Genomic DNA, 288,358 nt, shown 5'->3' on the forward strand with positions numbered 1-288,358 from the left:
TGAGCTACCCGTAACACTGTACGTTACTGCGAACAGAATCTGGTGCACATCGGCCCATTTCCCTTCTGCAGTAACCTATCGGGGGCTCCATTTTAATTTTATGATTCTATCTTTACGTTAATAACGTTCAACAATATATTCTGATTCCTTTTCTGTGCCTGTTCAGGTTTTTCCTGCACCGTTACATCAAACAGGGGGTCAGTTCATTGAGCATCAACCCATTTGTCTTTTTCGTTCGTTTTTCCTTCCTGCTGTAACTTATGACAGTGGGATCTTGTCACTGCGCAGTCTGGAAAAATTCCTGGTTAATTTTCTTTTAACTCACCAATTCTCTAGTCTTCCTTTGGCTGCTCCACCACAAGGGGTGCCTATCGCACCTCGCCTCCTGCTAACTCGTTCCCAAGATTAAACTGTATTCCTGGAATTGACACTCTGTTACTCACTTTACTGTTACTTCCCTTATCTTGATTTGGCATCCCATCCTGTTCTTATGCAAGGGAATGATTAATTTCTGTCCACATTCCACAAATTAACATGCTCTTGATTAACATGTCGGAAAGAGTGAAAAAAACTTTCATTTCTTACTATTAGAGGGTGAGAGAAAGTGAGGGCTGCAGATGCTGGAGATGAGAGTTGAAAAGTGTAGGGCTGGAAAAGCACAGCACGTCGGCAGCATCCCAGGTGCAGGGGCGTTGACGTTTTAGGCATAAATGCTTTTCATCAGGTAAGTGGGAGGTAATGGAGGGGGAAGGAGTTTGAGAAATAAATAGGAGGGTGGGGGTGGAGATAGGTGGAAGGGAGCTTGGAAGACGATAGGTAGATGCAAGCGGGGTATGATGGTGGTAGGTCGGACAGGAGGGTGATAGGACTCCTATTGGTGGTAGGACAGCTGGAATATTCAAACTGTACAGCATCAACGTTGACTTCACCAAATTCCAAATCTCCCCTCCACCAACCTTTCCCAGATCCAACTGTTCAAACTAGCACTGCCCTCTTGGACTACCCTAACTAGCCATCTTCCTTTCCATTTATCGACTCCACCCTACCCTCCGACACATCACTATCACTCCCACCTACATCTTCTTATTGCCTTCCCACTGACCCTCCCACCAGCTCAGCTACTACCCTTGTATTTATCTTTCAGCCCCCTTGTCCCCCCACCATGTTCCTAACGATGGGTTTCTGCCTGATATTCGATTGTCCTGCTGTTCGGATGCTGCCTGGTCTGTTGTGCTTTTCCGGCACCTCACTTCTCAACTATTAGAGACTGAGCATATCCCGAATCTCACAAAATTGTAACTTCTTGTCCAACTCCCCCATTTTTCTGTGTAAACTTTATCTACAGAGGTGAATTCTTTAGAGAGATCAGGCACTGCCTCCATACCCAGCCCTTGCCAAGGCTGTGCAATTTCCTGCAGCTCATCGGCTCCACTTGGCTTCTCCTTTACCAGTTTCACTAATGCCACTGGGCTTAGCCTCTTCTACCACATCTTTCCCCAAAGTATTTTCCTTTAACGCCCAGCACGGAGTGTCCCAGCTTACTGCAGTGAAAACAACTTTTTCCCTGTGCCCTTTTTAAACCACCAGCACTGTAAGTTTATGTGTTCCACTCCCTTATAGTGAGAGCAGCAGAGGCCTTTCACCACCTTTCAACCCTCTTGGGCTTCTTTCTTCACCTGTGGTAAACTATTGTGAGCTACTGTTCGCTTTGTAGTGTGTGATCGTCCATTCTCCCAATGTCTGTCCCTCACAGGATGAAATTCCTGCCAGAAGCTAAATTTCATCACATGCCACAATACATATTTACCTGCCATTTCTGCCGTGCTTCTCACTTCGTCAACTTTCTATTCATTCACATGAATTCTTACTATCTCTAGAAGTGAGTCTTTTAACTTCTCCAGCAGAATAATCTCCCTTCAAGCCTCACAGGTCTTATCCATTTTTAAGGCCAGTAGCCACCTGTCAAAATGACTGGTTAATTCTTTCAAAGTCAATATAAGTCTGACCTGGTTCCTTCACTATTTTTCTGAACTTCTGTCTATATGCTTCTTGTACCAATCCATAACCAATCAAAATAGCCAGTTTGACATCTTGATAATCTCTTGATCCCTCATCTGACAGTGCTGCACATATCTCACCAGCTGTGCCCACCAGATTAGTCTGAACTAGCATTACCCGCAAGTTCACTGGGCACGTCATCTGCCGAGCCATTTTTTCAAATGAAATAAAAAAGCTGTTGACATTTTCCTCACCGAAATATGGCAAGTTACTAACCTAGTTGTATTCATCCCTACGTTCTCCCTTCACTTCCATCCTGTTAATTTAAATTTCTTGTCTAATTCCGAACTTCTGAATTTTAAATCCCCTCTCTCTTTTTTTTCCCTCTCTTTCACTTTCGTCTCTCTCTGTTTCCGTCCCTTTATTTACCTTCTAACTCCAGTTGCCACATTTGCAATTTAAGTTTTTATAACTCTACCGCAGTTGCCTATTTCTCTGATACATCAAAGTGCTTGACCAACTCCATTACAATTTCAACTTCTCTTTCATCTCTGCTTAAAAACAATTCCAACCTATTTGCTAATTCTAAAAAATGTCCTCCTTCTGTCTCTCTAAACTTCCTTGGAAAATTTGGGAACCTCTTTAGTAATGTTTAAAGCCATTTCCCTCACTTTTCATTTAACCAACCACAAGTAACAAAATAAAACAAATTTTCCCACTGGTTTTATTTGAAGATCAAAGTCACTAATTGCAATGAGTTGGAATTATCTGGGGCCTGTTGTATCTCAAATCTGTTCACGTTGGTCCAAGTGCCAAATGACAAGGCCCCAAACAGTTATGACATCAATGTCGAACCCCTCTGTAAATTAAAACCACACGCCTAGAAAAGCTCACATCATAATCTGTCAAAACGTGAGAGACAGAGAACTCATAAATTCCACTAATAAACAAAAAATAACAATTTATATGTGTGCACGTTAGCTTGCTGAGCTTCAAGGTTTGTTTTCAGAAGCTTCGTACACATGACTAGGTAACATCATCAGTGAGAGTATCTGCTGAATCTCTGATGGTATGTGCCGCCTTTCTATTTATAGGTCTTGGTTTCTTAAAGTGGGTGATGTCATTTCCGGTTACTTGAACAAGAGAATGCAGACAGGATCTAAATTGATGCGTTTATTGATGGACTTCTGGTTAGAATACCATTCCTCTAAGACGGTCCTTGCATGTCTTAGTATGTGTGTGTGCTTTGTCCCAGTCAAAGTGGTGACCTTTCTTTGTCTGTATTTATGGAACATAGTGATAGTGCGTTATGTCTTTTGGTGGCTTGTTGGTGTTCATATATCCTCGTAACACGATAACAGGACAGTTTCAATGGTGGAAAAATGATTTTATATACAGTGTTTAATCAGTGTTTGTGCAGGTAAGTCGCATTTTTCATATGTGCACAACACATTGGCAATGAACAACAGAGGCACAGTTAACGAAAAATGATGCATATGATGTATAAAATTGATAAAATATTAAAACATGATTTGATCCTCTCAACGTTCCCTCCTTTTCTGGGATTCCCAATTCTAGTCTCTCATTCTTTCCAGGAAATGTGCTCCAAATTCTTGATTCTGGTGTCCCAACTTATTTCAGTTAATCCCCTTTCTTCTGGGATTTCAATATGTTGGCCTGCTGTGTTCTTTCCAAAGCTAGTGTCTATCATATTATTGGAGATAAATATTCTGGCATCAGACCCAGCATTTGAACATATTATTCTGTTGTACATGCACTGTACAAAGAACCACAGCACACAGGCATCGCCAAAGCATTGGGGGATGTTCATCTACTTCTTTCGATAATGTCGTTTTCTCATTTTCCACATCTCCATATCTATATCCTCTCTCTCGTTGTCCCTTTGTATCTAGTTAAGAAATCCACGATTTATTCTTCGTGTCCCATCTCCCAAAACTCCTTCTTTCAGTTTATATCTAATGCTCTCTTCAAGATGTAATGTGGTTATAATTAAGCAATGTAACTACAAAGACATGCGGGTGGAGCTGGCCAGAGTTAATTGGAAGGGGAGCTGAGCAGGAAAGACCATGGAGCAGCAATGAGAGGAGGTTCGGGGGATAATTCGGAAGATAATACAAGAAATTGAAACATACTCATGGGAGAACAAGGCAGCGATGAGTGATAAGGCATCAAACCAAACGAGAAAATATACAATGTGGTGAAGATGCTTGGGAATCCAGAGAATTTATTGGCTCTGCAACTAAATAATGCTGGCATCACTGACACTACAAAGCTCTTAATCATGGTCAGGGAAAGAAACAGAGGATAAACATTGACTTTAAACACAGAAGATGGTATTTCTTAAGGAAAAAGATTCAGGTGAATTAAACATTTGAATTAAGATCAGTTACATGCTTTGGATTGTGTCACTTTGGAAGCATGACCCGGGGAGACAGATCCTCAGCAGAATGAGAGTATGAAAATGGAACTATTTCCAAATCAGAAACCAGGTTAGGTCACTGACTGCAGGGCTGATGGGTGAATCTGTGTCATGAGAATTGGGGAACCGACAGCAGAATTGCATTGCAGGTATTGCAGCTCGAAACTGCGTATTCATGTAGTGCTGTAGACCACAGCAGCAGGAGAGGCAGACCTGCATTCAACCACAACCTGTAACCTTTTGCCCAGGATAACACCTCAGTCTGTCATTACCATCAACACCATCTATGGCTCAGTGACGAGTGTGGGTGAACATGTCAGAGTCAGAATCACATGAACCTTAATTTGATGCTAATTCAATGTTTGAGTGAAGATTTGTTCAAAATCCTAGGCAAGGACTGCACAAAACACTATATAGGACAAACAGGAAGACTGCTAATGATCCGCCTCCATGAACATCAACTAGCCATGAAACGACACGACCAGCTATCCTTAGTAGCCACACACGCAGACGACAAGCAACATGAATTCTACTGGGACAACACTACCATTATAGGGCAAGCCAAACAAAGAACAGCCAGGGAATTCCTAGAAGCATGGCACTCATCCACAAACTCCATCAACAAACACATCGACCTGGACCCAATATACCGGCCACTACAGCGGACAGCTGAAACTGACAACCAGAAGCGGCAGGAGCAGGCCACTATAAATGCCGGAGGAAACACCACAGAAGCGGTTCACAGGAGGCTCCCGAGCACTGAGGATGTCACCAAGACAGGGGACGAAACGTATGCAACAAAAACTTCCAGCTCGGCGAACAGAACCACAACAACTGATGCTAACTCATTAAAGCTACCAGACATGACCAACAGATCTGATCGAAGCCCTGCAGTTCTGCCACATTCAGTCATAAATGGTGATGGACGATTAAACAAATGACTGGAGGAGAGGGCTCCACAAACATCCCCATCCTAAATAATAGAACAGACCTGCACATCAGTGTAAAAGAGAAGGATGTTTTATCTGCACCATCTTCTGCCAGAAGTGTTGAGTCGATGATACACCTCACCCTCATCATGATGCCCACAAAATCACAGATGCCAGTCTTCAACCAATTTAATTCGCTGCCCGTGACATGAAGAAACAGCTGAACACAGTAGATACGACACAGACAATGGGTCCTGACTCTATTCCTGCAATGGGACTGCAGACGTGTGCTGCACAACAAGCCGTGTCCCTGGGGAAGCAGTTCCATTCCAGCTCGAACTCTGACATCTCCCTGCCAATGTGAAAAATTACTCAGCTATGTCCCGTTCCTTAAGATGGGAATAATTACAATCTGACCAATTACCACCTCCTCATTCCCATCATGACACTCAAATTGGTGGGAGTTCTTTTTGACAGAGCTGGCAAGCAACACAGAAATAACCTGCTCAGTGTGATTTTTGACAGGTCCCCATGTGGAGATGGTGCTGTGGAAATGCCACTGGATTACTGATCCACACCAGGCTAATGCTCTGGCAGCGGCAGGAAGTTAAACACAATTAATAAAATATCGAGATCTAAAATCTGGGGTCAGTAACAGAGACCTTGAAGCCAATATGGATTATAAACAGAATTTCCTTCTATAATGTACTTTTAGGAAGTGAATCTCCCGTGATTTCCTGGGCTGGCCTAATAGTGACTCTAAAGACCCTGACATGTGATAAACATTTCAATGGTCTCAAGCAAGGGCACCCATTTGTATCAATCTACTCCGAGGTCTGAATGGATGAAACTGGACAGAACACCTGGCCTAAAGAATCAATTTCGGAAAAGGGAATGGGAACACAATCCTGTCGACCCTGCAGAAGCCTCATTCCTAACATCTGAGAGCTTGTGACAACATTTACAGAGCTTTCCCACAGACTGCACAGAAACATCGGGAATGGAAAACACATTTAGTCTCCCCATTCTAGTTCATGGAAAAAATCTTCTGATTACACTTACCCCACAGATATACATATCCGTTAATGTTAGTAACCTTAGGAACCTTTAAAATAGACAGTGCAGTCGTACGTTTGGTCCATCGAGTTTGCTAACCAATTCAAACTAATGATGGTTTATGCAGAAGGAAAGAACAAAAAGGAGCATACGTCCCTTTGTAGATCAACATGTTTCAACCAATCCCTTTCAAATGGTAGGCTGCCAATTTATCGTTTCCACCAAAGAGCACACCGTCACCTCTACCTACATTGTCCTCCACCTGTCACGTATTTACCCATTCACTCCACTTGTCTTAATCTTCTCGGTGCTTTTTACATCCTCCTCACCCACTCACCCTCCCACATCCGTTAGTGCTATCAGCAGGCTGGGATATATTGTGTCTGATTCCAGCAACCGAATGTTTAAAGGGCATTTTGAGCAGCTGGGCCCCAAGCACCGATCCCTGCGACACCACAGCAACCCTCCTCTGTTAATTTATATTTATTTATTCCGTGAATCTCGGAGTCACTGGTTGGGCCAGCATTTATTGCTTGTCCCTAGTTGCCCTTGAGAAGGTGGTGGCCAGCTGCCTTGTTGAACATTGCAGTCCACCTGCAGTGGTTGACCTCCAATGCCATGAGGTAGGGAATCCTAGGATTCTGACCCAGCGATTGTGAAGGAGCGGTGATAAATGTCCAAGTCAGGATGGTGAATGGCTTGGAGGGAACCTGAAGATGATGGTATTCCCATACATCTGTAGTCCTTGTCCTTCTAGATAGACATGGTCGTGAGTTGGGAAGATGGTATCTAAGGTTCTCTGGTGAATCATTTCATTGCAGCATGTAGATAGTAAAACACTGCTGCTGCTGAGCGTTGAAGGTGGAGCATTGTGGATGAAGGGACAGTCAAACTGGCTGCTTTGTCCTGACGGTATAAAGCTTCTTGAGTGTTGTTGGGGCTGCACTCATCAAAGCAAATTGGGAGTCTCCTATTACACTTCTGATTTATGAATTGGAGATGATGGACTGACGTTTGGAAGTCAGGATGTGAGTTACTCGCCGCAATATTCCTAGCTTCGGACCTGTTCTTATAGTTACTGTGTTTATGTGGCGAGACCAGTGGGTTTCTGAGCAATGATTACCCACCAGGACTTTGATACTGGGGGATTCACTGATAGTAACACCATTGAATACCAAGGGGCAGGTTAGATTGTATTTTATTGGTGAAGATCATGGTCTAGCATTTGTGTGGCCTGAATATTACTTGCCATTTGTCAGCCTGGATACTGTCCAGATCTTGTGATATTTGAACATGGACTACTTCAGTATCTGAGGAGCCACAAATGTTTCAGAACATTGTACAATCATTGGCGAACATCCCCACTTCTGACCTTAAAATGGAGGGAAGGTCATTGATGAAGCAGCCCTGAAGAATTTTTCGGGCACTGCTCGAGGGACTCCTACAGACTTGGAGGTGAGTTGACTGATCTTCATCAACCATGACCATCTTCCTCCGTGTCAGGTATGAATCTAACCAGCGGGGAGTTTGCCTCTGATTCACATTGATTCCAGTTTTGTTAAGGTCCCTTGATACCACACTTGCTAGAAGGCAGCCTCGTTTTAAAGGGCTGTCACTCTCACCCTACCTCTGGAATTCAGCTCTTTTGTCCATGTTTGAACCACGGTACTGAGGTCAGGAGCCGAGTGGCCGTGCTGGAGCCCAAACTGTGCGTCATTGACCAGGTTATTGCTGAGCAGGTTGCTGCTTAAGAGCACCGAGACCTTCCATCACTTTACTAATGATCGACAGTAGACTGATGGGATGGTAATTGGCCAGATTGGAGTTGTTCTGCTTTTTATATACAGGAGATACTTGGGGTAATTTTCCACATAATCAGGAAAAGCCATTGTTGCAACTGTATTGAACCAGTTTGGCTCGGGGAGTGGCAAGTTATGGAGCACAAGTTTTCAGTACTATTGCCAGAATATTGTCAGATTATGGACGCTATGGAGTATCCAGTATCTCCAACCGTTTAGGGATATCGCGTGGACTGAATCAAATTGGTTGATGACTGGTAACTCAATTGCTGGGGACCACTGGAGGAGGCTGAGATGGATCACCCACTCAGCACTTCTGACTGAAGATTGTTGCAAATGCATCAGCCTTTTCTTATACATTGAAGTGCTGGGCTCTTCCATCATGAAGGAAGGGGTCATTTGTGGAATATCTTCCTCCACTGAGTTGTTTAATTATCCCCAACATTTCTCGACTAGATGTGGAAGGAAGTGCAGAGCTTAGATCAGAACCGTTGCTTGTGGGATCAGTTAGCTCTTCCTGCTTATGCTGTTTGGTGCACAAGTAGTCTATTTTGTTGGCTTCACCAGGCTGAGACCGCATTGCCAGGTATGCCTGGTGCTACTCCTGCCCGCCTGCACACTCCATTGAACCAATGTTGATCCTCTGGATTGATGGCAATTGTTGCGAGGGGGATATGCCAGGCCACGAGGTTATGCAGGAGTACAATTCCGCTGCTATTGATAACCGACAACACCTTATGGACACCCAGATTTGAGCTGCGAGATCTGTTCGAAGTCTGTTCTATTTAGCACCGTGATAGTACCACCCAAAATGATGGAGGGTATTCTCAATATGCAGGTGTGACTTTGTCTCCACAATGACTATGCGGCAGTCACTCTTACCGATACTGTCATGGACAGACACTTCTGCAACTGGCAGATTAGTAAGGCTGTGGTCAAGTATGTATTTTCCTCTTGTTTGTTCCTTCACCACCTGCAGCCAGTTATATCCTTTAGGAACCGGCTAGCTCGATCTGTAATGCTGTAGCTGAGATACTGTTGGTGGTGAACATTGAAATCCCCCACCCAGAGTACATCTTGCGTACGTGCTACCCTCAGTACTTCCTCCAAGTGTTGGTCAGCATGGAGGAGTACTGAGTCATCAGTTGAGAGAGGCTGGTACATGGAAATCAGCAGGACGTTTCCTTTCCCATGTACAAACTGATGCCATGAGACTTCATGGGATACGGAGTCACTGTTGAGGACTCCAAGAGCAATTCCCTTCGAACTGTATCCAACTGTACTGCCATTCCTGCTGTGTGCGCCCTGCTGATGAGACAGGAGATACCTGGGGAAGGTAATGGGGAGTCTGGGACATAGTCATACTCACCGAATCACAGCTTTCAGAAAATGTCAGGCGATTACTTGTTGAGTCTGTTTCTTTCAATTCACTGTTTCCTGCCAGCTGTCCCATTCTAGTAACATGTCCATATATTAGCCCCAATCCACTTAGATTTGATTCTGCAAATTGGGCTTTGAGCTTTACCAACATTTTTCTAAAAATCAAAATGTTTTACACCCATTGCTTCTCTTTCATTTGTCTCCCAGTTTGTTTCTCATTCCCATTTCCTAAATCTATGTTGGCGATGTCTATGACCATTACTTTCAGCAACAATAATTTCTGCTAAACCATTTACTTACTATGTTTATTGTTCCATGTACTCTATCATTTTCCCACACCAGACTCGATTTTCCTTGTATTGTTAGAAAGTTCTGTGAAGACAGAACTGAAGTAGTGGCTTCATAGTTCTGCTACTTCCCTGTTCCCCATTCTCCATTCTCTGGTTTCAAGCTGTAAGGAAACTGCACTTGTTTCCTCATATTTCTCACATTGATATAATTTAACAGGCTAATACAGTTCATTCTGATAACCCTTATGAAATCCATCAATTCCTGCCTTAAACTGCTCAATAATTGACACATTATATACTCACAGGGGCATAGATTCTGTGCCAACAGAAATACAGCACGATCTATACTAGTCCCACTTTCCTACACCAGGCCCACAGCCTGGAATGTTATGACACTTCCAAGTGTTCGTCCAAGTACTTTTTAACGATTGTGAGGTGATCATTCCCCTCTCCGGAAGTAATCCCCGAACCCCAGACCTCGAGGTGGAAAAATGTTCAAATCATCTCTGAATATCAAACTCTTCACGGGGAGAATGTGCAAACTCCACACAGTTAGTCGCCTGAGGCGGGAATTGAACCCGGGTCACTGGCGCTGTGAGGCTGCAGTGCTAACCACTGTGCCACCGTGTCGCCCCCACTGTAAAAGTGTGCTCCTTTGTACTTGGCCCTCTGACTAAAATGAACAGTTGCTGCCTATCCACCCTGTCCATGTCGCTTATAAACTTATCCCTCTGAATCACTGACTCCTCAGTTTTCGCTGCTCCAGAGTAAACAACCAGAGCTTATCGAGCCTCTCCCCATAGCTGATATGATCCATTCCAGGGAACATCCTGGTGAATCACCTCTGCACCCTCTCCAGTACAATCACATCCTTCCTGGAATGTGGTTCCCGGAGCTCCATGCAGTCCTCCATTTTTGCCGAACCAAAGCCCTGTATTGCTCTTGTAATCTACACCCTGATTAGGAAACGCTACACCCAAGTTCCAATTCATAACTAGCCCTTAAACCTGTCCAGGAGAAAGTGAGGAATGCAGATGCTGGAGATCAGAGCTTAAAAAATGTGTTGCTGGAAAAGTGCAGCAGGTCAGGCAGCATCAAAGGAGCAGCAGAATCAACGTTTCCGGCATAAGCCTTCTTCAGGAATCTGCCCGAAACATCGATTTTTATGTTTTTTTTATGCTGCCTGACCTACTGCGCTTTTCCAGCAACACATTTTGTAAGCATTAACCTGTCCAGTCACATTCAGGGATGTGTGGAGAAGCACAATCTGAGCTTCCCAGTGTGCTGCCATTCATTGAGTCCTCCCCTGCCTGGTTCCATCTCCCAAAGTGCATCACCTAATATTTATCAGGATTACATTCCATCTGCCATTGATCTGCCCATCTGATCATTCCATCTGCATTTTCCTGTAAACTTAAGGCGTTCCCCCTCACTGCTAACCACCAAGCTAATGTTTATGTCAAACATACACTTACTTATTACACCTTCCCCACTCTCCACCTAGCCCCCTCCACATTCGGATCTATATTTTGTTATGAATAACATAAACAATAAGGGACACAGCACTGATCTCTGTGGTACACCAAGGGACACTGGTCTCCAGTCACACAAACAGCCTTCTCCCACCACCCTCTGTCGCCTGCTACTAAGACAATTTTCGTTGTAACTTGCCAAGTTATCCTTCATATTGTGAGATTTTACTTTATTTTTCAGTTTCCCAGGTGGAAATGTGTCAAAGGCCTTCCTACAAAACTAAATAATCTACCTCCTCAAACTAATTCAATCAAATCCATTGGATGTGACTTCCTTCTGATAAAGTCATGATGATTATCCCTGATCAAACCTTGCGTCTCTGATTGGAGTTCGATTTTCTCCTTACCTATTTTATCCAGTAGTTTCCTTAACAGTGATCTAATACTCGCTCGTCTATAGTTCCCTGGTCTATCTCTCCCACCTTTACAGTGAAGTGGAATTGTATTAGCAGTTCTCTAGTTCTCTGGTACCTCACCTATGGTCAGATTCTAATTAAAATATTCAGTCAGTATCTTTCCTCCTTTGACCCCAACAACCGCCTGTAATACAACTCATTCAGACATGGAGATTGGTCCAAATTTGTACAGAACAAAACCTCAAATCCCTGATCGTATTTTATATCAATCTGTTCAAGAGCTTCCTAATCCATCTTCTTGAATTCTATACCTGCCTCCTTCTTCTCCCAAGTAAAATAGATGAGAAGGTCTCATGGAACAATCCATCAATGTTCTCCAGCTTGACACACAGATTGCCCCTTTGGTTTCTAACGGATACTAGCTGTTTGCTGATTATTCTGTTCTACTTGTCCGTGTAGAATATCGTGGGATTCTTCCTGATCTCGCCTACTTGTACTTCTCCATGTCCCTCTGTTATTCAGTCCTTTCGATGTTTCTCAGAGACACTACAATCAACTCTCATGTTTTGAAACTCGAGATCACAGGCTGAGGTTCCCCAGCAGACAATCTTGCCATTTTACGGATTAATCTGGATAATACCTTTTGCAATTCCTCTGTAGTCAATATATTCTTTTTGATATTGGGACTCCGAACGATACACAATATTCTATGTTTTGTCTCACCAACGCTCGATGCAACTGGTGCACGACATCCTCTATCTTCCAGTTACATTCACATGAATGTAAACTGAATTTTTACTTTCCCAGTGGCATATGTTCGTTCCAATACCTCTCGCTTTAATGTTTCTTATGAACTTACAGTATGAGTTCTTTAGAAAAAGCTCATGAATATCCAACTATACATTATCCAATGGTTCATCATTGCCTATGTCCACAAGAATCATCTTCAAACCATTCCAAAAATATGTTTGCCAGTTCTGGTTTTCCTTTCATCGGTACATTCTCACTCTCCCCAGTTATGTTATTACCTTCTAAATATCTAGTAGCATGTTCTTTGTTATCGAGTCCAACAGATACTTGACTGCGGATGACAAGATAACTGGTCTGTAGGTCACCACTCTCCAAATTCAACATTTCTTAAACCGTTGGATAATATTTATAACCTTTGCCTTATCCAGATTGGCTAAATGCCTTTCGGGAATGTGTCGGAAAATAAAGTGTAAATCCTCGATGCAATCAATATATCTATTGCTGCTTCCTCTGAAATTCGCTAGTCTGTCAGATTTAGAAATATTCGATCCAGCTTTCTTTACAAAGATAAGAATGATCTTAGACTTTACTTACACAAGTCCTGTGGTCACTTGGTATTTCTGGAAGATTTTGTGGACATTCTTCCATGAAGATAGACGCAAAGAAACTGTTTCTTTTCCCTGCGATTTCTCTGTTCTCTGCAATAAATTATCCGGAACGCACACCAACTGTTCCACATTTGACCTTGTTTTTATTTTTTTTCAAGCATTGTAGACGCTTTTTAGCAGTCTTTATGTTTTTCTTTCGTTTGCACGCTTTTTCTCATTTTGATTTTTTCTCAGATTTTTGGTCATCCTTTGCTGGGTCCTACATTTCTCTGAATCCACTGGCTCACTGCAACACTTGGCATTTTTCTAAGCTGCCTCCTTTTATCTAATCGGAAGATGAAGGTGGGGTTGAAAGTGATAGTCGGAGAGGAGGGTGAACCAGATTGATAGGGAGGAAGGTGGACACATAGGAACATTCAAAAGAGCGGTGCTAACTTGGAAGTTTGGAGTAGGATAAAGTGGGATTAGAGGAAACGGAGAAATCCACTATGAGCCCTTGTGTTTGGATGGTCCCAAGACAGAAGATGAGGCTTTCTTCCTCCAGGCTTCTGGTGGCTTGGGTTTGGCGATAGAGCCGGCCCAGTGCCCTTATGTCCTTGGCAGAGTGGGAAGGGGATTTAAAGTGCTCAGCCAAAAGGCGATGGAGCTGTTCAGTCTGGCTGTCCCAGAGATGTTCGCTGAAATGATCCACAAGTTGATCTCCTGTGTCGCCAATGTAGAGAAGACCACATTGAGTTTAATGGTTGCAGCAGATGAGGCGTTCTGTCTCCCTTAATCACCTATCACTTTCAACCTGACCTTCATCTACCTATCGTAATCCCAGCTACCTCCCCCGTCGCACCCCCTTTGGACAATGATCTTCCAACAATGCTCTGTATTCCCCCAGAGAGCTGAGACATCTCTGAGCTGGGTGGGAACCTTAAAGCAGGCTGGTAAAGTATTGCTGCTGCTGTACAAGTTCTTAGTGAGATCACATCTGGAGTGGTGTGTACAGATTTAATCTCTTCAATGAAGAAAGGTTGTTTTAAATTGGACGCAGCTCAGAGATGGTTCCCTCAACTGATTCCTGCAATGAAGGTGCTAGCTTTTAATGAAAGGATGATCAGGTTGACCCAGTAGCCATTGGAGTTAACAAAAAATGAAGATGATCTTATTTGAACATAGATGATAGAAGGATTCAACATGTGAAGTGAATTACACAGATAGTGGAGTAATCCATTCCGTTCTCCAGCCTGTTACACAAGAACAACAGAAGGATATTCAGGCCTTCAAACCTGTTACACCAAAACAGGACGAGGCTATTCAGCTCCTGGAGCCTGATATACACTTACCGAAGGAGGCCAATCAGCCACTCGAGCCTATGCTGCACCAGTATCCTGTTAAACAGCAACAGGACCAGTCCATTCAGCCTCCTCATGTCTGTAACATAGGAACTGGAAGAGGTCACACATGGACTGGAGATTGTTACACTGGGATAACAGGAGGACATTCAGACCCACCGAGCCTATTGCAAGGGAATTGGATAAGGATAAAAACTATCTGAGACTTCTTTCATGAGAAAGGAAGCGGTAATTTAGACACGTAATTGTTGTATGGGAAGAAGAGAAGACCAATCAATCCCTCGGTCCCATCTTCAGGATACATGAGGAGACCGTTCAGTATATCCACCTGTGATGGCGAAATATGAGAAGACCCATCAGCCCTTTAAAATGTTACACAGCAACAGGAAGGTTCCATAATCTCCCAATCCTCTAAAGCATCAATAGGAGGAGGTATTATGGCCTTGGGGATGGCAACATGGGAACACCAGAAAGACGTCAGCCCATCGATATTGTACACCAGTAGGATGATGACGCCATTCAGTCACACATGTATCTTACACAGCAATTGGGGCAGATGTCTTAAAGCCTTGTGCACATTAAACAGGAATTCAAAGAAAATGTAAAGGTTTTCGAAAGGGAAGAACTTGTAATAATGGCATACATTAGGGACTAAAGAGTAACAATTAACTGTTGCAATTTAAGGCAAATTATTGGAATCCATTGTTCAAAACATTTGCAAACTTAAACCACAATCCATCAGAGTCAACATGGTTTTATGAAGGCTAAATCGTGTTTCGATTATTTGGTTGAGTTATTTGAAGATGTCACAAACATCTCCAGGATTGTGTGAATCCTGGAGATGGAACATATCTCGGCTTGCTGAAGGCATCGGATATGTTGCTTCTCCAAAGAGTAAGTGGTAAGATGAGACAACATGGGTTTAGGAGTAATGTATTAGCTTGGATGGAGGATTGGTTATCCAACAAAATGGAGTCAGATGGGAATAAATGTGTCATATTCTTTTGCCAAATGCAATTTGTGGGGTGCCATTGATTTCAGTTCTCATGCCTCAACCATTTGCGATTGATGTTATTACTGTAGTCGGTTGATGGGATAGAAGATACAATGCCACATTTTCAGATGACACTAACATGGGAAATTACTTCAGAATGATGATGTAAGAGATTTTAATACTATATGGATAGGTTGGGTGAACGGGCCAACATTTGGCAAGGAAAATTAAAGTGAATAAATATGGCGCTATTCAAGTTGGCCAGTATAATAGAAAGACAAATTATTATCTAAATGGAGAGAAAGGATACAGTAGAAAGGTAGGGAGTGTTGGTGTAGCTACGCAAGGCATTAGTGAGGCTGCAACGGAGTACAGTTTGGGTGTCCTGCAGAATGAGCTATTTCCATTGGAGGCAATTTGGAGGAGCTTCATTAGATTGATTCCATATTTGAAGTGTTTGTCTTATGAAGAGAAATTGAACAGAGATACAGGTGCTGAGTTTGGTGATGTCGCTGTGGTAAGCAAGAGATGAAATTACCAAGAGAGGGTGGAAAGTCTGCAAGTAGATTCAGAGGGGTAAAGATAATAGATAATAGTGTGGCAGGTGGAATTTAACATGATATAACCTGTCATTTCATTTACAGGAATAATGGAAAGCAATATGTTACTAAAATGGAGAGAGATTACAGGACTTAATGATACTGCGTCCTGGGGGGTCCACTCAGATCCGTTCAGACAAGGGAGGTTTTGCTCCATCCGTAATCGTCAGCTCCCAGACACTCCAAGTGACACCATTGCTCTCCGAACACATGGAATACTTTGATGTGGTTGATTGATGGTGGTGATGGTGTTTTGAAACGTGCATCAAGGGGACAGCCTTTATCCAAGATATATTCATTTCTTTCTACGTGAAGACCCAATGGCGATGGGAATGGCTGACTGCTTCTGAATGAAGAGGCCATGACTGCTGCCACGACAGTGGGTATTCACCAATATAATGCACTGTGATGGGCACACTGTAACATTAATAGAAAGAGAACTCCTTCAGTTCCTCTACCTCTCCCCATTGACATGGATACCCTGCAGATGCAATTTACTCCATCGGCAAACCCAATATACTGAATACACTTGGCAGCTCCCTGCTGAGGGAGAAACATTCTATATACCTCATCCACCATATATATGCTCCTTCACCGAATGGTGACATTGATGTTGAGATACTGGGAGATGATGGATATGCCACCTCGTCCTGCCTGGAAAGTTCTGGATTATAGAAGCTGAATGAAACAGTGACCCTAATAGCCACTGGCAGCAACAGCCTCCCCCTGGTGTGAAGCTGCAGGTCGTGTTGAAGGAGGGGACACCATTCTGTGACCAGCTCCTTGTTCAGTCAGTGTTCCCTCACACTCTGCTCCTGAGTCAAGTGCAGTTTGGGAAGCTGTTCCTGGAAAACCCGGGGTGAATATAGCAGATCGCTTTCCCCGCACATACACTGACGCCGTGGTTTCAGAGCTTCCCCTCTCTGCAGCCTCTGCTCCATTTGTTGTTCATGTTGCAGACCCAGATGCTGTAACTACAGTCCCCATGCTCCATCCAGAGTTGGGTCGCCAAATCCTCAGGTCTCCCTGAATGTCAGAAACAGCTCACAGCACAACCTCCAGCAAACCATCCCCAGCTGCTGGACTAACTTTTCAATTTCAGGAGCTAGTCAGAAACCACTTGGTACAAGTGTTGTGGACCAGTCCATATCCCCGCAAAATATTGAAAGAAGGCCGCTTAGACCCAAACCTTTCCTTATTTTGAATATAGATGTGAAGTGTGCCTTACAGATATGTTGCAACTGGTCAAACCACTCGACATTAAGCAAAATATAATCTATTCAAATGCTTTAGTTAAAATACAATCAAAGAAAAGAAAATTTCTGGATAGCTTACATGTTAGAACACTTGCACAAACAATAGATACCATACCTACTTGGTTTACACCGCTTGGCAAAAAGATATATTCAAATACAGATCCTTACAGCAGTTTTCCAATCCAGGAGGAAACAGCATCAACAGAGATCTCAGAATGAAAAGCAGCGGGGATCACGTATTGAAACTTCCAACCCTTCTAGAATCCCCAACAGCTTCTGAATGCTGCAGCTAAAAACAAAATGAGGAAAGCTGGTCTGGGAGTGCTGGCCACTGCCCTTCCATTGTTACCACCGCTTTAATGAAACCCGAAGGCTTTCTCAGTTATTTGCTTTAACTGTTTTCAGACAGCAGTTCTGCACCTGTGCATTTAAAGCCTCTATTTTAAAAAAATCCAAGAGAAAATAACCTTTTTACAGTGATAGTATCCTCACGACACCAACTTTAATAAAATAATCGATCAATATACAAGTATGGATTCATTTTAGACCTGCTAGACTTCCTTATATATATATTTTTATATATATATATATAATTGACTCTGACCATATAAATGTCCACAACTAGATTAGATTTCAATCTATTTACTCCTGCAACAGAATGCCTTTGTCTTTCTTCATCCAAGTCTCCACAACATGTCAAAAGTTAGGTTTCCTCGCCCTGTCACCTGTATAATTTCAAATTGAATGGCAGCAATAATAAGCTCAATCGAAACAGACTGGTCTTTCCTTCCCTAAACTTCTCCAAAAATTTAAGGGTTCACGATCAGTTTTAAAGATTTGGCTCATGTATGTTATTCGCAATTTAAATGCTGAAACGTTGTAACGCCAACAAAAAGCTCAAGATCTCCTTCCCCATTGTGGAATAAATCTATTGATGTTTCCAACGGACACTCCAACCACACGTTACATAATGGAGCACTTCTCATCTCTCCAACAGTCCTTCTGAATGACATAGCTCCTCATGTCTCAGCATAAAAGAGTTACATGCTTCTGTACCTCTTAATGCTGTAACCTCTTTCCCTGCTACTTCTGTCGTATGCCAGTAAAGCTAACTTTCACAGGTATATATTTTAAGATGTCGCACATTCTTCCCCATGCCTCACAGAAATCAAACTTTGATTTCTGAACTAAATCATCATCAGCAGCCATTTCAGCTTCTAAACTGCTCTTCCACACGAGTTCTCACGACTGCAGGAATTGAATTGTTGAACTGCTCCAACATAACAGTGTCATAGCTTTGCTCTGTTTTTAATACCCTTATCCACTATTTAAAATTACTTTGTTTTATTCTTTCAAACTCAATGTGAGTTTAAACAGGGACCGTTTTTTAGGTTCCTGAAACGCTGACTGTCGGCTTCTAGCACAAGCTCATATGCACTTTAGTTGTTTGGATCAACTAAATCCACATTGTCACTGGCCACTGCATTAGTTTAGCCACTTTCTCAAATGAAATTCAAAAGGCTTCCCCATCCTTCTCATCAAATTTAGATAATGCATGGGTGCATTTAAACAGAACCTCAGTAGGCCATTGGCTACTACAGGGTTGCTCAACCTCACAATCCTCGTCATCCAGCCTACCATCTACCTTGATCTCCACCTTCTTTGTCAACTTTCCTCTCTAATTGCTAACTGTTTAAGTTGAAACTCTGCTTTTCTTCTCTCCCTTTCTCTTTTCCTTCTTCGTTTCCTTTTCTTTTATTTCTACTTTTCATCATAATTCAAACTGGTTCAATTCCTTCTCATGTTCAAAGTGCCTCATTTGAAATTGAATGCTAGCCATTTCGAAAGCGTCTGATGGCGGTTCCGTCCAATGTAATTCCGGAACTATATGTATAATTATCTCTCATTTTCGCACAGACAAAAGCAAACCAAACTCAAGCTTATCTGTCAATTCCTACAGCTTTGCCTTCATTACCTTTTGTAAAAACACCAAGTTTACTTCTTCCACACCCAGAGAACTCTTAGTGACTGAAAGAATCTTCATACACAAAACACTGTTTAAACCAGCCAAATCCAACATCCGAAACAAAAGACACTAACAACTACCATATGCGAACTTTGAACCGAATAATTTCCCGGTGCATAATCTCCAGTGTCTGCATGAGCTTATTCTGGATTCTCTGGTTTCCTCCCACAGTCCAAAGATGTGCATGTCAGGTGAATTGGCCATGCTAAATTGCCCGTAGTGTTAGGTAAGGGATAAATGTAGGGGTATGGGTTGATTGCGCTTCGGCGGTGCAGTGTGGACTTGTTGCGCCGAAGGGCCTGTTCCCACACTGTAAGTAATCTAATCTAATCTAATCTAATCTTCATACAATACTCCAGGTATCGCCTCACCATCACTCTGTACAGCTACAAAATATCTTACCTGCTTTTAAATCAAATTCCTTCAGCAATGAAGGACAACATACCATTTGCCTTCCTCAGTACTTGCTGTATCTGCAGACCAAACTTGTGTGTTTCATGAACATGGATTCGCATGTCCCTCTGCAGAGCAGCATACTGCAACGTTTTACCATTCAAGTAATAATCCTTTTTACTGGTACTCCTAACAAATAGATGAAATCACATTTATTTACATTGTATTCCATCTGCCAGACGTTTGCCTACTCACACAAAATATCTGTGTTCCTCTAAAAGGTTTCACAGATCTTTGCACACTTCACTCTGCCACTCATCTTCGTGTCATCTGCAAACTTTGACAAACTCTGGAGCTCCCAACACCATATCATCTCTATTAATTGTGAATAATTGCAGCCCCAACATTGATCCCTGAAGCACGCCACTAGTCACTGATTTCCAGATATGAATAGCACTCATTTAGGTCCACCCTTTGCTTCCTGTTAGTCAACCAATCTTCTATCCATACTATTACTTTACTCATAACGCCTTTATCTTATGCAGCAGCCTATTGTGTGGCACCTGTCGAACACCTTTTCGAAATCTAGATGTATCACATCCACTGAAGCCTCACTGTCTACCTTGCTCACAATGTCTTCATAAATTTCCAAAAGACTTGTTAAGCATGACCTGCCCTTCAGGGACTCATGCTGTGTCTGCGCAATGGGCCGATTTCTATCAACATGTCTTGCTATTTCTCCCTTGATAAAACACTCAAGCATCTTACCCACTGTACAAATTAAACTAACTGGTCTGTAGTCCCCCATCTTTTATCTACCAGCCTTTTTAAACAGTGGTGTCTCATTTGCTGTTTTCCAATCAGCTGGAACTGCCCCAAAATTCAGCAAATATTTAGAAAATTACCACAATTGAACTTGATATTACCTCCGCTATCTTTTTAGTTCCCTGGAATGCATTTCATCAGGGTTTTGTCTGCCTTTAGATTCATTAGCTTACCCAACATACCTCCACCGTAATAATGATTGTAAACATGTCCTTACCTACCCTCATCTCTTTGTCAATTAATGGCATGTTATTAGTGTCCTCCATTAGGATAATCGATACAAATTACCTGCTCAACGCCTCGGCCATTTCATCCTATTTTATAACTAAATTCTCTATCTCATCCTCCAAAGGACCAACATTTACGTTAGCCACTCATTTTCATTTTATGTATTTAGGGAATCATCTGCTACCTCTTTTCATATTCTGTGCTATTTTTGTCTTGTGTTATATCCTACATTTCTTTACAGCTCTTTTCGTGGCTTTCTGTTGAGTATTAATGATTTTCCAATCTTCTCGGTTCCTGCTTTTCTTGGTCACTTTGCATGCCTTCTCATTAAACGTGGTAGCCTCGCTTATTGCTTAGACACTCGATGCAGATTATCCCTTTTCTTAGAGTCTTTCCTTTCCACTGAATGTACTTTTTCTAAGGACTCTGAAAAATTCCATTGAAATCCTCCACTGCTCGTAAACTCTCACCATAAAGTATTTGTTACTAGTCAACTTTAGCCTAGTCCTCGCTCATTCTGTTGTAGTCTCCCTCGTTTAAGTACAGGACCCTGGTATTGAATTTTATCTTCACACTCTCCATCTGTATTTTAAATTCAACCTGTGATCATTCCTTTCAAGTTGATTTCTAACTATGAGGTCATTAATTATTCCTGTCTCATTACACAGGACCAGATCTAGCGTAGCTTGCTCCTTATTGTACGTGCTTTTATTTTAGAGCAGTCAAACCCAGACATTTCGGATTCACTGCTTTTAGGACACGTTTGAAAAAAAAACAAGGACAGCATGGCCTTGTTGAAGGTGTAACATTTTCACAACATTAGACTTGGGACATCATCAAAAAGTTTTTGACAATCCAAATTCACTGCATCTATTGCTTCGCCATAATTTATTTCCCAATCGATTTCTCAAATATGATTCACATTTAATTATTTGCCATTGCCTTTTTCCATGTCCATTACTTTCAAATTAATTTACTTTTCAAAGTTCCCTGGCAAAGCATTCATTCTAATACACTGTTGTATTGTCCTTATTGCTTCTTTGGTGCTAAGCAGACTGTAAATCCCTGCTTTATCCATGCCTCCTCTCGAAACATTGGGGTTATATTTGCTGCTCTCAAACTTGTCAGATTCATCAGGAATTTGGAAGACAGCACGCTAAATTTCCATTTTTCCCATGGCCACCTCCTTTAGGAATCAGAGATAAAGATTATCAGGCCATGGGGATTTATCAGATTTCAGTCCAAATATTTTCTCCAAAACTGTTTATTTATTGATTTGACTGTATTTCCTGTTTTTTTCTCAGTAGACCAAGAATTGCTTGGAAGATTTTAATTTTTTTCCTTCATGAAGGCCGAACTGAAGTAGTTACTTCATAGTCTGCCATTTTCCTGTTCTCCATTCACTGGATGTGGACTGTAAGGAAGCTACAATTATCTTCTCCAACATTTTATCTTGATATATTGCATTTTGAGAAGCTTTTACATTTCACGCTTGTTTAATGTGCTCTTCCGAAACCTATTACTTCCTGTCTTAAGCTGTTCAACGATTGACCTTCCACAGCCATACAATCACAGAAGCATAGTCTGTGTAGCATCAAAATAACAGCACGATCTATATTATTCCAACTTTACTATATCAGTCCCATAACCATGAATGGTTTGACACTTCAACTGCTCGCCCAGATACTTCTTAATGACTGTGAGATAACCCGTGATAGCTCCCCACACCCCCACCCCCGCAGGAGGTGCAATCCGGACCCCATCATCCTCTGGGTGAAAAACAATCCATGAATCCTCTCTAAACCTCAAATCCTTCCTTTGAAACGTGTGCTCCCCTCTTCTTAGCCCTTTGACTAAAAGGAACAGCTGCTATCTATCCAACCTGTCCATGCCCGTCGTAATCTTTTCCTTCTGAATCACGTCCCTCTCAGCCTTCTCTGCTCCAAAATAAACAAATGGAGCTTATGAAACCTCTCCCCATAGCTGATATGCTCCATCCTTGGGGACATCCTGGTGAATCTTTGTACCCCTTCAGAATAATCACATACTTCCTTTAATGTAGCTCCCAGATCCCCCAAACTTTATTCCAACTTGGCCTAACCAAAGTGCTACATAGCTCTTGTAATCTCTGCCTCGATGAGTAATCTCTATGCCGACTGTTTCCAATGATTTCTGACGTAACCTTTTATTCTTCCCTGTTACATTCACGAATGTGTGGAGAAGCACCTCTGAGCTTTCTGGTGTGCTGCCATTCATTGTGTACTCTCCTGTCTGGTTCCTTCCTCCAATGTGCATCACCTCATATTTATCAGGATTATATCCTATCTGCCATTGATCCACCCATCTGATCATTCCATCTGTATCTTCTTGAAACATAAGAACTTCCTCCTCACTGCCAAACACGCAGTCAATATTTGTGTCAAACACAGACTTACTTATCACGCTGCCACTCCCCCTCCACATTCACACCTACATCATTTATAAATACCACAAATAATAAGGGAGACAGTGCTGATCATTGTGGTACATCAGGTGACACGGTTCTCCAGTCACACAAACAGCCTTCTACCACCACCTATGTTTTGCAAAATTTTCTCTAACACTGATCTGAAAAACCCTGGTCTATAGTTCCCTGCTCTTGCTCTACAACCCTTCCTATAAAGGATGTTCTCCAGTCTTCCGGCACCTCACCTGTGACCAGATTTTATTTAAACATTATCATCAGCGCCTTTCATCCCTTGACTCCAACAACAGCCTCAGATGCAACTGATCTCGACCTGGGGATTGGTCCCGTTTTATACCAGCCAAAATCATCAATCCCTGCTCACATCTTACATCAATGTGTTCAAGAGCTTCCCAGTCCATCTTCTTGAATTCTTAACCTACCTCATCCTTTTCCCAAGTAAATAGACGTGAAGTTCTCATACAACAATCAATCAGCTTTCTCCAGTTTCAATCACAGATTCCCGCCTTGATCCCAGACCAAGTCTCCTCGGCAGACCATTGTACCATGTGAGAGATTAATCAGGAGAATGCCCATTCATTATATGTGATCATTATATTTTACTTAGATCAAGACATCAAAAATTGTACAGGTACAGTCCAGGTACAGTCTCCCCAACTCTCTGTGTTACTAGTGCAGAATGTCTTTACTTCTAGTAGGAGCAAATCACAGCCGAATCTGAATCAGTACTGAACCCAACATATGCTAGAGATCACAGTTAGTCAGACAGCACCGTAAAGAGAGAGCAACTGACTCTTTGAGTCTAACTGATTCTTCATCGTCTGTATTCGGATTCCCTTTAAAGGAAGGCGTTTAAAAGGACACAGCACTGAAACCTGTGGCACACCAGCGTACACCGGTCTGCAGTCACACAAACAACCTTCTACCACCACCTATGTTCTCCAATAGTTTCTCTAATGCTGACCTTCCCCTGTTTGTATATGTTCCTCCCAATACACTTTGCTTTAATGTTTTCTGATAATTTACTGTGTGCGCTGATAAAACCTCCTCCTGAATACCTGACTGTACCACATTCACTGATTCGCCATTGTTTATATCTACAAGAGATATCTTCAAGAAAAAAATAGTATTTTTTAACTTCCCTTTCATTAATGCAGAAAAACTCTCTTTAAATTTGCTATTACTTACTCAGTGTCCAATAAGATATTCCTTACAATAGGGTACAACAGATTCCCTACTGTGGATAACAACTAACTGGCCTGTAGTCCTCCACTCTCCCACTTCTTCTCTTCGTAAATCATTTTAATGCATTTATAGCTGAAACTTTATTGCTGGAACAGCACAGCAGGTCAGGCAGCATCCAGGGAACAGAAGATTCGACGTTTCGGGCACAGGCCATTCCTGAAGAACGGCCTGTGCCCGAAACGTCGAATCTCCTGTTCCCTGGATGCTGACTGACCTGCTGTGCTTCTCCAGCAATAAAGTTTCAGCTTTGATCTCCAGCATCTGCAGACCTCACTTTCTTCTCCTTAATGCATTTATAACCTTCCGAAGTGAATACAAAGAAATACAGTGGCCCCTATTGCAATCAACATGTATATTGCTGTTTTCTCTGAAATTTCAGTTTGAATTACATCTGGTCTATCAGACGTATCAATCCTCATCCCAGTTCTGTTTCCAAATACTACCTCGTAACTGTATATGAATGCTTTTAGTCTTTAGTTACAAAGGTCCCGTGGTGACTTGGTATTTCTGGGAGATTTTCTGGATCTTCCTCTTTGAAGACAGATGCAATTTAACTGTTTCGTCTCCTTGTCATTTATTTGTTCTCGACAATAAATTCCCGTATCCACACATTCGCTGTGCCACATTTGATCTTGGGTTTCATTTTCCTTTCAAGTATCAACACACGCTTTTCGCTAGTCGTTACAGATAACAAAGAAAATCACAGCACAGGAACAGGCCCGTCAGACCTCCAAGCCTAGATCCTCTATCTTTACCTGTCGCGTATTTTCTAAGGTTCTGTCTCTCTCTGCTCCCTGCCCATTCACGTATCTATCTGGATACGTATTAAAATACGCTTTCGTCCCCATCTCTACCACCTCCACTGGCAACGCATCCCAGCACCAATAACCCTCTGTGCAAATAACTTTTCGAGCATATCCCCAATAAATTGTTCCCCTTTCATCATGAATTCTTTAGCCCTAGTAACTGACTTTCCCACTATGGGAATAAGCTTCTTGCTATCCATCCTTTTTTCACCTCTCATGATTTTGTGAACCTCAATCAAGGCCACGCTCAACCTCCGTCTTTCTAATGAAAATAATCCTAATCTATCAAACCTCTCTTTATACATCGTTCCCTCCACGCTAGACAACCTCCTGGTGAAATACCTCTGCCCTCCTTCCAAAGCATCCAGATCCTTTCAGCAATTGGGCAACCAGAACTGTCCGGAATATTCAGGATGAAGCCGAACCAAAGTCCTGTACAACTGTAATATGGCCTGCCTACTCTTGTACGCAATACATTCCAACAGATTCCCTCCTGTGGTTGACGAATTAACTGGTCTGTGGTTCTCCACTTCTTAAATTGTTGGAATGCAGGAAGGAAAGTATGCTTCATGCCTTCTTGATCATTCTAATACCTGCCACTTTCAGCGTACAATGGACCTGAACACCCAGATCTCTCTGTATATCAATTTTCCCCAGGGCTTTTTCTAGTTACTGTATAATTCCCTCTCGAATTGGATCTTCCAAACTCCATTACCTCACATCTGCCCGTTCTCCACCCAACTCTCCAATCTATCTACATTCAGCTGTGTTCTCTGATAGTCCCCTCAAATTTCTGCTACTCTACCAATCTTAGTGTCATCTGCAAACTTGCTAATCAGACCACCTATACCTTCCTTCAGATCATGTAAGTATATCATAACAAACAGTGGTCCTAGCAAGGATCCCTGTGAAACACCACACAGAACGGTTGTCCATTTTGTGAAACTCCCTTCCATTACTACTCTCTGCCTCCTGTTGCCCAACCAGTTCTCTAATCCATCTAGCTAGTACACCATGGACCCCTGCGACTTCACCTTCTCCATCCGTCTATCTCATCAAACACCTGACTGAAGTCCATGTATATGACATCTACAGACCTTTCTCCACTATCAACTTTGTCATTCACTAAATAATTCTACTATGTTTGCTAAGATGTGACCTTCTCTGCACAAATCATGGAAGGTCTTCTGTGGAGTCCGACTTGTTTTACCCTGGAGTCATACTGTTTTATTTCCAAAGCCATATTTTAAAAAAATGCCACAATGATTGGCTGCGTACAAATTTAATGTTGTTTTGAACAATATACAATCTATCCACAAACATAAATCTGCAAACGCAAATTACCCCCCAGATTTATAGGTGTGTCTGAGCGAGAGATGCGGAGTGTGTGTGTGTGTGTGTGTGTGTGTTTGGGGTGGTGGGGGGGGTGGCGTGCGAGTGAGAGAGATAGGATGTATATGTTTGTTTCCATGTGTGTGCGCAAAAGAGGGTGTATGTATGTTTAAGGATGAGAGTGAGAGACTGTGCTCACGTTAATACACAGACAGATTTTGCAGATCCCTTTGCCCACACACACCCAGTCTGTGGTTTCAGAGTTTCCATGCTCTGCACCCTCTGCTCCATTTGTTGTTCATGTTACAGACACTGATGCTGTAACTACAGTCCCCATGCTCCATCCAGAGTTGGGCCACCAATTCCTCTGGACTCCCTGAATGTCTGAGGTTGCTCACGGCACAACCTCCAGCAAACCATCCCCAGCCCCTCCACTAACTTTTCAATAACAGGAGACAATCAGACTTCCCTCCACTAAAAGTAAGATATCTACTCCATTATAATTATACTTCATAGTCCTCCTCGTGTTTCTGACCACGCGATAAGCTGTGAGGGACAAACACAGGCGTTCAGTGGACAGCCACAGACCAGGTTTTAAAGACAGGTGTCAAAGATGCTGAAACTCCCTGTCCAACATGGAACATCACTTGGGGCACACCGGGAACTGAACAACAGCCCGAAACACAATCCCCTGTCCATGGAGCACAACATGGGATGCACCAGCAACAGTCCAGCACACACACCGCTGTCCAACATGGAGCACGACGTGGGACACACCGGGAAGTTAACAACTGCCCTGCACACACACACACCTCTTCATGAAGTCCTTCAAGGGACACACCAGGAAGTGAACAACAGCCCGTCACACACCATTACATTATTTTGAACTTGATAATTCCAGTATTCGATACACAACCAAAGCCAAAGGCCAGAGATTGATAGAAATGGACAGAGATATTCACATTAAAGTTGAAACAGACAATTTATACAGAAACAGAGCATGTTGTTGAAATTTGAGATAAAAGAAAACAAGGGAGTGGGTCTATATGGAGCGGTGAGACCTTGACGGTTCAGGTCACAGGAATGAGAACATTGAATAAAGGCATTGCCAGATAAGCTGACCAAATTTGTTCCACTAAATTCTGAATTTGCCTCACAGAACAAACGCAGAAATTATACATTCGGACAAGTAGACAACCCAGCATGGAGAGCAGCGCAGCGCATGCCAGTATTTTGTTCAGTAAACCGGACTATCTGCCCAGCATGGAGAGTTGTGCAGACTATGCCAATGTATTGCTCAGTACACTGGACTATCTGCCCAGCATGGAGAGTTGTGCAGACTATGCCAATGTATTGCTCAGTACACTGGACTATCTGCCCAGCATGGAGAGTTGTGCAGACTATGCCAATGTATTGCTCAGTACACTGGACTATCTGCCCAGCGTGGGGAGCTGTAAAGGGACATTGCAAAGTGATTCTACAACTACATTAAGGTCAAAAGAGTAACTAGAGAGAGATCAGGACCCCTTAGAGATCAGCAAAGTGACCTATGTGTGGAACTACACGAGATCGGTGAGATAATAAATATTTTGCATCAGTATTTACTGTGGAGTAGGCTATGGAAGGTGGAGAACTTGGGGAAATGAATAGTGATATCTTGAAACTTGTCCATATTACAGAAGATGAGGATCTGGATATTTTAAAATACATTAAGATGGATAATCCCCTCTGACCTTTTAAGTGACTCTTGGTTAGGCACATGGATTTTAGTGCAATGAAGGACATGAAGGTTACTCTGACCTTTGAGTAGGATAAACTGCCGGCATAACATCAACAGTTCAATGGCCTGTACGTGCTGCACTGTTCTTTGAATCATGAACTAATCAGATGTACCCAAGTCACAGGTAAGGTTGTGCCATTGTTTAAGAACAGTTGGTAAGGAAAAGCCAGGAAACTGTAGACAAGAGGAACTGATGTCATAGGTGGGTCAGTAGTTAGAGGGGATTCTGAAGGACAGCATTTACTTTTGTTTAGAAATGCAAATATCGATTAGCGATAGTCAACATGAATCTGTGTGTGGGAAATCGTGTCCCATTAATTTGATTTAGCGTTTTAAAAAAGTGTCGAATGAGATTGACGAAGGCACAGAAATAGACCTGTGGAATAGAATATAGACTTTAGTAAAGCATTCAAAAAGGATCCGTATGGTAAACTGGTGAGTTCACATGGAATACAGGGAGAGTTGGAGGTAATTGGCTCGAAGGAAATAGACGAAGTAAATGTTTGTGAACTGTTATTCTTTTTGGACTGGAGGCCTGTGACCAGCAGTGCACCAAAAGGATCGAAAGGATTTTGACATTTCATATAAATGATTTGGATGTGAATACAATAAAAATGGTTAGTGAGTTCGCAGATAACACCAAAATGTGTGAGGTAGTGGACAGTGAAGATGGTTTACTCAGAGTAAAACGGGACGCTGATCAGATATGCTAAAGGGCCGAGGAGTGGCTGATGGAATTCATCTTAGACAAACGGAAGGTGTAACATTTTGTTGATGCAATTTGTGTTAGCACTTGAAGGTAGGATCCTGGGAAGTGTTCTCAAACACAGGCAGCCACATAGAAATTATTGAAGCCCTGCAGTGTGGAACCAGGCCATTTGGGCAACCGAGTCCACACCGACCCTCCAGATAACATCCCGACCACCAAACTCAAACGTTACCCCTGTAACTCTACATTTCCCGTAGACAATCCAATGAACCTGCACATACCTGGATACTGTGGAACAATTTAGCGAGGTCACTGAACCTATCCTGGACATTTTTGGCTGTGAGAGGAAAACCAAACTATCAGAGGAAACTCACGCAAATACAAGGAAAGTGTGCAAACACCGCACAGAATATCACCAAAGGGTGGAATCGAACCCAGGTTATTGGTGCTGTAAGGCAGTATTGCTAGCCACTGTGACACTCAATGAAAAGCTGCGCGAGAAACTGCATCCTCCCACTTTCTCTGGATCTGTCACATCTGTTCAAATGATGCCGAATTCCAATGTGGTGCTTCCAACAAGCCTTTCTTTACCTCCACAGGGCTTTAAGCTGTGAATGACACATTGCCTGCTCTTTTCCCTCACCCCTTTCCCTCTTCCCAGATCAAGTTGTCCATTAATACTGCAGCATGCAAGATAATTGCTGATCTAAAATAAAACAAAGAGCTGCATATACTGAAGATCGAAAACAAAAGCTGTTCTGATGAAGAAATCCCAAATTAAAAATGTTGACCCACTCTCTTCCTACAGAGGATTAGCAAAAAGTGAATTCTGAAGTGAATTCCTGATGAAGGGCTTATGACCGAAACATAGACTTTCCTGCTCCTTGGATGCATCTTAACCTGCTGTGCTATTCGAGGGCCAAACTTTCGACTTTCTTCCTTCAAATGGTACCAGACCCGTCGGGTTTTGCCTGCAAACGTTTGTATATCTAATTTCCTCTTTAGAACGTACACATTTTTCCCTGCAGTATTGACTTCCATACACATCTCCCACCAGTGTTTGCTTGTACTTCTTGTTTATAACCTCCAGTCAAATTGTTTCTGTGTAATCTGATTGCTAGGATGAGATGGATGGTACATTCAGAGAGATCTTTCCTGAGGCCTTCCTTGTTGTCACAAAACCTCTCTGCACTTTGTTGGAACAATATATGAATTGGAAAGGCAGAGAATGATTTCGGCAAAGTGCAGGGAATTGGGGTTAATGTGGACGGACGGACGCCGTGCATGACTGTAAATGAAAGTGGTTTTGGGTCTAGACAGAGAGGGTGAGATTGAGCAACAATATCATGAAAGGATGTGCTCACAGGTTTCAGAATGCTGAGATATAGACATTTCGATAGCATCAGGCAAAATAAGCCAGTATTACCAGGAATGATGGTGAACAGAATATAGGTGTGAGTTCAGATGATGGAGAGTTGCGGATGAGGATTTGTTCTGCAGCTCTGTAACTGTGAATAGGGTTAGCGGAGTCTTCAACTCATCCGTCTGGTTCTAACAATAATTTATCTTTGAGTGATTTTCATTGAGTGTGACGGGGGATTCTCTGCACGAGGCCGAGCTAGTTTCCTGGTGCTATCATATCGAACTCACCTCATTAACTACCCACACTATCCCATGGTGTTACTCTCATTCAATATTAAACCAATTCTCCCACCCACTTTGGCAGGAGGTACCCACCATCGCCCAGATGCCGCTGGTCATTCCATTATCCATGGCACTGGTGCCATCTTTAGAAGGACAATGGACACTCGATTGAGCTTTCCTCAGTTTGGAGCTGCCATGTACGTTTTACCCAAGGCATAGCAGATAAGGTTCAATCACGTCATGGTTTGTCAACAGGGTCACAGATATCTTGGCGGATGGGTTAATACATCTCTTCCCAGAGTGGGCCACACCACCAGACCCACCGAGCATGATCTGAGCTCACCACCCAGCTCAGTGCAGTATCTGCGATCAGTAGCAATGTCCAGCAATAACATCGATAACATTCCCAACTCTGTGAGGATAAGGGTCATCCTATGTTGTCTGGTCCCTCACACTGAATGTAAGTCTGTTCCAGCATCGAGACCCGAACAAGGCTCATGCTCCACCACTCTCAATCCTGCATGCAGTACCCACCCCTCTCTCTCTCTCTGGGTCTCTTGCCTTTGTAATATCTCCACAAATTGTAGAATGCTCCGGAGAATGTTGATTATGGAATGTTCCAGATAATATTCCAAATAATTCCCAGTTTCAAGAAAATGACAGTGCCCCAGTGTGTAAAACATTAGGTGAAGGAACAGAGCGTTTTTTTTAAATCATATGCAATTAAAATCCATAATGAGTCAATTTAGCCCTTCAAATGTGCTGTATTGTTTAATAAGATCGGGGTGATCTGACTCTCTCCTGAGCTTCACGTTGCAGGAACTTTTAACCATTCAGCCCCCAGGTTTCATGTCACAAACCAGACGACACTCACGCACTTTCTACCCTGGGATTCTTCAAGCATTATGTTTGGGAGGCATTTCCATGGGGACCAACCCACCAAAAAATATGTTCCATCAGCTTTTTACTTTCATACAATGGTTAGCATGCTTCACACAGACCAATCAAAAATGTAGTCACATTGTATAGTTATCGACAGCTAATCACAATTAGTAATTCTGCTTATTTCGCTTGGGTCAATTTATTCAACCAAAGATAGCATCCAATCAACTCTCTCGTTATAACCTACAATTTCCAGCCGAGATTTTTTTTCTCCTCAGCCATTATCTTGACCATTATCTGAATTGTACCTTTTTTTCCTTCTTATCAAAGTTTATATTTTACTTTGACTTTGGCTATTTCTATTTATAGTAGTTACACAGTCTCGCAGTCTGTTGGCTGGATGCCTGGCTTGTGATGCAGAGGAAAGCCAACAGCGCATGTTCAATTCTCCACACAGACAGAGGTTGCCACGAAGGGCACACCCTCTCAACATCGTCCTGTCACCCGTGGTGTGATGACCCTCAATATAAGGCATAATTTGTGGTCTCACTAATGAGAAAGTGGTCCTTTGGGATTCTATTCTATCCATGTTAATATTTTAATGTTTTCAAAAATACTTTTTCCAGAGAAAATCTTTTTAATGCTTCAATGAATCAATAAGTACCCAGCTCAAAAAACAATTCAAATTGAACACAATTACACCCATGTGCATGTACATAAATAAACAAGGTAAATCAACAGACCAAAGAAAAATAGAAAAAAATAAAAAACGAATACTAGAACTCAGTGTAACAAAACTTAGCTCTCAAACTTCAAGAGCATTAACTAATACACGTTCATTTGTTCATAATTCTTCCTCTCTGGGCTTTAGATTCATGAGTCAAGTTCGTCATACCTATATAAATGTCCTTTTTAAAGTGGCAGATCATCCTGTACCTTGGTAATTCAAAAAGGGCTGCCATGTCTAATAAAAATCCTCTATTTTATGGTGCAACATACCTTTAAAAAAGTCCAAAGATCTATACTCCATGACGAGGTTACGACAAACCAATAGACCCAGGGGGTTCACAGACACCCAACACAACAGAACTTTTGTTTTTTTTCTGAACTCAGAGAGTGAGGGTATTGAAGTTTTTTTTTCCCTATGCACATCTAAGTAAGGTAGAGTGGGCAGCCCCAGGAAAAGGGAAACCTGACCCATCTCCAATTCTGTCTACAAGATCCTCTCTCTCCCAGCGAACACACCGCTCCAATAGGGCCTGTGGAAGGTCAACAAGCAATGAGTAAGCGTGTCTATAGTCATTTTGTATTTAAGACATACTCCCACCTTGAATATTGAGAGAGTATCTGGTTTTGATGGACTCTATGGAGAATCTTCAACTTCAGGGCAAGAGTCTTCTTACAAATCGAAATACTTCTTGCTTTTTCACAAATATCCTCCCCTTTGTCTGAAGAGATTTGGATCCCCAAAACTCTTTGCAGACCTCAGAAAGGCATAAAGTCTTGTCTAACGGTCAACTCTGCAACAAATGATAAAGAGTACTGACAGAGAGTGTGTTCTTAGCCATAAGCACCCTCTTCTCTGTATCGGATGTGTTCGGGTCTGTTAAAAGCGTGGTTCTTTTCTGAATAACATCTCTGATCTGATAAAAATAAAACAGAATGATCTATACTCGGTAGTATATAGTTACGACTTATTTGATCAAAGGACATCCTTGTTTCTCCCTCAGATAAATCATCAAACCAAGATAAACCCACGAGTTGTCCATAGTTTAAATATGGAATCCAGTATTCCCCGACGGAAACATGGTACACCACGTTTTGGGGTAAGAAATGAGGTTTGGCTATGTTGCCCTCGATTGGACACATTGCCCTCCCTACTTTAAAATTATTGATATTTATTGGGAAATGGTAATACTTCGTAACTGTCCTCATTTTGTCTATGAATAACAGACTAATAAGGGAGCACTTTCCCCGAGAAGATTCAATATCTAACCATATTGACGCCGAGGCCTCACTAACATCGGGTGAAGAAGAGCTTAATTGATAGCTTTTAATATCCAGGACATCTACTCCCCACAGACTGTCTTCTAAATGTCTGTCTAGGAAACATCAAAGAAAGCATTCACACGGGGTATAGCGAACAAGGGAGGGAATTCATGTTAATAAGAGCTATCTGACCCAGCCAGGATATTGGAAGTGTCTCCCATCTTCGAAGGTCATGTATAATTTTGTCAAACAAATGGACAAATCCCACGTTAAATATAAGTTCAAAGATAGGATTAATGAATATACATAAATAGGGAACATCCCCATTTCCCCCTGGGACCATTGAAAAGGAAATCAGGATTTTCCCACTGCATCAGGTATTTCCCTGAGTTTGCCCAGAGGCATGGCCTCCGACTTTGTTAAATCAATGGTTCAGTCGGAAAAGGCACCAAACAAACTGATGCATTGCATGAGGTGAGGTACCAAAACTGTGGGATTTAACAAAAATTTAAGACCATCATCTGCAGACAATGTAATCTTACGTGACTTCTATCCCACTTCTGGGGCAGATATTTTGGGGTCTCTGCAGATGGCCTTAGCCAGTGGCTCAATCACCATCGTAAACAACACTGGCGTCAACAACCTTGTCTATTGCCTCTAGAAATATTAATTTTACAGGATCGTACACAGAGGGTCACTTGATGAAAACTTTGCCAATGTCAAACCATTCTAACGTATAGAAGAGATACAGCTACTCAACCGAAGCAAATGCTTTCTCTGCATCTAAAGCGATTATTAATACATGTATAATTTGTTGCTGGCAGCGCTTGGATCATATTGAGTAATCTCCTAACATTGTTTGAATATCTGCAGCCCTTTATAAGCCGGTTTGGTATACTTTGACAATTGAAGGATAAATAGTTTCCATCCTTAATGTAAGGGACTCAGACAGAATTTTGAAATCAACATTTAGAAGTGAGATGGGCCGATAGGAAACCCAATATTTCGGTGTCTTCCTTTTCTTACGATAAGGAGAGATATGAGCCTCTCTTAAGGATGGTGGGATGCAGTCGTGACTGTGTGAGTGACGAACATAGTAAGCATCGGCTCTAACAACAGGTTTATAAATTCCTCATAAAACTCACGTGAACATCCGTCAGGACAGGGCGCCTTTCCACTTGGAAGCTGCTTTACACCCTCCAGCACTGACAATGGTGCATTAAAGCAAGACACTTATTTGGGGCTTATCCCTGGAAGGTACAAGTTCTTGAAGAAAGATTCCATCTTAATCCATCGATCCTCATAATGCTCAGTCTGACATAATTCAGAGTAAAATCTCCGAAATGCTGCTTTAATCTTAATGGGATCGCAGGAAAGGGTCCCAGTACCTTCCCTAATTGAGGTAATGGCTTTGGGGCTCTTTCTTTCATCGCAAGATAGGTTAATTACTTGCCCGGTTTATCACCATGCTCAAACAGCCTTTGTTTTGCAAAAGTACAAAAGTAAGTTCCTCCTTGGCTGTCTGTGTAAGCATGGAATTCACTGCAGACCGAAGCGTTGTATCCTCTGCAGCCTACTGCAGTATGCCCTCTCGTGTGCCTTCAACCATGTCTGGAACAAGAGTTCCTGTTCCAGCTTCTGCCACATCCTAAGGAATTATTCCTTTGGCATAAGCCTCAGCAATTTTCCATAGAATGGATGTGTTACTGGTTGAATCTGAATTAATGGCAAAGAAGATCTGAATTCATTACAGAAATACTCAATGTATTTACTATCCTTAAGAATAAAGGGATTCGCAAGTGTCTCGAATCTGCTATATTGCCCTTAATCTTAACCAGTAAGTGTGCTGCTGCATGGCCAGAATTGGCAATATTCCTAATTGTACAGAAACCACTGAATCGAAGATTGCTGCAAGGGGAGGAAGAGATCAACACTAGTGTTATATTTCTGCGGGTTAAAGAAGAAAGTAAAATCCCTATTTATGAGGTAGATCTGCCTCCATACATCCACCAGCCCCAGTTCCACACAGAAATTTACGAATTGCTTATATTGGAAAGATGGTGCTGGGAGCCTTTGGGCATTCTGTTCACCGTGGGTGCAAAAGACAATTGAAATCTCCTCCAACAATAAAGTGCTACGAATAAAGATTACTTAATTTGAAAAATGCATCTAAATGGAATTTAAGGCAGTGAGCTGGGGGCAATGTACATTCAAACTACTGCTTTCTTCACCATATATCTTTAAGAGTTATGATCCTCCCATGGGTGTGTAATACAATCTGCTAATTTAAATGAAAGATTCTTCCTCACCAGTATGGTTTCTCTCCTATTCCTAGTGTAAAAAGACGAGAAATAAACCCGATCAAACCCACCTTGCTGTAATGTCAAATGTTCCTTGTCATCAAAGTGCATCTCTACAATACGACAATATCCACCCTCTCCTTTTTCTTAACTGGCGAATGGCTCCCCTTAATGTTCCAGATACACCATTTAAGCACGACATTAGCCATTACACACTGAAACAATATTTGAAATCCAGAGAGGAAGAACTCGAATTATAAATCGCTGAGCACCAATGAAAAAAGAATCATAGAGCTTAAAATCATACAAACTAAAGCTACTACAACTAACAAGCTCTCAAAACGTTCCAAAAATAACTACATACAAATAAAAAAAGATACAAAGTGCCAATTGCACTCAGGAGGGGCATTCACCCCCGTCGTCTGTCGGCATTTGCACGTCACAAATCTCTATCTTGCTGCATTATCAATACTGCATCTACGGCAATTAATCACAAACATCGGGATTGAATTGCCCTTCGGTAGGCATTCAGTCATCACGATCACCTTCATAACTCCCTCCAACGTGAGCCGAACCCGAACACAAACTAAGCAAGAGAAAAACGAGTAGTAATACTAATGAAGAAGTTAAAAGTATGTACTCTACCCATCCCCGACTGTAATTTAACACTGCTTAATACCAGAAACGTTCAACAAACTTTCTTTTAAAAAAGAGAAACAAGGTTATCGCTTTCCATTAACGCATCCAGCCTACTTTAAAGTGTCCACAAAGTTTTCGCATCCTCTGGAGAGTCACTGGATCTATTGAAAGATCCACTAGTGCATACGGAGCACCGCTGGTTCATTGAGGAATACTGAATCTCAAGTTCCTTTAATCTTCTCTTGATATCATCAAAAGATTTTCTTTTCTGAATCACTGCCGCTGATAAGACCTGGAAGAACATAATCATGGAGCCCTCTTCGGGTCTCTTCCCTGTGTTCTGGAAGCTTCCCTAAGTCTTTGTTTGTCCCTGCAACAATGTAATCGCACAAGGACAGGGTGAGGGCGTTGGTCTGAGCCTGACCTGCGCACCGTAATCCGATGAACTGTCTCACTCTTCACTCTTCAGCTTCAAAGTGAAGGAATATCTGCAGCCAGTTCTCGCAAAACAACTCACTGACTGATCACCTTATGTCCGGTCCAGCAGACCGATGATATGAACATTCTTCATCCTGCCCCTGTTCTCGAGGTCGTCACGTTGTTCAGTTAAGATATGGATCTATTTTTCAAGGGTGAGGATCCGTTACTTACAGGAATCGATCACAGTCTCTGCCCCTACAGTTTGACTCTCGACCTCATCCGTTCTGTTTCCAAGGCTTTCAAGTTGCTGTTCGTGTTTTTGGAGCACGGCTGAGAGTTGTTCTATCCTCCTGCTGATTTTTTCTTCAATCATGGTTTCAATCATTTCCGTAAGTTGGTGAACTCGGTGCCCAAGGCCTGGTCAGTAACTCGATCCATAGAACGAGCAGAGGGTGTTACAGGTGCAGCCACAGGCATACTGACAGCTTCTGACGGGTGCGCTGCGTGTTGGGACTTACTCGATCCTTTCCCTTGTTTTGTCATTTCCACTTGACAAAATGGCATTAATAAGGATTCTATATCTCTTTTAGTGTTCATTTGTAAGTAAATGACTGTGGTGGGGTGGGATAGAGCATTACTGTGATGCAGAGATCAGCAAAGCTGACCTTTCCGATCGCTGCCATCTTGGTTCCCTTTAAACCTTTATCGATGTTATCATTTCGTTTAATTCCTGGATATTCTGGAGCCGTGTCATTCAGTATCACTGTCTACAGTTTCCCCAACACTGTACATTGCTGGCCACTCCTCGATAATCATTTACTCATCTGTTATTCGTGAACCTTGCCTAAAAAATATTCAATATCTCTGCCTCGAATGGTCTGCAGGGAAGTGTTCCAAAGAAAACACCCTAAGAAAACAAAACTAAACAGACTCATCGGTGTGTGAGATTAGTTTTAGTTTTGCATTCTTATCTGAGAAAGGATATAATAACACTGGAAGCAATTCAGAGGTGTTTCATTTAATTTATTCCATGCATGAAGGGTTGATATCATGGGGACTTTAACAGGTTATCCTTGGAGTGAGAGCTGATCGTATTGAAATATACAAAGCCTTGAGGTGAATGAACCAGATATATACTGAATGGGTGTTTGTAGAACCCAAACTTAATGCTGTTGTCATTGAACCCCTACAATGTGGAAGCAGGACATTCGACCCATCGAGTCCATACCAACCTACCGAACAGTAGACCTGTCCTGTCCCCCTACCCTATCCATGTAACTCTGCATTTCCACTTAACCTTCACATCCCTGGTCACTCTGGGTAATTTAGCATGGCCAATCAAACAAAGCTGCACATCTTTGAACTGTGGGAGGAGACTGGAGCACTGGGAATAAACTCACACAGACACTTGAAGAATGTTCAAACTCTACATAGAGTATTGGACGAGGTTGGAATTGAGCTCAGCTCCTTGTTGACATGAGGTAGCAGTGTTAACCAAAAATCTACCATGCTGCTCCATTAGCCCTATTAGTTACCTGCGGCCGACGAAAGAAATCTGCCTGACTTGTTCCTATCACTGAACCTGAACCCGTCTGAGACTTTTGTCATCGGTCATACCAACAACCCAGTTACAATTAAAATTTGTTGTGAGTAGTGAAGGAGTGGGACGAGAAAAGGAAACAGGGACACCCTCCAACCTCAGTCAGAACCGGAGTAGGAAAAATTCACAAAGTCGGATTTCACTCAAGTGGGAATTCCCTTCCCCAGAAGTTTGGGATAGAACATAGAACATAGAACAATACAGCACAGAACAGGCCCTTCAACCCACGACGTTGTGCCGAACATTTGTCCTAGCTTAAGCACTCATCCATGTACCTATCCAATTGCCGCTTAAAGGGCACCAAAGATCCTGACTCTACCACTCCCACAGGCAGCGCATTCCATGCTCCCACCACTCTCTGGGTAAAGAACCCACCCCTGACACCTCCCCTATACCTTCCACCCTTCACCTTAAATTTATGTCCCCTTGTAACACTTTGTTGTGCCGGGGGAAGAAGTTTGGCTGAATTTTTTATTGTATAGAGACTGGCTTTGATTGATTTTCCATAGACAGGTGAATCAGGGATAATGGTGCATGGAGAGAAAAGTGCAGCTGGGACCACAATGAGATGAGCCATGATCTTATTTACTGGTGGAGTAGTGTCAAAGGGCCGTTTAGCCCACTCGTGTCCCTCAGCCCTGTGTTCTAATGTTCTATTCAGGCCTTTGGACCTGCTACAAACAGGCACAACGAAGCCACGGCGATGGTCAGGTGTAGTTTCGGAAATGTACTTGGAAATTCCAGGCTCGGGAATTCCAGCCACTATCCCTTTTTCCATGCTTCCCCATTCTCTAACTTCTGCTTCTGGAATTGCTTTGAATCCCATCCAGGGTTAACTCAGGCAAATTTTCTCCTCTCCCGAATGCAACATTGTACAACACGACCTCCAGGAAATTAACCAATTACTTTCCAAAAGCAAGACACAAAGAACTAAGAAGTAGGAACACGAGACGGCTATTCGGCCCCTCAAGACTGAACTTTTATTCAATAAGAACATGGCTGATCTACTTCCAGGCTCAACTCCACTTTCCTACCCAATTTCCTGCATCTCTCCACAACTCTCTGGGTTAGGGAATTCCAGACATTCACGACCTTCTGAGAGAATGCATCATTTTTCACCTCAGATTCAAATCGATGTTTCTTATTCGGTATCTGCCACCTCGAGTTCGAGACTCAGGGGAAACACCTTCTCAGCATTTACCTTGTCAAACCCCCTCTGTATCTTGTACATTTCAGTAATATCACCCTCATTCATTTCAACCATCATAAATAATCTCCTCACCATTTTAAATGTATTCAATAATTTTACCCTTCCATCCCAGGAAACCGCCTCATGAACCAACCAATTACTTGCTGCATCAGCATGCTGACGTTACGCTTCATACTCAGGAACAATCCAATCCCTTTGTACTACTCCTTTTTTGGGAATCCTCTTCATTAAATAGCAGTCTGCATTTTGGTTCTCAAAGTGATCCACTAACTCCAATGTATATTGTACACAGCTCCCGCCGTCAGGCTATCAGTATAGATTGTAAATAACTGATGCCATCGGCCTGATATGTGTGGTAATCCAGTCGATCTGTCTTTATCATAAAGATCCATTAATCCTGACTCTCCGATTTCTATGTGTTAAGCAACGATTATCCCTTGCAAATATATTATTCATCATACTACAAGCCTCTGTCTTGTGTCAGAACATTTATTTTGTGATACCTTGTGAAAACTTTCTGGAAAGCCTCATGTTGACCAGTTTCCTTTATCAAATCTGCTTGTCACTTTCTCAGGAATTCCTGATGAACGGCTCCTGCCCGAAACATTGATTTCCCTTCTCCTTGGATGCTGCCTGACATGCTGTGCTTTTCCAGCATGATTCTATTCTTAAAATTCTCAAGGATCTCCAAAAAATAATTTCTATGATTTTCAGAGCAAAAATAGATTCCCCTTCACAAAACAATGTCAACTCTGCATTAAGCTTTTCTAAGTGCCGTGCAACTCCTTCCTTAATAAGAGGCTCTAGCAGATTCGTCAGCAATAATGGTTAGGCTAAATTGTTCCTGCGTTCTGTCTCATTCCTTTCTTGAAGACAGGCGCCACATTGGAGGTTTTCCAGTTTCACTGGAACACTCCTGTAATCCAGAGCTATGGAATATTTCACACAATGCCCCTAGTCACTCTGTGACCACTTCCTTTAAAATTAACTATAAATTACTGCTGACCTGCCTACACTTATTCTTATCTGTTCGGTAAAAACCTTGTTCCTCTTGTTCGAGACAGTTCAATAACTTCCTTCCTGTTACCACTTTGTTTATACCGTTGACATGCTTACACTACTTTCCCCATGAGGAGTAATTTAAAATACTAGTGTAAATTATCTGCCTGTTCCCTGTGGCCAGTTCTCCAGTCACACCCTCCTAATGGCCTCAATGTACTTTCCTCACTTCACTTCTGCCTCAGCTCACACACACATCTTCAAGCTTTTTTTATGTTGAAAGAAAAGCTCATGATGCTTGTTCTTATATTTCTTACCAATTTATTACAACATATCTTTTCGTACATCTTCCTCAATTTCGACATTCATACAGTCATATCGTGCACAAACAGACCCTTTGGTTCAACTTGTCCATGCTGACCAGGTTTTTAAAATTAAACTAATCTTATCTGCTTGCAATTGGCCCATCTGCCTCTAAACGTTTTCCTATTCATATGTTGGTCCAAATGTCTTTGAAATATTGTAGCTGTACTTGCATCTCCCACTGTTCCTCTGGCAGCTCATTCCATACATACATCACGCTCTTGTGCAAAAAACGTTGCCCCTTCATCCGTTTCAAGTTTCCCCACTTTCACCTTAAAACTATGCATCTGTGCTTGAAGTCCCCGATCCTGCAGAAAAGACCTTCGATATTCACTCTATCCATGCCTCCTATGATGTTATAAACTTTTAGAATGCCACCCCTCAACCTCGCACACTCCATCTGATACTAACTTCAAGATCAAACTTTTAACGATAAACACTGCAAATTTGAAAGAATATTAAAAATGACAGGTGTAGAAAACAGCCCAAACTTCATGCTATTAGTTTTGTTCTATGTTACAAAACTAAGGCAGCATGAAACTCTTACTAGTGCCAATAAGAGGTCAAGCATCTGAATTCCATAATGTGAAGGCAGTGATGATGTATACTGTGAAAACGTATAGATCTAGATCGATATAATACCACATTGTCAACATTCTCTCTCCTGTTCTCCCTATGGCCCTGTGTGGTTGTGTCTTCTTTATCTTTTGACTCAGTTAGAGAGAACCCCTTTCCCCCATTCACACCTTAATTTAAACCCATTTTGCATCATCTTCTCGTTCACAAGTGCTAATAGCCCGTTTATCTTTTGTCACACCCTCTTTTCCAAGTCACCCATCCCCAATCTCCGGCAAGGGATTAAAAAGCCCAGTGTCCAACCAGTTTCAGTTCAGAACAAGTCACATTGGACTTGCTACGCTAACTCTGTTTCTCTGTCTCTGCAGATTATGCCAGACCTGCTGAGGCTCTTCAGAAACAAATATGCACAGCACAAATTTTCAATGAAACAAATAACTATGGATACTGGAAATAAATACAAAATAAATACAAAAACTACTGAAGAAACTGCGGGCTTTGTAGAGGGCCATTGGACTCGAAGGATTAACTCTACATTCACTGCAGAAGATGCCGCCAGAACTGCTTTGTTTCTTCAGCAATTTGTGTTTTTGAACAAGTTCCAATGACGTGTTTGAAAGCTGCTCAAACGCACTGTCCAACACGGAGTGTGGAACTGAAGTGCACACATTCATTGGCTCAGAAACTGCATAAGGCTGGCATCACTGACCTCACAGAGCTCTTAATCATGGTCAGGGGGAAAACCAGAGGGAAACCCATTTAATTCAAACGCAGATAGCACGACGAGCAAGGAGAAGATTCAGATTAATATGATAAAGGGTTTGAATAACGTAACAAATTGGAAGCATGACACCAAGGAGAACCCTCAGCAGAATGAGAATATTAAAATGGAAGTATCAAGGCATCAGAAACCAGGTGAGGTCACTGAATACGTGGCTTATCGGTGACTGGGTCTCGATGTGAACTGGGGAGAGTCAGTAGAATTGAATTGCAGATATTGGAGCTCAAACTGGGCTTTCACGTGATGTTGTAGACTACAGCAGCAACAGAAGCAGGATTGTATTCAAACATAATCTGTAACATTTTCTCCAGGATATTCCATCAGTCTACCATTACCAACAAGCCGAGTGATGGCTCAGTGACGAGAGTGGGTGAACATGCCAAGGTCAGAACCGTGTGTACCTAAAGCTGATGACAAACCGTTACAGCTACGGCGCTTGAGTGGTTTCATTCCAAACAGCAGATCTAACATCTGATAGAGAGGACGAAATGATCCATAGACCAACAGATCAGATCTAAGCGCTGCCGTCCTGCCACATCCAGACATAAATATCGGTGTACTATTAAAAATCTTACTGGAGGAGAGGCCACCAGAAATATCCCCATCTTAAATAATGGAACAGCCCTGTACATCAGTGTAAAAGACAAGGATGTAGCATCTGTACCATCCTCAGCCAGAGGTGTTGAGTTGATGATCCACCTCATCCTCGTCATGATATCCACAGATTCACAGATGGCAGTGTTCAACCAATTCGCTGCATGTGACATGAAGAAACCGCTGAACATAGTTGTTACGACAAAGACAATGGACCCTGACACCATTCCTGCATTTGGACTGAAGCCTTATGCTGCACAACAAGCTGTGTCCCTGAGGAAGCTGTTTCATTCCAGCTCCAACTCTGACAACTCCCTGGCAATGTGGAAGATTACTCAACTCTGTCCAGTCCCCTAATAGGTGAATAATTACATTCTGCCCATATAACACCCCCTCAGTCCCTTCACGATAATCAAATTGGTGGGAATTCTTTTTGACAGATCTGTCAAGCAGACCAGAAATAACCAGCTCAGTGTGGTTTCCGGTCCGTTCCTATGTGGAGATGGCGCTGTTGTGGAAATGTCACTGGATTACTAATCCAGGATAATGCGCTGGCAGCTGTGGAAATTAAAACCAATTAATAAATTATCACGATCTAGAATCTGATGATGGTAACAGTGACCTTGCATCCAATGTTGATTTTAAAATTCAATCTCCTTCCCCAACGTACTTTCAGGAAGTGAATCTCCTGTGCTTTCCTTGTATGGCCTAAAAGTGACTCCAGACACACAGACATGTGATAAACTCTTCAATGGTCCCTGAACTGGCCAAGCAAGACACTCAATTGTATCACATTGCTCCAAGGTCTTCAAGGAAAAAAACAGACAGAATACCCGGCACCAGCCTTAATATCAGAAAAGAGAACGGCAATCACAGTCCTGTTGATCCTGCAGAGACATCCTTCCTAACATCTGACAGCTTGTGACAATATTTGCAGTGCTTTCCCACAGACTGCACAGAAACATCGGGAAAGGAGTAGGCCATTCAACACATTGAGACTTCCCCATTCTAATTCATGGAGTAAATCTCCTCAATGCAGTATTCGCGACACATTGTTCATATCCATTAATACGTTTAAACATTGTGAAATATAAAATAAGAACTGTTGTAGTCCCTACAGTCCATCAATCTTGCTCCTCGATTCAAGATACAGGCAGTTCTCTGATAACGCGTGTTTATTAAACGTGATTTGACTGCAATGCGATTCGTGAATTGCACACCTTTTTTCTATGAAGTGAACTCCCGTTTACTGTGACGCTGAACAACAAAACCCAGCTTCAGGATCCTCTGCCTGCAAAATGCACCCTCTGAGTGTTCAGCTAAAATAGGAATGCAATCCGCTCTGCAAGCATTGAACCTGGACCTGAAACGGGGAATTGTTCTCTCCAATTAGAAGGAACGTTATTTCAAACTGGGGCAGAATCTTCAGGAGAACTGAAATTCCATGTTGGCATCACGTGATTAGTCAGCCCTGCGCGCTTTCTGGTGAAGAGCTTGGTGAAAGTTACAGGGATGTAAACAGTGACTGAATTGTCATTATGAGCACTATTTCATTACAATATATGATTTAAATATTTAATTAGACTGTGCTAGTGTGTGTTAGACTAACTTTATTTTTTGTTTTTTACTGATATTTTGCGGTTCGCCCATTATCCTCTTTTCCCGATAGAGCACATCATTAATATTGCATGATTTTCTGCAACACAGTGTTGCACAGGAACACAGCTATCACGTTATTGGAGAACATTCAGTAATGATATCTGATCCTCTATCTTTATACCATACCCTGCCTCTCCCTATCCCTTTAGTTTCCAGAAATCCTTACTTGCATTCAGTGCCTTGGTTTCCACAGCCTGATCTGGGAGAAAATACTCTAGGTTCACCAGTCTCTGAGTGCAGACATTTATTCTCATCTCAATGCAGAGTGGCCTGTCTGTACCTAATACTGTGGCCCCTTGTTTTGATGTCCCAGCCAGGGGAATTGTCACCCCTGTTTCCAATCTGTCCTGCCCTAGCAGAGTTTTATATATTTCACTGAGATCTCCACTCATTTTCCTAAAGCCCATGGAATACAGGCACAACCGCCCCAAACTCTGCTCCCACAACAAGCCTGTCATCCCAGAGATTAGTCTGGTTATCCTTTACTGCTATCCCTCAATGTCAGGTTTCTCCTTTATTAGTTAAGGAGACCAAAACTACACACAATACTGCGCAATATTCGAGATGAGGTCTCACCAAGGCCCTGCTCAGCTGCAGTAAAACACCCTTACTCCTGGATTCAAATCCCCCTGAAATGGAGGTGAATACACGATCTGTCTGCTTTTCTGTTTTCTGCTCCTGCAAAATTGCTTTTAGTGACCGGTGCACAGGGAGATCCAGATCCTTTTCAATGTTACAGCTCCCCACTTGTTGGATCTGTGTACAATGGTCAGCGTCCCAATGCCATTCCCAGTATTGTCTTTTGGATTCAGATCTCACTGCCCTACACTGACCTCGGAGGGCTGCACAGAAGGAAACAAAAATGCCGCTTAAGTTCATTTATAGATCAACATTTTTCAAAAAATTCCATTTTCAAATGATAGGCTCCCGTTCTGTTTTTCCCATCAAAGGTCAGAACATCACATATCCCACACCTCCCCTCCCCATTGCTCTCCATCTGCCATGTATTTTCCCAGACACTCCACTTGTCTCAATCACCTTGGAGCTTTTGACATCCGGCTCACCCACTCACAATCCGATATTGTTCAGTGCCATCAGCAAACTTGGAGATTTTGAATTTGATCCACTCAATCAAATATATGATGTGTATTGGGAATAGCTGGGGCCCAAACCCCGATTCCTGCTATATCCTCCAAACCTTCCTTTCAAAAAACATTTTGTTTTATCCCTACTCACTGCTTCCAGCCAGCTGTCCCATTCTAAAACCATATTAGTCCCAGTCCCAGAGGATTTCAATTTGCATAATAGTCTTAGGGCTTTGTCAAAAATCTTTCTGAAAATGCATTCATTTTGCGTAATTGCTTCTCCATAATTATGCTAAACGTCACTTTCTCAAATATGATTCCCATTTGATCAATCTCTGTTGAAATTGTCTGTGCCTATTACTTTCAGTTCAAATACTTCATCTAAAACTGTTTGGTTGATAATTTCATTCTATTCCCTTTTTCTCAACAGACTAATGTTAACTAGTATTGTTGGGAAGTTTTCTTTTTTGTTTTGTTTTCATCTGTGAAGACATGACTAAAGTATTTGCTCTTTTACCCTGTCCTGAATTCTCTGGTATCAGACTGTAAGAAAGCTGCACCTTTTTTTCCCTTAATTTTGCCATTGACATATTTTCAGAAGATATTACAAGTGCAATCTTAAAACCCTTGTTAATATACTCTTCCGAAACCTAACAATTCCTATCTTCAGCTGCTCAATGATTGACCTTCCACAACCATACAAACACAGAAATACAGACTTTGTCCCATCAACAATACAGCACGGTCTACATTAGTCCCGCTTTCCGACACAAGACCCATAGCCGTGAACCTTATGGCATTTCAAGTGCACAGAGTGTATTTTCTAATGGTTTTGAAATTACCATGACAACTCCTCTTTCAGGACGGGCATTTCTGACCACAACACCCTCTGGGTGAAAAACAAACCTCAATTCCCTCCAAATGTCAAACTCTTCACTTTAAAATGTGTTGCATTGTTCTAAAGGCCCTTTGACTAATAAGAACAGCTGTTGTCTATCTACCCTGTCCATGTCCCTCGGAATCCTATCCATCTGAATCACGGCCCCCTCAGCCTTCCCTGCTCCAAACTAAACAACCCGAGCTTATTCAGCCTTTCTCCATAGCTGATATGCTCCATCCCTGGGAACATCCTGGTGAATCTCCTCTGAGCCCCCTTCACTACAATCAGATCTTTCCTGTAATGTGGTTCCCAGAAGTACACACAGTATTCCACCTTGGCAAAACCAAAGTTCCGCATTGCTCTTATAATCTTTGCCTTGATGAATAAAGATTATGTTTACAGTCCCTTATGCTTTCTCAAAATTGTGCATTAACATATTTAGTCACATTCAGGGAAGTGTGGAGAAACACCCTATGAGCTTCCTCGTGTGCTGCCATTCATTGAGTAGTCCCTGTCCAGTTCCTTCATCCAAAGTGTATCACATCATATTTATCAAGGTAACAATACATCTGCCATTGCTCTGCCCATCTGACCATTCCATCCGGTTTATTCGGAGGCACTAACTTCGAAGCGCTGTTTCTTCATTAGGTGGTTGTGCGCGTTAAAAGCTCCTGCCCGAGTCCAACACCAGCACCTCCGAATCACAGCACTGATCCCTGTGATACACGATTGGACATCGGTCTCGAGTCAGAATAACAGCCTTCAACCACTACCCTCTGTCTCCTAATATTAAGTTGATTTGGATGCAACTTGGCAAGTCATTAATGACTCGTACTGTTCCCTTGCTATTCATTTCTGCTTGACACACTTGCAGAATATCTGAAGATTTTCCTTAATCTTACCCTGCTAGCAGGTTTCTATGACCCTGTTTTTGGCAGTTCTCACCGAGTGATGTATTTTCTCAAAATTACGGACTTAATTGGCTAATCCCTTATCTTGCCAATATTTGCCTTGAATTTTGATTGGGCAACCAGGGAAATTTCCAATTTGTCATATTTTTTGTAAATTTTGTAAATTTCAGTGTGACCCACCTCTCATTCTTTGAAATTCTAGAGAACTTAGGTGAGGTTCCGCATCAGACAATCTCGCCATCTGTGGGATTACTTTGGAGAACGTCCATTGCACTTTCATTGTGGTCAGTATATTCTTTCTCAGATTGGGTCACCAACACTGTACACAATGGATGCAGGTTTGCTCGCTGAGGTGGCAGGTTCATTTCCCGACGTTTCCTTACCTTACTAGGTAATATCTTCAGTGGACCTCTGGCGAAGCGATGCTACACATTCCTGCTTTCTTTTTAAGGGTTTCTTTGGGTTGTTGATGTCATTTCCTGTGGCGAAGTCACTTTCTGTTCCTTTTCTCAGGGGGTGGTAGATGGGGTCTAACAACTAATAGCACATCGAGTTAGACATCTGCCACAAATACATGTGAATTCCCTCCATTGATCCTATTAATTTCTAAATATCCAATATCACATGCTGCATAATAGATTCCAACAGTTTCCCTGCAGATGTCAAGTTAATTGGTCGGCAGTTCTTCAAACTATGTCTTCTTCCTTTTATAGATGTTTGGATCCCTTCCATTAATCTATAGTGCTTGGACCACATTTTCTAACTTCCATTTATCCGGAATGGCTTCCGGCCTCTGCAGAATACACAGGAAAATAAAACACTGTCATCGGCAGTGCAATTAATGCTTCTATTGCTGATTTATGTCTGACATTTTAGTATGAAGTACGTCAGGTTTGTCAGACTTAGCAATGCTCAATCCAGTTACACTTTCAAATATTACCTTGTTACTGATATAAATTGACTTTTTGTCTTCAGTTACACAAGCGCTACATGATCACTTGGTATTACTGGGTGATTTTATGGATCTTCCTTCATGAAGACAGATGCAAAGCAACTGATTATTTTCTTGGCCATTTCCCTGTTCTTCACAATAAAATCACCTCTCCCAATTAGCAATTTCCATATTTGACCTTGTTTTTTTTCTCTGCTTCCTTTGAAATACACAATGTAGATTTATGCAGTGTTTTTCTTCCTGTTTGTTAGCATTTATGTTCTGTTTTTGATTTCCTGATCAGTTTCATGGCCCTTGTTTCTGGATCGCGAATATCTGAGAATTCTCAGGTTTCCACAATGACTGAAATTCTTCTGAAGCCATTTTCTAGGATTAATACATTTTCGAATTTGTTATGTTAAACACCATTGTGTCACTTTGCTTTTCTTTGGTGTTTGTACCTGAAATAAAAAAAAAACTTTGCAATATTTCTATAAATTTCCTGGTCCTGACCAGATATTTTCAGGAGCACTGCAGGAGGACATAGAAGGAATTGCCGCAGCCCGAGCTGATATTTTTGCATCATCGCTGGCTAACGGGCGAAATCACGAAGGACTGGAGGACAGCGAATGATGTGTCCTTAATCAAGAAGGGCTACAAAGAAAAACCTGGGAACTATAGACCAGTAAAAGTAAAATCTGTTGTAGGTAACTTACTTGAACAGATTCTGAGAGATAAGATATATATGCATTTGGAAAGACAGGGTGTGATTAGGAACAAGATTAGGATGGTGCTAGAAAAGCACAGCAGGTCAAGCAGCATCCGAGGAACAGGAAAATCAACGTTTTGGGAAAAAGCCCATCATCAAACTCGGCACAGCTTTGTGCATGGGAGATCATGGCTCACAAATTTGTTCGAATTCTTTGATTAAGTGACGAGCAATGTTAACGAGGGCAGGATGGTGTATGTAGTCTTTATGGATTCCAGTAAGGTCTTCAATAAGGTTCCATAAAGTACTCTGCTCTGGAAGGTTAGATCGCATGAAGTTGAGGAGGAGCTGCCAAATTAAATACAAAATTGTCTTGATGGTGGGAAGCAGAGGGTAATAGTGGAAGGATGCTTGTCAGACTGGAGGCCTGTGATTAATGGAAAGCCTCACAGGTTAGTGCTGGGTCCACTACATATTACATATATCTATAATTTAGATGAGAATGAATAGGCATGATTTGTAAGTTTGAAGACAACACTCAAATAGGCAGCATCATGGAGAATGGGGAAGGTTATCGGAAATTTCAGAAAATACAGCAGCACCTTGATCACCTGGAGAGTGGCTGAGAAATGGCAAATGGATTTTAATATAGATCAGTGTAAGTTCTTGCATTTTAGAAAGTCGAGTCAAAGTTGGGTTTTCACGGTCAATGGTTGGGTCCTAAGGAGTGTAGTGGAGCAGAGGGACCTTGGAATTCAGGTGCATGCTTCTCTGATATTTGTTTCCGAGGTAAACAGGGCAGTGAAGAAAGCTTTTGGCACACTGGCCTTCATCAGTGTATATCACTGAGTATGTAAATTAGGGAGTTACGTTACAATTATACAGGATGCTGGTGAGGCCAGACTGGGAGCGTTATGTTCAGTTGTGTTCATATTGCTATGGGAAGGATGGTATTAAACTGGAAAGAGTGCAGAAGAAATTCACAAGAATGTTGCAAAGGACTCAATGGTCTGAGTTATTGGGAGAGGTTGGACAAGTTAGGACTTTTTACTTTAGATGTATGAGGCTGAGGGGGAATCTGAGAGAAGTGTATAAGATCATGGGAAGGACGGACAGAGTGAATGCACTCAGTTTTTTTTCCAGGTTTAAGTAATCACGGACAAGAGGGCATCAGTTTAAGGTCAGAGGGGAAACAATAAAAGGGATCCTGAGGACCAACTGCTTTTCACACAGGGGTGATACGCATATGGAATGATGTGCCAGCGGAAGAGGTTGAGGCAGGAACATTCGCAACATTTAAAAGGCATTTGTACAAATACATGGACAGGAAAGGATTATAAAGATACAGTGCAATGCCAGGGAAATGGGGTCAGCATGCATGGACATTTTGGTCGGAATGGACGTGTTTGGGCTGAAGGGCCTGTCTCCGTGTTGTCTGACTCTATGACTCCAACAAACATTGCTTGCCTCCCACTGAATGTTATATTGTACTTTCCCAATTCACTGGAGGGAACTTGACCCTCTAGCCTCCAGGCTACCATGATGTTTAACCAGAACGTTCAAGCATTCTATATTCATGCAGACACCGACACCGTGTAAAGTGCTCCGTATTAATGTCTCTATTCCTTAAAAGCTGATTCAGATCAAGGTTATTAATTCTTCCTTCCGATCACACAACACCAAACCCAAAATATATTGCTCTCTAGTTTGCTTCACAACATACTCTTCAACCCACCTCACATACACGTACACAATTTATTTTGCACAGCATAAGCAGACACTTAGTTAATGCAGTTTAGATGCAACTTGAGAACATCCAATAAAACTGCAGTATCTAATTTCCAGAGCATATGATGCTCAGATTTTCTGCAACCAATATATAACACACCAATATTTGCTGCGCCTTGCTATTTCTAAGTTCTACATAAACTGATTCTGTAGAATCTGAGGGACAGGTCTGTGTCATTATTAGTGCTAGCCATGGACAGGACATTTGGGGAGGCTCACCTCGATGCTGAGATGATCTGAAGATATCTCCATCAATACAGGAAAGGATCAATATCCTCCCCGCTCTGTCAGGATAATGGTCACCGAATTCTCTCTGCTACTTCACCCTCTCTGCATATCTGTTATAGCACCTACCCCCAGAAAATCCTCATGCTCTAACTCCAAATAAGGCTCAGGCACTACCACTCTCACTATTGAATTCAGCAACTTCCTTCCCAGACTTTCTCTGTCACCTACGCAATACGGCCACACACTAATAAAACTACATGGATTCAGAACTATCGACTGCCTCATTCTGGATACCTCACAATTCCTCCCAGATCCACCTCCCCCAGCACTAAGAGCAAGGCCATCCACTCCTGCCCTCACTCCTTCCATCCCTTTCTCCTATTCCAAGATAAACAGTCTGGAATAGGACAGAAATGGCCAAGCCGGGTGGAGGAGTGCCCAATACCCATTCCTTCACCTTCCTCCCTACACCAGCCATGTGGGGAGGAACCTAATACAAGATGAAGAGGACTGGGAAGCCTCGCGTGAAATTTCTGAAACATCCATGCCCCACTGACCGATTAAGGAGCAGTGCTGAGTGAAAGACAATTCTCACTGTAAACACACTAGCATTTCGAACGACACTCCTTTAACTCTCCACCCCCAACCCCCAAATACAGTTACCTCACTGCACAGAGATGCAGACACAGAAATACACAGAATTATTGGTAACTACCCCAAAATACGAACAAACACAATACATATAAGGAAATAGGCATACACATGCAGACATAGAGTCACACACAAATAGACACAAGCATAGATAGAAACACATAGGCTGATACACAGAAAGACAAACGTAGATGCACAAATACACAGATGACAAGCAGATGGACAAACATTCGCACACGTAGACATAGATACAAATTGATAGTTTTTTTTTTGTTTTATAACGGGATCAAGGATTCTTGGGGGAAGGCAGGATAATGAGGTTGAGGAACATATAAGAAATTATTGAATGGCATATCAGACTCGATGGGCCGAATGGCCTCATTCTACTCCTTTTTTCATGTAGTGCTATGCTAACAGGTATTCCCTTCCTGAGACAGCAGCAGAGGCTGAGTTTGTTACATATTCGATTGGAAAGGTTCAGTGGGAATGTTGGACAGGTTCGGAGTCCGGAATGGTTTATGTTTATTCCGAATTATTCTGTCCTTATATCTACAAAGAGGTGGTGATTTGATGTTCAGTTAACAAAGTTTTAAAATAACAGGTGCTACAAAGAAATAAGGACGTACCTTTCACTTTAGTGTTGAACTACCTGTGGTGTCCTCATCCGCAGGGAGCAGTGAAGACTCGTTTATAGAGTCATAGAGATGTACAGCATGGAAACAGACCTTTCAGTCCAACCCGTCCATGCCGACCAGATATCTCAACCCAATCTAGTCCCGCCCGCTGGCCACTAGCCCATATACCTCCAAACCCTTCCAATTCATATACCCATCCCGAATGCCGCTCAAATGTTGCAATTGTACCAGCCTCCACCACTTCGTCTGGCAGCTCATTCCATACAAGTACACCATCTGGGTAAAAAAACATTGTCCCTTACATCTCTTTTGTATCTTTGCCCTCTCACCCTAAACCTACACCCTCTAGTTCTGGGCTCCCGGCACCAGGGAAATGATTTTGCATATTTACACTATCCATGCCCCTCATAATTTTGTAAACCTCTATAAGGTCACCCCTCAGCCTCCGATGCTCCAGGTAAAACAGTCCTAACCTGTTCAGCCTCTCCCTGTTGCTCAAATCCTCTAACCCTGGTAAAATCTTTGTAAATCTATTCTGAACTCGTTCAAGCCTCACAACATCTTTCCGATAGGAGCGAGACCAGAATTGTACGCAATGTTCCAACAGTGGCCTAACCAATGTCCTGTACAGCAGCAACATGACCTCCCAACTCCTGTACTCAATACTCTGACCAATAAAGAAAAGCATACCAAACGTCTTCTTCACTATCCTATCTACCTGCGACTCAACTTTCAAAGAGCTGTGAACCTACACTCCAAGGTCTCTTTATTCAGTTACACTCCCTCGGACCTTGCCATTAAGTGTATAAATCTGCACTTGACTGACCTTTGTTGGACTGGAGAGTCAAGGTTTATTGGGAACAGACAGGAGACGGATGAACAGACACACTCGGATCAGACATGAGAATTCTGAATGATGCAGCCAAATGACCAACTGTTGCCCCTACCCCGTATATTGTTTCCTCAATCCACCATCGAGGCTATTACATGGTAGGGAACTACCCCATTCAATCCGACAGGATCGATACAATGAGACAGGAGGATACCATTCTATCCCTCTAAGGATTGGCACAGCAATATAGATTGAAGTAATTCAGCTCGTTGAGTATATTACACAGCCCAGTAGCAGGCCATTCAACCCGCCTGAACGGCTACCCAGGAGCAGGGAACATTGACTCACTGTCCAGCAAAGATCAGTCGCTAATAGGAAATCGAGAGTAGAGACAAATGTTTATTTTCAGGCTGCAAAGCTGTAACTGATGAAGTGCCTCAGAGATCACTGTGGGGTCATCAATGATCAACAATTTGTATCCAAGATCTAAAAGAAGGGGAGGGAATTGCTTGGTGCTCAATTAGCGCGCACACCAAGATGGTCATTTAATGTGTCATCAAATGAAGGTAGTGAGTCTGCAATATGATACAGGCAAGGAAGGTTAGTGAGCAAACCTTCAGCAGAAATAACATAAGGTAGGTTGTCTATTTTGGCATGAAGAATAAAACAATGATAAACAATGTAAATGCAGAGAGATTGCAGAACTCTGTGATACAGACGGTTTCCATGTTCCTGGGACATGAATTATATGAAGTCAGTCTGCAGATGCAGCAAGTGATTTAGAAGGTAAATGGAATGATGTTGTTTTTGGCAAAAGGTATCAGGTTTAATTGCAGGAATGTTTAACTGCATCTGTACAGGGCATTCATGAGACCACACCTGATGCACTTTGTGCAGTTTTGATCCTCGAAATTAAAATGAAAAGATTTTCAAAGAGGTTTCCCTTTACTTATCCCTGGAATTCCGGCCTTTTGTTATGGGGGATTATCAGTTTCGATCTCAGCTGAGAAATAGTATTGAACTATCCATGACTTTCTGAAGAGTCTACCAACTGGATGCAAATTATCTCTTGTCAGGGAGACTAAAGCTAGAGAATAAATTTTAAGAAAAAGATGTATTGATATTAACACACATACTATGAAGACACCTACCAATATTTACAACCTACACAGACACATGAAAGCATGTCATCAAATTATAAAGTGGGAACATTTTTTGGGGATTGAAACGAATGCACTTGCGTATAATCTATAATCGGGTTTTCCAAAGAATGTTCCAGAAGAGCACACATGGTCCAGTTTGGTGTTCAGTTGACATTATCGTATGTTTCAACACAGAGAGGGAGGAAAATGTCCCCTGCCTGAGAAGGAGCAGCCTATTGATCTCTCTCTCTTATGTTGTTCCATCGATAGCAAAGTGTGAGACCAGAAAATCCCTGTGTTATCTTTACCACTTGTGAAGGATTTCTGGTGAGAATTCACTGGAATCTCTCCACTGCCTGAAAAAAAGGGACTTCAACCAAATTCAACTGTTCCAGAGTAAAATCCCACCACCAGTAGCTTGTGTGAGCAGAATAACTTCAAAGACAGAATAACGTTTGGGGCACTCTATCATTTTACCATTTGTTATGAGTTCAACTTTCTGTTTCTCACACCTTTCTAGAAAATGGCATATTCCGAGACCTAGATCATTGGTCACATCAAAAACTGGTTGCATTAAAGATTGGTGTAACCAGTGGAGGAGTGGGACTGTAAAAGGACGAAGGACGTAGTAACCTTCCAACATTGGTTGAAACACAAATGAGAAATTTTCAAAGGGCTGTTCAAGAGGAAATTCCCTTTCCCAGAAGGTTGTGGTGCCTGGATGCTTGCATTTATTCAAAATTATATTTGGTGACATTTGACAGACAAGTAAATTTAGGAAAATCGTATACAGACAGAAAAGTGCTGCTGAGACCACAATCACATCACCCATGGAATTTGTGAGTGGTGTAGCGGTGACAAAGTGTCTAATAGCCCACTCCTGCTGCTCAGTCCTATGTCCCCATGTTCTATTCAGCTCCTCACAGCTCCTGATATGAGCAGATGGAGGCCACCTGCTCCAAATACCTGGCCCACTGTAACACAGGATATCATTCAATCCCTCAAGACGGTCACACACGGTTTGGTGTGGGTTGGAAAATGTTATTTGGAAAACCAGGTTGGTTTCGAAATACACATCTGGTCTCTTTACAGAGTGTCTCCTCTCTGCAACTTGTGTTTCATTTGTTGGTCATGTTGGAGACTCAGATTCACTATGAATACAGCCCCCATACCTCACCCTGAGATGACTCGCAAAATACTTTATTCTCTGTGACTGCAACATTCAATAACAGAACGTTCAGGAAAATTACAATTATTAACTTTGTAATTACAGAATATGAGAACATAAGAAGCAAGATTAGGTGATCGGACGATCAACCCATTGTATACCATCATGAATGACCTACTGTTAGCAATAAGTGGTCTTTAATGTCCAATTCATCCCTTTAGCTCTGACAGGCCAAAAATTCATGTGCCACCTCTTTGAATACTTTCAGTGATGTACCTCCCCTCACTATCTAGTCCAGATACTTCCTGGCATTGATTACCCTCTATGAGAGGAAAACACTCCCTACACATACACCATCATCTATTGAAATGAACAAGAGGTGAACACAGTGGCTCAGGAAAGAGTGAATGGCCTTGATAACAAGGTAGCATTTGACTGTGGATGGCATCAGGACCACCTACTTATTTAAGCTTAATGGCAATCAAGTGTACCCACCCCACTGATTGGGGTCTTTTACAGCACAAAGGAATATGTTTGTGGTCGGTTACCGACAATCCTCTCAGTCCTGGGACATCTCTGCAGGAGAACCTCAGGGTAGCTCCCTCAAAACAAACATCTTCAGCTGGTTCATCATTGTCTTTCCTCATCATAGGATCAGAAACGGGGATGGTCACTGAAGATCACGCAATGTTCAGAACAATGTGTCGCACCTCAGCTCCTTGACTAGTCTGTGTCCATGTGCAGTACGTCCTGGGCAGCATTCAGGTTTGTCCTGTTGAATGTCGGTAACATTCATGTAACAGCAAGGCCAGACACTCTACATTTCCACAGTTAAATGAAGAGCTCATTCAGCATCTCAGGCACATTTGAAACGGATATGTGGAAGCCATTCAGCCCATCGAAAGTACTGAACAAAGAGAGGAGTAGCCGATTCAATACTCCTGCCTGTTCCACAGGAAGAGAAGGGGTCTGATTATCACATCAAGCTGTTAAACAGAAACAGGCAGGGCCAAGTCAGGCCCATGAACCTGTTCCATGGGACCTGGGGGTGGCCATTCAGCACGTCGAGACACTTATACGGGAACAGGAGGGTGTCATTGATGCTCCAACCTGACAAATCAATGGAGCAGAGAATGCACTCAGAGACACATCCACGATATTCTTCATGGCTCCATTACCTGTGGGACACATGACAGTTTAACGTGGTTTGCTGGCAGTGAGGAAGGTAGCCAGATGCTTTGTCTTAAGCCTCCGAGAGGCATCATCCATCTCTGAGAAGACAGACCCATGTCCTCAATGGACGTCAGAAGCTGGTGGGGATAGTTAACTGTTTTATAATGAAGGTATTGTGGCTGATATCGGGATTGTGAATAGCATGACGTTTAATGCAGGATAACACACTAAATGGACTGTATTAATGTTGTAGAATTTATTCAACGACTGATCCCCTGTCTCTCTCAATCAACATATGGAGTGGGGGTGGGCTGAGGGGAACGTCCTCGGAGGCTGTTAACCTATTGAGAATCATTTAACCCGAGTTAATCAAAACCATGGAATTTATCATCGTATCAGTGGCTGTTTTGAACATCACGAGTGACTGTCCATCCCCCTTAAGGTTCAATACAATCATCTCTTATTCTCTAACAGACATTCACTCACTGCTCATGGTGCCATCATCCCAGGGATTAGTCTGGTGAAACTTGAGAGAAAGTCTATCCACAGTACCCCAAATACTGCCTCAATAACACTCTCAGGGATGATTGCAATAATCCTTTTCTCTCACTTAGACATCGCCTTTTTTTCCTGTGTCTCAAAAAGCCATTCCTTCTCTATGCATTACGACTGACATGGAATTTATAAGTTCCTTACATCTGTACGTCAGCATTAATAAAGCCAACACCAGAGATGCTTATGGAGATGTGCATCACTCTTGGGGAGAATTTCAATGAGATTGAAAATAGGGGATGATCACCTACCTGAATAGAAATGAGCTATAGGAATACGGGAAACAGGCAGAGGAAGGGAGATATCATTACTTCTGTTCTTCTCTCACAGGATGTATGCAGCCCTGGTCAGGGCAGCATGTTATGCCGATCTTGAACTGAGTATTTGGTTCAGCTGTTCCACAGGACAGTAAAGAGAAAAGCACATTCCTGTGGGATTGTAGTGTTACAACACAAGATACATTCCCCTGCTTAATGTAAAAACAGCAACAGGGAAAAGATTTATCCACTGCAGTAATCCATGATAATTCTAGAGTCCAAAAGTATTTGAAGTAAAAATTAACAACTTTATTTCTTAAAGTATAACAGGGAATAATAGACGAACGAATATTTACAGCTTCTTCCTCTAAGCTATATTTTATCTCCCCCCCGCCCCCCCCCCCCCCAACTATACTAGTCCGATTAGACTCCTAATTGAGATTTACAAAACAAAACTCCTTATCTCAAAACCAAGAAGCGTTCGGTTCTTCTCCATATTCCTGTCTTCTTTTCTTCTTGGGGATTCTGCTTTACCAGTTACTAATCAATAAAAGTACTGAGAGGAGAGCTATTTTTCAGGCAGTCTTTGCATGCTGGTAACCTGGCAGTTCTCCTCTCAACTGTCAATTTCCCGCGGTCTTGTACCCCCCCCCCCCCCCCCCCCCCACCACTCCCCAACCATTGGATTGTATAATTCCCTTTTAAAGATTATCAATGCAATAAATTCAAACTTGATTGGAGGTGGGCATTTTGGGTTATAATTTAAAGTGTTTGGCTGAATTTGTTTTTGTCTTGAGAAAATAAGCTAATCGAGACGTTCAACCAAATGTTACATGAAATCTATTTTTCAGAAGACTTGGTGCTGTCAGGCAGTTATTGCTGGCTTTTAATTCTGTTAAAGGTGCAGAACACCCACATGTTCATTACAGAAGTCACACTGAAACCTGACTAGGGAAGAATGACAGATTGACGTCGCTTTAGGACTTGGGGCAAGCAGATGGGTTTTATGGCAAATGAAAATAGTTGCTTTTAATTTCCCTCAAGAGCAATCAACAGACTATTATTCTGTGGCTCTAGAGTATGAGTATTGACCAACATAAACTGTCATCCCGTTTGTACAGAGAACAAGTTAAACATCCTCAAGAGCAATTTTTTAGTGACGGACATGTGGTTAGAAGGAACTTGAAACTGTTGCATCCGGATTAAACAAAGGCACAAATTATGGTTTATTCAGAAGTTGCAATGAGACTGAGACGAGACTGGGATATCACGACGTTGGTTTTGGACAGGACTGGTGAGTGGGGACGAGATGGAGATGTAAATCTGTGAAGAACAAAATGGATTATGGAATTTGAGAACAGTCTGGTTCCTTCTTGCACATGACTGAGTAATTTAGAAATAGAAGTTTGATACTGATTAATATAAGGAAAGGAGATTTTGTTTGTAACTGAAGACATTGTCTTGCCTTTCCAAATTTTATATATCATGAGCAGAAATTCAGTTCAACCCAGTTGAGTAGTCAAATAAAATAACTTACTAGGAGCACCAAATATAGCGAGGATAGGATAGTAACCACCTTGAATAATCCAAAGGATATCCTGGATCCGTGATGCTAATGCTATCCAAGGCTGAGAATGATAGTAAAGACCCCAGGATAATCTCCTGACTGTTATTGTAATATTCCAGTCTAATACTCTCAGATTCTGATCGATTGTTGAACCATTCCAGTCTAATGATCTCAGATTCTGATCGATTGTTGAACCATTCCAGTCTCATGATCTCAGATTCTGATCCATTGTTGTACCATTCCAGTTTCCTGATCTTAGATTCTGAGTCACTGTTAGAACATTCCATCCAAGGTCCTCACATTCTGAACCATTATTGTAACGTTCCAGTCTAATGTTCTCAGATTCTGATCTCCACTCCCCCTCTCTCTCGAGCTGATGATCCCTGTTAGTACTGTCAGCGATGCTCGTACTCATACTATGGGCTAACACACTGAAAAAGCCCACTTATCATTCAATCATGGAAAATCTCCACTGGGATAACTAGGGTCCACGGAGATTGACATTAATCACAGTCACTGAACAAATAGCTCCAGTTAACCCCTTTCAATTTAGTATTGATTTTATTAAAATTCAAAAGAACGTTTAAAATTTATACATTTGGCATGGGATATGTGGGAGTGACTGAGGGACGGAATATTGGAGATGGTAGGTTGAATGCGTGTAATCATTCAATCTGCCTTGGATATGGAAGGAATGACAAAGGATTGTCAGAACATAAACAAGTTTTTCCGTTTATAAATGGAAACAAACAGTCTGTAACTACTGATCAGTCATTATGATTTCAGTGAGAGAACGTTTCTCGTCCAGAATCTGACAGGAAAATGTGCCTACGACATTAGTGATAACGGACAAATGACATGGATATGTTAACAGAGAATATGACGTGACGCACAATTCAGATAGTTATTCGAGAATCAGAGAGGGCAGGTGAGTGCCATGCTGTTAATGTTATCGATGTCAATCAACTGTGATTAAGTACCATTGTGTTTCAATTGCAGTGTGATTATGATGTTGGCGACATGGCTGCTGAGACTGGAGTGAGGGAACATTATATTTCCCAGTCATCAGAAGTGAAACGTTACTCTTTGTAAATCATTTGAAGATCAAATTCAAGGATACAACTCCAATGAGGAATGAGGAGAGCCAATATTAACCATACAACAAGAAGACATTGGGGCAGAAATTTGGCCTTCAGCCCATTGAGCCTGCTCCACCATTCAATGATGGCTGTTAAGCTTCTCGACCCCATTCTCCCGCTTTCTACCTGTAACCCTTGATTCCCTTTACAGTCAAGAACCTATCTGTCTCACACTTAAATATAATCAATGATCTGGACTCGATAGTCCTCTGTGGCAGTGAATTCCATAGATACACCGCTCTCTGGCTGAAGAGGTTTCTCTTTGGCTCTGTTTGAAAAGGTCTTCTCTTTACTCTGTCCCTTCGGGTACTAGTTTCTCCGACCATTGGATAGATCTTCCCAAAGTCCACTCTGTCCCAGGACATATAGTATTCTGTAAGTTTCAATTAGACCTCCTAACATCTTTCTGAACTCTATCAAATACAGACCCAGAGCCCTCAAATATTCTTCATATGTTCAGCCTTTCATTCGTGGCACCATTCTCGTGAATCTCGTCTGAAAACGCTCTAAGACCAGTACATTTTCCTGAGATGTGGGACCCAACACTGCGCACAATAATCAAAATGTAGCATAACCAAAGCCTTGTAGAGCCTCAGAAGTACATCCCTGCTTTTATATTTAAGCCCTCTTGAAATAAATGCCACCATTGTATTTGCCTGCCTAACTACTGACAACCTTCAACTTTCAAGACTCCTGGACTAGAACGCCCTAGTTTTTTTGCACCTCAGATTTCTGAATTTGCTTGCTATTTATAAAATGGTCTATGCCTCTATTCATCCTGGCAAAATGCTTTTCCACACTTTTCCACATTGTACTACATCTGCCACTTCTTTGCTCACTCTCCTAACCTGTACAAATCCTTCAGCAGGTGAAAGTGAGGACCGCAGATGTTGGAGATCAGAGTCAAAACGTGTAGTCATAGAAAAGTACAGCCTGTCAGGCAGCATCCGAGGAGCAGGAGATTTGACGTTTCAGGCAGAAAGGCTTCATCAGGAATGTGGGGTAGGCGGAAGGGGCCAGAGAGATAAATGAGAGGGGCTGGTGCTGGGAGGAAGGTAACTTGGAAGGCGACAGCTAGATGAAGGTGGGTGGTGGTAGTGATAGGTCTGAGTGGAAGGTGAAGTGGATAGATGGTAAGGAATATGGACTGGTAGGACAGTTCAAGACGGCGGTTCTGAGTTGGAGGGTTTGATCTGGGATACGGTGGAGGGAGGGGAGATGAGGAAACAGGTAAAATCGTTCTTGATACCGTGTGTTTGGAAGGTCCAAAGGCAGAAGTTGATGCGTTCTTCCTTCAGACGTCAGGTGGCTAGAATTTGGCAGTGGATGAGGCCACAATCCTGCAATGCCTTGACGGAGTCTGAGGGGGAGTTGAATTATTCAGCCACAGGGCAGTGGGGTTGTTGGGTGTGTGTGTGTCTGAGAGTGTTCCCTGAACCGTTCTGCAATTTGACGTCCTGTCTCGCCAATGTAGTGGAGACTAGGGGCAATGGACAGACGAGAAGAGGTGTTTGGATGCACAGGAAGAATCCTTTGGGGCCTTGGGTGGAGGTGAGGAGGGAGGTATTGTCACAGGTTTCATACCTGTTGTAGTGGCAAAGGGAAATTGTCGGGAGTGGAAGGTAGCTTGTTGGGGTTGCGTGGACCTGACGAAGGAGCTGTGAGGGAATGGTCTCAGCAGTATGATGATAGGGAGGGAAGTATATCTCCGTTGTGGAGTCTGACTATTGGTGGCAGAAATGGCAGAGGATTATGCGTTGCATCCTTAAGATGGAAAACAAGCATCAGAGAGGTTCTAACTTGTTGTAGTTGGAAGGATGAAGTCCAACGGCGGAGTTTTGGGAAGTTGGGGAGATGTGCTAGAGCACACTCCTGCAGCCGAACCACCTTTTCAATGCTAAATGTCCCTCTATCTATCTTTGCACTGTTTGAAAGTTTAGCCAGAATGCCCTCAGTTCCTTCATATCGATAATGAATGCACAAAGTGAAAAGTTGTGGTCCCAAAACTGAGGCTTGTGGAACACCACTTGTCACTGGCTGCCACCCTGAGAAGGACACTTTAATCCACCCTCTCTGCTTTCTGTCAGACAGCCAAACTTCAACTTCCACCTTGCCTCTAAGACCATGGGCCCATATCGTTCTCAATAGCGTTATGCATGGCACCTTGTCAAAGGACAGGCAAAATCGATGTTTCGGGCAAAAGCCCTTCGAAGGGCTTTTGCCCGAAACGTCGATATTGCCTGTCCTCGGATGCTGCCTGAATTGCTGCGCTCTTCCAGAATCTGGTTTCCAGCATCTGCAGTCATTGTTTTTACCTTGTCAAAGGATTCTTGAGGTGCAGATGGATGACATCTATCGGTTCTCCTTGATCAAATCTGCTCATTACTCCCTCAATGTATTCTAGCCAGTTTGTCAGGCATGACCTCCCCTTGATGGGACCATGCTGACTCTGCCCTATTTCACCAAAGACCTCCAAGTATTCAGAAATCCCATTCTTCACGATGGATTCCATAATGTTACCCACAACCAAAGTTAGGCTAATCAGTCTGCAGTTTTCCATCTTCTGCCTAACTCCCATATTAAACAGGGTATCATGTTAGCTATTATACAGCTACTTGGCCCTTTCCTGATTTTAGTCATTCCTGAAAGATTACCACTTACACTTGCACTAACTCTTCAGCGATCTCCCTTAAAAGGTTGGGGTGTAGTCCATCTGGTCCGCTTCTACCTTTACTGCCGTACCAACCAGTACCTATCCACTGACACCCTCTTTCGACTGACTGAACTGATCCTCATCCTGAACAATTTCTCTTTCCAATCCTCCCACTTCCTCCAAAGCAAATGAGTAGCCATGGACACCCGCATGGGCCCCAGCTATGCCTGCCTCTTCGTAGGACATGTGGAACAGTCCATCTTCCGCAGCTACACTGGCACCATCCCCCACCTTTCCCTTTGCTACATCGATGACTGCATCGGCGCTGCGTCGTGCTCCCAGGAGGAGGTGGAACAGTTCATCCACTTTACCAACACCTTTCACCCGACCTCAAATTCACCTGAACCGTCTCAGACTCCTCCTTTCCCTTCCTAGACCTTCCCATTTCCATGATGGAAATGTGCTGCTGGAAAAGCGCAGCAGGTCAGGCAGCATCTAGGGAACAGGAGAATCGACGTTTCGGGCATTAGCCCTTCTTCAGGAAAGGGCTAATGCCCGAAACGTCGATTCTCCTGTTCCCTAGATGCTGTCTGACCTGCTGCGCTTTTCCAGCAACACATTTCCATCTCTGATCTCCAGCATCTGCAGATCTCACTTTCTCCTTCCCATTTCTATCTCGGGCGACCGAATCAACACGGACATTTACTATAAACCGACCGACTCCCACAGCTATCTAGACTACATCTCCTCCCATCCTGCCCCCTGTAAAAACACCATCCCATATTCCCAATTCCTTCGTCTCCGCCGCATCTGCTCCCAGGAGGACCAGTTCCAATACGGAACAACCCAGATGGCCTCCTTCTTCAAAGATCACAATTTCCCCCCAGACGTGATCAACAATGCCCTCCACCGCATCTCCTCCACTTCCCGCTCCTCCGACCTTGAGCCCCGCCCCGCAATCGCCACCAGGACAGAACCCACTGGTCCTCACCTACCACCCCACCAACCTCCATATACACCGTATCATCCGTCCTCATTTCCGCCAAAAACAAACGGACCCCACCACCAGGGAAATATTTCGCTCCCCTCCCCTATCAGCGTTCCGAAAGTCCACTCCATCCATGACTTCCTCGTCAGGTCCACACCCCCCCCCAACCCAACCTCCACTCCCAGCACCTTCCCCTGCAACTGCAAGAAATGCAAAACCTGTACCACTCCTCCCCCCCTTACTTCCCTCCAAGAGCCCAAGGGATCCTGCCATATCGGCCACAAATTTACCTGCACCTCCACACACATCATTTATTGCAACAGCTGCACCCGATGCGGCCTCCTCTATATTGGGGAGACAGGCTGCCGACTTGCAGAACGTTTCAGAGAACACCTCTGGGATATCCGGACCACCCAACCCAACCACCCCGTGGCTCAACACTTCAACTCCCCCTCCCACTCCACCAATGACATGAACATAGCAACACGACAGTTGGAGGAAGAGCGCCTCATCTTCCGTCTCGGAACCTTCCAACCACAAGGGATGAACTCAGATTTCGCCAGTTTCCTCATTTCCCCTCCTCCCACCTTTTCTCAGTCAAATCCCTCGAACTCAGCACTGCCTTCCTAACCTGCAATCTTCTTCCTGCCCCCACTCCGGCTCATCACCCTCACTTTGTCCTCCTTCCACCTATCGCATTTCCAACGCTCCTCTCCCAAGTCCCTCCTCCCTACCTTTTATCTTACACTGCTGGACACACTTTCCTCATTCCTGAAGAAGGGCTAATGCCCAAAACGTCGATTCGCCTGCTCCTTGGATGCTGCCTGACATGCTGCGCTTTTCCAGCAATACATTTTCAACTCTGATCTCCAGCATCTACAGTCCTCGCGTTCTCTCCGGTCAATTCTACCCGGCTTCTCCCTTATGCCTCTCCAGTTGCCTTTATTCAGCTGAAATACTGTTAACTCTGATTCTATGTTCTCTCTCAAATTGCAGAATAGATTCAACCATGTTCTGATCACTGCTTCTGAAGTTTTCCTTCACCTTACGCTCCCTTGTCGAGCCTGCGTCATTAAATCCACTGTCACCTATTCCCGAGTGGGCTCCACCACATGATGCTCCAAAAAGCCATCCCGTAGACATTCTTCAAATTCCATTTCTTGCAATTCACTACCAACCTGGTTTCCCATTGCACTTGCATATTGAAATCCCCCATGATCACTGCAACGTTGCATTTTCTACAGATATTTTCTATCTCCTGGTGTATCTTGTGCCCCAGCTCCTGACTACTCTTTGGAGGCCTGTGGAAGTCTCCAACTGTGGTTGTCTTACCTTTGTGGTTCCTCCGTTCCACCCTTGCAGATTCTACATATTCTGACCTTACTTCCTTTCTTATTGTTGATTTAATTCCATTTCTTATTATTAATGTAAACCCATGCCCTCTATATTTTCCATAGGATATATGTCCTTGAATATCCTGATCCTCTTGCAGCCACTTCTCTGTGATGCCCATCACATCATACCTACCAATTTCAATCTATGCCACAAGCTCATTTACCCTATTCCTTCTACTTCACACATTCAGATATAACCCTACAATTTTGTATTAACGGTCCCTCTTCTATTCCCATTTGTTTGTCCAGTATGCTTGAAGTTTGATTGCTTAGCCTTTCCATACACTCTGTCCTATTTGCGTATATGCTGGAGATTTTAATAACCTCACCTGAGCTCTGTACTCTTACCTCCTCTTTTCTAATTAAACCCTATAACAGAACCCCCACCCCGCATACTCATCAGTTTAAAGCTCTGTCTACATCCTTGGTTAGGATTCACGCGGACTCTGGTCCAAGCACGGTTCAGACAAAGACTTTTCCTTCGGAACATGTCCTTTCTTCCTCAGTAATAAAAACGTGTTTAAAGTTTTTGAGAAGATTTGTAGCTCGGGTGCTCGTTGTTGTGGTTCTGTTCGCCGACCTGGGAATTTGTGTTGCAGATGTTTCGTCCCCTGTCTAGGTGCCATCCTCAGGGCTTGGGAGCCTCCTGTGAAGCGCTTCTGTGATCTTTCCTCCGGCAACTATAGTGATTTGCATCTGCCGCTTCCAGTTGTCAGTTCCAGCTGTCCATTGCAGTGTTTGGTATATTGTCCAGATCGATGAGCTCATTGATTGAATCTGTGGATGAGTGCCATGCCTCCAGTAATTCTCTGTCGTTCTCTGTTTGGCTTGTACTATAATAGTAGTGTTGTCCCAGTCGAACACATGTTGCTGTCATCTGCCTGTGTGGCTACTAATGTTAGCTGGTTGTGTCGTTTTGTCGCTAGTTGGTGTTCATGGATGTGGATCTTTAGCTGTCTTCCTGTTTGTCCTAGGTAGTGTTTTTGCAGTCCTTACATGGTATTTTGTACACTACATTGGTTTTGCCCATGCTGGGTATCGGGTCTTTCGTTCTGGTGATTTGTTGTCTGAGAGTGGCTGTTGGTTTGTGTGTTGCTATGAGTCCTAGTGGTCGCAGTAGTCTGGCTGTCAGTTCGGAAATGCTCTTGATGTTTGGTAGTGTGGCTAGTCGTTTGGGTTGCGGCATGTCCTCATTCCGTTTTCTTTTCTATAGGCATCTGTTGATGCGCGTGTATCCCTTTTTGGCGAATACATTGCATAGGTGTTCTTCTTCCTCTTTTTGCAGTTCAGGTGTACTGCAGTGTGTTGTGGCCCTTTTGAACAGTGTCTTGATGCAACTTCTTTTGTGTGTATTGGGGTGGTTGCTTTCGTAGTTTAGGACTTGGTCTGTGTGTATGGCTTTCCTGTATACCTTTATGGTGAATTCTCCGTTCGGTGTTCTCTGTAATATCACGTCTAGGAATGGAAGTTGGTTGTCCTTTTCTTCCTCTCTCGTGAATCGGATTCCTGTGAGTGTGGCGTTGATGATCCGGGGACGAAACGTCTGCAACACAAATTCCCAGCTCAGCAAACAGAACCACAACAATAAATGTGTTTACTCAACACAAAATACTGGGACAGGAAACAAGCATTTCTTCATATGCCAAAACATGGAAACTACAAAGAGACAAGTCTGTTAAAATACACTTCCGATGGGGAGCTATATGAATAGAAATGTGAATTACAAAACCATGGGCGAGTTGTTTAAGCTTTATCAGTCATTATTTGACCCACAGCTGAGATGCTGATTTCCCCCCAGTCAGTGAGATTCTCTCGCCCTGTCTCTCACACATTGTCGAGAGGGACTACAAGTCCCCTGTTGACCAAGAATATTTAAATTAATTCACCTTCTTCCTGGAACCAATCTATAGTAATTTTGGACATTGTTCAGCAGTCAGCGACCCGGCTCTGTGAAATTATTGGCGATAAATGATCTGGGATGACGGCATAGTGCTCACAGGGTACGGCACCAGAGAAAAGGCTTGGAGTCTGTGGGAGATTCTAAATAACATTTCAGTGTATTTCTCCTCGTGCTGTCTTCTGATCTAACTTCACACTCATTTGACACCCCTTGCTCTCACTCATTCTGTCGCTCCGTTTTCTCTCCATTCCTTTTATCTCTCTTCACTTCCCTTTTCACTGTTAATTCTCTCTCTCTCTCTCTCTCTCTCTCTCTCTCTCTCTCTCTCTCACACACACACACACGCACAAACACACTGCTCTCTCTGTTTTCAAGTTGTGATGTTGGAGAGCTCATCGTTGTACAATGGTCTAAACAGCCTCGTTCAGTTCTCTATTAATTCTGAAGCTCTCTGAACCACAATAAAGACTTCAGCACAATAAAGACATCAGCACAATAAAGACACTGCCAGTTTGTTGTTGGTCTTAGCTGGGATTAGTTCCAACTACTCTTCAGTCACTGTGCTTGTGGACGTACTGATTTGGGTCTTCCTCCCTTCCCCCCACCGCCACATGAGCTTAAACCCTCCTGAGTGACAATAGCAAATCTGCCTGCCAGGAGATTGCTGCCGGTTCACATCCATCCCATCATTTTTGTGCACTTCATACTGACTCAGGAATCCCAATGACCCACATATCGGAGATTGCTGCCAGTTCCGATGCATCCCGTCCTTCTTGTGTATATCCTACCCACCCAGGAATCCCAATGATCCACATATTGCAAGTGCTGCCTACCCTACTAGTTCTTTGGCCATTTTTTAAAACTATACTGCCTTCCTATTCCTAACCTCACTGGCACGCGGCATAATCTAGTCTCTCCAACATTCAAATATTCTTTCAGCACAACTCTGGCAAGATCTTTACTTTGAAATGGATAGACTTGACAATAAAAATTTAGTGTGATTTCATTAACCAGGAAAGTGGAGCCCAATGAATCAATCACAATGATATGATATCTATCACTTCCACCAAACCTGTGTGACAAGGTATACATATGGAGCATCTATTTGTAGATGGACGAGGATAAACAGAATTAGTCCAAAAGACCAGAAAATGTCAGAACAGATAGCTGCCATTCAGCCTGTTTACGCTGCTTTCTTGTTCAATTGGATTTTAGCTATTCTGTTCCTTTTAATGGCAGAGTCTTTGCCCCGCATCCCAAGCGGGTCAGAAAGTGCCCAGTGTCATTGTGCGTTCCTTGCGTCGGGAGCATTCAGTGTCAGGCGATGGGGTGTGGGGGATCCTGGGGTGGCTCGATGAAAGGCTGCATGCAGTGACGGTTGGACTCAGGGATTGAGAGAGACAGAGCAGGTAATCAGAGACATGCACTCACATAAGTAGCTCGGCAAGATTCCCAAGTGCTAGGGGAGCCCGAGCACCAGTGCTACTTTTACAATAAATCCGTCATATTTGCACAATTCTCCATCAATTACAAGTAAATATACTGCAGATGGCAGAAACCTGAAACAAACATAGAAACATACTGTGGCGAGAGAAAAGAGTTAATTCTCCCAATGCAGATACGAGGAGATTGCAAAAAACTCCACAAAGACAGGGTCCAGAGATTGGAATTATTCTTATTTGAATGAAACTCGTCTTATCAGTGATCGGCAACATGGTTTTGTTCAGAGAAGGTCATGTCTTACCAAATCAATGGAGATCTTTGCGGAAGTGACAAAGTTGATTGATGAGGGAGGCACTGTAGATGTCATGTACGTGGACTTCAGGAAGGCGTTTGGTATGTTTCCCCATGGTCGGGGCATGGCGAAAGTGAAGTTACATGGTGGGCGAGCTAGGTGGATATAGAACTGGCTGGGCAACAGGAGGCAGAGAATAGTAGGGGGAGGGAGTTTGTCAAAATCGAAAACTGTGACCAGTGGTTTATTTTAAGATGTTTCTGGAAAGATACATGAATGATCAGGGAACAAATAGATACAGATCCTTAGAAAATTGGCGACAGGCTTAGATAGAGGATTTGGATCAGCACATGCTTGTACCACCGAATGGCCTGTTTCTGTGTTGGAATGTTATTTGTCATAATATTATCAATGACCCATCAGACCCCAGTAATGTTTTCCTATAACCTCTTCCATCAGGCTAAAAGATACAGAAGCTTGAAAACACCGAGCAGCTGGTTCAGGAACAGCTCCTTCCTGACTGTTATTAGACTGATGAGTGTATTCTCTAATCTCAGATAATGCTGATCTTGTTCCTGTTGATCTCGCCTCGCCCATGCCCTGTGCAGCGTAACCTGCATGGCTCACCAACATATTTTATAGCCATTGTTCTGTACATCAATGTTTACTATGCTTTGCCTGTATATCTTCATACCGGACAAAGTAAATCCTCACCTCCCTTCCCCCAGTTCCCCCAGTGCTCACTCCCAGCTGTCTCTGGTCCTCACCCCCAGAACCTCCCATTCCCCACCCCCAGCACACTGTGACCCCATCCCCAGCTCCCTTTCTATCTCACTATTTCTCTCACACTGTCTGTTTCCGTGTTTTCCTTTTCTCTGTCTTCTGTTTCTTTCCCAAAACTTACTATCTCCCCTTCTCCCTGTCCATGTGACTGTTTGTTTCTTATTTTGTTTCTGTTCTCTGTATTACTGACTGTCCTTCTGTTTGCCTCGCTGTGTTCTCTCTCTCCTTCTACGTGTCAGTCTCTTTCTCTCTCGTTATGATGGTGGTGGCTTCTCTATTCTTTTGAAGCATGTAATGGCTCTTTGGTTGGATATTGGCAATACAATAAACTCAATTATGTTTTGGTATCTTAAACACAATTTAAATTTATTGGTTAAATTTCAATTGTTGTTAAAACAGCAACCAGAATGTAGATATCCATTTAACAACCAATTGTTACATATCAATATTTTGGAACTGCCTTCTCTCAGTGCTCTGCATACTGGCAACTGAAAGAATTCCATTCACGTGCATAATAGTGTGACGGTAACTGTTCTTCCCAGGACCATAAGAAATTACAGACGATTTGTACACAGCCCATACTATCATGGAAGACAACCTTCCATCCATTTATGCTTCTCATTGTCAGTGAAAGGCTGGCAACATCAAATATCTCTCCCAAACTGGTAGTGATCTTCTACGACCTCTTCCATAAAGGAGGAGATACAGAGACTTGAAAACATGGAGCAGCATGCTCAGGAACACCTTCTTCCCTACCGTAATTACACTGATGAATTGACATCTCTAAATTTTCAAATAATATTAATCTTGCTTATGTCGATCTTGAATGGCACTGCTCCTGTGCAGCTGTCACCTTGTATGCCTCCCTCTGTCTAAGTGCCCTGTGAGGTTCAACGTCTTCTCAACGGCAATCTAAAAAGTGAACTAATGCTGGCCCAGCTAGCGATACCAATATCCCATTAATAAATATAAGAACATGACGACACTCAGGGAACACAAATCGCTTTAAATATGATCTTAGATAGATAGAGATTTCCCGCGGTATCTGAAAGTAGAGTGTTTCTACAAAGCCTTTCTTAAGCTGGTACGGCAGAAAGTGAAGTAGCGTTAATTTTTGTGGGAAAAATTTCCTTTTCTTGTTAAAAGTGAAAATCCTCTTCGGATTTCTTTTGGTTAGTGAAAACAGGACGCAATGGAGGTTTTTCAGAAAGGGAAGTGGCAAAAAGCGATTTTTTGAAAAGCGGGGTATACATGTACCGGAATGGGCATGATATCCAGGAAAATGGGAAAAGTTAAAAATAAATGAGGAGGATCTCACATTTTATTTCCATCCCAACTGATCATCATTCCCTTTGTTTGCTCTTTTTCTTCTATCTCTCTCTTTCTCTATCGATTCAACTCACTCCTCCGGCCTTTGAAAGCTGACTTCCCTGTCACCAGCATTGTTCAAACTATTTTCCAGCTGCTTTCAGTTCGGAAAAGCTTCCCAGCACTTTCTGATCTTTTCTTCCATTATTTATGCAATTTCAGATCTTCAGCATCTTTCTTTATTTGGATTAATCTTCAAATTTGTTATTCCATGGGAAGTCGGCATCTCTGCCAAGGGCAGCATTTGTTAATCATCACTAATTGCCCTGACTGCGAGGCCATTCCACAAACCAAAATAAAGTCTGATATGGGTCTGAAGTCACACATAATCCAGATCGGGTAATAACGTTAGATTTCTGTACCGAAGGTCATCAGTTAAACAGGATTTTTTTCAGACAAACGTGGGTTTTATAGTTGTTTTTCATGAAATTCATTTTTATTCCAATTCTTATCATTTTTATTTAAGTTCTGCCATCAGCTGTGGTAAAACATGAAACAAATCGCTTGAAACAATGTCTTTCGTTTAATAAGCTTTGCTCCTGAATTACATCCAAAAACATCCCTACTCTGATACATTGTCCTAATCATGAAGTAACGTCAGAGACAAGAACAATTTTGTGATTGAAATACATGTAACTGGAAAAGTGGCCAGAAGAGAGCTTGAAACATAAAGTGTGAATTTTACCAAAGTGCAGACAATGGTTTGTTCAGCCACAGCACTGACGCAGAGATGGAGACTGGGGATATTATGAACTGGTAGTGGACAGTGTTCGTGACAGAGAGTACAAGAGACAGAAATCAGTTCAGGGCAAAAATGGATCTCGAGGTTGTGCACAGTTTTGTTCTGAGATGTTTGTAAAGGAGTGGTCTGCAATTCAGATAAATGGAAATTGCAATTGAAATTGAAGATAAAAGTTTCTTTCATTGGCAAATACAGATAACACAAATTGCAATGAAGTTCAAAATTGTTTATGCGATTAATGAATGGACAGAAGTAGAGAACACCAACAATAGCGAGAATAGGTTATTATTTGGAGATGCCGGTGTTGGACCGGGGTTTTACAAAGTTAAAAATCACCCAACGCCAGGTTATAGTTCAACAGGTTTAATTGGAAGCACACCAGCTTTCGGACAGTCGCTCCTCTACCGTAGGTTAGTGACACACTCTCCACCCCGCCCAATCAGTACCACTAATATCCGATAAGGTAGAAATTTGCAACAGATCAAAATGTTGAAAAGACACAAGGAAATTTCCTCTCCATTTGTGTAATTATCCAGTCCATTATTCGCAGATTCAGACCTGTCCTCTCCACGTCTGTGCAGCTGCTGATCTCTGTTACTGTTGGAGCTGATGCATCGGCTCCTAGGCTGGGATAGCGCACTGAGTGAAGCCCCTCACAAATAGGACACAGTTACAATGTATGGAGACTGACATCAATCTCAGTCAATGAGCAAACAGCTCTAGCTTTCAATACAGCACATTCAGTTCACAATATATCTGGACCGGACTGCACTTGATGCTGATATTACTGGCTATTGGTCACATCTCCCATCACCAATTCCTCTGTTGAAGTCAGTTGTGAGGGATAATGATGGACGTTTTCTTATCGCAGGCTCTATGACTCTGCGCTGTTGTACGCTTGCAATGCTGTCACCAACTTACCCCGAATCCCCGTCCCTCCCCAAAAAGAAGAAACACAATCAGGATGTTGTCACTGTGCTCTTCTCTCCTTCACGGGAACAAACCCCAGCCAACAGACTGTCACTGGGCACAATTGCCCTGAACACAGAAAGGAAGTGTGGACTTCTCTGAATCGTCCTCTCACTGCTCTAATAAAGAAGCATTGGACCTTCTATATAGAATATGCTTCAGTAATTAATTTATACAAATTGACAAATATCTTAATGCAGTTTTATTTGCTGTAAAGCAATAATTTTTCACTTCTTTTCCCTTCTGTTCAAAACCAAAAGTGAACTTATTCATTAACACTTATGAATTAATAAGTCAGGTTTAGCTAGTAGATAGGGCGGAATAGGGGTAATTGTTGTGGAGACTGCATGGGGAGTACAATGATATTCCCCAGTCATCATCACTCTTAACGTCAGATGGAATTAAATATAGTTCACAACAAGAAACGAGCCAACGTTTGGGAGATGCAATGCTGAATGACAATGTGAACTGAACAGGATAATTTTAAATGTGATAAAATGAACCATATTGTGTATACACACCATTTAATCATTGGGAATACAGATTGCGTAGTGTCACCGCATCTAAAGCATTAATTTTGATGTCTCTTCACAGATACAGCCAGACCTGCTGAGCTTTCCCTCCAGCATCTGTTTTTGCTTGAGATTGATCATGTTGTTCAGATCTGGCAGGATGCTTACAATTAGAAGCAGTTGCTAATAACAAAATGTACAGGGGTATGAGGACAATACAGGAGAATGATAGTAGAAATATCGCTCATTCCAAACTGGAAGAGACAATGGGCTACATTTTCACCACTTTTGCTGTAATAATTCTATGCTATGCATTGAAAACTTTTAGAGATTGGGGAGACAAGCTAGTTTAATGAAGCACACGCAGTGTTCCCTCACCAAAAAGCTATCCCTATTGTTTCATGAAGTTCAGCTGCCTCTAAAATGTATTTTCAAACAAAGTAGATTTCCAGAGATTTACAAGATGTTCAGATTTTCTTTTTACTTTCTATCTTAAAGAAGATTTCGGCTGGAATTCAGGTGTCACAGACACACCAAGTGTAAGAGAAACATGAAAGTACCACATTGTCCAAATATTACCAAGATCAATATATAGACCTGTCAAGAAACATGAAATATAGAGATAATGGAAACATGAAATGCAAACAGAAAATGCTGGAAAAACGAAAAAGGTGAGGAAGTGTCTGCGGAGAGCAATATAATTAACATATGTCATATGATGTGACACTGATCTGAAAAGTCCTATTAGAACCAAAGGTTAATTTTTTGCACCTCTGCTCAGATGTTGCCAGATCGACTGAGGTTCGCTCCAGCTCTTTTTATTCCTTTCTTCTTTCTGATCTGTGACAAACTGTCTGATCTGAATGATAGCAGCAAAGCTGTTATCTCAGTTGAATCTCGAGTGATTTGTTATGGACATTACATGAGAAATTACAAAGTTCCTCTGTTTGACAGGGCTCTAAATATCGATGACGTATTGCATTGTGAGAACTTGCGATGAAAACGTTGAAACAAAACAGAAGTTGCTGTAATCACTCAGCAGGTCTGGCAGCATCTGTGCAAAGAAATCAGAGTTAACGTTTTAGGTCCAGTGCCCCTTCCTCAGAACTGATAGTAACACGGAAAATGTTGGTTTATATGCAGAAGAGACTGGATAGCTCTTAATGGAGACTATTAGTAGCTAAGAATAGGGTGTGAGTATTTGGAAGGCTATGAGACAACTCGGCCTGGTGTATGGATAGCGGGCTAGGACATTGGGGAGTTCAGGCCCCAAAATTATTGAACTTGACTTTGAGTTTAAAAGGCTGCAGAGTCCACACATGAAAAATGAGGTGTAGTTCTTTCAGCTTGCACTGAATTTCCCTGGAACACTGCAGCAAGCCTGACACAGAGATATTGGTCAAGGATTAGAATGGGCTGTTAAACTGCCAGGCAACTGAAAGCTCAGAGTCATTTGCAGCGGTACAATTTGGATGTTCTGTGAAGCGGTCACCCAGTCTACCCTCCATTTCCCCAATGTAGAGGAAACCACATTGTGAGCAGCGCATGTAGTAGACCAGATTGTGGGAATTGTTGGTAAGGTGCTGCTTCAGCTCGAAGATATAGTTGGGCCCTTCGATACTGATGAGGAGGGGGGTAAATGGGAATGTGTCACTCCTCCGGCAGGGGAAGTAGAAGTGGACCTGTGGTGGGAGTGAATAAAGAGTAGACCATTGTGTCCTGGGGAATCATTCCTCTAGAAGGTGGACAAGGGAAGAGAGGTGAATATGTGCAGGTGGGGACATCTCGCTGGATGTGGGTTGCTGATCCTGTGCATGTTAATGCTGCTGGGATAGTAGGCAAGGACAAGGGAAACTCCGTTGCTAGAGGGAAGGGGAGAGGTAGGCTAGAAGTGCAGGAGATGGTTTAGACTCGGTTGAGGACCCTGTTGAGGAAAGTAAGGAAGGAGCCAGAGATCGACCAGGTAAAAGTGATGGAGGGGTTCAAATTCCAAGCGAAATTGGTGAACTTTTCCAATTCCGGACAAGAGAGAGATGCAGCATCTATGTATCGGACAAAGAGTTGTGGATGGGTGCTGAAATAGAACTGGAACAGGGAATAGTCGACGTACCCCAAGAAGAAACAGGCATAACTGGAGCCCAAGTGTGTATCCATGCACTTCCTCTGTGTGGCAGGAGCAGGCTGAAATCAATGGGTCTGCACAGGCAGTTCTGTTTGTGATTTTTTTTGGGGGGGAGATAGAAGCGAGTTCCGTTATCAGATGACCATCAACTGGGGGCAGTTGGGGGGAGGGATGAGTGGGTCAGGAATCTCCAGATGAAATATGGTCAGTTATAATAATTGATACAATGGCCTGATGTGCCATAGTAGGATCATGGTGTCGGGGGAGATTAGAGGAGGTATCTGAGAGTGGGCGTTCAACCTCTGCAATTTCGAAATCAGTCCACCGGACTCATCGGGTCAGGTTGAGTAACACAGTCAGGGTTGTATTTAAGCCCATGCAGTGTAGGCTGTTCGGACAGTGACAGGTTGGATTTGGTGAGGGGCGTGCAGAGAAATTAAGACAACCAATATCATGTGCAGATTTCTCAATGAACCGATTTAGTTCAGGTAAAGGCCAGAGGGAGGGGTCCACGTGGAGGAAGAGTGTTGCAGCTGGGTAACTGGTATATGGGACAGGGAAAGAAATCTTGCCGAACGAAATGGGCACTGAGGCGAAGACAGCAGAAGAGCTCAACTTCATGTCATGCCTAAAAATCATTAAAGTGGGGGCAAAGAGAGGTAAAGTGGAGATATTTGCGAAGTACAGAACATTCAGCATCAGAGAGTGGAATTTAAGGAGGGGTGGTGAATAAACGACAGAAGGTGGTGTTTGGGGAGGGCATGGAATCAGAGGGCAGGTATGGGGGAGGAGGAAGTTTTCAGAGGGTCAAGGGCATCTCCACGTTGTTGCAAATTGTGTGTCCAGTACATCTGGTTAGCACGACGAATAAACCCGTGAATAAATTAGAATTGTGGAGTGGTGCAGCTTTGAGACAATATGATGCGATGCTTCTGGACGCAGAAAACGTTGATTTCAGTGGTACTGATATCGCACGATCAGTCCTCAGAAAGTAACTGACTGAAAATAATTGGGAAGGAAATCTTATTGCAACTTCCTGATTTCACTGGATTGACACTCAAGCAGCAAGGTCTTACTTTTTGGAGACTTTAGATCAATCTGAAAACATAACATACCTTGATGTTATTAACAGGACAAATGTATCCATGGTTTTTGAAGGCACTAGCAAGGGCAGAGTTTATTTGTCATTCCCAAAAGCTCTGGGGAAAGTGTCATTGTTCAGTGAGGAAATTACCAGAGCAGAATTTCCTGCGATTCTCATTGACTACAGTTTACTCAGGATCCCTGATGTCACATGAGTCAAATACTACTTTGATGCAACGGAAGTTACTCTGACCTCACCTCCCCTGACATTGGATAATCAGTTAAATGAATAAAGAACAAAAGGATAGTACACGGCCTGTTTCAACAATGTGCTCACTCTCCTCACAATGTTTAAGGGAAAAATGATGCAGGAATTTCTGATTCTGAGGAGAGGTTTGTCCTATTTGTTAGGAGGCTGTTTGGTTAAATGCTGTGACAGAGAGACAGAAAGACACTCCACTTTGTACCATGAGGAATAAAACCAGCCTGTTCACGGTGCATCAGACAATGACAGAATAACACTATTGTCTGTTCCTATTGGACATTGATCATCTCGAACTCATCATTCACCGATGACCAATAGCAGCCCAGAAGCCAGCGGCTCCCATCATCCCACTTGGAAAGCAATGAGGGGAAGGGATGGCAAGAGAAATTGGGAGTAGTTGGGAATGGGTGTAACTTACAGTGGGAGTGGCAGAAGAAGAGTGTGAAGGGAGATCATCAGTTGAAGAGAATGTAGCAGCAGAAGGCGTAGTGCAAGGGGAGTAGGAGTGTAAGAAAAGAGTAGGACGGAGGAGGAAAACCGGCAGATGAAGTTTTAGTGATAGGGAAAAACTTGTTTTTGAGGAAGTGAGATTGGATGAGAAAACATCACTGTACAAGAAAATCGGGATCTGGATTCCATTCAAAATGTAGAAAGGATTCCTTGTACTTTCTCTTCTATCACTTGATTCTTGTTCAGGTTGGACATGTACAATATATTTCTATATTTCCATCAAGTGCAGACGACATGTTTCTTTCTCCCCTACTGTGGTGATTCAATATTTTTGATTATTTCACAGTATATATTTGCTTCCCATTCAAGGTGGATATGAGAATATGATTTGATCTTCTGCAGTTTGTCCCTAACATAGAACTTCATTGAATATTTATCCTCATCAGTCTCGCTGATTTAAATGTTTGTCCATGTCCATCCTGCAGATGAAAACATTCTTCAGCTATGGCTATTGCAGGGAATGTTACAAAGAACAGTGCCACACAAAATGCTAATGTTCCATTGCAAGGTGCCAAACCCTAGATTATCCTAAATTATTTACAATGCCTATAAATAAAACATGTGGAGAAGCACAGTGTAAAAGGGGAATACAACTCTGTGTCGAAAATACTATTTGGGGTTCCCTCATAAAATGTGTTAACTACATCACGCAAATTCACCAAACTAGGAAAATCAAGAGACTGGAATTGTCAAGTCATCCTCTGACTAACATCTGGAGAACAGGAAGGAAATCACGGTTTGTTTGTGATATTCAGAAATGCCGATTGTGAGAATGTGGAAGTTGGGGAGCAGTGGAATGATGACCAATGTTGTGGATGACACAAAAATGAGCTGGTTGGGTCTCAGTCAGGAGGAAAGTGTTAGGCTACAGAAGGATTGAAACAAATTATTCAGAAATCCAGATCAATGGCCTGATGAAATTTAACACCGATAAATTGGGAAGATGAAAGTCAGAAGTAGCAAGATAAGTGAGTCCTCAAAAGTGAGTATGAAAGAGGAGGGCTAAATTTGCTCGTTTTTCCTTTGCAGCGGGGAAGGTGGACGAGGGAACCTGGTACAGGTGTACAAGAGCAAAAGGGGTATGGAGAGGATTGACAGACAGCAGCTGTTTTCCTTAGTCAAAGGATCAAAAACAAAGGGACACACTTTTAAAGTGAAAGTCAAGGGATTAAGAGAGGATTTGTGGAATGTGTTTAGAACTGAAAAGATGGTATGAATCTAGAATGCGTTGTCTAGGTGTGTCGTTGAGGCAGGTAAACTCACAAACGTTCAAAATGTCTTCGGATATGCACTTGCTGGCACAGACGTGATACTGTGAAATCATTGCATGATTCTCTGCAGTGGCAACCATGAACATTCTGGTGTATTCTGAAACAATAAACAATGGCAGTTGCTGCTTTGTTCCTTTGACTGTACTCAGTAAGTGGATATATTACAAACCAGCATCATCTCATGCAACTCCAGCACTCACTCAACCAAAGGCAGTCCAGCCATCTCTGTGAACATCCAGTGTAATTAATATGCTCGGTGAAAGCATTGTCCAACAACAGCACTGACACTATTCTAGCTGTTTGCCACCATTATTAAAGCTACAGCAATCATATGAACACAGACTTTCCTCCATTATAACACAGAACTCTAGCAATAAGTGTGAATTTATCTGAAGGATAAACAATTCTTTCCCAGGTATTCACTTTGACAAACAGCAAGTTTTCCCATGTTTTGCTGCCAGTTGTTTATCACAGAATTCCCAAGCCCAACTTCTTTCCCCTTTAACATTTTCTTGTGCACTGTCTCCCTGATCTCACACACCTCACTCGCTCACATCCCCCACACTCTCCACCCTTACTTGATAATCTCTGAAAAACCTGCGCCTCATCTCGATAATTTATTCCAATTCCCAACTCACTGATTCCTTCTCTCGGCATAGTCATTAGACTGGCCGTGCCTGATGTCTTAGTCACCTCTACCTTCTCCTCACTTCCTGATCTTCTGCTTTGGGTCTCACTCTCCTGGTTTATTCAAATCCATCTGACTTAGACTAGTACACCTCCCCACAAGGATGTCGGTGCTTGTCCAGTTAAGGTATAACCTCTATTCTTTGTACAGGTCCCCGTCTGTCCTGGAAGAGATCCCAATGATTCAAAAATCTGGAACCCTCACCTCTGAACTAGATTTTTAACAAAATGTTAAGCTTTGCTGTCTTCCTCATCCTTCCCTCTTTTCCACATGGCACGGGGAGTAATCCAGAGATTACAGGGGATGATTCTCTCTCTCTCTCTCTCTATCTCTCTCTCTCTCTCACACACACTCTCTTTCAAACATGCAGACACATTCAAACACACACAGAAAGACATTATATTACTTTACAGAAGAATACAAATAACGTTAAAGTAATCGGAATGACAAGTGGAATGGAGTATTTAGTTAAAGAGAGGATGAGAGAAATTGCACTTCTTCTGGATGTCAGTTTGCTCGCTGAGCTGCAGGGTTCATTTTCAGATGGTACATCACTGTACGAGGGAACATTATCAGTGAGTCTCTGGTGAAGTGCTGGTGTTATGTCATGGTTGTTATTTATGTGTTTAGGTTTCTTTGAGTCAGTGATGTAATTTCCAGTATTGATGATTTTATGTCCGGTACTTTTTGTCAGAAAGTATTAGAAGGAATCAAAATCGATGTGTTTGTTGATAGAGTTCAGGTTGGAATGCTATTCTTCTAGGAATTCTCGCGCGTGTCCCTATATGGCTTCTTCTAGATGGATGTGCAGACCCAGTCTAAATTCCCATTCCTAGACGTGATGGTACAGAAAATACCGAACGGAGAATTCAGCACAAAGGTTTACAGGAAAGCCACACACACAGATCAAGTCCTGAACTACGAAAGCAACCGCCCCAACAGACACAAAAGAAGTTGCATCAAGACACTATTGAAAAGGCTACAACACACTGCAGTACACCAGAACTGAAAAAACAGGAAGAAGAACACCTATACAATATATTCGCCAAAAACGTATACCCCGCAATTTCATCAACAGATGCCGAAGAGAAAGACAATGGAACGAGTACATGCCACAACCCAAAGGACTAGCCACACTACCATGCATCAAGAGCATTTCCGAACTGACAGCCAGACTACTGCGACCACTAGGACTCATAACAGCACACAAACCAACAGCCACTCTCAGACAACAACTCACCAGAAAGAAGGACTTGATACCCAACATGAGCAAAACCAATGTAGTGTACAAAATCTCATGCAAGGACCGCAGAAAACACTACATAGGACAAACAGGAAGACAGCTAACGATCCACATCCATGAACACCAACTAGCAACGAAAGAACACGACTAGCTATCCTTAGTAGCCTCTCACGCAGATGACAAGCAACATGATTTAGACTGGGAGAACACTGCTATTATAGGACTAGCCAAACAGAGAACAGCCAGGGAATTCCAAGAAGCATGGCACTCATCCACAGATTCAATCAATAAGCACATCGACCTGGACCCAATATACCGATCAGTGCAACGGGCAGCTGGAACTGACAACCGGAAGCGGCAGATTCAAACCACTATAAATGCCGGAGGAAACATCACAGAAGAGATTCACAGGAGGCTCCTAAGCCCTGAGGATGTCACCTAGACAGGGGGCGAAACGTCTGCAACACAAATTCCCAGCTCGGCGAACAGAACCACAACAACGAGCACCCGAGCTACAAATCGTCTCACAAACATTGACCAGTCTAAACCTTATACTTCCTCATCTGTATGTAAGATACTACTGATAGTGGGTCATGTCTTTTTTTCTGGTTAACTGTTGTTCATGTATCCAGGTGGCTAGTTTTCTGCCTGTTTTTCTGATGTAGTGCCTGCTACAGTTCTTGCAAGGCTTATTCTTCCTTGCGCAGAACAGACAAAGATGTGAACTAATTGCGGTGCTCAAACGTCTAAAAAAATGTTATAGAGTAAAACAGGAATACTCTGTTTCCGTTAGTTGGCATTACACATCAAGGAGTTCTAATTTCAAGTTTTCCAGCAAAATAGCTAGGAATGAGATAAGGAGAAACTTCTTTATTGAGACAGTTATTAGGATTTGGAATGGACTGCCTGGGAAGGTTGCGGTTGAACATTAAACAAAAGAACTGGACATGTATTTGGAAATATGAAATTAACAGGCTGCCGAGATAGGGCTGACAAATGGGAGGGGCTTGGGAGACATTCCTGGAGCTGATGCACACACAGTGGCCAATGGCCTCCACCTGTACTTTAAGTTTTGCACTCTATCATGTGTCTGATGTGAATAAAAGTCAGTATCCGATTATTTCCCATTGTAAATGCTCACGAATATCTGACTGTTTAGTGCAGCATAAGCATTTAAAATGCAAGTATTGCAAGGCCAGCTTCACTATATTGTCAGAATATGAATATTTTAAATGTTGTATTCCAATTACTCAAACAAGTCTGTCATTGCTTTGGCACAAATCTCTTTGAAAAGGTTTGATTTTTCACTCATACATTAATATGTTCATCGTTTTCTTCACTGTCTACATTTCAAATTAAATAAACTTCTTTCTAAAAGTTAAACGTTTCAAATTACTGTTCACTAAAATTTGATAGCACAAATCATTTCTTTAGTTTAATATTCACAGAGCATGTCGAACTGTAGCCATTTCTAATTCACTGACAAATAGCTGAAGCTTGTACATTTCAGTGAGAAATTAAACAGATTGGTTATTTATAAATGTATAAGAACGCTAATTCAATTTGATTGTTCAATTATTTGCTCATTCTGAATATGTAGTTATTCAGAAGTCAACCATTTTCAAAATGTTGGAGTGACAATGCATCGTTTTGAATCCTGACATTGTGTGTGTAATTCTGATCGCCAAAAGAGTTACATCCATGTTCTTTGTTCGATAGAAAATAAAATGTGCATTCTTTATTTCTGTGTTGTAAAATCTTGACAAGAGTTTATATTATAGTTCCATAAATATAGAATCGACCTAATTGTTTTCAGAGATTATAGTTCAGTTGAATAATCATAGTTGATGTCTTATCTTTTACCCAATTCATGCAACTTAGCAAACATCTAATCAAGATGTGGGTCACTCAACAGAGTGTACCTGAAGAAAACAGCAGCAAATGACAAGTCAAGAATCACGTTAATAACTGAACTTGGCGGAGACTGCCTGGTATAGGACATCACACATACTGTAATGGCATTCAGGTGAATGTAACAATGAACAACATAACTTGAAGATCTGGGCTAACGGCCCTCCCTAGCTTCCTGATCTCACATACATCACTCCCTCACATTCAACAACTGATAAGAATGCACAGGCTGGGTTAAACAAGAAAACACAGAACAGTACAGCACATTGCAGAGCCTTCGACCCTTGACTTCCTGTCTAACTTTTATCCTACTCGAAGATCAGTAGCATGTCCTTCATTGTACTATCATTCATGCACTTATCCAATGGTCACTTCAATATACCTAATGCAGCTAACTCTACTACAGCTGGCAGTGCATTCCAAGCACTCTGAGTAAAAAAAACTACTTTTGATATCTCCCCAAACCTTCTTCCAATCACCTTAAAATCAAGCCCCCTCGAGATAGCCATTTCGACTCTGCGAGAAAGTCTCTGATTACCATTCCTATGCATGCCTCTCATCATCTTGTACACCTCTATCAAGTCACATCCCATTCTTCATTGTTCCAACGAGCAAAGCCCTAGCTCTCTCAACTTTACTTTGTAAGTCGTCCCCTCCAGTTTAGGCAGCATCTTGGTAAATCTCCTCAGAACCCTTTTCGAAACGTCAACTTCTTTCCAGTAATGAGGCGACTAGAACAGAACACAATATTCTAAGTGTAGTCCCATCAGAGCCTTTTGGCGCTGCAGCATAACCTTGCGACTCTTAAACTCAATATCAGGCTATTGGAAACACCATACATCTTAATAACCTTATCAACTTGGGTGACAACTGTGAGCGTCCTATGTCATAGACCACACGACCCCTATGGTCCTCCACACTGCCAATAATCCTCAATTTAACCCTGTATTCTGCATTCAAATTCGACCATCCAAAATGAATCACTTCACACATATCCAGGTTGAAATCCATCTGTCATGTACCAGCCCAGTTCTGCATCCTGTCAATGTCCAATTGCAACTTACAACAGCCCTCCACACCACGTATAACTCTAACAATCTTTGTTACATTGTGTAATTTACTAAGGCACCCTTTCACTTTATCATCCAAGTCATTTAAAATATCACAAAGCACAGCAGGCCCAGACGCCATTCCTACAGAACGCCACTGGTCACCGAGCTCCAGGCTGAATACTTTCCATGTTCTACCACCATCAGTCTTCTTTGGGTCAGACAATTCTGTATCCACACAGACAGATTTCCCTGTTTCCCTACATCCCACGTCGCCTTATTTTCTGAATGAGCCGATCTTAGGGTATCTCATCAACCACCTTGCTAAAATCCATATACATCACATCCACTGCTGTAACTTCATCAATGTGTTTGATCCCATCCTGAATGAATTCAATAAGATGTGTGTGGCATGACATGCCCTTCAAAAGCCATGTTGACTATCTCTCATCAAACTATGATTTTTCAAGTAATCATAAATTCTGTCTCTCAGAATCCTTTCCAATACTTTGCCCAAGACAGAAGTAAGACTGATTGGCCTGTATTTCGCAGGATTATCCCTATTGTCTTTCCTGAACAAGGAAATAACTTTTGCAACCCTGTAATCATCAGGCAATACTTCAGTGGCCAGTGGGGACGCAAAGATCATCTAGAAAGGCGCAGCAATCTCTTCCACCACTTCCTCTCGTAACCTCGGGTGCTTCCAGTCTAGTCCAGGGGACTTATCTATCCTTATGTTTGTACTTCAATCAGTCTGTACTTCACTTAACTTTGTCTCCTCCCTGTCTAAACAACTGATTGACTGCTTTCCATTTCAGGGTTATATACACTGCTGCCTTCTCGAAGAAACACAGTTCCAAATACCCTGTGAATCATGGAATGGAAAAAAAAAGTGTGACCACACCAATGTTTTCCTGATGAAGGGCTTATGTTCAAAGCTTTCACTCTCCCACTCCTCGGATGCTGCCTGACCCGTTGTGACCTACCAGCACCACACTTATCGACTCTGATCTCCAGCATCTGCAGTCCTCACTTTCTCCATTACTGTGGGCTGACTCCTCTGCGCACCGAGCAGGGAATTAATCAGCAGAAGTTCATTGTATGTGGAGCTAACTGGAACATTGAATGTGATTAATTAAAAAGAAATTACAACTCAACAATTATTCATTCCGTCCCAGAGTTGCAGTTCTTGTTCATGGAAATTCAGCTTAATAACAAAACGTAAATGACAGAACAACTCTGGGGTACAGAGTATTCCAGTGCTATATTCCAGACTGGATGTCCTTTACCGTAGTGCAGGGAATAATATCGGACCGACTGATGTGAAAATGGTGACATAGAGAAATGGACAGTTTTGCCATCACATAGATGTGTTTGAGGGATGTCAAGGATGACAACTCTATATTCTGTGGTACAAGAACAATAGGCAGCACAGGGGAGGGGTAAAAGAGACGGTGGTGTTGCATTGTTCGTTATGGAGTCAATGAGTGCAGTAAGGACGGATGATATCTTGGAAGGGTACTTAAATGACGCCTTCTAGGTTGAGGTTAGGATCAAAACAATTGCAGACACACTGCTGCGGAGATATTATAGACCCCCAGATAAAAGGAAATACAGGAACAGATATATAACCAATTATATTCAGGATCATTGTAGTCAGGCATTTCAATTCCAAACATTCATTCGGGCAGTGATAATTTTTAAAGAGGGGCAGATGTCTTGATATTTATTCCAGAGAGCCTCTAATATCAACATGTAGCTGATACAACAATGGGCGGGGCTGTGCCGGGCCTCACTGTGGGGAACGAAGACAGTCATTTGTTGCAAGCATAATTGGGAGAACATTGACGGATCAGTGACCGTGACTCATCTACTTTAGCTTGTTAAAGAAAAGATCAAAAAGAAAATGTTTGAAAAATAAGAATAAATTGGATGAAGGAGGCAGATTTTATCAAAACAAATACAAGATCTGGCTAAAGGACAGTTACTTCTGGGTGAAACTGTAGCAGAACAGCGTGGGGGCTGGGGTGGAGGGGTGTCACATGCTCAAAATGGAATTGATGAGAATATCACCGCAACATGTTACGCCGAAGATGAAATTTAGGTATACCAGCCCAGTGAAGCTTGGATGTCTACAAATATTCAGAACGGAATTAACAATGAAAGAGAAGGTTAAAGGAGAAATAAAGTGAGCAGGTCAATGGAGGTCCCAGAAGAGTAGTTGACCATGTGGGGAAAACTCAAGAAAGTAAGTAGAAGAGCAAAAAGCGGGGAGGGGCTTGATAAAAGCATTAGTGGGCGATATTTTCAAGAATTCAAAGACATTTTATCGGTTTATTAAGGGTAAGAAAGTAACATGAGAAAGAATAGAGAGTATTAGGGATCGAGGATGCAACCTGTGCATAGAGCCAGATAATATGTCAAACACGTACTATATATTGGTCTTCAATTTGGAGAAGCTGTTGCTGGATTCGCTGTCTGTTCCTGCCAGAGTAACCTGAAATGCATTGACACAGAAGCTGAGGAAGGATTGATGGTTGATGCAGGATACAAAGTGGGCAAATCCATTGATCTCGATGAACTGTATGTGGAAGATGAGGGAGGAGATTACAGGTACTTATTCTTAGTATTGTTTATTGTTTTGTCTCTGGCAAAAGAGGTGGTGTGATCGAACAGGAATCGAACATCTAATGCAGGTTCAACTTCCACACAGTGTGCTAGAAATAAAAGCCATGGGATTAAAGACCACTAAGTCTCACATCAGTGGGAGGGAACAATTGTAGAAAATTGTGAAGGTTTTTGAAGCTGGATCACTAAATATCTTTAACGCTGAGATGGACAGAATTTTAAACAATGGTTATGTGGAAAATGCAGGAATGTGGAATGGAAGGTTATCAGAATATATATATATATATATATATATATATATATATATATATATATATATACACGCTAACTGAAAGGATAAGCAGACTCAGCGAGCGGATGGGTATGCTGTCGCCAATATGTCTAATGGCAAACTTTTTGTAATAGCTTGTGTTCACTGGACAATCAACCTCTCTCCCTCCAGAGTGAGACACAGTTTGGAATGCAATCGATAGATTCAAGGAATTCATAAATGCAGTACTAATAGACAGAAAATACCCGAGGACTGCGACAATACGTATTAGCTGTCGAGGCGAATATTTGCATGAGCGCAGTCACCACTACTGGAAGGAAGACCTCAGCAAGACACCTCCCATGTCCACGTATGGGTCTGATGTCAAAGGATGCATAAGGCCCAAATGTTAAATTAGTCTAGTGTCTCCCTCCTTCCCTAACCCAAACTAAACGTGGACTGGTCTGTTGACATTCTGTTAGTAGCAGAGTAGGTAGTAAAGCTTTGGTCCGAGAGGGTTCATTACACAAGAGAATGCGCTAGAAAAGCTAAAAGGTCTTAAAATTGATAAATCTCCTGGCCCAGATGGGCTACATCCTAGAGTTCTGAGGGAGTTGGCTGATGAAATAGCGGAGATGTTGGTTGAGATCTTTCAAAAGTCACTGGAGTCCGGATGATTTGAAGATCGCTGTTGTAACCCCCTTGTTCAAAAAAAGGATCAAGACAAAAGATGGAAAATTATAGGCCAATTAGTCTAAACTCGGTTGTTGGTAAAATTCTAGAATCCATCATTAAGGATGACGTTTCTAAATTCTTGGAAGAGCAGGGTCAGATTAGAACAAGTCAACATGGATTGAGTAAGGGAGGTCGTGCCTGACAATTTTGTTGGAATTCTTTGAAGAGGTGACAAGTAGGTTAGACTAGGGAAACCCAGTGGATGTGGTCTAGCTCGACTTCCAAAAGGCCTTTGATAAGGTACCACACGGGAGGCTGCTGAACAAGGTGAGGGCCCATGGTGTTCGAGGTGAGCTACTGGTATGTATTGAGGATTGGCTGTCTGACAGAAGGCAGAGAGTAGGGACAAAAGGTTCTTTTTTGGAATGGCAGCCGGTGACAAGTGGTGTCCCGCAGGGTTCAGTGTTGGGGCCGCAGCTGTTCACTTTATATATTAATGATCTGGATGAAGGGACTGGGGGCATTCTAGCGAAGTTTGCCGATGATACGAAGTTAGGTGGACAGGCAGGTAGTATTGAGGAAGTGGGGAGGCTGCAGAAGGATCTAGACAGTTTGGAAGAGTGGTCCAGGAAATGGCAGATGGAATTCAATGTGAGCAAATGCGAGGTCTTGCGCTTTGGAAAAAAGAATACAAGCATGGACTACTTTCTAAACGGTGAGAAAATTCGTAAAGCCAAAGTACAAAGGGATCTGAGAGTGCTCGTTGAGGATTCTCTAAATGTAAACATGCAGGTTAGGTCCGTGATTAAGAAAGCGAATGCAATGTTGTCAATTATCTCAAGAGGGTTGGAATATAAAAGCACCGTTGTGCTACTGAGACTTTATAAAGCCCAGGTTAGGCCCCACTACTGTGTCTAGTTTTGTTCCCCACACCTCATGAAGGACATACTGGCACTGGAGCGTGTCCAGCAGAGATTCACATGGATGATCCCTGGAATGGTAGGTCTAACATTGAGGAATGGCTGAGGATCTTGGGATTGTATGCATTGGAGTTTAGAAGATTAAGTGGAGATCTAATAGAAACTTACAAGATAATACATGGCTTGGAAAGGGTGGACGCTAGGAAATTGTTTCCGTCAGGCGAGGAGACTAGATCCCGTGGACACAGCCTTAGAATTTGAGGGAGTCAATTCAGAACAGACATTTATAGACATTTCTTCAGCCAGAGAGTGGTGGGCCTGTGGAATGCATTGCCGCAGAGTGCAGTGGAGACCGGGACGCTCAATGTCTTCAAGGCAGAGATTGATAAATTATTGATGTCACAAGGAATTAAGGGCTACGGGGAGAATGCGTGTAAGTGGAGTTGAAATGCCCATCTGCTATGCTTGAATGGCGGAGCGGACTCGATGGGCCGAATGGCCTTACTTCCGCTTCTATGTCTTATGGTCTTATGGTCTTATGGTTCACTGAGCAGCAGCTCACCACAAAATGCAGGTAAGCTCAGGTAAAATCCTTTTAATGCTAGTCTAGCAACAGTTGAGCTGGCAGTTAGGGCAGTTGCACATTCCTCCTGCAGAATATGGAAGTTCAGGGAGATTTCCACGGTCCCTGATGACTACAAGTATGGGCAGTACAACCAGTTGCAGCTCCTGGAGGACCATGTTCGGGACCTGGACCTGGCTGCTTTCCGGATCACCCAGATACAGAGCACTTCAAAGATAAGAGCTTTAGCGAGGTGGCCACACCTACGTCCCTTCCTTAGCCAAGTTTCTGTTAAGACTATAATATCCCAGTCCCATGTAAAGCTCCACGCGCTGAGTTCATCAGCCTGACCTGTCAGCCCCGTTTGATTTAAATAAACGCAATTTAATCCAACAGGCGTACCTTGCTTCCTGTCGTGTTCCAGGCAGAGAGTAGCTGGGCGAACACCAGGAATGGCGAAGGGAGTAGGCAGGGAGTGCAGGAATCCCCTGTGGCCATTCCTCTCGAAAACAAGTATATCATTTTGGATATTGATTTTGTTTGTGTTGGGAGATGGGGGATGGGTGTCAGGCAATGACTGTTCAGGGGAAAGCACCAATAGCCAGGTTGGTTGCACTATGATTGGCTCTGGGGAGCAGCAGGAAAGGATAAAGTTAAACATAGTCTGAGGTATAGGTGATTCGATTGTTATGGGGACAGATCGGAGATTCTGTATCCTCAAACGGGAAACCAGGATGGTGTGTCGTCTTTCAGGTGTCAGGCTCCAGGATGTCTCCAATCGGCTGCAGAATATTATCGAAGGGGAGGGTGATCAGCCAGAAGTGCACGTTGGCACAAATGACACAAGTAGATATAGCAATGAGGTCCTACAGAGTGATTACTGAGAGCTTAGAGAAAAGTTAAAAACCAGGACCTTGACAGTGGTAATCTCCAGATTGTTTCCAGTGTCTTGAACTCGTGAATGTAAGAATAGGAGGACATGGCAGATAAACATGTGACTAACGAGTCGATGCAATGAGGAGGCATTCAGAGTTTTAGATCATTGTGATCTTTTCTGTGACAGAGTTGACCTCTTCAAGAGGGACAGATGGCACATACATTGGATGTGGGACCAACAACTTGGCAGCCAGTTTTAACTGTGCTATACGGGTGGGTTGGTGGGGGGGGGGGGGGGGGGGCGTGAGTTATTCTCAAGATCATGGAGGAAAGTGCAAGGCTGGAAGGATACAGAAATCAGAAACAGTAAGCTGGAGACACAGTTCAGGATGGAACACGATAGGGATCAAGGAATGATTGCTGGATTAAATTACATTTATTTTAATACAAAAGAGCTGACCGATTAGGCCAGTGAACTCAGGGCATGGATAGGTAGGTGGGGCTGGGATATTTTACCCATTACAGAATAATGGCTAAAGGAGGGACAGGAGTAACAGTTTAATATACCAGGGTAATGTGCGTTAGGAGGAACAGAGGTGGTGGAAGGAGGGGAGTGGGCGTGCATTTCGGATTAAGGTGAATATCACAGCAGTGATCAGAAATAATATATATAAAGGATCTACCAGTGAGGGTTTGTGGGTGGAGCTAAGAAATAAGAAGGGAATGGTGACATTATTCGGTTTGTACTATAGGTCCCCAAATAGTCAATGGTAATTAGAGGAACAAATATGCAGGGTGGGAGGGGAGACTCGCAAGAACAATAGCGTTGTAATAATAGGGGTTTTAATAGGGCTGACTGGGACTGCCAGAGCGTTAAGTGATTTGATGGAATGGAATCCATTAAGTGTGTCAGGAAAGTTTCTTCAAGCATTTTTATAGAGGGTCCTGTTCGAGAACTGACAACATTTGACCTACTCTTAAGAAATAGGGCAGGACAGGTGACGGAGGTGACAGTGGGTGAGCATTTTGCGCCAAATAGCTATAGTTCTATTAATTTTCAAATGGTTATGGAGAGTGAAGATGAAACTGCTCCACACGGTCAAGTTCTAAATTGTGGCAAAATTAACTTTGAAGAATTAATGCAGGAGATTGTAGGGTTGATTGGAGTAGTTTGTTTGCAGGCAAAGGAAACTTTGGCAAATAGGAGACAGCTAGAGTTCAAAATCTGCAGTACATGTTCCTGTGAGCGTGAAAGGAAAGTTGTCAGGAATGGGGAACCCTGAATGATAAGACTTCTTGAGGCTTTGACATGAAAAAATGTGGAGGTGTGGCTCAAGTCCAGGCAGGTGCGATCAAGGGAACTCCTGGAGGTATATAAGGGATACAGGACTTTACTGAAGATGGAAATCAGGACAGCAATAAAGGGCTATGAGATAGCCTTGGCTGAGAAGATCAGGGTGAATTCAAAGAGGTATTTTAAGTATATTAAAGGAAAAACAGTAACTATTGAGAGAATAGGACCACTCAAAGACCAAAGTGAACACGTATGTGTGTAAACATAAGAGATGTGCGATGTCCTCAACAAATATTTCTTCTCCGTGTTTAACGTGGAGAAAGACATGAATATTTGAGAATTTGAGGAAGTTGAATATGATATCTTACGGACAGTCCATATCACAGTAGAGTAGATACAGAATGTACTGGAATTTTGAAGTTGCATAAATCTCATCGTCCTGACGGGATATATTCAAGAACACTGCAAAGGGCTAGAGAAGAATTTGCGGTGGCTCTGGCTGATAATTTTGATCATCATTTACCAAAAGTGAGATCCCAGAAGACTGGGGAATTGCAAATGTTGTACCCTTACTCAAGAAGAACTGACAAATAAAGCCAGGGAACTATAGACCAGTAAGTTTAACATTTATGGAAGGTAAATTACTTGAGAAGATTCTGAGGGATAAAATGCATTTGGAAAACAGGGTTTGATTAGGAATAGTGAGCATGAGTGGAAGCTCACGTCTGATGAATTTGTTAAAGTTCTTTGATGACATGATCAGGAATTTTGACTCGGGCGGGCCGGTAGACGTCGAAACGTGTGGTGCTGGAAAAGCGCAGCAGGTCAGGAGGCATCGGAGGGGCAGGAGAATCGATGTTTCGGGCGTAATACCATCATCAGTAATGTCCAAAACATCGATTCTCCTGCTTATCGGATATTGCCTGACCTGCCGTTCTTTTCCAGTGTCCTACCTTTGGACTCTGATCTCCAGCCTCTGCAGTGCTCACTTTTTCCATTGGTGGTAGAGTTGTATTATATAGATTTCAGTTACACCGGAACAAGATGAACCTTTCAGCCCATGGACCCTGATATACAGTAAGAGAAGAAGACTTATCAGTCCCTCAAGTCGATAGAACTAGACCCAGTTTAGATCATGCAGCGACAGTATCAGTCTATTCAGCTACTTCAAGTCAGTAACATAGGAAATGAAAGAGGCCATAAAATGACTGGATTATGGGGTATACTGGAATAACACCAGACCATATAGCCCCTCAGGCCTGCCCTTCAATTCAGTGAGGTACATTAAAGGGGCTAAAGATAAGGGATGGGGCGAGAGAGGAGGAGGCAGGTTGGTGAGGTGGGGATAGGTGAACGCACGTAAAGGGATACCACTAACTTGGACGATGGGAGGACTGAATCTGGGTGGTAGCTGGAAAAAAAGGTTGATCACACGAAAGTAGAGGGAGGGGGGCTGGGAAGGGAATTAGTGGATTAGAAGAAAGGTTTCCTGAAATTGGAGAACAGGGTGTTGTGTGGCTTTCTGTGTTCTTCCAGGCCCCTGCCTGTCTGCTATTACAGTGGAAGATAAGCAGTCTTGTCAGTACATCTCATTGGTAAGCGGAAAGCAAGGGTGGCCCAGTAATGTCCATGAATCTTTTCCCCGGGACCAGGAGGAGGACATTCAGCCCCATGAAACACTAATTCATGAATAGAAGAGGCCATTCAACCCCTCCAGTCTCTAACACAAAGGAGGATGTCATTGATGCTCCAACATGACAAATCAATTAAGCATAGACTGCGCAGACAGACTGCTCCATGGTGTTCTTCCTGGCTCCATTGCTAATGGTAGAAACGTGTTACATTTACAATACCATGGTTTGCTGACAGTGAGGAGGGACAGTGGATGGTTTGTGCTAAGTCTGAAGGAGGCATCTCCCATCGCAGAGAAGACAGGCTAGGGTTCCGCATGGAGGTCAGAAGCTAGTGGTAATGGTAAACTCTATCAGAGTGTGGATGCTTACAAATTATTGAATAACATGACGTCAGGACAGGATCACACACCAGATGCACGTTGAGGCAGTGAGAGTTCATTTAGAACCTGGAGCTCTCGTTTAACGAATATGAGGTCCCACTCAGATAAATGTAGTATCATAGAGTCCACAGAATGGAGACAGGCTATTGAGCCCAAACTGGTCCATGTTGGCCAAAATGTCCGTCCATGCTTACCCCATTTCCCTAAACTTTTCCCGTATCCGTCTAATCGTTTCCTTTCTATATATATACCCAATTGTGAAAACATGTATTACGGAAAAAAACACATCTTTTGGATAACGCTATCAGTGTTCTGTTTTGAAATTAATGACTGTTGATCCATAACCCTCAAGTTTTAATACAAAGACATTTTTTGGTAGATTATTTCCTGCACAGTCTCCTCATGATACCATCACCACACGGTTTAGTCCAGTGAAAATCCTTTACACTGAATCTCTGTGGCAAGTGATCATTCATTATAAAGGAGAGATAATCTGCACATAGTTCCCCAAGTACCTTTTGAACAACACTTTTCGATGGCAGGAATGTGCCTTCAAGGCTATACTTGGTTCATTTTGCAATGAAGGACAGTATGCAATTTACTGTGATGACTACTTGCTGCCTGGTATGGAATCTGTTCGTGACTCATGATGAAAGACACCCAGTTCATTTTCGCCAAGGGCTCTTCCGATCCTCTAATCTTCTAATAAACACAACATTAAGAAGGATGGTATGTTTTGCAAAATCATTCCTTAGCCCCTGTGCTTCAATCACAGCCACACCACATCAACATCACTATTGCCAGTGGCGATGGCTGGAATGCTGGGAAGGTGATGTTTGTGTGGTATTATTTCCAGTTTATTAATCCAGGGACCCAAGCGCTGATGCCCACCCCGGAATCGAAACCCACCACGGCAAATGGTGGAAGTTGAATTCAATAAAGTTACATGAAGCTATGAAACCATTGTCAATTGCCAGAAATTTCCTACCAAGCATTCTAATGTCCTTCAGGGAATGAAATTTATCACCTTCAGCTGGTCGGGCTTACATGTGACTCCAGGAATGCATTTGACTCTCAATTGCCCTTTGAAATGGATATGCCAGCCATGCAGTTATATCACTCACTACAAAGCCTCAAACAAATGAAAGCACACGGTCCTAAGCACTGACTATTTACAGCCCACGGACTGCAGTGGGTCGGAAAGGCAGCTCACCAACACCATCTCATGGACAATGAGGAAAGGAAAATTAATACGGGCCCAGCATCCCATTAATGAATAAATGAAGATAATGAATACACACAGGGAAGAGAGACAAAGAGACATACCTCACTTTAAACAGTGACTTTGGTGTTTACCCAGCGTGGGTATGATTTTCAATAATATGAGAACAAAATAAAAATAAATAAGATTAATCTCGTTTTTATTTCCATTCCAACTGATCATCAACAATCCCTTTGTTTGAACATAGAACATAACATGCAGTACAGGCCCTTCGGCCTCGATTTTGCGCCGACCTGATATACCAATCTGAAGCCCATTTAGCCCTACACTATTCCATGTACGTCCATATGCTTGTCCAATGACGACTTAAATGTATTTAAACTTGGCGAATCTACTACGATTGCAGGCAAAGCATTCCATACATACCATTATTACTCTCTGAGTAAAGAAGCTACCTCTGATATCTGTCCTACTATTTCTCACCCCTCAATTTAAAGCTACGCCCCCTCGTGCTTGCCCTCACCATTCTTGGAAAAAAGTTCTCCCTGTCCACCCTATCTAACCCTCTGATTACCTTATATGTTTCTATTAATTCACCTCTCCACCTTCTCCTCTTTAACGAAAACAGCCTCAATTCCCTTAGCCTTTCCTCGTAAGTCCTTCCCTCAATACCAAGCAGCATCCTATTAAATGATCTCGGCACCCTTTCCAAAGCTTCCACTTCCTTTATATAATTCAGTGACCAGAACTGTACACAATACTCCAAGTGCGGCGGAACAAGAGTTTTTTTTTTACAGCTGTAGCATAACCTCATGGTTCTGGAACTCGATCCCTGTATTAATAAAAACTAAAACACTGTATGTCTTCTTAACAACACAGTCAACCTGGGTGGAAGCTTTCGAGGATCTGTGTACCTGGACGCCGAGATCTCTCGGCTCATCTACACTAGTTCAGTACTTTGCATTCCGATTGCTCCGACCAAAGTGAATCACCTCACAATTGTCTGCATTAAGCTCCATTTGCCACCTCTCAGCCCAGCTCTGCAGCTTATCTATGTCTCTCTGTGACCTGCAACATTTTTCGTCACTATCCACAACTCCACCGACCTTAGTGTCGTCTGCAAATTCACTAATCCACCCTTCTACGCCCTCATCCAGGTCGTTTATAAAAATGACGAACAGCAGTGGACCGAACACCGACCCTTCCGGTACACCACTAGGAATTGGACTCCAGTATGAACAACTCCCATCAACCACCACCCTCTGTCTTCTATCAGCAAGCCAATCACTGATTGAAACTGCTATATCTCCGACAATCCCATTCCTCGGCATTTTGTACAATAGCCTACTGTGGACAACCTTATCGAACGCCTTGCTGAAATCAATATACACCACATCAACTGGTTTACTCTCATCTTTCTGTTTGATCACCTTCTCAAAGAATGTTTGCTTCTATTCTCTCTCCCTCTCTTTATCTATTCAACTCACTCCTTCTCCCCTATACAACAGATGTTCTTTTATCTTTCTATTTATCTATCTATTCAAATTTCTCCTTCTCCCCTTCATAATAGACATCACTGTCACCAACATCAATCACAATATTTTCAAGCTGTGTTCAGTTATGATGTATGGGCAGTGGGCTCGAAATGTCAATTCTATTTTTCCCTCGACCCAAGGGTGCAAAATCTGCTCATTTTCTGTAGCAGTTTTTCGAATTTGTTTTTTTTTTCTGATCTCTTGCATCATCCCTTATTTTATTTAAATTTCCATATTGTTATGACATTGGAAGCTGCATCGCTGTTAAGGGCAGCAGTTGATGACCTCACTAAATGCTCTTTACTGTGAGGTCATTCCTTCAGGCAGCAAAGTGTCAAGCTCATTGCTGTGGGTCTGACATCTGTCTGAAGCCAGACCAGGTAATAATGTTTGATTTCTTTACCAAAGAACATCAGTGAAATAGACAAACTTATTGACAAAACGCTGTGCTATTATTATTGATATTAACGAAATTAGCTTTAACTTCCAATTCTTGTCATTTGAATTTAAGTTCTGACATCTTCTGCGGTAGGATTTGAAACAGTGTATTTTGTGTAGTCACCTGGGCCTCTGAGTTACATGTCCAGCGACATTGGATCTCTCACACACTGTCTCTTTCATGAACTTACATTAGAGACAAGAACAAGGCTCTGATGGACATATTTGTAACAAACGGAATGCTGAGAAGAGAACTGGAAACCTAAAATCTGAATTTTACTAAAGCATAGATAATGGTTTATTTAGGGCCCGCACTGACGTCAAGGTGGGGACTGTGAATATTATGGAGCTGGTAGTGGGGATATTTGGTATTGGAGAGAATGCCGGGAAATAACTGATTTCAAGGCAAAAGATAATTTGTGATGGTGAACAGTCCAGTTCTCAGTTAAAAATCACACAACACCAGGTTATAGTCCAACAGGTTTAATTGGAAGCACACTAGCTTTCAGAGCGACACTCCTTCATCAGGTGATAGTCACTATCGCTTGGTGAAGGAGCGTGGCTCCGAAAGCTGGTGTGCTTCCAATTAAACCTGTTGGACTATAACCTGGTGTTGTATGATTTTTAACTTTGTACACCCCAGTCCAACACCGGCATCTGCAAATCAAGTCTAGTTCTCAGATGTTTGTGAGGACTGGGGTGTTGGGTGGTTCGGACGTTTATTGTAATGAATGGAATTTGTATTGAAAACTGAAGACAGTACTTTCTGTCTTTGTCAAATATAGTTAACAGAAATAGCAATGAAGGTCAGCACAGTTTATGGGATGAACAAATGGATAGAGATGGAGAGACTTACCAGGAACACCAACAATAGCGAGCATGGGATAGTAACCCGCCTGAATAATCAACAGTACGCCTTCGATCCGATCTGCTAATGATAACCAATACGACGAAAGAGACAAAAGACCATCGGATAAACTTCTGTCCATTGTTGCAGCATTCCAGTCTAATGTTCTCAGATTCTGATCCACTGGTGTAACAATCCAAAATATTCTCAGATGTTTATCACTCCTCTTCCCGTCTCTGCAGCTGCTGATCCCCGTTAGTGTTGGAGGTGATGCATCTACTGTACAATGGGACAAAGTATTGCAAGAAGCCACTTACTAATACAAGAGGGAAACCATCCAGTAACACAATTGGAATCCATGGAGACTGTAATCAATCACAGTCACTGAACAAACAGATCAGTTAGCTCCTTTCAGTGTGGTATATTCAGATCACAATAACAACTGGACTGGATTGAATGCTGGAATTGCAGGATATTGGTCACTTCTCCCATCACCAATTGCTCAAATGAAGTTAGTTATGAGGGAGAATGATGGATCTTTTCTTATCGCAGGCTAGATGATTCTGTTGTGTTGTTCATTTGCAATGGTGTAACCACCTGAACCTCCCACCATCACCTCCAAAAACACAATCTCGATGTTGGGATTAGCGTGCTCCCCTCCACTAGAACTGGCCCCAAGCAATTTATTTGCAGTGAGCAGAAAGTGTGGATTTGCCTGGGCATTCCACTAATTGCTCTCATAAAGCAAATTCGTATCTTCAACGCACATTGCTATTCACCTTAATACACTTTATTGACTTCAAAACAGTAGGACTTACACTTATTGAATTCAGTCCATCGTGAAATGTGGCATGTTGGCACAAAGCTGGTCCCTTTCCAATTTTATGTTGTTCGTGATTCTTTTTAAAGAGGTTCTAAATGACCAATATATCTGAAGTCTAAAAGGTTTATTGGCGTCCTTTTGTTTATACATCGCAATAATGCCGTAGGCAAACTACTTTTACATCTTTAAAAGCAAGTTTGTATAATCAAGAAGACGTGGCTGCTCTCTAGTTGGACAGATTGGTTCAGTCTGGGATTAGTTGAGTGAGCTGAAAAATGTTGCTGGAAAAGCGCAGCAGGTCAGGCAGCATCCAAGGAGCATTAGATTCGACGTTTCGGGCATGAGCCCTTCTTCAGGAATGCCCGAAACGTCGATTTTGTTTATTCACGTTTATTCACAGGTAAAGAAAATGCGATATTAAGGGACACAGGATCCTCTGTGATGCTGAAAGATGAGGAGATATGTACTCCGGAAGGAATATTTCCAGAAAAGGTACTGCTAAAGGAAACTCATGGTGAGACTGAAAGCCACAAAATTACGTAAAGCAAGTGCAGAATGTCAAGAAGAGTGTGGAGGAATTGTGGTAGGAGTGGTGGACACACTGTCAGCTCCAGGAATACAAATTGTCTTTGCGAAGTATATAGCTGATTTACCTGTAGAAATACTACCTACTCTGATTGAAAAGACAGCAGAGACAATGGCAACTGAAGCTTTGCAGGAGTCTTATCCTGTAATCTTTCCAGATTGTAGCGTAACAAGGTCTCACTGTCACCAGTTGAAACCAGCGAGATCAAAAGTGTAAAGAGAAGGAAGCAGAAGTGGCATTAGCAGACACTTTATTCCATCAGTTAGTTGAGACAAAACAGGAGCAAACAGGGTCTCATGCAATATTTTTTAGCTCAGCTAAACTAATTAAGTTACAGCAGAACGATGAAAATCTAAAGCTGTTATAACAAAAACGTTTGTACATTAGGTATTCTGAATGCATCACTGTTTGTTATTACCTTACAAATTATGTCCTTATGAGGAAATAGAGACTATCACATAACCAAGGAGAGGAGAAATGGGCATTAATGCATCAAATTGTATTGGTAATGCAGTATAGAATGGTGGTGTTGTGAGTGGCGCACGAGCGACCACCTAGAGGTAATTTATGAGTGATGAATACCCAGGCTGAAATACAAAGACGTTTTTACACACCTGGACTGCACCAGCATGTCGTTGAAGCTTGCCAGGTGTGGCATAGATGTCACGAAATTGGAAAATCACAGGTGGTAAAAAAAACTTGCATCTTTAATAACTATTCCTACATTTGAGGAACCTTTTACAAGAGTCTTAATTGACTGGTTAGGTCGCCAATCTCAAACAATAAAGTGGAAATCAGTACTTCTGAATATTAATGGATGTATCAATTAGATTTCCAGAGGCCATTCCCAGATGCAATATCACAGCTAAAAGGATTGTAGAGGAATTACTCTTTTAAAAAGAGATATGGTCTACCAATAGAGATACAGTGAGATCAAATTTCAAACTTCACATCCAAACTATTCAAAGATAAGGGCCGCTTAGGAATAAAGGAATTCAAATCTACTGCGTCCCATGCAAAATCGCAGGGAGTACTGGAAAGGTGCCATCAAACACTAAAGACCATGTTGAGGGCTTATGCTGAGGATTATCCTGATGATTCGGGTAAGGGAATTCTCTTTGTACTTTTTGCGATCAGAGGTGCATCAAATGAATGCACCAAATTTAGTCCATTGGAATGAGTTTTTGTGAACCAAGTGAGAGGACCGTTAAAATTGGTGAAGAAGAAATTAGTAAATCAGAATTCAAAGACCACATATTTGGAATAGGTCTCAAATTTTAATGAATGGATAATAGCGCTGGGGAGTTGACTCGTCAGAATTTAAAAGTATTGCAGCATGTAATGAAACAGGAAGCGGAAAGGAAATCAAAAATGTGCAATTTTGCTATTGGGGATAATGTATTAGTGTTACTTCCAGCAATAGGTGAACATTGAAATGCAAGGTTTAGTGGACCTTATCAAATGCAAAGGAAATTGAGTGAGGGTAATTTGATAGGAACTCCAGACAGAAAGAAATCTCACAGAGTGTGTCATGTGAATATGCTCAAAATTTATTTTGACAGAGAAGGAAAGCAAGAGGAGAAGGTGTTAATGATAACAACAAAGAAGGAAGAACAAATTCAGAGGATTCATCCCAACACCATCTACCTCCTACTGTCAAGCTAATTTTGTAACTGCATTGGCTTTGCGATAGTCCACACATAACCGTTGGGCGCTTTCTGGCTTTGGCACCATGGCTCGGGGTGAGTTCCAGTCACTGTAACTCACTTCGATTCTGCCATCTTGGAGCATATGTTCAAACTCCTTCTGACCTGTGCCAACTTTAGAGGGTTACGCCTATAAGGATGTTTCTTATTCGTAACAGCCTCTCCTATATCTATGCACAATTAGGTAAGTACGTCCAAGTTAATTTCCACATATCTCCCCGTGTAATAGTCATAACTCGTTCATTTCGATTTTTCTCAGGAAGGTAACACAATAATGTATCTCAATTTTAGACTAATTCCTTATTGTCCAATTGAACTTGAGTAATATCCAATGAGATCTTGAGCAACTGGGAAAATGGGCTGAGGATTGGCAGATAGAGCTTAATGCAAATAAATGTGAGATGTTGCATTTTGTTAGACAAACTAGGGCAGGATTTATACCGTTAACTGTAGGGCATTGGGGAGTATAATCAAACAGAGAGACCCAGGGTGCAGTACATAGTTCCTTGAAAGTGGAGTCGCAGTTAGACAGTGCAGTGAAGAAGGCATTAGGCATGTTTGCCTTCATCGGTCAGAGCATTGAGTACAGAAATTGGGACGTGATTTTGTAGCTGTTCAAGAGAATGTTAAAGTATTTAAAATGATGTGACGGAGATGGGAGGTTTTGGGATAGATGGAGAGGATGGGATTTTGTTCCTTTTGCATAGGAGACTGAGGGGTGACCTTACAGAGGTTCATAAAATCGAGAGTGGCATGGAGAGGATGAATAGCAAAGGTCTTTTTCCCAGGGTGGGCGTGTCCAAATCCAGGCAAGATAAGGTTAAGGTGAAAGGGAACAGATTTAAAAGAGATCTAAGGGCAGCTGTTTCTCAGAGAGAGCGCTACAGATACATGTAGCGAGATGTCAGAGAAACTGGCATTGGTGAGTGCAATTACAACAATTGAAAGACAATCTGATGTGTACATGAAAAGGAAAGGTTTGGAGGGGTATGTGCCAACAGCAGAAAAATAGAACTCGTACATTTTAGGAAACCTGGTGATCATGGATGAGGTGGGCCGAAGGGTCTGTTTGCACACTGTATGACTAAGAGTCTATGACTTGCAAACTCCTCTTTCAGCACTAATTCCTCATTGCACTCAATTCATTTCCAATTCAAACCTCTTTGTAAATACCTTCAATGATATAACTTTGTGAACATTCTTAAATACAGAATTCCTGACATTGATGCAGGAATTCAAACCGGGGCTCAGGCGCTGTGAGGCAGCAGTGCTAACCACTGTGCCACCGTGCCGCCCACTATGCGACTCTCTGTGTGGAGTTTGCACATTCTCCCCGTGTCTGCGTGGGTTTCCTCTGGGTGCTCCGGTTTCCTCCCACAATCCAAAAATGTGCAGGTTAGGTGAATTGAACATGCTAAATTGCTAAATTGTCCGTAGTGTTAGGTGAAGCGTTAAGTGTAGGAGTATGGGTCTGGGTGGTGTATGCTTCGGCGGGTCGGTGTGGACTTGTTGGGCTGAAGGGCCTGTTTCCACACTGTAAGTAATCTAATATAATCTAAATATTTCGGAAGAGAGACACAGCCTGTTCCAGTACCTGAGGATTTTAAAATGGTGCTGAAGAATGGGTTTGAGTTCAATGGGGACACTGGTGTTTTCCTACCCACTCAAAGTAGCTTCTATCAAAAACTAACATCCTGTTCGGAATCACACGTTCAAGACACACAAACATGGAAGTGAATCAACAAAACAGTTAGCAAAACCATCGGACCATGCATGTTGGGTTGGGGTGGGGTGGTGAATGCTGTGATGAACAACTGGCAGGAAATCATTGGAAAACTTGCTGTTTGTCAAAGGGAATACCTGTGAAGGAACCTATTATGCTTCAGAGAAATAAGACCATTATAGATGGAAATCTGCATTATAATGAAGGAAAAGCTGTATCCATCTTATTGGTGCAGTAATAATGGTGGCACTCGGCTGGAATATTGTCAGTAGTCTTCCTTTCTTCTTTAAACTTACACTGAATGGAACAGCTATTCATCTTGTCCCTACTCCTTATGGCCTTATACACCTCTTCAACATTCCCTTTTGCAAAGAAATACCGAGCAAATTTATCCCCCCTTCATAGATTGAGTACTCTCTTGTCTTGTTACTTCTGACGTGCATCACTTCACATTTATCTGTGTTACACTTTATTGGGCATTGTTCTTGCCAGCTGAATAATCTGTTTATACCCTCCTGCAAACTAACCCTTTCTTCCTCACTGTGAGCCACCCAAATACTCTTTGTGCCTTCCACAAAATTGTTTATCATTCCACTGCCAGCATCTTCCATATTCCCACCAACATCACTGATGAATATCACATACAAACCTTGATTTTCTTTCCTGTTATCCAGATGATATTCCCAGATGAAGAATTACGAATTCTGGTCTCTTCCTATTTTAGTTAATTTACAGAGCGATGTAGTTAAGGTCTTTTATGAGGGAGCCAGAAATAGCATCTTGAACACAGAGTTGAACCCTCCTTTAATGTACGCTCTGCCACCTCTGCATGTATTATTCATCAACTTGTAAACAAGTTAGGATGGATTAGGATTTGGTACCTTGCACTGGAACATTCGTATTTTCCGTGACACTGAATTATGTCCTTTGTAACATCCCCAGCAATAGTCAGTGCTGAAATAAAAATCTACAGAATTTACAGACTAATTCATTGTTTGTTTAAAAGAGTGAGTGTGATGAGGATAAAGATTCGATTAAATTGCACCTAATGGACACACTGCCGGAGTTCAAACCATATTCTCACGTCTTCCTTGAATTGGAAGTAAATTATTAGAACAAACGCCCACTGTTGCACATAGTGTAAAAAAAAATAAGAAATGTTGAGGCGCCACACTAGGCGAGAAAAAACATGTCGTCTGCACTTGATGGAGATACGGAAATTCAGAATAGCTGTACAACCTGAATAAGAATCAAGTGAGAGAAAAAACATTGAACAAAGTTTTTCTTAGACCCCCACCATGGCACATCAGGCCACACAGATTCCCCATCATCTGACCCTATTTAATTTCTCACTATTGGTTTAGTTTTATTTCTTACTAGTAAGGCACTCCCACCTCCTCCGCCCACCTGCCTATCTTTTCAATAAGATGTATATCCTTGAATATTCAGCTCCCAATCCTGATTCCCTTGCAGCCATGTCTCCGTGATGCTCGCCAAGGCATACCTGCCAATGTCGATCTGTGCCACAAGTTCGTTTACCCTATTCCTTGTATTGCATACATCCAGTTCTGTATTAACCTTTCCTCTTCACATTGTCATTCGTTTCCTCAGTGTGCTTGAAGTTTCATTGCAAACACTCTCCATATGCTCTGTCATATTTTTGTCTGTCCTGGAGATTTTAATAACTTCTCCTGAGTTCTTCACTCTTACCTCCTCCTTTAATTCTGTTTTTCTAATTTCGCCAATATCTGACCTTCCCCATACTCGCCCTATTAAGTTTAAAGCCTTGTCTACTTCTCTGGATGTGCGATCCCCTAGTACTCTGGTCCAAGCACGGTTCGGATGAAGACCACCTCATTGGTACCAGTCTTTGCTTCTCCGGTACTGGTGCAAATGTCCTATGACTTCAAATTCATTTCTCCCACACTAATCGTTGAGCCACGCATCTACCAGCTTAATCTTGTTGACCTTGTGCTAATTAGCACCTAGCTAAAGCAATAATCCAGAGATCATTACCTTTTTGGCTTTGCTTTTTTAAAAAAAATGTTCCGTGCTCTTAATAGCACTGAGCAGAAGGTGTGCCATAGTTTTATCCATGTGGTTGGTCCATACATGGGCCACGACCACTGAACCTTTACACTCCCACTGAAACTTCCTCTGCAGCCCAGGTAAGATACTTCAAAATTAGTGTGGTGCTGGAAATGCACAGCGGGTCAGGCAGCATCCGAGGATTAGCAAAACAGGTGTTTCAGGCAAAAGCCCTTCATCAGCATGAGGATCGGAGCCTTGAGCGTGGCGAGATAAATGCGAGTGGGGTGGGTTTGCGGAGAATGTAGCAGAGAATATAGTAGGTGGATGGAGGTGGGTATCCCAAACACGAGCACCCGCCATCGTTATTGCATTTAGCTACTGCTGAATGTGTTTTTTTTTAATTATTTTTTAACTGTTTTTATATCTCTGCTTAAGCAACTTGTAACCAATAGATGAACAAAATTCAATTTAAGGCAGATTCATATTTCGCAGAGTCCCAATTAACCAATCAAATCACATCCTTCCTTTGTCAAACTTGCACATTATCAGCTCAAATAATTCTGACAGACGTGTCAGCGGTACCTCTCCTTGACAAAGTCATGCTGACTCAGCCCTCCTTCACTATGCACCTCCAAGTACTTCATTACAAGGGCCCAGTTCTTCAGGGAAATATCCCAGGCCAAGCCATCTCCAGCTGCTTCATCAATATCCTTCCCGCCATTATAAGCTCAAAAGTAGGAATGTTCAAGGACAAATGTGCATTTAATACCACCCAAAACTCCTCAGTTGAAATTTAACATAACACTATCAATTAGAGATTGGGTTACTTTAGATTTTGTACTATGCAATGAGAAAGTTTAATTAATAACGTTGTAATATTGGACTCCGTGAGATTTGATTGTAGCGTGGTTCATTCTGAAACTAGAGACTGAAATTTCAGCAAAGGAAGCTAAGAGGGTATGAGTGACAAGTTGTCTGAATTGGCATGTTGGTGGCTTGGGCAAATCACAAAACGCTTTGCCAGTAGACAGGCAATAGCTAGTATTTAAAAAGATACATCATTTATAACAGTAGCAGAAAGCATAATGGACTGTCAGAGGATATGGAAAGATATAGATAGAATGGAGAGTTGTGTGGAAAAGTGGCAGATGGCTGTCAATCCAGACAAATATGAGGTGATGCATTTAGGCAAGTCTAATTCTAGAGCGAACTATGTGAGGACTAGTGGGGTTCTGTCTGGAGGTTGGTGGGGTCACTAGTCTTCACCTACAACCCCACCAACCTCCAGATACGTCGGATCATCCTTCATCATTTCCGCCACCTCCAAACGGACCCCACCACCAAGGACATATTTCCTTCCTCACCCCTATCAGCATTCTGGAAAGACCACACCCTCCGCGACTCCCTTGTCAGATCCACACCCCCCACCAACCCAACCTCCACTCCCAGCACCTTTCCTGCAACCGCAAGAAATGCAAACCTTTCGCCCACACCTCACTCCGCACTTCCCTACAAGGCCCCAAGGGATCCTTCAATATCCATCAAAATTCACCTGCACATCCAGACACATCATTTACTGCATCCGCTGCACCCGATGTGGCCTCCTATACATTGGGGAGACAGGCCGCCTACTTGCAGAACGTTTCAGAGAACACCTCTGGGACACCCGGACCAAACAACACAACCGCACCGTGGCTGAACACTTTAACTCCCCCTCCCAGTCCGCCAAGGACATGCAGGTCCTTGGCCTCCTCCATCGCCAGACCATGGCAACACGATGCCTGGAGGAAGAGCGCCTCATCTCTGCCTAGAAACCCTCCAACAACAATGGATGAATGCAGATTTCTCCAGATTTCTCATTTCTCCTCTCCTCGCCTTATCTCAGTCCCAACCCTCAGACTCAGCAACACCTTCTTGACCTGAAATCTTCTTCCCGACCTCTCCGCCCCCACCCCCTCTTCGGCCTATCAACCTCACCTTAATTTCCTTCCACCTATCGCATTCCCAACGCCCATCTCCCAAGTCCCTCCTCCCTACCTTTTACATTAGCCTGCTTGGCACACCCTCCTCATTCCTGAAGAAGGGCTTATGCCAGAAACGTCGATTCTACTGCTCGTTTGATGCAGCCTGACCTGCTGCGCTTTTTCAGCAACACATTTTTAAGGTCTGATCCCCAGCATCTGCAGTCCTCACTTTCTCCTTCTTAAGTACTTATTGTCAAGTCTGTCCATTTAAAGAAATAAAGTCTTTCCAGAATTTCGCTGAAATTATATTTAAATTTTGGTGCGACAAGACTATTCCATGTGCCAGTGAGGTTAGGAATAGGAAGGTAGTACAGTTAAATATATGGGCAAAGAGCTGGTCGAGGCGGCAGCACTTCTGATATGTGGATCATTGGGATTCCCAAGACGATAACATATCCACAAGAAGGACGGGATGGACCTGAACTGGCAGCAATCTCCTGGCAGGCAGGTTTGCTGTTGTCACTCAGGAGGGTTTAAACTAGTGTGGCCCTTGGGGGGAGGGGGGCACAGTGGGAACCAGAGCGGTAGGTCCACAAGTACACGACGGAGGAAGGGTTGGCGACTTATTCCAGTACAGCTAAGACCAACAACAAACAGAAGAGGACATATGGGACACTGCTACGCCTTATAACTTTAATTCATAATTCTTAGACGATAAACTGTCAACTATGTCTTAAGAATATTCAATGTCTTACTCTCTGGGAGGAGAGTTCCCACAGACGCAGAACCCTTTCAGATGGTTAAAACAATCACCAACTCCTTCACTGCGGTATTCTCCAGTTTCCAGCAGTCCATCCATTTCTGGAAATCTCTCGCAGAAATTGAAATATTGTTTCAGCATTCAATTTGAATGGGTTTAAACGGGGTCAGGTGTCATTTGCCCAAACTCCAACTGATCCAAGGCCAATCTGACAATGTTTCCTCCAGAGATAAATGCTCCTCACTGGAATCAGTTGAGTGAATCTTCTCTGGACTGCTTTTCATGTCATTGTGCCCTCAGCTCTCCTGAAGTGGTCTCACCCTACCCTGCAAAACTGTAGAAAATCTTCCCTATTCCTGATTGTATTCTTTTTCAAAAGGTTTGAAATTTTATATTGCCTCCCTATGATGTATACGCAATGTGTTTGTTTGTGATCCAGGTGCCTGGTTCCTCTGTGCCTCAGCTTTGCAATCTCTCCATTGGATAATACACTGTTTTTTCTATTCAAACCACCATCTATTCAAACACAGACACATTTTTCCTGCTATGCCGCATATACCAATATATCATTCACTTGACCCACCTCGAACTCTCTATGATATTATGAAGTGGATGTCAACATCCATCTGATAATTAAAAGCAATGCACCCAGCGAAGATTTCCTCGCCTTATAATATGGTAAGGGAGTGTGACAAGTGATGTAACCCACCTGCTTTTCGACACCCAGTTAGTTATAAAGGAGTGGTTCAATGAAATGTTTGTGTAGAGAAGCACCATCTCAGTTTCTCGGAGTGCTGCCATTCATTGAGTCTACCCCTGACTGGTTTCTTCTTCCAAAATGCATCACCTCATATTTATCAGAGTTGCATTCTATCTGCTATTGATCTGCCCATCTGACCAATCCATCTCTATCTTCCTGTAAGATAAGGCCTTCCTCCTCACTGCAAATCACCTGGTCAATCTTTGTGTCGAACATACACTTATTTATCACACTTTACCTCCCCCCTACACATTCACATCTACTTCATTAATGAATGCCACAAACAATAAGGGATACAGCACTGGGGTACACCAGGGGTAACAGATCTCCAGTCGCACAAAGACCCTTTTCCCATCATCCTCTGTCTCCTGCCGAGAAGAAAAATTGCATGTCATTTACCAGGTTCCCCTTGATACCATGGAATTGTACTTTCTTGATCAGTTTTCCATGTGAGGTTTATCAAATGCGTTGCTGAAAAAAAGCATATAAACAACCTCCTTGAAAAAAAATCAATAAAATTCGTTCGACATGACCACCCTCTGATAAGTTCATGCTGACTATCCCTGATCAAAAATTCCCTGGTAATTCTGTTCTGCTTTATGTCCTTCTGAAATGCCTTGGGATTCTCGGTACTCTTGCTCTCACTTGTGAATGCCCCTGTGTTCATCACCCCTCTCTGTGTGAGATTTTTAAAAATGATTCATTTCGATCACCTCTCATTCTCTGAAACTTTCTGTAACACGGGCGGAGTTCCTTCATCAGACAATCTTGCTACCTGAGGGATTAATCTCGAGAATGTCCTTACAGACCTCAAAATGTTTGTATAAATAACAGCCATTGTCTGTCTTTCATTAAATCATTTTAATATACTTTTCAAATTCACTGAAACCAATTTTTTCCTCGTATCTTAATGGCGTGCATGACTCAGGTATACACCAGTAATATAAGGAAAAAAAAACTGCTTTGTATTCAGATGTCATTTAAATTCAAAATATTAAGCTTACTATTCCCAAAAGCTCCTTTACAGTAAAGTTTTTAATTACCTCTTCTGATCACACAGCAGCAATTCCAAAACAGCCTGACATCTAGCTCGGTGGTCAACATATTGTCAAAACAACCCATCTCATACACGGTCATGAAATCCATTTTCTCAGCATTAACATTCACTTGGGTTAACTTGTTCAGAAGTAGCTTAAAGCTGTCCATTATTACTACAGTACCCACAAATTTGTATATCTAATTTCCTGTTTTATAAGATACCCAACATTTGTATCACAATTTGATTTTGATATATAACTCTCATCAATGTTTGCTGTTTCAAAGCTCCACCTTACCAGCTTCCGTGGAATCTGAGTGACGTGGGCTCTGGGGAGATTAACGGTAGATTCAGGCGAGATGTTTGACAAGGCATATCTCAACATTGATATCATCTCAACACACCTGACATGTTCTTCTCAAGTGTCATTGTGACATTATCACCAGATCTCCCGTAATGCTTGTGGAGTTAAGAAGGGCAATGATCTTTCAGCAATGCTATGTATTCCCCAGAGAGCTGAGACTGCTCTAAACTGGGTGGGAACCTTACAGTAGGCTGGCAAAGTGCTGCTGCTACTGTATAGGGTCTCAGTGAGATCACATCTGGAGTAATGTGAACAGAGTTAATTTCCTCACTGAGGAAAGGTTATTGGAATTAACTCGAGGATTGTTCCCTCAATCGATTTCTGCAAGAATCTCTACAGTGTGGAAGTAGTCCATTTGACCCATCGACAACACACTGATCCTCCAAAGACCATCCCATCCAAACTCCACCACCCACCCCACCTAATTTTTATAACCTGGCATTTTCCATGATGCACCTAGCCTCACATCCCCGGACATTATGGGTAATTTAGCGTGGCTAATCTACCTTACCTACTTATCTTGGGACTGTGGGAGGAAATGGGAGACAGTATTTGAACATGAATCTCTGGTGCAGTGAGGCAGCAGTGTTAACCACTGGGCTACCCAATGTGAGCAACACAATTGCCTGCATATTTCAGCTCTTGAAAAGTGACAGTTGAGTAGGGAGATTCCATAAGTCCCCAAACCTGTTGTTGAGCGACAGGAGGAGGGAATTGAGATCTTGAACGGCTTGGTCAGGAACAGGAACAGGAACAGGAGTAGAACATACAAACCATCGAGACTATAATATAGGGACAGCAGTAGGACATTAAGCCTACTAAGAGTGTAAAGCAAGAACAAAATGAGTCCAATCAGCCACTCATGCTTTTTACACAGCAATTGGAGCAGATCTTTTACAGTCTTGTGCTTGTCATATGGGAATTGTGAAAGGAAACGTAGAGGTTATGGAAAGCAAAGAACTTAGAATAACCAGCTTCTCTAGGGAATGAAAAGTAATGAAAAAATTATTGGTAATGAAGGCAAATTGTTAGAATCCGTTATGAAGGAATTAATAGCATGATGTTTTCAAAGTCAAGACACAATCCAGCACAGTCAACTTAGCTTTATAAAGGAGAAATCATGTTTGAATGATTTGACTAACTTTCTTAAAAATTGACAAACAAGGTGGATAAAGGGGATCACATAGATGTATTATATTTGGATTTCCAGATAGCAGTGTGTAACGTGCTTCACAAAACATTAATATGCACGAGAAGATCACATGGGGAAAGGAAAGATTTATTTGCTAAGAGAGATGATTGGCTAAACAATAAAAAGGCTATGATATGGAGCCACTGGGACTGGGTCAGACAAGGTCAAAATTCACATGACAGTAGGTTTTAGTGCAACGGGTTTATTTGAAAACACAAGCTACCATAGCGCTGCTCCTTCATTAAGTATTAGAGAGAGAGGACTACCTTAAAAAGAGAAGTTATAAGGATTGTACAACTCATGCGCTTGAAAGGTACGCACCTAGGATGGCTGTTAAATCATTAATCACTTAGAATTGAGGTTCATGTCTTGATTGTTTAAATGCAAATCGCAGAATTTATTTCAGGTCACTGCCTGGAGATACCTTCAGGCATTATTGATGTAAAAGAGGTGACCCCTCCAGCCAGACAATATATTTCTGGCGAGAGGTCTTGTTTGGAGTCTGTGTGTGTCTTCGCCTGGAGGCAGATTGGGCTTGTTCCCAAAGTACGAGCTCATAAAATACAGCATTGACTGACTGCCTCCAAATTGTATGTTTTTGGAACAAAATAAAGTGTATCTGCAAATGCAAACGTGCTCATGCAATTTCACCCCACAAATTTATACGTGTATGCATATATGTGTGAAGGAGGGTGTCTGTGTGAAGGGCAGAGAAACAATGTGTATAATTGAGAGAGACGAAGGAAGTATGTGTATGTGAGTACAGGAGGGAAACAGAGTGAATGTGGTCATGGGTGTGACAGAGCAGAGTGTGCGTGTGCATATGTGAGACAGGAGGATTATGAATGTGCGTGTGTGTGGAGCGGAAAGGGAGAGTGTGCATCAGTGTATGTAAAGGCGAGAGTGAGAATGTATGCTTGCCCAGACTAAGACACAGACAAATTTGACAGATCCATTTCCCCACACACTCACTCCGTGGTTTCAGAGCTTCCCTTCTGCTACATTGTTATTCATGTTGCAGATCCAGATGCTGTAACTACAGTCCTCATGCTCCATCGAGAGTTGGGTCACCAATTCCTCCCTGAATGTCTGAGGTCGCTCACAGCACAATCTCCGCAAACCATCCCCAGCAGGTCCACTAACATTTCAATAACAGGAGACAGTCAGAAGCCCCTGCGCTACAAGTTCGATGCCTGCTCATTTACAATAATATTCGAGGGGCTTCCTCGTGTAACTGACCGCACGATCAGCTGACAGGGACAAACACAGGTGTTCAGTGGACAGGCACAGACCAAGTTTCAAAGGCGTGAGTCAAAGCTACTGGAATTCCATGCCCGACATGGAACATGGGACACAGCGGAAAGTGAACATCAACCCGACGCACAACATTTCAATGTTTTTTGAGCTTCATAATGCCAGCACCCGATACACGAGGTAGCCAAAAACCAAATCCAGGGAAAGATACAAAAAGAAGAAAAAAAACAAATAATTAATAAACTGATAACTTCGAGAAAATATGATTAAGGAGGCATGGGAATGGACGTATGCGGAGAAGGGAGAAAGCGATGGGACAACTCACAAGAATGCAAACATTGAATAAAGACATTGCCAGATCAGCTGGAAGTTCCATTGCCTCAAAGTCTGAATCTACCGCACAGAACCAGCCCTGACACCATTAACTGGGACAAGGTAACAGCCAGGATGGAGAGCTGTGCAGACCGTGCTCAGGGATTACTCTCTAAATTGGACTATCTGCCCAGCATTGCAAACATTTGCTAGTAAATTTCAACCCTCCACCACTACCGTCTGTCTCCTACCTTTGAAAAAAATTTATATCCATATGTATAGTTCTCCATAGAATCATATGAACCAACCGTGTTAACCAGATGCTCATGCACAACATTATTAATCGCCTTAGCAAAGTCTAAATTGACAATGTACACCTTTCGGCCGCAATTAATCCTCTTAGTCGCTTCTTCAAAAAAACTCAGACAAATTAGTGAGACACAATATCGCTTGCACAAAACCATGTTGAAGATCCCGAATCAGTTATTACCTTTCAAAATACGTGCAGATCCAATGCCTCATAATCCCCCCCAACAAATTACCCACTGCTGACATCAGGCTCACTGGCTTTTCCCTATAACCCTTAAATCTTAAATCATTTAAGTAATGGCATCATATTAGGCAACCTCTAGTGTGGGATATAGGTAAAGTAGTGTTACTTCTGCAATTATAATTACTTATGCAAGGTAAATGAACTCACACCAGTGTGTAATTGTTTCAACCAAGAGCTGAGTCAGCAAGAATGGAAACTATGTGAAGGAAATACACAATTGTTTTTTAAGAGCTGAAATGTGCCTGTAAAGAATGATAGATGCTGCAGACAAATAGATAAGATGCTGTGAGGGGAGGGGGTTAAGCCAGATATGCTTGCACAAACAGTAGTTATAACCATCTGTTTCCCACTCGTACAGAAACACAGGAACAAACCCCAATTAAAAGGTCATAAGGATCAGTATGGTTGGGGAAAGCACAGATGGAGGGAGTAGATAATAGTGAAGAAAGGCTATACCTCACATTGGGCCACAGCGGGATGTGGTCAAACGGCCTTTTGAGGCCAGAAATAATCATTTTGGCAGAGACAAGGCCGGAGAAGGCAAGAGATAATCAGGTGAAATGGGGGTCGGTCTTAGAGAAGTGGAAGATGTAAACGGGGAGGATCAATGGGTTAAAAAAAGGAACCAAATTACATAAATATCGAGTATTAGTTGAATTCATTAGTGTGATGTAGACAGTGGACATCACACCCTCTTGCAAGAGTAAAACAAATGACACGACTGATGCAGGTTTTGCTTCGGACTGAAATTATTGAAGTGAGTGAGCTGTGTTTCTCACAATTGGGGGCTGTCCGGGATGTTTTTCCATCGCCGGGGGCAGTGGCTGGCCCTGGACAGTGGAAAGAAGCGTCCCGTTCCCAATTAAGGAGTGGTCTCGTGTCCAGGTTTGGTCCGCTCCCTTGGGCGATTGGTATGAATCCCACAAGAGAGACATCTGAATCAGATAGTGACAGGAGGTCGATAGAAAATACGGTGAAAGGGGCCAGGCAACTCTGTGCACAGACCAAGGTAAGAAACATGGCTTTTAAGTATTGCCTTCGTGGCCGGGAAAAGGGGTATGTAATCGCTGAGTGACAGGCGAGGGCCCGGTAAATGGGGGGTAGGCAGTGTAACTGTCACGGAGGAAAGGAAGAAAAAGTCCCTGGAAACATTCCTCCTGAAAGTCCGTTGGGGAGGATGTTACATGAATGAACAAGCAATAATTGTAGAAGGGCAAAAAATAAAATGAAAATGATTAAATATTTTTGTTTATTATAGACCAAAGAACCAATTCTTTGTCCGGCTGTCTTCTGGCCAAAATATGGTTCCGACGAGGATTGGGTCTGTCAGTATTTAGATTTCTATGTGAATAAAAAATAACCTTTTATTCAAGAGGAGGCGGACTATGCGTTCTGTTGGCAGGGCAGTTTGGGAATGATGGTAGTAAAGATAACAGATTCACCCTCTGCCCCACCCCACCCCGTGGGATCCTATTGGCTGCTTCCCCATCCCCACCTCCCACACACACACTCCATAAAATCAGATTAGGTGAAAACGGGGGAGGAGGAGAGACAGACACACAGGGACAGCGAACGGATGACTTACAAGAGGAGGACGAAGGGGCGGTGGACTGGGATGTTGTTGTTCCCTACCCTCAATCCTCAACAAAAGAAAGGAAAGATAAAGTAGACGTAGAGGAGGCCTCTGGAGTATCTAAACCAAAGCCTAAGGGGGAAAAACAAAAGCAGAAAAAAAGGGGAAAAACGTAACGAATTATCCCCTTCAGGAGATATCAATAGGGGACAAAGAGATTGGGTTTGTAAGTGCCACTCTCACCAGTGGGGAGGTCAGAAAATTCAAAAAGGAGATGAAGGTCCTGGTTGAGGATCCGGTAGGGTTGTCTGAACAAATTGATCAATTTTGGGGGCACAATCTGCATACGTGGGCTGAGTTAATGTCTACTTTGTATATACCATTTACTGGAGAAGAAAGAGGACTTATACGAGGAGCAGCCATTAAAATATGGGACAGGGAACACCCCATTGGAGATGGCGATGCTGGACAGGGAGAGATGAAGTTTCCCCTCAGAGACCCTCAGTGGGAAAATCAAAACCCAGAGCATCGAGAAGAAATGAGGGAATTGAAAGACGTGATTCTAAAAGGAATAAGAGAGGCAGTTCCAAAGTCGCAGAATTTGACTAAAGCCTTTGAAATTAGACAGGAGAAAGATGAGACTCCCTCAGCTTTCTTGCAAAGATTAAGGGACTCAATGCGGAAATACTCGAGAATGAACCCTGATGACCCAGTGGCACAGAGTCTTTAAAAAGTACATTGTGCGACAAAGGCATAGCCAGACATACAGAGAAAGATACAGAAGATATAAGGGTGGAGCGAAAAACCATAAGATGAATTGTTAAGAGTGGCATAGAAAGTGCTTGTAAAGAGAGAGGATGGGGGACAAAAAACAGAAGGTAAAAATGGTGGTAGCGACGGTTGATGAGGTAGTTAAGAAAAGAATGTAACCAATCGTGAGCAACCGGAGCGGTGGGTGGCAGCATGTAGGACAGAGAGGGAGAGGGAGAGGGAGAGGGCAAGGGGGAGCATTTGATAGAGGGTTCGGGCGACAGGGGCAGAGATGGAAGTCTCCACAGGCAGGATGCTGTTATTGCAGAAACTCGGGCATTTTAAGCGGGAGTGTCCTGATCTATACAGGAAAGAAAGAGCAATTCGGCTTATGAATTTTAATGAAGAATAGGGGTGTTAGGGGTTCCTGCCCCCGGGGAGCCACCAGAAACTCTTGATAAACTTGAAGGTGGGACCCTGTAATGAAGAGGTAGTCTTCCTAGTAGACACGGTGGAAGTACGGTCATCGCTGGATTTTAAACCAAAGAAGGTAGAAATGTCGACACAGTCAATTACTGTTTCAGGGGTAAAAGGGGAAGGATTTACTGTTCCAGTATTTGAACCTATGATGACAGAATGTCCTAAGGATAGGGTCACAGGGGAACAGTTGTATATCCCTGATATAGGAAGTAACTTACTAGGGAGAGATTTAATTATCCTCTTCGGACTGGAGATTTGAATTCAGGAAAAAGAATTAGTTGTACAAATGGCAATGTTGACAGAAGATGTGTAGAGAAAGGGAGACCCAATTATATGGGCTAGAGAAGGGATTCGTGGAAAAGTACAAATCCGTCCCCTAGAAATAAGTTCAAAAAGGAAAGTGGTCGTTGTTTATGAGGAACAATATCCCATTTCCATAGAAGGTAAACGAAGACTGCAGCTAGAAATTGAGGTTCTAGAGATGGAGTGTTGGAGCCATGTATGTCTCCTTACAATATCCTAATTCTACCAGTGCGGAGATCTGATGGAAAGTATCGATTGGTGCAGGATTTGAGAACATTGAATCGAATAGAACAGGTCAGGTACCCAGTGGTACCGAACCCCTACGTTATTAAGTAAGATCCCTCATAACCACAAATGGTTTAGTGTGAGAGATTTAAAGGATGCCTTTTGGGCTTGTCCCTTTAGCGGAGGAAAGTAGGAATTTTTTTGCCTTTGAGTGGGAAGATCTCAAGACAGGACGGAAACAGCAATACCGGTGGACTGCGCTCCCCCAGGGCTTTACGCAATCTCTGAATTTATTTGGACAGATGTTAGAACAAATAGTGAAGAAATTTAACAGCCCCAATGGAACTGTTGCAGTATGTAAACGACCTCTTAGTAACAGGAAAGAGAAGAGAAAGAGTAGTAGAAGCCACTAAAAAAAAATTGAATTTCCTGGGTCAGCAGGGACTGCGAGTATAAAAAACAAAATACAATATGTGGAGCGAGAAGTGAAATACTTGGGACATTTAGTGAGGGAAAGCGAAAGATAAGTTTGGAACGGTTAGAGGGATTTCACTGCCCAGGCCTAAATGTGAATTACGTACTTTTTTGGGTTTAATGGGATATTGATTGTGGATTGATTCTTATGCTCAACAGACTAAGAAATTATATCTCAAACTTTTAGAGGAGGAAACAAAGTGTCTGAGTTGTGAAGAAGAGGAAAAATAACTATTTAAGAATTCAAAAGAGATCTGAATCATGCACCATGTTAGCCTTACCTTCTCTAGATAAATCTTTCCAGCTCTTTGCTAACGTAGATAAGGGAGCGGCTATGAGAGTATTAATCCAGAGGTGGGGAGGAATGAAACAGCCAGTAGCATATCTTTCGAATCTATTGGATCCAGTATCCCGGGGGTGGCCTGAGTGTGTGCAGGTGTGGCTGCCACTGCACTGTTGGTGGAGGAAAGCAGGAAACTTACATTTGGGGGAGGCCTAATAGTAAGCACCCCACACCAAGTGAGAACGATCCTAAACCAAAAGGTTAGGCGATGGTTGACAGACTCGCGAGTTCTGAAATATGAGGCAATATTAATAGAAAAGGATTATCTAGTGTTGGTCACAGACACTTGTTTAAATCCAGCTGCTTTTCTTTGGAAAGTGGAAGGAGAATCTCCTCAGAATCAAGGGCACAACTGCCTTGACGATATAGAATACCAAACTAAGGTCTGCATGGACCTGAGAGATGTTCCACTTCATGCAGGGGCCTGACTGAGTATGCAGTTGTAGACGGGACGAAAGGTAGGGTGGTAGAGGCAGGAAGGTTGCCAAATGGGTGGTCAGCTCAGACCTGCGAACTCTTCGCATTGGAAAGAGCCTTTCGGGTGTTTGAAAATAAAGAGGGAGCAGCATACACTGACTCTAAATATACTTTTGTGTTGTGCACACTTTTGGAAAGATATGAGAGGAAAGAGGTGTGATAAATAGCCGGGGGAAGGAATTAGCACATGAGGAGCTGATTAAACGGGTCTTGGAGTCCCTATTACTCCAAGCGGTAGTGCATGTAAATTGTCATCAGAAAGGAAATGAACCAGAAGTTAGGGGGAATAGATTAGCCGATAAAGTGGCTAAGGAAGCAGGTCTAGACCCAGAAGGAGTGCTGATTCATTCCCTAATACCTGCTGTCCCTGATCCCCGAAAGCTCCTAAATTTACAGAAAGAGAAGAAAAAGAAATGAAAGATTTAGGGGCTACAAAAAAACAGCAGACGGGCAATGGATGTTATCTGATGGAAGGGAAATGTTAAACAAAATGATGATACGAGAAATTATGGCTGTCCTACACAAAGGCAGCCATTGGGGAGTACAACCATCGTGTGATTTAGTTCTTAGGGAATATTGATGTAAAGGAATACATACAAATGCTAAACAAATATGTGAGGGATGTATAATATGCACAAAGGTAAATAAGGAAGTCTTGAGAAAACAGATCCCGGGAGGAAGAGTCCCGGGATTGAGAACCTTCCAGAGTATACAAGTAGATTATACTGAACTATCCAGAGTAGGAAGACTAAAATATATGCTGGTCATAGTAGATCATCTATCTGGTTCGGTTGAGGCACAACCCCTAGCTACTGCCATTGCGAGTGGGGTGTCTGAAACAATACTAGAGCATTAATTCTCCGATATGGGCTAGTTTACCGTATAGATTCCAACCAAGGAACTCATTTTACCCCAAAATTGTTACAGGAGATAATGAAAGGGTTGGGAATTTCCTGGGAGTTACATGCTCCCTACCACCCACCATCATCAGGAAGGTTTGAGAGAATGAACCAAACACTCAAACGACAGCTCTCTAAATTGATAATAGAAACCAAATGTTTACCTCCAACTCTCTTGTGAGTACGAACAGCCCCAAGGAAAGATTTGGGACTAAACCTATGAAATCATATTTGGATTACCTGATCTGGGAATGAACGGAGAATTGACAATTCCCAAAACTAAAGATTTGTTCTAAAGAAATATATACTGGGCTTGTCCGCCTCTTTGTCTCTCCTCAGGAAACAGAGTTTATTGGCACAAACTCCGCCCCTTGAATTCACCGTTTATCCCATGCGGCCAGGAGAGTGGGTCTTAGCAAAATCATGCACAGAGACTAAATTGTTGCCGGACTGAGATGGGCTGTATCAGGATCCTTTGATTACTGAAACGACAATAAGGACAGCGGAGAAAGGCTGGACTGACTACACTCGGATCAAAGGACCAGTGAAATCTCCAGTTGAGGAAGAAGTCTGGACAGCCGAATCAACGCAAGACCCGCTGAAACTCAGACTGAAGAGACTTAGAGTAACTAATTATACAGTGGCGACGCGAGCGTGGGATTATTTCTGTAGGATTGTGTATTAAGTTTTTTTTGTGCTTCAGCACAATTTTTAGAATGCTGGGGATGCTTAGATTTATGATGCTAGCTCTCTTAATATTGGGATTTTGACAAAAATATATTTTTCATATGTGTTATTAACGGTCCCTAGGTCTGATAATCCGCAAGTAATAGACCTGATGCGTGTAGCTTAGTAAATTGTGGGGATGTAGATAATCAGAGACAGTACCGCTGCTCAGAGATACATCTTAAGTCCTTTGGGGATGGTACTTGGTATAATAGTCTTGTCATAATACACAGGGCCACCTTCTGATCACCTCTTGATCGTCCCGATAAAGAGTGTAACCCAATATACCTAATGATAAAGAAAACCACATGGCACAAAGCAATTCTCGGGGTCAGGGTGGGTCACCTATGAGATACAATTAGATGAAATATTTGGGACAGAAATGTAAGCAAACTGGAATTATTTCTTGGGCTGTTGTTTTCAAATTAGCGTAGGAAAGGGAAAACGACCAGAACTACTGGAAAATAACATACAACCTTTCACCCTTCCCAATGATCCGAAACTAGTAAAAATTATTGAGACAAAGGACTTGAAACAGACTATCGAAATAGAAACTGGGTACGGGGATGCAAACGCCTGGATTGAATGGGTAAAGTATACTGTAAAAAGTCTGAACAAGAACAATTGCTATGCATGTGCCTCCAGTTGGCCAGTGGCCCAGGTGCTTCCCTTTCCACTCGGATGTAAGCGAGACAGGAAGGGCATGAAATGTATAATAGCCCTGTAACAGGATAAGACTGCATGGAATGATAGGAATTGTACCTCCTTATCTCTGATGTTCGCACCCTTGGAGAATAAAGATCGAAAAGCCCCCCGCCCCGGACGTTTTCAGCTGCAGTCGGAAATCACACGATGTGTGTGCATAGACGAGGTACAAGTCAGTCTAGATATTTGGGAGAGCTAAAAGTGTGTACAGAGATTAAGAATGTCACCGAAACGGACAAGGGAGGGAACTACTCAGCACCAAAGGCTCCCCGAACGGATCTGTGGTGGTACAGTGGAGGCAAAATATTGAGACCCACTCTACCACCGGATTGGAGAGGAATATGTGCAATTGTACAATTGGTAATTCCTTTTACCCTGGCATTTGAGAAGGAAAAGGTAGTCGGGAAAAAGGGAAAGAGCAAGAGATCACTGTTAGACACTGCACAATAAAAGCAATATCACAGGATTTATCCCGATTGTATAGGAGTCCCTAGGAGGGGCCCTGATGAGTTCAAGGCTGGTCATCAGATTGCATCAGGCTTTGAGTCAGCTCTCCTTTGGTAGGCAACAATTAATAAAAATGTACATCGGATAAATTACATTTTCTATAATCAACAGCGATTTATAAATTATACAAGAGATGTGGTTAAAGGAATACCAGAACAGCTTGATGCGACAAGTAGGATGGCATCGGAAAACAGAATGGCCCTTGATATGATTTTAGCGGAAAAAAATGTGTGTGTGAGTGTGTGTATGAGAGAGATATTCGGAGGAAGCTGTTGCACCTTTATTCCTAATAACACTGCACCTGATGGTTCAATTACTCGGGCTTTAAGGTAATTGACTACCTTAGTAGAGGAACTGGCTGAGAATTCAGGAGAAGACACATCTCTCACGGGATGGCGTGAGTCATGTTTTGGAAAATGGAAGGGGGTGGTGGTTTCTATCCTTACTTCCCTGATAGCAGTAGCCAGGGTGTTGGTAGCAATTGGCTGTTGTATCATGCCCTGTATACGAGGACTCACTCAAAGACTGATTGAGACAACCTTAATAAAACAGATACCCCTAAAATAGAATCAGGCAGAGGAACATTGTCGATTAAATAATGAGGGGATGAGTGAGACCAAGATGGATGAAATCTCCAGAATGATGCTTGCGAATTTTGGGGGCAATGCTTAACAGACAAATGTAGAAGATAACAAATGATAATTAAAGAAAAAAGGGGAAATTTTGGGATATAGGTAAAGTAGTGTCACTTCTGCAATCATAATTATTTATGTAATGTAAATGCACTCACACCAGTGTGTAATTGTTTCAACCAAGAGCTGAGTCAACAAGAATGAAAACTATGTGAAGGAAATATATAATTGTTTTTGCATTAGCTAACATGTGCATACAAGAATGAAACATGCCGGCAACCAATGGTAGATGTTACAGACAACGAGATAAGGTGCCGTGAGGATGTAGGTTACCCAGATATGCTTGTACAAGCAATAGTTATAAGCATCTATTTCCCACTTTTGCAAAAAAACAAAAACAAACCTCAATTAAAAGGTCATTAGAATCAATATGGTTGGGGAAAGGGAAGAAATGTCACAAGTGGGGGATTTAGATAGCAGTGATGGAGGATATACATAACAATGGACCACAGCAGGATGTGGTGAAATGGACAAGTAAAACTTGTAATTTGTTAAGCACAAGGCCGGATAAGGCAAGCGAGAAACAATAGTAATGGGCTCCGGGTTTGGTGTAATGAGTCCTATATAAGATATGTATTTGCTGAACTCTGTGTGCCTTATTCCAGGAACCACACTTCTAAGCGTCTAATAAACAAACTGATTGCTTCAGATCTTGTCTTGGGCTGAAATTATTGAAGTGAGTGAGCTTTGTTTCTCACAGACTGTCATTCAAATTTACTGTGCTTTCTATTCTCTCAAGTTCTTATATTAATTGTTCCTCGTTTTCTTCTTACCTTTGAGACAAGTCTCAAAATTCCGGGCACAATAAAAGCAATATGAATTATAAATTAGTATCTGGACAAAAGAACCAATGAACAACTACATAGACCTCTTGAACATGGGGAATGGGCATTGAGAACAGAGGATCAAAGGTTAGCACTCGTGTCTAACAGTGTTATGCACTTGTGTTTGATTCCATCCTCGGCCACATGTTTGTGTGGAGTTTGCATGTTCTGGTTTTCTCTCACAATCCAAAGATGTGCAGGTTAGATAAATTGGCCATGCTAAGATGCACGCTCTGTTCAGGGATGTGTAGGTTATGTGCATTAGTCAGGGGTAAATTTCCAGTAATCTGAGAGCAGATGGTGCTGATTGGATTATTCTTTGGAACGTCAGTGTAGACTTGTTGGGCCAAATGGCCTGTTTCCACACAGTAGGGATTCCACAAACTTAGAATTGTGTTTCGCTAAACAAAACTGACATTTATTTTAAAAATGTTGCATTTAAAACTTATCTTTAACTGTCAATTGTCAATCTTGTAAAATATCTCAATGTTACTGAAATCAATGTTCAAGCAAAACACTGCACATAAAGCCACACAAAGATCTTCATGACCATCTAATTACTATTCAGTGGAATAATCACAGTAAATATCTTATTGTTCCTGAGATCAATCCCCACTATCACAGGAAGGATCTGGTTATCATTCCCTTAAAAAAATGCGATCCTTGTCCCTCTGATATTTCAGTTCAGTCGTTATACACCATATTGGTTGTTCAAAGCATAGTTATTCTTTATTATGAATGGCCAAGAGTTCTAACGGCAAGAGATGTTGTTCGATCTGATTTGTTGCCTGTTCGAAAACAAGTTTTCACTATAAATATTGCAAAAAATGTGTTAATTTGGTCTTGTTCAACTGCTGATGCGAACATTTTCAGTTCGTGTTCATTAAACATATTTGGAGAAAGTGAGGAAAGCTGTAGCATTGGAAAAGGGCAGGCACATCCAAAGAGCAGGAGTAGCAACCTGTCGGGCATTAGGCCATCATCGGAAAAGATTCCTGACGAAGGCCTTATGCCCAAAACGTCGATTCTGCTTCTCTTCGAATGCTGCCTGACCTGCTATGCTTTTCCAGCACCTCGCTCTTTTGACATTAGAAATATTTGACTGAATATCCAGAGACAATACTAAACGTTACCTCTGTCAATTTAGTTTACCGTGCTTTCTATTCACTGAAGTTTTCATGTTAATTGCTCCTCTTTTTCTGCTTATATCTGATACAAATTTCAAAATACAGAACACATTAAAATTCACATGAATTATAAATTTGCATTCTCGACAAGAATACCAATGGAAGGCAATATAGAATTCTTGAACAGCCTACACACTTGAATGAAAAAGCCAATTCCTGTTAAAAAAATGTTTCCACGTCTGTATCTTTTTCTCAATTCAATAATCCTGCATGTAGTTTATAATTGTCAGTTGATCTCTCTGAATGAGTACCTAATCAATGTCAATGTAACAGCTGAAACATTAACAACAGATTGATACCTGTTTGAAGCCAACAAATGTTTGGAATTTACTAGAATTCCAACATAAAACATTCTTGAATCATAATATAAGAAGTGAGATATGTGAGAGATGCGCAAACCTTATTTTTACATGAATAAACTCCAATATTTTCAAAGCATTTCAATCTTACGGCCAAAATGAACAGGTGAATGGAAAATAAAAACAAGTTTCTGACAATTCATAAACTGAACAACAATCACAAAATCACTTTGATCAAAGGACAGAGTAATATTTAGATGAATCACAACATTTGGTTACAAAGTATGTAATCAGCTGACTGACAAGTAATAGGTGGGAGCATTTGTTAGTTTACTGAAGAAGAAATCAACTTTATTTCAAATATATAGAACGAGAGAATAATATTTAATGAGTTTCAATTTTTAGGACTTGCCCCTTTGCAACAAAAAAAAGATCAATCTCATTACTTAGACATCGTAATCTTTAATTCTGCAACATTTTCAAATATTCTCCAGGAACATATAAGCGACAGAATTAGATACAGGTATACCCACTATCCGAAATTAGAGCGTTATTATGAAACCTTACATAAACTGAAAAAGGCATGGATCGAAGAAGCATTAACTTATATGGGAACTACCTCCCCTTTTTTCGTAAAAGTAAAAATCCTCTTTAGATTTCTTTCAGTTAGAGAAAACAGGGACAGATGTAAGTCTTTTGTAAAAGCAAAGTGACTAAAGCGAATTTTCCAACACATATTTCTTGGTAACCTGACACAAATAAGTATCAGATTTTGTGATTATTGATATAATAGATAAAAGCACATCAAATGTTGGATTGGAAAACAGTTCAGTCTGTGCTTAGGTACTCTGTAATCACCATTCAGATAGCTCTTGATATATTTCAGGTGAAGGTGGGATTCGAATCCTTCTCTCGGGTCTAGTAATAGAGACACTGCCACAGCTCCACAGGCTCCTTTCATAATGTTCCCACTCAGGACGGCCGTACTGCAATATTATGTTAAAAGTGGTTACACAAATGAAAACTAATCAGCTGTTTATTATAGTAATTCGAATGCGAATTAATTAGATAGTTTCTGTGTGTAATGGACTAGAAATTAAGCAATATTTTACAATAACAATAGAATAAATGAATAATAGTCTTAAATAAAGAGGAATCTCATGACAATTCTTTGAAAGACAAATTGGCAAAACTGCATGATCATTGTGCTTTAATTTTAAAAATGCATCCGTCATTCAATGTGAATATTCAGCCGAAGACAAGTTCCCTTCCTTTCAACAATGTACAACTTCCACAATTTCAAAATGAACAGTCATCGATAAAGGCAGGAACAAGCAGATGTTAATTCTATTTTCTTCACATAAACGTGCGATTAATTTAAGTAAGTTTCATATCTGTAAAAAGGAAACTCGTATTGTGGTTCGAAATACAATAAACGTTTGAATGAAGTGAAATATAATCAAATCAATTCAACCGTGTTTTCTCAGTTAAAATACAGTTCAATATTCAAAGTAGTCGAGTAATTGTACACTGCAATATATTTACATTAATTCAGTGCTGAGACATAATTCCACATTTATACCCCTTACAGTGAAGCAAACTTTTGCCAGGAGTCTGAGCGATAGGGGATGTTTTTAATGAGTACTTCGCTTCAGTATTCACGAGTGAGTGGGACCTTGTTCCTTGTGAGGACAACGTGAAAAAGGCTGATATGGTCGAACTGGTCGATGTTAAGATAGAGACTGTGCTGAAAATATTTAAAAATCATGGGGATAGATAAGTCCCCTGGGCCAGAAAGGATATAACTTAGGTTGTTATGAGAAGGGAGGCAAGGGAATACTGTGTTTTGGCAATGATCTTTGCATCCTCACTGTTCACTGAAGTCATACCAGATGATTGGAGGGTGGCAAACGTTATTCCCTTATTCAAGAAAGGCATTTAAGATTATCCTGGGAATCATCGATGAGTCAGTCTTACATCAGTTGTGGGCAAATTATTGGAGAGGATTCTGAGAGACAGGATTTATGATTATTTGGAAAAGCATAGATTGATTTGAGATGGTCAGCATGGCTTTGTGAGCGGCAGGTTATGCCTCACAATCCTCATTGAATTATTTGAAGTTGTGGCAAACACATTGGTGCGGACTGTGTAGTGGATGTGGTGTATAAGGATTGTAGCAAGGTGTTTGATAATGTTCCCCATGGTAGGCTCATTTTGAAAGTAATGAGGCATGGGATATAGGGAAACATGCCTGGTTAGATAATAAATTGGCTGACCCCATAGAAGACAGGGTGTGATTAAATAGATAGTTTTCAGCTTGGAGCTCGGTGACGAATGGTGTTCTGAAGGGATTAGTTCTGGTAGCTCTGCTCTTTGTGATTTTTACACATGACATGGCTGAGGAAGTGGAAGGGTGAGTTAGGAAGTTTGCCAATGACACGAGGGTTGGTGGAGTTGTGGAGAGTGTGGAGGGCTTTTGTAGGTTGCTAGAGGACATTGACATAATGCAGAGCTGGGCTGAGAAGTGGCAGATGGAGTTCAACCTGGGAAAATGTGAAGTTATTCATTTTGGAATTTCAAATTTGAATGCATATTTTCAGATTAAATGCAGGATTCTTGACAATGTGGAGCAACAGAGGGATCGTGGGGTGCACGTCCACACATCCCTCATAGCTGACATCCAAGGTGATATGGTTATTAAGACGGTGCGTAGTGTGTTAGCTTTCATTAGCAGGGACATTGAGTTTAAGAGCCATGAGGTTATGCTGCACCTCTATGGATCCCTGATGAGACTACACTTGGAATATTGTGTTGTGTCCTGTTCACCTCATTAGACATAGGATACAGAAGCTTTAGAGAAGGTGCAGATGAGATTTATCAAGATGATGCCTGGACTGGAAGGCATGTCTTCTGAATAAAGGTTGACGGAGCTGGGGCTTTGGTCATTGCAGTGAAAGAGGATGATAGTTTACTTGATAGTTTTGTGTAAGATGATGAGAGGCATAGATAGAGTGGATAATGAAAGACTTTTCCCCACAAAGTGGCATAATTTTAAGATGCATGTGGGAAGTTTTGGGGAGATGTCAGAGATAGTTTCTTTATAGATAGTGGTGAGTGTGTGGAATGCACTGCCAGTGTGGTAGTAGATTCAGATCCATCAGGGACATCTAAGCATCTCTTGGAGAGGCACATGGATGATAGTAAATGAAGGGCATGTTGGTTAGTTTGATTTTAGAGTACGATAAAAGGTCGGAACAACATCGTGGCCAAAGGGCCTGTACTGTGCTGTACTGTTCTATATTCTATGGATTGAAATGAAAAATTATTATATATTAGCAACATATAGATTTTCAAAATTCTATTAGCATACTTACCAATAATGATAAATTTCATCTTGCTATTTGACTGTGCTATCTGCAAAAATGAACAGGAATTGTGGCAGGGAAAATTAATTAGGTTTTTCTAAATTTATAAGGCTGGGATTACACAGATCATTCAAATAAGCAAAAGTCATATTTTTAACAGTGCGCGTTGCATCAGAAATAATGGATTCTTTTGTAGGTGTGTTGATTGCAAATAATATGGATTTTTATATTACTGTATAAGAAGTAGGAAAGATTGGATTAAATTCAGATATAAACTTCACTGTAGTTGTTAGCAAGACTAAACTAAAGCATACTATAATTAGTGTCATGCAAATGCCTTAACAATTACTGTTAGAATCCTGAAAAAAGGATATTATGCCATTTTTCAAACAGTCAATAAATTAAATTGTGAACCTCAGTATACTTGTTACCCAAACCAATTATTATGCTATTATTGTAATGGTAATGACTTGATAACTAATGCTAAAACCTAAACAGATAAATTGGTTCAATACTTTGTCAGCATGTTGCTCTGAAATTGATTGGATATTTATTAAGATCGGTAAACTGAGGGACAAAATATAATAGCTCACTTGATAGAATTGAAGGAAAAAATGAGACAGTGTTTATTGAACAGAATTGTTTTTATTTAAAAATGCAGTTGATGCAAGAATAATATATTTTCCTCCATTGGTTTTCTTGTAGAGACATTTTTTTTTAATTGTCCTGATTCAAGGTTGAGACAGTTGTGTTAGAGTCTGCAAAGGGATGAGTGAGAGAGAATGAAATTCTAAAAAAAAGCAGAAAGGAAAGGAACTGGCTAACAGAGGAGCTCCAACTGTAGTGTTTCACCCTGCTAGCATCGTATTGCGTGAGCTGGAATGCAGTCTAGTCAATCAACAAGCTGACACAGTCATACACACAGAATCATAGCTTACAATGTCCTAGACACCATCGTCACCATCCTTGTATAATCTGTCCCACAGGCAGGACATGGATGCAACTGAAATGCTGGAACATGCAGGGTAATGGACTAAGATCTGCAGAATGTGATCAATGTGATTTATTTGACATTTCTCCAGAATATTAAACTCCAGTCCAATTTGAAAAGTTAATAGCGTAATCAGACTTGAACTACAAATGGCAGAAAACAAATGATCACAAAGTTACAGCACACTTGGCCAATCCTGGGTATGTGTTGGCTGTAATAGAACTCGAGGTAAAAACAATGACTGCAGATGCTGGAAACCAGATTCTGGATTAGTGGTGCTGGAAGAGTGCGAGCAGCAGCAGAGTTTAAAGGAAACCAAAAGGCTACAGCTAAGGTGAGACGGTTTGTTTTAAAATTACTTACCGGTAGCGGACAGCAGTGTTTTTTTTCCTTCTCTTCACAGAAAGAGCGGGTGCAGCAAGGGGAAGTGACGAAGACCAGAGGGGCTGCCGGGACCCGGAAGCAGGTATAACGTAAGCTTACCTGGGTAGGTTTTTCCCCTATAAAAGCGTGCAGGAGAATAAAATTATTTCGTTACGACTTCCCTCTGATATCTTCATGCTGATGATCCTGATCAAATATTGCATCTCTAAATGAAGATCAATTTTCTCCTTCCTATTTTCCCCAGTAGTTATCTTGACACTGATCTGATACTCACTGATCTCCAGTTACCTGGTCTACCTCCACCCCATCCTGTAAAGGCTCCAGTCCTCTAGCACCTCCCATGTGACAGGATCCTACTGACATTTGACTCAGTGCCTTTCCTCCCTTGTCTCCAACAGCAGCCTGTGAAACAACTCGTCCAGACCTGGGGACTTGTCCAATTTTATACCAGCCCAAACCATCAATCCCTGCTCGCATCTTATATCAATCTGTTTAAGAACTTCCCAGTCCATCTTGTTGAACTAAGTATCTGTCTCCTCATTCTCCCAAGTAAAACAGATGGGAAGCTCTCATGTCACAATCTATCAATGTTTTCCAGCTTCGCACACAGATTGCCCTCTTGATTTCTAATGGGCTGTGATTGTTCCCTGGTTATTCTGTTCTGCTTGATGTTCTTGTGGAATATCTTGAAATCCTCGCTAATCATGCTCACACTTTTCAATGTCCCTATGTTCGCCACTCCCCTCTGAGTGATATTTTGAAAGTTTCATTTAGATCACCTCTCATTCTCTGAAACTCTACAGCATACAGGCGGAGTTCCCTCATTGCCATCCGAGGGATTAATCTGGAAAATGTCCATTCAGTATATGAGATCAGTATGATTTACTTGGATCAGGAAATCAAAGCTGTACTCAATACTCCAGGTACAGATGAACCAACATTCTGTGTCACTGGTGCAGAACATTTTTACTCCTAGTCGGTGCAAGTTACTTCAGAAGCTGGAATCTGTAGTGAAACCAACACATGCTGGAGATCACAGTGAATCAGATATCATCCATGGAGAGAGAGAGCACAGAGCTTTTTATCGTCTAAATTCTGATTCCCTTCAAACAAAGGGAAACTTAACTTTTACCTTCCCCCATTTGCATATGTTCATCTCAATACAATTTTCTTTATTGTTTTAGGGATAACTTACTATTTGAATTCTTTAACAATCCTCCTGATATCCAACTAGACCACATCTACTGGTTGACCATTGTTTATATCGGCAAGAGACATCTTCAAGCAAAAATTTGGTAAATGTTGCCGTCCCTTTCAGAAAACTAGCATAATTCTCTAGACTATGTTATAACTTTCCAAGTGTCCAATATGACATTCTTTATAATAAATTCCGACAGATTCCCCACTGTTAACAATAAGTTAGCTGGTCTGTAGTTCATTCTCCCTCTTCTTCACTTTGTAAATCCTTAGAATGCATTTATAACTTTCCAAATTGAATACGGAAAAATATAATGATTCCCATTGCAATTATTATCTCTATTTCTACTTTCTCTGAAATTCTGGTATGAAGTACATTTGGTCCGTCAGACTTATCAATAGAGTTATGTTTTCAAATGCTACTCGTCACTGATTTTAGTCTTTAGTTACACAAGTCCCATGGTCACTTGGTATTTCTGGGAGATATCCTGGACCCTCCTCCATGAACACAGATATAAAATAACTGTTTAGTTTCCCTATCATTTTTCTGTTCTCGCAATAAATTATTCTGTCCACATATTCACTGTTCCACATTTGACCTTGTTTTTTATTTTCCTTTCAAATATTCATAGAGGTGTTTCGTCAGTCTTTTTGTTTCTGGTTAGTTTGTATTGCTGTTCTCTTTATACTTTACTTATCAGTTTATCAGTCCTCTTTTGTTGTGCCCAAAAGTTCAATGAATGCACAATGTATGACCCTTTTCTAAGGCACTTTCTTCGATCTAATATAATTTTTAACTTCTTTTGTTCACCATCGTTGAGTCACCTTTGACTTTTGCGAATTATGCCTTGGAGGGATATATGTATATTACAGACCTTATAGTGCTTCTGTAAATAACATTTAGTCATTTTAATGTACTTTCCAAATTCACTAAAGCCAACTTTATTCTTGTATCTTAATGGCTTGCACGACTCAGGTATATGCCCGTAATATAAGACATCATGTAAAATTCAATATATTAATGTCACTATTCTCCCAACGATCCTAAGAGCAAAGTATTCGATTTGCTTTTCTGATCACACAATACCAATTCCAAAATTTCCTGATCTACAGCCCAGTACTCAACATACTACTAAAGCAACCCGGCTCATACACACTCAACATTAACATTCACTTGGGTAAACATTGGTAGATGTAACTTGAAGCTGCCCATTATTACCGCAGTACCAACAAATATGTATGTCTAACTTCCTGTTTTATAACATAGCCACCATTTGTATTGCAGCTTTCAATTTGATACGTAACTCTCATGAATGTTTGCTTCTCCTTGCTGTTTCTAAGATCACCTCAACAGATTCTGTGGAATCTGAGTGACGTGGGCTCTGGCGAGGTTAATGGTAGATTCAGGCGAGATGTTCGGCGAGGCATATCTCAACATGGATATTATCTCACCACATCTAACCCGTTCTTCTCAAGCGGCATTGTAAGATTTTCTCCAGATCACCCGTTATAGTGGTGTAGTAGAGAAGGACAATGATCTTTCAGCAATGCTGTGTATTCCCCAGAGACCTGAGACTGCTCTAACCTGGGTGGGAACCTTATAGCAGGCTGGTAAAGTGCTACTGCTGCTGTACAGGATCTTCTTGAGATCACATCTGGAGTCGTGTGTACAGATGTAATTTCCTCACTGAGGAAAGGATATTGTACATAACTCAAAGATTGTTCCCTCAACTGACTTCTGCAACAAAGGTGTTAATCATCGAATCTCTCCAGTGTGGAAGCAGACCATTTGACCCATCGACAACACACTGATACTCCGAAGATCATCCCATGTAATCCTCACCACCCACCCCACCCAATCTTTATAACCTGGCATTTTCCATGACTGATGCGCCTAGCTTCCACATCCTCGGATATTATGGGTAATTTAGCTTGGCTAATCCACCTAACCTGCATATCTTGGGACTGTGGGAGGAAACTGGAGACTGAAATTGAACTAGGATCGCTGGTGCAGTGAGACAGCAGTTCTAACCACTGAGCTACCCAGTGTGGACAACAAAACTTGCCTGCATATTTCAGCCCTTGAAAAGTAGCATTTTTGAGCAGGGAGATTCCATAAGGCCCCAAAACTGTGACTGAACGACAGGAGGAGAACATTGAGATCTTGAACGGCTTGATCAGGAACAGAACCAGGACATGCAAGTCCATTGAGACTATAATGTATGAACACCAGGAGGACATTCCGCCCAGCGAGTGTGTGAAGCAGGAACAGAATGAGTCCAATCAGCCACACATGCCTCTTACACAGCAATTGGAACAGATCTTTTACAGCCTTGTGCCTGTTACACAGGAATTGTGCAACGGAACATAATGGTTATAGAAAGGGAAGAACTTCGAATAACCAGCTTCACTCGGGAATGATAAGTGGTGAGAAACTTATTGGGATTGAAGATTGTTAGGATGCGTTACGACAGAGTTAATAACAGGAGATTTCCAAAGTCAAGCCACAATCCTGCACAGTCAACATATTATGGGTAATTTAGGAAGGATAAATCATGTTTGAATGATTTCACTAACTTTCTTTAAAAAAAACGTAACACGCAAGGTGGATAATGGGGGTTCTACAGATGTATTATATCTGGACTTCCAGACATCAGTGCGTAACGTGTCGCAAAAGATTATTATGCAAGGCAAAAACACTTGGGATTAGGAACAATTTACTTGCTAGGGGAGAGGATTAGCTAACTAGTAAAAGTCATGACATGGAGCCGTTTGATTTGGACTCGGTTGGACAATGTCAAAAATGAAATGAATCCCATTAGAGTCCAATGGGTTTATTTGTAAACACAAGGTTTCATTGTGCTGCTCCTTCATCAGGTGTAAGCGACAGGAAAATCTTAAACACAGATGATATAAGGAAAAGATCAAAAGGTTATACAACTCATGCACATGAATTGTTCATACACCTAAGATGGCTCTTAAATACTTAATCAGTTAGAATGGAGGTGCGAGTTTGATTGGTTAATATAAAAATTGCCGAATTTATTTCAAGTCACTGCCTTGAGATACCTTCAGATATTATCAATGTAAATGAAGTAACACGTGCGGTCAGACAATGTATTCTAAGCTTGACGCCTTGTTTGGACTCTGTCTGTGTCTTGACCTGGAGTTAGACTGGTTTTATTTACAAAGTACGATTTGTAAAATAACACATTGACTGAATATCTACAAATTGTATGTTTTGGAATAAAATAAAATGTATCTGCAAATACAAATGGGAAAATGTAAATTCAACCCACAGATTTATATGTGCATTCGTGTGTGTGCGTGTGCATATGTGTGAGAGAGGGGCGTGTCTGTGTGAAGGGAAGAGAGAGACATTATCTGTATGTCAGAGACAGTGAGGTGGAGTATGGGTGTGAGTGCGGGAGGGAGAGAGAGTGGTTGTGTGTGCATGTGTGTGTGACAGAATGGAGTACGTGTGTGAAATGTGAGAGAGGGTGAGTGTGAGTGTGTGCGAGGGGCAGAAAGGGAGAATGTGCATCAATGTATGTTATAGGTAGAGTGAGAGGGTGTGCTTGTCCAGGCTAAGACACAAACAGATATGGCTGATCCCTTTCCCCACGCACACTCTCTCCATGGTTTTCAGAGCTTCCCCTCTCTGCAGCCTCTGCTCCATTTGTTGTTCATGTTACAGAGCCAGATGCTGTTACTACAGTCCCATGCTATGTCCCGAGCTGGGACACTAAATCCTCCGGTCTCCTGAAATGTCTGAAGCAGCTTACAGCACAACTTCTAGCAAACAATCCCCAGTACCTCCACTAACAGGAGGAAGTCAGAGTCGCCTCAGCTACAAGTTAGATGCCTTGTCCTTTACAATTATACTCAAGGACCTTCCTTGCGTTACTGACCATACCATCAACTGAGAGGGACAAACAGAGGCATTCCATGGGAAGGCGCATACCAAGATTCAAACACGTGAATCAAAGCTCCTGGAACACCCTTGTCCATAGGGTATCACATGGGACACATTGAGAAGTGAGGAACAGCCTGACACACACTATTTCAATGTTTCTGAGCTTCACCATGCCGATACACGAGGGAATCAAAAGCCAATGCCAGGGAAAGACGCGGAAAAAAAAACCAAATAATTAATTAACAGATAACTTGGTGAAAATATGTTTAAGGAGATGGAGGGATTGTCTCAACTGGATAAGTGAGACAACGGTGGGCCCAATCACAAGAATGCAAACATTGAATAAATACATTGCTAGATCAGCTGAATTGGTCTATTGTCTCCAATTCTAAATCTGCTTCACAGAACCAGCCCAGACACCTTAAATTGGGGTAAGGTAACGGCCAAGATGGAGAGCTGTGCAGACCGTGCTAGTGGATTACTCCATAAACCGGACTATCTGCACAGCATGGGGAGCATTGCAAACCTCTGCCAGGATATTGCAACCTCCACCACCACCCTATGTCTGGACATTTGAGTCAATTTTGTATCCAAATGGCTAGTTTTCCATGTATTTCATATGAACCAACCTTGTTAAACAGATGACCATGCACAATGTTGTTCAACACCTTACTGATGTCCATCTCGCCAATGTGCAACTCTCTACCTCAGTTAATCTTTTTAGTCACTTCTTCAAAAAAATTCAGTCAAGTCAGTGAGACACAACATTGCTTGCACATTTCCATGTTGACTACCCCTAATCCGTCGTTACCTTTCGAAGTGCGTGAAAATCCTATGCCTCATTATCCCCTCCAACAACTTACCCACCACTGCCGTTATACTCACTGCTTTTCCTTATTACCTTTCTTAAATTCCTTAAGTTATGGCACCACGTTAGCCAACCTCCAGTCTTCCGGCACTATACCTGTGGCTATGGATGATAGCACGAGGCCCAGCAATCACTTTCCTAGCTTCTCACAGAGATCTAGCGTACATCTAATAAAAGTCAGAACAGTTTCCTTCCTTTGCATGTTTTGAGACCTCCAGCAGCTCCTCTGTGATACAGACACTTTCGAAGATGTCATTACTTATTTCCCAAATTATTTAGCTTCCATATCCTCCTCCACAGTAAATATTGATACAAAATATTCGTTCAGTACCTCCCCCATTTCCTGTGGTTCTGCATATGGGCAGGCTTGCTGATGTTGAAGGATGCCCTATTCTTTCCACAGTTACTGTTTTGTCCTTGACGTATTTGAAGAAGCCAAAGCTATCACATGTCCCCTTTTTTACGCGTGCAATTTCCCTCTTAAGTATACTATTGTTGCCTTCAGACTCTTCTATTGAATCACTTTAAATCAGGAATTAAGAGGCAAATGCTGACCATTCCAGTTTCGAAAAAATCCATCTGGTTCACTGATACCCTTTAAGGAAGCAAACTGCCATGCTTACCTGGTGTGGTTTACATGTGACTCCAAACCCACAGCAATGTGGTTGACTGTTAACTGCTCTCTAGGCAATTAGGGATGTGTAATAGATGTTTGCCTAGCCAGGGACGCCCTTATCCCATGAATGCATTAAGAAAAAAACCCTCAATTCCTGCTGTCTATAACTGACATATTCTTCCTTCTTATCCGTGACCAGAACCTCAATTTCTCCAATTCTCCAGCATTCCTTACACGTACCAGCCTTACCCTTCAACCTAAGCGGGACATACTGTCTCTTTACTCCTGACAACACATTTTTGAAGGCTTCTCACTTCACAACTGACCAATTTCTCTGCGAATATATATCCCAACCGACGTTAACATTTTCATTGAGTAGGACAGAGGGATTGTCTGCATGAGGCTGAGCTAAATGATGCTATCTTATCAAACTCACCTCATTAACTATCCACCCCACCCATGGAGTCCCTCTTATTCAATGCCAGCCCGACTCTACATTCATCATGGCTGGAGGTTCTCACCATCGCCCAGATGCCCCCGATACTCCGCGACTCCTGGCATTGGTGCCATCTTTAAAAGTCCAATGGTCACATGGTTGTGCTTTCTCAAGTTGGAGCTGCCCTCCATAGTTTATCCTGAACATGGCAGATACGTGGAAATTATACCACAGTTTGTCGACTGGGGCCCGCAGATCCTGGTAGATTGGCTAGTACAGAGAGGGAAATTCTCTTTCCAAAAGGCGGGCCCCACCACCAGACCCACCAATCATGGTCTGAGCTCAGAGCAGTATCTGCGGTCTGAAGAAATGTCCAGCAATACAGGACAAGCATCAATTACCTTCCCCACTCTGTCAGGATAAGATCACCGTATTTTCTATACTCCCTCACAGTCACTGTTCATCTGTTATAACACCTACCCCGGAACAAAACCTATGCCCCAACACTCTCACTGCTGCTTGCAGCACCTTCCGTTTCTCTCTTTTACCCCTCTACTATATCTCCTTCATTAATAGCACTGCATGGATACAACACTCTTGAACAACTCCCTTTGGACAAGTCACCATCTCACCCACCAATCCCCCCCCCACTTTCACCAGCACTGACAGTAGTATAACCCACTCACACCTTCACTGAATCCTTCCCCGTCTCCTATTCCAGAAGAAACAGCTCGGAATAGAATAGAAAGTGCGAATCTGGGTAGTGGAGTGGTCGATATCCACCTCCCCCCGCCCCCTATATTTGTGTGTCTGTATTTTTCTCTGTGAGTGTCTACGTGTGGTTGCAGGTCTGGCAGTCTCTGTGGAACTTAAAGTGACATAATCTCTCTCTTATCTGGCCACCACACCCTACTTCAGTGATGGTGGCAGAGGGCGATAACCTTCGATGATTCAGTCTGAGTGGGAGATAAGGCAGCAGCTCACAGCACTATTCAAACTGACAGCACCATCAACACACACACCTTCCCGCCCGCTCGAACCCGCTCCCCACCACACACACACACAAAATGCTGGTAGATGGAGAGTTGCAAATATACTTGGGGTCGTCCAAATGGAAATGCTCACCTCCGAGTGAACCATTTTGTCAGGAGATGACATCAATTGATTTCTGTTTCTGTGATTTGCAATGCTTAAAAATTACGTGGAAACGTATTGAAAATTCCCAAAAAAGGCCTGGTAGTGTTGATAATGACGCAGGGACAATATCGCTTAGTATCAGACAAAACTGCTCTGTGTTTCCAAAGATATTATTTGAAAAAAATCAAACGAACGTGTAATTTAAGAGATTCACAGCAAAGGATTTGCGATCGACTCAGAACCAAAAGCTTTGACACTGATGCAGTGGCATGGAGAGGCCAGCAGAGGGTAGTATTGGATGAATCCAATCATAAAACTGAGTGGTTCGCACACCCTCTATAAGGATTAGAGATGTTGGCCTTACAAACCTTCCGAACATTTCGTGGAAGAATAAAGGGAGTGATAGATAATTTTCGTCTCCATGAAGACGATGTTCATGAACTGGATAGATACAATTTACCTTATTGGAGTTTATATATACAGAAGTCATATTTAAAAAGCAGAGTTCATAGTGTAACTGTAAAATCTTTAGGTCACCCTCAGTGTGAGCATTGTGTGTAATCCTTGCCCTCATTCTCCACCAAAAACATGTAAAGAAGTTAAAAAGGGCACAGACGCTGTTCCCTGGATAGCAAGATATTAGAAAGCCAAGTGGCGTTGTTTACTGAGACATAAAAATATCAGATAGGATACAAAAGGTTTAATCGGGATGATAGAAAGAATGAAGGAGTTTATACACGAGATTTGGAAATCCTGGAGCAGAAACACGCAAGTTTATATGTAAACAAATGAGATTTTCACATAACGCGAGGTTTGAATGACTAAATCAGGGAAATTCCCTCTTTCGAGTGTAACAATAACTTTAGTTAGAGCTTCAAAACCATTAGTGAATGATTAAGAAAGGTTTGGATGAGAGTTTCTTCCACTCAATAAAATTATTTAAATCGTGAATGAATTTACAGAAATAAAGCGTAGAAGCTGATTTCACAGTGATTTAAAAGATACACGAGCAAACATACAAGGATGGAATTTACCATTGAGAGAAAGTCAGTGGGGTTGCGTAACAATTTCGAATTTGGTTGACTTCAGACACAAAGACATTTCATGAATACGTACAACTGAATGAGATTGAATATAAAATGTTCATGGGTTGGTAAGGTGTGACGTATTATTCAAGGTGAAACTCTGTAAATGGAGCAGATGTCCTAATATAACTGCAGACAGAGGTTACATCCTAATGAATAGGAACTGAACCGTCACTTGGAGATGCAACACCTACTTTAAAGCTTTGACCACATTCACATGATGTTATGTATATTTCGTACATTCTTAACTCCACCCAAGAAATCCACCAAGAAGACTCTGTCCTTTTGTATTGTTAAACCTCTATACTTCTCTGCAGCACGCCATTGAAGATAAAATATGCTCAGACCAAAATTCAATTCAATACAATATTCAAACGGTCATATGTAATTTATTTTTTATTATTGCAATAACCTTTGTGAGTTTGCAACAAACTGCATAACATGAAACCAGATCAACATCTATTTTCCCGGAATTTAACGCAGTGCACATGGGAAACGTTATCCATCTGCTGAAAATTCACCTTCGGCTCTTTCTCCACGCATGTCTCTACACTTTTTAAATACTTGCAGTATGTTTGTTGATCAAGGAGTCATTATCCAGAAAAGGTCGTTTCTCAATCCACAAACATGGGTATCTTCCCATAAACTTGGCTTTGCTCAATATCACCTTTTATCCGTACGCCTCAACACAGACGACAAATTGAAGCTGCTCCATGTGATGCTCAAACATAAAACTTCGGCACAGCACAGCCCACTATACTGGAACAGAGATACCGTGCACTGGTCACCTGCAGCACAGGAGCAACACATTAATGCTTACCTCCACAATCCTGGTTTTACCTTAATGTTTGGGAAACCGAATTTCTCTGATTCCATGGCTAGTAACGGGGATTGTACGACCATCTTCACCAGTAGTTCTGGCCCCGAGTGAGGAAAGTGGTGAGCTACTCATTGCAAAGATGGGTAGATTGTTGAAATATACAATTTCGACATTTGCCTTCACTATGAGCACTTCATTTCGTTTTTCATCTGTAGAAATCTTAAAATCTTCATCTTGAACAGACGCAATGACAGATTTCCATTGGATCTCTGGCATCAAATTCCAAAGTGTAAACTCCCTCTGAATTCTTCCACCGCAGTCCGCTGTGTGGGAAGTGTTCCTGTTGTGGGAAATACACTTCCCCGTGTGTCAACTGCTGGTCCCAGCATGCGCTCTCGCACTGCACTCATTTTCCATCTGACACTTGCTCACTGTTTTGCTGTGATCATACAGTGACTTGGTGTCGCACGGCCCAGGAAACTGATGCAGATCAAGGTTTTTGCATTGTTGAGTTCAATTGTCAGTTTAGCCTTATTTAGGATTTTGAAATTGTCTGTCCTAGACACAAGCGCATGTCAAACATATCTGAGTGGAAGAAAGGTGTTCCGAATAATGACATTGAGCACTATGCACTCTACTCCAGTCTGGCAAACAATTCCTCACAGGCAATTTAATAAACAATAGACAATAGGTGCAGGGACAGGCCATTCTGCCCTTCGAGCCAGCACCACCATTCAATATGATCATGACTGATCATCCTCAATCAGTATCCTGTTCCTGCCTTATCCACATAACCCTTGATTCCATTATCCTTAAGAGCTCTATCCAACTCTTTCTTGAAAGAACACCTCCTACTGTCTCGGGTTCTTCATTCCATTGACTTCAAATCTTCACAGAATTCAACAGACCTTGTTACATAGTCATTTCTTCATTTTTGTTCAGACCACTGTGAGCAGAGTGTCACAGTGCGAATGCGCTTGCCCCACAACCCAGATGACAGACAATAGTCTTGGAACCGTACTGTGCTATTTATGATTTCACCAAAACAAGGGAGAAATGTCTGCTGCTCTGCATAATTTATGCAATTCACTTATTCATAAGGATACAGGCGTATGTGACGAGGTGGCCGAGAGGTTAAGGCGATGGACTGCTAATCCATTGTGTTCTGCACGCGTGGGTTCGAGTCCCACTCTCGTCGGTGCTGTCAGTGATTTTCAATGTTGCTATTTTTGGATGATCACAACTGTCTTACTGAAATTGGAACTGCAATATCAGTTTGTATGCATCGACGCTATTATAAAATCTCAAAGAATAATTTGGTCCTGTTGCCTAAACTGCATTGAAATGTAGATTGCATTGGGATATTGAAAAAGAACGAGACTTTCTTTTACAAGTCAAGCTGCTGTGACCTTTTATCGTACGAAAGAGATCCAGGAAAGCCAAATAACAAGAGATGTGAAGGGCATGTTTATGCAGTGGGATTCTTAATGATTATTTTGTCAAATGAAATCTGGAGCAGGTTGAGTAGAAGTGGTTCATCTTGGTGAGAAGAGCACAAAATAATGGAGATATTTCAAAAGGAGCAGGGCGTGGGTGTAGGGCCATCGAGAACTAGCTGTAAATGTACAGTAGAGAATTGCCGATGTGGGTGCTGTGCATGGGCACGGAAAGACTTACACATTGGTCTCGCCCTCGCCCCTTGCTCTCGCCATTGATGAATGCTGGACATAAGGCCTAAATACAAGATGTGGGAAGCGAGTCCCTCTCGTTCTGCACACACTGGAAGCATCACATTGAACTATGAAAAACTGGAGAAGTCAGCATGTTAACTGTAGGGGCTGAACCTAAACTGTGGATCAATAACCACAGATTCATGCAGCATAAACATGAAAAATGATTTAAAGTGTCTTTATACGCATGTCATTAACAGACGTTTCGCTCTAATACCCTTGTGGTTGAAAGAATAAGGCAACACATTTCAGATGGATGACAACGTAACCAATTTTGTTTTGAAATTGAGATCTATTTGATCATTTTACACAGTGAACAAGTTTATTTTAAATAATGTAAACCACATTCCCTTACCTGGAATAAAAGTGTCATTTCACTACAAACATTGTCCTTGCTGAGTCGCAATTACTCAACATGAAAAATAGGATATAATTTTTATTGAGAATACATCAATTAGCACCATTATCTAACTTCGGATTGACTGCAATATGCATATGCTAAATAAGGTTTAAGAAAGAATGACTTTTGGAAATAATGATTCGATGGTGCCTAAAATTAATATCAGGTTCTCATGATGTGGATATACCACCAATGGCTCCAGTGGTGGAAATGCTTAGTGGGCAGTATTTCCATGATGGTATAGAGGTGTGTGATCTGCCAGGAATGGGAGCTCCCACTTCATCTGGAGCAGCGTCTGTTGACATGGACCAGGGAGCATTGTGACATCAGACTGGGAGTTCCAACCACACGTGGAGCAACTTTTATTGACATTGCGCAGCAGGGAGTATTGGAACATTAGACTGAGATCCAGCCTCACCTGGAGCAGCCTCTATTGACATGAAGCAGCAGGAAGCATTGAAACATCATACTTCGATTTCTAACCTCATTTGGAGCAGCTTCAGTTGACATGGAGCAGGGAGCTTTGCAAGATCCGTCTGGGAGCTCCACTCTCACCAGGAGCAGCTTTTAATGTCATGTAGCAGCAGGAAGCATTGGGACATCAGAGTGATAGATCCAACCTCAACTGGACCGCTTCTATTGACATGGAGCAGGGAGCATTGGGACATCAAACTGGGATCTCCAACTTCAATTAGAGCAGCTTCTATTGAATGGAGCAGCAAGAAGCATTGAAACGTCAGGTTGGGAGCTCCAACCGCACTTGGAGCAGTTGGTATTTACATGGAAGAGGAGGGAGGATTGGGACATTAGGCTGGGGAAAGGATCTTCAACTATTTTAATCTGAAGTAAAATATGATTCAACGACTCAGATGTTAATTGATTTATGATGAATCTTTCCCGGGGAAATAATTGATTCTTTAGATATTAAAGACAAGTCCTGCAAATATTCAACTCATCAAAACGCATTGGTACAGAGAGAAACGGGAGTGATGTTTCATGTCTTTGTCTTTTCTTTTCTGGCCGACTCTGCACTGGTTTACATCACCGGAAGGACGTTTTCAGTCATTTCATGTTGTTCAGTTTCCTGCAAATACGGACAGGTCATTAACGTAATCTAAAACTGAAAATTAACGGGAATATGCGATGTTATGATTAGGCTGGAGTTTACCTCAAGTTATGATGAAAAAGCAGCAAAGTAAGTTGCAATTTCCTTGATAAGCAGTGGCCTCATTGATTGGTTGATCAGATTGTGAATGGTCATTTTTTGAGGACAATTTGAAGAGAATCAATGATGGTGATTATCTTTGTTCTTTGTTCACCTTGTGACTGTTACTGTTATTGCTCATGTCCTTCTTAACACCACAGCTCTTTCGCGTGTAAAATCTCGGCTGTGCATCTGGCCAGTGGTATAACCATTCGTATAGCTGGCTACGGATCAGGCAGTTGTAAGTTCGACTTTTACTTGGCACAAGCGCATTGTGGAGATTCATCATACATACAAACTATTCATTTTTGTTCCGCTGAGGTGGATAATATTTGAAATTTTCATCTCCACGAACGAAAATTCTTTCACTGTCTTCGATGATTTAAACATTACCAAGAACAATCAGAGTTAAAATCACACAGCACCCGATTGTATCGAACAGACGTATTTGGAAGCATCAGTGTTCCATACACTGCTTCTTCATCAGGTATTTGTCAACTGTTGGAATCTAAAATGGCTTTGTGTGATTTTTAAATTTGGCCGCCCCAGTCCAACACCAACACCTCCAAGTCATGGGTATCATCGACACCACGAACGGTTTGTTAAAGTACAGATGATCTTCTAAAAGATCGCGCATATTGACAAATATGCCAAGTTTCTGCAGAAAAACACCCACCTGGTGAAGGAGCGGCTCTCTGAAAGCTAGTGCTTCCAAATACACCTGGTGGACTATGCCCTGATATTGTGTAATTTTTAACTTTGTCTACTCAACTCAAACACTGGCACTTCCATATCATAGACAACATCAGTCATTGTTGTGGTTCTGTTCTCTGAGCTGGAAGTTTTTGTTGCAAACGTTTAGTCCCCTGGCTAGGCGACATCATCAGTGCTTGGGAGCCTCCTGCGAAGCGTTTCTTTGATGTTTCCTCCGGTGTTTATAGTGGTCTGTCCCTGCCGCTTCCGGTTGTCAGTTTCAGCTGTCCGCTGCAGTGGTTGGTATATTGGGTCCAGGTCGATGTGTTTGTTGATGGAGTTTGTGGATGAATGCCATGCCTCAAGGAATTCCCTGGCTGTTCTCTGTCTGGCTTGCCCCACGATAGTAGTGTTGTCCCAGTCGAATTCATGTTGCTTGTTGTCTGCGTGTGTGGATACTAAGGATAGCTGGTCGTGTCGTTTCGTGGCTAGTTGATGTTCATGAATGAGGATTGCTAGCTGTCTTCCTGTTTGTCCTATATAGTGTTTAGTGCAGTCCTTGCATGGTATTTTGTACACTATATTCGTCTTGCTCATGTTTGGTATCGGGTCCTTCGTTCTGGTGAGTGGTTGTCTGAGCGTGGCTGTTGGTTTGTGTGCCGTTATGAGTCCTAGGGGTCTCAGTAGTCTGGCAGTCAGTTCCGAGATGCTCCTGATGTATGTTAGTGTGGCTAGTCCTCTTGGTTGTGGTATGTATGTCCGCGTTCCGTGGTCTTTCTCTTAGGCATCTGCTGATGAAGTTGCGCGGGTATCCGTTTTTGGTGAATACCTTGTGTAGGTGCTCCTCTTCTTCTTTTTGCAGTTCTGGTGCATTGCAGTGTGTTGTGGCCCTTTTGAATAGTGTCCTGATGCAGCTTCATTTGTGTGTGTTGGGGTGGTTACTTTCGTAGTTTAGGACTTGGTCTGTGTGTGTGGCTTTCCTGTATACTCTTGTAGTGAATTCTCCGTCTGGTGTTCTCTGTACCATCACGTCTAGGAATGGGAGTTGGCTATCCTTTTTTTCTTCTCTCGTGAATCGGATTCCTGTGAGTGTGGCATTAATGTGCCGCTGTGTTTTTTCAGGAACAGGAAGACAAATGGGATGAGGGACGGACGAGAGAGTTAGGGAGAGTGCGAGGGAGAGACATCTTCAAGAACTTTTGGGTTAAAATCCTGATACATGAAACGCAGAAATATCAGAGAACTAAATTCGATAGAAAACAACTCATCACCTTGGAGAATATTATGTGAAAACGATTAATTTCTTACCGTGTTTCACCAAAATGCCTTTGAGAAAACTAACCGCCATGATGTGGATTCAAGCCGAATTCGCTGCAATCACAATGCAGAATACGAACTATTGAACGGTTACAGCATTCCACAGACAACGCTTGAAAACTGCAACCAGTATGGTAGTGGAGGAAATGTCAGGAAGAATGTATAATATCAAGACTTAGCGACAGGCATGTGGGAACACAGAATGTACCGAATCTTTAACCTTAGCGTCCCCAGAGACTGTAGAGATTCCATGAATGAGAGTATTGAAGAATGGGATTAATGAGACTCTCCAAACTCTTGGGACAGTGCAGGATATTGTTGAAATGTATGCTTCAATAGCATTATAGTTTAACATCGGCTACTTCATCACTTTGCCCACACAAGGCAGTACCAACTGCTGCATGCAATCACACATACTCCCAGGTCTGGACCCGGAATCAGAGAAACTGGGTGAAGCATAGACGAAGATCCAATCGGAAATTGGGATGGAATGACGAGAGAGAGGCGCATGTATTTCCGAGGTTGGGACAGCTCCTGGTCAAAAGCGGGGCGGAAGGAAATACTTTCCCCCATTTATAATATTATGACCATGAACAGTACATGTTGCTGAGAATGCCGTTTGGCGCATCTCAAGCGTGTGGAGACTTTACCTTTGGGGTGGCAAGGTTCGAAATTTCATTTTCCTGTTTGGATCAGTGTTTTTGACATTGACAGTAGGATCTGCTTTTGTCGCATCAGCTCAGAATCAGCTTCTTGTTCCCAGTAAATACTGCAACCTGGAGAAGGTGGTGCTGTGGTTTTATAATAAACTCGTCATCCGTGGGAACTCACACACGGAACTGGTAATGTTAAAGTTCGACGAATAAAACCTGGAATGAAAGCCTGACCTCAGGAACAGAGAACATGCCTTTAATTTCCTGCAATCCATTCATGCATATCGCTTATGCAGGGGATGCCACCATCTTCACCCAATCCGGCCTACTTGTGACTCCAGGACCTGAACAGCATAGCTGACCCCTAATCCGAAAATGACGACCGTGTGGGAAAGCAGGCCATTCGGCCCTTCCCGTCGACACCATCCCTTCGAAGCGCATCTTATCAGACCCACACTCCATACCAATTCCTTTCCCCTTCATTTTCCATGGCTGATCCCAGTAACCTGTACACCTTCAGACTGTGGGAGGAAACTCACACAAGCAAAGAGAGAATGTGAAAAATGCACACAGTCACATGAGATTGGGATCGAATCCATGTCTCTCATGCAGCGAGACAGCAGCGAATCACGAAGAACAACAAATGCTGTCCTGAGCAGCGACATCCACACCCTGTGGGTATATCGGGAAGAATAAAAAAAAGGTTCACAACATGGACAACGGGACTTGTGTCTGCGTGGACATGAGTTGAACCTATCATTCTTCCTGGGTAGATACAAGGACACCGATATCACAGATAAACCAGCGCAATGCGGGATTCAATTATCTGCTGAAGTGGAAACTTATCTACTCAGTCAAACTGGGGACAGACTATTCAACATTCCCGTGTGTGGGAAGGGCTCAATGAGCAGAAGAACCTCCAAAGTAACCAGCAAGATTACATATTCCAGAAGGAGATCAATTAAACTGTCAACGCTGTTGTTAATCCCAACCAGCTGCCAGTTTAATAGTGTCAAAGTCATAGACTCACACAGCATGAAAACAGGCCTTTCACTCCTACCAACTCATACTGCACATAATGCCAAACTAAATTAGTCGCATCTGACGGCTCTTGTAACTGCTGAGGGTTAATAATGCCCTTGTGATATTATTACTGCATCGTTAATATGAATGTCCAGATATAATTCTATGGACACGGGTTCAAACCCTGGCATGGCAGATGCTGGAATTTTATTTAAATAAATACCTAGAGTCTAATGATGATGTTGAATCAGTTGTTATGGATCTGATTCACTAATTCCTGATAGGGAAGGAAACTGCCATACCTATCTGGTCTGGCTGGTATGTGACTCCAGATCCATTATATCGTAGTTTATTCTGAACTTTCCTCTGGGCAATAAATAATGTACTAGTCATGAATGAATAGCTTTTGTTAATCCCACTGAAAGTTTCCAATTCATTTATCGATCCAAATATCCTGTAACTACTGTAAATGTACTTTCATTCATCAGGAAGTGAATTGCACACATAAATCATCCTCTGTTAAACAAAAAGCCTCTCATGTCTTATTTTAAATCCCTCTTTTCATTTTAAATATTTGCCCTCTCGTCTTGAAGTGCCCCTCCTTGAAGAAATGATAGTTACAGTTAACTCTAGCTGAACTCTCAAAAATTTATAAATGTCTATCAGGTCGCCTTTCAAATTCCAGTGTTTGAGTGAAAATATTCTCAGCCTATCCAGCCTTTCGTTATAACACAAACCTTCCCCACTAGCCATACACTGGTATCCCTGTTCTAAACCTACTCCAGCTGAATATTTTCCTTGCTATTACTGGGCGACAAGAACTGGACACAATATTCCAGAACAGGCATCACCCAATGTCCTATTCAACTTCAACATAACATACCAACTCCTACTCTCAAAGGACTGAGCAACGAAGGCAAGATGACAACTTTTTTAACCATTCTGTCTATATATGAAGCAAACTAAAAAGAATTATGTACTTGCATTCCTGGCCTTCGTGTCCCACAACACGATTCAATGCCCGATCATTAATTGTATAAGGTAAAAACAGTGACTGCAGATGCTGGAAACCATATTCTGGATCAATGGTGCTGGAAGAGCACAGCAATTCAGGCAGCATCCGAGGTATAAGCCCTACTCTTATTTGATGTAGCAAAATGCAATACCTTCCATTTATCCAGATTGAACTCTATGTGACATTTTTCTGCCCAAAGACGCATTGGATTAAGAGCCTTCTGGAATCTTAGATCACCTTCTTTACAGTCTCCAATTCGGCTGTCCTCTGCAAGCTTATGAGCCATGGCTTCTACGAGTTCTATTGTTTTCTCATATAGGTCAACGATTTTTAATTATTTGTCGTGGCCATCATTTAGCAGTTTGCAAATCATGTAACAATTAGTCATGTAGTTAACCATGAGGAAGAATGCCATAGACTGCAGGGAGATTGGAAACAATTGGCAAGAAAATGTGCTGAAATGAATTCAATCCAGTTAAGTGGGTGATAATGAATTTGGGGAGGAACAATGATAAAAGTGTGACTGTTAACAGTAATAAAAGAGAAATTCGAGTAGGCATTCACGAATGTTTGAAGATGATTGGGCAAGGGATCAAGTCTCACGGAGTAAGAGATACTTTCTGTTCTTGACAGCAGGTGGGAACATAAGAGCAGGGAAATGATGCTGGAACTTTAGCAACTGCCTGTTCAGAGATGAGTCAGGGGACCGGCCAAAAGTCTGGTCATTATGTTAATCTTTTTTTTTCCGGAAGAATGATAAAATAGAAGATGGAGGGCGGAAAGAGACCATTTGGCCCATCAAGTCTGGATCAGCACTAAATCAGATCTTCGCTGACAATGCTTCAAGGCAGGCTGGCACGTTCCTTGGTGGGAAACTTGCAGATTGAGGTCATTCGATGTATAAGTCCATAAGACAATAGAGCAGAAATTAAGCCATTCAGCGCAGTGAGTCTGCTCTGCTTTCTGTCCTGCGAGCGCACCTTGCCTCCGACACCATGGGCTCTTATCTTATTCTGTGAAGGCAAATATCAAAGGCCTTCATGAAGTCCAGATACATAACATCCAATGGCTCTCCTTGGTCTACCTTCCTCGTTACTTCCTCAAAGCGGAATTCTTACAGATTTATCAAGCATGGCCTCCCCTTGTTGAAACCATGCTGACTTTGCCTTATTTTTACATACACTTCCAAGTATTCAGAAATTTCTTCCAACGCAATAGATTCCAGGACCTTACCCACAACCAAGTTTCGGTTGATTGGTCTGTAATTTGCAGCTTTTGTGTTGTTTCTTTTTAAAACGGAGAGTCACGTTTGTGATTTTTCAGCCCTTTAGCAGCCTTTCTGATTCTAGCGATTCCTGAAAGTTCTCCACTAACGCATGCACGATTTATTCAGTTGTCTACCTGGCGGGTACTCCACCTGATCCAGATGATTTATCCACCTTCAGGCCCTTCTGTGCTTCTTGCACCTTCTCAGTGATGGCACGAGACTCACTTCTGTTCCCCCATTCTCTTGTATGTTTGGGTATAACTCATGTCTTCCACTGCGAAGACAGGCACAAAATATTTTTTTCAGTTCCTCAACCCATTGTCGACTTCTTCCTCTCTTTTGCGTTTATACAAATAAAGAAACAACTGCAGTCTTCCTTTATATTCTTAGTTTTCTTATATTTAATCTTCTCCCACCTCATTTGTTTTGTTGTTGCCCTTTGTAGGTCTTTGTGAGTTTCCAATCCTCTAATTGCTCACTGCCCTTCGCCACATTATATATTTTCTCTTTTGCTTTTATGCTATTGATGACTTCCTAAGTCAGCCATTGTTGCCGCATTCTCCCTGCACCATTCCTCATTTTCCACACGATGTGTCTCTGATGTGTCTGCTGAGTTATGCTCAGACACACCTGCCATTGCATTTCCACTTTCCTGCTTTCTTGCTAGGCTCCTCACCTCACCAATTTCATCCAGCTCCTCCCTCATGCCTCTGTAATTGTCTTTATTCAACTTTAAAACCATTAACTCTGATCGTATATTCTCCCTCTCAAATTGCAGGGTAAATGTGATGATGTTATCATCACCGCCTCCTAAGGGTTCCTTTATCTTCAGCTTCCTTGTCACGTCTGCCTCGTTGCACAACTCTAAATCCAGTATTGCCTGTTCCCTACTTGGCTCCCCCACATGCTGCTCCAAAAATCCATCTCGACCACATTTCACATTTGAATTGAATTGAATTTATTGTCACGTGTTCTGAGGCACAGTGAAAAGCTTTGTCTTGCGATCAATACAAGAAGATCGCAGTGTTAAGTAGCATAGATGTATAAAGAAAATGTAAACATATAATATGTTGGCCTTTGTGATTGTCCAGGCCGAGTTCACCACTGGCTGTGTCTCCGATATTGAATGGTACAGATGCCATACCTGTTACTGAAACATCCAGACAGAATGCTCTCAATGCCGCACCAATATACATTGGCAAATGTATTCGTAGTAGTGCTTCAAGTGATCATCAAGTAAAAAAGAAACATTTCCACCAGCTTTGCGAGATGTCATCATCACACATATATCCCTCTCCCGTCCTTGCCCATCATCTACAGGGACCATTTCCTACAGGAAACCTTGTTGCACTTTGCCTTCACTCCCAACACCTCCCACAACTCGCCCCATGGAGTCTTCCCACTGCATCGCTGCTTTTGTGACACATAAATGCATAGAACCTAAAAACCCGAGCAGGTGTAGGCTGTCCGGCCCTTCAAGCCTGCTCCGCCGTTCAATGACATCATTGCTGATCTTTCTAAAGACTTAATTCCGCTTACTCGCCCTCTCACTCTATCGCTTACTTCATTTATTGTTCAAAAGAAGTATCGCTCTTATCCATAAAAAAACTTTGTTGTACCAGCATCAAGTTCTTCGCTGGGCAAGGTTTTCTAAATAGTAATATCCGTCTGAGTGGAGAAGGTCCTTCTGAACTCAGTCCTAAATCTGCTCCCTCTAATCCTGAGACTATGCCCTCCTGTCAGAATTTCACCCGCAATGTGGAAACATCCTTTCCAATGATACCTAATCTATTCCGTTCAAAGTAAGATTCCCCGCTCATTCTTCTAAATTTCAAAGAAAATAATCCTAATCTACGTAGTCTCCCTTTATAGGCCAGCCCCCTCATCTCCTGAGTCAATCTAGTGAACCTCCTCTCCACCGCCATCATGCACCCCATTCCGCCCAGTGCCAGTACATCCGTTCTCAAGTAAGGAGACCAGAAGTGCACGCAATGCACCAAGGATAGCCTCACCAGCACCTTTTACAGCTGCAACATAACATATCTGCTTGAACCTTCATGAACTTACGTTGCATCTGTCGAATTTCTATTGAGATGCCCCGCTACTTCTTCCTTGATAATAGGCTCAAACATCTTCCCAACTGCAGAAATTAAGCTAACTAATCAATAATTCCCAATCTTTTATCCACCTCCCTTTTTAAACAGTGGTGTCACACCAGCTGTATTCCAGTCTGCCACACAGTCTAGTGAATTTGAAAATTGCCACTAGAGCACTTGCTGTTTCTCCTGCCGTCTCCTTTCATACCCTGAGATGCATTCCCTCACGGCAAGGAGACTTGTCCATCCTCAGCTCCATTAGCTTGCCTAACACTACCTCTTCCGTAATAATGTTTGTTTCCAGGTCCTCACCTGCCTTTCTCTCTTTGCCACATACTGGCATGTTATTAGCATCCTCCACTGTGATGACTGACACAAAATACCTGTTCAATGCCTCGGTCATTTAATCACATCGCAAGACTAAATGTCCCTTCTCATCCTCGAAAGGACCGATCTTTACTTTAGTCACTGTTTTTTTTGTTTTATATTTTTATAGAAACGTTTGCTATCTGTCTTTGTATTCTGTACTAGTTTGTTTTTCCCCTCATGCTTATCTTTAAAGTTTTCTCTCTCTTCCAGTTTCATGCTGTTCTTGGCCACTTGGTATACCTTCTCTTTCACTCTGATAGCCTCCCTTATTTCATAAGACACGCATGGCAGATTACTCCTTTTCTTACCGTCTTTCCTTTTCACTTGAATATACTTTTGATGAGCACTTCTACAAAAACATCGTTTTAGGGAGTCCTCCACTGCTCGCTATCTGTACCACCATATAACCTTTGCTTCCAGTCTACTTTAGCCAGGTGCACTCTCGTTCTATTTTTGTGCCCCCTGTACGTGCACAGGACCCTGGTATCGGATCTTCTCTTCATACTTCTCATCTGAATTCTAAGTTCTGCCATATTGTGATCACTATGAGATCATTAATTATTCCTGTTCCTTTACACATTGCTTTCTCCCTCGTCGGTTCCACTGCATATTGTTCAAGAAGACTATCACGGGTACTCTCAACGAACTCCTCCTCAAAGGTACTGTGACCAAGCTACATGTAGATTAAACTCCCTAATGATAAAAACTGACCCACTTTTACAGGCATTGCTTATTTATTTGATTATTGCATTTATTTGATTATTGATGTTATTATTTGCTGGCCTATAGACTGCACCTGTCAGTGACTTGTTTTTCTTAGAATTTCTACTTTCCACGCAAATTAATTCAAACTCATTCTCCATAGAACATACATTCTCTCTCCACGCAGCCCTGATGTCGGCCTTGAATAACAGAGAGACACCACCTTCTTTACACTGCTGTCTGACCTTCCAAATAGTCTCGTACTCCTGGATATTTAACTCACAGTCGTGGCCTTCCTGTAACCGTGCCTCTCTAATGGCTATTAAATCATTTTCATTTATGTTGATTTGTGCCATTAACTCTTCAACCATGTTATGGATGCGACGAACATTCAGGTGAAGTGCTTTTTTGTTAGGTTTCTTGTCCTCATGATTTATCTAATAATATCACCTTTTGCTTCCTTTCCCTCCTCACCTATCCATTGACGTCCCTCCTTTGATTCCAATGGCCCAAACAGACCTTCCAGTTGAATCAACATATGAACTGCATTTTACGCAATCCACTCTACTACAATCACTGCTCGCAATGTGGCTTCCACTATCTGTGGGAAACGAAGTTTGGACTGGGTGACCACACTGCAGAACATCCATGTTCTGCCTTCAAGAAGAGTTTCAGCGAATCTCAAGGAAGAACACCACCTCAGTTTCTATTTAGGGAGTCTGCAGACCTCCAGACCACATATCAATTTCAATTTTTTTAGGGCCTGAACTCTCCCATGTCCTATTCCCCTATCGCACACGCCAGGCCTTGTTGTCACATAATCTTCGCTACTAGCAGTCACATATGGTTCGCTACTAGCAGTCTCCATTAACAACTATTCACCCTGCTAGCCAGATCATCATCCGTTCATTTGTCCAACTGTTCTTCTCTCTATTTGAACTCTATCCCTACATAACATTAACTCCTTACCCTCCGCCAACCACCACTATATCTTCTGCAGATAGACCAACATTTTCCCAGGTATCGTCAGTTCTGCAGAATGGTCACTGGACTCTAAATGTTAACTCTGATTTCTTTTTTCAGATGCTACTAGACCTGCTGAGTTTTTCCAGCACCATCTGGTTTTGTTCTAGTTAGAGTTGGATACTGTGAATGTTCGAGGAAGAATGACTGCACATGGCCTGGTAGAAGCTTGATACTGCGCTTGTGAAATGATCCCTTGCACAGAAGACAGAACTGTGTTCCTGTTGAAAAGTTCTCTTGTGGATAGTTCCCATTACAAGGTGAGCCATCGGCATCAACTACTTCGGTCAATGAAGACAGTAATAATTTCTGCCGCAGTTCTATCCTGGATGTGATGAAAAGCAGAGGGAAAAACATCCTTCATGTCAGATGTGAACGGATTGGAGTCCACGCAGAAGGTATAATCTAGTCTACTCAGATAGAGAACGCTTTCTCACGGTAACAATGTTCCATTGGGTATCAAAGCTACATGGTTTGTTGCCGCAAAGGCTAAACACAGCGTTTTCCAGTTAAAATACGTGGATGTGTTCCCTCCAGTGTGACAGTACAGTTGTGTATAGTTGTGAATAGGATAACTGGATGAATCACTTTACACATTCAGCTGGTGAACAGTCCTTTTGTGGGAAGAAATTTGTATAGAATGCAGGAAGATGCACTGAGAGGTTCTTGATCAGTTTCCTATAGGAGCTGAGACAATACTGGAGGTTTTGAGAGTCTTAAACGTGGACAAATCCCCAGCTCAGTGTGCAGTTTTATCTCACGTTGCTCTGTGCGACAAAGGAGCTATTTGAGGAGTTCTGACCAATGTTTCACTTTCCTCTTTGACCACAGGGGAGTTGGTCGAGGTCTGCACGACTACTAATGGGGTTCCACTTTTTAACAAGGCAGATAGAAACAAACTAGGGAAATACAGCCAAGTGAGTCTCACAGGAGTGGTCAGGAAAAGTTTGGGGAAACCTCTGAAGGAGAGATTTAATTGCAACTTGTCTAGGCAAGGTTTGATCAAGTAGTCAGCATGGTTTTGTCAGAGGAGGTAATGCCTAACAGATCTGTGGCCACAGACAAAGTAAGTGTCATTGTATGTTCTTAGGTGGTGGGTTTGGGTTCCTGTCTAAATATTATTGAAAATGGAATTGTAGGCAGACATGTTGTGGCCAAGTAAATGTTCTGAGGAAGTGACCAGAGGGGAGTGAAAGTGATGAAGTGTATGTGGGTTTCACTGAGATCCCACACGGGAGACTGATAACACGGTAAATACATAAGCAATACACGATCACGTGGTGTCAGAGACATTCAGCTTAATGGATCAGAGACCAGATACGATTAAACAAATTGACATCGCGGAAAAGACATTAACCAGCACGACACAGAACTGATTCTCCGCACAGATGGCCAGAATGTTCTCCCCCAAGCAGAGGGTACAGGCAGGTTTCATAGGGGTACAAAACAAAGGGGATAATTGTAAAGCAGTAACAGTACGGTGGTGAAAATTGTAAAGCGATTAAAACAAGAATAAACTGAATGGAATTTAGACAAGAGTCTGACAGCAACAATTCAACTGTAATTGACACTGGAGATTCCAGCCATCTCCCTTAATAAGTGAGAATGTCTTCTCGGGGATTCTTAACAGTATTTCCTGTCTGCACGAGTATGCGTATGTGTTCCTTCTCCTGGCATTCAGTTATGTCCATTGTGTTCCTCCTGGGAGCAAAGTCTTCCGTGGTCTCTCAGTCTGCCTCTTTATTTATGCGCCATCGTTTTATATCGGAAATGAACTTGTGCTTAGGGTATTAGGACTGAAGAGATGATCGAGGCTAGGAGCTTACTGTGAAGGCTATTTGAGAAGTGTTTTATTTGGTTTGGGAATAGCTTAGAATATCTGGATTCTCTATTCGCCTCTTTGGCCAAAACTGAGGCATTGTGGGTGTGTTCTCTGTGTGTTCGCAGGCATGATTTCTGTGTTTCCTTGACATGCTTCTGTGTTTTTTATGTGTTTATGCTGTGGGTGGAGAGTGTAGCAGATTTTCTCCCACAGTTCACACTTTTCTTGTTAAGAGCATGTTGAAAACGTACAATATAGCCCGGACCAGGTAGGCTATCAGATGGTGGGGTTTCAGTGTCAGACAGGTAGTAGTCAGTGTCTGAACCTGACCAAGCGTAGTTTGTGTCAGTGGAGGGGATTTCACTCCACTTGTTCAAGCTGGTTTGTGAGGAGAGCAGGGGTAAAAGTGCTGTACAAAACCGGCAGCAAAACATACGGAGGCCCATGACCAGGATATTGATCCTCACAACCGCAATACGGGATATTAGTTCCTCTAGTAGTTCAGTGCCCCGTGAGCCAAGCCAGGAGGTGGCCCAGGTCCACAGGTCCCAGTGGGACTCCGGTTCATTTTGAACATCAGCAGCCTGTGGCAAGTGGTGTGTCAGGTCTGTTATATTTTCGCTGGGGTCAGGGACGTAGGTACAGCAGACTGTGCCAATGAAGGTGCAAGTGCCCCAGTTTTGGCCAGCCAGTTTTCCAGGGCCATTCTATTTTGTAGGGCGACAGTGCGAATGGCGACAGCCTCTGCATTCAGCTGGGCAAGTACTTCAGCCGTGGCATGTTATCTCCTCTAGCGTGGTGGCCAGTTGATATGCCTCTATGTCAAGGTGCAGGGTTTCGTAAGTGGACATTAAACGGGGGTGGGGGGTAAACGTGTCTGGCAGTGAGGGCGCGTTTTCTGTGGGGAATAAACTTCTGGAAGGGAGACGACTGGGAGTGGTAAATGAGTGGTACCATATACCATGTGTCAGACCATGACAATGCCAGCCGGGGTATGCCTTGTGGCCGCAGACAAAATAAGTGTTATTGTATATTCTTAGGTGGTGGGTTTTGGTTCCTGTCTAATTATTATTGAAAATGGAATTGTGGGCAGACATGTTGTGGCCAAGTAAATCTATGATGCTGCACTCTGCTACAGACCAGAATGCTGTAGGTTTCAAGAGCAGTGAGTTAGTTCTCCACCTCCACCCAACCACCCATGCAGATGGCTGACTTCTCGTCAGGCAGATGGTCCTCTGCATGACACCCGTGCGGTGGTGTCAGTGATGGTTAAGGTTGGGTTTTCATTTGAGAGGTTGGGTTTTCATTTGAGACTGCGGATTTCCAGCAGTCTGAGCTATTAGCCACATGTATGGCCGGTCAGGTTAGCAGACTGAGCACTGTGTTCCCGAGGACCTGTCCAGATTCAGCCACAACTCCGCCATTCCTGCGGTGTTAAAAGGGACTGCACCGTGGGAAATGCGCCGGTGGGAATGTTCAGGTACATCGGCACAGACACAGCAGCTGGTCTCATTTACCCTCTGGGCATACCTGTGGGTCATGTCAAGGAAAATGTTCACCAACGGCTCAAGGTGGATTAAGTGCCCTGTTCTGTGTGCCCTGTTACTGATCAGTGGAGAAGTGCACGTCAGCCCAAAAGTGATGATCCCGATGGCTGCAGGGAGCAGCTGGATCCCTCTGTGGTGTCTGGAACAGTATCCTGTTCTCCTTGGTTGTCGTTCTGTGGAGGCTGAGCCCTCTTTCACTGGGTTGCATTCTGGTCTCCCTTGGAGCGTGACAGCTGTCGTGCTCGTGAGACAGACCAAGAGTGATCCTTTCCATCTACGGGAGAGAGAATCTTTTGGCAGGGACTGTCATGTTACCTAGTGCCCAGTTAAAATGGGTGAAGTGGTTCCTGCAGTGGTGTGAACACCGCAGCTTTTTATTTGTTTGTTTGTTTTTGTTTTACCCGCACACTATCGCCTAACTACGGTAGTGCTTATTTTTTTTCCCCAGTTGTGTGTGTACCAGTTTGAGACAGAGAAGGACACAAGATACGCAAATCTGTATTCAGTTCCCATCAGCAGGAAGAAAAGAAACACCCAAGTGCCCAGTATACCGCAGCTTTTAACAAATCATGGTTTAAAGTAATCCTTCTCATAAGGGCTTGAACGTAATCCAAGAGCGTTTCCTGTGTTAAGAGCAGCACCGTGTCTTTGGCTAGTTTTGGCGATCCAGAATCTGTGGGAATTGGTCGTTCCGTTCGCACTTCAAAGGGTGTGATTTCCGTTATTCGGTTTCACTGTCCTGTTACTGTATAAAACACCAGTGGCTGGCCATCTGGCCAAACTATTCCTGTGTCCTGAGTGATTTTGGGGAGGGTGGTTTTGAGGGTGCCGTTCATTCTCTCCACCATTCCTGATGACTGGGGGGTGGTACAGAATGTGGTATCTCCAGCGTATCCCGAAGGTGTAACTGTCAGCAGTAATGAACTTTGTGGTGAAATAGGCCCCACCCCCCATATGTTTCTTAGCGCCCTGGGATATAAAACCTCTTGTAATAACGTCCTGCAGGATACATTTTACCACTGCTCTGGTGGCATTTTTTTTGTTGATGTGTAATGACTCTACCCATTTTGAAAACATATCGACAATAACTAGGACATGTTTGTATTCCTCTCTCTGAGGCATATGGACAAGGTCAGTTAGAGTTTGGGTGAATGGACCCTCAGGAATTGGTACGTAATCATGTTTGACCATCGGCTTCCCTGCATTTTACAGTAGACAGATGAGGCACTGTGACAGCAGGGCTTGGGCAGCTGCAGCGAATCCCGCTGCATTCCCAGAATGGCTGACAGCATCTTTTCTGTGTGTCCGATTCCGAGTGCCGCCAAGGCCAGTGACTGCAGGTAGGCTTTCAGGTAGATGATGCAGCCATCGAGGTGGGTAAGAACCTGTAAGGATGGTGAGTGCACGGCATCAATGTGGGCCAATGCGGTCCTCTCTTCTGGTGTGGCGAATTGCTGAACTGCTCGGACTGCATTGAGAGGGTCAGGGGACTCTGGAAGTTTCACCACTCCCTTCTTAACTATCCACGCTTCGGGATAGTTAAGAAGGGAGTGTTGCATGGGCTGGTTGTGGGCCCGAGGATTCCCTGTTGCAGAGGTGATTCAATAACTGGTTTGATTCCCAATACTGTCACGGGTAATACGGGTATTGTTGTACTGATGGCAGGATTGCTCCCTGTCTGAGTGTAACTGTACGTGATAGGGCGGAAAATAGCTGGCCTGCAAAGGTCTTTGCTGTGCCCACAGTGATTTTGGGATGTCAGCTAATAAGAGTAGGCTTTCGTTGGAGGAGACGGTGCATGGGCTTTGTTTTGTAAAAGTAGATGTAGTAATGCGGGAACACAGCACACACAAAACTCGCCCTATCCAATCAGTGTCAGCTCTACTAAAGGGTCTGTGTCTTGCCTAAAGGGTGTGAAATGTATTGTTGGTTGTACAATATGCCCTATCATGGTTGTGAGATCTTTGGGGAGCCACGTGTTCTTAATTATAAAGGAATTGTGCGGGACTGCCGTTGGGTCTTTGCAGGCCAGCCTGCTCTGCGCTGAGTTGCACGTCTGCTGCAACACTCTGTGGTCTGGCAAAGTATCTGACAGTGTTGGAAAGTGGGGAGGTGAGCTCGAGATGCGAGTCCATGAGTGGAGGATATGTGGGTAGGATCTGGCGGGCACAACCAGGGGCATGAGCAATATACTAATCTCAAAATTAACAGCAGGGCTATTCCAGACTACTGTTTCAAATATCCTGGAGCCTTAGTGCACGGCCACATTCCAGAAAGTGCTGAAAAGGGAGAAAGAAAGAACACAATAAGAATGGGCAATAAAAAGCGAATTTCAGCAATTAGATTCTCGATTAGATTTCCTTTCCATTCCGCCGTGTCCAGGACAGAAAGGAAGGAAATGGGAGAAATTTCTGTTCAAATAACGGCGGATAGAGTCACGGTAGGACTATTTTTCCGAAAAAGCAATGAAATAACAGTCTCTCCTCGGGTTCAGTGAAAACTCAACTTGCCTGAAAAAAAAACAGCGGCAGTATAGTTGCTTGTGATTTTAGATGTGGGAGGCAAACACGACCATGACAGCACAGAAACTGACCCCTTTGAGAGAGACTGCACTCTTCCACACCGTCGTTAATTTTCAAACAAGCAAACCTACCAGGTCTTTTTTTTTTGCTTTGAATACGGCACTTAAACACGCTGCAGCTTTGCTGTTGACCAACAGAAATGGCAGTGGTGGGATTGGAAGCGACGCCCCCTTCGAGACTGGCCACGGTAACACCCGCGCGTGCGTACGACCTATTGTCATACATTTTCAATTGTGCTCTTGAAAAACAACAGATGAAAAAGCACAGGGAAAACATTTCGCGGTCCTTGTCCTCCTCGTATAACAGTTGGGATATGCCCGACTCTGATATCAATTTCACAGCAAATAATGATAGCCCATCAACCAACACAAAACTCAATCGAAAGCTGAATCTATCTTTTGACACTATTTTCAGCTACAAATCTATATGTGAGTGTGAGAATGCATATTCTTCATGATTTGATAAAATAAACATGAGCTGCATGACATTACTGGAATTTCGATTCTTGCTTTGGTAAATTCTTTCGATCATTGCTCGAAACAGAATGGAACACGAAACATACTGGATGACAGGGAAAATGTACAAAGCTGAGCAGGCCGTGTTCCACATCATACCATGCAGCATAGTTTCAGGTACTGCGACTGTTTTGCAGAATAAGCGTCCCAAAGAATGTTCTCCACCTGAAAAGCTGAGGTATCAGGACAATCCGAGAAGGATAGATCACATTGTGCTCAAACCTCGGTGTCAGTACGAGTTGACATTTCTTTGTCTTTCACCTTATCAATGCAACTTGCTGCAGAATGTCCAGACATGAGCAACATGGCTGCCAGCTGAGGTGGAAACCAATGTGGGAATCGATGGGAAGCGACTCAGAAAAGTTACAAAATTCCATGGTGCTTATTAGGGAAGCAGTTCTCATCAATGTAAAAGATAGTTTCTGAACATATTAGCAGAAGTCAAAAAGTGATTGTCCCACCCTCCCACCCCACAAGATGTCAAAGAGTTGCTAACTGTACGTGAGTGTTCTTTGTTCTCGATGTGAAAATCTCTCCCGCCTGAATCACCTTCACGTATCTTGTAGTTGAGTGAATTACAAAGCAGGAATTTCACCAAAGTGCAACTGCCTCACTTTGTTATGCCGCTTGCCTCCTCCCCTCCCCCTCCCTGTTTACATTTTCCTGCTTATGTGTGATATTAAGAAAACCAAATGGGAGCGATATCATTCTGTAGCCTGTCTGTTATTTCCGCAGTCTCAGTTCCAACATGGCTTAAATCTCGGTGCATACCTAAATATTAGTGACCCTATGACAGCACAAATCCAGAGGATCATCTGAGAGTGTAAATTCAGTCATTGCTGTTGCTGATGGAATGAGCTGCTAACGTGCAAAAACATGATTCAGGACTTCTGGTTCTAATTCACGCACGTTGAATAACGGCAGTCAGCTTCCAAATGAGGCCTTTCAGAGACTACTTTGGGATACTTTTGATAGAGAGACTACATTAGGAATCTGTGATGCACGGTGACCCAGCACATCAGCTTTCTTCTTGGTTTTGAACCGGGCCGCCTGTGCGAGGAATGCAAATGCCTTATTGCTTTTCATCGAAGGATCAGAACGCTGTAACTACAGTCTTCAACAGGATGGCGTATGATCAGAAGCCGGTTGGAGAAACACTTAACAACGTTTCGCCCAATACTTAAATGGAATTGCATTACTTTTCACCCTGAGAGCGGATTTGCATGAGCAAACGCCAAGCCAGGTTTGCTGATGGGAAAGCAAGCAGGAAAGATCCATTCTCGTCCATCTAAAAGGCTGCGGTTGGGGACAGGGCTGTTTCTGCCCAGTTTCAAACTGGGGACCTTTCACGTGTGAAGCGATTGTGATAACCACTACACACCAGAGACAAGTCCCGCCAGGGCCTGCGGTTGTTCAGCGGTGCCCAGCACTGTCATTTGCAGCAGTTCTCCGCTTCACCTTTCCATTTCCAATAGCCCATCATTGTCCAGCGGAATTGGCATCATCGAAAAAGTAAAAACATCATGTGAAATTGCTCACAAAATTGCAACAATGTTGTCAATGTTTCGACTGTCGGGTGAGGCTACATAAGCTGGGTCAATTTGCCTTGCAGCTAGCGGCTGGGGCATGATCTTATGGAAAGTTTGCAAACTGAGTATTTAAGTATTTTACCCAAGGTGGGGTGAGTTGAAAACTGGATAGCTTAGGTTTCAGGTGAAAAGGCTAAAAGTTAAACGGGACCTGAGGCACATTTCCTACACAGACAGGTGTGCGTGTATGGAATTGGCTACCAGAGGAAGCGGAGGAGGCTAGTACACTCAGAAAGTTTTAAAGGCAACCGGAGGTGTTTCTGGATCGGAAGGGTTCAGAGGGATAGGGGCCAAGTGCTGGGAAGTGGGACTTGTTTGATTTTGGCAATGTGGTCAGCATGGACGAGATCCACAAAGACGCTGTTTCCACGCTGTGAGCCCCAATAACGTTGTGTTACTTACACCGTCTTGAAAGGATTACTTTGAGCGGGGCTTGCCATCGCTCTCTGTGGCTGTTCACCGGAAAGATAGCATTGTGAAACACTGCAGAACCGAAAGACTTTCTTACTTTTGCCCCGACTGACCATACTCCGTGAAATATTCCCGGATCCTCAGTTGAGGATGTTTGCTCCTGGAAGTTACCTCACAAACCGTGTTATCTCGTAATGTATTGAGCGAATGGCAAAACGGTCAGCATTTAACACGGAACAGAAACAAGGATGTCAAAGCAAATGCATTTTTTCAGACACAGCGAAGCATGAACGCTAAATGTGATACAGACCGTGAGCCATATACTAATCTCACAACTAACAGCAGCGCAATTCCAAACTACGCTTTCAAACATACTGGAGCCTTAGTGCACCACCACTTCCCAGAAAGTGCTGAAAAGAGAGGAAGAAACAACACAATAAGAATGGGCCATAAAATGTGAAGTTCACCAATCACAGTCTCGATTAGATTACCTTTCTCTTCTAATGTCTGCAGGACAGAAATGAAGGAAACTTAAGACCATGTAACATCGTAACTCATTGGAAACAATTCCCTTTCGTCAGAACACCAAATAACGACGAGTAGAGTCACCGCAGGACTTTGTTTCACGACAGCGATGAAGTAACAGTCTCTTTTTAGTTCCAGTGAAAGCTCAACTTGAGTGGAACAAAATGACAGCAGTAGAGTGCAATTTACCGTGGGAAGACGACCACCGCATGGACTGTGACACCTTTGAGAGTGTTTGCACTCACCAACACTGCATTCAGCTCTCCAATACCCCTGCTTTGATCTTGGCTTTGACCAAAGCAGATTAACACGCTGCAGCAGTGGGATTGGAACTTACACCCGCCGGCCGAAAAGGAACCTGAACCCCGCGGCTTAGGCTGCTTGGCCACGGTACAGAGGCCTGCTTTTGCCCTCCTAGGGAAGTGTGCTGTTTCTGATCCGCAGGACACACTGCAGGATTTTCAGACAGCGCCATCCTCCCTGTGACATGTCCGTGCTGGATAATATTCTGTTGTGTAGATGTGCCCCGGCTTTGCCAACATCACCGTGGTCTGATTCCCTACATTCTGTTGGTCGAACTGTCATTCCACTCTGAATCACAAATGTGTCACAAACCACCTAAGGTGTGCTGGCTCTCCACAGAGATAAATGTGTTTCTCTTTTGGTATCATTCTCTTGCTTTCTTCCTGTAACGCTGCACAATTTCACTTTCAGCATAAACATCGAATTAGTTTTTAAATAACTCGCTTGAAACTGCATCTGTGAATTTCAGGCAGTGCTTTGCAGACACTAACCACTCGCTATGTGAAAACGTTTCTCCTCATGTACATTTTTCTTCTTTTACTAATGACTTTAGAACTCTGCTGAATTGTTCTCGATCCTTTCAGGCGTGGGGATCGTTCCCCCTTCCTTGTTTTCTCTGTCTATCCCAATCATGTCTTGGAAAGGTTTAACAAGGTCAGCTGTCGGCCTTCTGCTCTCCAAGAAGAACTGCCCCAACCTTACAAATCACCTTTATTGTTGACATTCCTCATACACCACACCATTGCCATTGACCTGTTCAGCGCTGTTTCCAATCATTTAATGTCCCCACTTCCTCAAGTTTCATACGCAGAACTGTGCGAACAACCAAGATGGTGGATTTTTTCAGAACGGGATTGTGAGGACGAGCATCCTGAAACACTTCGTTCGCTTTCACCACATGTGCGACTGTGCCATGTCTACTAAAATGACACTTCTTACTCCAGACTTCAACGTTATTTCAAGGGGGGCAACTTCCTGATTTAAACCTTTTTTTAATCAAACAGCTGATAGGACTACCGGGCAAAAGTGAAATCAAACGACCAAGGCTCGATGGCGACTTCAAGTAAGACATTCTCACACGCCAGTATTAACACAAGCTACTGAGCGAAGATCATGCCCCTAGACAAGTGGCATTCTTACATTTCCAACACCAAACCAGCTGAAAGTCGCTCAGATCCAACAACATTATACTTTGATCTCGGGTTTCTAAGCACCAAAGTGTTTCAAGGATATCGCCTTCTCATTCCGTCACCTTGTTCACGGGACAGTAATGTTTAACCCTTCCACTTGGACTCCATCGGCAGAGTATTCAGTTATTTCCTCTCCACCTGCAAGCAGTTTGAGGCGAGGCAAGCGCGGAAATGCTCGCATCAAGTGCTGGAAATCAGCAAGTTTTATTGTGAACTTTCTGTAAATATTATTTATCTGAGAGACTAATAAAGATGTTGAACTGTTGGGAAAGACAGAATCTACTCCGGATTCTCTACCCTCAAGTAAATTGATGTGAGGACATTTTTGTGCAGCCTGTTTGCTGTTCAGAATCCATCTTCACAGCAATCCTGCAGAAAGGCTTTTGTAACAGTGACATCGGTTTCTTTGCTGCAATCGGGCAGCAGTTAACCCTGAGCCCCAGCTGTCCTAGATGAAGAGAATGCGAATGAAACCCTCAGTCACTGAGAATCATCCCCACGGTCCTGAGCTGCGGAGCTGCAGACAGTCTAACACGGAAGGGAGGGTTAACAATGAGACATTATTTCACCATCAGCCACTCTGTGCCAGAGACTGGACGAGGGGCAGCATCAACGTGTGGCATCATTCACTCGCTGACAGAAGCTGTTCAGCACATCGTGTCCATGGCAACTCTCTGTCACTTGTATATCTCTGTGGTTATTCATAACTGGCGATCTATGCCCTAATAATGTGGAACTGTGTCAGTGTCATAATGCTGTCTCCAACAAGTTGATCCAATTGTTACTCACGTCTTTTCATTTCACAGGCAGGAAATGGCTGTGTGAAACAGCGTGGGGAATAACTGCGGGGCGTCATGCGTATAGAGCACGAAACAACGACTATATCTCAGCTTCACCAGTTTATTCCCAGCTCTGGCAAATGATTTTGCGAATCAGATCAGAGCAGACCGGCAGAGAACAGCAAAAGAGTTTCCCGAACTTCACGATTGTGTTTCCTCACCGGTGTCAATTTGGCGGGTGTATCAGAATGAAATATTCATTTCATATACATTGAGTGAAAGGAAATGGAAAGTGAAACAACATGCAATACGTAGAATGGAGCTATGTAATAGAGGAACACTGGCGGGGATAGGACACACACTGAAACGTGGCATTGTCAACAAGCAGAGGATGTTTTCAATCCATTAATTTCCGGGTTATGAGCCCAATAGGCTCCAGCTGGGCTGCTCTGTTAGCGCTGACTTTAGCATGAATTACACTGTCTTCAGCATTTCGCCTGGCGTTTGGCATGTACCTCAGAGGATGATGTTGAAAGGTCTTCACTATTATTGTGTGTGGTGCAGGTGTGTCCCGGCTGTGTCAATATAACCTGTGGGTAACTTCCACATTCTGTTGGTTTAACTGTGATTTAATTTCGAATCAGAAAATATGTCACAGTGCAAAGTGAGGCCATGCAGCCCACCTTCGCCGTGCTGGCACTAAACAATAAGGAAATGTCTGTGTGTTTCGATTGATTGACTTTATTTGATTTATTGATTGTCACATGTACCTGAGTACAGTGAAAACATTTGCTTGCGATTGTTAAAGGCAGATCACACTAATCAAGGACATGCAGATTACCGTGTGAGTAAAGCAACATTTTGGACAGATTAAGGCTTTCACGTTAATTCACATAGGACGTGCGCTCGGCAAGATCCACATTAACAGGATCAGCACAATTTTAAGTTAGAAAATCCATTTCTCAGTCTATTATCGGCCGACAAGAAGTTGCTGGTGTATGTCTTGAAGCTTTGGTATCTTGATCTGACCTTGATCTCATCGAAATCTTGCCTTCTGAGTCAAAAATAGAATTAAATGCAAAACTCCAGGGCTCATGTGTGACTTCTCACACGTACATCACCCTCCCGAGGCGACATCACACCCAAGACCAACAAGCCAGAACCGCAGCTTGTGCGTGATCTATAAATCAGGTGAGCCTCTTTGTTTAAAAATGTTTTTTTTTTCTGTTGTTTCGGAGTGAAGGCAGCATTGAGATTTAATAACAGTTCCTTGACATTCAGACTTCCGTTTTCCCGGAAGCTGTGATGGCCACTTTCCCCGCGAGCAGGCTACCACCATTGGCAGCTGGATGAACTCATCTTCCAGACTCGAGAAGAGTGCGCAGTGTTGTTTCCATTGGTCAATATCAGGATAGATAGATTGAATCACCGTCGAATGTTATTGTAGGGAGCCCTGTCGCCGAGACGTACTATTCCTTTGCACAATGGTACAAAAGCACGGACGTTTGGTGTAGAGGGGACAACTTCAAAATCGTTAATGATGCAAAATGCACAAATGGGCAAAACAACACAGCAACTACAGTAACTGGTGTTACGTGACGGGGTAAACTCCATCTGCTAATGTAAACCAGCAAAACAGAAATGAATAATCCCGTGCTGTGTTCTGTTGAAATTCAACAGTCAAAGAACTATCCCAAAATCACAATTTAAAGCTACCATTAACAATTTTATTGTCATTTTTAACATGTGACAGAGAATAATCAACTTTCTATTTCTTACAACTCCTTTCTCTAAACCTTCTGCTCTACAATACCTTCCCTCACCCCGACCCCATTAACATTTACAAAAAAAAAACAAATTTACAAAACAGCTAGTTGTTGAATCTTCTCTTAGTATCTTCCTCTGTGGATTTTTTTCTCAGGTGGATGTTGATACTTTTTTTCTATGATATCTATTTCTCCAGAGGCACCTCTTGGAGATTTTTCGAACATCCTATATCTGTTGGTCTTTGAGCTGCTCTCTTTGCTGTTCTTTGCCGCTCTGGGTAACCGTTCAAAATGGCCGATATTTGTCTCACAAAACATCGGATCGTTTCGTTGGTTTTAACATTGTAAAAATACCAAATTCAAACTTGATTGGGGCATAATTTAAAATCATTGGCCGAATTCGCATTTCATTTTTGTATCCATGTAACAAAGCTCTTAGTTGCTTTGACTAAATGTTATGTTGTTACCTTGTTCTGGACTCCTTGTGCTAGCCAGACATTTCAACACTATTAAAAGTACATTACACCCAAAACTTCAAAACACTGGCATTTGCCAAGAAAGTCTATTTCGTTCAACATCGCTCTCTGTCAATCTCATGTGCCTGAGATTTGAGCAATCTCTGGTCGATGTTACTGAAAACTGCCCTATTCTCATAACCTTAGATTTAACACACCCGGTAATGTTTGTCTTACAATATTGATTGATTCCTCACGGTGTTACTTAAGCACAGGTTAAGAAGAAATAAAAATGAGACAACAGTCACCTATGTGACTGCGATTTGACCAATGTTGCTACAGCCAACCGACTCAGCTGTAAATGAAATAGCTCACACCTTTCCTGTACCGGTAAAGAGATTGCATAACATAGTGATAAGTTTTCATGAGTTGAATTAGATCCAGCATCATTTCTAAGGACGGAATTTACTGGTATATAAAGACATGATGAAATACACGGGGGTTGGGGGGTGGAATATGGTTAGGAAGGATATGGTCAGAGTTCCCTTGATACAAAATCGTTTGAGACGACAGAAATGAGATTTACTGGGAGAAAAGGAAAGAAGGGATGAAAAGAAAAGAAGGGATTTAATGGGATGGTGGAATAGATGAGGAATCATGCGACAAAAATCAGGAATGACTGAGTTGTGTCCGAATGGAGCTTTTCCAGCGGATGTAAAATTGGTTAGGGTAAAAATGATGGAAATTACCTCGTTCAGGTGATCATATAACCAGAGGTTAGAGCTTCAAAACGAGCGAGGAACGACAAAGAAGTTTGCATCAGGTACTTTTTATTCTGAGTTTTTGAAATCGGAGATACTTTTTCAGAAAGCAAAAAACATGGTAGAAGATGATTCCAGCATTTTGACAGGCCACGTGCAGACACAAGGAGTGGATTTAACAGGGACAGGGACTCTGGGCTGCCTGGATGGGGAGGCAAAAGTGACACACTCACGAATTGTTTAGCGTTCATCGGAAAGGAATTGCATAACACCGGCAACTGAACATGTTAAGTGTAAGAAGAGCTGGTGGTGTTGAAATGTGCAGCAGCTGGTTCGACGTGCACTACTACAAACTGTTAATGTACTGAGCAGTTTGTTTTAGCTTTGCATTAAATCGAAGGCGGTAAGCTCAATCCGCTGGCTAACTGGTTTATGGTATAGAGTAAGAATAACAACGTGGGATTTATTGTCGCACTCTCTCAGGTTGACAAAAAGCTCATCATCTGCACTGCTCACGGGGTCTGTAATACAATTGTGACTCTAGTGAGCAGGAATGGACCTGTCGATGTCAACCATCATTATCATTGCCATCTGTTGCCTTGAACATTTGGTCACAATGACCAGTAACGGGACTGAGTTCGTTTATTACTCACTGATCTCCTCCCGAAAAATCCACGGACAAGATTCGTCCTTATTCCTGTTTGAACCCTCTGTTCTGCACAGCAGCAAAACTATTTGTCATGATTAACCAGATTCGCTGACAACATTCAGTCTACCCTCAGAGATAAATCTAAATCCTTTCGAACGGTTTAACGAGCTGTGTGAGTTTGCAGCAAACAGGATGATCTGAAACGAGTTTGACAGCCTTTCCAAGAATGTAATCCAGTGCAGTGTCAGAGATTTGAAAAAGGTCATCAAGCTAAAATATCACCTCTGTTTCTTGATCCACAGATGGATAATCACTTGGGGAATATGTGCAGTTTTGCGGTTAATAATTGATGCCTTTCCCAAAGACAGAACAATCCCACAAATCAGAAATTGGAATTTTAGAATCGATGCTGCTTTATTCGACATTATTCTTCAACTACGCGTCACTCTGATGCTCCAATAATTCCTGATCAACGTCAGTAAAACCAGCTTTAGATAAGCATTAAAATTACAACTGCGGCATTTTAACACACTGTTCAGTGCCATGCGCTGATCAGTTGATCCACTGGAACCCACCGGCAGCAAGCGGAAAAGTGCCCTACTCCTAACTCTGGGACCTTCGACCCGCATATTCTGGTTTTGCTGCAGTTCTGGAATTAATGCTAAGGCAGAGGAGGAGGAACTGATATGGACCTGTGAGTTTTCGGGCATCATGTTCAGGAAGTGGGACACGGAAAAATGTTGCGCTAATTAGACTTGATTGAAAACTGGATCTCCGTGGGTCGCTGCGTTGTTGATAGACAATGTTATCGCTATCACAGTGCTTCTCAGTCGGTCGGCTTCAATTTGGCACAGAAGTCGATTCAACGACACTTCACTAACTTCCTTCTTCAAGTTTCTATAGACGACGTGAAACATACTGCACTCATCATCAATCTTCATCATGGCTACATCCAAGGACATGTTGCACAGTTTTCATGAATACTGAAGATAGAAGAATGTTATGCAACAGTAAATTGAATTTCAGTTTAACTTGTAGAGTGATAACAATCCAGAGAATGATACCGAATGTCCCAAATTCATGTCTATTACCGTGGCCAGAACTCTAGCCAGGCAAAGGGGAAATCTGTCCCTGAATCCCCAATATCCACACGGCCGTTTGCTCCATGTGCCCACTTGGAAACTTGTGTGAAGGAGCATGCAGTCTGATAGTGCGCCTGGGAGAATCCTCCACTGTCTGATCTAAAGCTGCAACGGGAGCTGTGTATTCCAGCTGTAAGAGCAGTGGGTTAAAGGGGAGGACCTTGGTATTCCGTGGTGTAGATTAACAGGGTCCTCATCATGTTATTGTCCTCTGTCAGAAACAGCACAGACAGAGAGGAATAAGAGGGGGCCATTTCGCTCGCCAGCGCTACCCTGCCATTTGATGTCATCATGGTTAACCGAATCGTCAATGTCTTTTCCCAGCTCATCCACATCAACCTGTCGCCCAAAGGGAAAGAGACACTGAATGAACCGAAAAACTCTGCACCTGTGAGAGGGAAATGCGTTTAGAGGCAGTGGGCTTCTGCAGTGGATTTTGTGAATGAGAGGCCGATTCTGGGCTGATCAAGTTTCAAGTGATATGATTCCCTCAAAACTCACCACCCAGAAAGTGAGGAATCTTCTCTGGTCAGTAGCAGTGCGGAGAACTCCAGACGATGGGAACTGATGATGAATCAGCAGAACGATCATTCATTCAGCTGAAATCCAAACTAAACTCCGATTCTGGTGGGACTCACAATGACAAACTTTGAACACTGCAGTAGAAGTCCAACACATCTTTCATTGTGCCGCAGAGCTGTACTAGCCTCCATTTTACTGCACTCAAAGTTACGGTTTTCAACTCTTTCATCAAACGTCTGTTTATCCTCGCCCCTGTTTACAGCACTTGGTCCTCATCCGTGCATGCTCGAGCTCCTCAAGTATTCGGCTAAGTACTCCTGATGCATTTTAATGAATCCTAGCTTCACCACACGTTCAAATAGTGAGTTCCAGACAAACGACACTCTCAGGATATAAACATTCTTCCTAAACCTATTCTGAACATTTTCTCTCTAGCGTTTCATCTATATCCCTTGTTATTAATCGATCCCATAAGAAGTTTATTCCAGTCACACATATCTATCCCCTTTCTGTGCACGTTAATCAATTCCTCTCTCAGCGTTCTCCGCTGTCAGATAAAGAGCCCCAGTCGAGCTCATCTATCTTTGCAGTGGCGTGAGAGTAGTGCTTTCAAGGTAGGCAGCATCCGAGCAGCAGGACAATTAATGTGTCGGCCATACGCCCTTCATCAGGAATGAGACTTTTGAGTCGGAGTTGAGGGAGGGGAATGGGAGTGGTGGTCAGGTAGCGGGGAAATTGATAGGTGGATGAAGGTGAGGGAAGTGGTGGTAGTTCAGAGGGGGGTTGTTGGCCGTTTCCAGAGAGCAGTGCCTAATTTGAGGCTTTGCACTGGGATAATGTGGGGGGAGGTGAAATGACGAAGCTATTAAAATACACACTGTGCCCGTGTGGTTGCAGGGTCCCAAGGTGGAATATGGGACGTTTTTCCTCCAGGTCTCGGCTGGTAATAAAATGGGGGTGGCTTGTGCCAGAAGCAGCGATTATTTTCTCCTCAGATGCTGTCTATCGTACTGTGCTTTTCCAGCACTACACTCTCGACTCTGAGCTCCAGCATCTGCAGCCCTCACTTTTGCTTATCTACACAGGGGGAATGTTCGAGCTCAGGAACCATCTTGGTAAATCTCCTCTGACCACGCTTCCGTGCAAACACACGCTTCCTGAAGGCTGCTGATCAGAACAGAATAAAGTTATCTAAAGAAAAGCAGAAATAACGGAACAAAATCAGTAGGTCCAGTGCATCTGGGGAGAGATTTTCGAGCCAAACGATCCGCCTTTGGAACGAATGGTATGTGTAGGTGGGGCAGGAATGTGAAAGAAGATGGACAGGGTCTAAAATGATTGAACTCGATAATGGTTATTGAAGATTGCACGGCGTCTCAGCAGAAAATGACGTTCCGCTCATCCAAATTGCGCTGTGCTGTGCGGGAGCTCTGCAGCAGACGAAACTGAAATGGATGCATGGGAAAACAGTGCGATGTTGCAGTGACAGGTACCTGGAAGATCAGGGTCTTATTTTGCTTGCAGACAGAACGAAGGTGCACACACGTTTGTCACCCACTTTTTTTTTCTCTCCCCAATCTGGACGAGATCACATTGTGAGCGGGAAATGCAGTTTGCCAAATTGAATGATGGGCAAATAAATCACTGAAACTTACACAATGAGGAGAGACATCATAAACGATCAGCATTGCACCTTCTTGGATTTCGTGGAATGGTGCCGTATGGGGAAGTGCTGGAAGTCAAGAAGGATTGGACGATGGAGTACAGAGAGAAAGTTTCTTGCATTGTGCCGGTATTCAGTGGTATGAGCTTGTGGGGAAAGGGCAGAATGTATATCTTCCTGTGCTACATGCTATAAATAAACAGCTCAATCCGGAGCAAAAGTATTTAATGATTTTCATTCAAACACTGACAGTAGGTACAGCTTGCAGAAGTCACGTGTTTGCGCTATCACTGTCACTCTGTCTCCCTGAGAGCATCAGTACTCCCCCACGTTGATTCAGACAGAACAGTTCTTTCTGTGACATGTCCCTTCGAGAATGGAAGGACAGGTGTTAATAACCCGTCCTTGGAATGGAATAGCTGTATTGCTCAGTAACAATCACTGAACTGTCAGAACTCCATTTCAAATAACTTTACCCATAGCCTTATATGTCTTGGCATCACAAATTCACATCCGAGTATTTCGGAAAGTTATGGGGATTTCTGCCTCTTCGATCCTTGCATACACTGTATTCCAGATTTCAAACACCCACTGTTTGAAAACGATTTTCCACGCCTCTGACCTTAAATCGATGGCCAACCGTGGTCGAAGTCTCCATCAAAGTGTAACATGTACTTCAGTCTATTCTATCCATATCCCTCTGTACATCTTACATCTTAATCATGCCCCCCTCAATCTCCTCTGCTCGAAGAAAAACAACTCTAGTTTGTCCAATCGCACTTCTGTAGCCCAGACAATATCTTATCAAATCTCCCCTGCATCGTTTCCCTTCCTACTACATCCCTGCTGCAATATAAATTGCGTAACTTCAGACATTGGTCTCGCTTGAGCCGAATGAACAAGTGAAATAGATAAGGTGAAAATAGATAAGTCTCCTGTGCCTGATGGCATTTATCCTAGGATTCTCCGGGACGAAATTGCAGAGCCATTGGCCTTGATTTTTATGTTCTCGTTGTCTACAGTAGTAGTGCCAGAAGACTGAAGGCTAGCAAATGTGGTTCCCTTGTTCAAGAAGGGGAGTAGGGATAACACTATTAACTATAAGCCGGTGAGTCTGACTTCTGTAGTGGGCAAAGTCTTAGAGAGAATTGGAAGGGAGAGGATTTATGAACATCTGGATAGGAATAATGTGATCAAGGATAGTCAGCATGGTTTTGTGAAGGGCAGGTAGTGCCTCACAAGCCTTATTGCATTCTTTGAGAAGGTGACTAAGGAGGTGGACGAGGGGAAAGCGGTAGATGTGGTATTTATGGATTTTAGTAAGGCGTTTGATAAGGTTCCCAATGGTAGGGTACTTCAAAAAATACGGAGGTATGGCATAGGGTGTGAGTTGGGGGTTTGGATTAGGAATTGGCTGGCTAGACGAAGACAGAGGGTAGTAGTTGATGGTAAAGGTTCATCTTGGAGTGCCGTTACTAGCGGTGTTCCGCAAGGATCTGTTTTGGGACCATTGCTGTTTGTCATTTTTATAAATGACCTAGAGGAGGGGCTAGAAGGTTGGGTGAGCAAGTTTGCGGAGGAGTTGTTGACAGTGAGGAAGGATGTGGCAGGTTGCAGCGGGATATAGATAAGCTGCAGAACTGGGCAGAAAGGTGGCATATGGTGTTCAATGTAGCTAAGTGTGAGGTGATTGACTTTGGTAAGAATAACAAAAAGATTGGGCTAATAGTCGGATACTTGGTAGTGTGGATGAGCAGAGGGATCTTGGTCTCCATGTACACAGATCTTTGAAAGTTGCCACCCAGGCAAATAGTGCAGTGAAGAAGACATATGGCGTACTGGCTTTGATTGGTAGAGGAATTGAGATCCGGAGTCCTGAGATCATGTTGCAGTTGTATAAGACTCTGGTGCAGCCGCACCTGGAGAATTGTGTGCAGTTTTGGTCGCCATACTATAGGAAGGATGTGGAGGCACTGGAACGGGTGCAGCGGAGGTTTACCAGGATGTTGCCTGGTATGGTAAGAAGATCGTATGAGGAAAGGCTGAGGCACTTGAGGTTGTTTTCATTGGAGAAAAGAAGGTTTTTTGGGTGACTTGATAGAGGTGTACAATATGATTAAGGGTTGAGATAGGGTTGACCGTGAGAACCTTTTTCGACGTATGGAGTCAGCTATTACGAGGGGACATAGCTTTAAGTTAAGGGGTGGTAGGTATAGGACAGATGTTAGGTGTAGGTTCATTACTCAGCGTGTCGTGAGTTCATGGAATGCCCTGCCGGTAGCAGTGGTGGACTCTTCATCATTATGGGCATTTAAGCGGGCATTGGATAGGCATATGGAGGATAGTGGGCTAGTGTAGGTTAGGTGGGCTTGGATCGGCGCAACATTGAGGGCCAAAGGGCCTGCACTGCGCTGTATTATTCTATGTTCTATGTTCTATGAAATAAATGATGCGCAATTCGACAAAAAAACTGTTGTTTTTTGATTAAAGTTTCTTTTCCTCAATGCTGCCCTGCGCCCTTTTCCTGAGCCTGATGTTTCAATAATCGCTGATCCATGTCAGTAAAAGCTGCGACATGAGGAGTGATCTCACAACCGCGGTATCCAAATGGAACAACTAGTTTGAAGATCCCGATGGTGAGCCTTGGGCATGGTCACACAGCAACAGTGAGTGGACAGCCGCAACACCAACTGCATGGGATCAATGTGTAAGTAATTGTAAGGGAAATGGGAGGGGGGACTTAAAGGAGTTATGTGATTGCGGAGGGAGGGAAGACTCCGAGAAGGGGTGAGTCTGAATCCTGAAATATGACTCACAGAGATGGGTGCGAGAGAGAGAGGTTTGGTGGCAAAGTAATCATAATCTCTGAGAATGTTTTCATGTAAAATCAACTAATTTATTTCTGTGTGTTCTCTGCATGAGTCACAAGGAATAAAATGCAGTGACTCGGATTCGTACGAGGTTACTGCAGCCACAATGCAGAATATCTTATCATTGAAACCATTACTGAGTCATGCAGAGACACGCGTTTAAAAACAACATTAATTACAGTGACAGAAGATATGTTAGGAAGAGTAGCAGATGTACAACAGGAATATTAGGCGAGGGATAGCAGACATATGGGAATTTAGAATTGGCTGAATTTTAAATTCGATATCCTCAGACGCTGTGGTGGCTCCATCAGACTGCATGTTGAAGACTGAGTTTGATGGACTTCGAGAAACAAAATGTTTCAGGGGATAGTGCGAGATATTATTGCAATATATGTTTCAATAACAATGAGTTTTTAAACTTTTGCTGCACGAACTTACCCACACAAGGAGATACCCATTGCTGCAGTCAGTAACATAACACCTGTTCCTAGAACCAGAATCAGGCAAACTTTGTGGCTCAGCCGCTAATATCAAATCGGAAGTGGGGGCGGAAATGAGCACGTGAAGCTATTCTGTGGCACCAGTGACATGATTGGTAAAGGTGCAGACATTGAGTCATAGAGATGTACAGCATGGAAACAGACTCTTTGGTCCAACCCGTCCATGCCGACCAAATATCTCAACCTAATCTAGTCCCACCTGCCAACACGCTGCCGATATCCCTCCAAACCCTTCCTATTCTTATACTCATCCAAATGCCATTGAAATGTTGCAATTTTACCAGCTTCCACCACTTCCTCTGGCAGCTTATTTCATACACGCACCACCTTCTGTATGAAAAGGTTAACCCTTAGGTCTCTTTTATATCTTCCCCTTCTCAACCTAAATCTATGCCCTCCAGTTCTGGACTGCGCGCCACCAGCGAAAAGACATTTTCTATCTATTCAAGCGAGTGAAATGCTGAGGATGGGAGTGCTTCTGGTCAAAGGCGAGGTGGAAGGTCAACTTCGTCTCAATTTATTATATTATTAAGATTCAGCAGCAGCATTAATCAGCACTGATTGGCTCAGAGCAAGCTTACTGAAGCCTTAAGTGAGAGGCCGATGTATTGAAAGCATTCTAAGAGATTTCCCTTAACAAAACGGTATTTTGTTACTTGACAGTAAGAACTGATTTTGCTCACATCGTCTCCACATCAGTCTCTTGCTCCATTAAACACTCCAAGCCATTGTACTTTTCTTCCATTCCAATACAGGAACGCGTAGTATTCGCTCTCCATCTGGGATAATCGAAATTGACAATGTCATTCTTTGAATGGAGAAAGGCAGCAGGGAGGTGTAAGTGCAGCGGCGATCTATTGGGCTTGTAATCTTTGAAGAATGGAATGTGACAGCTGTTGTTATTTGAATTCGATGAACAAAATCTGGAAAATGAACCCAACCTCCGGAACAGAGACAATGACTTTAATATGCAGAAAACTCATTCATTCATGTCCCTTCGAAAGGGGAATCTGCTGACCATAATGAGTCCTACCAACATGTGTCTCCAGACCCACAACAATGTGGTTCACCCATAAATACCCTCTGACTCAGTTGAAGGTGAAGTACGAATGAAGAACTAATGGTCTTCAGACCAATGATAACAACTTTTCGTGGGAGAATAAGGAAGCATAAACATACATGGACAACGGGGGAAATGGGAATCGTGCCTGTGTGGACTCGAATTCAAATTAAATAGACAAAAGGATACCCGCAACGCCAAGAAATCAGGGCCATGGGGTGACTGCTGGAAGGGATTCAATTACCCACTGAGGTGTAAACTCACTTGCTCAGTTAGAATGCGCACAGATCACTCACCACATCCATATGTGAGAAGTGATCACTCCGGAGAACAACTGACAGAGTGAACAGCAAGTTTCCAGATTACAGTAGGAGTTCGATTCTGCTGTTATCGCATTTGTTCACCCCAACCAAAAATGAACCAGGTTTGTATGCGTGTTTCCAGTGGAGTTCCACTGTTTTTTGATGTAGACCAATGATTTAGACTTAGTTGTAGGAGCCATGTTTCAAAGGTTTGCTGATGATTCAACAATTGGTCGTGTAGTTGACTATGACGAAGAATGTCAGAGACTGCAGGGATGTATCAATAAGATGGATAGGAAAAATAGCGAATTGCATTGAATTCAGACCAATTAGTGTTAAGGAAATTGGGGAGAAGAAACAATAGCAATGAGAATTCTGTGTGGTGTCGACAGACAACGTGATCTTGGAGTGGACATTCATGATCGCTGAAGATCAATGGACAGGGGAATCAGTTGGTCGGAAGTGCGTAAAGTAGATGCTGGAGATCAGAGTCAAGAGTTGAGTGGTGCTGAAGAAGCACAGCAGGTCAGGCAGCATCCGAGTTTCAGACAAGTCTGATCACTGCATTAATCAACATTTATAAAGTTTTTAGATTAAAGATGGAGGGTGGTAGTATGCAACTTTGCCAATCTAGACTGATTCGCCACTCAATGAGTTTATCATTGATTCCTTTCAAACTCAGGCTGCTATTGGCCTTGGAGGGGAACTTGCAAATGGTGATGTTTCGTTCCATGTTCCAACCTTGTCCTATTAGTCAGTACAGCTGTTCAGATTTGAAGGTTCGGTCAAAAATTCTCGGATGAGTTACTCCAGTGCGTTGTGTAGTTGGTGCACTCTGTTGCTATTGTGCCTTAACGGTGAAGGGAATAAATATTCAGGTATTGAATCGGGTACAATCAAGTGACTGCATTGTCGTGGATGGTGTCCAGTTCCTTAAGTGTTGAAGAAGTCACTATTCCCTATTTCACACTGGATCAGGTTGTCCACTTGTCCCTCTTCTCTCCTCCCCAGGTTATTGCTTTCAACCTCAATGTCATTACCCTTATCCTTATCATTGACCTTAACATTACATTTCGAGTAGTGGCAAATGGAGAGAGTTCTGTACCACATCTCATTTGTACCTTGCAAATGATGTAGGATTCACGGAGCAATGAGTTGAGTTTACAATCTACGAACGGACATGTTTTTGTTGCTGGAAATGTTTCTATAGCCGGTCTCAATCCTTTTTTCCCAAATTCTAGCTCCGTGGACGATTACACAGGGGAACTAGGTTACAGTAAAGCCATTGAATGTCAATGGAATATGATTAGGTTTTCATTTGTCAGATTTATAATTACTCTATTTCTTTGTTGTGTGGACCAATCTGATTCCAGTCGCTAGCTGATTTCAAGTTCCAATTCTCGTTTGTGCTTGAAATTTCAACCGTTGCCTCACATAAATTTCTCCAACTGCCTTATTAATATGTAAGGACGGTATGAGGGACAGCAGAGATTTACAAAAAAGGTGCCAACCTTGTATAAAATGGAGCTCTATAATCACATAATAACAATTATAAACGTTCAATATTCGTGGGATCTTGACAGGGTAGATACGGTCAGGTGGTTTGCCCTCTGGTATTAGGAGAGCACCAGAGGACATGAACTCAGACTTAGATATTGCCTATTTAATTCAGAAATGAGGAGGATTTTCTTTGCTCAGGGCCCAGTGATTCTGTGGAACTCTTTCCTCAAACTGATGTTGAGGCTGATTTGTTGTGCATTTTCAAACTGTGCCAAACAGATATTTAACCAGAAATTCGATGAAGCATTATCGAGGTGAGGCAGGAGAATGGAGGTGAAGATTATCAGATCAGCCATGAGTTTGTTGAATGGCGGAGAAGATTCGATGGGCTGAATGGCCGACTCCCAATCCTATATCATTTGATGTAACGCCTTATTTTATGGATAAGTTTAGAATTCTGAGGGAATGGGATGAAGTGATAGACAAGTTTCTCAAACTGATCAGACAGATCAGGAACTAGGCTCATAAACTGATGAACATGAAATGTGCTGTAGCTTGGAGGCATAAATGGCACGGGGCACACCACAGATGGGTATGTGCAGACGCTGTGATTGCTAAAGAAAATTCGTGGATCTTATGTGGTTGCCAACTTGGTGACCACGCTGGATGATTGATCGCGGTATGATTCACACAACAAAAGATTGTGGAAGAATGAATGATTCGTTTCATTGTAAAAGTATTCTGCAGTTACAATTCAATTGACTGGTTAAAATACTGATCAAAACTTTGTGTGGAATGTTACATTAAAATTCACAATCTCACTGGATAAACTATTGCACCCGATCTCTCCTTACTTGTTTCACTTTTATTCGATGTAAATTCATAGAAAGTCAAGACAGAATGAAAGGAAGAAAGAAACGTTACACTCCTTTACATTATCCCAATCTAACTTACAACAGAATCAAATTGCTTTATTTCGACATCGATGTATCACAAATCTCCGGTCCAATGAAGGGCAAGAGCAAGAATCTCCATCCAATGTACATTAAAGATGCGAGGCACAAAGAGAAACCACAGCTGTGTTTTATAGAAGTAACAGCCAGAGTCTGAATCAAATCCACACATGCGCAATGGAAGAGCAACCCATCGCCTTCACCTCTGGGCCACTTCAGCCCATGGCAAAGGCGCTCACATGTGACCACATCAAGATTACATATGGTGCACCGAGAAGATAAGAAATTCCCTGAGCGCAATCGAATCCATACCATTATGTTTCTGCTTTCAGCGGAATAGTAATACCAGCAAAATCCAAGAAATGGACCTTGTCCTTGGACGGAATACCTTGTCCTTGATTCATTCCGAGTCGGAACTGTCTCAGAATGAACCAGCAAACATGAAATTCCCGTCACATTCACACACACATTTAGTCTTGACGTATAATTTCTTCAGACAGTTTCTCTGAAGAAATATATATGGACAGAGAAGTGAAGGTGATGTTTTAGTTCGATGGGCTTTCTCATATGGTTGAACCTGAAGTGGAAAAAATTCCCAGAAATGAAGTGTTGTTCGTTTCATTTTATTAATTTTGCTGCAACTTCACTTTGTTCATTGCAATGATCAGAAGTGAATTGTATTTATGTGATTGGAACGTTTAATGTTGCATTCAATTTTGGTCCGAGTTTATTTCAGCTTAAAGAAAATACTTATGAGATAAACAGAAGGTTAAACTACAAAACAAGATGCCAGTTTTGAGTCTCAGTTACTTTGGCAGATTTCATTGGGTATCAAATGAACTCAATATCATGGTGATTGTCCTCCCATCTTTAAACCATGGGATTAAAGCAGGAAATCGATCTCTAAGAGACGGGTCACTTCCTGTTCATTATGGAATAGCTTTCCTTGACAATATGCAAAATCTGCTCAGTTCCATTTATAATGCTTCATTTGAAATATGAAGAGAAATCTTTCAAAACTCTGAGGTTTTTTGCTGAATCTTGTTCAGCTCCATACGTTTCCGATATTTCTTTGCATCTGAAGTCATCCAAATTAGACATTGTTTCCTCGCATCTTCTACCCCCGCCCCCCAACCACACACCACTTTTACACTTTTACCTGGCCCCAGACTGTCTCTCTCCTGGTGAAACACACTGCTTGTGTGACTCTAAATGTGCCTTTCCAAATGTTTTGGAAACGGATTCTCTGAGAGACAGAAATTCTGCTCCCATCATTTCTTTGTCCTACATCGATGGTTTTGAATACCTGACGTTCAGAAATATACGAACTTGAATGAGTGAATTTACCACTTATTTACTCTCTCCAAACCTCGAATACTCCGGAAAACTTCCATTCGGTTTTACTTGGTTCACTTTCAAATTTTCCAACACACAAATAAATAAACTTTCATCCCCACTAAACGCCCTCAGCATCGTCTCTAACGTCTTAGCAGCCCAATAAACGCTGGCAGTGCCTTCGCTGATAGAATCACAGATTCCCAAGAATGCAGAAAGTACAGTTCAGCCAATCGAGTCTGTAGGGACATTCTGAACAGCATCTCAACCGGATCGAGCTCCCTTCTTTATCCCCGTAGGCGTCCGACTAGTGATTTCAAATAAACCTTTTGGAATAAAACCTGGCATCATGTGACTGCTGACCTTATCACTGCATTACCCATGGCTAATTCACTTAAGAGACTGAATTCACTCCGTGGACACATCAGCATAATTTAACATGGCCAATCCACCTAATCTACAGACTTAACAGCAGTGCGAACCACTGAGCAAATGTACCATCACATTGAAACCGATCTGTATCATGTGTAATGGCTTTACACACTGGTAACTCCGCTTCGTGAAAGCAAGCTGCGCCCACCAACCTGATTTCAATGCATCTAAACGCGGTTCTACGCTGTACAACCTCATTAGTGCTGCAAGGAATATTTCTGCACTCAGATCTGAATGGGTTTGCTCTGTCTTCTTCCTCAGATTCCTGCTTTAAATAAACATTTTAGTCAGGAACAACTCTATATAATGGTTTTCATTCCAACACAGAAGTGCAGAAGTTTGCAGAAGTTACATGTTTGCACTTTCACTGACATTCTCTCTCCCCAGGAGCTGCAATCCTTCTCCAGCTGATTCAGACAGCACTGTCCTTCCTGTGACATATCCAATCGAGAATGGAAGGCCAAGCATTAATAACCTCAGTGGGGAACAGAGCGACAGGTTTAAAACCTTTACGATTCCTTCAATGGAGAATTGAGCCCTGTGACATGCGGGGACACTAACCACGATACTGTGGAGGATGACAACATCGAAGGAAGCCCTTCATCCTGTTGTGGCCGCACTTGTCCAACGCAACTGCTTAACGACCTGAATCAAGCTTTCCATCGCTTAGCCCATAGTCTTATATGTTTAGGCATCACAAATTAACATCTCAATTTTTTTCTTGTTAGAACGATTCCGGCCTCTCTGACCCTTTCCGCATATCTACTCTAACCTTTCTACCTTTTTCCGAAATCTCTGAGCCCAGTGTTCGATCTCTCCATCAATAAGAAACGCTTCTTTCAGCCTATCCTATCCATATCCCTCAGCAGTTTGTACATCTCAGTCATGTCTTCTCCAATCTCCTCTGCTCAGTGACAAACTACCCCAGTCTGCCAAATCTCTCCTCATAACTGAAACTCTTCATCCCAGACAATATCCCAGTGAATCTTTACTGCAACTTCCCAGTGCGATCACATCCATGCTGTACTGTGAATTGCAGAACTGCACACAGTAATCTGGAAGTTTTTTTTTCTATTCTGTTACAGTATGAGGGCGTCGCTGGTTCGGCAGTATTTATTGCTATCCCTAATTGCACAGCGGGCAGTTGAGACTAAACCATATTGTAGTGAGCCTGAAGTCACATGGAGGCCCGAGCAGGTAAGAATGGCAGTTCCATTCCTTAAAGGACGTCAAATGGTTTTGATTTTTCAACAATTGTACATGGATACATAGGTGTTATTAGATTCGTAATTCCAGATATTTATTGAATCCCAATTCTAGCACCTAGCATGGTCGGAGTCAATCCCGGGACCCTGACATCTGAATTAACAGTTCAGTGGTTAGTGGTAATAGCGCTCGGCCATTGCAGAAAAACAGTGAAACTGATCTTATCCAATTAAGTCGCTTTTCCCGATACTGTCCTGTGCCATTTTCCTGAGCTTGACCACCCCCCCCCCCCCCCACTCCTCCAATAATCCCTGGTCCATGTCAGTAAAAGGTGCTACATGAGTATTGATCTCACAATAGTGGTAACCAAATGGATCAAATGGTCTGCAGGTCCCGATGGTGGGGCTGGGGCACGTTCACCCAGCAATAATGACCGCAGCCACGCAGACTGATCGGTATCAAGATGAGAGTCTGTATTAGATTCTGCAATGCCTTAGTGAAATAGGAAATGATGAAAGAGCAGCGCTCCGAAACCGAGTGCTTCAATTAAACCAGTAAGACCATAACCTGGTGTTGGGTGATATTTAACTTTGTACTCCATAGTCCAACGCCAGCATCTCTAAATTAATGAAATGGGGTGTGGGACGGAAAGTTCGGTTAGTGGTCGGAGGAGGAAAGAAATCTCTGAGAACGGGTGGATTTGAATTCTGACATATGAAGCACAGAGATGTGACCGAGCAGAGCTTGAAGGAAAAAAAAACATCACCTTGGAGAAAATCACCATGTTAAAACAACTGATTCCTTTGTGTTTCACAAAAGCCTGGGACACAGAGAGCAATTACTGTCGTGACTCGGATTCAAACCGAGGTTGCTGCGGCCACAACACAGAGTACTAACCACTATATGATCACGGCACCTACCGATGGGCACACTAACCACTAGCAATAAGTAAAGTACCATTAGAAATGCTAGGCAGAGCACCAAATGCAAAATATCAGTGCTTAGCGAACAGTGGCAGATATATGGGAACTCAGAATGGGCTGACCGTTTAACATCGGTGCCCACAGATGCTGTGGTGATACCATCGGTAATGTACTGAAGGCTGAGATAAATAGATTTCTCCAAAGCATTAAAGTCTCCGGGGACATTGCAGCTCTTGTTACCTGCACAACCACCAATATCATTCATGGTATCCGTTGCTCCCGGTGCGGTCTCCTCTACATTGGGGAGACTGGACACCTCCTGGCAGAGCGCTTTAGGGAACATCTCTGGGACACCCGCACCAATCAACCACACCGCCCTGTGGACCAACATTTCAACTCCCCCTCCCACTCTGCCGAGGACATGGAGGTCCTGGGCCTCCTTCACCGCCGCTCCCTCACCACCAGACGCCTGGAGGAAGAACGCCTCATCTTCCGCCTCGGAACACTAAAGCCCCAGAGCATCAACGTGGACTTCATCACTTTCCTCATCTCCCCTTCCCCCACCCCACCCCAGTTCCAAACTTCCAGCTCAGCACTGTCCCCATGACTTGCCCTGACTTGGCCTACCTGCCTATCTTCTTTTCCACCTATCCACTTCAGGCTCTCCCCGACCTACCACCTTCATCACCTCCCCCATTCAACTATTGTACTGTATGCTACTTTGTTCTCACCCCCACCCTCCTCTCACTTATCTCTCCACCCTTCAGGCTCTCTGCCTTTATTCCTGATGAAGAGCTTTTGCCCGAAACGTAGATTGTACTGCTCCTCGGATGCTGCCTGAACTGCTGTGCTCTTCCAGCACCACTGATCCAGAATCTGGTTTCCAGCATCTGCAGTCATTGTTTTTACCAAGCTTTAGTTGAAATATATGCTTCAATAGCAATGCAGTTTAATATCGTACACTTCACGAGTTTCCCCCACAAGGCAGTAACCACTGCTGCTATGTAGTCCCAGTTCCTAGCCCCAGAATCAGAGGAACTGAGGCGCAGTCGCGAGAATCCAACTTGAAATCGAGATGGGAATGAGGTCGCAGAGATACTCGAGGGCTCAAGTGACACAACCGGAGAATGCATGTTATTTCTATGATGGTTTAGACGCCCAAGCAACTCCGAGGTTGGGAGTGCTACTGGTCAAAGGCGGGGCAGAGAGGAAAATGTGTTCGCGTTTATAATAACAGCAATCTACAGTGCATCTTGCTGAGACAGCTGAGTGCCACAACTGGAGCATGGTCAGCTGGTTTAAAGTTTAATTTTGCCTCACTATCACCCACTTCCCTGGAATGAATTGCTTTCACCATTTTTATTTCCAATTGTTTGATATCTCCCTGCAGTCTGCGGCTTTCTTCCTCATGGTTAATTGCATAACATACATGTTGTATGATCTCCACACTGCTAAATCACGGCCACTACAAGTAAATATGAATCATTGATCTATATGAGAAAACAGTGGGACTCACTGCAAGCATGCTTCGTAGGCTTGCAGGCGACACCAGAATTGTAGACAGTGAGGAAGTTTATCTAAGTTTCAAAAGGATCTTAATCCAATGAGTCGTTGGACTAAAAAATGTAACATGGAGTTCAATCTGAATAAATGGCAGGTGTTGCATTTTGGTACAACAAAAAGAATATGGCTTTGCGTATGTTGGAGAACACGGAAGCTTGCGATGCAGGTACATCATTCCTTGTGATTTGCATTACCTGCAGACAAGATGGTTCAAAGGCATTTAACATGCTTGGAGAACATGGAAGCTCGGTGTGCATTTACATAATTCCTTGTAGTTTGCATTACCTACAGACGAGGTGGTTCAAAGGTATTTGACACACTTCCCTTCATTGCGCAGTCCTTTGTGTATACTAGTTGGGACGTTATGTTGAAATTTTGCAGGACATTGATGAGGCCTCTTCTGGAATATTATGTCCAGTTCCGGTCGCCCAGTTGTAGGAATGATATTATTCAGCTGGAGCAGGTTCAGAAAAGGTATACACGCATGTTGCTGCGTGTTGCAGGTTTGAGTTATAATGAAAGGCTGGATAGGCTGAGACTATTTTCCGATTCGAGATTGGGGTGCTGGAAAACCACAACAGGTAACACAGAATCCGAGGAGCAGGAGAATCATTTTTTTTCACGCTAGTGTCGTTCATCAGGCTCTTCCCAGAAACATCGATTCTCCTGCTCCTCAGATACTGCCTGACCTGCTGTGCTTTCCCAGCACAACACTGTCGACTCTGATGTCTCATTTGCAGTTCTCACTTTCTCAGAGTTGAGAGTGTTTTCACTCTAGTTTAGGGGTTTGAGCGGCGACCTGACAGAAGTTTATGAATTATTGAGAGGTAAGTTACAGTTAACGATAGATGCCTTTTCCCAGGATGGGGATTTCAAGACGAGAGGGCATATGTTTAAGATGAAAAGAGAGAGGGTTTTTAAAAAAAAAAACACCTAAGGCTCTTTTTAGGGAAGGTGTTTTACGTGTGCAATTAACTTGCTGAGGAAGTGATGGCTGAGGGTACCTTTGCAACATTTAAAGGACAATTGAATCCAAACAGGAATGGGAAAGTGGGATTTTTAAAATAAACTTATTCATGCCTAGTACATTAGTTATTTCCCAGGGGACATTTAAGAGTCAACCACGATATTATGCATCTGGAGTCTACTGTGGGACAGAGCAGATGAATATGAGAGTTTGCTTCCCGAACTGGCATGAGTGAATCAGATGGGATTTTCCACACAACTGATGCAGGTCACCACGAGACTCTTCAATTCCAGGTGCGTATTGAATTCAAACTCCACTATCTGTCATAACAGGACCTGAACCCTTTGTCCCCAAAATATTACCAGGTTTCTTTTGATTAACAACAAAGTAATAAAACTACAACGGCATTATAACCACTCAACGGGTACAGGAGGAGGCAGATAGGACAAGGTTAGTTTGGCAGTATGTTCAGCATGGATTGGTTGGACTGACGGGCCTGTTTCCATGCTGTATAACTCTATGATTGACGCTATGGAACAAATAGCTGGTTGGGATTAACAGCAACACTGACAGCATAATCGAACACCTGATGGGATATATAATCCTGCTGGAGGCTCCGGAGGTTGTTTTGCTTAGAGATGCCTTCCCACACACGGGACTGGTGAACGGTCTCTCCCCAGTGTTATTGATTAAATGCGTTTCCATTTATGTATTTAATTGAATCCCTTTCCAGCAGTTCCCACATTGCTCTGCTTTCTTTGTGGTATCAGCGTCCTTTTTTCTACCCAGTGTGAACGATCCTTTCAAATTGTGTCCAGACAGATACAAATCCTGTTTTTCATGTTGTGAATATGTTTTCATTGTTTCTCATTCACCCACAGGGTGTGAGTATGACTGGTCAGGACAACATTTATTCTTCGCCCCTCGTTCATTGCTATCTGGCTGCACCATAAACCCGGGTGCCATCCCAGCCTCGGGTAACTGTCTGTGGGCACTCTGCACATTCTCTCTGTGTTTGTGTTTTTATTTCTCCCTCGAACCAAAGATGTGCCAGTTACAGGTATCAACAATGGAAAATGCAGGCTTATGGGATAGGGAATAGCGTGGGGTCTGGTGGGATGCGCTTCGGATGGACGTGTGGACAGGACGGGCCGACTAGACTGCTTCCCCACACAGAGGAGATTCTTGGATTAGGGTCAGCTCATGTTTTTTTTCTGGTCCTGGAGTCTCTCGTAGGCAGGACTGGGTGAAGATGGTAGAATCCCCTGCATAAGAGACATGAATGAATGGGATTGCAGCAAATTTCCGTCAGGATCTCTGCTCCTGAGGTCAGGCTTGCATTTCAGGTTTTATTCGTGGAACTTAAACATCACGCTTTCCGTGTTCCAATCGCCAAGGATGACAAGTTTAAAATATCACCCCAACACCACATTCTCCAGGTTGAAATCGTGCCTGTGTGGAAGAAACTGATACTGAGCTGATGAGATCAAATGTAGCTGCCACCGCCAGTGTCAGAAAAACAGATCCAAATAGCAAAATCATCTTTTAAACCCACCACTGCAAAGTTAAGGGCTCAACACGCCCCAGTTGTGCCACTCAGCTGTCTTAGAAAGATGCACCAGAAATCGCTATGATAGTATAAACGGGGACAACCATTACCTTGAGCAGGACCACACTCAATCTCGGAATTCCTTGCGCCGCTATACCATCCTAGAAGGACAGCACGCTCACCTGTTGCATCACTGGAGCCAGAGAGTAACTCTCCGCACTCATTCCCATCCTAATTTCCCTTCGGATCTGGGCGGCTGTGCCGATGTTAAGCTAAAATGCTGTTGAAGAATACATTTCAGCAATATTCTGTACTGTCGCCGAGACTTTGATGTTTTGTCGAAATCGATCAATCTCAGTTTTCAACATTCTCATTCAAGGGATCTCCACAGCCTCTGAGGACATCGAACTGAAAGATTCAGCTCATTCTCAGTTCCCACATGTCTGTCACTGTTTGCTGATTGCTGATAATGTACACTTGCTGTTCTTCCGAACATTTCCTCTGCTAGTCCACTTATTGCTGCTTGCAAGCATCCTGTTCTGTGGTTACTGTGATCGTGATTGTCGGTATTTTGCATTGTGACAACAGCAACCTCGATTTGAAACCAAATCACGGCACTAAGTGTTCCCTCCGTTGTTCTTTTTGTGACACATGCTAAGAAATTAATTGTTTTACCTTCAACTTCCGCTCTCTTACATCTCTGCGTTTCATATAACAGGATTCAAAAAGACCCGTTGTCGGAGATTCCTCTCCTTCCCACAATCATTAAACCTCCTTTCCATCCCTCCCCCCACCTCCCATTTCTCTGAGGCAATGCACAATCTATCACTCTCTTTCACATTGATGCTGTTTTGTCTGTGCTGCTGCTGCGGTCACTGTTGTTGCGTGAAGGTGCCCCAATCCCACCAGCGGGACGCCCAAACAAGTCGATCCATTTGGATACCGCCGTTGCGAAATCAACCCCCATGTAGCAGCTTATGCTGACATAGGCCAGAGACAACTGGAGGCTCAGGCTCATGAAAAGGACGCAGGGCAGTTTTGGGGAAAAGATATTTTATTAATAAAGATCATCTTTTGTGGTTTCTGCGATGGTCTTGTGTCAATTTCATCGTACTGATAATCCAGAGACCGAGCAAATAGTCTGGGTACTCGGGCTTGAATCCCATCATGCTAAGATTTTCAAATTTGATTCATCAAACATCTTCAATGAAGAATCTATTGACTTCAATAGATCCATTGACAATTGTTGAAAAAAAATCTGTTTCAAAGATGGCATTTTGCGGTGGAATCGGCTATCCTTTCTTGATCTGGCCTGCATGTGATTTCAGACTCATAGCAGTATGGTTGAGTCTCAACTGCCCTCTGGGCAATTCGGAATGGGTAATAAATTCTGCCTAGCCATAATCGCCCTCATACTAATACAGAAATTTTAAAACAAATGCTCATTAGGTTCAAGCAAATGTTTTGTGCGCAGTTTTGCCAGTCACATTATCGCAGGCATGTGATCACACTGAGAAAATTGCAGGAGATATTTACCGGGATACTGTTTGGGCTGAAGAGTTTCAGTTGTGAAGAAAGACAGGACAGAGTGGACTGTTTGTCGCAGTGCAAAGGAGATGGAGAGAAGACATGATTGAGTTAGTGTATGGACAGGGATGACTGAACGAGTTTCCCACTGATGGAGAGATCGATCAGCACGGGCCACAGATTTAAGGAGAAAGGCAGAACGGTTTGAGAAGATGTGCGGAAAAGCTTTATCAGCCAGCTGGGGGATTGGAATTTGGAATAAACTGTCTGCATTGTTCAGAGCGGCAGAAACCTTTACGACCTGAATAAAAATTCAGATGTGAACTTATGATGCCAAGATATATTAGGCTGTGGGATAAACATTGGGAAATGGGATTCAGTTCATTAAGCAGTTGTTTTTGACAAGTGCGGCCACAATTGGCTGAAGGACCTCCTTTGACACACTTGTCTTCGGTAGTGTCCCCGCCTGTCACAAGGCTCAATTCTACGCTGGGGACAGTGTAAGTATTTTAAAACTGTCGCCCCATTCCCAAGTGCGAGTATTGATACTTGTCCTTCCATTCTCGATGGGGCATGTCACAGAAAGGACAGTGCTGCCTGTACCAAGGTGAGGAAGGGTTGCAGCTCTCAGGGAGGCAGAGTTTCAGTGAAAGTGCAAATATGTGATTTCTGCAAACTGCATCTTGTGTTGGAATGAAAACCATTTGACAGAGTTTTTTTTCCGGATTGAAATGTCTACTGGAAGCAGGAAGCTGACGAAGAAACAGGGTAAAAGTATCCAAATATGATTGCAGAAACATTTCCCGCAGCACGAACTGCTGTTCGGTCTGAGGCTTGGTTGATTGGCCAAGTTAAATTGCCCTCTAGTGTCCAGGGAGAGAATTAAGTACGTTAAGTGAATTAGCCATGGGTAACTCGGGGACCAGGTCAGAATTCAGAGGACTCCAGTTTATCGTCCAACAGGTTTATTTGACATCATATAGGGGAGGGATGCCCCTTCTTCAGGTGAAATATAAGGGAATAGGGCGGGGACATAGGTCTGGGTGAGATGCTGTTCAGAAAGTGGAAACTGGATCGATTGACTGAAATGCTATTTCTGCACTGTAAGATTCTATGATTCTATCGGAGAGGATAATGACGGTATTTACTGGGATGTAAAGCCATGACAGACGATGCTGGCGCAGTGTACTGAGGATGAGATTTTATTCACTTGCTTTCTTGGAAAATTTAGAACAATTATCCCTGAACCAAGGAAGACTTATTGGGGTTTTTTCACGTTATGAAATGTTTGGACAGAGTAAATAGGTGGAAAATTTCCTCTTTCAAGTAAGTATAAATCTTAACATCAGGCATTCAAAACCTTTGATAAAACTTTGAAGGACGAAGAAATGATGAGAGCAGAATCGCTGTCACTCCCAGAATCTGTTTTTCAAAGCATTTGGAAGGGTACACTTGGTGACACACAAGGAATAAATTTCACAAGGAGAGACAGTGTGTAGCTAGGTAAAGGAGTATGGATGGGGTTTAGTTGGTTGGAAGCCGCGGGGAAATAATGTCCAAGCTGATTGACTTTAAATGTAAAGGCATTTCGTGAACATGTGCACCTGAATTCGATTCGGTTCCAAAAGTCTGGATTTTAAAAGATTTGTCACAATATTCCACCAAAAGCATTGTAAATGGCCCAGTGGCTCAGTGGTTAGCCTTGTTGCCTCACGACATCACCGTCCCAGGTTCGAGTTGAGCCTCAGGTGGGGTTTGCACATTCCTCCTGTAGGTTTGCTCCAGTTTCCTCCCACCGTCTAAGATGTGACTCCGCCCCAACATTCAACGAACATTTGGTTGATCTGATCGTTTTAAACTCCTTTCTGCTCACCTACCTCGATAAACTTTCATCATCTTTCTGATTAACTATCTGACACAGTCTGAAAGTATCCAACACCTCAAACTCAACAGTGTTTGTTGTAAAAATGGCACAGACTCTCTGGCCCCTGAGCAAAGAAATTAGTCCTCATTTCTGAATTAAATGGGCAATATCTAATTCTGAGATTATGTCATCTGTGCTCTCCTCACAGTATAGGCAAACTACCTGCCTGTATCTCCTCTGTCAAGACCCATGAATATTGAAAGTTTATAATTGTTATTGTGACACCTCCCCTGTCTGAAGCAGAATAATCCCAGTCTAACCAATCGTGCAACGAAGCTCCATTTTATACAGAATTAGCAACACATTTGTAAATCTCCGCTGTCCTTCACAGCGTCCTTACATATTTTGAAGACAGGTGGAGAAATGTTGGCGAGGAAACGGGTTGAAAGTTCAGGCGCAGACGGGAATTGGAACTTAAAATCTGAAAGCGATTGGAATCAGATTGATCCACAGAAGGACCAAATGCAGAAATGATAAATCTGACAAATGAGAGTCTAATCATATCGATTGACATTCAATGGCTTCATTGTAACTGAATTCCTCTGTGTAATCGTCCTGGGAGCTAGTATTTAGGAGAACTGCAACCTCACCGCCCGTACAAAGAAGTTGACGACAAAAGCATGTCCGTCGGTCGACTTTGTTTGATTATTAACTCAACTCTTGTCTCAGTGAAGCCTTCATCTTCCACAAGGCACAGACTCGATGTTTAACAGAACTCTCCATTTGCCTAGGTGGGTGCAGCTTCGATACCACTGAAGGAACTGGGCACCCTCCACGACAATGCAGTCACATAACGTACATTGTTCAGCACTGGAATATTAAATCCCCTTAGCTGCTCAGGCACAATTGCAGCAGAGTGCACCACCTAGAGGATTCACTGGAGTAAGTCATCCAGGCTTTGTTGACAGAACATTCAAAGCTCAAAATCTGTACTGACAATAAGGACAAGGGTGAAGATGCCTGAAACGCCACCATTTACAAATTACCCTCCAAGACACATACCAGCATGACTTGTAGAGGAATCAGTGGGAAATTCATTGAGTGGTGAAGTGGTCTTGATGGGCAAAGAGCTGTACTTCAGCCTTCCATCTTTTATCGTACAATTTTTTAAAATGTTGATTATTGCATTTACCAGACTTCTTATCATTTCTTTAGTTGCTTCCTAAACTGGCGGTTGCTAAAGATTGAATATCATCCTCAGCCTGTGGTCAACAATAGAAAATATCCAAAAACCCTCTCCAACAACTGATCTCCCTGTCCAACAATCTTCAGAGATCTCTGAATGTCCACTCCAAGATCTCTTTGTTCCTGTACACCACTCAGAATCCTCACTGTTATTGTTTCAACTCCCCAAATGCATTACCACTTATTGGTCTGAATTCAATTCCATTCGCCGTTTTTCCCTTCCACCTCATCCCTGCGATCCCTGATATTATTCATCACAGTCAACTACATGAACAATTGTTGCATCATCTGTAAACTTCTACGACAACTAAGATTGAATTATTGATCTACATCAGGAAACAGTGGGACTCCATTGGAAAAAGGCATCCAAACATGGTTCATTGCTGGATGAGATTAAAACCTGTAATAACAACAGAATCGGACCCTTGCTATCATTTGTAAACATAATGGCAACTCTGTAGGTTGGTCTCCTGACTGATTCCTTCTCAAATATGGGAGTGGTGAATGACCTATCCACATTGTGACTGAGCAAGTGAGTTTACATTTCAGCGGTAATGTAATCCCTTCCTACAGACCCCGCCCCCATAGACCTTACTTCATGGCAGCGAGGGTATCCTTTTGTCTATTTAGTTTGGATAATCGGTTGAATCTGAGTCCACGCTGAGACGACTCCGATTTTTTCCCTGTCATCCATGTATCTTTTTTACCCTTCCTTATTCTCCCAAGCAGTGTGGCTATCATAGTCTGAACAGCATTTGTTGTTCATCCTTAACTCTCCTTGAACTGAGTCAGAGGGAATTTATGGGTGAACCGTACTATTGTGGGTCTGGAGTTATATGTTGGCAGGTCTCGTTAATGACGGCAGATTTCCCTTTTGAAGGGACATAAATGAATGGGTTTCCAGCAAATTAGAACGTTTAGTCACTCTTCCTCTGAGCGGGTTTATATTCCAGATTTTATTCATCAAATCTAATTACCAGCAGCTGCCACGCTCCAGTCTCCAAGGTTTGCTGGCCCAAATATCGTCTTTGCATTTGCAGATGACACGAAGATTGTTGGAGTTGCAGACAGCATAGCGGAACGTCAAAGGATGAAGGAGAATGTAGGTAGACAGGAGAGTTGAGTGGAGAAGTGGCAGGTGGAATTGGGTCCAGGTGAATGTGCAGTGATTCATTTTGGGAAGTCTAATTCTCGAGCCAAGTAAACGGAAGATCTTTGGGTAAAGTTGATTAGCAGAGAGATCTGGGAATTCAGGTCCTTCAGATTAGATTAGATTACTTACAGTGTGGAAACAGGCCTTTCGGCCCAACAAGTCGACACCGCCCCGCCGAAGCGCAACCCACCCATACCCCTACATGTACCCCTTACCTAACACGAGGGGCAATTTAGCATAGCCAATTCACCTGACCTGCACATCTTTGGACTGTGGGAGGAAATCGGAGCATCCGGAGCAAACCCATGCAGACACGGGGAGAACGTGCAAACTCAACACAGTCAGTCGACTGAGGCGGGAATTGAACCCGGTTCTCTGGCGCTGTGAGGCAGCAGTGCAAACCACTGTGCCACGGTGCCCCCCACGGTGGCATGATAGCTCCCCCCACACCCCCTCAGGAGGTGCAATCCGGACCCCATCACCCTCTATCTTAAATGTATCTTAGCTCTATCTTGTCTATTATGTGCCGTTCTGCAATTTGCATGATAGCACGGATATGATAGCACTGGAAATGATGTAGGAGAGATTTACTAGGGTATTCTCTTGGTAGAAGAGTTTCAGTTATGAAGAGAAATTGGATAAACTGAAGGCGTTTTTCTTCAAACAGAAGAAATTGGTAGCAAAAATGATTGAGACGTACAAAATAATAAGGAATATGGATGGCGTAGACTGAAATAAACGTTTCTCTTTGATGGTGAGATCGATCACGGGGGGAGGGGTAGGGTGGCATCCATTTAAGAATATAAGAGGAAAGATTTCAGTGAATGTGCCTACAAATGTTTTGAAACAGCGGTTGTTTTAAATTTGGAATCAATGGATGCAAATCTTGGAGAGGCAGAAATCCTCATAACTTCTAGAAGCATTCAGATGTGAATTTGTGATGCCAAGACATACAGGGCTATAGGCCAAGAAATTTAAAAAAAAGAGCTTGGACAGTTAAACGAATGTTAATTTCCAGTATTAACATAGGCGCCTTTTTGCATACAATTCCTGAAAATTACCACTGCCCGTCATTGCGTGAGACCGGGTTCAATTCTCTTCCAGGATGGGCGCTTGCATATTTTGAGGACTCAGTGGGTAGAACTGCGCCTCTCAGCGCCAGAAACCCGCCTTCGATTGTGTGACTCACTGTGTGGAATTTGCACACTCCTTTTCTCTCTCTCCCGTGTGAGTTTCCTCTGGCTGCTCCGATTCCTTCCCAAAGTGCAAAGGTGTGCAATTCAGGTAAATGGCAAACAAAGTCTGAATGGACTGTAAGTGTTGTAAATCACAGTCAAAAGTCAGAATTGCAGCTGGAGGAAAACAGAATGACCATTTCGGGTCAACAGACTCTTCCTCGGAACTGTTTTTAATTCGCAATGCTAACTCTGATTTCTCTCCACCTGAAGCTGCCTGACTCGCTGAGCTTTTGGAGGAATTTCCATTTTTTTGTAAGTAGATCATAAATGCGGGTTTAGAAAGATAGAGAGGGGGAGTGTGAATCTCTTGCACGGCACAGTGCAGACTCAACTGACCAAATGGTTTCTGTATGCACTGTGTCTAATTCTATTAACTCTGAATCTATACGTTTTTGTCCTTTTTTAAGTCTTTGGTTTTCACATCTCTCCTGTCATGTCAATTGCAGAGCAATCGACGTTTCGGGCATAAGCCACCACCAAACCGTTACCACCTGAGCCTGGAAGATGAACGCCTCATATTCTGCCTTGGAACCCTGAAACCACACGGGATAAATGTGGATTTCAACGGCTTACTCATTTCCCCTCCTCCCACATTATCACAGTCTGAAACATCCAACTCAGCACCACCCTCCGGACGCATTCATCTCTCTCCCTCTGACTTATCACATTTTTTTACATTACATTACATTACATACATTACATTACAGTGTGGAAACAGGCCCTTCGGGCCAACAAGTCCACACCGACCCGCCGAAGCGAAACCCACCCATACCCCTACATTTACCCCTTACCTAACACTACGGGCAATTTAGCATGGCCAATTCACCTGACCCTGCACATCTTTGTGACTGTGGGAGGAAACCGGAGCACCCGGAGGAAACCCACGCAGACACGGGGAGAACGGGCAACCTCCACACAGTCAGTCGCCTGAGGCGGGAATTGAACCCGGGTCTCAGGCGCTGTGAGGCAGCAGTGCTAACCACTGTGCCACCGTGCCGCCCACATTCTCCTCGCCTCCATCCACCATTCGCTTTCCCAGCTACCTTGCAGCCAACTCCAACCCCCTCCCATTTATCTCTCAGTCCCCACTCACAAAACTCATTCCTGATGAAAGACTTATGCCAGAAACGTCGATTCTCCTGCTCCTCGGATGCTGCCTGATCTGCTGTACTTTTCCAGCATGACACTATCGCCATGGCGAAGATAGATGAGCTCAGCTCAGGCTCGTAATCTGAGAGCGGAGAAGGCTGAGTGAGGAAGGGATTAAGGTGCACATTAAGGGGATCAGTATGTGTGATATGAATAAACTTCTTATGGGAAGAGTTAACAACCATGTATCTCCATTAAACGCAAGCGAGAGGATGTTCAGACGAGATATAGGAAGAACGTTTTCACTCTGAGAGTATTGTTTGTTTGGAATTCACTGTTTGAACGTGTAGTAAAACTATGAGTCATCAAAATATTTCAGGAGTATCTAGACGAATACTTGGGATAAAGACCAGGTACTGGAAAGGGGAGTGAAGATAAGCAGATGTCTGATTAAAAATTCGAACACTGTACAGAAAATGCAGAGAATGAAAGCATGGGAAGAGTAAAGGCATGGAAACTACTGGCGATCTGTTACAAAAGTCCGCGAATGCTACACTCGTCAAAAGTTTACTGGGGAGGATGGGGCCATTGTGGTAGGATGGGATAAGAATAGTGGAATGCTCCTACACCAAATAGCAAAGTCAGACTGGACTGAAAGTTTACTATGGCAGACTGAGATAATAACAATTAGTAAAGTCAGACTCGCCTACTAACTACCATCATGGCAGGTTGGGACAAGTCGTGACAAGAAATACTTAGGACCTGACTTTAAATAATAAATTCATAGTAAAGTCAGCCTGCTTCACACATTTGTAGCAGGGTATGACATTAAATATCTAATCAGTAGTTAGTAGAGTCAGCTTGGGAATGGAAAACATTGTGATATATGGGGTAGCTAAATATCGAATCATGACAGATTAGTCTGAGATGGAAGATCATTGTAGCACAGGTGGCAGTATAATACCTAATAGTGACAGTTGAATAATATTAAGGAGAATTAGGAAAAAACAGTGGCAGAAGTAGAAGACAATGGGAACTAACACTATTGGTTTATTGTATAGCTGGAGTGAGGTAATTCTGATTAACACAATTGGGCATTCTGACATGCTAACAAAACATGATTAAAGAAAAGGTATGAAGTGATGGAGTTTAATTCAGATACATGCGAGCTGCTGCATTTTTAGAAAGCAAACCTTAGAAGGACTTATACACTTAATGGTAAGGTCCTAGCGTGTGTTGCTGAACAAAGAGAACTTAGATTGCAGGTTCATAGCTCCTTGAAAGTGGAGTCGCAGGTAGATAGGAGAGTGAAGAAGGTGTTTGGTATGCTTTCCTTTATTGGTCAGAGTATTGAGTACAGGGGTTGGGAGATGATGTTGAGGCTGTACAGGGCATTGGTTAAGCCAATGTTGGAATGTGACTTTTTGTGCATTCTTCCTACTTTCCAATTTCAACTGTAATTGAATTTATTCTTGCATACCATTCTTATATTTTCAATATTCATGGAAACTGTGCAACGTGTTCTTGGATGCAGGAATGGTGAAGCTTATTGATTAATGGAAAATGTTTCATGTTACCTATATTAACTTTCAGAAGAAAGTTATTGAAGTTTAATTGATTCGAATTCTGTGCCGATTGAAGCTAATCGAAGGAAAAGCCCTGCGACAGCAAGGTAACACTGTCTGTAAACAATGCAGAAACCAACGGAAACACATTTTTCAATGTAGTCTATTTTTAACATTTTTGTATCACTTTTGTATCCTTTTCGTGAACTTGATGCTTCAATCATCACACGTTCATGCCAGTTTCACCGTGTGTGCATTAGCTGTAATTTCAGAACCAGACGGTTCAGGGAAATGAAGCAGGGTGAGTGACTGAGGTACCAGTGAGGCAGCACATCACCACCAAAGATCCCACAGTGTTGTGGTTCAGTGGTTCATTCATCATGTCTTTATATCCCAGTAAATTTCAACCTGAGAAAGGATGCTGAGTACAATTCAATGCAAGAAAGACTCACTTCTAAGATATGCAATCTTATTACGGACACAGGAAAGGTGGAAGCAATTTCAATTACAGCTGAAAGGATTGGTTGCAACAGAATCGGGTCAAATCCCAGTCACATACTTGACTGTTGTTCTTATAGTTATTTGTTCTCTACGTGTGCTGGAGTAACACAGTGAGGGAGGAATTACTATTGCCAGACATACATAAGGGGGCGTATGAAATGCTGAAGTTGTGAGATCAGAGCAGTTTTTATTGACATAGGTCATCCATTATTCGAATATCAGTCTTAGGAATTAGACAGAGAGCGATTTTGAACGAAATGTGAGCAGGGAAGTTTACCGCATGATGTAACACCAAATTGTGTGGTTACTTTGGTTTTACCTCATTTGTGTGTTTTGCCTCTTTGGGGATTTTGAAGTTATCCCCTCTATACAAAAGTTCCGTGCTTTTGCACCATTATACAAAAGATGCAGTACAATAACACCCAACGCTGTTTCAGTCTACTTGTACAGATATTGACTCCTGGAAACAGCACTGTGCACTCTCCTCGAGTCTGGAAAATAATTTGGTGCATTCCCACTCTTATGGCTCTTATCATTACATCGGCTTCTGTTCTTCACGGAATCCGATTCAGCAGATCTTGTCACTGAGTCATTTCTTTGTATGTGTTCAGATCATGTGAGCAGAATATCACAGTCCATAACCCAGAAGTCAGACCATACTCAGAGAACCAAACTCTGCTCTTGATCTTTTCATGAACACCAGTAAGAAATATCTATGTTCTTCAAAAATTACTGACCTGTTTTTCAGAAGCAAGATAAACAGTCCCAGGTTTCTGCTTCTGTTGTCACACGGACCAAGATTGTAAATGTTGGAACCAGTTGAGACTGTCTGCTCTCCCACATCCATTTTCTCCCCAGGAAGTGTTATCTTGATGGTTTGAATTCGATTCTTCTAAAAAGAAGAATATTTTTATCCATTGATTTCTGGTTTATGGGCCACTAGGCTCCCGCTGGGCCTCTGTGTATCGCACTGACGACAGCAGTTTCCAGCCGTCTTTTGCTTTTTTGTAGCAAGTACCTTCGAGGATGACATCAAAAGATGTCAGCTCTATCAATGGAGGCAGCTCAGTGCGCTGGGCTGGGATAATTTCTGCAGTGTCCTGCGGACCAGATACAGTGCACTTTATCATTCAGATCATACCACAGTGAGAGCGCTCCAAAAGGCCAATTGGTCACTCGTACCTGCGTCAGCTCGGGAGTTACAAAATATGGGTTAAAGCAGAAACTAGAGATTTGATCAGGTTTCAAGTGTTTACGTGAGGCAGGAAGCAGAAAAAGATAGACTGTGAAGCGATTGGGATCTGACTACAGGTGCAGCACAGAGGAGAGCTTTGAAGTATTGAATTCTGATTGATGGGGCGATCATGCTTTCACTTGGCCATGCTGCAGTAGAAGATAATATGTCAATGTCACTTGGAATTGTGATGTCGCAGGCAAATATCACCGTTACACTGCTGTAAGTTCCTTTTTCCAATGTGACGACAGTCTGTATGTAAAATAGCTTAAATATTTAATCCGTTCTCATAAACAAGTCCATTCCATCTCATTGTATTGTATTGTCTTCTTTCCACTTTACCTGTTATTGTGCCTGCACTGAAGTTGATTTGCTCCTTCTGCATGTCTTTTCCAGTTTGGTTGATATGATGCAGTTGTACTGATCCACCGTCTGACAGAATTTTCCACTTCACTTCAGCCCGCCCTAAATTCGCTATCGGATACCATTCCCGTTGTTTAGGTTTAAGTGCTCGTCTCAGATCCAGCCTGCCCTCACCCAAAATAAATGCAAATCTCAGTCCCACTGTGATCACTGCAATCCGGGAAATCTTCACTCCGAGTTCATTGATTATTCCTAGGAGAAAGTTGGGACTGCAGATGCTGGAGATCAGAGTCGGGAGTGTGGTGCTGGAAAAGCACAGCAGGTCAGTCAGCATCCGAGAAACAGGAGAATCCACGTTTCAGTCATAAGCCCTTCAACAGGAATAATGCTTGTGAGTCGGGAATGAGAGATAAATGGTGGAGGTGTTGGGTTGGGGGGAGGTAGCTGGGAAAGCAATAGTTGGATGAAGATGAGGGAGAAGATGATAGTTCAGAAGGAGCAGAGATGGAATGGGTCCAGAGGGCGGTTCCAAGTTTGAGTCTTGGAACTTGGGGAAAGGGAAATGACGAAACTGTTCAAATTGATACTTATCCTGTGCGGTGACAGAGTCCCAAGGCGGAATATTTGGCGTTCCTCCACCAGGCATTGGGTGGTTGTGGTTTGGTGGTGAACGCAGCCCAGGACCTTTACGTCGTAGACGCAGTGGGGTGAGGAGTTGAAGTGTTCAATCACGGGATGGTGAAATTGGTGGCTGCGAGTGTCCCAGAGATGTTCTCTGAAATGATCTGCAAGGTATCCTGTCTCCCTGATGCAGAGGAGAGAACACTGGGTGCAACGGATGCAGTAGATGACATTGCAAGCGGTATAGGTGAATGTCTAACGGATGTGGAAGGATCCCTTGGGGCCTTGGACGGAGATGAGTGAAGTGGTGTGGGCGCTGGTGTTACCCTTCCTGTGGTGGTAGGAAAAGATTCCAGCAGTGGGGTGTGGGCTTATTCTGGGTTGTAGACCTGACGAGGGTTTCGTGGAGGGAATGGCCTTTTCAGAATGCTGATAGCGGTGAGGAGGGAAGTATATATATGATGGTTGGGTGTGTTTAGAGATGGCAGAAGTGGTGGAGTCTGATGTGTTTTATGCGGGGGTTGGTGGGGTGAAAGTTGAGGACCAAGGGTTTCTGTTCTTGTTGCAGGAGGGGTGGGGTTGAAGGGTGGTGGTGAGTGATGTGGATGAGATGCACTGTAGGGCATCGTCAAACACGTGGGAAGGGAATTTGCGATTATGGATGAAGGAGAACAACTGGGACTTTCTGAGGTGGAATTGGTCATCCTGGGAAAAGATGTGGTGGAGGCAGAGGAATTGGGAATAAGGGATTGCATTTTTACACGAGGTGCGGTGAGAGGAGGTGTAGTATTGATAGCTGTGGGAGTTAGTGGGGTTGTAGTATATGTCTGTCATTAGTGATTCGCTGGAGAAGGTGATGGACAAGTCCATGAAGGGGAGGGAAGTTGCTAAGATGATCCAGGTAAAGTTGAGATCGAGGTGAAACATACTGGTAACTTTGTTGAACTGTTCAACCTCCTCGTGGGAGCACGAAGTGGCGCCAATGCATTTATCAATGTAGTGGAGGCACAAGTGGAGAGCGGTGCCAGTGTAACTGCGAAAGATGGACAATTCCCGATATCTGACAAGCAGGCAGGCATAGCTACGTCACATGCGGGTGCCCATGGTTATCCCTTTGGTTTGAAGGACGTGAGAGGATTGGACGGAAAAGTTGTTGAGGGTGAGGACCAGTTCAGCCAGGTGGATGAGGGTGTCGATGGAAGGGTACTAGTTGGGATGGGGTGAGATGAAGAAACAGAGGGATTGGAGACTTTCATCATGGCAAATGGATGAGTACAGGGACTGGATGTCTAAGGTGAAGATGACGCGTCGGGGGCCGGAGAAAAATAAAACCCTTGGAGGAGATGAAGTGCACAGCTGGTATCACAAACGTAGGTGTGATTTTCCTGGACTGGGGAGACATGAAGGTTTTGAGGTAGGAAGAGATTAATCATATCGGACAGGCGCAGGCTGAGACAACAGGTCTTAGGAAGGAGGTAGAATCGGGCAGTGGGGGGTTCATGGACAATGAGGTTGGAGGCAGTGAATGGGAGATTCCCCAGAGGTGATAAGATTGTGATTGTCTGGGAGATGATGGGAGGTTTGGCTGTGATCGGGCGCAGTCGGACGAGGTGTCAGTGAGGTGGCGCCTGGTTTCAGCAGTGTACCTCAGGAAGTCGCACATGCCTTATTCCTGATGAAGGGCTTATGCCCGAAATGTCGATTCTCCTGCTCCTCGGATGCTGCCTGACCTGCTGTGCTTCTCCAGCATCACACTGCCGACTCATTCATTATTCCACTTTTATTTCACACTGCCAGGTGCTTGCTGCCTGTTTGCCTCTAGAACGCATTGTTCTCATAACCTTGCACAACATCTGCCAATCTCAAACAAAAAGAGAAATTGCTGTAAAACCTCAGCAGGTCTGGCAGCATCTGACGATTGGAAGAGTTATCCTCGAGATGGTATTTGGCTTCAGCGGTGTAGAGGTCAGTGCGCCAGACTACCACTGCACCCCCTATATCTGCTAGCTTGATGGTGAGATTGGGATTGGAGCAGGGGGTTTGGAGGGTTGCGCGTTGTGAGGGTGACAGGTTGGAGTGGGGGAGGGGGTAGACAGGTTGAGGCGGTGAATGTCCCAGTGGCAGTTGGAAATGAAGAGTTCGAGGGCAGGTAATGGGCCAGCGCGGGGTGTCCAGGTGGATGCAGTGTGTTGGAGGTGGGCGAAGGAGTCCTCGGAAGATGGGCGGGAGTCATGATTGTGAAAGTAAGCTCGGAGGTGGAGGCAGCAGAAGAAAGGGTCGACGTCACAGCGTGTATTAAATTCTTTGGTGCATGGACGGAGGGGGATGAAGGTGATAGCTATGCTGAGGACAGATCGTTCGTCCTCAGTGAGGGGAAGGTCTGGATGGATGGATCACAGTTAAAGTTTCAGATCAATGCGCCGTCACCAAACCTCTCTACAGTCAGCCCTGCCTCAGCTGAGGACCACACTCTCTCAGAATTGCAAAGGACCCACTCTGTACTACATCGTCAGGAGAATTCATACTCTCAACAAACAGTATTTCAACCTCATCTCCAATATCAAAAACTGTAAGTACAACAAACCTTTATCAGCCCACGTCCATAACAAGCACTCCTCAAACATTTAGGAAGAATCCCCGGCCTCTGAAACTGCTCAGACGCCATTAGCAATGTGGCTGGTGCAGCAGCAACCCCCCAGGCTGATTGATGATGTCACTTCCGCCCCCCATCATGGCCATTCCCAAAACCACTTCCGCCCCTCACAATTCCTCATGCATCACACGTGACATCCTTCCGCCCCTGACATCATCGCTCTTTGACTTCCGGCACCCCAATTCTGAGAGAGTGTGGTCCTCAGGTGAGGCAGGGCTGACTGCAGAGAGGTTCGGTGACGGCGCATTGATCTGAAATGTTAACTGTGATCCATCCATCCAGACCTTCCCCTCACTGAGGACGAACGATCAGTCCTCAGAAAAGGAATCACCTTCATCCCCCTCCGTCCATGCATCAATGAATTTAATACACGCTGTGACTTCGAACCTTTCTTCTGCTGCCTCCACCTCCGAGCTTACTTTCACAACAAGGACGCCCGCCCACCTTCCGAGGACTCCCTCGCCCACCTCCAGCACACTGCATCCACCTGGACACCCCGCGCTGGCCTATTACCTGCCCTCGAACTCTTCATTTCCAACTGCCACTGGGACATTCACCGCCTCAACCTGTCTACCCTCTCCCCCACTCCAACCTGTAACCCTCACAACGCGCAGCCCTCCAATCCCCCTGCTCCAATCCCAATCTCACCATCAAGCTAGCAGATATAGGGGGTGCAGTGGTAGTCTGGCGCACTGACCTCTACACCGCTGAAGCCAAACACCAACTCGAGGACACCTCTTCCCAAGCCCCCTCGACCATGAACCCACCTCCATCACCAAACCATCATCTCCCAGACCATACAGAACCTCATAACATCAGGAGATCTCCGAAACACAGCTTTCATCCTCATTATCCGGGAACACCTCACTGCCCGTTTCTACCTCCTTCCCAAGATCCACATACCTGACCACCCTGGCCGACCCATTGTCTCAGCATGCCCCTGCCTCACTGAACTCACCTCTACCTGCCTTGTAACCGTCCTATCCTCCTAGTTCAAGAACTCCCCAATTACGTTCGAGATACCAACCAACGCTCTCCACTTCCTCCAAGACTTCCGTTTCCCCGGCCACCATCGCCTCATCTTCACCATGGATATCCAATTCCTCTACACCTCCTTCCACCATGACCAGGGCCTCCAAGCCCTCCGTTTCTTCCTCTCCTAACGCCCCCAACAGTATCCTTCCACCGACACTCTCATTCGTTTGGCCGAACTGGTCCTCACCCTTAACAATTTCTCCTTCGAATCCTCCCACTTCCTCCAGATCAAAGGGGTAGCCATGGGCACACGTATGGGCTCCAGCCATGCTTGTCTCTTTGTTGGCTACGGAGAACAGTCGATCTTCCGTCATTACACCAGCACCACTTCTTCTGCTACATCGATGACTGCTTTGGCGCCACCTCGTGCTCCCGCGAGGAGGTTGAGCAATTCGTCAACTTCACCAACACATTCCACCCTGCCCTTAAATTTACCTGGACCATCTCTGACCTCTCCATCTCCATTAATGACGACCGACTTGACACTGATATATTTTACAAACCCACCGACACCCACAGCTCTCTGGATTACAACTCTTCCCACCCTACCTCTTGCAAAAATGCCATCCCGCATTCCCAATTCCTCCACCTCAGCTGTATCTGCTCCCAGGAGGACCAGTTCCACCACAGAACACATCAGATTGCCTCCTTCTTTTGAAACTGCAATTTCCCTTCAGACATGGTTAAAGATGCCCTCCAACGCATCTCGTCGACATCTCGCACCTCCGCACTCAGACCCCACCCCTCCAACCGTAACAAGGACAGAACGCCCCTGGTGCTCACCTTCCACCGCACCAACCGTCGCATAAACCAAATGATCCGCCGACATTTCTGCCACCTCCAAACAGACATCACTACCAGGGATATATTTCCCTCACCACCCCTTTCCCCGTTCCGCAAAGACCGTTCACTCCGAGACTAACTGGTCAGGTCCACGCCCCTACAACCCACCCTCCCATCCTGGCACCTTGCCCTGCCACCGCAGGAACTGCAAAACCTGCGCCCACACATACTCCCTCACCTCTATCCAAGACCCAAAAGGAGCCTTGCACATCCATCAAAGTTTTACCTGCACATCCACTAATATCATTTATTTTATCCGTTGGTCCCGATGCAGTCTCCCCCTGATTGGGGAGACTGGACGCCTCCGAGCAGAGCGCTTTAGGGAACAGCTCCGGGACACCAGCACCAATCAACCCGACTACCCTGTGGCCCAACATTTCAACTCTCCCTCCCACTCTGCCGAGGATATGGAGGTCCTGGGCCACCTTCACTGTCGCTCCGTCACCACCAGACGCCTGAAGGAAGAACGCCACATCTTCTGCCTCGGAACACTTCAGCCCCAGAGCATCAATGTGTATTTCAACAATTTCCTAATTTCCCCTTCCCCCACCTCACCCCAGTCCCAAACTTCCAGCTCAGCACTGTCCCTGTGACTTGTCCTGTCTTGTCCTACCTGCCTATCTTATTTTCCACCTATCCACTCCACCCTCCCCGTTCCCCCGACCTATCACCTTCATCTCCTCCCCCCTCCCAATTGTACTCTATACTACTTTCTCCCAATCCCCACCCTCCTCTAGCTTATCTCTCCACTCTTCAGGCTCTCTGCCTTTATTCCTGATGAAGGGCTTTTGTCCGAAACGTCGATTTAACTGCTCCTTGGATGCTGCTTGAACTGCTGTGCTCTTCCATCACGAATCCACTTTCAGATCCATTGGTCTGTCCCTCCACAGATCTGTCCGAAATACTGAACTTTTCCAGCAACTTCTGTATTTGTTTGATTTTCAACATCGGCGATTCTTTCGTTTTTTTTCTTATTTTCTACCAATATGATTTGGCTAAAGATAATGTTGAATATTTTGAATTTGACTGCGATAGAATAGCCAGATTTCAAAAGCCCGCTACTGCTACTTGGTTCACGTGACCAATGCCTTTCCACTAGATCACTGCGCCCTACAGCTGCACTGCAGATAAATTAAAAAAATTATGATATTCTCTCGGTTTGGTAATCAGGAGCGAGATTGTTTGAAATGTTGAAAAGGTAAGATATGCTGATAAAATACAGTATATTAAGTGGGGAACCATAAGGGAAAGAGAGAACAGTAAAAGATAGTGTTCTGGCAAAATTTAAATTGTCATTGCACACGATTCAGAAAATGCTGGAATTCACAAACATACCATAATGTGGAATGTACGTTTCAGGACAAGCAAAGCAAGCAGATTGCAAAATCTTAGTCTGAAAGTTTTGCAACGTCAGTTTTAGTTTAGATGAATGCACGCATGGGTTTCAGTGCTGTAATGATCTCATAATCTGTAGAAGGAAATCCTTGCCTTCGAGGATACGTGTGGAATGTTCACTGATTCATCCCAGTAATGGCAGGACTGTCCTCTGGAAGCATATGAGTACAATTATTCAATGCTCCATGGAGTTTCGAATAAGAGGTGAAGGGCATGTCTACATTCACAAATTAATCATTCAGTGGAACTCAATACAAGGACACATGAAGTGATAAACAAAGTGGGCAAGAACACGGAAATATGATACACAATAGCTACGACAATTTCTATGTGCAAATTGTTGATTTCAGACCCACGGTGGCTTTTGGTAATGATATTTACTGTCCAGAACCAGTCTGCACTGGAATGACTCGAGCCCTACTGCGATGTATTTGAACTTCAGTTACCTTTAGAAATAGCTGGCACTCACTCAGATCATGGAGATTTAGAGAAATCAAATTTAAAGCAAATAGTTCATCTTGAAACTGTGAAATCTTTAGGTCACCGTCAGTGGGAGCCTTGTGTGTAATCCTTGTCCTTATTCTCCAACAAAGACATGTGAAGAGGTTAGGAAGGGCACAGACACTGCTTACCGAATAGCCAGATATTAGGAAGCCCAGGGATGGGGTTTACTGAGACATAAAAACATCAGAAAGGATATAAATGATTTCATTCGCATTATGGACAGAATGAAGGAGTTTATTCACGACATGTGGAAATGCTGGACCAGAAACACTCAAGTTTAAAAGTAAACAAAAGAGATTTTCTCATAACGTGTGGTTTGAAGTGACTAAATTCGGGACATTCCGTCTTTCAAGTGAATCAACGACTTTAGTTGGAGCTTCAAAACCATTAGGGAATGATTGAGAAAAGATTGGATGAGAGTTTCTTCCACTCAATAAAGTCGCTGAATTCCTGAATGACTTTCTGGAAATAAAACGTAGATTTATGATTTCATCGTGTTTTAAAAATACACGAACAAACATACAAGGAGGAATTTACCATTGAAAGAAAGGAAAAGTGTGGGTGTGGATTAATTTCGATTTGATTGTTTTCAGACACAAAGACATTTCATGAACACGTTCAGCTGAAGAAAATTGAGTATAAAAAGTTTCTGGATTTGAAAGATACAGCATATTATTCAAGGTGAAGCATTGTAAATGGGGCTGATGTCTTAAAATAACTGCAGACAGAAGTTACATCCTAATGAGTGGCAATTGAATCGTCACTTGGAGACGCAACACCTACTTTAAAGATTTGACCACATTCAAATGAAGTTAGGTGTATTTCACGCTTTCTTATATCCACCACCAAGTCTACTCTGTCTTTTTTGTATTTTTAACCCACTGTACTGCTCTGCAGCACACCATTCCAGCTGAAAGATGCTCAGACTAAAAGTGAGTACAATATTCCGACGGCCCCATGCGATCAGTCTTTTTTTTTATTATTACATTGCGGGTTTGCAACAAACTACATAACATGAAAACAGATCAACATCTATTTTCCCAGAATTTACCGCAGTGCAAATGGGAAACTTTATCCGTCTGCCGAAAAATCACCTTCGGCTCTCCCTCCACACATGATTCTTCACGTTTTAAGTATTCGCAGTATGTTTGTTGATCAAGGTGTCATTATCCTGAAAAGGTCGTTTCTCAATCCACAAAAACTGGTACTTTCCCATAAACGTGACATTGCTCAATATCACCTTCTACCCGTACCCCTCAACACGTCAAATTGAAGCTGCTCCATGTGAGGCTCAAACCTAAAACTTCGGCAGAGCACAGCCCACTATACTGGCACAGAGATACCGTACACTGGTCACCTGCAGCACTGGAGCAACATATTATTGCTTACCTCCACATTCCTGGTTGTACATTAACGGTTGGGAAACCGAGTTTCTCTGATTCCGTGTTTGGTCACTGCGATTATACGATCATCCTCACCAGTGGTTCTGACCCCGTGTGAGGCAAGTGGTGAGCTACTCATTGCAAAGATGTAAAAATGTGCAACTGTAACTTTTGCCTTCACTAATCCATGAGCCTTTTATTTTGTTTTTCATCTGTAGAAATTTTAAAACCTTCATCTTGAACAGACTCAATAACAGATCTCCATTGTGTCTCTGGCATCAAATTCCAAAATGTAAACCCCTTCTGAATTCTTCCACCGCAGTCCACTGTTTGGGAAGTTTTCCTGTTCAGGGGAATGCACTTGCCAGTGTGTCAAATGCTGCTCCCAGCATTCGCTCTGGCACTGCACTCAATTTCCTTCTGACACTTGCTCACTGCGTTGCTGTGATCATACAGTGACTTGGTGTCACACAGCCAGGGAAATGATACAGATCAAGGTTTTTGCATTGTTGAATTCAATTGTCAGTTTAGCCTTATTTAAGATTTCAGATTTGCCTGTCCTGTACACAAGTGCGTGTCAAAAATATCTGAGTGGAAGAAAGGTGTTCTGAATAATGACATTGAGCACTATGCACTCTCCTCCAGTCTGGAAAACAATTCCTCACAGACAACTTTACACCTCCTGCTGTCACGGGCACTTCAGTCCGTTGGCTTCAAATCTTCACAGATTTCAACAGACATTGTTACATCGTCATTTCTTCATTTTTGTTCAGATCACTGTGAGCAGAGTGTCACATTGGGAGTCTGTTTGCCCCACAACTCAGAGGTAAGACGATACTATTGGAACCGTCCTGTACTATTTATCATTTCACCAAAACCATGTAGAAATATCTGCTACTCAGCATAATTTACGCAATTCATTTATTCATAAGGTCAAATGTGCTCGCGATTTATGTGACGAGGTGGCCGAGAGGTTAAGGCGATGGACTGCTAATCCATTGTGTTCTGCACGCGTGGGTTCGAATCCCACTCTCGTCGTTGTTGTCAGCGATTTTCAATTGTGCTATCTTTGGATGATCACAGCTGTCCAATGGTCTGTTTATATGCATCGACACTATAATAAAATCTCAAAGAATAATTTGAGTCTGTTGCCTAAACTGCATTGAAATGTAGATTGAATTGGGACAATGAACAGGAACGCGATTGTCTTTTACAAGTCAAGTTGCTGTGAACTTTTATCGTATGAAAGAGATCCATGAGAACCAAATAACGAGAGATGCGAAGTGCATGTTGATGCATACGATTCTTAATGAGTGTTTTGTCAGATGAAATTTGTAGCAGTTGGGGAGAAGTGATTCGTCTTGGTGAAAAGAGCACAGAGAGATAGTACGAAACAATGGAGGTATTTCAAAAGTGGCAGGGGCTGGGTGTAGGGGCACCCGAGAACTGGCTGTAAATGCACAGTAGAGAATTACCGATGTGGGTGCCGTGCATGGGCACAGACAGACTTACACATTGGTCTTATCCTTTCCCCCTTGCTCTCGCCATTGATGAATGCTGGACATAAGACACATATAAACACAAGATGTGGGAAGTAAACTCCTTCTCGTTATGCACACACTTGATGCTTCATATTTAACTGTGAACAACTGGAGAAGTCAGCAAGTTAACTGCAGGGACTGAATCTAAACTGTGTATCAATAACCGCAGATTTATGCAGCATAAACATGAAAACTGATTTGAAATGTCTTTATACGCATGTCATTAACAGATGGTTCGTTCTAATACCTTGAGCTGCTTTTAATGACATGACGCAGCAGGGAACATTGGAACATCAGACTGGTACAGCCAACAGCAACTGGACGTTTTCTATTGACATGGAGCAGAGAGCATTGGGATATCAGACTGGGAGCTGCAACTTCAACTAGAGTAGCTTGTATTGACATGGAGCATCAAGGAACACTGGAACGTCAGGTTGGGAGCTCCAACCTCTCTTGGAGCAGCTTGTATTTGCATGGAAGAGGAGAGAGTATTGGGACATTAGGCTGGAGGAAAGAGTATTCAACTATTTTAATTTGAAGTAAAATAGGATTCAACACCTCAGGTGTTAACTGATTTATGAAGATTCTGTCATGGGAAAATAATTAATTCATTAGATATTAAAGACAATTCCTGCAAATATTCAACTCAGGAAAACGCATTGGTACAGAGAGAAATGGGAGTGATGTTTCAAGTCTTTGACTTTTCTTTTCTGGCCGACTCTGCACTAGATTACATCACCAGAAGGACGTTTTCACGCATTTCATGTCATTCAGTTTCCTGCAAATACGGACAGATCATTAACATAATCTAAATCTGAAAATTAATGGGAATATGCGATGTAATGATTAGGCTGGAGTTTACCTCTAATTATGGTGAAAACGTAGCAAAGTAAGTTGCAATTTCTTTGATCAGCAGTGACCTCATTGATTGGCTGATCAATGTTTAAGGACAATGTGAAGTGAATCATTGATGGTGACTCACCTTTGTTCACCTTGTGAGTGTTATTTTTATTGCTCCTGTCAAAATTCGCATCACAGCTCTGCAGCGTGTAAAATCTCAGCTGCGCATCTGGCCAGTGGTACAGCCATTCGTATAGCTGGCTATGGATCAGGCGGATGCAGGTTCGACTTTTGCTTTGCGCAAGCGCATTGTGGAGATGCAGCACACATCCAAAGTAATCTTTTTTGTTCCACTGAGGTGGATAATGTTTGAAATTTTCATCTCCAGGAACGAAAATTCTTTTACTGTCTACGATCAGTTAAACATTACCAAGGGTCATCAAAGTTAAAAATCACATGGCATCAGATTGTATCGAACTAGCATATTTGGAAGCAGCAGTGTTCCATGCACTGTTTCTTCATCAGGTGGTTGTGAACTGTTGGGCTCTAATATGGCTTTGTGAAATTTTTAAATTTGTCCATCCCAGTCCAATACCAACACATCCAAGTCATGGGTACCATCGACACCACGAACGGTCGGTTAAAGTCCAGATGATCTTCCACAACATCGCGCATATTGACACACGCATCAAGTTTCTGCAGAAAGACACCTACCTGATAAAAGAGCGGCTCTCTGAAAGCTGGTGTTTCCAAATAAACTTGCTGGACTATGTCCTGATATTGTGTAATTTTTAACTTTGTCTACCCAACTCAAACACTGGCACTTCCATATCATAGAGAACATCAGTCATGTCGCAGCGCTGTCAGAGAAGACAACCCTGGAATAGCCTCACACATTGCACATAAGATACGTTTCATTTTCAGAAACCAACCCACTCAATCGCTGCAGCTCCTGTGTATGAAAAGCACAGAAATGAAATAGCTGAGACTCAGTTTTGACAGTTCTTTGAAACTCTTTGGGAAGTGGAATCAGAGGAGAATGAAGGATTAACTGTCCGACTGTGTAGAGACAGGGAAGGCACTTTTACCTTCATTCAAGGGCTGGGGTATTGACTGATTAAAGGCATTAAACAGATTCCTGGTAGAGCTGCGCTCTCTGCATCAGGAACAAGAAGTCCTTATTTCCTGAACGGTAATGAAATCCAGCCCACTCAGTCAAAGCGCTGAATACTAACTACTAGACCACCAGGGATGAGGGCAGAAGCAGTTGTACAGCTTCTTCATAACGCGGTTTTTGGAATTATGTCACTGCAGATATATTTGCCCTCAAAAATGATTGAATTATCGAATGTTTACAACACAGAAATGGGTCCATCATCTCACTTCCCAGCACTTGGTCTGCAACCTTGTACACTCTGACGTTTCACGTGTTCATTTCAATGCTAATTTCTTTGAAACGTTTTAATCTCGTAAGACACAATAAATTGAATTGAAGTTTGAGATGGGAAAAATGTGTTCACACCCGGTCGGGGAACTGAATCCCATTTTTACCCACAGGCTGAAGCACGCAGACACATTTCCCCAAGAGTGATACAGGCCTCGGGAGAAAACAAGCAGAAAGTAACATTTCACCCACTTGGCTGATGTTGTCCCATTTCAGACTTCAACACCAGCAAAGAAAGGAAGCATTCAGCCCCTCCCGTCCCAGTGTTCCTTGCCCATTCTTTCCACATCTCTCTCTAGTATATACTGTCTCACCTTGTTCTTGCTGGCAAACCGGATCACTGCTCACGCGCGTTTTTTCCTGTCCTGGCGAACCGTTTTTCTCAAGTTATTGGAATTAAAAACAGGAATGGGCTATTTCAAGCACTTTTCTAGTTTATAAGACCAGCGTTATCACCACTGAGCCAGCACATTGCCAGCTCATTAGATAAGGTCTCGTACATCAGAAACTGAAATTCAACAGATGATTAGATAGCCTCAGTATTGTAAACCAACCAACAAGACCGGAATAGAGCCGAAGGGATCATGCACAGAAGGATGGCAGAATAGAATGACGAATCTCATGGTGTCCAGGGTGGTATTAACAGAAATCGTCCCTGGTAGTATCATGATGAGGATTCAATAATTTCACTGTCTTGGCTTGTTAAAGGTTAACGTTTACAGTAATCAATATGAAATACTGCCTGATCTTTCCAAGCAGAATGATGTTGTGCAGCATTCCGAATCGCTTCCCTGCATGTTATAGGTCCAAATCAGCAATGTCAACTGCAATTGCCTGACGTTCAATCAGTTTAAATCAAGAACGGAGAGGGCGTCACTAAAATGGAAGGGGAAAAGTGGTTTGTGAGAGTTAACTGTATGCCTAGTGGAGTCAGGTTTAAAGTAGATAATGAATATTGGTTTTCCTGTTTACCTTGATATACTGATCACTCCGGATCAATTACCCACATTGTCTGCCCTTTGTGTGATGTTCTTTGTACATTTCACATCGGTTCAGTTTTCCGGGGTCCACGCATTTTTAATTTGGCACATTTTACTCAGGTCGGTTTTGCAGCATCATATTTAAGCCAACATATTTAGGAACAGAAAGACACCATTCAGACCATTAAGTCTGTTCCTGTATTGAATGGTTTCATGTCAGATCTGATAACCTTGAACTGCACTTTCTTGCCTTACTCCATAACGCTTGATGTCTTTACTGTTTGAAGATCTGCCGATCTCAGCCTCATTCCTCAACAGCCTTCTTGTACAAGAAAGTCCTCGGATCCAGAACTGTCTGAGAGAATAAATGCTTCCTCATCTCTGTTTTAATTGTGAGATCCGCATTATAATACGAAGTTAAATATCACACAACACCAGGTCATAGTCCAACAGGTTTAATTGGAAGCATTAGCTTTCGGAGAGCTGCACCTTCATCAGGTGGTTGTGGAGTTCACAATTGTAAGAAACAGAATTTATAACAAAAGCTTACAGTGCGATGTAACTGAAATTATATATTGAAAAATACCTTGATTATTTGTTAAGTCTGCCATCTGTTAAGATGACTATGTTAGGTTCGCTTCTTTGTTATGTGATTCACAAAACTTTCTTTTAATATTTACATTCTTAGGTAAACTTTAACAATTAGTGTCAGTCCAGATAATATATTGACGTTGTCAGTTCCTGTGTGCTGTGTCCGTGCCATAATGTTTAGACTGACGCTAATCTAAAAAAATGGTGCAGGCAAGGATGCTTTGAGGCATGGTACATTGGTGAAACCGAGCAGAGGCTACAGCAACGGATAAATGGGCACTACACATCTATCGACAGACAGGTGTGCGCCTTCCCGGTTGGAGAGCACATCAGTGGTCCAGGACATTTCACCTCGGCCTTTGCGGTGACAATCCACCAAGGCGGAATTCGGAGCAGGCAGCATCTAAAAGTGCCCGAGCAGAAGCTGATAGCTAAGTTCCCATGAGGATGACCTCAACCGGGACCTTGGATTCATGTCACAGTACAGGTGATTCCATTGCACTATCTACACACAGAGACCCTCCTACACACACACACACACACACACACACACACACACACACACACACATACACACACACACGCATACATACGTTTGTGGGGTGAATTTGTACTTGCACAGTTACATTGTACTTTGCTCAAAAACTACATGAATCCATGTCAGCCTCTGTTAACTCATTTATTAAAATTGGAATCAGTCTAAACATTATGGAAAAGACAGCAGCGCACGGGGGGCTGACACCAATTGTTCAAGTTAACCTGAGAATGTAACTTTAAAATAGAAAGCTTTGCGCTTTACAAATGTAAGAAGTGAAGTGAAGCTAACATGGTTATTCTAGCAGATGGGAGACTTAGCAAACTATCATGGTAATTTTCAATGTATAATTTCAGTTACATCAGACTGCAAATTTGTGCTATAAATTCTGTGCTTTATAACAGTGTACTCCACAACCACCAGACGAATGAGCACCAGTCGGAAAGCTCGTACATCGAATTAAACCTGTTGGACTGTAACCTGGTGTTATGTGATTTACAAATTTGCTCACCCCAGTCCAAAACCGGTCTCTCCAAGTCATTCGATACGAGGCGCTCTGGTTACAGAGATGGAAATGTGTTGCTGGAGAAGCGCAGCAGGTCAGGCAGCATCTAGGGAACAGGAGAATCGACGTTTCGGGCATTAGCCCTTCTAACAAAACTTTCTGCATCCAACTTCTTAAATCCTTGAAAAAAACTGTATGATTCAATAAGGATCATTTTTTGTAGTACTGAGTCTGAGCAGGCAAAAGCACCTGATTTCAGCATTTCTTCCCATTTGATTTCATCTCCGATATGAAATTCTCAATGACTCTGGCAGAACTACTACCTTTGCTGTTTTGTAATGTCAGGAATTCATGTTCATTTTAAGATTTTCATAAGGAGCAACAAATCTTTTTTTTTCCCTGACTGGAAATCAACATTGGGAAATAGCATTGAGACAGCTGAATTTCAGCACTTATGCATCAAGGAAAAAATATGCAATGCTTACAACTTTTCTTGGTGACTTTGTTTTTGTCTTTTTGGTTCAGTTGAAAAATGACAGTCATTAAGTTTTTAAAATCGTGGTGAGAGGCCCTTCAGCCTATTGCATCAGTATCAGTCATCAAACATCTAGTTTATAAACACAGTTTCCAGCACGTGACTCATCGCCTGGTGTGTTCTAACGTTCCAAGTCTTCAGTTAAATTGTTATTCAATTTCTTAAGTGCTAAATTGGGACAAAACATCTTTAAACTAACAGTTCTGAAAGACAAACTCTTTCTCAGAGCCGTTTGTCAGTTTTCCTCAAAATGCTGCGGAAAATGTTTCTGTACTCACATCGGAATTAGTTTACCCTGTTTCTTCTTCAGATTCCTTCTTCTTTCTATTAAATGGTTTAGATTTCAGTACAGACACAAGGTGCATGTTGCAGAAGTCATGTGTTTGTACTTTCACTGTCTCAGCGGGAGCTGCAGTCCTTCCCCACGCTGATTCAGACAGCACTGTCCTTCCTGTGACATGTCCCATGGAGAACGGAAGGACCGGCATTAATATGCTTCACTTGGGAACGGAGCGACAGTTTTAAAACATTTACACTGTCCCAGCGAGGAATTGAGCTTCTATCTCCCGCATAACATGTTTCGACACTAACCACTAAACTACCGAGGACAACAGTTGCAAAGGAGACCCCAGAGCCCGTTGAGGCTCCATTTGTCAAAAAACATCTGCTTTACGACCCGAATCGTTTAACCCACAGACTTCTAAGTATTGACAGAACATATTCACATCTGAATATTTCTGCCACTCTGACCCTAACAAACCGTGTGTTACAAATTCCAACACCCGGCAGCCTATACTGCTTTTCCAAGCAACTACTTAAATCTTTCTGTCTTTCTCATTAAATTTCTGGCCCCCTGTGATCGATCTCTCCGTGGATGGGAAACGCTTCTTTCAGTCTACCTTAACCATACCCTCATTATTTTGTACATCTGTACAATGCCTTCTCACAAACTCCCCTGCACGATGACAAAAAATCCCAGCCTGTCCAGTCTCTCTTTATGACTGAAACTCTTCAGCCCAGACGCTATCCGAGTGAATGTCTCCTCCAACTTTCCCACTGCGATAACATTCCTGGACTCACGTGAATTGCAGACAATAGTCTAGGTGGAGCCGAATGAACTTTTTTTTTCATTCTGTAACAGCATACGGGGTGGCTCTGCAGCATTTATTGCATTGCGGTCTGGAATCAGACCAGTTAAGGACGTAGTGAAACAGATCGGTTTTTCAGACAATGCATTTAGCATATTCTTAATTGTCGCAACCAGTAACAGTGAGGGCAACGGCACAGACTTGACGTTATCAATGTGAAAGTATATGTTAGATTGTGCAATACCTCAGCAAAATGGGATGTGGGACAGAAAAGAGAGTTCGGGAGAGTGGGAGGTGGAGACATCTTCCAGAACTTTTGGGTTTAAATCCTGATACATGAAACGCAGAAACATCAGAGAAGGTGATTCGATGAAAAACACCTCGGAGAATATTATCATGTAAAAATGATTAATTTCTGACCGTGTTTCACCAAAAGTAAAACTTTGAGAGAACTAAGAGCCATGTCGTGGATTAGAGACGTGGACGCTGCAATCACAACGCAGAATACGAACCACTAAATAGTTACAGCACTCCAACAGAGCACTTTTGCAAACTGCCACCAGTATTGTAGCAGTGGAAATGTCAGGGAGAACGTACAATATCAGGCATTATCGACAGGCGTGTGGGAACTCAGAATGGGCTGAATCTTTAACTTTAACGTCCTCAGAGACTATGAAGATTCCATAAATGAGAGTATTGGAGAATGGGATTAATGAAATTTTCCAAACTCCTGGGACAGCGCAGGATATTATTGAAACGTATGTTTCAATAGCATTATATTTTACATTAGCTACTTCATCACTTTGCCCACACAAGGCAGTACCAACTGCTGCAGGCAATCACGCATAATCGGAGTTCCAGACCCGGAATCGTAGAAATGGTGTGAAGCAGACACGAAGATCTAATGGGAAATTGGGATGGAATGACAGGAGAAAGGCGCGTGTATTTCCGAGGGTGGGATTTCTCCTGGTCAAAAGCGGGACGGAACGGAATACTTGCCAACATTTATAATATTATAGCGATAAGTAGTACATGTTGCTGAGACAGCCGATTGGCGCATCTAAAGCGTGTTGAGACTTTAACTTTGAGGTGTCAAGGTTCGAAAATTCATTTTCCTGTTTGGATCAGTGTTTTTGACATTGGTAGTAGCAGCTGCTTTTGCGCGCATCAGCTCAGAATCAGCTTCTTGTTCCCAGTAAATACTGCACCTGGAGAAGGTGATGTTGTGGTTATATAAAAAATTAGTCATCCTTGGGGTCTCAGATTCGGAACTGGTAATGCTAAAGTTCGACGAATAAAACCTGGAATTAAAGCCTGAACTCAGGAACAGAGAACATGTCTTTAATTTCCTGCAATCCCATTCATGCATGTCCCTTATTCAGGGGATGCTACTGTCTTTCGCCAATCCTGCCTACTTGTGACTCCAGGTCCAGAACAACATAGCTGACCCTTAATCCGAGAATGCTGATCGTGTGGCGAAGCAGGCCATTTGGCCCTTCCAGTTGACACCATCCCTCCGAAGCACATTCTATCAGACCCATGCTCCATACCTATTCCTTTTCCCTTCATTTCTAATGGCTGATCCCAGTAACATGCACACCTTCAGACTGTGGGAGGAAACTCACACAAGTAAAGAGAGAATTTGCAAACTGCACACAGTCATACGAGACTGGGATAAAATCCATGTCTCTCACACAACAAGACAGCAACGAATCAGGAGGAACAACAAATGCTGTCCTGACCGGCGACATCCATACCCTGTGGGTATATCAGGAAGAATAAAAACACATTCACAACATGGACAACGGGACTTGCGTCTGCGTGGACAAGAGTTGAACTAATCGTTCCCCTTTGGTTAGATACAAGGATACCAATATCACAGAGAAACCAGGGAAATGCGAGATTCAATTGACTGCTGAAGTGGAAACTCATTTATTCAGTCAAACTGGGGACAGACTGAACAGTCCAGTGTATGGAAAGGGCTCAGTGAGCAAATGAACCTCCTGAGTAACCAGCAAGATTATATATCCGAGAAGGAGATCAATTAAACTGTCAATGCTGCTGTTTATCACAACCAGCCGCCATTTCTATAGACTTATAGACATAGACTCACGCAGCATGGAAACAGGCCTTTCACTCCTAACAGTTCATGCTGAACATCATGCCAAACCAAAAAAGTCGCATCTGATGGCTCCTGTAACTGCTGAGGGTTAATTATGCACTCATGATATTATTACTGCATTGTTAATACGAATGTCCAGATATAATTCTGTGGACACGGGTTCAAATCCTGGCATGGCAGATGCTGGAATTTTATTTCAATAAATAGCTAGAGCTGAAGAGTATAATGATGATGTTGAATCAGCTGTTGTAGGTCTGATTCACTAATGCTTGTCAGCGAAGAAACCTGCCATACTTATCTGGTCTGGCTGGGATGCGATTCCAGATCCAAAAAATCGTGCTTGATTCTGAACTGCTCTATGGGCAATAAATAATGGACTGGGCATGAATGAGTAGCTTTTTTAATCCCACTGAAACTTTCCAATTCATTTATCGATCTAAATATTCTGTAAATGTTGTACATTTCCTTTCATTCATTACTGACTCAGGAAGTGAATTGCACACATGAACCATCCTCTGTTAAAAAAAGCCTCTCAAGCCTTATTTTAAATCTCTCTCTTTTCACCTAAAACATTTGCCCTCTCGTCTAAAATTCCACATCCTTGGAGAAAAGACAGTTACAGTTAACTCTATCCGAACTCTTAATAGTCTATAACTTTCTATCAGGTCACCTTTCAAGCTCCCGTGTTCGAGAGAAAATATTCTCAGCCGATCTAACCTTTCATTATAACTCAAACCTTCCGCACTAGCAATATGGTGGTATACCTCTTCTAAACCTACTCCAGCTGAAAACTTTCCTGTGATTACTGGGCGACAAGAATTGGACGCAGTATTCCAGAAGACGCATCACCCAATGTCCGATTCAACTTCAACATAATCTACCAACTCCTACGCTCAAAGGACTGAGCAACGAAGGCAAGGTGACATTTTTAACCATTCTGTCTACATGTGAAACAAACGAAAAAGAATTATGTACCTGCATCCCCGGCCACCGTGTTCCACAACACTATGCAACGCCCTAATACAAAAAGTGAAATTGGAGTAGGCTTTCACGAATGTTTGAAGGAGATTGCACAAGGAATTAAGTAGTCTCGAGGGGTTAGATATACATTCTGTTCTTGACCGTAGGTGGGAATATAAGAACACGGATGTGAGGCTAGAACTTTAGCATCTGCCTTTTCAGAAAAGAGTCAGAAGACCGGGCACACGTCTGGTCATTGCATTAATCTTTTTTTTTTCGGTCGAATGATAAAATAAAGGATGGATGGCTGAAATAGACCATGTGGCCGATCAAGTCTGGGTCAGAACTCAGTCAGATCTTCGCTGACAATGCCCGAAGTCAGGCTGGCACGTTCATTGGAGGGGAACCTGCAGATGGAGTCATTCGATGGATAAGTCCATAAGACAATGGGAGCAGGAATTAAACCATTCACCGCAGCGAGTCTGCTCTGCCATTAAATCATGGCAGATATCTTTCTAAACCCAATTCTCCTGCTTTCGCCCCATAAACCTTGATCTCCTTGACAACTACGCTGCTACATACCTCAGGCTTACATATAATCGAAGACCTGGCTTCCACAGCCTTATCTGACAATGAATTCCATTCATTCACCACTTCCTGCCTGAATAAGTGTCTCTTATTACTTTTCTTAAATGTCTTCCCTTTTCTCCAAGGCCTTGCCTTTCGGTTCTAGTCTCTACTAAAAATGGAAACACCTTCCCAGCATCCACTCTGTCCAGGCCATTTACGATTCTGTAAGTAACAATTAGACTTCCTGTTATCCTTCTAAACTTCGTGGGTATAGACCCAGAGTCCTCAAACGTTCCTCATGTGTCAGGCTTTTCATTCCTGGGACCATAATCGTGAATCACCTCTGAACACACCCCAGGACCAGTGCATCCTTTCTGACATTTGAAGACCAAACGTGCGCACAGTAATCCAGATGTGGTCTGACTAGACCCTTATAGAGCCACGGAAGTGCATCCCTGCTTTTATATTCAAGTATTCCAAAAATAAATGTCATCATTGCAATTATCTTCCTAACCAGAGATTTAACCTGCCCTACATGTCCATATCCTTCTGCAGCATCCCCGCCTTCTCGTGCTACCTGTTCTTCTGTCTTTCATTGTCTGCAAATTGACACACATCGCACTCAGGAATTTTATCTAGATCGCTAATGAAGAAAATGAAAAGTTGTGGTCCCAACACAGTCTTGAGGAACGCCATTTGTCACCAGCTGCCATCTTGAGAAGGATTCTTTTGTTCCTAATCACTGCATTTTGTCCTGTGAGAGCACATTGCCACTGACATCATGGGCCCTTATCTTATTCAGTAACCTCCTGTGCAGCAAATATCAAAGGCCTTCATAAAGTCCAGACACATAACATCTATTGGCTCTCCTTGGTCTACCTTCCTTGTTACGTCTTCAAAGAGGAAATCTTCCAGATTTGTCAAGCATGTCTTCCCCTTGATGAAAAAATGCTAATTTTGCGTTATTTTGACAGACACTTACAAGAATTCAGAATTTTTTTCAGCGCAATGGATTCCAGGACCTTTTCCACAACCAAGATTCGGCTGAGTGGTGTATAATTTTCCAGCTTTTGTGTGGTTTCCTTTTAAAATGGGGTGTCACGTTTGTTATTTTTTGGTCCTGTAGCATCCTTCCTGATTCTACCAATTCCTGAAAGTTCTCGACTAACGTATCCTCTATTTCTTCAGTTGTCAACCTTATAATTCTGGAGGGTACTCCATCTGATCCAGATGATATATCCACCTTAAGGCCATTCAGTATTTCTTGCACTTTCTCAATGATGGCCACTAGACTCACATCTGTTCCCCCATTCTCTTGTATGTTTGGGTATAACTCATGTCTTCCACTGTGAAGACTGGCACTGTAATTATTCAGTTCCTCATATATTTCCTTGTTACCCACTACTATCTGTCAAGTGTCATTTTCCAGTGGCCTATTGTCCACTTCTATCTCTCTTTTGCGTTTATTTGAATAAAGAAACACTGCAGTCTTCCTTTATATTAGTAGTTAGCTTACATTTAATCTTCTCCCTACTCATTTGTTGTGTTATTGCCCTTTGTGGGTCTTTGTGAACTTCCCAATGCTTCGATTACCCACTGCCCTTCGCCACATTATATATTTTCTCTTTTGCTTTTATGCTATCGATGACTTCCTGAGTCAGTCATGGTTGCCTCAACCACCCTGCACCATACCTCAATTTCCACAGGATGTGTCTCGGATGTGTCTGCTAAATTACGCTCAGCCAGTCCTGCCATTGCACATCTACTTACCTGCTTTCTTGCTGGGGTCCTTTCTCACCAATTTCAGCCAGCTTCTACCTCATGACTCTGCAATTGCCGTTATTCAACTTTAGCACCGTTAATGGGCGGCACGGTGGCACAGCAGTTAGCACTGTTTCCTCACAGCGCCAGAAAGACGGGTTCAATTCCCGCCTCAGGCGACTGACTGTGCTGGAAAAGCACAGCAGTTCAGGCAACATCAAAGGAGCGGGAAAATCAACATTTTATGCAAAAGCCCTTCATCATGGGCGGCATGGTTGCACAGTGGTTAGCACTGCTACCTCACAGCGCCAGAGACCCGGGTAAATTCCCCCCTCAGGCGACTGTCTGTGTGGAGTTTGCATGTTCTCCCTGTGTCTGCGTGGGTTTCGTCCGGGTGCTCCGGTTTCTTCCCACAATCCAAAAAATATTCAGGTTAGGCGAATTGGCCATGCTAAGTTGCCCGTAGTGTCAGGTGAAGGGATAAATGTAGGGGAATGGGTCTGGGTGGGTTATGCTTCGACGGGTCGGTGTGGACTTGTTGGACTAAAGGGCCTGTTTCCACACTGTAAGTAATCTTATCTAATTTTATCTACTTCTGCTTGTATATTCTCTCTCTCAAATTACTTAGTAAATTCAATCATGTTATCATCACCGCTTCCTAAGGGTTCCTTCATCTTCATCTCCCTTGTCACGTCTGCCTCATTGCACAATTCTAAATCCAGTATTGCCTGTTCCCTACTTGGCTCCACCACAAGCTGCTCCAAAAATCCATCGCGTCGACATTCCACAATTGAATTGAATTGAATTTATTGTCACGTGTATTGAGGCACAGTGAAAAGCTTTATCTTGCGATCAATACATACAGATCTCAGTGTTAATTAGCATAGATGTATAAATAATATGTCAACATCTACTAGGTTGGCTTTTGTGATTATCCGGGTCGAGTTCACCACTCGCTGTAGACATCTCCGAGCTTGAATGTACAGGTGCCATACCAGGTACTGATACATCCAGACATAATAATCTCAATTAAGCACCTATAAAAATTGGCTAATGTATTCGCACTGGTGATTCAAGTGATCATCGATTTTTTAAAAAATTTCGACCACCTCACGAGAGATACCATCATCAGACATATATCCCTCTTCAGTCCATGTCCACCATCCACAGGGACCATTCCCTGCAGGAAACTCTGTTGCACTCTGCCTTCACTCCCAACACCTGAACCAACTGGCCCCATGGAGTCTTCCCTCTGCATCGCTAATTTTGTGACACATAAATGCATAGAGCCTAAAAGCCCGAGCGAGATTAGGCTGTCCGGCCCTTCAAGCCTACTTCGCCATTCAATGACATCATTGCTGATCTTTCTAAAGACTCAAATACGCTTACGCGCCCTCTCACTGTATCCCTTATTTCATTTATTGTTCAAAAGAAGTATTGCTCTTAAAACAAATTGTTGCACTAGCGTCAACTTCTTCGCTGGGCAAGGTATTCCATATATGAACATCTGTCTGTGTGAAGAAGGTCCTTCTGAACTCAGTCCTAAATCTTCTCCCTCTAATCCTGTGGCTATGCCTTCCTGTCCGAATTTCACCCACAAGTGGAAGCATACTTTATAATTCTCTCTAATTTATTCTGTTCAATGTTGTATGTTTTAGTAAGATTGCCCCTCATTTTTCTAAATTCCAAAGAAAGTAATCCTAATGCTGTCACTCTTTATAGGCAAACCCCCTCAACTCCGGAATCAACCCAGTGAACCTCCTGTGAATCCCTTCCACCACCAGTGCCAGTACGTTTGTTCTCAAGTGAGGGGACCAAAAGTGCACACAGTACACCAAGGATAACCTCACCAGCACCTTTTACAGCTACAACATAATATCTCTGTTTGAACCTTCAGGCGCCTAAATTACATCTGTCCAATTTCTAGCGCGATGCCCTGCTGTTTCTTTCTTGATAATACACTCAAGCATCATCCCCACTGCAGAACTTCAGCTAACTCATCAATAATTCCCAATGTTTTATTCATCTCCATTTTTAAACAGTGGTGTCACACAGGTTTTGGTCTGGTTAGAGTCGGATACTGTGAATGTTGGAGGAAGAATGACTGTGCATGGCCTGGCAGAAGATTGATCCTGTGCTTGTGCAATGATCCCCTGCACAGAATATAGAACTCTGTTCCTGTTGAAAAGTTCTCTTGTGGGTTGTTCTGAATACAAGGTGAGCAATCGGCATGAACTTCTTCGGTCGATGAAGACAGCAATCATTTCTGCCGCAGTTCTCTCCTGGATGTGATGAACAGCAGAGAGAAAAGCAACCCTCGTGTCAGATGTGAACGGATTGGAGTCCACGCAGGAGGTGTCATCAATTGACATTTTTTTTACAGATAGAGAACGCTTTCTCACTGTAACAATGTGCCATTGTATATCAAAGATAAACAGTTTATAAGCGCAAAGGCTGAAAACAGCTTTTTCCAGTTAAAATGCGTGAATGTGTTTCCTCCAGTGTGACAGTACAGTTGTGTATAGTTGTAAATAGGATAATTGGATGAATCACTTTACGCATTCAGCTGGCGAACAGTCCTCTTGTGGGAAGACATCTGTATAGAATGCAGGAAGAAGCACTCAGAGGTTCTTGATCAGTTTCATCTAGGGACTGAGACAATACTGGAGGTTTTGAGATGCTTAAACGTGGACAAATCCCCAGCTCACAGTGCAGTTATATCTCACGTTGCTCTGTGAGACAAAGGAGCAATTTCAGGGTTTCGGACCAATGTTTCACATTCCTCTTAAAATGGACTGCGCCCTGGGGACTGCCGCTGTGGGAATGTTCAGGGATACGGGTACAGACCCAGAAGCTGGTCTTTGGACACAAATGTGGGTCATGTCAAGGAAAATGCTCGCCCACGGCTCACGGTGGATTAAGTGCTCTGTTCTGTGTGCCCTGTTACCGATCAGTGGTGATGTGCAGGTCAGACCAAGAGTGATGATCCCGATGGTTGCAGCGAGCAGCTGGATCCCTCTGTGGTGTCGGGAGCTGTATCCTGTTCTGCTTGGTTATCCTACTGTGGAGGCGGAGCCCTTTTTCACCGGGTCGCAGTCTAGTCTCCCTTGGAGCGTGACAGATGGCACCGTCGTGAGACAGACCAAGAGTGGTCCTTTCCATCTCGGGGAGAGAGAATCTTTCAGCAGGGACTGTCTCCTTACATAGTGCCCAGTTTAAACGGGTGAAGTAGTTCTAGCCGTGGGTTGGACATGGCAGCGTTTTTTTGTTTGCTTTTCTTTTGTTGTACCCCTCACACTATCGTCTAACTGCAGTAATGCTTATTTTTTCCCCAGCACCCATGTTGTGTGTGTGCAGGTTTGATACACTGAAAGATTGAAGGTGCACGAATCTTTATTCCGTTTCCACCAGCAGGAAGATAAGAAGCAGCCAAGTACATCGCAGGTTTTTAGCAAATCTTGGTTTAAAGTGATCCTTCTACTAATGGCTTGAACGTAATCAAAGAGAATTTCCTGTGTTAAGAGCAGCGCTGTGTCATTGCTTAGTTTTGAGGGTCCGGAGGCTGTGGACATGGTTCGTTCCATTAGCACTTCAAATGGTGTAATTTCCGTCGCGCGGTTTCCCTGTCCACTTACTATGTGAAGCACCAGTGGCCGGCCGTCTGGCCAAGCCAGTCCTGTGTCCCGAGTGATTTGGGGGAAGGTGGTTTTGAGGGTGCTGTTCATTGTCTCCAATATTCCTGATGACGGGGGATGGTACAGAATGTGGTATCTCCTGGGTATTCCGAGGGTGTCACAGTCAGCAGTAATGAGCTTCGCGGAGAAATTGGCACCATACCCCGTATGTTTGTATGCGCCTGGGGATAGAAAACTCTGGTAATAACGTCCTGCAGGATACACTTTACCACTGCTCTGGCGTCATTTTTTTTTTGATGGGTAATGAGTCTACCCATTTTGAAAACGTGTCGACAATAACTATTCCTCCTTCTGAGGCGTGAGGGCAAGGTCAATTAGACGATGGGTGAATAGACCATCAGGAACTAGAATGTAGTCACGTTTGGCCATCGACTTCCCTGCATTTTTCGGTAGACAGATGAGGCACTGTGACAGCAGAGCTAAGGCAGCTTCAGCGACTCCCGCTGCATACCCAGGAATGGCTGACAGCATCTTGCCTGTGTGTTCGATTCCGTGTACCACCAGGGCCAATAAGTGCAGGTAGGCTTTCAGTTAAATGATGCAGCGGTGGGTAAGAACCTGTAAGAACGGTGATTGTACGGCACCAGTGCGGGCTCTTGCAGCCCTCTCTTCTGGCGTGGCGGTTTGCTGTGCTGTTGGGTCTGCATCGAGAGAGTCGGGGGACTCTGGAGTTTCACCACCGTGGGTGTTTGCAGGACATAAGTGGCAATGAGTAGTGCAGATTCCCGGGTGGCTGCATCAGCTGAGGCATTTGCTTGGTTGACGGGATCGGTGGCAGAGTTATTGGTATCACATTTTATAATTGCGACAGCGGCAGGTAGCAGGACTGCTTGTTGGATGTTGGCAACGAGTGCAGCATGTTGGAGTGGTCTCCCTGCAAAGCTGATAAACATCCTTTGTTTCCACATTGTGCCAAAGTCCTGAACGACTCCAAAGGCACATCTGGAGTCTGTGTACATATTGGCTGTGCTACCCTGTGCCGGGAGGCAGGCTCTGGTGAGAGCAAAGAACTCTGCCGCCTGTGTGGACACCCCATATGGTAATGCAGCTGATTCGAGAGTGGTGATGGGGGTGCAAATGGCTTGGCCTGCTATTGTGTACTTGTCTGATGGCCGGAAGGAAGAGCCGCTGGTGAAAAGAATCTGGTCCGGGTTTTCTCAGACTGGTCAGGACACCTGCTGAACCAGGCGAAAGTGAGGACTGCAGATGCTGAAGATTAGAGTCAAGATGGGAAAGGTGCTGAAAAACACAGCAGTTAAGACAGCTTCCGAGAAGCAGGAATATGAAAGTTTCTGGCAGGATCCCTTTGTCAGGAATGCTGAACCAGGTCCAAGAAGTTGTGGTTGTCTGCAGAATCATGTTAGGTGAGTGGAATTAGAGTGGCGGGGTTCAAACTTAGGGCACGGTGAAGGGAAAGGTATGCCGAGATTACAATTCAACTTCATGACCAGTTCTCCAAGTTGTAGTAAAATGTTGAATTGCTGCTGAATTAAGCAGCAGGGAGAGACACAGTGGGACCAAAACGGTACACGGGTGATCTAGCAGAATGGAGGTGGCTTTATCCGCTGTTATTGTGGCTGCTTCCACCGTGCACAAACATGCCGGCATTCTGCTCATAACAGATGGTAACTAAGCATTATAAAACGCAACTGGACGACGGAGATCCCCATGAAGCTGTGTTAAAATGCCAGGTGCGAACCCTTCTTACTTGGTTACATAAAGATAGAAGGGCTGTGAGTAATCTGGAACTCCCAGAGCAGGAGTGAAGATTAGTTGTTGTTTCAGTTCAGTGAATACCCGTTGCATTTCGGTTGTCCACTTCACTCTGGCTGGCTGTTTAGGGGAAGCTGCCTCCCACAGTGGTGCATCAATAGCACAATGGACAGGAATCCAGGGCCTGCAGTAGTTTACCAGCCCCAGAAACACTTGCAGCTGTCTGTTTGTGACAGGTAGGCGAATCTGGGCGATGACAGCCAATTGCTCCGTGGACAGTGCTCTGAGGCCATAAGAAAGATCGCACTCCAGATATTAGACACTGATCCCTTTGAGAGAGTCTGCACTCGCCCGCACCGCAGTTAATTCTCCAAGTAGCAAACCCAGCAGTTCTTGTTTTTTTTTTGTTTGCTTTGAACACGGCACTTAAACACGCTGCAGCTTTGTTGTTGGCCCACAGAAATGGCAGTGGTGGGATGGGAAGCGATGCCCCCTTCGAGACTGGAACCTGGTTCCAGCGCCTTAGACCGCTCGGCCACGGTAACACCCGAAAGCGTGTTGTCTATTTTCATACATTTTCAATTGTGCTCCGTGATCCCTATCCTGCCTGCATCGCAGCTGGGATTTGCCCGACTACAAGATCAATTTCGCAACAGATAAAGGTAGCCCATCAATCCACACAAAAATCAATGGAAAGGTGAATCTATCTTCTGAGACTCTTTTCAGCTACAAATGCATATGCGAGTGTGAGAATGTATGTTCCGTCATGATTTGATAAAATAACCAAGACATTACTGGAATGTCGATTCTTGCTTTAGTAAATGATTTCGCCCATTGGTCGAAACAGATCAACTTTCACGTTTGCACAGAACATGAAACACACCGCACTACAGCGAAAATGCAAAAAGATGAGCAGGCCGTGTTCCACATCATACCGTGCAGGATAGTTTCAGTCATTGTGTCTGTTTTGCAGAATTAGCGTCACAAAGAATGTTCTCTGAAAAGCCATGGTAGCAGTACAATCCGAGAAGACAGATCACAATATCAGCATGCTCATACCTCGGTGCCAGTACGAGTTGGCACTTTTCTTGTCTGTTACATTAACCATGCAACTTGCTGCAGAGATGTCTCCACCTGGACATGAGCGACATGGCTGCCAACTGAGTTGGAAACCTGTGTGGGAATCGATGGGAAGCGACTCAGTAAATTTCACAAAATTTATGCTTATTAGAGATGCAGTTTCTGTTCACGTCAATGCAAAAGGCAGTTTCTGTACATATTTACAGAAGTCAAAAAGAGATTATCCCACACACTCCCACTCCACAAGATGTCAAAGAGGTGCTAACTGCACTTGAATGCTTTTTGTTCTCGATTTGAAGAGCTCTCACGCCTGAGTCACCTTCACGTCTCTGGTTGCTGAGTGAATCACAAAGAAAGAGTTTCACCAGAGCTGCAACTGCCTCACTTTGTTATCCGGCTTCCCTCCTCCCCTCCCCTCCCCGTTTGCATTTTCCTGCTCATCTATGACTTAAAGAGAACCAAATGTATGCAATGGCATTCGGTAGCCTGGCTGTTATTTCCGAATTCCCACTTCCAACATGGCTTAGATCTCGGGGCACACCTTAATATTAGTGACGCTATGACAGCACAAGTCCAGACGTTCCTCTGAAAGTGTAAATTCATTAATTGCTGTTGCTGACGGAATGAGAAGCGAACGTGCAAAAACATGATTCAGGACTTCTGGTACGAATTCTCGCACGTCGAATAACGGCAGAAAGCTTCCAAATGAGGCCTGTCAGAGAGTACTTGGGGGTACATTTGACAGAGGGGCTACATTAGGAATCCATGGATCACCGTGACACCAGCACATCAGCTTTCTCCTTGGCTTTGAAATGGGCCATCTGCGCAAGGAATGCAAATGTCTTACTGTTTTTTGTGGAAGGATTAGAACGCAGGAACTACACTCTTAAACAGAATGGCGTATGTTCAGAAGCAGGTTGGAGAAACTCAACAACGTTTCACCAGGGCTGTTTCTGCCCAGTTTCGAACTGGGGACCTTTCATGGGCGAGGCGCATGTGACAACCACTACGCTATAGAAACAATCTGCATCTGAAGCAAAATGCTGGGAAATGGCACTTGTTTAATTTTGGCGATGTGTTCAGCATGGACGAGATACACCGAAGAATCTGTTCCCATGCTGTGTACTTCAATAACGTTGTGTTGCTTCCACCGCCCTTAAAGGATTACTATTAGCGGGGCTTGCCATCGCTCGCTGTGGCGCAATAGTTTAGTCTATTCAACTGTTCAACGGAAAGGTACCATTGTTAAAAACTGCAGAACTGAAAGACTTCCTTATTGTGTCCCGACTGACCATACTTTGTGAAATATTCCCGGATCCACAGTTGAGGGTTTTTGCTGCTGGAAATTATCTCACAAACTGTGTTATCTCGAATGACAAAACAGTCACGATTTAACACGGAACACAAACAAAAATGACAAACCAAATGCATTTTCAGACACAGCGAAGCATGAATGCCAAATGTGAGACAGTCCGAGGGCATGAGCCATACACTAATCTCACAACTAACGGCAGGGCAATTCCAAATTATTCTTTCAAGCATACTGGAGCCTTAGTGCACCACCACTTCCCAGAAAGTGCTGAAAAGAGAGAAAGAAAGAACACAATAAGAATGGGCCATGGAAAGTCAATTTCATCTATCACATTCTCGATTAGATTAGCTTTCCCTTCCGCCGTCTCCAGGACAGAAAAGAAGGAAATAGAAGAAATTTAAGAACATATGACATCGCAATTCATTGGAATAATTTTCCCTTGCGCCAGAAAACCAAATAACAACGAGTAGAGTCACCGCAGAACTTTGTTTCACAACAGCAATGAAACAACAGTCTGTCTTCGGTTCCAGTGAAAACTCAACTTGCCTGGAATGAAACAGCAGCAGGAGAGCTGCTTGAGCCCGCGATTTACCTTGTGGCTTGACAGCACGGGCACTGACCCCTTGGAGAAAATCTGTTCTCTCCCACACTGCAGTTTACTCTTCAAGAGACAGACCCGCAGTTGTCCTTCGACCACGGCACTTTAACACGCTGCAGCTGATGCGACGGAAATTGCAGCAGTGGGATTCAAACCTCCACCACCTGCCAAAGTGGAACCTGAATCCTGCGGCTGAGGCTGCTTGGCCACGCTACAGAGCCCTGACCTTCTCTGAGGAATGAAGGGGGCTGTGTCTGATCCGCAGGACACCCTGCAGGATTATCAGGCAGCGCCATCCTCCCTGTGACATGTAGGTGCTGGCTAAGATTCTGTTGTGAAGATATGTCCCAGCTTTGCCAATATCACCGTTGTTTAACTCCCTACATTCTGTTCGTCTAACTATGATTCCACTCAGAATCACAAATGTGTCACAAAACACCTTAGCTGTGCTGGTTCTCCACAGAAATAAACGTGTTTCTCTTTTGGTATTATTCTCCTGCCTTCTCCCTGTAATTCTCCACACTTTTACTTTCAACATAAACATCGAATTAATTTTTAAATAACTCGATTGAAACTGCGTCTTTGTCAATGTCAGGCAATAGTTTACAGACCCAACCCTTCGAACAGTACCTTCATCCAGACCACTGCTTATGTGAAAACGCTTCTCCTCATGTACATTTTTCTTCTTTTATTAATGACTAAATATCTGCTGAATCGTTCTCGATCCTTTCAGGCGTAGGGAACATTCTCCCTTCCTTATTTCCTCTGTCTATCCCACTCATGTCTTGGAAAGGTTTAACAAGGCCAGCTTTCAGACTTCTGCTTTCCAAGGAAATCTGTCCCAACTTTCCAAATGATCTTTATTGTTGACATTCCTTATATACCAGACCATTCCCATCAACCTGTTCAGCGCTGTTTCCAATCCTTTCCCGTCCCCACTTCCTAAAGGTTCAAACCCAGAACTGTGCAAACATCCAGATGGTGGAATTATTCAGAGTGGGATTGTGTGGGTGAACATCCTGAAACACTTGTTTCACTTTCAACACATGTGGTACTGTGCCATCCTCACGACCATGACAGTTATTACCCCTGAACTCAACGTTATGTCAACGGTTGCAACTTCATGATTTACACTTTGTTTTTATCAAACAGTTGATAGGGCGGCCAAGCAAAGTGAAATCAAATAACCAGGGCTCGGTGCCGACCTGAAGTAAGATATTCTCACATTCCAGTATTAACTCAAGCTACTAAGCGACGAACATGCCCCTAGACAAGTGACATTCTTCCGTTTCCAACACGAAACCAGCTCAAAGTCGCTCGAATCTAACTACATTACGCTTTGCTCTCGGATTTCTAAGGTCCAAAGAGTTTCAAGAATATCACCTTCTTATTCCGTCTCCTTGTTGACGGGACAGTCCACTTCCACTTGGACTCCATCGGCAGAGTATTCAGCTATTTCCCTCCAATGGCAGGCAGTGTGAGGGGAGGCAAGCGCGTGGATGAACTCTCAAGCTCTCTCTGATCGGCACAGCCAGTTCCATCAAGTGCTGGAAATCAGCAAGTTTGTTCGGGAACTTCCTGAAAATATCATTTATCTGAGAGTTGTCTGTTGGGAAAGACAGCATGTACTCCGGATTATCGACCCTAGGTAAATTTATGTGAGGGCATTTTTGTGCAGTCTGTTTGCAGTTCAGAATCCATTTTCACAGCAATCCTGCAGAAAGACTTTCGTAACAGTGACATCGGTTTCTATTTTTTCTTTTCTTTTTTAAATTTTCTTTTTGTGAACACACATGTTTACTTTTCTTATTTAACCCCAACACTACCACCTAAGTGCGGTAGTGCTTTGTTTTCCCCCAGCACCCATGGTGTGTGTATGCAGGTGTGAGACACAGTAAAAGACACAAAGTGCACGAATCTTTATTCAAATTCCACCACCAGGAAGATAGGAAAACACCCCGGTGGCCAGTGACAAACACTGCCCTTCACATGAAAGGGCAGTGCTGTGTGACATCGGTTTCTATGCTGCCATTGGGCAGCAGTTAACACCTGTCCCGGATGTAGAGAATGCGAATGAAACCCTCAGTCACTGAGACTCATTCCCACGGCCCTGAGCTTCGGGGCTGCAGACAGTCTAACGCGGAAGGGAGGGTTAAAATGAAACATTGTTTCACCATCTGCCACTCTCTCCCAGAGACAGGAGGAGGGACAGCATCAACGTGTGGCGTCACTCACGCGCCAACAGAAGCTGCTCAGCCCATCGAGTCCATGGCGACTCTCTGTAGTTTGTATATTTTGTGGTTATTCATAATTGGCCATCTATGTTATAATAATGCGGAACTGTGTCAGTGTCATAATGCTGTCTCCAACACGTTGATCCAATTGTCACTCACGGCTTTTCATTTCACGGGGAGGACACTGCTGTTCGAACCAGCATAGGGAATAACTGCAGGGCTTCATGCACATAGAGCTCTCTACAACTGATGTACCTCACCTTCACCAGTTTATTCCCAGTTCTGGCAAATGAATTTTCGAATCAGTTCAGAGCTGACCGACAGAGAACAGGAAAAGAGCTTCCAGACCTTCACAAGTGTGTTTCTTCACCTGTGTAAATTTGGCGGGTGTATCAGTGTGAAATATTCATTTCAGATACATTGAGTGAAAGGAAGCAGAAAATTAAACAACATGCAATACGTAGAATGGAGCTATGTTATTTCCGAACACTAGCGGGGACAGTATACACACTGAAATCTGGAATTGTCAACGAGCAGAGGATGTTTTCAATCCATTAATTTCGGGGTTATGAGCCCAATACGCTCCCGCTGGGCCACTCTGTTAGTGCTGACCACAGCAGTTTCCCACAGTCTTCAGCTTTTCGTCTGGCGTGTAGCATGGCAATCAGTGCCGTGGGAGAGAAACGTGAATGCGCTCTTCAGCTCCATATCAAACACGGGTTTGGGGATTGGGGAGGCGGCTGGAGGGAGTGGGAGTTATGCAAATTCTGGAACGCTGTCCAAAAGGGAGATTGCACATGCACAGGAACCCATCTTCTTTTGGGAAACTTGTGCAAATAACTCCATCTGAAACAGATGAAACACTGTGAAGCAGAACTGCAGGGAAAGAGAGACTCTCTCCCAGTCATCGGGATATGTGTTTGTGTGCTCCTCGAAGTTACAGCGAGGGCTCTGCTGTCTGAATCAGCATGGGATGTTACTGCAGCATATCCTGTCGCTCAGGCACACTGCACCTGATATGTATAAGCTTTATCACGTTACCCCAAGCTCAGAGAATAAATTTCACAGCTCACATCATCCCAGAGTGACAGGTAACATAAGAAATCGTTTCAGACCATCATCTTTACACCCCTGGGAAGAAAACGGATGTCGGAGTGCAGACAATCTCGACTCGTGCTGTTGTTGTTGTCTGTGTGAGAAGAGGAAGAAGTTTCCTGGGAGACTTGTGCAAATAACGCCATTGAAACAGATGAAACATTCTGAAGCAGAACTACCAGCAAATGTTTATCTTGCTTCTTAAAACAGGCGTGAACATTTGCAGAGCATAGACACATCTACCTGCTGTTAGTGAAATGATGAACAGCAGAGTACAGTTCACAGAGTATGTTCAGCCCTCTGGGTTATGGGCTCAGCACACTCCAACTGTGACTCTCTGCTCACAGGATTTGAACACAAACAAATGACTCAGTGTCAAATTCTTTTGAAACGGATTCTGTGAGGAATTGAAAGCGATGGAATGAAAAGCCACTTGAGATCGGGATGTAACATTATCTGTGAAGGGATTGTTTTCCAAACTCGAGTAAACTGCGCAGTGCTGTTTCCATGGGTCAATATCAGGATAGCTAGATTGAAACAGCGTCGGATATCATTGTAGGGAGCCCTGTCTCTTTGACACACTGCACCTTTTGTACAATGTGCGAGAGCACGGACCTTTTGTGTAGCGTGGACAACTTCAAAATTGTTCATGCGGCATAATTCACAAATGTGTGAAACAACAAAGCAACCACAGAAATTGGTGTTACGTGACGGGGTGAACCTCTTTGCAAATGTAAACCGACAAAACAGAAAAGATTAACCCTGTACTGTATTCTGTTAAAATTCAAGAGGTAAAGAACTATTCCAAAAATCACTATTTAAAGTTAAAAATAACAACTTTATTGTTTTTTTTTAACATTTGACAGAGAATAATCAACTTATAACTACTTACAACTCATTTCGCTAAAGCTTGTGCTCTCCAATATCTTCCCCAACCCCGACCCCATTAACATTTTTAAAAAATCAATTTACAAACCAGCTTGTTGTCGAATCTTCTCTTCGTATCTTTCTCTGTAGATTTTTTCTCCAGGTCGGAGTTGATGCTTCTTTTTTGTGGAATCTATTTCTCCAGATAAGCACCTCTTGGAGATTTTACGAACATCCTACATTAGTTGATCTTTTAGCTGCTCTCTTTGCTGTTCTTTCCCGCTCTGGGTAACTGTTCAAAATGTCTGTTATTTGTCTCACAAAACGTCGGATCGTTTCATTGGTTTTAACATTGTAAAAATATCAAATTCAAACTTGATTGGGACATAATTTAAACTGATTGGCCGAATTCGCATTTGTTTTTGTAACCATGTAACACAGCTCTTAGTTGTTTCGACCAGATGTTACGTCGTTACACTGTTCTGGAGTCCTTGTGCTAGCCAGACAATTTAACACCATTAAAAGTACATTACACCCACAACTTCATAACAATGGCATTTGCCAAGACAGTCTACTTCGCTCAACATCGCTCTCTAGCAATCTTATGTGCCTGAGATTTGAACAATCTCTGGTCTATGTTAATTAAAACTGCCCTATTCTCATAACCTTCGAGTTAACATACCCGGTTATGTATGTCTTACAATATTATTTGATTCCTCACTGTGTTACTTCAACACACGTTGCAAAGAAATAAAAATGAGAACAACAGTCACCTGTATGACTGCGATTTGACCCAATGTTGCTGCAGCAAACCGCTTTAACTGTTAATAAAATAGCCCCGCACCTTTCCTGTGCCAGTAATGAGACTGCATAGCATAGTGGTAAGTTTTAATCAGTTGAATTAGATCCAGCGTTATTTCTCAGGACGAAATTTACTGGGATATAAAGACATGATGAAATAGACGGGGGTTGGGGTGCGGAATATAGTTCGGAAGGATATGCTCAGAGTCCCCTTGATACAAAATCGTTAGAGATTAAGGAAATGAGGTTTACTGAGAGATAAAGCCACGAGAAAAGAAAAGAAGGGATTCAATGGGATGGTGGAATAGACGAAGAATCACGCGACACAAATCAGGAATGACTGATTTGTGTCCTAATGGAGCTTTTCCAGCTGATGTGAGGTTGGAAAGGATAAATAAGAGGGAAATTCCCTCGTTCAGGTGAATGTATAACTAAAGGTTAGAGCTTCAATATCAGTGAGGAACGAAAAAGAAGTTTACAGCAGGTACTTCTTATTCTGAGAGTTATTGAAATCGGAGATGATTTTTCAGCAAAAGAAAACATGTTAGAAGATGATTCCAGAATATTTGAAAGACCACGTGCAGGCAAACAAGGAGCGAATTTAACAGGGACAGGGATTCAGCTGCCTGAATGGGGAGGCAAAATGGACGCACTCACAAATTGTTTAGCGTTCATCAGAAAGAAATTGCTCAATACCTGCAATGTTAAGTGAAAGAAGAGCTGGTGGTGTTGAAAGGTGCAGCAGCTCGTTCTCCGTGAACTACTACAGATTGTTAATGTACTGAGCTGTTTGTTTTACTTTGCATTAAACGGAAGCCGGTAAGCTCAGTCCGTTGGCTAACTAGTTTATGGTACAGAGTGAGACTAACAACGTGGGATGAATGTCACACTGCCTCAGGTTGCTATAACGATCATCAGCTCCTCCGCTCACGTGATCTGTAATACAATGGTGATTCTATTGAGTAGGAATGGACCTGTCGATGTCAAGAACATTATCATTGCCATATGTTGCCTTGAACATTTGGTCACAATGACCAGGAACGAGACTGATTCATTTTAATACTCACTCATCTCCGTCCGAAAAATCCAGCGACAAGACTCATCCTTATTCCTGTTTTAACCCTTTGTTACACACAGCATCAAAACTATTTGTCATGACTTTACCAGATTCGGTGACAACATTCAGTCTATCCAAAAAAATAAATCTGATGCCTTTTGAACGGTTTAATGAGCTGTGTGATTTTGCAGCAAATAGAAATATATGAAACGATTTTAAGAGCCTTTTCAAGAATGTAATCCAGTGCAGTGTTAGAGATTTGAAAAAGGTCATCAAGCTAAAATATCACCTCTGTTGCGCGATCCACACATGAATAATTACTTGGGGAACATGTGCAGTTTTACGGTTAACAATTGATACCTTTCCCAAATCAAAAACTGGAGTTTTAGAATAGCTGCTGCTTTATTCGACATTAATCTTCAACTACGCTTCAGAATGATGCTCCAATAATTCCTGATTAACGTCAGTAAAAGCTGCTTTATATAACGATTGGAATTACAACTGCGGCCTTTTATACACGCTGTTAAGTACCAAGCGCTGATCAGTTGCTCCACTGGAGCCGCCGGCAGCAAGCCCATAGCGTGCCCTAATCGTACCTCTGGGACTTTCGACCCGCCTGTTCTACTTTTGCTGTGGTTCTGAAATTAAAGCTAAGGCAGAGGAGGAGGAACTGATATGGACCTGCGACTTTTCGAACATCAGGTTCAGGAAACGGGACATAGCAAAACGTTGTGCAAAATAGACTTGATTGAAAACTGGGTTTCTGTGGGTCGCTGCGTTGTTTACAGACAATGTTATATTATCGCTTTCACAGGAATTCTCATTCGGTCGGTTTCAATTTGGCACAGAATTCGATTCAACGACACTTCATTATCTTCCTTCTGCATGTTCCTACAGACAAAAAGAAATATACTGCACTCATCATCAATATTCAACATGGTGACATCCAAGGATATGTTGCACAGTTTTCATGAATATTGAAGATATCAGAATGTTATGCAAGAGTAAATTGAATTTCAGTTTATTTTGGAAAGAGATAAAAATCCAGAGTAAGATCCAGAATGCCCAAAATTCATGATTATTACCCTGGCCAGAACTCTAGCCAGTCAAAGGGGAAATCTGTCCCTGAATCCCCAATATCCACACGGCCGTTCGCTCCATGTGTCCAGTTGGAAACCTGTGTGAAGGAGCATGCAGCTTGACAGAGTGCCTGGGAGAACCCTCCACTGTCTGATCTAAAGCTACAACAGGATCTGCGTATTCCAGCTGTGAGAGCAGTGGGATAAAGGGGAGGTCCTTGGTATTCCGTGGTGTAGGTTCACAGTGTCCTCATCATGTTATTGTTTAAAACCCTCTGTCAGACACAGCACAGACAGAGAGGAATAGGAGGGGGGCATTTCACCCGCAAGCGCTACCCCGCCATTTGATATCATTATGGCTGAGCGAACACGTCAATATCTTTTCCCAGCCCATCCACATTAACCTGTCGCCCAAAGGCGAAAAGACACTGAATATACCGAAACACTGTGCAACCATGGGAGGGAAATGTGTTGAGAGACAGTGGGCTTCAGCAGTTGGTTTTGTGAATGAGCAGCATATTCTGGACTGATCATATTTCAAATGATGCGATCCCCTGAAAACTCACCACCAAGAAGGTGAGGAATATTCTCTGGTCGGTAGCGGGGACGAGAACACCAGCCGGTGGGAATTGATGATGAATCAGCAGAACAATCATTGATTCAGCTGAAATCTGAACTACACTCCGATTCTGCTGGGACTCAAACCCACAAACTTTGAATCACAATCTTAACAATGCAGTAGAAGTCCAACACGGCTTTCATTCACACAGTTCCAGACAAACAACACTCTCAGGATGCAAACGTTCTTCCTAAATATTCTCTGAACATCCTCTCTCTAGCGTTTCATCTATATCCCTGGTTATTAACACTTCCCATTAGAATGTTATTCCTATCACAAGTATCTATTCCCTTTCTGCGCACGTTAATCAATTCCTCTCTCAGATTTCTCCGGTCTCAGATTAAGAGCCCCAATCGAGCTCATCTATCTTTGCAGTGACGAGTGTGTAGTGTTTTAAAAAACACAGCCGGTCAGGCAGCATCCGAGGAGCAGGAGAATCGATGTTTCGGGCATAAGCCATTCTTCAGAAATGAGACTTTTGTGTGGGGTTTGTGGGAGAGGAATGGGGTTGATGATCAGGTAGCTGGGAAAGCTATAAGAGAATGAAGGTCAGGGAGAAAGTGGTAGTTCACAGGGGGATTGATGGCCGGGTCCAGAGAGCAGTGCCGAGTTGGAGGCTTTGGACTGGGATAATGTGGGAGGAGAGGTGAAACGAGGAAGCTGTTGAAATACACATTTTTTTCACGTGTGGTTGTAGGGTCCTAAGGTGGAATATGAGTCGTTCTTCCTCCAGGCATAGGCTGGTAATGGAATGGCGGTGGCTTGTGCCCGAAGCATTGATTCTCCTGCTCCTCAGATGCTGTCTGACGTGTTGTGCTCTTCCAGTACTACACTGTCGACTCTGAGCTCCAGCACCTGCAGCCCTCACTTTCGCTTAACTTTTCAGGGGAAATGGTCGAGCTCAGGTACCACCTTGGTAAATCTCCTCTGACCACTTTACGTGCAAACACACGTTTGCTAAAGGCTGGCTATCAGAACAGAACAAACTTATCCAACGAAAAGCAGAAATATCTGAACAAAATCAGAAGGTCTAGTGGATCGGAGAAGAGATTTTCGAGCCAAACGATCTGCCTTTGGAACTAATGGGATGTGTGGGTGGAGCAGGGCCTAAAATGATTGAACTCAATGTTGGGTACTGAAGATTGTATTGTCTCTCAGTAGGAAATGACGTGCTGCTCTTCCAACTCTCGCTGTGCTATGCGGGAGCTCTGCAGCAGACCAAACTGACATGGAGGCATGGCAACATAGTGGGATGTTGCAGTGACAGGAACCTGGAAGCTCAGGGTCTTAGTTTGCTTGCGAATAGAATGTAGGTGTACTTATGTTTGTCACCCGCTTTGTTTTTCTCTCCACAGTCTCGATGAGACCACATTCTGAGCAGGAAATGCAGTTTTCTAAATTGAGTGATGGGCAGATAAACCAGTGGAACCTTACACAGTAAGGGGAGTCATCATAAACGAGCAGCAGTACACCTTCTGGGATTTCGTGTAATGGTGCCAAATGGGGAAGTGCTGGGGGTCAAGGAGGATTGGACGATGGTGTACAGTGAGCAATTGTCCTGCATAGTGCCGGTATTCAGTGGTCTGGGCCAGTGGGGAAAGGGCAGTAGAATGTATATCTTCCTGAGCTACCTGTTCTAAGTAAACACCTCACTACGGGGCAAAAGTATCAAATGATTTTCATTTCAACAACAGCACCAGGTGCAGATTGAGAAGTTACGTGTTTGCACTGTCACTGTCACCCTGTCTCCCCGGGAGCAGTAGTACTCCCCCACGCTCATTCAGACAGCACAGTTCTTCCTGTGACATGTCCTTTCGAGAATGGAAGGACAGGTACCAATAATCCGTACTTGGAACGGAGTATCTGTATTGCTCAATAACAATTGCTTAACTATCCTAACTCCTTTTCAAATCACTTGACCCACATCCTTGTATGTCTTGGCATCATAAATTCACATTTGAATACTTCGGAAAGTTATGTGGATTTCTGCCTCTCCGACCCTTGCATACACCGTGTTCCCCATTTCAACCGCTCACTGTTTGAAAACGTTTTTCCATGCATTCACTCTAATCTTTTCACCTCCGACCTTAAATCGATGGCCTCCCGTGATTGAAATCTCCATCAAGGCGAAACATGTATTTCAGTCTACGCTATTCATATCCCTCAGTACTTTGTACATCTTAATCGCGCCCCTCTCAATCTCCTCTTCTCTAAGAAAAACAACTCCAGTTTTTCCAATCTCTCTTCTTCAGCCAGACAATATCCGGGCAAATCTCCCCTGCATAGCTACACACAATAGTCTCGCTAGAGCCGAATGAACAAGTGAAATAAATGATGTGAAAGTCGACAGAAACTGGTGTTTTTTGAATAAAGTTTATTTTCTTCAATGCTTCTCTGTGCCCTTTTCCTGAACCTGATGTTTCAATAATCGCTGGTCCATGTCAGTAAAAGCTGCGCCATGTGGATTGAGATTACAACTGCCGTATCGAAATGGATCAAATAGTTTGAACATCCCGATGGTAAGACTTGGCTATGGTCACCCTGTACCAGTGAGCACAGCAACACAGACTGAAGGAGATGAATGTGAAAGTGATTGTAAGTGAAATGGGACGGGGAACTTAAAGGAGGTATGTGATTCGAGAGTTAGGGAATTCTTCGAGAATGGTGAGTCTAGATCCTGATATATGACTCGCAGAGATGTGTGAGTGAGAAAGGGGTTTGATGGAGAAAAGACATAACCTCAGAGAATGCCTTCATGTAAAATCAACTGTTTCTTTCTGTGTTTCGTCAGCATTAATCACAAGGAGTAAAATGCAGTGACTCGTATTCAAACGATCTTACTGCGGCCACAATGCAGTGTCATGCAAAGACCCGCGTTTAAAAACAGCAATAATTACAGTGACAGAGGATGTGTTAGGAAAAGAAGCAGATACATAGCAGGAATATTACGTTAGCAACTGCGGACATGTGGGAATTCAGAATTAGCTGAATCTTTAAAATCGATATCACCAGAAGCTGTGTTGGTTTCGTCGAATACTGCATGTTGAAGACTGAGTTTGATAGATTTCCAGAAAATAGTTTCAGGGGATGCTGTGGAATATTGGTGCAATGTATATGTCAATAACAATGTGTGATTAACAATGTGTTAATAACAGTTTCTTCACCAACTTCCCCACACAAGGAAGTACACATTGCTGCAGGCAGTCATATCACGTCACTTCCTGGAACCAGAATCAGACAAACTTTGTGGCACAGCCACGAACACCAAACTGGAAGTGGCGGTGGAAAAAGTGAGGACTGCAGATGCTGGAGATCAGAGCTTAAAAATGTGATGCTGGAATATGCTAATTCTGAATTCCCACATGTCCGCAGTCGCTCACGTAATATTACTGCTGTGTATCTGCTTCTCTTCCTAATGCATCCTCTGTCACTGTAATTATTGCTGTTTTTAAATGTGCAGCAAGTCAGGCAGCATCAAATGAGCAGGAGAAAAGAGGTTTCGGGAATAAGCCCTTCTTCACGAATGAGGAGGGTGTGCCAAGCAGGCTAAAATAAATGGTAGGGAGGATGGACTTGGGGGAGTGGCGTTTGGGAATGCGATAAGTGGAAGGAGGTCAAGGTGAGGGTCAGAGACCGGAGAGGGGGTGGGGAAGAAGATTGCTGAGTCTGAGGGTTGGGACTGAGAAAAGGTGGGAAGGGGAAATTAATCAGCTGGAGGAATCTGCATTCATCCCTTGTGGTTGGAGGGTTCCTAGGCAGAAGGTGAGGCACTCTTCCTCCAGGCATCCTGTTGACATGGTCTGGCGATGGAGGAGGCCAAGGATCTGCATGTCCTTGAGGGAGTGCGAGGGGAAGTTAAAGTGTTCAACCAGGGGGCGGTTGTGTGGTTGGTGCGGGTGTCCCTGAGGTGTTCTCTGAACTGTTCTGCAAGTAGGCAGCCTGTCTCCGGAATGTATAGGAGGCCACATCGGGTGCACCGGATGCACTAAATGATGTGTGTGGACGTGCAGGTGAATTTCTGATGGATCTAGAAGGATCCCTTGGGGCCTGAGGGAAATGAGAGAGAGAGGTGTGGGCGCAAGTTTTGCATTTCTTGCCGTTGCAGAGGAAGCTGCCGTGAGTGGAGTTTGCGTTGGTGGGGAGTGTGGAGCTGACGAGGGAGTCGCGGAGGGAGTAGACTTTTCGGAACGCTGATAGTGGTGGGGGGAATATATCCTTGGTAGTGGGGTCTGTTTGGAGGTGGCAGAAATGACGAAAGATTATACGATGTATCTGGAGGTTGGTGGGGTGGTTGGTGAGGACCAGTAGGGTTCTGTCCTGGTGGTGATTGGAGGGGCGGGGTTCAAGGGTGGAGGAGAGGGAAGTGGAGGAGATGCGGTGGAGAACACCGTCAGCCAAATATGAGGGGAAATTGCGGTTTTTGAAGAAGGAGGCCATCTGGGTTGTTTGGTATTGGAATTGGGCCTCCTGGGAGCAGATGCCACGATGGCGAAGTAATTGGGAATATGGGATGGCGTTTTTACATGGGGCAGGGTGGGTGGAGGTGTAATCTAGGTAGCTATGGGAGTCAGTCGGTTTTTAGTAATCGTCCTTGTTGAGTCGGTCGTCCGAGATAGAAATGGAGAGGTCTAGGAAGGGGAGGGAGGAGTCTGAGACGGTCCTGGTAAATTAGAGGTCGGGTGGAAGGTGTTAGTAAAGTGGATGAACTGTTCAACCTCCTTGTGTGAGCACGAGGCAGAGCCGATACAGTCATCGATGTAGCGGAGGAAAAGGTGGGTGGTGGTGCCAGTGTAGCTGCGGAAGATGGACTGTTCCACATATCCAACGAAGAGGCAGGCATAGCTGGGGCCCATGCGGGTGCCCATGGATACTCCTTTGGTTTGGAGGAAGTGGGAGGATTTTAAAGAGTAGTTGTTCACAGTGAGGACCAGTTCAGTCAGTCGAAGGAGGATGTCAGTGGAAGGTTACTGGTTAGTTCGGTGGGAAAGGAAGAAGCGGAGGGCTTTGAGGCCTTCGTGATGGGGGATGGATGTGTATAGGGACTGGAAGTGGCGGTGGACATGAGCACGTGAAGCTATTCTGTGGCATAATTGACATGATTGGTAAAGGCCCAGTCATAGAGTCATAGAGTTATAGAGATGTACATCATGGAAACAGACTCTTTAGTCCAACCCGTTCATGCCAACCAGTTATCTCAACCCAATCTAGTCCCTCCTGCCAGCACCCAGCACAAATCTCTCCAAACCCTTCCTATTCATATACCCATCCAAATGCCTTTGAAATGTTACAATTGTACTAGCCTCCACCACTTCCTCTGGCAGCTCATTCCATACATGCACCACCTTCTGTATGAAAACGTAGCCCCTTAGGTCTCTTTTGTAGCTTTCCATTTTAAACCAAAACTAATTCCCTCTACTTCTGTACTCTGCGATCCCAGGGAAAAGGTTTTGTCTGTATATCCAAGCGCGTGAAATGCTGAGTCTGTGAATGCTTCTGTTTAAAGGCGGGATGGAATGAATATTGCTCTCAATTTATTACACTATTAAGATTGACCAGTATCATTAACCCGCTCTGAGAATTCTCTCAGAGGAAGCATGCTGGAGCCTTAAGTGAGAGGTCGACGTATTGAAGGCATTCTAAGAGATTTTCCTGAACAAAGCAATATTTTGCTGCTTTGACCGTAAGAACTGCTTTTGCTCACATCGTCTCCACGTCAATCTCCTGCTCCAGTAAACACTCCAATCCAGCGTACATTGTTCCATTCCAACACAGAAACGCGTCCCATTTCCTCTCCATCTGGGATAATCTGAATTTACAATGCCATTCTATCAATGGAGAAATGCAGCAGGGAGTTGTTAGTGCAGCGGCGACCTATTGGGCGAGTAATCTTTGGAGACTGGAACGTGACAGCTGCTGTTAGTTAAATTCGATGAATAAAATCTGGAAAACAAACCCAATCACAGGAACAGAGACAATAACTTTAATATACTGAAAACTCATTCAATCATGTCCCTTCGAAAGGGAAATCTGCCGACCGTGACAAGTCCTGTCGACATGTGACTCCAGACCCACGACAATGTGGTTCACCCATGAATGCCCTCTGACTCAGTTCAAGGTGAATTAAGAAGGAACAACAAATGGTCTTCACACCAATCATAGCCACATTCCATGGGAGACTAAGGAACAATAAAATAAATGAACAACGGGGAAAATGTGAATCGTGTCTGAGTGTACTCGAATTCAACTGATATCAAAACTAAATAGACACAAGGATACCCGCAGCGCAAATAAGTCAGGGCCATGGGGTGACTGCAGGAAGGGATTCAATTACCCACTGAGGTGTAAAATCACTTGCTCAGTCAGAATGCGCCACAGGTCACTCACTACTCCCATATGTGAGAAGTGATCCCTCAGGAGACCAACTGACAGAGTGACCAGGAAGTTTACAAATGACAGCCGGATTTCGATTCTGCTGTTATTGAAGCTTTTAATTGCAATCAGCAATGAACCCTGTTTGGGTGCCTGTTCCCAGTGGAGTGCCACTGTTTTCTGATGTAGACCAATGATTTAGACTTGGTTGTAGAAGCCATGATTTGCAAGTTTGCGGATGATACAACAATTAGTCGAGCAGTTGACTTTGGTGAAGAATGCCAAGGACTGCAGTGATGCATTAGTCAGGTGGAAAGTAAAATGCTAAATGGAATTGAATCCATATCGATGAGTGTTAATGAATTTGGGGAGAAGAAACAAGAACAGTGAATATTCTGTGTGGTGTAGACGGACAAAGAGATCATGGAGTGGACATTTACGATCGCTGAAGATCAATGGACGGGGGAATCAGTTGGACGGAAGAACGTACTGTAGATGCTGGAGATCAGAATCAAGATTAGAGTGGTGCTGAAGAAACACAGCAGGTCTGGCAGCATCCGAGTTGCAAAAAAAAGCGATGTTTCCACAAAAGGCCTTCATCAGGACTAAAGCTGGGAGCATCAAGAGTGGAGAGAAAAACGGGAGGGCTGGGACTGGGAAGAATTTACTTGAGAATGCTGTATGTGGATGGAGGTGGGGTTAAAGGTGATAGGTCGGAGAAGAGTGTGGAGCAGATAGATGGGAAGTAAGATAGACAGGTGGTACACGTCAGTCGGATGGCACCAATCTCGAAGGCTGGAACTCGGATAAGGTGGGCGTGGGGCGAGTAGTAATCTTGCGAATACCACATTGATGCCCTGGGGTTGAAGGGTCCCGAGGTGGAAGATGAGGCGTCAGGTGATGAGGAAATGACGGTGGAAGAGCCCCAGGACCATCATGCCATCGGGAGAGTGGGGAGGGGTAATTGATGTGTTTGTTCAAGGGGCGTTGGGTTGACTGTTGCGGGTGTCCTGGAAATGCTCTGCGAGAATATATCCGGTGGTCCCAATGTAGAAGAGACCACATCGTGAGAAACGGATGCAATAAATGACATGTGTGGAAGTGCAGATGCACTTTTGATAGATGTGGAAGGCTCCATTGGAGCTTTGGAAGGATGTGAGGGGGAAGATGTGGGTGCAGATTTTTCAAGTCATGCAGTGGCAGGGGAATGTGCCGGGAGGGGGGGGGGTGGTGGGTCATTGAAGGGCGTGGACCTGACTAGGTAGTCGTGGAGGAAACAGTCTTTGTGAAAAGTGGATAGTGGTGGGGAAGGAAATTTCTCCCTCGAGGTCAGTATTACTGGCAAACTTTCTACAAACCCACTGATTCCCACAGCTGTCTGGATTATACCTCCTCCCACCCTACCTCTTGCGTAAATGTTTTCCTATATTCCCAATTCCTCCACCTCCATCGTATCTGCTCCCACAGGACAAGTTCCGCCACAGAACATATCAGATGTCCTCCTTCTTTAAAGACCGGAACTTCCCCTCCTTTCTGGTTGAAGAAGCCCTCCTACGCATCTCATCCATGTCCCGTACCTCCGCCCACGAAGTCCATACCTCCAACCACAACAAGGTCCTCATCTTCTATCCCACCAACCTCCACATAAATCACATCATCAAATGCCAGTTTCGCCACCTCTAAACGGACACCACCCCTATCCAATTTCTGCCAAGACCGATCCCTCCGTGACTACCTAGTCAAGTCCACGCCCTCCAATGATCCACCCTTTCCTCCTAGCACCTTCCCCTGTCACTGCAGGAATTGCAAACCTAGCACCCACATCTACTCCCTCACCTCCGTCCAAAGCTCCAATGGAGGCTTCCACATCCATAAAAGGTTCACCTGCACTTCCACACGTGTCATTTATTGTATCTGTTGCTCCCGATGTGGTATCCTCTAAACTGGGGAGACTGGATGTCTTCTCGCAGAGCACTTCAGAAAATATCTCCAGGACACCCGCAAGATTCAACCCCAGTGCGCCTTGGCCAAACATTTCAACTCACCCTCCCACTGTCCGAGTACATGCAGGTCCTGGGCTTCCTCCACCGCCACTGCCTCTACACCCGATGCCTGGAGGAAGAAAGCCTCATCTTTCGCCATGCGACCCTTCAACGCCATGGCATCAATTTGGACTTCACCAGTTTCCTCATTTCCCCTCCACTACCTTTCTCCAGTTCCCAACTTCCAGCACAACACCGTCCTCCTGACCTGTCCCACTAATGCATCCTCATTCCCACCTATCCATTCCACCTTCTTTTCTCACATATCACGTTCACCCCCACCTCAATCCACTTACTGCGCTCTCAGCTACCTTTTCCAAAGCTGCACCCCCTCCCAGTTATCTCTCCATCCGATATGTTTCCAGTCTCATTCCTGATGAAGGGCTTTTGCCTTAATCGTTCATTTTTCCTATTCTTCAGATGCTGCCGGACTTGCTGTGCTTCTCCAACACCACTCTAATCTTATGGGAAATCAGTGGATTGAGAGGGTTTTCGGATATTTTTTATTGTTGACCACAGGCCGTGGATGATAGCAGCACTTTAGAAACCAGCAGTTTAGGGAACAGCTAAAGGACTGAGCACAAGTCTGGTCACCGCATAAAATTGTAAGATAAAAGTAGAAAGCTGAAATATGCAATATTGCCCATCAAGACTGTTTCACCACTCAATGAGTTTATCACTGATTACTTTCCAAGTCAGGGTCCTATGCGCCTTGGAGGGTAACTTGCAAATGGTGAAGTTTAGTTGCATCTTCCAACATTGTCCTTATAGTCAGTAAAGCTGTTGAGATTTGAACGTTCTGTCAAAATGACCAGATTACTAACTACAGTGCATCTTGTAGTTGGTGCACTCTGCTGAATTGTTCCTTAGCGGTGAAGAGAATGAATATTGCAGGTATTGAAGAGGGAACAATCAAGTGACTGCATTGTCGTAAATGGTATTCAGATCCGTAAGTGTTATTGAAGTTACACCCATCTAAGCAAATGGAGAGAGTCGTGTTCCACGTCTCATTTGTGCGTTGCAAACGATGTAGGATTCATGGTGGCACGAGTTGAGTTTATAATCAAAACATGACTACCGAAGGACATGTTTTTGTTGTCAAAATGTTTATATAGCCAGTTCATATCATTTTTTCTCTAAATTCTAGCTCTGCGGACGATTATATGGCGTAGTTTGGTTACAGTAAAGCCATTGAATGTCAGTGGGATATGATTAGATTCTCATTTGTCAGAGTTATCATTACTGTATTCCGTCCTTGTGTGGACCGATCTGATTCCAGTCGCTGTCTGATTTCAAGTTCCATTTCACATCTGTGCTTGGAATTTCAATCGTTCCTTCACATAAATTTCTCTACTTGCCTTAATAATATGTAAGGACGCTGCAGGGGACAGCAGAGATTTTCGAAGATGTTGTCAACATTGGAGAAACTGGAGCTACGTGGAATGATTGGTTAGCTTGGGATTATTCTCCTTGAAACAAAAGAGGCAGAGTGGAGCTGTATTATCACATAATAACATTTATGGACGTTCAATATTCATGGGATCTTAACGGGATTGTTACGGGTCGGTAGTTTGCAGTCTGGTATGATGAGAGCACCAGAGGACATGAAGTCACAATTAGTTATTGCCAATTTAATTCAGCAATGAGGACTAATTTCTTTGCTCAGTTTCCAGTGATTCTGTGGAACCCTTTCCAGAAAATTTTGTTTAGGCCTAGTTATTGTATATTTTCAGACAGATATTTATCCAGAAATACGATGAAGTCCTGTCGATTTAAGGCTGGAGAAAGGAGTTGAGGATTAACAGATCAGCCATGAGTTCGTTGAATGGTTGAGCAGACTCGTTGGGCTGAATGGCCGACTTCCAATCCTACATCATTTGGTCGAACGTATTATTGAATTGATAAGTTTGGAATTCTGTGAGGATGGGATGAAGTGATATAAAAGTTTTCTCAAACTTATCAGAAAGATCAGGAACAAGGCTGATAAACCCATGAACAAGAAATGTGTTGTGGCCTGGAAACAACAAATGGCACTGGGCACACCGCAGATGGGTATGTGCAGAAGTTGTGATTGCTAAAGTAAATTGGTGGATCTAATGCTGTTGGCAACTTGGTGATCCCGCTGGATAATGGATCGCAAGTGTGATTCACACAGCAATAGTTTGTGAAAGAATGAAATGTTTGTTTCACTTGAGAAGCTTTCTGCAGTTCCAAATCCAATTGACTGTTTGAAATACTGATCAGACCTTTGTGTGGAATGTTACATCAAAATACTCATTCACAATCCCACTGGATAAACTATTGCTCTCGATCTCTCCTTATTTGTTTCTCTTTCATTCGATGTATATTCATAGAAAGTCAAGATGGAATGAAGGGACGAAACAAAAGTTGCACTCCTTTTCATTATCCCAATTCAACTTACAACAGAATCAAATTAGTTTGTTTCGACCTTGATATGGTATCCATTTATCGCAAATCTCCGGTGCAATGAAGTGCAAGAGCAAGATTCTCCATCTAATGTAGACTAAAGATGCGAGTCACAAAAGGAAACCACAGCTGCGTTTAATAAAAGTAACAACCAGAGTAGCATTTGAACACACGTGTGAACAATGAATTACTAACCCGTCGCCATAACCTCGGGGTTATTTCCTCTCATAGTAAAGGAGCTCACTTGTGACCCTGTCAAGATTACGTATGGTGCTAATAGGGGATGAGAAATTCCTTGAGCGGAATCGAATCCACACCATTATGTTTCTGCTTTCAGAGGAATGATAATATCAGCAAAATCCAAGGAATTGACACCATCCTTGGAAGGAATAGCTGTCCGTGATTCATTCTGAGTCGGAACTGTCTCAGAATGAACAAGCGAACAAGAAATTGCCGTCACATTCACACACATATTTAGTCTTGAGTCATAATTTCTTCAGACAGTTTCTCCCTCACGTGAAGAAGTATTTCTGGAGAGAGAAGTGAAGGTGATGGTTTAGCTCGATGGCTTTTCTCATATGGCTGAACCTGAACTGGGTAAAGTATCAGGAAATGCAGTTTTGTTCGCTTCATTTTATTAATTGTGCTGCAACCTCACTCTGCTCATTGCAATGATCGGAAGTGAATTGGATTTATATAATTGGAATGTTTAATATTGTATTCAATTTTGATCCGAATTTATTTCAGCTTAAAGAAAATACTCATGAGAAAAACTAAAAGTTTAACTGCATAGAAAAAACGAGTTTTGATGCTCAGTTGCTTTGGCAGATTGCAGTGGGTATCTAATGAACCCACCATAATTTTCATTGTCCGCCCATCTTTAAAGCACGGGATTAAAGCAGGAAATCGATCTCCAAGCGACGTATCACTTCCTACTCATTATGGAATATCTTTCCTTGACAATCTATAAAATCTGCTCAGTTCCATTTATAATGTTTAATGTGGAATATTAATGGAAATCTTACAAAATTCTGCATTTTTTTGCTGTCTCTTATTCGGCTGCATACGTTTCTGATATTTCTTTACATTTCAATTTATCCAAATTAGACATTGCTTCCTCGCACATTCCATCCCCCACACCCCACTTTTACACTTTTACCCAGCCACAGGCTGTCTTTTTCTCCTGGTGAAACTCGCTGCTTGTGCGTCTTTAAATGTGCCTTCCCAAATATTTTGGAAACGGATTCTCTGAGTGACAGAAATTCTGCTCCATCATTTCTTTGTCCTACATCAATGGTTTTGAATACATGAAGTTCAGAAATTTAGTAACTTGAAAGAGTGAATTTACCACTTATTTCCTCCCTCCAAACCTCACATACTCTGGAAAACTTCCATTCGGTTTTCCTTGGTTCAGTTCCAAAATTTCCAACACACAAATAAATAAAATACCATCCCCACCGAACGCCGTCAGCATCATCTCTAATGTCTTAGCAGCCCAGTAAACGCTGGCAGTCTCCTCTCTGATAGAATCACAGATTCCCTACAAGGCAGAAAGTACAATTCACCCAATAGAGTCTATAGGGTCACTCTGACGAGCATCACAACCGAACCTAGCTCCCACTCTATCCCATATATTTCACTTGAAGAAAGAACAGCCCCCTGGCTTGTGATTTCAAATAAACGTACTGGAATAAACAATTGCATCGTGTGACTGCTGACATTACCCATGGCTATTTCACTTAACTTAGTGATTTCATTCCGTGGAATGACCGGGCAATTTTATATGCTCAATCCACCTGACCTGCAGATCTAAAATCAGTGCGAGCCACTCAGCAATTATATCATAACAGTGAGAATCATCTGCATCATGTTTAATAGCTTTACACACTGGTAACTCAGGCTAGTGAAAGCAAGCTGCGCCCATCAACCATAATTTAATGCATCCAAACGCGATTCTGTGCTGTACAACCTCATTCGTGCTTCAGGAAATGTTTCTGCACTCAGATCTGAATGGGTTTACCCTGTTTTCTTCCTCAGGTTCCTGCTTTAAGCAAACATTTCAGTCAGAAACAAATCGATAAAATGGTTTTCATTCCAACACAGAAACAATGTACAGTTTGCATAAGTTACGTGTTTGCACTTTCACTGACATTCTCTCTCCAGGAGCTGCAGTCCTTCCCCACGGTGATTCAGATAGCCCTGTCCTTCCTGTGACATATCCCATCGAGAATGGAAGGCCAGGCATTAATAACCTTCACTGGGTAAAATAGCGACAGGTTTAAAAGTTTTACGATGCCCCTAGCGGTGAATTGTGCCCCGTGACAGGCGGGTACACTGACCACGATACTGCCGAGGACAACAACGTCGAAGGAGGCCCTTCAGCCTTTTGTGGCCGCACTTGTCTAACACAACTGCTAAACGGCCTGAATCAAGTTTTCAATCATTCAGCCTATAGCCTTATACGTCTTGGCATCACAAAGTCTCATCTAATATTTTTTTCAGCTGAAAGCGGTTTCCGCCTTTGTGACGCTTTGCGCACATGTACTCAAACCTTTCTTCTTTTCCCGACATCTCTTGGCCCGGTATTCGATCCCTCAATCAACAGGAAACGCTTCTTTCAATCTATCCGATCCGTATCCCTGATTGGTTTGAACATCTCTTCACCAATCATGTCTTCACCAATCTCCGCTGCTCGGCGACAAACAACCCCAGTCTGTCCTCATAACTGAAAATATTCAGCCAAACAATACCCCAGTGAATCTCTCCTGCAGTGTTCCCAGTGCGATCACATCCATGCTATCATGTGAATTGTAGAACTGCACACAGTACTCGAGCTAGAGCCAAATAAACTTCCTTTATTCTGTTATTGTATGAGGGCATCGCTGGCTCGGCAGCATATTTTGCTATCTCTGAGTACACAGCGGGCACTGAGTCTCAACTATATTGCAGTGAGTCTGGAGTCATATGGAGGCCCGACCAGATAAGAAAGGCAGTTTCCTTCTTTACAGGACACCAGTGAAACTGATGGTTTTTTTTTTTTCAACAATTGACCATGGATTTATGGGAGTTATTAGATTCGTAATTCCAGATATTTGCTGAATCCCAATTCTACCACCTAGTATGGTCGGAGTCAAACCCGAGTCCCTGGTGTCTGAGTTAACAGTCCAGTCGGAAGAGTGCTCGGCCATTGCAGAAAACCAGTCAAACTGATCTTTTCCATTGGAGTTGCTTTTCCTCGATACTGTCCTGTGTCATTTTCCTGAGCTTGACCCTCCAATAATCTCTTGCCCGTCTCAGTAAAAATTGCTACATGAGTATTGATCTCACAACAGCGGTAACCAAATGGATCAACTGGTCTGCAGGTCCCGATCGTGGGTTTGGTGTACGTTCACCCAGCAACAGTGACCACAGCAGCACAGACTGAACGGTATCAATGTGAGAGTCAGTGCCTTGATGAAATAGGAATCCACAGCCACATGATGAAAGAGCAGCGCTCCGAAAGCTAGTGCTTCAATTAAACATGTAAGATTATAACCTGGTGTTGTGTGATTATTAACTTTGTACACCATAATCCAACACCGGCATCCTCAAATTAATGAAATGGGGGTGTTGGACGGAAAGTCGTGTTAATGATCGTAGGAGGGAAGAAGTCTCTGAGAACGGACGGATTTGAATGTTGACATATGAAACACCGAGTTATGAGCGAGCAGAATTTGAAGGAATAAGATCATTGCCTTGGACAAAATTACCATGTTAAAATAACTTATACCTTTGCGTGCTTCACAAAAACTGGGGCAAATAGAGAAACTACTGCCGAGACTCGGATTCGAACCGAGGTTGCTGCGGCCACAACGCAGAGTACTAACCACTATAAGATCGTGGCATCCCATATATCAACACGCTATTATGCCGCTATAAGTACAGTAGTATAGACAATGTTTGGCAGAGTACCGAACACAGAATATTAGTGCTTAGCGAACAGTGGCAGATATGTGGGAACTCAGAATGAGCTAATCGTTTAACATTGGTGCCCACAGATGCTGGGGTGAATCCATAAATAATATGCTGAAGGCTGAGATAAATAGATTTCTCCAAAACATGAAAGATTCCGGGGACAGTGCAGGTTTTGTTGAAATGTATGCTCCAATAACAATGCAGTTTAACATCGGCTCCTTCAGCAGCTCCCCACACAAGGCAGTAACCACTGCTGCCATAGAGTCCCAGTTCCCAGCCCCAGAATCAGAGGAACTGAGTGGCGCAGTCACAAAGTTCCAACTTGAAATCGGGATGGCAATGAGGTCTCAGAGATACTCCGATGGCTCCGGAGAATGCACCGTACTTCTATGAGGGTTTAGAGGCATAAGCAGTTCCGTGGTTGCGAATGCTCCTGGTCAAAGGCAGGGCAGAAGGGAAATTTGTTCCCGTTTATAATGACAGCGGTCTACAGTGCATCTTGCTGAGACAACTGAGTGCGACAACTGGAGTGAGGGCGGCTGGTTTGAAGTTTGATTTTCCTTCACCATCACCCACTTCCCTGGAATGAATTGTTGTCACCATTTTGTATTTCCAATTGTTTAATATCTCCCTGCAGTCTGCGGCTTTCTTCCTCATGGTTAATTACATGACTAACTGTTGTATGATCTACACACTGCTAAATCACGGCCACTTCAAGTAAATATGAATCATTGATCTATATGAGAAAGCAGTGGAACACACAGCAGGCATGCTGCGTAGGTTTGCAGGCGACATCAGAATTGGAGACAGTGAGGAAGATTATCTAAGTTTCAAAAGGATATTAATCCAATGAGTCGTTGGACTGAAAAATTTAACATGGAGTTCAATCTGGATAAATGGAAGGTATTGCATTTTGGTACAACAAAAAGAGTAGGGCTTTGCGTAGTGTTGGAGAACACGGAAGATCGGGGATGCAGGTACATAGTTCTATCACATAAAGACAAGGTGTTCAAAGGTATTTAACATACTTCCCTTCATCGCTCAGTCCTTTGTGTATAGTAGTCGGGACGTTATGTTGAAGGTTTGCAGGACATTGATGAGGCCTCTTCTGGAATATTATGTCCAGTTCCGGTTGCCCAGTTGTAGGAATGATATTATTCAGCTGGAGCAGGTTCAGAAAAGGTATACACGCATGTTGCCGTGTGTCGGAGGTTTGAGTTATAATGAAAGGCTGGATAGGCTGAAACTATTTTCAGATTTGAGATTGGTGTGCTGGAAAACCACAACAGGTAAGGCAGCATGCGAGGAGCAGGGGAATCATTTTTTTGCGCAAGTGTCATTCATCAGGCTCTTCCCTGAAACGTCGATTCTCCAGCTCCTCAAATGCTGTCTGACCTGCTGTGCTTTCCAAGCACAACACTATCGATTCAGATCCCTCATCTACAGTTCTCACTTTCTCCCAGTTGAGACTGTTTTCACTCTAGGTTAGGGGATTGAGCGGCGATCTGACAGAAATTTATGACTTCTTGAGAGGAAAGTTAGAGTTAACGATAGCTGGCTTTTCCCAGGAAGGGGATTTGAAGACGAGAGGGCATATGTTTAAGATGAAAAGACCGAAAGTTAAAAAAAGACTTGTGAGGCTTTCTTTTAGAGAAGGTTTTTTACATGCTGAGGAAGTGATGGATGAGGGTATATTTGCAACATTTAAAGAACAATTAGATCCAAAAATGAATGGGAAAGTGGGATTTTAAAAATAAATTTATTCATGCCTAGTACATCAGTTATTTCCCAGAGAACAGTTAAGAGTCAACCACAATATTATCCATCTGGAGTCTCCTGTGGGACAGAGCAGATGAATATGACAGTTTGCTTCACGAACTGGCATGGTTGAATCAGATGGGAGTTTCCACACAACTGATTCAGGTCATCACGAGACTCTGCAATTCCAGGTGCTTATTGAATTCAAACTCCACTATCTGTCATGCCAGGACCTGAACCCTTTCTCCCCAAAATATTACTTGGATTTTTGGATGTAAAACTACAAGGGCATTATAACCACTCAGCGGGTACAGCAGGAGACAGATGGGACTAGATTAGTTTGGCAGAACATTCAGCATAGATTGGTTACACTGACGGGCCTGATTCCATGCTATATGACTCTATATTTGACGCTATGGAATAAATAGCTGGTTTGGATTAACTGCAGCATTGACAGCATAATCGACCACCTGATGGGATATGTAATCCTACTGGAGTCTCCGGACGTTGTTTTGCTCAGTGATTCCTTCCTACACACGGAACTGGTGAACGGCTTGTCCCCAGTGTTACTGATTAAATGAGTTTCCATTTCTGTGGTTAATTGAATCTCTTCCTGCAGTTCCCACATTGCCCTGCTTTCTCTGCGGTATCGGTGTCCTTTTTCCAACTCAGGGTGAACGATCCTTTCAAATTGTGGCCACACAAATACAAATCCTGTTTTCCATGTTGTGAATGTGTTTTCATTCTTTCTCATTCACCCACAGGGTGTAATTATCACTGGTCAGGATAACATTTATTCTTCACCCCTTGTTCGTTGCTGACTGTCTACGCCACACACCCGGGTGCGATCCCAGCCTCGGGTCTCTATCTGTGGGCAGTCTGCACATTCGCTATGTGTTTGCGTTTTTATTTCTCCCTCATCACCAATGATGTGCAGTTACAGGGCTCAACAATGGGAAATGCAGGTTTCTGGGATAGGGAATACCGTAGGTCCTGGTGGGATGCGTTTTGGATTGGACCATCTGGAATGGAAGGGCTGACTACCCTGCTTCCCCAAACGATGTAGATTCTTGAATTAAGCTCATGTTTTTCTGGCCCTGGAGTCTCTCGTAGGCAGGACTGGGTGAAGATTCTGCATAAGGGACATCAATGAATGGGATTGCAGGAAATTAATGTTATTATCTATGTTCCTGAGGCCGGCTTGCATTCGGAATGTTATTCATCGAACTTAAACATCACCGTTTCCGTGTCCCAGCCCCCAAGGATAACCAGTTCTAAATATTACCCCAACACCACCTTCTCCAGGTATAAGGTTTGACTGTGTGGAAGAAACTGATTCTGAGCTGATGCAAACAAAATCAGCTTCCATCGCCAGTGTCGGAAACACAGATCCAAACAACAAAAGCATATGTTAAACCCACCACTGCAAAGCTAACGGCTCAACACGCTTCAATTGTGCCACTTAGCTGTCTCAGCAAGATGCACTATAAATAGCTATGATAGTACAAACGGGGGCAACTATTCCCTTGATCAGGAGCACACTCAACCGAGGAATTTCTTGCTTCTATATCATCATAGAAGGACCGCACTGTCACCTATTGCATCACTGGAGCCAGAGAGTAATATCGCGCACTCATCCCATCCCCATTTCCGGTTGGATCTGGGAGGCTGTGCCGCACTTTCTCTGAATCGAGGCTGTGAACTGAGATTATGTGTGGTTTTCTGCAACATTGGTTATGGCCTTTAGGAAGCTGGTGAAGTCGCCGATGTAAAGCTAAAATGCTACTGAAACATACATTTCAACAATATCCTGTACTGTCCCCCGAGTCTTTGATATTTTGGCGAAATCTATCAATCTCAGTTTTCAACATTCTCATTCAAGGATCTTCACAGCCTCTGAAGACATCGGATTTAAAGATTCAACTCATTCGCAGTTCCCACATGACTGCCACTCTTCGCTGAGTACTGATATTTTACATTTGCTGTTTTTCCGATCATTTCCTCTGCTAGTACACTTATTGCTGCTTGCAAGTATCCTGTTCTGTTGTTGCTGTGATCGTGGTCATCTGTATTTTGCATTGTGACCACAGCAACCTCGGTTCGAAACCATACACGACACTAAGTGTTCTCTCCGTTGTCCTTTTTGTGACACATGGTAAGAAACAGTTGTTTTACCTTCAAATTCCACTCTTTCACATCTCTGCGTTTCATATATCAGGATTCAAACACACCCGTTGTCGGAGATTTCTCTCCTTCCCACGATCATTAATCGTCCTTTAGGTCCCTCCTCCCATTTCTCTGAGGCAATGCACAATCCATCACTCTTCTTCACATTGATACTGTACTGTCTGTCCTGCGGTCACTGTTGCTGGGTGAACGTGCCGCAATCCCACCATTGGGATCTCCAAACAAGTCGATCCATTTGATCCAGTAACAGTGTGGACTCTCCCTCTTTATGGGCATTTAAGAGGGCATTGGATAGGTATATGGAGGATAGTGGGTTAGTGTAGTTTAGGTGGGCTTGGATCGGCGCAACATCGAGGGCCCAAGGGCCTGTTCTGCGCTGTATTCTTCTATGTAATACCGCAGTTTTGATATCAATCCCCATGTAGCAGCTTTTACTGACATAGGCCAGAGACAATTGAAGCGTCCGGCTCATGGAAAATACCCAGGACAATTTTGGGGAAACGAAATTTTATTGGAAACGATCAGCTTTTGTGACTTTCTGCGTTGCTCTCGCTGTAATTTCATAGGACTGATAATCCTGAAACCGAGGTAATAGTCTGGGTACTCGGGCCTGACTCCCACTATGTCAGATTGTAAAATTTGGATTCAGCAAATATCTGCATTGATAAATCTAATGATTACTATAGATCCATTGACAATTGTTGAAAAATAAACATCTGGTTTACTGATGTCATTTCAGGACGGAATCTGCTATCCTTACTTGGTCTGGCCTGCATGTGACTTCAGACTCATAGCAATATGGTTGAGTCTCAACTGCGCTCTGGGCAATTCGGAATGGATAATAAATTCTGCTTAGTCAGAATCGCCCTCATACTAATCCAGAAATTTTAAAACAAATGCTCATTAGGCTCAAGCAAGAGTGTTGTGTGCAGGGATGTCATCACACTGAGAACATTGCAGGAGATATTTACCAGGGTGTTGTTTGGGATGAAGAGTTTCAGTTGTGAAGAAAGACAGGACAGAGTGGACTGTTTGTTGCATTGTGAAGGAGATGTAGATAAGTCATGAATGAGTTAGGGTATGGACAGATTTGACTAAACGAGATTCCCATTGATGGAGGGATCGATCAGCAGGGACCAGAGATTTAAGGAGAAAGGCAGAAAGGTTTGAGAAGATGTGCAAAAAACTTTCTCAGCCAGTGGGTGGTTGGAATTTAGAATACACTGCCTGCAGTGTTCAGAGCCGCAAAAACCCGTATAACCTGAATAAATATTCAGATGTGATCTTGTGAGACCAAGACATATAAGGCTGTGGGAAAAGCATTGAGAACTCCGATTCAGTTCATTCGGCAGTTGTTTTTGTCAAGTGTGGCCACAATTGGCTGAAGGGCCTCCTTTGACACTCCTGTCCTCGGTAGTATCGTGGTTAGTTCCCCGTCTGTCACAGGGCTCAATTCCCCGCTGGGAACAGTGTAAATGTTTTAAAACTGTCACTCCATTCCCAAGTTCGGGCATTGATACCTGTCCTTCCATTTTCGATGGTGCATGCCACAGGAATGACAGTGCTGCCTGAATCAGTGTGGGGAAGGGCTGCAGCTCTCAGGGAAGCAGAGAGTCAGTGAAAGTACAAACACGTGACTTCAGCAAACTGTACATTGTATTTGTGTTGGAATGAAAAGCATTTGACAGACTTGTACTGGATTGACGTGTTTACTGGAAGGAGGATGGTGCGGAAGAAACAGCGTAAAAACCTTCAAATATGATTGCAGAAACATTTCCCTCAGCATGAATGAAATTGTAATGGACAGAGTAGTGTTTCGATACATTGAATTTGGGTTGATTTGCTTTGACGAGGCTGAGTTACCAGGGTATAAAGCCATTAAAAAATGATACAGCAATTGCTCACTATGATGGAACATTGTGTCAGTAATTCGCACTGCTGTTCGCTCGGAGGATTAGGTTGATTGGCAAAGTTAAATTGTCCTCTCGTGTCCAGGGAGTGAATTCACTAAGTTAGGTGAATTAGCCATGGGTAACGCGGGGACAAGGTCAGAAGTCACAGGATGACAGGTTATAGTCTTACCGGTTAATTTGAAATCATAAGGGGGAGGGCTCACTCTTCCTCAGGTGAAGTACACGGGAATAGGGAGGGGAGCTTGCTCTGGGTGAGATGACCTTCAGAGAGCCGACACCGGCTCGATTGACTGTCATGCTTTTTCTACACTGTAGGATTCTGTGATTCTATCGGAGAGGATAATAATGATTACTGGGGTGTAAAGCCATTACAAACGATGCTGGCGAGATGTACTGAGGACGAGATTTTATTCACTTGTCTTCTTGGAAAATTGAGAACAGTTATCCATGAACCAAGGAAGACTTAGTGGGGGGTTCCGGTTATAAAATGTTTGGGCAGAGTAAATGGGTAGAAAATTTCCTCTTTCAAGTAATTAAACATTGAGATGTCAGGCATTCAATACCTTTGAATAACACCTTTGAATGGCAAAGAAATGATGAGAACTGAATCGCTGTCACTCAGAGAATCTGTTTTTCAAAATATTTGGAAAGGCACATTTGGTGACATAAAAGGAATAAATTTCACAAGGGGAGCGACAGCGTGTGGATAGGTAAAGGAGTAGGGGTGGGGTAAAGTCAGTCAGAAGTTGCGGGGAAATATTGTCTAATTTAGTTGACTTTACATGTAAAGACTTTTCGTGAAGATATGCAGCTGAATAAGATTCGATTCTAAAACTCTAAATTTTGAAAAAATTGGCATAATATTCAAGCATTGTAAATGGAACTGAGTGGATTTTTCCTATTGCGATGGGAAGATGTTACATAATGAATGGGAAGTGACCAGTTGCTTGGAGGTCGACTTCGTGGTTTAATCATATGCGTTAAAGATGTGAGGACAAACACCATGATGTTTGGTCCATTTGATACTCAGTGAAATCTGACAAAGTAAGGAGCAACAAAACTGGACTTTAACCTTCTGCTTTTCTAAGAAGTATTATCCTTAAGCTGAAATAAAATTGGAGCAAATTTGAATACAACATTAATCGTTCCAATGGGATAAATCTAATTCACTTGCGAGATTACAATGAACATGGTCAGGTTGCAGCAAAATTAAAATGAAACGAACAAACAGCGTTTCTTGCGGTTTAATCTAATTCAGGTTGAGCCATATGAGAAAGGCCATTGAGCCACAACATCGCCTTTATTTCCCTCTCCATGGCTACTTCTTCACGTGAGAGAGAAAGTCACTGAAGAAATTATGAGTCAAATGAAGGTGAGAATATGAGTAGAAGTCTTGCTGTCTGTTTTATTCTGACACAGTTCTGACTCAGAATGTATCACTGACAGGTATTCATTCTGACGAGCATGGCTATTTATTGGAATTTGCTGTCATTAAAATTCTGGTGAAAGCTGAAACACCCTGGTGTGGATTCGATTCCCCTCTGGAAAATTCTCATCCATGGCTTTCACTGCATGTAACCTGATGAGGTCACATGCTTCCTCTCTACAAAATCTGCTGAGGAGACCGGGCGATTATGGTGGTGGGTTATTATACTGTTGTTCTCCACATTCACGGATCCGATTCACACTCTAGTTACAAACTTCACAAACTACTTCATCAGTTTTTCTTTGCACCTCACACTCTGTTAAAACACTGGATCATGCATCTTGTTCTTGCCCTTCACTGCACTGGAGATTGCCGAGCAATACACACCACATTAAAGTCGAAATCAAGAGCGAGAGCAGTCATTCTATTCAATTATACATTAAATTGGTGTAATGAGAAAGAACGCATTTTTTCTTTCCGCACAATGTTCCATCTTGTCTTTCTATGAAGTTACATCGAAAGAAAGAGAAACAGATAACAAGAGATCGTGAGCACAGGTTTATCCAGTGGGGTTGTTCATGAGTATTTTAACCAAACACTTCACACAATAATCTGATCAGTATTTCAAACAGTCACTCGGAATTGGAACCGCAGAAAACTTCTCCAATGAAACGAACCTTTCATTCTTCCACAAATTTCTGATATGTGTGAACCATACAACGATCCATCATCCAGCGAGATCACTGACTTGCCAACTGTATAAGATCCACCAACTTTCTTCAGCAATCACAGCTTCAGTATACAGCCAACTGTACTGTGCCCAGTGTCATTTGTTGCACCCAAGCCACAGAACATTTCTTCCTCCTGAGTTTATGAGGCTTGTTCCTGATCTGTCTAATCGGTTTCATAAAAGTTTCCTATCACTTCAGCACATCCCCTCATAGTTCTGAACTTATGAATAAAATAAGGCGTTAGACCAAATGTTAAACAAAGTAGACGTATGCTACTCAGCCTATCGAGACTGCCCCAACATTCACCGAACTCATGGTTGATCTGATGATCTTCAACTCAATTCTTCTCACTTACGTCGACAAGGTTCCATCACCTTTCTGATTAACTATCTGGCACAATTTGAAAATACTCAACAACGCAGTCAAACAGTGGGTGCCACAAAAATGACACAGACTCTCTGACCCCTGAGCAAAGAAATTACTCATCATTTCTGAATTAAATAGGCAATATCTAATTCTGAAATTATGTCCTCTTGTGCTCTTCTCAGAGCATAGGGCAAGCCACCTGCCGTATCTACCCTGTCAAGATCCCACGAAAATTGACCGTTTATAAATGTTATTATGTGATTGTAGAGCTCCTCTCCACCTCCTTTGTTTCAAGGAGAATAATCCCAGCCTAACGAATCATTCCACGAAGCTCCATTTTATACAGAGTTAGCAACATGTTTGTAAATCTCTGCTGGTCCTTACCTTAAGAGTATTTATGAGGAAGTTTCCCTCATAAATACTCTTAAGACCTTCACATCAGCTGGATAACCTCTATTCGGACACAACTAAGTCTTTCCTGATTTCTCCCGCATTATTCTTTATCTATGCCATCAGCCCATTAAACCGCCCTCTTTTCGTTTCTAGTGGGTATATCTCCCAGTAAACCTCATTTCCTTCGTTTCGAACGACATGGTATCATGGCCGTGTCATTGCGAACGTCTTTGTATTCCAGTAAACGATGCCCGTGTCATTATTCATGTCTTTATATCCCTGTAAATTTCAACATGAGAACGGATGCTGGGTTTAATTCAATGCATGAAAACTGACCACTAAGCTATGAAATCTTATTACCGACACAGGGAAGGTGGAAGAAATTCCAATTACAGCTGAATCGATTAGCTGCAACATAATCGGGTCAAGTCACATACTTGACTGTTGTTCTTATAGTTATTTCGTCTCTATGTGTGCTGAATTTACGCAGTGAGGGTTGAATTACTATTGCCAGACATATATAAGGGGGCGTGTGAAATGCTGAAGTTGTGAGATCAGAGCAGTTTTTATTGACGTAGACATTCATTGTTCGAATCTCAGTCTTAGGAATTAGACAGAGAGCGATTTTGAGCAAAGTTTGAGCAGAGACGTTTACCCCATGACGAAATACCAAATTGTGTGGTTACTTTGTTGTTTACCTCATTTGTGTGTTTTGCCTCATTGAGGATTTTGAAGTTATACCCTCTATACAAAAGTTCCGTGCTTTTGCACCATTGTACAAAAGATACAGTACAATAGCATCCAACGATGTTTCAGTCTATTTATACCGATATTGACTCCTGGAAACAGCACTATGCACTCTCCTCGAGTCTGGAAAATAATTTGCTACATTCCCACTCTTATGGCTCTTTTCATTACATCGGCTTCTGTTCTTCACAGAATCCGATTCAGCAGATCTTGTCACTGAGTCATTTATTTGTTCAAATGATGTGAGCAGAATATCACAGTCCATAACACAGAAGTCAGACCATACTCAGGGATCTGTACTCTGCTCTAGATCATTTCATGAACACCAGGAAGAAATATCTATGATCTTAAAAATTTACTGACCTGTTTTTTCAGAAGCAAGATAAACAGTTCCAGGTTTCTGTTTTGTTGTCACACGAACCAAGGTTGTAAATGCTGGAACCAGTTGAGACTGTCCGCTCTCCCACATCTATTTTCTCCCCAGGAAGTGTTAAGATGATGGTCTGAATCGGATTCTTCTAAAAAGAAGAACGTTTTTATCCATTAATGTCTCGTTTATGGGACCACTAGACTCCCGCTGGGCCTCTGTGTTAGCGCTGATCACAGCAGTTTCCGCAGACTTCAGCTTTTTTGTAGCAAGTACCTTCGAGGATGACATCAAAAGATATTCGCTGTTACTTTATGATACTCTATCAATGGAGGCTGCTCAGTCCGCTAGGAATGGATAATTTCTGCAGTGCGTCCTGCGGATCAGAAACAGTGCACTTTATCATTCAGATCATACAGAGTGAGAGCGCTCGAAAAGGCCAAGCGAGGTTTCCCCACAGGAGTTTATTGTTGGTGGAACAATACCAGCGGCGCCACCCTAACGCAGGAAAGAACTGTCTCAGGAGTCCATTTGGTAAGTTTAGTTTCAGACTCTGGTCACCATTCTCGCCGAACCCTGCAGCCTGTGGGCAATAAGCACAATGAAGTTGGTGGTGGATCCCAAAATGAGAGCATAATTCCTCATTTATATCTCCAATAGAATTAGGGTTGTGGTAGTGGGGGTGGGGGGGCACATTGTCCGAAGGTAGACAAAATCTAATACCAAAGCAGGAAATAATCTCCTTCAGTAAAATATTTACAACAGTTTTAGCAATAGCGATGGAAGTGCGGTAAGATTCAACCCATGAAGGAAAAGAAAATCAACAATGACCAAGACATACTTATAGTGCTGACACCTTTGCAACTCGATGAAGTCTTTAAAACTCTTTTGCAGTTGGCATTAGGTGGTCAGAAGGCGACTCACCCTTGTCAGAGAACATAGAACAGAGAAAGGACAACATAGAACAGGCCCTTTCACCCACGAAGTTTAATCCTAATGTAAAAAATAATTACAACCTACACACCCCTCAATTCACTGCTCTCCATATGCAAGTGTACAAGTTGCTTAAATGTCCCCAAAGACTCTGCTTCCACCACTACCACTGGTAACGAATTCCAAGCATTCACAGCTCTCTGTGCTAAATAAGAACTACTTCTGACATCTCCTTTCTACCTTCCTCCTAATGTCTTCCAACTATGAGTTCTCATACCAGTCAATCTTGCCCTGGGGAAAATACTCTAGCTATTGATTCTATCTACTCCTCTCATTATTTTGTAGACATCTATCAGGACTCTCTCTTCCTCCTTGGCTCCAGTGAGATGTCCAAGCCTATTCAACCTTTTTTTCATAAGGCAAGCCTTCCAGTCCAAGCAGCATCGTTCGTTGCACCCTCTCCCAAACCTCTGTATCTTTCCTATAGTAGGGCGACCAGAACTGGACACAATACTTCAAGTATTGCCTCACCAGGGACTTGTAGAGCTGCAGCAAAACCTCACGGCTCTTGAACCCTATCCCCCTGTTATTGAAAGCCAAAACACCATATGCTTTCTTAACAAACTTATAAACTTGTATGGCAACTTTGAAAGATCTATGTACTTGCACATCCAAATCCCACTGTTCCTCCACACTGCCAAGAATCCTATCTTTAATCCTATATTCACTATTCGAGTTCCACAATCCAACATGCATCACTTCGCATTTATCCAGGTTGAACTCAATCTGACATTTCTCTGCCCAGCTCTGCAGTCTGTCTATGTCGCGCTGCAGCCTGCAGTAGTCCTTTATACTATTGCCAACACCTCCAAACATTGTGTCATCTGCAAATTTACTAATCCTCCCCTCAACCTCCTCATCTCAGTCATTTATAAAAACTACAAAGAGCAGAGGCCCAAGTAAAGATCCCTGGGAGACCTCACTCAACATTGTCTTCTGGGCAGAATACTTTCCATCTACAGCCACTCTCTGCCTTCTGTCAGCCAGCAAATTCTGTATATATCTGTTTCATGCCTGGAAACAGAGTGTTGATGGAGGGTTGTCTGTTTATATCTGATTAATGGTCGGTGATAGGGGTGGTGCAGGGTTGCGTGCGTTTTTCTGTATATATCTGCTTAATGACAGGAGACAGACTGGTGGTGGTCGAAGGTTGTGTGTGTGTATATCTGTGTATGTTTGCTCAGTGGAAGGATAACAGGGCGGCGTGGAGGGTTGTGTGTGTGTGTGTCTGTCTGTGTATATCTGTTTAATGGCAGGTGATAGTGCTGTCTTGGAGGGGTGTGCGTGTGATTCTGTGTATGTCTATTTAAGGGCTGGAGATAGGGTGGTGGTGTGTGTATCTGTTCCGTGGCAGGAGAGACAGACAATGTAGTCCTGGAGGAATGTGTGTGTGTTCCTGCATATATCTGCTCAATGGCAGGTGGCATGTTGTTCATGGAATGTTATGCTTTGTGTGTGTGTTTCTGCGTATATCTATTTAATTGCAGGAGATAGGGTGGTGGTGGAGGATTGTGTATGCGCGTGCGTTTTTGTGTATATCTATTTAAGGGCAGTAGGCAGGGTGTTCTTGGAAGGTTGTGTGTGCATATTTCCGTGTATAACTGTTTGGTGACAGGAGACAGGGTGGTCAAGGAGGTTTGAGTGAGTGTGCGTTTGTGTTTCTGTGCATATGTGCTTAATGCCATGAGACAGTTTGGTGTGTGTATGTTATTGTGTGTATCTGTCCAATGAAAGGAGGCAGGGTGTTCATGGAGTGTTGTGCATGTTGGTGATTCTGCGTATATCCTTTTAATGGCAGGAGACAGGGTGGGGGTGGAGGGTAGATCTCTGTGTTGCTGTGTCTAAGTGCTTATGGGTAGGAGACACGTTGGTGGTGGACAGACAATGTAGTCCTGGAGGAATGTGTGTGTGTTCCTGCATATATCTGCTCAATGGCAGGTGGCATGTTGTTCATGGAATGTTATGCTTTGTGTGTGTGTTTCTGTGCATATCTGTTAAATGGCAGGAGACAGGGTGGTGGTAGTGGAAGGGTGTGTGGTTTTCTTTTCTGTGCCTGTCTGTTTAATTCTGGTGTTAAGGTCGTGGTGCAGGGATGTGAATGTTTTTTCTGTAAGTATCTGCTTCAATGATAGGAGACAGACTGGTGGTGGTGGAGGGTTGTGTGTCTGTCTGTTTCTGTGTATATCTGATTAATTGCAGGAATCAGGGTGGCGGTGGAGCGTCTGTATGTATGTGTGTTTCTGTGTATATCTGTTTAAGGGCAGGAGACAGGGTAATGGTAGAGGGATGTGTGCGTGTTTCTGCGTATATCTGTTTTAAGGGCTGGAGAGAGTGTGGTGGTGGAGGGTTGTGCGTGTGTGTTTCTGTGTATATCCAATAAACGGCAGGAAACGAGGTCGTGGTCGAGGGATGTGTATGTGTGTGTGTTTGTGTGTTTGTGTATATACCTGCTTAAAGGCAGGAGACAGATGCTGGTGGAGAGTATAGTGTCTGTAATCCTGTTTCTATGTGCTTACTGGCAGGAGAAAAGGTGGTATGGAGGGTTGTGTATGCATGTGTTTCTGCGTATATCCATTTAAGGTCAGTAGGCAGGGTGTTCATAGAACATAGACCAAAAATCATTACAGCCCAGTACAGGCCCTTCGGCCCTCAATGTTGCGTCGACCTGTCATTCCAATCTGAAGCCTATCGAAACTACACTATTCCATGTACGTCCATATGCTTATCCAATAACGACTTAAATGTACTTAAAGTTGGGTAATCTACTACCATTGCCGTCAAGCATTCCATACCATTACTACTCTCTGAGTAAAGAAACTACCTCTGACATCTGTCCTATATCTGTCACCTCTCAATTTAAAGCTATGCCCCCTCGTGCTCGCCGTCACCATACTTGGAAAAAGGCTCTCCCTCTCCACCCTATCTAACCCTCTGATTAACTTATATGTCTCTATTGAGTCACGTTTCAAACCTCTTCTCTCCAACGAAAACAGCCTCAAGTCCCTTAGACTTTCCTCGGAAGACCTTCTCTCCATACCAGGCAAGATCCTAGTAAATCTCTTCTGCACCCTTTCCAAAGCTTTCATATACTTCTTATAATGCGGTGACCAGAAGTGGACACAATATTCCAAGTGCGGTCGCACCAGAGTTTTGTGCAGCTGTAGCATCACTTTATGGTTCCAGAATCGATCCCTCTATTAATGCCTTCTTAACAAAACGGTCAACCTGGGTGGCAAATTTCAAGGATCTGTGCACCTGGACACCGAGATCTCACTGCTCATCTAAACTACCAAGAAGCTTATCATAAGCCCAGTACTTTGAATTCCCGTTCCTTCGACCAAAGTGCATCACCTCACGCTTGTTCACAGTAAACTCCATTTTCCAACTCTCAGCCCAGCTCTGCAGCTTGTCTATATCTCTCTGTAACCTACAACATCTTTTGTCACTATCCACAATTTCACCGACCTTAGTGTTGTCTGCAAATTTACTAACCTACCCTTCTACTCCCTCATCCAGGTCGTTTATAAAAATGATGAACAGCAGTGGACCTAACACCGACCCTTGCGGCACATCACTAGTAACTGGACACCAGATGAACATTTCCCATCAAGCACCTCCCTTTGTCTTCTTTCAGCAAGTCAATTACTGATCCAAACTGCAATATCTCCCACAATCCCATTTCTCCGCATTTTGAACAATAGCCTACTGTGGGGAACCTTATCGAATGTGTTTCTGATATCCATATACATCACATCAACCGGTTTACTCTCATCGATCTGTTTGTTCACCATCTCAAAGAACTCAATACGGTTTGTGAGGCACGAAATAACCTTCACAAAACCGTGCTGACTATCCATTATTATAATATTTTTTTCTAGATGATTGCAAATCCTATCTCTTATAACCTTTTCTAACACTTTACCAACAACTGAAATAAGGCTCACTGGTCTATAATTACCAGTGTTGTCTCTACTCCCCTGCTTGAACAGGGAAACCACATTTGCTGTCCTCCAGTCTTCTGGCACTATTTCTATAGACAATGACGATTTAAAGATAAATGCCAAAGGCTCACTGGCTCCCTGGGTTCCCAGAGGATCCCAGGCTAAACCCATCCAGCCCAGTGGACATATCTATTTTCACACTCTGCAGGATTTCTAATACCTCTTCCTTGTGAACCTCAATCACACCTAATCTAGTAGCCTGTATCTCGGTATTCTCCTCGACAACATTGTCGTTTTCTAGAGTGAATACTGTCGAAAAATATTGATTTAGTGCTTCCTCTATCTCCTTCGACTCCTCACACAACTTCCCATTAATATCCTTGATTGGCCCTAACCTTACTCTTGCCATTCTTTTATTCCTTAAATACCCATAGAAAGCCTTACGGTTTACCCCGATCCTATCGGCCAACAACGTCTCGTGTCTCCTGCTGGCTCTGCTGAGATCTCTCTTTAGGTATTTCCTGGCTACCTTGTAACCCTCAATTCCACTTCCTTCGTAAACCACGGCTCCTGCGCTCCTGCGCTCAACAGCTTCCTCCCGGCCTGATAGTTACATATTTATCTAGGACACTCTGGAACGTTTCCTTGAATAAGCTCCACATTTCTAATGAGCCCATTCCCTGCGGGTTCCATCCCAATTTAATACTTCCTAAATCTTGCCTAATTGCATTGTAACTGCCGTTCCCTCAGCTGTAAATTTCGTGGAAATTTTTGTGTGTGTTTGTGTGTGTGTGTGTGTGTGTGTGTGTGTGTGTGTGTGTGTGTGTGTGTGTGTGTGTGTGTGTGTGTGTGTGTGTGTGTGTGTGTGTGTGTGTGTGTGTGTGTGTGTGTGTGTATTTCCGTGTGTGTATAACTGTTTGATGACAGGAGTCAGGGTGGTCAAGGAGATTTGAGTGAGTGAGTGTGTGTGTGTGTGTGTGTTTCCGTGCATATGTGCAGACTGACATTAAACAGGTAGACACTGAAACCAACACACAACCCTCCCCCACCACCCTGTCTCCTGCCTTTAAGCAGATATACACACAAACACACACACATCCCTCAACCATTTCCCTGTTTCCTGCCGTTAATCAGATATACACAGTTTGGTGTGTGTGTGTTTTTGTGTATATCTGTCCAATGGCAGGAGGTAGGGTGTTCATGGAGTTGTGTGTGTGTATGTATGTGTGTGTGTGTGTGTGTGTGTATGAGTTACTGCATATATCTTTTTCATGGCAGGAGACAGGGTGGTGGTAGAGAGTAGGTTGTCTGTGTTTCTGTGGCTATGTGCTTACTGGTAGTGGTGGTGGTGAGGGGTGTGTGTGCATGTTTCTGTGTTGGGGATGTTTGTCTGTCTGTGTGTTTTATTTTCTGTGTATGTTTGTTTAATGGTAGGTGATAGGTGTTGGTGCAGGATTGTGTGTGTTTTTCTTAATATTTCTGCTTAATTACAGCGGACAGACTGATGGTGGAGGGTTGTGTGTGTGTTTCTGTGTAAAATCGATTAATTTTAGGAAACAGGGCGGTGGTGGAGGAGTGTGCGTGTGTTTCCCTGTATATCTATTTAATGTCAGGAGGCAGGGTGGCCGTGGTGGTTTGTGTGTGTGCGTGTTTCTGTGTATATCTGATAAACAGCAGGAAACAGGGTAGTGGTCGAGGGATGTGCGTGTGTTTCAGTGCATTTCTGTTTAATGGCAGGAGACAGGGTGGTCGTGGAGATGTGTGTGTGCTTCTGTGTAAGGGCTGTGCGTATGTGATTCTGTGTATATCTGATTAACGGCACGAAACAGAGTAGTGGTTGAGGGATGTATATGTGTGTTTGTGTTTATATCTGCTTAAAGGCACGAGACAGGCTGGTGGTGGAGGGTTGTGTGTTGGTTTCGGTGTCTAACTGTTTAATGTCAGGAGACAGGGTGGTCGTATTGGGTTGTGTGCGTGGGTTAATGTGGATATCTATTCAAAGGCTAGAGACAGGGTGGTGGTGGAGGGTGCTGTGTATGTGTTTCTCTGTATAACTGTTTAATTGCAGATGGCATGTTGGTGATGGAGGGTTGTGTGTGTATTTCTGCGTATATGTGCTTAATGGCAGGACACACGATGGTGTGTGTGTGTTTCTCTGTACACCTGTTCAATGGCAGGAGACAGGATGGTCATGGAGGGTTGTGTGTGTTTCTGCGTATCTCAATTCAATGGCAGGAGACACAGTGGTGTTGGAGGGTAGAGTGTCTGTATTTTTGTGTCTGCGTGCTGAGTGGCAGGTGACAGGGTAGTGGAGGATTGTGTATGTTTCTGTGTATATCTGTTTAAGGTCAGTAGACAGTGTGTTCGTAGAGGGTTGTGTGTGTTTTTGTGTCTATCTGTTTAATGGCAGGTGACAGGGTGGTGGTGGAGGGTGGTATGTGTTTGTTTCTGTGTATATTTGTTTCATGCCAGGAGACGTGGTGGTGCTTGAGGGTTGTGCGTGTGTTTCTGTTTATATTTGCTTAAAGGCAGGCAACAAGATGTTAGTCGGGGGTTTTGTGTGTGGTTGTGTGCGTGCGTTTCTGTGTATATCTGTTTAATGGCAGAAAACAATGTGGTGGTTAACGGTTGTGTGTGTGTGCATTTCTACGCATATCTGTTTAATCGCAGGGGATAGGGTTGTGGTGGATGGTTGTTTGTGTGTTTGTGTGTGTTCCTGTGCATGTCTGTTTAATGGCAGGAGCCAGGGTGATGTTGGAGGGTTGTGTGTGTGTTTTTATGTGTATATCTGATTAATGGCAGCAAACAAGATGGTGGTGGAGGATTCTGTATATGTGGGTGTTTCTGTGTATATCTGTTTCAGGGCAGAAGACATGATAGTGGTCGAGGGTTGAGTGTGTGTACTTCCGTGTATATCTGCTAAATGGCAGGAGAAATGGTGGTGGAGTGCGTGTCTGTGTGTATAACTACTTAATGGCGGGAAATAAGTTTGTGGTGGCGGGTTGAGTGTGTGTGTTTCTGCATATATTTGTTTAATGTTGGCTGACAGGGAGGTTATGGAGGGTTGTGTGTGAGAGTGTTTCTGTATATCTGTTGAAATGCAGGAGACAGGTTGGTAGTGGAGGGTTGTGTGTTTCTTGATATGCCTATTCAATTGCAGGAGAAGGGTGGCAGTGGAGGGTTGTGTGTGCTTCTGTTTACATCTGATCATTGGCGGAAAACAACTTGCTTGTGTAGTGGTGTGTGTGTTTCTGTATATCCCTGTTTAATGGCAGGAGACAGGATCGTAGTGAGGTTTGTGCGTGTGTGTGTGTTTCTGTGTATAATTGAATTATGGCAGCAAACAGTGTGGTGGGGGAGGGTTCACTCTGTATGTGTTTCTGTATATACCTGTTTAATTGCAGGAGACAGGTTGGTGCTGGAGGATGATATATGTTTGTTTCTGATTATATCTGTTTCATGGCAGGAGACATCGCGGCGGTTGATGGTTGTGCGTGTGTTTCTGTGTATATCTGCTTAATGGCAGAAAACAATGTGGTGGTGTACTGTTGTGTGTGTATTTCTACGTATATCTCTTTAATGGAAGGATACAAGTTTGTCGTGGAGGGTGGTGTGTGTGTGTTTCTGCATATATCTGTTGAATGATAGGCGAGGGGAGGTCGTGGTGGTGGTGTGTGTGTATGTTGGTGTATATCTGTTTAATGACAGGAGACAGGGTGGTGGTGGAGGCTTGTCTGGATGTTTCTGTAAATATCTGTTTAATTGCAGGAGACAGGGTGGTTTTGGAGGTTGTGTGTGTGTTTCTGTGTATGTCTGTTTAATGGTAGGAGGCAGTGTGGTGCTGAAGGTATGCCTTTATGTTTCTGTATAAATCTGTTTAATTCCAGGAGACACGGTGGTGTGTGTGTGTGTGTGTGTGTGTGTGTGTGTGTGTGTGTGTGTGTGTGTGTGTGTGTGTGTGTGTGTGTGTGTGTGTGTGTGTGTGTGTGTGTGTGTGTGTGTGTGTGTGTGTGTGTGTGTGTGTGTGTGTGTGTGTGTAAATGTTTAATTGTAGGAGAAATTGTGGTGTTGGAGGAATGGGTGTGCGTGATTCTGTGTATATCTGTTCAATGACATAAGACTGGGTGGTGGTGGAGGGTTGACTGTATGTTTCTGTAAATATCTGTTTAATTGCTTAATGACAGGAAACAAATTGCTGTTCAAGGATTGTGTGTGCGTGTGTATGTGCATGCGTGTGTGTGCATGTGTTTCTGTGTATGTCTGATTAATGACAGAAGACAGGGTGTTAGTGTCGAGATGTGTGTGTTTCTGTTTATATCTGTTTAATCACCGGAGAGTGTGTGATTGGGGAGGATTGTGTGTGTATTTATGTGCATATCTGTTTAACGGCAGCGAACAGGGTGCTGGTGGAGGGTTCTGCATGTGTGTGTGTTTCTGTGAATACCTGTTTCAGGGCAGGAGACATGGTGGCGGTCGAGGGTTGTGTGTGTGTGTATTTCTGTGTATATCTGCTCAATGGCAGCAGAACAGGGTAGCGGTGGAGGGATGTGTGTGTGTTTGTGTGTATATCTGTTTAATGTCAGCACACATGGTGGTTGTCGAGGATTGTGTTTGTGTTTTTCTGTGTATATCTGTTTAGTGGCAGGAGACAAGGTGGTGGTGAAGTGTCGAGTGCTTGTTTGTGTGCATATCTACTTCACAGCAGGAAATCAGATGGTGGTGCAGGGTTGTGTGTGTTTGTTTCTGCATATGTCTGTTTAATGGCGGGTGGCAGGGTTGTAGTGGGGGGTGGTGCGTTTCTGCATATATCTGTTGAATTGCAGGTGGAAGGCTGGTAGTGGAGGGTTGCGTGTGTGCGTTTCTGTATATATCTATTGAATGGCAGGAGACAGGTTGGTAGTGGAAAGTTGTGTGTGTTTCTGTGTACATCTAATCAATGGCAGAAAACAGCTTGGCAGTTTAGTGTTGTGTGTATTTCTGTATATCCCTGTTTAATGGCAGGAGACGGGATGGTAGTGGAGTTTTGTGTGTGTGTTTCTGTGTATAATTGATTGATGGCAGCAAACGGGGTGGTGAGGAGGGTTCCTTGTGTGTGTGTTTCTGGTTATAACTGTTTAATTGCAGGAGCCAGGTTGGTGGTGGAGGGTAGTATGTGTTTGTTTCTGAGTACATCTGTTTCATGGCAGGAGACATGGTGGCAGTTGATGGTTCTGCGTGTGTATCTGTGTATATCTGCTAAACGACAGAAAACAATGTGGTGGTGGACGGTTGTGTTTTTGTGTATTTCTATGTATATCTGTTTAATGGCAGGAGACAGGATTGTGGTGGAGAGTTGTGTGTATGTTTGTGCATATATCTGTTTAATGATAGACGAGGGGTGGTCGTGGTGGTGTGTGTGTATGTTTGTGTATATCTGTTTAATGACAGGAGACAGGGTGGTGGTGGAGGCTTGTCTGGCTGTTTCTGTAAATATCTGTTTAATTGCAGGAGACAGGGTGGTTTTGGAGGTTGGTCAGTTTACGTTTCTGCATATAAAAGTTTAATCAATGTAGATAAGGTGGTCGTGAAGGGTTGTGTGTGCGTTTCTGTGTATATCTGCTTAATGATTGAAAACAAATTGGTTCTCAATGCTTGTGTGTGCGTGTGCGTATGTGTGTGCCTGTGTGCTTCTGTGTATATCTGCTTAATGATTGAAAACAAGTTGGTTCTCAATGCTTGTGTGTGTGTGGTATATGTGTGCGTGTGTGCTTCTGTGTATATCTGTTTCATGACAGGAGACAAGGTGGTGGTGGAGGCTTGTCTGGATGTTTCTTCAAATATCTGTTTAATTGCAGGAGACAGGGTGGTTTCGGAAGTTGGTGAGTGTGTGTTTCTGTATATAACTGTTTAATGAATGTAGACAGGGTGTCGTGGAGGGTTGTGTGTGTGTTTCTGTGTATAGCCGCCTAATGACAGGAAACAAATTGGTTGTCAATGCTTGTGTGTACGTGTGCGTCTGTGTTTCTGTGTATATATATTTAATGGCAGAAAACAATGTGATAGTGGAGGGTTGTGTGTGTGTGTTTCTGTCTATGTCTGTTTAATGGCAGGAGACAGGATGGTGCTGAAGATATGTCTTTATGTTTCTGTATTTATCTGTTTAATTGCCGGAGACAGATTGTTGGAGGAGGGTGGTATGTGTGTGTGTGTGTGTGTGTCTATATGTTTAATTGCAGGAGACAGTGTGGTGTTGGAGGAATGGGTGTGCGTGTTTCTGTGTATATATGTATGATGATGGGAGACTGGGTGGTAGTGGTGGAGGGTTGTATGTACGTTTCTGTAAATACCTGTTTAATTGCTTAATAACAGGAAATAAATTGCTGTTCAAGGGTTGTGTGTGCGTGTGTGTCTGTGCGTGTGCGTGTTTCTGTGTATGTCTGGACAATGGCAGGAGACAGGGTGTTGGTGACGAGATGTTTGTGTGTTTCTGTTTAAATCCATTTAATCACCGGAGAGTGCGTGATTGGGGAGGATTGTGTGTGCATGTGTATGTTTATGTGCATATCGGATTAATGGCAACAAACAGGATGGTGGTGGAGAGTTCAGTATGCGTGTGTGCTTCTGTGTATATCTGTTTTAGGGCAGGAGACAGGGTGATGGTCGGGGATTATGTGTGTGTATTTCTGCGTATATCTGCTCAATGGCACGAGAACAGTATGGTGGTGGAGGGTGTGTGTGTGTGTGTGTGTGTGTGTGTGTGTGTGTGTGTGTGTGTGTGTGTGTGTGTGTGTGTGTGTGTGTGTGTGTGTGTGTGTGTGTGTGTGTGTGTGTGTGTGTGTGTGTGTGTGTGTGTGTGTGTGTGTGTGTGTGTTTCTGTGTATATCTGTTTAATGCCAGGAGACAGAGTGTTGTTGTAGGGTTGTCTGTGCGTTTTGTTTTCTGTGCCAGTCTGTTTAATGGTAGTTGATACGGTGGTAGTGCAGGGTTGCGTGCGTTTTTCTGTATATATCAGCATAATGACAGGAGACAGACTGGTGTTCGTGGAGGGTTGTGTGTATGTGTGTTTCTGTGTATATCTGTTTACTGGCAGGAGACAGGGTGGTGCTGAAGAAATGCATGTATACTTCTGTGTACATCTGTTTATTTGCAGGACACAGTGTGGTGGAGGAGGACAGTGTGTGCGTGTTTCTGTGTATATATGTTTAATTTCAGGAGACAGTGTGGTGGTGGAGAGATGTGTATATTTGCTGCTGTATATATCTGTTTATGGGTAGGAGATGGGGTTTCGTGAAGGTTTGTGTGCGTGTGTGTGTATCTGTGTATATCTGTTTAAGTGCTGGTGACAGGGTGGTGGTGGAGGGTTGTGTGTGTATTTCTGTATATCTCTGCTCAATAGCAAGAGAACAAGGTGGTGTTGGAGGATTGTATATGTGTTTCTGTGTATATTTATTTAAGGGCAGGAGACAGGGTGGTGATGGAGGATTGTGTGCATGTTTCTGTGTATATCTGTAAAATGGCAGGAGACAGGATTATCGTTGAGGGTTGTGTGTGTGTGTGTCTGTGCATATCTGATTATGGCAGGAAACAGGGTGGTGGTCGAGGGATGTGTGTGTGTGTTTCAGTGCATTTCTGTTTAATGGCAGGAGACAGGGTGGTGTTGGAGGATTGTGTGTGTATGTCTGTGTGCACCTGTTTAATAACAGGAGACAGGAGATTCGTGGAGTGTTGTGTGCGTGTGTTTCTGTACACATCTATTTTAGGGCTGGAGACAGGGCTGTGGTGGAGGGTAATGTGCGTGCGTGTTTCCGTTTATAACTGTTTAATGACAGGAGACAGTGTTGGAGGAGGGATGTGTGCGTGTTTCTGTGTTTAACTGCTTAATTACAGGAGACAGGGTGGTGCTGGAAATATGTGTGCATGTTTCTGTGTGTATCTTTAATTGCAGGACGCAGTGGTGGAGGAGGCTGGTGTGTGTGTGTGTGTTTCTGCGTCAATCCAATTAATGGCAAGACACAGTGTGGTAGTGGAGGGTAGAAAGTCTGTGATTCTGTGTGTATGTGCTTACTTGCAGGAGACAGGGTGGTGGAGGAGGCTTGTGTATGTATGAGGATTTCTTTGTATATCTGTTTCATGGCAGGAGACAGGGTGCTGGCCGAGAGTTGTGAGTGTTTGTTTCTGTGTATATCTATTTAATGCCAGGAGATAGGGTGGTGGCCAAGAGTTGCGTGTGTTTGTTTCTGTGTATATCTGTTTAATGGCAGGAGACAGGGTGGTCGTGGAGGGTCGTGCGTGAGTGTGTTTCTGTGTATATCTATTTAATTGCTGAGGACAGAGTGGTGGTGGAGGGGTGTGTGTGTGTGTGTGTGTTTCAGTGCATATCAGTTTAATGACAGGAGACAAGTTGGTGGTAGGGCGATGTATGGGTCTGTGTTTCTGTGTATATCCGTTAAATGGCAAGAGACAGGGTAGTTGTGGAGGGAGTATGTGCATGTTTCCGTGTATGTCTGTTTAATTGCAGGAGACAGGATGGGTGATGGAGGATTGGGTATGTGTATGTTTCAGTGCATATCTCTTTCATGATGGGGGATCGGGTGGTAGTAGAAGGTGGTGTGTGTGTGTTCCTGTGTATACCTGTTTAATGATAGGAGACAGGATGTTGGTGGAGGGTTGCTGTATGTTTCTGTAAATTTCTGTTTAATAGCAGCAGACAGCATGGTGATGGAGGATGGTGAGTGTGTGTTTCTGCGTATAACTGTTTAATAGCCGGAGACAGTGTGGTGCTGGAGTTTTGTGTGTGTATTTCTGTATATATTTGTTTAATTACAGGACACAGGTGGAGGGTTGCGTGTGTGTTTCTTTGTATATCTGCTCAATGACAGGAGAAAAATTGGGTGTCAAGGATTTTGTGTGTATGTGTGTTCCTTAGAATATCTGTGTAATGACAGAAAACAATGTGGTGTCGGAGGGATGTGTGTGTTTCTGTGTATATCTCTTTATTGACAGGATACAGGGTGTTAGAGGCGGGTTGTGTGTGTGTTTCTGTGTATGTCAGCTTAATAGCGGGAGACAGCGTGGTGGTGGAGGGTTGTGTTGTGTGCTTCAATGTATATCTGATAAATGACAGGAAACAAAGTGTGGTGGAGGGTTTTGTGTGTGTGTGTTTCTGTGTATATCTGTTTAATGGAAGGAGACAGCCTGATGGTGGCTTGTGTGTGTGTTTCTGTGTATATTTGTTTAATGGGAGGAGACAGGGTATCGGTGGAAGGTTGTGTGCTTGTGTTTCTGTCCATATCTGTGAAATAACAGGAGACAGGTATATAAGGTTGGTGTGTATGTATTTCTGCATATCCCTGTTGAATTCGAGGAGACAGGGCGGCGGTGGAGGGTTGTGTATGTGTGCTTCTGTGTATATCTGTTTAATTGCAGGAGACATGGTGGTCGTGGAGGGTTGTATGTGTGTTTCTGTGTATATCTGCTTATGACAAAAACAAATTGGGTGTCAAGGATTGTGTGTGCGCACGCGCGCGCGTGTGTGTTTCTGTGTATATCTGTTTAATGGCAGAAAACCATGTGGTGGTAAAGGTTGTGTGTGTGTGTGTCTGTGTGTGTTTCTGTGCATGTGTATTTAATGGCAAGAGACAGGACGATGGTGTTGAGATGTGCGTGTTTTTTCATATCTGTTTAATTGACGGTGAGTGTGTGATGGTGCACCATTGCTTGTGTGAGAGTGTTTTCGCGTGTGTTTCTGTGTAGATCTGTGTAATGGCAGCAGACAGTGTGGTCGCGGATGATTGTGTGTGTTTCTGTGTATATTTGTTTAATGGCAGAAAACAATGTGGTGGTGAAGGGTTGTGTGTGTGTGTGTGTTTCTGTTATATTTGTTTAATGCCAGGAGGCAGGAAGGTGGCTTAGAGATTTGTGTGTGTTTCTGTGGATATCTGTTTATTGACCGAAGACAAGGTGTTGGTGCAGGGTTTTGTGTGTGTGTGTGTGTGCGCGCGCTTCTGTGTATATCTGCTTGATAGCGTGAGACAGCGTGGCGGTGGAGGCTTGTGTTGAGTGTTTTAGTGTATATCTGATTACTGGCAAGAAACAGGGTTTTGGCGGAGAGTTGTGAGTGTGTTTCTGTGTATATCTATTTAATGGAAGGAGACAGGATGATGATGGAGGGCTGTGTGTGTTTCTGCATATGTCTGCTTAATGGCAGGAGACATGGTAGTGGTGAAAGGTTGTGTGCTTCTGTATTTTTTCTATAACTGTTTCATAACAGGAGACAGGTATTGGTGCAGGTTCGTGTGTATGTTTTTCTGCATTTTACGTTAACCGTGCAATTTGCTGCAGGCACGTTCACACCTAGGCATGAGCAACATGGATACCAACTGAGTTGGAAACGTGTTGGAACTGCGTTGGAAGCGTGTCTTGTTGTAACGTTTTCAAGATGTCAATTATGCTGGAAAACAAAGAGCTATTGGAAACAGAAAGGGGAAAGGTAGAATGGCTTTAACTTTCAGTGTTGGATACCACGGAGCCGCAGTACGAGCGGCTGTGGCTTTTTTCGGTAGTGTAGTGGTCATCACCTGCGCCTATCATGCGAAAAGTCCCCAGTTCGAAACTGAGCGGAAGCTTCTTTGCTTTTCAACTGCAGTCTTTTACATGGACAAGAACGGAGCTTTCTTGCTTGCTTTCCCATCTGCAAACCTGCCTTCGAATTTGCTTGAACAAATCTGCTCTCGGAGTGAAATGTAATGCAATTCCATTTAATTACTGTGCAAAGCATTGTAAAGTTTTTCTCCAACCTGGTTCTGATCATATGTCATTCTGTTTGAGAGTGTAGTTACCGCTTTCTGATCCTTCCACGAAAAGCAGTACCGCATTTGCATTCCTTGCGCAGGCGGCCAGGTGCAAAGACAGGGAAGAAGCTGATGCTCTGGTGTCACAGCGAACCACGGATTCCTGAACTTGTCTGTCCGTCAAATGTACTCCACAGTGGCATCTCGAACCGGCTCCGAGGTCAGAGCATCCTCACAATGTGATCTGTCGTTCTCGGATTGTAATGCTACCTTCCGTTTTAGGGTGGAGAACATTCTTTGGGACTGTTACTCTGCAAAACAGACACAGTGACTGAAACTATGCTGCAGGTATGATGTGGACCACGGCCCACTCAGGTTTGTGCATTTTCCCTGTCGTCCGGTGTGTTTCGTGTTCCGTGTAAACGTGAAAGGTGTCCTGTTTTGAGCAAAGGGTGAAATCATTTAGCGAAGCAAGAATCGAAATTGCAGTCATGTCAAGCAGCTCATGGTTATTTGACCAAATCATAAGCGAACATATATTCTCACGCACTCACAGATACATTTGTAGCTGAAATGAGTCTGAGAAGATAGACTCAGGTTACAATTGATTTTTGTCTGGATTGATAGGCTATCATTATCTGCTGCGAAATTGATATTGTAATCGGGCACATTCCAGCAGCTGTGCGAGTCCAAGAGGAATCATGGAACACTTTTCATTTCACTTTGCATCTGTTGTTATGCAGGAGCACAATTGGATATGCAAGAAAATGGGGAGCATGGGCGGCATGGTGGCACAGTGGTTAGCACTGCTGCCTCACAGCTCCAGGGACCCGGGTTCAATTCCCGACTCAGGCAACTAACTGTGTGGAGTTTGCACGTTCTCCCTGTGTCTGCGTGGGTTGGCTCCGGTTTCCTCCCACAGTCACAAAAGATGTGCAGGTCAGGTGAATTGGCCATGCTAAATTGCCCGTAGTGTTAGGTAAGGGGTAAATGTAGGGGTATGGGTGGGTTGCGCTTCGGCGGGTCGGTGCGGACTTGTTGGGCCGAAGGGCCTGTTTCCACAATGTAATGTAATGTAATGGCTCGCTGGTAGTCGTGCGGGCTGGCGGTAGCGCTGGCTGGGGGTAGCGCTGGCTGGTAGTGTGGCGGAGCGGTCTAATGTGCTAAATCCAGATCTCGGTTTTTGAATCCCACCGCTGCCATTTATGCTGATCAACTCCAACGCTGCAGCTTGTTTCAGTCCCCACTGTATATTGCATTTGCTTCCCCGGGAATTAACTGTGGTGTGGCATAGTGCCAAATATTTAAAAATGTCTCTACTGTCATGAGCGTATTAGCCTCCTGCACGAAAAATCGCAAACCGCTCTGCTGTTCCAGGTAAGTTGAGATTTTACTGAAACCGAATGGAGACTGTTATTTCATCGCAGTTGTGAACTAAGTCCTGCGGTGACTCGACTCGTCTTTTTTTGGTTTTCCGGCGAATGGGAAAATCGTTCCAATGAATTTTGATGTCTTATGTTATTGAATTTCTCCCATTTCCTTCATTTCCGTCCTGGAGACATCGGAAGGGAAAGGTAATCTAATCGAGACTGTGATTGGTGAAATTCACTTTTTATGCCCCATTCTTATTATGTTCTTTCTTTCTCCCTTTTTAGCATTGTCTGGCGAGTGTTTGTGCTCTAAGGCTGCAGTATGTTTGAAAGAGTAGTTTGGAATTGCCCTGTTATTAGTTGTGAGATTACTTTATGACTCATGCCGTCGGAGTGTCTCAAATTTAGCATTGTCTGAAAATGCATTAGGTTTGTCCGCTAAAAAGTAGGGCTTATGTCCGAAACGTCGATTCTCCTGTTCCCTGGATGCTGCCTGACCTGCTGCACTTTTCCAGCAACACATTTTCAGCTCCGCTAAAAAGTAATCGTTTAAAGCAGGTGTAAGCAACACGACGTTAATGGGGTTCACTGCGTGGAAACAGATACTTCGGTTTATCTCGTCCATGCTCACCACATAGCCAAAATTAAACAAGTCCCGTTCCGTGAGCAGTCGAACAGACGAAGTGATTCTGCCACAGACTGCGATGGCAAGCTCCGCTAAAAAGTTATCCTTTACAGCCGGTGTAAGCAACACAAAGTTATTGGGGTACATCGCGTGAAAACAGGTACTTTGGGTATCTCGTCCATGCTCACCACATAGCCAAAATTAAACAGGTCCCGTTCCCCAGCATTTGGCTCCAATCCCTCGAAACCCATCCTATTCAGAAACTCATCCGATTACCTTTGCAATTTTCTGAGTGTAATAGTCTCCTTCACTTCCTCTGGTAGCTCATTCCACACACGCACAACCTTCTGTTTGGGAAATCTGCCTCAGGTTCTTTGTCAATTTCAGCCCACTCACCTTAAACCTATGCTATCGAGTTTTCAACTCACCCCAACTTGGGTAAAACACGTAAATATTCAGTTTACAACCCTTCCATAAGATCATGTCGCAGCCGTTCCGCTGCATGGAAAGTCGTCCCAGCCTATTCCACTTCGCCCTACGGTACAAACATTGACTACATCCTTGTCTGCATTTTGTTAATAATTTCACGTGTCTTTTTTTAGGTTTTCAATATGTCAATTACACTGGACAACAACGAGCGCTTGGAACCAGAAAGGTGAAACGAAGAATGGCTTCAACTTTAGTGCTGGATGCCACTGAGACGCCATCGCGGTGGTTGGGGATTGTTTCGTTCGAGTAGTTTTCATCACGTTCGCCTCACACGCGAATAGTCCCCAGTTCGAAACTCGCCGAAACTGCTTTGTTCTTCAACTGCAGCCTTTCACATGGGCAAATACGTATCTTTCTTTCTTGCTTTCCCATCTGAAAACCTGCCTTCGAATTTGCTGGAACAAAACTGCTCTCGTAGTGAAATGTAATGCAATTCCATTTAATGACTGTACAAAGCATTGTAAAGTTTTTCTCCAACCTGGATCTGATCATATGCCATTCTGTTTGAGAGTGTAGTTACCGCCTTCTGAACCTTTCACGAAGAGCAGGACCGCATTTGCATTCCTTGCGCTGACGGCCCGGTTCAAAGACAGAGAAGAAGCTGATGCTCTGGTGTCACAGCGCACCACGAATCCCAAAATTTGTCTGTCTGTCAAATGCAATAGCTGTAGAAGGAAAAATAAAACGTGCTCCAAACTTCCCTTTATCATTCATCTCTGGTTTTGAAGTTCTAAACTCTAGATAAAGATCCATACGAATGAGGGAATTTCCCTTCTGTTAACTCCCACCAAACTCACATCGCCTGCAACTCTTCCATATGGATACAACTCAGTTTTAGCTTGTGTAACAGCACATGATCTATTCGTCTTTTCCACCACGCCATAAAACCCCGCCTTGTCTTTTCAAATGTCATTACCCCTCACTACATCGATGGATTCCTTTCCATTTTAATCTTTCCAAGTAAACACTGTCCATTCTTCCTGACGACATTTCATTCCAGTCATCGCTATCCATGTATGTTATTATCTCTTTATATTCCAGTATTGTTCATGTTGAGAAAGGATGCAGGGTCCAATGCAACAAATTAAAGTCCGCTCTAATGCTGTATACTGCCATTACCAACGTAGTGAAAATGGAAGCAAGTTCTTTCAAAAGTGAATCCTTTAGTTGTCGCATTATGTATCAATCCCTGACTGGGAAGTGACTGTTTTTCAAAGCAACACAGTAAGGGAACATAGAAAGCCTAATGTTCAGAAGCTGACTATTCGCTGCAAGAAATGCACACCAAACCTCCAGGGATTAACCCTCATAGAGCAATACTTTACCCTTTTTCTCTTGATTTGCTCCTGAATAAGGCACTTTACTGACAGTCGACCCAGTTGGAGGCAAATCATATCTCTGGCGCAGTGAGGCAGCAGTGATAACCAGTGAGCCACCTTTTGGCGCTACACAATATTGCCAGGCACATGCAGACGCGTTTGAAATGCGATTCCTGTCGAAGATGCTCTACTTTTGTTATTGCCCTTATTAGGAACAATAAATCCTGATACCCTGAACAAGGAATGAACCCAAACCACAGCGGTGAAAGCGCTGCATCGTAACCATCAGTCGATCAGGGAGGACGGCATGTGCAGTTGTATCTTCTCTATGCAGCACAGCTTCTTTTCCAGCGATGAGAAATTTCTATCAAAAAAATGTTCGTGACACCGTTCTTTTACAGCACAGAATAATACATTATTTCAGTGCCAGTCAGTAAACATCCATCCATTCTCGTTTCCAGATACCAATACTTTGACCACAGCCTGACGTCTGAAGTGTTCATTTCAATGAGACTTTACATGCAAAGTTTTAATCTCAAATGAACCAGCGATGGAGACTGAACTCAGATACCGTCACATTTGTTCCTGACCTGCGGGAGAACTGAACCTCATTTTGACCCATAGAGGGAACTATACAGACACATCTTTTGATAGCGATGAATAACTCAATCGATCCCAATTTCCATAAAATGAAGAATTGAACAGTCTGGCCTCTCCTTTGTTCAGTATTAGCTTTAAATCCCGTTTCTGTTTACATAGATAAAGTGGCAGGAGACTGTCCTTCTCTGACCTCCTCAATCGTGAATATTTGGAACCTGCTAAAAGTTGATTTCTCCACCTCTGGGGCAGCCTGGCTAGCTATGCTCTTCCAGCCTCGTATCTGTTTAATTTGGATTCCAGAACATTCCTGTTTCTGCAGAAGGAATGGAAGCACAAAGCCGCATCCCTGTACGTTTTCGTCCTGCACTGTTTCACCATTACTTTACGGCTTCTACTGAGTCACGTTGTTCTTTGTGCCAAACAAAGGCATTCTTCGCATCAGAAGCTTGTCATTCTCATATTCCTCGAAAGAAAAACACGGATGTGGACTTTCAAACTGAAACAGATGAGGCCGGGTTGCGTAAAAAAATGATTTCCAGCTGTTCCTTCAAAAATATTTCCTAACAACATGTGGAACGCACCTTCGGATGCTTGCTGCAATAGTAAAAGAAAATTCAGCAAAACTGCCGTGAGAATGGAGGCTACAAAACCAGTGCTCGAACCAGTGAGTTAACGAAGCACTAACGTTTTGAGACTGACAAAAGATTATGACCTCGAGCAGAACAAATTCTGTCAAATCAGTTTTGTGATACAAGCTTCGTTTTGTGTGACAAAATACGATTTGAAACCCACTTCTTTGATCACTTATTTGTTATAACACTTTGTCAACTTCCCAATATCTCATAATGTGACAGGGATCAACATTTGTTTAAACTCATACAGAGGAAAAGTTTTGAAGTTTCTATTATTAAAAAGTCACGTTGTAGTGTTAATACCAAATAATTGTCTTTAATTTCAGCATGTGTTACAGTTTTTCTTCATGACTTGGTGAGTAATTCCTTTCCTATAGCCCTGTGCGAATTACATAGCGATGGGATTTCATAATTTATGGCTTTGGCAGATAAAGTTTAGGCACCAAACGTGTAGGAGTTCAAATCGAACATGCTCTGGAGGTTGGAATTCGAGGGAATGCACATATCCGAGAGCACTTTAAAACATTATCTCGGGTGTCGTGTCCGCTGGGTGGGTTGGCATGCTATTGACCAGCTCTGTTTGCTCTTGAGTGGGCTGGACGACACGACAGTGATACATAGAGGGAGGACATTCAAGAGATATGTAGAAAATGATGAAACCTTTGAACTTTAGCTGCTCAGTGATGGCTGAGCAACCTTTGCTGTGAGTACACCCACATGCTGAGGAGGTATTGGAACACATCAGGATTACATGATCGGGTGAATAACCTGCAACTCATTCCCTTCCACCATGAGGAAGCCCGTGTGGAAAGATAAAGCTGCGAAGGCCGCATTGCACGTTTGTGAAAATGGGCGTTGGTAAAAATGTCATTCAGATAATGCACAATGAAACAGTGAACAGAACGCAAGTGCACCCTTGAACAGAAGCTGAGGGAGTTAGACCACAGAACATAGAACATTACAGCGCAGTACCGTCCCTTCGGTCCTCAATGTTGCGCCGACCTGTGTCCCAATCTGAAGCCCACCTGACCTACATTATTCCATGTACGTCCATATGCTTGTCCAATGACGACTTAAATGTATTTAAAGTTCGGGAATCTACTACCGCTGCAGGCAAAACGTTCCATACCCTTACTACTCTCTGAGTAAATAAAATACCTCTGTCACCTGTCCTCTATCTATCATTGCTCAATTTAAAGCTATGCACCCTCGTGCTGGTTGTCGCCATTCTTGGAAGAAGGCTCTCCCTATCCACCCTGCCTCACCCTCTGAATATAATATATGTCTCTGAAAAGTCACTTTTCAACCTTCATCTCTCTATCGAGAAAATTACAAGTCCTGCAGCCTTTCGTCGTAAGACCTTCCCTCCATAGCAGGCTACATCCGAGTAAATCTCCTCTGCACACTTTCCAAAGCTTCCATATCCTTCTTATAATGTGGTGACCAGAACTGTACACAATACTCCAAGTGTGGCCGCACTAGAATTTTGTGCATCTGTAGCATAACCTCATGATTCCAGAACACGAGCCCTCCATTAACGAAAGCTAAAACACTGTTTGTCTTCTTAACAACTCTGTCAATCTGGCTGACAACTTTCAAGGATCTGTGTACCTGAACACCGAGATCTTTCCAGTCATCTACACTACCAGGAATCTTACCATTAATCTCGTACTTTGCATTCCTCTTACTCTGACCAAAGTGAATCACCTCACACTTGTCCGCATTAAATTCCATTTGCCACCTCTCAGCCCAGCTCTGCAGCTTATCTATATTTCGCTGCAATCTTCTTCGTAAGTCGTCACTATCCACGACTTCACCAACCTCAGTGTCGTCTGCAAACGTACTAACACACCCGTCTACGCCCACATCAACGTCGTTTATAAAACGAACAGCAGTGGACCCAACAGCGATCCTTGCGGCTCAGCACTGTTAAGTGGAATCCAGGAGCAACATTTCCCAACAACTACCACCCTGTGTCTTATTTCAGCATGCCAATTACTGACACAAACTGCTTGATCTCCAACAATCCGATTCCTCCGGATTTTTTACAATAGCCTACTGTTGGGAACCTTATCGAACGCCTTGCTGAAATCCATATACACAACATCATCTCATCTACCTGCTTGGTCACCTTCTCAAAGAACTCCATAAGGTTTTTGTGGCACGACGTAATCTTCACAAAACTATGCTGACTATCCCTAATCAAATTATTCTTTTCTAGATGATTATAAATCTTATCTCTTATAACCTTTTCCAACACTTTACCAACAACTGAAGTGGAGCTCACTGGTCTATAATAAACAGGGTTGTCTCTACTCCCATTTTTGAACATGGGAACCACATTTGCTGTCCTCCAGTCTTCTGGCACTATTCGTGTAGGCAATGACGATTTAAAGATCAGTGCCAAAGGCTCGGCAATCACCCCAATGGCTTCCCAAAGGATCCTAGGATAAATCCCATCCGGTTCAGGGGACATATCTACTTTCACACTCTTCAGGATTTCTAATACCTCCTCCTTGTGAACCTCAATCATACCTCGTCCAGTTGCCTGTATCTACGTATTCTCCTCGACAACATTGCCGTTTTCTAGACTGAATACTGTTGAAAAGTATTCAGTTGGTGCTTCCCCTATCTCCACTGACCCTGCACACAACTTCCCACTAATGATCCTGATTGGCCCTAATCTTACTCTCGTCATTCTTTTATTCCGTAAATACATATCGAAAGCCTTCGGTTTGACCCTAATCCTATCGGCCAACAATTTCTCACGTCGCCTCCTGGCTCATCTGAGCTATCTCTTTAGGTATTTCCTGCCTACCTTGTAACCATTAAACGCCCTAAATGAGCCTTTGCATCTCATCCTAACATAAGCCTTCTTCTTCCTCTTGACCAGAGAATCTACTTCCTTCGCAAACCACGGCTCCCGCGCTCTACAGCTTTCTCCCTGCCTGACAGATTCATACTTATCATGGACACACAGTAGCATTTCCTTGAATTAGCTCCACATTTCACATGTGCCTACACTGCAGTTTCCTTCTCCATCCTATGCTTCCTAAATCCTGCCTAATCGCATCATAAATGACGTTCCCCCAGCTGCAACTCTTGCCCAGTGGTATACACCTATCTATATCTATCACAATAGTAAACTCAACAGAACGGTGATCTCTATCACCAAAGTGCTCACTTACTTCCCAGTCTAACACTTGACCGGGCTCATTACCCATTACCGAATTTAATGTGACAACGCCCCTTGTTGGCCTGTCGACATAATGAGTCAGGAACCCCTCCTGCACACAGTGGACAAAAACTGACCCATCTATAGTAATCCTACTATAGTGTTTTCTGCCAATATTTGGAAAGTTGTAGTCCCCCATGACAACTACCCTCTCACCCTCACTCCTATCGAAAATCATATTTACTATCCTTTCGTCTACATCTCTGGAATTATTCGGAGGCCTGTAGAAAACTCCAAAAAGCGTGACCTCTCCTTTCCTGTTTCTAGCTTCAGCCCATATTACATTAGTTGACGAGACCCAAACATCCTTTCTGCAACTGTAATACTGTCCTTGACCAACACAGCCACACGTCTCCCTCTTTTACCTTCTTCTCTGTTCTTATTGTAATCCTGGAATCTGCAACAACCATTCCTGTCCCTGCTCTGTTCATGTCTACGAAATGGCCACAACATCGAATTCCCAGGTACCAATGCAAGCTGCAAGTTCATCCACCTTATTGTGGATGCTCCTTGCATTGAAGCAGACACACTCCAAACCAAATTCTTGCTTGCTGCTGCCATCTTGCGCCCCGAAGCTTGATTCTGGACCTCCCTACTCTCAACAATTTCTATACTTGAACTGCAATTTTGGTTCACATCCCCCTGCTGGATTAGTTTAAATCCACCCCAATAGCCTTAGCGAATTTCCCGCCCCCACCCAAAGATATTGGTACCCCTCTGGTTCAGATGAAGATCATCCTGCTTGTACAGGTCCCACCGACCCCAGAAAAAGCCCCAATTATCCAAGAATCCAAAACCCTCCCTCCTGCACCATCCGCGTAGCCACGTGCTCAACTCTTCTCTCTCTCTATCCATTGCTCCACTAGCACCAGAGCAGGGAGGAAATTTGAAAGAACGGATCGAAGTGTATTATGACCGTGTCGTCCAAACGAATGGTTTAGAGTTTGAGCTGCAGAAGGGCAGAGTCGTGGAAGAGTTAATGATGTTGATGAGGTGCAAGTCGGCTGACATGGTGATGATGGCGATATGTGGTTAAAAACACATCACGAGTTGAAGGATGTCACCATGGTAATGACGTATCTGTTCAGATTCAAACCAGTGCCAGCGAGAAATTTGAATCTGTGGCGAGGCATTTTCTCTTGTCACGTCGTCGATTATGCCTTCCAGCTCATCTCATCCACTTCCATCAACCCCACTCACAAAACTCATCCCTCCAAATATGACGAGGACAGAACTTCCTTCTTCAATACTTTAAAATCTAGCAGCCTCTGTAGACATCATGTCATCCTCCGGTAATTCCATCAGCTGCAAATGAACCCCAACAATTAAGATGTGCTTCCCTCCGCACCCCTATCCAGTTTCTGTAAAGATCATTCCCTCTTCCACCCCTTACAAAGTGCACGCTTCCACAAAACCACCCTTCCCTTCCTGCACCTTCTCATTCCTACACGGGATTTGGAAAACATCCACGCACACATCCGTCCTCAACTCTGTCAAAGGCCCAAAAGACACTTGCATGCCCATCAGAATTTTACCAAATTTCCACGCATGTCATTTACTGTAACAATTGCTCACTTTGCTGTCTCCTCGACATTGAAGAAATTGGATGCCTAATTACAGACCGCTTCGGAAAACATCTCCGGGACACCCGCACCAAACAACACCACTCGCTTCTGGCTGAACAGTCAACTCTCCCTCCCACACAGCAAAGTTCATTCAGGTCCAGGGTCTCCGCCGCTCTCATGAACTGTCCTGTCTGTACATCTTCCATCCCACCTATCTGCTCCAGCCTGCGCTGCGACCTTTCATCATTGTCCTCACCTCCATCAATCTATCACACTCTCCGCTACCTTGTCCCACCCCACCCGCTTCAATTTGTTTCTGTACCCCCTCGGTTCACAAGCCTCTTTCCTGATGAAGCCTCGTGTCCAAAATATCGATTCTCCAGCTCATTCGTTGTTTGCCTGCCCTGCTGCGCTTTTCCAGCATCACACTTTCGACTCAGTGGCGAGGCAGTGAATTTTGATTTTGGGACTGAAGTCAGAGGCCTCAATTTTGCAATGATTGAATTGTAAGAAATGTCTGCTCCAATAGGACTGGATGTCAGACATGTCAGGACAGTGTTTGGCCTGGAGGGAACATGGAGGCGATCGTGTTCATATCCACCTGCTGACCTGCTCGTTCTCTGTGGTGGAAGTTGTGTGCATGAAAGATTCTGACAAAATTCTGGTCAAATTCTTAGTGTCGAAAATCGCTTACCTTCAGACCATATCTTCAGACAGATTCTAGAGTCTTTTGAAAGACGGTTTCACACTTTCATTTTGGGATCACATCAATTTCGCAGGATATTAGAAGGGGAGGATTTAGAAGTCAACCTCTCCACCATAATCTGATGAAGCCACGAATTTTATCCCAAATACAACTTGATCAGATTTCGAACATAAAAGGAAAAAGCTCTGGTAATAGTCTGAGATAAGTCATTCACTTATTGTGCGTGTGGACCAGGTTTTTACCTGTCATCAGACTTACACACCTCAATTGCAGTCATAGTGAGGGATGACTGTGGAAATGTAGGGATTCATTTCCCTGTCTGAGCTGAATTCCCATGGACGCAATGATACCAGGGACAAGCCATTCACCCGCTCAGAGTGTGGGAAGGGATTCACTCTGTCTCTGACCTGCTGCGACACCTGCTCATTCAAAATGATGAGAAATGATTTCAGTGTATGAACTACGGAAAATGCTTTAAAACGTCCAGCGATTGGAGAACCGAACACGACGCTCATACTAATGAGAAACCTTTTCTCTCTCAGAACGTTGGAAAATGTTATCAAACCTCTATGTGTTTCATCTCTGAGAAATATGTTCACATAAATAAGAGTCCATTAAGATATATAGAGACCTGACGTCTGACCCACGTGCTCACCCGGAATAGAGACCTTTCCAATTCCAAATCTGTGGGACCGTGCTGCAAAGTCCGAGCGACCGGATGGCTCATCACCTTTCTCGCCATATTAACAGGTCTTTCTAAATGCCATGAATGCGGGAAGTGCTGTAGAAGGTGCTGAATACTTGCGTGTGTTCAACGTGTTCACACTGAATAAAGACATTAATCATTATAAACGTTCCTGGGGACAGTTCATCATGAACGTCATCACATTATGGAGAGAGCTATCAAATATGTAGCCTGTGGGATGTGCTCTCCAGTCTCTGTAGAACTGATTTCACATCTATATTTTCGAATTGTGAGAGACGTTTCAAGGAACCTATTCCAGGAATAGGTTTAAGCGATCATCTCAACTCTCAGTACACCAACTGGTTTGCATTTGGCCGCAAGTATTTACCTGCTCCATGTGAGCAAAACAGTTAGTTCACTCATCGACCCTGTTGAGAGAATAGAGGATCCCACTGAGGGAAGGAATTCACTCACTCATCGACCCTACTAAGGCAGCGTAGTGTTTACATATCGCAGCAGCAATTGAACATTGTTGTTCTTCACATTCAGGCCTGGAATCAAAGTTGGAATATTCTAGATAACAATCAAATAAATCAGCTTTGTGTTAAATGCTTTGAGTAGGTAATGAGCAAGTTAGACGTAGTCAAGCCGGTGGAGGTTACAAGCTTGAATTTCCCTAGGCATATGTCAAGGTGCAGTATGGCAACCTGCTAAAGAAGAGGACATGGATTGAGGCTTGGCTGATTGGCAGAAGGCAGACAGTTGGGTAAAGGGGTCTTCTCCAGGATGGCAGCCCGTGACTAGTGGATTTCAGCAGGAGTCAGTGTTGGCAACACATCTATTCACATTATGTATGAAGGATCCATTCAAAGGAATTGAGGGTGTTGCTGCTCCATTTGAAGAAGATACAATGATCGGCGCAAGGGCAGATCTTCTTGTTTAAGCGGGCATGCGGCAAAATGACTTGAACAAACTGAGTGCTTTGAAAAAAATAGTTGCAGTTGTGGTACTTTGTGGAAAAGTGTGCGAACATATGATTGGTGGTAAGAGTAGTGGCACAAACAATTTTATGAAAGCAGAAAGAATTCAAAGTTCAATTTTCTCTTATGATTCATATGCAGTTTCAGTTGCTGTTTAGGAAGGCAAATACAATGCAGGCGTTCAGTTCAAGCGAATAGGAAAGCACGGGCAGAGGTTTAGACCTCAGTCAATAGGAGGCTCTGGGCAGATGCATTTGGAACATTAAGAGGAGGTGTTGGTGATGATATATTTTGAGTGGTGGATCGGAGGTTCATAATGGCTACCTCAGTGGCGATTACCCATGTCTTGCTGGCTCAGCGATGTTGGTTTAATATCTACTTTGGATGACTGTGGATTTGGAGTTTGCACATTCCTCCCCAGACGAAAGATGTGCGGCTGACGTTCTTTGGTCATGGGAAATGCAGAGTTTCAGGAATTGAGTAGAGGTGTGAGTTTGAGTGTGATTCCCTTCGCAGGATTAGTGGGGGCTTCTTGGTCCAAATGGTCGTTCCACATTGTAGGTATTCCGTTAGAACAATGTTGGTTGCTGAGATTTACGCCTTGTATAAGACTTTTTTTTAAAAAAGGGGACAGCTTCCATATAAACACAGTGAATCTCTTGAACGATATAAGGAGTGGAGGGGCATTCTTATGGAGGATATTATAAAGGTCAATCGAGGATATGAGATGTCATCAGAACATAAAGCTAAGTATAATAGAAAGAGAAGCTACAATAATTAAGAACTTGAGACTAAATAGGACTTTAAGATTAAAGAGCTCACATTTGTCTTGAATCTCAGCAGATGGAGAGACATATAATGTTCACTTCACGTCAGTTTACACCATGGAGAACGACATAACGGGTACAATTAAATATTGATGTTTTGAAAGTCGTTCACATTGAAAAGAGGAAGGACTGGAGGACCTGGAAAATATAAAGTTGGATATTTCCCTGGGATCTAATCTCCTGTATCGCGGAAATTTGTGGGAAGTTCGGGAAAGGTACCTTTGGAACTTTCGTAGAAATATTTTTATCATCTATTATGACGAGTGGGCCGCCGAATGACCAGAGGATGGCTATTGTGCCTTTGTTTAGAAAGGAATTCACGCAGAAGCCTGGGAGCCATAGGTGATTGTGTCTGGTTATGGTCGTGGGTAAGTTGTTTGGTACAATTCTAAATGATAGGATTTATATGAATGTTTAGATACAAGGAATGAATCAGGATAATCAGGCTGGTTTTGCACAGAATTGATTGAGTTTTTTTAGGGCGTAACCAAGAAGATCAATGAGGACAAAGTAACAGACTTTGCTCATTTGGACTTCAATAAAACATTTTACACGGTTCCACATGGTTGACTAATTCATAAAGTTAGATCGCATGGAGTTAAATGGAAGTTTTCCACTTAGATATAAAATTAGTTTAACAGAAGTATGCTGAGAATAGTTGTGTAGGGTCGTTTTGAGGCTGAAGGACTGTATCCAAAGGTGTCCCATTTGCTGAGAGCACATTCATTTTTTTACATTTAATTGAATGTTTTAGGTGGCAAGATAGGAATAAATTTGCAAAATTGATAGTAGAAGGTTGTGAAGCGATTTTCTCGTCAGGTCAGTTTCTCTCTGGCCTCGAGTTTAAAATGCATGTGGGAGAGGAGTGGAGACGGGTCATTCGTCCATCGTGAAGCGCACGATATCAGGCATACATCTATTCTAGTCCCGGTTAGAAGCAGTTACCTTCTTCCTGTGATCTTAAATGACATAACAATGGTACTGAAGGTTGACCTGGTCACAC

At 43.1% G+C, this 288,358-nt stretch overlaps 2 non-coding genes across 2 annotated transcripts; both read left to right on the plus strand.

The window, feature by feature from the left end:
• Positions 1-138,345: 138,345 nt before the first annotated feature.
• On the plus strand, positions 138,346-138,427 carry trnas-gcu (transfer RNA serine (anticodon GCU)). Its single transcript has one exon. It is a non-coding gene; the product is annotated as a tRNA-Ser (tRNA).
• A 66,846-nt stretch (positions 138,428-205,273) lies between these two features.
• On the plus strand, positions 205,274-205,355 carry trnas-gcu (transfer RNA serine (anticodon GCU)). Its single transcript has one exon. It is a non-coding gene; the product is annotated as a tRNA-Ser (tRNA).
• Positions 205,356-288,358: the final 83,003 nt, after the last annotated feature.

This window comes from Chiloscyllium plagiosum, unplaced genomic scaffold (assembly GCF_037043375.1).
Source record: "Chiloscyllium plagiosum isolate Xiang-an unplaced genomic scaffold, Cpla_swu_hap1 HiC_scaffold_47, whole genome shotgun sequence".
Classification (NCBI taxonomy): Eukaryota; Metazoa; Chordata; class Chondrichthyes; order Orectolobiformes; family Hemiscylliidae; genus Chiloscyllium; species Chiloscyllium plagiosum.